Genomic DNA, 288,358 nt, shown 5'->3' on the forward strand with positions numbered 1-288,358 from the left:
CTGACAGACCCAGCAACATACCACGGCAACCTATACAAATACAAAAGAGTATTAATCAGTATGCATAATACTTTTTTTGTTTGAAGAAAAGAAATTCTTCCCTGAAATACATCACAAAGCATACATCATAAACGATAATTGTCCCCAAATTATCTCTAAACAAGTTAAAATTTTACCGTCTTATTTCATCAAGATATAGTGCCTTATGCAATTCTCAAACCTTTCATTGGTGATCAACACTAGATTCTGACCTGAAGTATGACGTAGATACCGCTGGCAAGACACAGATAGGTAAGACCAGCCGAAGGAGTATTCCGGTACGTCTAATGCCAGCATCATGCCACAACCAACTACGCTGCATATTCCTGTATTAGAACAGATCTATAAGATATGTAAAAGTTTATAGAAGAAAGCGTGATTAGGCCATGTAAGTTAAACGATGATTCTAACTGAATCACAGAGTGAACAAGATATAGATTTAGTTGGATGGAGAAAAGAAGAAGAGGGCCGTATGCTTAGGAACGTTACACGTCTACTTCTTTATCAACAATTATAATAAATGTGTTGCCAATAAACATTTCATTGTTTTTTTCTTCTTGAATCTATCTAAACCGATTGTGTTATTTGTTCTGCAAGTTTTCGACTCCAATGATAGGAATCGTGACATCTGTGAAAAACATTTTGCTGCGGAAGCCAAGAATCTTACTATTTAGATTGTGATACAAATGTTTCGCTTCCGCACCAGTCTTGTATGACGATGACGTCGATTCTACCAAGAGAGAGACATAGTTTGTTCAAACATCCTATTGCTTTTACGATTTCATCTTTGAAATAAAAGTATTTCATTTTAGCTAAGTTCTCTGTCGAGTAACTTCCACTCAATCGTGTCCTACAAATGATCGATGTAGGTAAAGACACATTTATAACACATCACTGACAGCAAAGTTCAATACCTCGATTACTTAATTAATATAATTAGACTAAAACTGACATTAACCTGGGAAATTCTGCACAGAAACAATGTTTACGAGAACATATTAGAGTTGGGCTCAATTCAATTTACGAAAATATAACTTACTGAACTTTTTTGAAACGGCTGCCCACATAAGGAAAACGTAAACAAATGCTGATGTGGTTAAAATCAAGAAAACATTATGGTATTGTTTCCACAAAACCGCCAAACGTCCACAGGCGCTAATTTTATACACCGATTCAACCAATTCGCTGAATGGACAACAGTGTGTGGATCAGTATGTTTTGTCTGGTAAGATAAAGAGCTGTGTCTTTAATGCTTGCTAATTATATACGAAAAGATATGACTAAAAATCGATATCCCGGACTAGGCTCACAAAAGAATAAAAACTAATATGATAGTTATGACATTAAGGTCATGCCATGGTGATTGTCTTGATCTTTATAAGGGAAGCGCACTGTTACGTATGTTTGTGCGTCATTATTTCAAATTCCCTCTAATGTTGACTTTCCCATTATCGGTGGTAGCTTACAAGTTCCCTCACCGTACGTTTTTTACATAATGCAACAGAACCTTATTTGAAATTGACAAAGATGAAAATGGCAGATATCGTCAAAAAGCATAAGGCGCGTATCTTTTGTAACAACTGGTATTTTTCTTGCTGTTGTTTTAACTGTACCAATTTTGTTGATCTTTTTATTGATTTTGAGTAAGAATTTATGATAATCCCGATAAAAGAAGTTAAGTTCTTGTATGCTAACACAATACATATAAAGCATGACATATTCATTAAGTGTTAACCCCCATATTTATTTATGTCCGATCGGGTATTCAAAATAGTTTGTCCTAGCTAAGGCGGGTATGTTAACACAGCGCCTCCAAATTACCCCAATTTATCGTTTCTTTCTAGATTAGAATGGCTTCATACTAACAGTACTAAAGAGTCCTAGATTTGGGTCCAAAGCAAATCAATTAAATGCTGAACAGATCAAATAAGATATCATTTATCAAGAAACCGCGTTCTAACCTGCACCTGGGTAAAGCAGGACAAAGAAGAATCCTACACAAGTCTCGCAGCATTCAGCTTCTTTGCAGCAGCACTCCAGACATCTAATGGACAATCCTATGAACATGTAGATCGCGAAAGACGTAGCCTGCAGACTAAGACCTACAGGGATTATGTCTGAAACAAAACCATTGCCAACGTTCACATTTAAAAACCAACAATATCGTCCCTTATTGATTTCAAATAAATGAGGTATTCTAAGTGTACATTGTTCAGATAAGAAATAATTTCTCAAAACAAAACTTGTGAGTAACAGTACAACGGAGTACCTGTGATATGATATCACATGTCAATGTCTATGAGGGTGAGATACAAATTTTCATCGATAAACACTCGATTTTATTTCGATGGGTATTTGCTTTTCCGATCAGGATATCCGCATTATCACTTTGACTTTTTTGAATTTCATTTTAATCCACCGATATATAATATCGGTATATTATATAAGGAAAGTATAAATATCTAAGAATTTGCGTCAACAAGAACCAGATGATGGCTTCATGGCGCTAAAGCGGGAAATCTTCCTCCTCAGTGCCGGCTAAGAGTACTTATGACGGATTTAAAACCAGAAGAGGTTGTATAATATTTTATGCAAAAGTCAAACTTTAATACTTTATGCAATTACCACAAGTTTACAGCGCTGCATATACATACATGCAATATACCTAGTTTACCTATACAATGGGTGCTGTGACAGTCAGTGTATAGGATGCCTGGACTGTAGTGTCTTTGTGACAGACAGTGTAAAGGTTGTCGGCGCTGTAGTATCTTTGTGACAGGCAGTGTATAGGCTGTAGACACTTTAGTATTTTTGTGACAGGTAATGTATAGGCTGTCGGCGTTGTAGTATCTTTGTGACAGGCAGTGTATAGGCTGTCGGCGTTGTAGTATCTTTGTGACAGGCAGTGTATAGACTGTCGGCGTTGTAGTATTTTTGTGACAGGCAGTGCATAGGCTATATACACTGTAGTATCTTTGTGACATGTGATGTATAGGCTGTCGGTGCTGTAGTATCTTTGTGACAGGCAGTATATAGGCTGTTTCGGCGCAGTAGTATCTTTGTGACAGGCAGTGTATAGACTGTTGGCGTTGTATTATCTTTGTGACAGGCAGTATATAGGCTCTTTAATGAGATATATTATAAACAGTTTCATTGCCGTCATATAGTTTGTCATTTAGAAAAATAGCTTTCTATGGAGACATTGATTTGTTTTTTTCTTAACAACTGTTTAACCTCTTGGACTGGAAATGGAAAAATTCTGCCAGGAACATATATGATAGAAGAAACCATGAAATGCCCAACCATTTCAATTTAGCACTTGCTTGTTCTTTTATAAAATTACAATATATGCATGAGGACAGTTGATTAATAGAGAAACATGTGCTAAGATTTACTTTTGATAAACATGTGTAATGAAACAAAGGTATAAATAGGTACATTTACCATCGCCTAAACAGCCATTCGTTGTATTCGTTGTATTTGATGTTGAAGTACCCAATACGGATTAAAGAGTCCGATAGCTTGGAGAATAAATGATGTCTGAAACGTTAAAATGCGGCAACAACACCCTGCATCTGTTGACTCTTCCATGGTGTAGATATCGAGCAAAGAAGTGTGTTACATTCCTAGAAAATAATAAAAAAAAATCAACACCATATCTTTTAAACTTGTCATTCATCTAAGTTTTGATTGGAAAAGTAGATCAATAAAACAGATACGCACAGTTCAGGTTTAATGTTTACCTTGACATATCAAGTACAAATGTCTAGTGATAAAGATAAACGAGTGTTTTTTTCTGTGACACTAATACAACATAATAATGTAATTCGTCCGAAATATTGGTATCACTATCATAATTGTTCTTCTCCATATTAATAAGGCAAAACACATAGCGTACAAATAATTGATGGCAAGGAATACTGACACCGAGAAATCATGGTAAACGATGATGCTAAAGTTTTCTGAAGTTATCTTATTGGGTGATTATATCAAAAGAACGCAATCGATACGTTGAAAACAAAAGGAGACCTACACGGAAAAATAATATAAATACATTGATGAAGTACTTGAATGCTTTGCTGTATCCAAGTGACCAAACAACAGCGGTTTGTAAAGTTGTGGTTGGCAAATGACTAGTTTGCGAATAGAAAAAAATGTCTGATTTTCTGTCTCAAGGACTCTCTAAATATGGTTGAAAGTAATAATCTTTTTTTGTGTAGGCATGTGTTGATTATAGATATCTATATAATAATAATAATGAAAAAAGGCAAATCATAATTGAAATAAACTCTGATAATTCAAATAATGAAGTATAGTAAGAGTCGTTCGATTGATTCTACACTTCATCTCTTATATCTGTTTACTCACGTTAAATGAAGTGGTGATGCAAAGCAAAACGAACCTTTATGTGTCTGTACATATCTACTGGTCTTTATCTTGAATTCATAGTGTCACATATTTCCCGTAGCTTAATGAATTTTTAACCACATGTATTATGTTAGTACAAATATTCATCCGATACAAATGGTAATTCCTTCGATCGAACGGCAGATATGATGAAGCATACCCTCATATTTATGAATATTTACATTTGTCTGGCATTGTCACTATATATTCTGTTTGAGAGCTCTGACATTGATGTACGTTTAAATGCCATCCATCACGCGCTACACTTATCAGCGTATTAATACAACACAAGCCGGAACTACAATATCCAGGATAATCAAGTTTAACGACTAATTATTTTGTCTACATTATTTGTTATAAAATATATGCTATTTGCGCATTACGTTGATAATAAAATGATTAACAAAATTGAGTTTTTCTTTAAATTTTCCATGTACTATTTTGTTTGCCAAAAGCACGCGACCATGTTCCGACTGTTCCAAAATTGCTGACTGTCGGTAAGGCGGGAATTATGAATCTTAAATATGAATTATAGCATTTAAAAAAATAAAAAGTAAAATGAATGTAAATATAAGCGTTGAACTGTTTTTGTATGGTATTTATGATCTATTTGAATGCCAGAGCTTTACAAGCAAACAAATCATAATAGCTAACGCACATTATGTTGTTTGCTTGCAAAACTCTGGCATTCAAATAGATCATAAATACCATACAAAAACAGTTCAATGCTTAACTAATTGTGATGGAATAGAATATCATATTTGTACAGAAAATCCGCAAAACTCTGCCGCTGTACATCCACACTGGAACATTTGTATATAATGTGATAACACAGACAACCGTTAAAAGACCACAGCATGGCGAGTGATGTATAGGGACCAACCAACCAATTGTTTTTTTTCATAGACTTTAGTGTTAACGTCTTGGAGTATATCATTAAAATTCTTGAATTCAATATGGCAATTATGGTTTATAACAAAAGTTTAAGGTCTCATATAACACGTAATCAAAAAAAAAGTTCAGCTCAATTTTTTTTCCAGGGTAGCCATTTTGAAAATGGGTGAATTTCGCAGTAAAAATTCTCAAAAATCTGAAATGTTTACCTGTTAATTATTATGACCTGAACTTTGGGGAAAATTCAATCAGACTTGCGTTTATGTCAACATTTCTTATGGACAGTTACCTATCAGGCCACATATCTATTTTGTTACGTCATAACATACTGGCCAATCAGTGGCTGCCAGACATTTTATCCCTGGCTCAACTTTCTATACACAAGGGGTGTTTCAAAAATCTATTTTTTTTCAATTGGTTGGTTGTTCCCTAGGACTATCGTTTTTGTTGAACTTACTCGTCTGCCGTGTAAACAAAAAGGTGTGGCATACATGTAAATGATCGAAATGACTTAATATTTAGTACCAAGAAAAGACAAATACACGGTATACTTTATTGTGGCTCGATGAGGTAATATTTAGGTTTAATTTATCATGGTAGCTTTTGTAACTTCGAGCATAACTACGTTACGAACCTGTCAGCTGTCGTGTCGAGTCAAGTGTTCCACAGGGTCAGTGCGAATCCCTCGTTCAACTCTCGACTGACCATCTAGTCGCCTGTATTTATATGACTTTTATGACATTCGCTATCTTGTTGTGTCCTCATTTTCTCGCTTATTCCGATTTCATTACACATTAGCTAATCGTTTACTCGGGGAACCGCGTCCGTCATTTTTTGTTTTTGTTCGTGAACTTGTCTGTGCATGCATGTATTGATAGTCGTTGGTGCGATTAATTTTCGCACTTCGGGTCGAAGATAGATTTTAAAACGCTTAAAATTTTTTTACGAACTTTGGGTTGTCTTCTGACTCTGAGTGCTATATTAAGTTAAAGGTTGTAACTTTTACCAATTGAGAAAAATACAAGTTTTGCTTATCACTCTTTCTTGCTGTAATGACATATTTTTTCTTTGTTTTTATTGTGATTGTTCAAATTTACGAGGAGTTTACAGATGTTTTAAGCAAAACCTGTAATTGTTATGAAACGAACTATCTTTTTTTAAATTGATTTTCTTTATGTTTTGAAACAAACTTTACAGTAGTAACCCATTGTATTACTTTCAGACTGTATAAATCTATTAGCTGTTCTACACGGTTGAGATAATCACCCGATCCATTAGTGTCGATATTCTGTAGTATGATTATGATATCTGTATATAAGTATTTCTTTACTTACTCGTATATACTTTTGTGTCTTGTGTTCAATTCCTTACGAAGGGCAGTAAGTTGAAGACTTACTGAAATATGCATCTTTAATCTCAAACTCATTTTTACAATACATTTGCTAGCATTCAGTTTTGTGAAAATGAGGATAATCAAAACAATATTCGGCTGATACATACTTTTTTAATGGTAAAAAGTACAAATGCATTTACTTATTTCGGAAACCATCATCAAGTCCAAAACCTTAAGCCAACAGGAGATTGAAAAATATTTCTAAGTAGGTACATTACGTATAGAGCCGTGTCTAGGCCAAAATATGATACATGAACTGCAGCATGATTCGTATAATGATAGAGGTTGTGTAAGGTTGACTGTATGACGCATTCCGATGGTAAAACAGTTGTATACATATCAATCTCGTTTCAGCAACAATGATGATCACAATTTCACAATAGACATATTCATGCTAAAACGTTTATGCTGTTATTCCAATTTTCAAACTCAGTTGTGACCAAGGATGAAACCCAAATTATAGGATTACAAATACAAAGATAAACAGTATAAGACCATGTGTTTCGGAAAGTTACGCGTCTTTTCCTTTTGAACATTTTGAACATATTAGAAAAGTGTCGACCATAAAGTATTCTGTGCTCATCATCCTGAATTTATCGAAATCCCGTGTTGTATGATTGGAATCGTGATATTTGTAACAAGTTCTTGGTTGGGAAAGTAAGGAATGTTACATTCTAGAAATGAAAAATAAACATTAAGAATTGAAATTGAAATCATCACACAGATCATACAGCAGAGCTGTAAGCTGTCCTAGTTGACTACACCGTTAGTATCACCGGATCACTATAGAAAGGTCTGGAGTGTCTCTGATTTATAATTGTCTTGAGTATATGTCTGTGTTTTGTTATCAAACGGCAACATGATCCTTGACCTGCAGGGTTCATTTACATTGGTAACGGTAAATGTTCATTTTCAAAATGAGATGACAGCTATGTCAATATACATGTACATGTATATCATGGTACTGGGCGCACGTAAAAGACATGATGTATATTGATTCGGTGAAGGTTTAGGTTCATCAATCGGCATATGATAAATTCATACATTTGGTAAAGTCGGTATTATTAGCAAGAATTAAACAAATGTATAATGTAGCATTTTACAGTATGTACTGATTATATTTTACAGAAAAGTGGTGTTTTTGACAGCGTCTTCCTGTCTGGTATACATTTACTACACTTATATATACATTGTATATATTTCTATCGGTACATCTACGACAGGAAAGTCAAATCTATATCTTCGGATCACCAACACATAGTGTATATGATACATTGTGCTAATTAATAGATATATAACGTAGAAACACAAAATGACGAAGGAAGACAACTTTTTGACTCGTGCCCTGCGGGTATTTCTGGCTAGGCGATTGGGTGCCGTAGGTCGTGAATTCGAGGCCCGGTCAGGGCACGAGTCAAAAAGTTGTCTTCCTTTGTCATTTTGTGTTTCTATGTATATATATATGTTTATATTAGAATGTTGAAATTCATAATTTAGAGAGAATCTTAAAATTGGAAACACTCCGATTAGTAAATAAGTGATTTCATCTGAAATATTTTAACCAAATTATTTGTAAAGTGTTTGAATATTTAAGATGAAATCGCTCGGTTATCATTTTTCTATATATACATTTAAGGAGATGACCAGGAAGGTCTGAAAGCGCTTGCGTTATTGATTGTAATTGTTTTTCATGTTGAATCATTTTTGTTTATATATCTAAACGAGACACAATGTTTTTATCATTTTGAACTATACTATAACAACAGTAAAGACAAGCCGAATGTCAAATTTTCGAGGTAATCCGCCTCTTTATTGCAAGTAAATCGTAAAATGTTACATACATATAAAGAACAGTAACATAAAAGACATGTTACAGAAACAATGGAATCTGACCAAAATATGTTTTTTGTAGCAACGTTAAAGACATCCGATGATTATAACATTCAAAAGCTTCTATGATACATGTGGTCAAATGCATCTTCTACTAAAACACGCAACAGTCTGAATATAAATAAACTATATATCTAGATATTGGTAGTATAACCATCAATATTGAACCCCGTAGAGTTAAGGCGATGGTTAATAAATGAAACCAGCCGTGAAAAAGTTTAATTTTGTAGTCATAACATGGCTTAAGTATCTGGTAAACGGAGTGTATAATTGAGATCTCGAAGTAGTTGAAGATTAGGAATATTCCTGTAACCTTTCCTTTGGTAATACTCTTTACAACATTTATCCACATTATGAACAAATTGAAACGAGGTCGTTTGCCGCCACCCTTCAGCTTGTATAGACGAAATTTTAGTTGTGCACATGTTTCGACACTCTTTTTCTTGTGTCGCAGTTGTAGTCATAGCTGTAATTAAGTCTTGTTGTCTTCTGCCGAATGTTAAGCCAGCAAACTTGTAAATCCTTTGGGCTTCCATAACTGGATGATATGCTACATCCTCGTAAAACAACGACATGATTCTTTCCGGATATTTCAGTTTTATCTTTTCTGCAACCATTGCATCTTCATTAAGACGATAACAAAATCTCGTGACGTCATCAATTTCTGTTTTCTTTTTTATTACCCCGAAATACAAATGAGATTTTGCCATTGCCCTTGGATCCCGCTGAAGATATATTATTTTTAGCTTAGGAATCGTTTCCATCATTTTAAACAGAACTGAAATCGAGGGCCGAATAACCTTCATTAGCATGACCTTCGACTCCACGCAGCTTTCTGATAAATTTTCCAGGCATGCTCTCGTATGATCATATGTTTTGTTGATGTCATCGTGTACACACAGGCTGTACAGTCTTGCCTTCTTACTGATTTTCAAAAATTGGTAATCTTGAAATATATACCTTGGTACGTTATTCAGCCCACATCTACTTAAGTTGGTGAGGATTGATTCAGTGTTATTTCGGTACCTAAAACACACGAAAAACATGAAAAGTGATGATAGTAGTTAAAAAGGTAAAACATGTGAATATATGAATATATATATATATGGGGCAAAGATATAATTCAAACAGTGTGGACAATGAGGCTCGTTACATTTTCGAGGCAATCCGTCCCTTTATCAAAACACAAAAAATACAAATACAATCACATAATATATATAATATATATTATTGTATTTTATTGTATTTCCAGTACTTCTTATATATATCATGTGATTGTATTTGTATAATTTAACAAGCCTCATTGTCCACACTGTTTGAATTACTTCTTTGCCCCATATAATCATTACAAGTAATTTGTATCCTCCATACATTTATGTGAGGATCCAGTGTTATCTGGATTATACTGTTTATATTACTTCTTTGACCCATATATATATATATATATATATGTCAAGTAGTAATAACGACAGTACAGACAAGTACAGTTGAGTGTAGACTAAAGGTTACACAAAGTGCACTCCGAGTGCACTCCGTTTGGACTCGGAGTGCACTCCATTTGGACTCCAGGTAAACTTGGAGTGCACTCGGAGTGCACTCCAAGTTTACCTGGAGTCCTATCAGGCTCCAATCCTACCTGGGACCACATGTATCACATGTACCTGTAACCAAGTACATATATACATAATGTTTATAGATAGATATATACTCTTATACATTTAGACTCCTTAACATGTAACAATTATATATGTGTTACTGTTTTATCTTTGTATATATCATCTTATTATTTTGTTGGTTCATTTTTCATTGGTTAAACCCTACATAAAATGAAAAGATCTGGCACTTCGTTGAAAAATGTATGATAGCATTCCTTTGATTTGAAGAGTTTTAACAAGCCACATCAATTAGTAGAAAATTGGCAATAAACAAAAATGTATATAAATTTGGCAAGTTGTTTGTGGTCTCTCAAAATGTAGAGTTTGATTGTGTACTGGACATAACTTGTACTCGAAGTACTAAGTACTGTTTTTAATATATTTCAAATACTTTTCTTCCAACAGTTTATATTTATCTTAACATACAATAAAAAAGAAAGTTTTTTTTTTTATCACCTGGATAGCATATTCCGGATCTAATGTCTAATTTTGATTTACAGTTTAACATCAGACTTACATTTCTATTTGGTAAACCAATTTTTTTTTTGCTATGCCTGCCTCATTAAATCCAGGTTATACATGGGAGTTCTTTTAACAGTTATATCAGATACATCCTCCCCCCCACCCCCCCCCCCCCTCCCCCCAACTTCCAGGTCAATATTTACCTGTATATCAAGCGTGATTACAGGGGTGTGGAGAAAAGACAGACTTACACTGACCCCAATAATGACCCCTTCCTCCAAGTTTACCTCGTAAGGTGTGAAGATCTGGACAGGTGTACACACGGTCATCTAACTAGATAAAGACCCCCTTAATTGTTATATGGAAACTGGTCATCACACCTTACCTTTACCTAGCCCCAGTTTCCTCTGGCCCTGACACACACCATGTCTGGTGTAATATGGTGTCAGGGCCAGAGGAAACTCCGGCTAACCTTTATCAAGGTCTTATAGAAATAGAGGTACATACTTGTGACGGTCGATATCTGACACTTTTGAAATTATATGATTGTCCATTCCTATTACAGTATTATTAAAACAGTTATAAGTCATTTATAGAAAAAAAAATATTTGAATTTTTTTTTATTTCAAACTGGTACTATTACTTTATGTCTTTGATATTATAATGGAAGCATGTATAGAGTATTAGAGGTCAATATGTAAATCAACATAGATTAATATAATTTTCATGTTTGAGTTAATAATAGAGTTTGTCTTCTTAAACCTGTTAACCAATTTGTTAATGGTTTTACAACTTATCTTGATATTTCCACCTTAATTACACTGGTATTTAGTTTATACATGTAATTTTGGTCTGATTAAGGCCTCTCAAATGGAGAGCTACAATCCTTTCCTTCAAGTCAGGAGATAGTCTTACTGTTCTGTTAATTGGCCTGAGGTTATAACACTGTGACCCTGCTTTGCACAGCTTCATCATTTGAAGCCATACAGTGACAGTATTGACACAGGTATTTCTGTGAACTCAGGACAGTACCTGTAGCTGGCTCCTAAAACTCACCTGGCACAGTATCAGGGGTGTCAGGCCAGAGTCAGTCATGCATGGCCAATAATAATAGCAATTAAACAGATACTGTCATTCATTATGGGTAGTACAGAACTACATACTTGTGTGTATGTTATGTCAGAACATTAATTTAACTAGGTAATGCTCGTGAATATGTACAGTTGTAAATGTATATTTTTCTAATGATACATTTAAATATATAACCTATTATATATCAACTAAAAGGATTGTTCATTTTATAATTACTATAAAAAAACACATAATTCATTAAATACTGTAAACTTTCAATATTTTGAATAATCAATAACGTAATATAGATATATTATCTGAACTTCCTTACAGTCATGATATATGTACAGTAATAAATATTCTAATTGAAATAATTTTCAATTCCTTAATAAAATGAAATACAATTTACTTACATCTGAAATAATAAGCAATTAACTTTCATAGAAACCTGATTATAGCATAAATTGTATAACTGTCTTTTATGGATCTTAATAAATATAAATTTAACATGTATGCATTATTACCAGGTATTAACAATAAAAGAAATATTCCTAGTAGACTAAACAAATGTTAATAGTAATATTAACAGAACAAAAGTAATTTGTAAAAATCTATTTATTTATATGTAAATTATATTAAAAGCATCAAAGTATTTAATATATATATATGATATAGTCTGATTATAGAACTGGGGTAGGCATGGTGTCTTATAGGACTCCAGGTAGACTCGGAGTCCACTTGGAGTGCACTCCAAGTTTACCTGGAGTCCAAACGGAGTGCACTCCAAGTCCAAATGGAGTGCACTCGGAGTGCACTTGGGTGTAACCTTTAGTCTACACTCAACTGTAAATTGTCAAATTTTCGAGGCAATCTGCCCCTTTATCAAGACACAGGTAAATTACATACGATCACATATATCGCGAGTGGGTAACCGGTTTGTAGTTGGTTGATCCAATGTCGTTCCCTATTCAGGCGTTGCTGGTCATTCCAACCCCTGCAGTGGTCAATGGGGACAACCTGCATGTCATGCCATATGTGGCTCGGCATGTTGAAATGGCAAGTCCTGGCGTTTCTGTTTGATGGAACAACGGTGGTTATTTATCCTCAGATTCAGTGGTGTTTTGGTCTCCCCTTCATACTGCATGCTACACTTGGCACACGTAATAAGGTATATTACATTGGCCGATGTGCAGGAGACTGACTGGAGGATGCGGTATTTCAACATGCCGAGCCACACATGGCATGACATGCAGGTTGTCCCCATTGACCACTGCAGGGGTTGGAATGACCAGCAACGCCTGAATAGGGAGCGACATTGGATCAACCAACTACAAACCGGCTACCCACTCGGTATGAGTGAGAGATAATCCTCCACATGTTACGTAGTTGAGGGACTCTCATAATAGAAACTCCTCACTATATGTCAAAACCGGAGATTTGGTCGCCTCTATCATTCATTTGGAGTTCAAATGATGGAATAAATATTTATAGTCTGATGTTCTCGCCACACACAACAGATATTTTGCACAGGTTCATAGCATATAGGAGCACATGGGTTATCAAAGGACCTTACAACGGACGGGGGAACCCCCATCTGGGGAATTCCCGCCTTTTTTCCACCTGTAGTCCTACGCCATCCTATTTTTAGTAGGGATGTATATGTTTGTTCTTCAAACCTTATACCACTAATCTCTATGCTCACTTAAAGGAAATAGCCACTCCATATGTTATTTAATCAGACCAACCCCTACACGCCCCACAAACACACTTTCCTTAGGGAATTGGTTCACATGAAACAGCAGCTGATTGGCTGAATAAGTTGTGTGAGTACATGGTGTCGGTTTGTGACGAGTCGTCCTGATACCTGCCACCCGATTTTCGTTACGCTAATATTTACATTTTCACTTCGCCCCGCCTCAATGAACATAGCTAAACTCAGATCACTTCGTTTCCCGTTGAAGATTTTGGGTCGCGTGCTTCTGTTCTGAGAGACGAATCACTTTCTTGCCGGCGTGTGAATACCTTCACTGAGTTTACAATGGCGATCGAGTTCTGTACCGCCTCAGACTTGAATGCACTTTCACTTTGTGAATTGTGTAACATTGTTATAAACGTATATAAACACAAGTGGAATAGCCGCTTTATGTGCTAATAAAAATGCCAGTATAATGCAGAGTTTAGAAAACAGGATCTGACAGAACACTGACACTCTCGATAGCACCGAGCTCATGACCTACGTAGCGCAGTAGGTCTAACGTTAGCTGTATCTCGAATGCCATGCTTAATACCATTTCAGTGGTCACAGAAAATAGACCTCAATTTAAACACTATTTAACAACACAAAACAGACTGGTAGCAGAAGTATGCTATATCGAGAACAGGGACACATTATTGTCGTAATTTGACTCAATCTAAACATATGGAGGACACAAGTTTCCGGCCGTCGAATACCGCCAATTTTCAAATCAATGTTTCTTTACTTACTATTATCAGAATTTACATCCCAAAACGCCAGTGCGACAATGAAATCCAATATGTCAAGAACACCATGTACATCACCAGCTAACCTGCGACTAAAATCCACATTGTTACACTTTTTCTCGAGCTCTGAATATCCCGGCTATTAGACTGCATCACATCATTTTTTTTAACCGAGTCCCTGTGTCTCGAGTGACCAAATCACACACATACTATACTGTCAACACTGCACTTTAAATTCGTATTTATATGGGTATTGCTAAGTTTTTATTATACAATATCATAAATATTTGTTATAAATGAATATTTTACCTTGAAAATATCGTATCTATGTGTATCAACATCGTAATAATCAAAATGTGTTGGCACTATATTTTGTGTTGCCTTGGCGAGGAGAATAGTTGACTGTCTGCTGTTCCACTACTGTGCACACATGTACGATAAGTATAGCAATGGTACAAAGTAACGCACTTACGTCACACTGTTGCGACCGAATTTTGCAATCTGGTGGCGAAGTTTTAAATTTGGTTAACGTAAATATAAGGATTGATTGTCAATTTTGTTGCTTCGCAGTTCACTTCATTTGCACGAGGTTCACTTCCCTTCATCAGTCCATGCAAGCAACAAAATTGACAATTAATCCTTAAATAGGATCTTTCGACCACCTTTCTGTTTGGTTTCTTATGCCTAAATAATACTTTTCTACACAATAACATTGATATGAATTTAATATTTGTTCAATTTCGTTAAAACGAACTAATTTCAATAATGGATTTGCCACCCGATATTGTCACTGCTACCCGCTGTTTGGGCCGAGATTTGCGGGACGAAATGTACATATCGCGTAAAAAAACAATAACATAAACATTCACGACATAGCACGCGCTGCCATCACATCGAATCAACTCGCGATGTTATTTTGTTAAACCTTTAAGTTATATTATCTATTTATTTATTTATTTATTCATTTACTTTTACCATCAGTACACCAACTAAGATGTTTCCTAATTAATCATAATAGGCCCTCGGCGAATTAAGTATCGGCCGAGGGGGATCGTTTTTACAAAATTACGTTATTTTTTGTTGTTTATACCTACTATATATGTGTAACTGTTCCATGTTCTATGTCTATATATGATCGTATGTAATTTACCTGTGTCTTGATAAAGGGGCAGATTGCCTCGAAAATTCGACAATTTACTTGTCTGTACTGTCGTTATTACTACTTGACATATATCTATTTCTAGTAATACGCATCTGTTTGTTAGGATCCAGTACCTATATTGGTTTATACCGTCGTTATTACTTACTTGACCCTATATATATATATATATAAGCATCTCGCACTATTGTCGCTCCATTATTATTGCAGTATCGTAGAAAAAAATTTACCTTCCAATTTGTGTGTAGAAATAGTGCTGGAAATTGTACCAAACTTACTCTAAACAGAATAACAAAAAAGTGTACGACGCAGTATTGCTGTTGTATAGTTACATAAGATAGAGGGTTATGGGTATTTTTATGATAATTCATCGCTGCAAGGGTTTCTACTGTGACGTCACTAATTATAAATGACGTCACAACAGCGCTATTATACATATGTCCTACGATATTGTCATGAAAGAGATGTTTTACAGGGCTTAACAGACAATTTATGTGATAGACAAATAATACCCAATAGTTTTCCAGTTTTGCACTTCGGCACGGTAGATTATAATACAACTCAATAGTAATGACTTCCAATGTTAACTCTCAGAAGTTATAAAGCCAGATTCCCATGAACCATCATAACTTTGTTAGTACGAACGGGAAGCACGATTCATCGCATTCAAGTTACTATTTCAAATGCATCAGTAACCAAAGGCATTTATCTAATTTATTTATTAATAAAAACAGTAATGATCTACAAATGGTCTTTTTGTCAACGCGGTTTTTATATTGATTTCCATTTTTAATAAATAGACAGCCGTAATAGAGAGGTGAGGTCTTTTACAGACATGTAGTATTTCTAAATAGATACTAGATAGATACACTATATGTAAGTAACATATGTCCATAGCCTTCATAGATAGGTTCTATTCAAAGACCAGTTGCCTTTATCGATCTGTGATCTTCATAACGCAAGGGCTTTTGTTAACATTTGTTATTAATTTAACCAAGCTTCGACTCGTGGGTAAAAGACACAATAAACAGCTATGGTATTCATAGTCGTTATAACTGATACATCCTTGTGGAGTCATAATATATTTTGCTCGCTGCTATCAAAAGCAAGCTGGAACGGACCCTGCTTTTTGTAAACATGTGGTATATTCTTACTTTTACACGCATTTTAATACATATACAAACAGTATAATTAAATATATTTCAATATAAATATATATCTACGTAAGTTAACAACAGCCCTGTATGTATTTTATGCAAAAATAGCTCTTGATATTTTGTGTTTGCATTGTTATTGCAACACAAAGACATTCCACGTGCTTAATTTACGTACCTACTAATGCTCTGAGGTGATGTATCATTAGATATTTTGAACCGATTTGTCAGGGGTCGTAATGGCTCAAACAGGTAGAAAACATCTTCATGTGCTTGTATTATATCTCCAACGAATGATGAGCCGCTGCGAAAGTACGCCATCACGATGACAGGTGTTGGACTCTGATCTTCAACTAACAAATAGTCATTAACATGTTATTACACATGACATAGAAAAAGTTATATTGAGAAGATATATTTTTATTATATAAAAGTGTCATATCAAAAAATAGCTCATAGGTGGGTTTTGTATGCCTGATATGCCATAAATGTTTTTGTAAGAACGGAATATGCTTATGTCTAATCAGGAATTTTTTTTGTCATAAACGCAGTTATCTTTGGATTATACATCACGACATATTTTTAAAAATAATTTTACTTGGTTCATACATTTAAAGGTAAGAAAAAATTGATCAGGTTTTAAAATGGCATTCTTCAGTTAAATATCTTCGAACTCAAAAAGTAAAATTTGATTTTAAATAGACATACATACATTTAAAGGTAAGAAAAAATTGATCAGGTTTTAAAATGGCATTCTTCAGTTAAATATCTTCGAACTCAAAAAGTACAATTTGATTTTAAATAGACATACATACATTTAAAGGTAAGAAAAAAATTGATCAGGTTTTAAAATGGTATTCTTCAGTGAAATATATTCGAACTCAAAAGTAAAATTTGATTTTAAATAGACATGTCTTTGATCATTTGGACATTCACAGTGCACAAGGAAAACAATGGAACCAAAACCCATATCAATGAGCAGTTTATATATCGTACCAGGAAAATTAATATTTCCTAATGAGATTTCGACAATACATATTTGGTCTTTATAAAGAAATACATTTTAATAAAAATAATAATGATTTTTTGTCAATATACTTACTTACGACATTTGGTTCCGGTTCTTGATATTGAATGTTGTCCTGTGTGGGCTGTCTTACTTTAATGGAATCTCTGAACGGGGATGGAACGTTGGTCCATATAGACTGTTCTGTTGTCACAGTATCCCGGGAAGATTCCTTCGTTTTACCATTTGAATCTTTAACATAAAAAACACCAATGACGATAGGGAAAAACGTAAATGGAATACGTAATCATCATATACATAAGTACGTAGGAAAAAATAAAAGACGATCAAGACGAGCTCTTAATACTCGGTCTCTGGTTCACTACTTATTGATAATATAAAAATTCTCAACGTTTAAGTATAAATCAGAGAAAATTGTGATCAATTTAAAAGACAAAAACTTTTTATTTCTTGAAATGTTTCCATTTTATTGTTTTTCATTGAATTCAACTTTTTTCCAATTGATTTTTTCCCACTGGTAAAAAGCAGAAAAAACTAAACCCCGTCAAAAATTAGAAATCAGAAATGTACTCTGGAGTGCGACAAGGGCTCCACCTTGAAAGATTTTCCTAAATATTTGTTTTTTTTTATGTTTTAGACCAGTGTTGTTCTGCATTGTGAACACCGCTATAAAAATTAACCCTTTCGAATCTCGACCTGGCAATCTAGGTAAATTTTGCCACACAAATCCTCACACGCCTAAGCTTGCGAGGTTCATACATACATAACCCCCATTTGCACCATAAACATATTTGTCATTCTATACTATGGGGAATATTGATATCATTTGTTCATCATATGAACTGTTTTCATATTTTTGGATTCAATCAATATGTGTACAAATACAAATTGTAATGTTGAAAATATTGTTACCAAATGTTACCTTTCAGACAAAACAACAAAATTTACAGGAAACACATCAATCCCATCGACAGCTGGAATTCATCTTAATACTTTTTGATACATAACCAATGCATTCATTTTCAAAGAAAAAAACTCATTTTCTACATCGACGCATTGCCGAAATAAATAATCAACTTTCTCTATTTTACAATAGATGGCCTATTTACTTGAAGATCTGCGGACGTCGCGGACGAAGCAGGATATGCTTACTTCTCCTTGTAGTATTCTCCTTGTACGTTTGCGTCTATAACGTGTCCTCGTTTTATCGATTTGAGCACAGGCGCTTGCATAGAAAATATCACTTTCGATTTTTTTTTGATATGACAGCGGTATGTGTAATGTGTACACATTACACATACCGCTGTGGATTTGAGTTGGAATTATTTTTCGTTATTATACCGGTATTTGTTGTTTTCATATTCATGGAAATCCCAGAACCAAGAACATATATTAGATTAACTTTGAACCTGTTTTTATGAAAAGGTGATATTCTAAGGCTTATCTGAAAATGAATATGTTATACAGTAGACTATGTCTAAACTGGACTCTGTCTAATTCTGGTCTTTGTCTTAACCTGTAAGTCCTGAAAAATTCCCTTTATATATATAGTGGTTGATCTCTGTGTTATCCGGACTCTGTCCATTATGTAATCCGGCCATACAAGTAAATCTACTCTGTGTAAACCGTCGTCGGCTTTGTTCTGGTCCAGTGTGCAGAGGTTGATTTGTGGGCGCACCGCACGTGTTTATACTGTGTTGACATAGGTCAATCATCAATTGAACCTGCATGGTCAGCCAGACACCTGAACTCCTTTTACGTATACTTATGAATTCTACCTTGTTAATCAAACATATTACAATGTACGTAATTGTGTTAGATACAATTGCAAACATCCAAAATATCCAAGGGAGACTTCCTCTCGAAGACCCCACAATTGCAGATTACCAGGACAAGGAAAGAGAGAAGGATGATGTCTTGCTCAGATTGTCAATAACTCCACCATTAACAATATAGAAGATTAATTTAAAATTGATAATATTATTTTTGAATGAGAAATTTGATTTTTTGACAATATTCACCCAGTTTAGCCTTATAAGAATACAGACAAGGATTCAGAAAATGAAACCGAGATGAACTAAACTACAGCGACATATTTGCGACATTACAAAACTCATCGATAAAATCGAAAAAAACCTAATTTAGATGAATAGATAATAAAGGATGCGGACTCGATTAATAGACGAAGGCGAGTTCTATTCAAAAGAGAAACCTTCTCGGCTAATTGTCGATGTTGTCCAAGTTATAAATAAAATGATGTGTAACGAATTTTTTATAGCCATGCTAAAATTGAAATCCTCCAAAGTCTTGTACCTATTTTACATTTTACATATAACATTTGTTACAACACAGATATAATGTGGTTTCGTGATTTATATGTACACATCTTCATTATAATATTATTGTACATGTAATGATATATAAAGGGAAGTGTTTTTAGTTATACCAAATATATTTCCCTCTTGTGGCTAATATTTTGATATTTTTCAAAAGTGCGCAGGACGAGTTAAAAAATATCAAAATATTAGCCGCACGAGTAAAATATATTAGGTATCAATTAAGATACTGTAAGATATTCTGCTCATTTCATTTTTATTACAACATATAAAGGGTCAGCTTTCATTTTCGCCATCGTCGTTTAAAAACAGTGTTGTAATTAGTCTAATCAGAAAAGGTTATATTTATCACTAGCGAAAATATCACTTTATATAGAATGATAAATTTGTCGATATTTCACTATTCAACATACATTAAAACATATTTTCTACAAATCGAAACTCTCTACAAACCGGCCAAATTATCATAGATATGAATACTTACTGGTGTCCAGCGTCACATGTACGAATCCTATTAATATGCACATCAGAAATACAATAAAACATGCTATTTGATTTACACGTTTTGGAACAAATGCACGCGCGACTAAGGCATTTCTCATGTTTGCTGTCACTGTATTTGAACACTTTGTCGTGTGTAAGGGGAAGTAAGGCATATTTAATGGGATTGGAACTAAATCGATTATTATGTACTGATTGCCCGAGAGCGTTGTATGGGACACGTGTCACTATATCGAACACTAGGTGTAGTGTTAAGGATAGACTTGCTAACATATAATTCACCCGTTTTCAAACAAAAAAAACCCCTTAAATTCAGGAAAACTTCAAATAGATTTCACGGCCTTAGATAATCACTTTATTTTACAATTGTAGGAAATTAGTCCTGTCTTTAAATTTTCAATTGCTTTTAAGGTAATGTCTGAAAATTCGGCTTTTAGCTTGAAACTGGGCCTTATATGTAAATCAAGATAAAGATGAACTAGAAAAGACCTTACTTGGTATTTCATTTAGTTTTACCTATGGAGGAATTAAAAGAAAAAAAATCACTGAACAATTGTCAATACATCTGGATGTGTATTATACTGTTACTAATGAAATTAGTTTGTCTTTGGTTTAAATTTCACAGTTTTGTAAAATGTTAAAAGCAAACAGATGCATTGGAATTGGAGACAATTCTTTTATTTATGCTTATTTTACAGCAAGATTTTTTTTTTGAAAAATCTTCAAAAACAGAAAATAAAACCCCTTGAAAAATTTGAAATTCAACCTGTCATTACTATATTTCTGCGAAAAGAAAGTGTCTTAAAGAATTGCACGGCAAGTAGGGAGTTAGATACAGATGAGTTAAAATTAACTGCCTCATACAGTTGTTTCGTTCTGTTATGACTTATCAATGGTGTCGTCGACATTATGCAGCTGTTCCGTCCCTCTAGGACTCGTCAGTGATGTTAGAGACACCATACAGCTGTTTCGTCCTTCTATGTCTCGTAAGTGATGCTTAGGACCATAATGTATAAGCAATATCAATGTACACTTTTTAAATTAATTAAATAAATTTCATTATTTTCAATGTATGTCGAAACAACGTGTGTTTATTCTGAAGTATCATCATTTAAATGACTTTAAGCGTTACATACAGGTTAAGGAACATCTCGTGGACAAAATCCCATAGCATTGTCTACCACATGCATTGTTAAAGATAAACGAATAAGAGAGGAGTTTTAACAGTATTTACTGACGATAATGATTTACTGCAGATAGATGATGTGATAAAAAGTAACTGTCTAACATTCCTGAACTGCATGTTGCCATACTTTCATTTACGATATCAATATTATATTTTGTTATATCAAATTTGTTATCATTTCGTAAGAGACTTTATGAAACTATTGAAACCAGGGCTCGCAAATTTTTTTACGACTGATTGGAGAAAACACGTATAAAATGTTTAGTCATTTCAGTTCTTTATTCATGCCGTACAGTATATGCATGCTTCACATAAAACTAAAAATAATTTAATTTTGCTTGTAACAGGCATTTTCATTGGCTCAAAAAATTATGTTATCTCATAACATGAAAATTGGTTGACTGTGACGTCAGCGGAGTAATCGTTGTTCACGGGATTTTGTATTTATCGATGTGTTTTTAAATATCTGGAGCAAAATAAACATGTTAAACTTAATGAAAATGTTTCTTATCGTTGTTAATTAAATTATAAGGGTTAACTGTATTATTTTGTTTACGTTATTGAGCAATAACACGAAAAACTGGGGTGTACTCTTTTCATAAACCACTTCGCGGTTTATTCAGAGTACACCCCAGTTTTTTGTGTTATTGCTCAATAACGTAAAAAAAATATTACAGTTAACCCTTAAATAAAGATTAAATTGAAAAGGTCATCTAATATGGAAAATTCATTATGGCTTATTCCGCATCAGTATTAGAACAAAATACAAATTGTATAACAATTTACATCCTTAGGTGAGTATTCCACAGAACTACGCCACACAGCAAACACGCATTGATTGTTGTCCCCCTTTCACTTTAAATCTAATTCATAATAATCCATTTTTAATTAGCATTGCAATATAGAAATAGCAAAGTCCACCTTCATTTGTTTAGGACCAAACACACACCATAAATAGATAATAAGTAAATGATGATGACGAATCGTTTGTTTTATTGGTATATTTTATTGTTAAATTTCTCTCGAGGAGGACTGGGTTGTCGCCCAATGGTTGATGAATCCACATTTTAAGCCATATACAAAACCTTTTTATGCAAAGAAAAAAAATCAAACTAGCTCTGTAAAATCTGGAAGGTCAAAAAGAAGTGTGAGGCATTTTTTTTATCTTTGTTTTTTTAACGAAATTCGCTTTGAACTCCTTATTAACCATTCTTACTGTTTTCAAACATTATTTACATGAATACTGTAGCGACACATACAACTGTTTATAAATGCTTGATTACACCGGAAGTGCTACATTACAACCGAAGTGATCATAATATTTCAAATGCATATATCATAGTTTTTTTTTTTTTTTTTTTTTACAAATGAATGGTTTATTGCAATTGGTTATTGCCAAATTATTTGTTAAGATTTTAACAACACACATCTGATGACCAGAGTCAGTAAACGTTTATGGCTGTCTCTTATCGCATGAAACGGACGACGTTCATCACTCTCATTTTCCGAACAAATACCATTCCATTGGACACGTGGACTTCCTGGTGCTCCGAAACAGCCACGCCCACATGTTCTGTGGTGGTACCAGTATACGTACTCAGGACCTGTCCACTAGAGGGCGTGGTGGCCACAGTAGTTTTTGGACGGTTAACACTACCGCCATCATCGTCATCACTCCCCGAACAGCAACAAGCGCAGCATGCGAAAGAAAACTGCAACGATATTTACAATGATGGTTACTTCTCTAAACAACACTTAACACACGTTTTATACCCATGTCGTTATTGATACAATTGCGTGGCAAATATTTTTACAACAACCCCTAATCAGTGCCCCTAAACAGATTTCATACAGTAAAAACTTAATTGTGTCGAACAAGCTGGAATCAATACATCGGTTATTTTGTTCTGTCTTGGTGTTTTTACTTCTTTATCTTTGTAAACACAGACGTTTTGAACACTATCCAAATATAGCGGTCGTGTCGAATATATTTTGTAGTTCGTCCCGTTAAAATCATACGAAGAATTCCTTATTTGTGTCTAACATTTCGTTTGACAATAAATAAAACATTGCATTAAAATCTAACGTACAGCTATATTCACTATTAGTAGGTACTTTCTGGTGTTTCGTAATGGCGGACTACCTTTCCAGGCTAATGCAATACAAATATTATATTTGAAAGTTAAATAATTAACTATAAGAACACGAACCCCTGAAACACATGTTTATGAAAATACATATAGCTTTCTATCAACAAATAACAGATACATATGTATCAACTAACTAAAATCTAGCTTTTGAAATGCAATTGATAAATTGGACTAACGTACTGCATGTAACATGTCCTATTTGTTTAACAATCATAATTCTCAATCATATAGCCGAATACGTACAAATGATGCCGCCGAGAAGAAAACACTCTTCGGACTACTTTTCGGGAGCCTTGACACAATTTTGCTAAGCTTTCAATGTAAAGACAAAACTAAAACTTCGAACAGACAAATAAATTAGAACAGGTCAATTGAAATAGAATTCGATTTGCATTCTTGCATTTTGGGCAAATGCGATCAGTTCCTACATTGGCATTTATTTCATTTTGCTATATAGAAAGTGTGTTGTTAAATCTTCTAAGGTTAAATCTCATGTCTTAAGTAAAGTAGATTATTTTCAGAAGGACCGGGACATTTATTTTTCTCGATTTGATAGTTTTCGGAAAATACGCGTGAATTCTGGATTGTGTTTATTTTCAAGTATTCCTTCTTTCCAAGAGGATATTTAACTTCCATATGAAGGCTGTTATTGGTCTAATTGTAACCCTGGTAAAGACTAGCCGCACTTCCGCTCGGCTAGAGAGATCTTCTCTTTAGCTCGATCGGTAGAGCGTTAAACCAGTAAGCCTGAGGTTCGATCCCTGGCAGAGGCAGTGATTAAATCTAATTAATCACGCGCTATGTTACATTATTCCTGACTTGAAAGAAAACTCATACCTACCAGGATCATGACGTATATACCACTTGCAAGGCACAAATTGTAGGAGCTGCCGTAGGTGTAGTCTGATATATCAATGTCTGACATCTTAGTACACCCAACTAACGACAGTATACCTTAAAGCAAACGTAATATGTGGCACTTATAGCAATAACGGTAATCACAGCGTATACAACGAAACACATTTCAAAACATTTATTGACGAAATTATTTTTGCATTGATAATAATGTCGAGTAACCGACGGGAAAAAGGATCTAAAATGAAATGTCTTTGGTTATAAGATAAAGGAATAACAAATGATTAAGAATTCTAACCGGCCACTGGAAACAAAACCAAGCTTAATCCAAACCATCCGGTCGCACCGCCTCCATCACACTCAGTACAGCAAACTAAGCAGACCATGGCCACAGACACCAAGAAGTGAATGACGAAGGACACGGCTTCCAGGACTAAGGCAGACTTACTCACGTCTAAATAAAAACGAGAAATCGAATAAACTGGTGGTAAATAGCCTGTTTGAGTAATATACAAACAGAAGTTTAGAATATGTCCTCAGGAGTTCAAATATTTTTATGATAAATTATATTCTAATGTTGCACAGTTTCTAAATGTTGAATGTTTCCCTATATATTGATTATAGTAAGATGAACTTGTATGTACATTATGTATATATATACATTGATACACAAAGTCTGTCACTTCATCCCTTTCCTGTAACAACATGTTTAGAGATAATAAAAACATCTCAAATCTCAGTCTGATAAATAGTACGATATCAAGTCAGACGTGTTCGGTACTTGTTGATTTGATAGTAGTTACACTGTTACCATACTAGTTCTCATTTTAAAAATGTGATTTGACACGCATTTGACATCTATGTTTTATGTATTATGCCAGTATTTATCGTATATTTCCGATGTTTTGTGTATTAGGCCGTTGTTTATAGTATTTTGCCAATGCTTTATGTATTATTCCGGTACCGTATCGTATTTTGCCGATGTTTTATGTGTTATGCCGTTGTTTATCATATTTTGCCAATGCTTTATGTATTATTCCGGTGCCGTATCGTATTTTGCCGATGTTTTATGAATTATGCCGGTGTTTATCGAATTTCGCCGATGTTTTATATACAATGTATTATGCCGGTTTTGGATAGTTTTTCTGTTAGAATAAGTATTCTCAGTTGTTAGCATACTACAAGTTCACGTCATATTACGATAACCACGATCATGATTATGACAGCTATTTCAATAGTAGATCCATAGGGCATTGCTCAAGAAATCCATGTTGATTGGTTACCAAACATAGCCTAGCACGTTTATATTCTGTTGCGTTTTAGATTAAATTAATTTCCATATTTGCAACTATTTTGTTTGTTTCTGTTGTTTTTTTCTTTACTTTTTTTTTTCAGCTTCACGTATTTGTCCAGGGCTGAATCCCTTCAGGAGATATGGAAATGATAATGTTACTTTGGCGCCATTTACCTTCCATATAAACCTTTGTGCTCGGATCATTCTGATATTAATGTACAAATATGTACTTTGTCACTGTGATTTTAATTAATATTTTCCAGGTTCAAAAATAAGATTTTATGTGAAATCGAGTATGTTTTAATGTAAACGCCTTATAACTCCAATAAATCTAATGATAAGCAAAACTTGTAACAGAAAAAAGCGGTTTCATACTTTACAGCCCTGTCTGAAAACTTCTCATATCTGAGAAATCGAACTTACAACTGCCTGGATCATAACAGCCTTCGGTCACATTAGAACTCATGTAGTAGAATAAACCTTGGGCATCACAATCCTTCCAGGAGACCCAGTATGGCGAGAAAAAGCCCACTGCTTGCAAAATCATGGAAAGAAATATAGTGAAAATAAAGGAACAGAACAACTTGCAGGTTGCCATGACTTTCCAGTCGATGATATGTCCTTGGTGTTCCCGAATTAATAACTTAACTCTGTAATATAGGTAAAGGACTCTGATAACAATATCTACATGTTCCGTGAAAATATATATTTAGCATGCAATCTCTTATTTATTATCTCAAACACTACTTATATACTATGTATGAAGCATGGTTATATATCTCTATATGACATCAACTTTTTTCATCATTTTTATTATTGTATAAGTAGTGTGTATTTATACCTGTAAGTCGTGACAGTAGCATGACCTGATCACGTGATGTCCTAATAGCAGAAACAGACATTGCCGTAACCCATTTATCATTATCCCTAGTACACATTCTGCATTTAAAGGACCTGCCGTATGAAAATCATTGTGATAGGATTATTGTAGAGTAGTCCTCAGATCAGCTTATCCGCGTTAAGTCACTCTGGATTAACGCTTCTGATGATGACGTCATTAAATTGACACACATATAAGAACATTCCTGTAGGTGTCAATCATCTCGTCCACTAAATGGCCATACTGGTGGAGGTGAAACCCTTTAATACTTATCAATATATTATAGGGAACAACCAACCAATTGAAAAAATATATTTTTGAAACAGCCCCTGTGTAAAGAAAGTTGAACCAAGGATAAAATATCTGGCAGCCACTGATTGGCCAGTATGTTATGAAATGAGAAATAGATATGTAGCCTGATAGGTAACTATCAATAAGAAATGTTGATAAAAATTTCGTAAGTCAGATTGATTTTCCCCAAAAGTTTAGGTAATAATAATTAACAGGTAAACATTTAAGATTTTTGAGAATTTTTACTGCGAAATTCACCCATTTTCAAAATGGCTACCCTGGAGAAAATTTGAGCTGAAGGACCCAAGTTTTTTTATTGGGTGTTATATCAGACTCTAAACTTTTGTTATAAACCATAATTGTCATATTGAATTCAAGAATTTGAATGAAATACTCCAAAACGTTAACACTAAAGTCTATAGGAAAAAAATGGTTGGTTGGTCCCTACAAGGTGCATAAAAATCGTCATATAATTTTTACGCTTTATCATTATCATTTGAGTTATCTAAATAGGAAATATAGATATATGTTACTTAGGATATTTGATATTTTCTATATACCTCTAGGTTTGATAAATGAATACACGTTATTATACAGGAGTATTTATCAATAAAGGAATACACGTTATTATACAGAAGTATTTATCAATAAAGGAATACACGTTATTATACAGGAGTATTTATCAATAAAGGAATACACGTTATTATACAGAATTATTTATCAATAAAGGAATACACGTTATTATACAGGAGTATTTATCAATAAAGGAATACACGTTATTATACAGGAGTATTTATCAATAAAGGAATACACGTTATTATACATGGGTATTTATCAAGGAAGGAATACACGTTATTATACAGGAGTATTTATCAATAAAGGAATACACGTTATTATACAGAAGAATTTATCAATAAAGGAATACACGTTATCATACAGGAGTATTTATCAATAAAGGAATACACGTTATTATACAGGAGTATTTATCAATAAAGGAATACACGTTATTATACATGGGTATTTATCAAGGAAGGAATACACGTTATTATACAGGAGTATTTATCAATAAAGGAATACACGTTATTATACAGAAGTATTTATCAATAAAGGAATACACGTTATTATACAGAATTATTTATCAATAAAGGAATACACGTTATTATACAGGAGTATTTATCAATAAAGGAATACACGTTATTATACAGAATTATTTATCAATAAAGGAATACACGTTATTATACAGAATTATTTATCAATAAAGGAATACACGTTATTATACAGAAGAATTTATCAATAAAGGAATACACGTTATTATACAGAAGTATTTATCAATAAAGGAATACACGTTATTATACAGAATTATTTATCAATAAAGGAATACACGTTATTATACAGAAGTATTTATCAATAAAGGAATACACGTTATTATACATGGGTATTTATCAAGGAAGGAATACACGTTATTATACAGAATTATTTATCAATAAAGGAATACACGTTATTATACAGAATTATTTATCAATAAAGGAATACACGTTATTATACAGAATTATTTATCAATAAAGGAATACACGTTGTTATACAGAAGTATTTATCAATAAAGGAATACACGTTATTATACAGAAGTATTTATCAATAAAGGAATACACGTTATTATACAGAAGTATTTATCAATAAAGGAATACACGTTATTATACAGGAGTATTTATCAATAAAGGAATACACGTTATTATACAGGAGTATTTATCAATAAAGGAATACACGTTATTATACAGGAGTATTTATCAATAAAGGAATACACGTTATTATACCTGGGTATTTATCACGTAATCGGTTTATCATCCAGTGCAATCTCACGTGTAATATACTGGAGATTTTTTCCCTTTTGTTTCGCCAGTAAGGAATCTATTGTGACATCAACATATGGACAATGACGTTACGTCATGGATTATGCATAGCACAACAAAAGGGCATTCTCCGTTTGATTTTGTCCTCCACATTTTTACTTTAAACCCTGAAAGTTTTCGTTTTTTTATATGAGATTTTATGAAACTCTTGTTTTTAAATTTTGCTAAGCAAGGCTCATACAAATAGAAATTTCTAAAACATTTGGTTTGATTTGGTTTATTTTGTTTAACGTCCTATTAACAGCTAAGGTCATTTAAGGACGGCTTCCCGTGCGTGCGACATGCATGCGTGTACGTTTAATGAAATCTTGCATAAAATTTACAAATATTGGGTACTACTAATTACTCCGGTGAGACTATCTACCGACAACACGATAAAAGAACCAAAACACACATACACACTCTCACCGATCAATCTAACGTAGCTAAACAAACAGTAACCGTTAATGTCATTAATAATTAAATAAGTATTTATATAATAATCCGAATTTTTATGTTAATGACCGTAGCGACTAAACCACAACTGTTCTGAATACATAATGACAAAATTAGATGATCTGACCACACTGGGACATTGTACGATGTTTACTTGCCGAAATATACGCATTTTAATTCCAATCCACACCGCCTCACAGCTTCGGGTCGCCATCTTTGCTCAAAGCAAAACACCTGTGCGTTTGAAAGAGTCAGTACTGCAAAGCTTCTAAATGATCTTGTGATACAAATTTTAAGATTATAATAGAAACGAAATATGGATTTTAAAATAATTTGATTTAAATTACTTTTGCTTTAGGTTAGCGAATAGTAGCAATTATTTATAATGAACTTTAACGTTGTACTCAATACTGATCACGATGCTTTTATTTAGACGTTTTCTATTTCTTTCGCTTCATTTCATTTAAAGAATTGTTTTAGATTTCCCAGTAATTTCGCGGGAAATGAATTTGATGACGTAGGAAGCCCACATGCTATATAATCAGGCATTTATAGTCGATAAGTGGAGGTTTGGAGTGGATAACACTTCGGTCCATTAGCTGTAGAACGTGACCCAGAAAACACGACGATAATAAAAACAGAAGACCATTGAACATTACCGGATTATTTTCGCAATTTTTGAGACACCATTGTGCTAAATTGCAATGGAAAGTAACACTGATTTAAGTCATAGATATTGTATCGCAATCTATATGTTGTTGGGCTAGACCTACTTTCGTTTTACAGTTTACGGATCTCGACCATAGTCGAATTACTTCACGGGATAGTTCTATCAAGTATATCTGTACTTCTCATGTACAGGGTGCATCTTTGTTTAAAATTGACTTGTCTGCAGGTGTGATCTGGCTTCTCTCAGCAGACCCTGACCCCAGGGTCACGTTACTATCGTATCCCTTTGTAAACACTTCATAATATGGATTACTACAACTTTCTACCTTCTGGAAGAGACGTGTATATGATAACCATATTTACGTGGATGGATACTTCAGCATTTTAAATATTTTAATATATAAATACTTATAACCGGTAAGCTTGTAATAATAATGATAAAAGGCTAACGTAATAATGCCATTTAAATATATATTTATTTATATACTGTGTGTATTTATATATTATTATGTATTAAGTAATACGTTATAAAATGTTGTGAATACCTCCAAGTAGTGGTAAGTGTGGATTCACAAGTGATCATAATTGGTGTGAAAATTAGAGCGGTGTCGAAAGTAAAGGAGATTGAAAGTTGTGATATATTTGGTGAATATACTCAACACGTATGTTTATTGTATACTTGTGTAGGTACATTTGTATGATGTATATGCATGTATTGTGTATGTATGTGTGGTATGGGTCAATCCAGTGCGATTACAAGTTGTGAGTCAGTCATGGTAAGTGTGGATTTCCACGCTAGACCATAACACGACTGGCTCACAGCTGGTGATCATGATTGAACTATCCAACTATCATGAAGTGTATGTATATATGTATATATGTATGTATGTATGTACATGTATGGTATGTATGTAATTATGTATGTGTGGTATGGGTCAATCTAGTGCGATTACAGGTTGCTGGTCAGTAATGGTAAGTGTGGATTTCCACGCTAGACAATAGCAATACTGACTCACAGCTGGTGATCATGATTGAAGTATCGAAATATCATACGGTGTATGTATGTATGTATGTATGTGTGTGTGTGTGTGTGTGTGTGTGTGTGTGTGTGTATGTATGTAGGTAGGTAACGATGGTGTGCATATATGTGTGTATGAATGTGTGTAATACATCGCATGAAAAAAAAGGAATGAAATGTGTAAATGAATGTAAGGTGATGAATGAGAGCCCTCTTGCATGAGGACATATTTGTCAGGATACTGAATCCAGGGCCTCAACCCTGGCAGCAGTCCAAATTGTTAAATGTTCTGGGGCATTAACATTTCTTGTACCTTAAAAAAAAAAAAAAAATCTTGCATGAAATGAAAACTCATTTAAGATTCTGTATGTATGGCTTGGATAATTGTAACCGCTTTATTCATCAATGATGTTATTTTAACTCTTTTTCAACTGTTACTAAATAGGTACATGGAAATGAATAATTTAAAATAATATATAAAAGTACATTTGATAGTGTTTATAGTTGTTTTTTATGTAATAAATTACTTAATTAGACGGGAAACATAGCACCTAAAAAAATCTACCTGATATTAACAATCATAAATGTCACAGTCAGTTAAACAATTGATTTCAACTTTTAACCTGTGTTTAACCACAGAGGCTGTATGCAAACAAGTCTGTTTTTGGATAACTTATGTCCATAGTGAAAAATCACTATACTCACAAGGGTAAGTACAGTTATCACATTACAGTATAAGCAATGCTTTTCTCGATTTATTACTTTCATAGGGTTTATAATACCGAGGTTATATAAGTTTGAATGAAATTTTTCCAGCTTAAAAATTACTATAAAGATAATGATTAAGATATATAGTTCCCATATTAAAAGGTAAGGAGTAAGTATTGCTTTCCACTGTTTATTATTTACCCGAGTTTATATCACACAGATTAAATACGTCTGGTAGAGATCACCTATTTCCCTTGTACAAAACCACTAAAGTAACAACGATGAACACAGTTATCACTGCAAAGAATAAGCATGCATAGAATTTGTCCAGAATGCGCACGACCTCCTTCCACGTCATTTCCGGTACTACTTCCACTGTCTCTTCTTCTTCAGTGAGTTGAATTCCTTTCCTACTGGTATTTTTAGTTGATGGTGTTTGGTCTGATTTGTGAGGACATACCTCAATAACTCTTCTTCTGGACTTGAAATGACAATCAAGGATTCGCATGAGTCTACGCAACCATTGAGGTACTGGCAAGTTGTCATCCTTGTGGTACATACGAAGTTGGAGGATGTTGACGGATGCTATGACGCCACTGACAACAAGGACGGAAAAGATAAAGTAGGATAGTCTTGACATGCTGTCTGAATTAGCAGGAAGTACAGCATTGATAATGGTGATAAAAACAGTAAACGTTAGGAAAACAGTCAAACTAAACCCAACACGTTCTCCAGAGTCACACGGCAACACAAACACAAGTGGATTCATCAGTAGCAGCAGATAGATTGGCATCAGTGTGTTGACAACATGAAAGGCAGGAAGTCGTGAAATTGTGATATTAAAAGTGGCTGTACTATATCCACTGACCGAATGTGTCCCGGTGGCAGTATTATCCAAAGACCATTCTCCATTAGGTTCATAAAATTCTAGAGATAACTCTGGACGCAGTGGCTCAAGTTTGATTCGTTGTTGTGAATAACCCCATGCTATTAGTTGGATATAACATGTCTGTATATCAAACGGAAAATATGACACATCCGGGTTACATTTGATGTCAATAAAACTGCCAGGTTGCCAAAAGACTTCGCCATAGTGATCAATCTTCACCGACAGATAAGAATTACTGATAGCACGAAATTTGTCTGAAGATTTGATATTGAAGAGTCTAGGAAGCCATATGTTATTTTGACCAATCTCTGTCTCACTAATATCACCGTACAAAGCTGGATCCCAACTTAAGGAGACGTCATTCCAATGAATAAGGAATACGGCAAGAATATTCAAAGTTCCAGAAACCTCATCAAAGTCCTGGATAGTAAGGAGATCCGTATCGATATATACAGTCAACGTTCCGTTCTGATCACCAATTGGCCTAATGTCCTTGTTATACCCATTTGTAATGTTACTGAATAGCGCTTTTGCGTCTGCAATGGAACCTGCATCAATCATTGAAACAACCACTATAATCAACATGCATGATGTAACGACACGAACCATGCTGTCTTTTGAAATCAGTGCACCAGCGATAAGGCGGTGGCTGGAATGACGACCTAGTTCTGTTTGTTATACCCCTGTTATACGAACGTCAGGCAATAACTAGACCGAAACATACACTAAGTCGTGAACGCGATCTCACCAAGTCAATAGATTACAAGCTTCTTAACTTGGACGTGGTGTTCAATTTTCAACCTCTGCATGACGCCAGTTCACCAAGAAAATATAACGAGATAAGATATATATTACGTCAAAAAAAAAAAAAAATATATATATATTTTCAGGAAAAGATGTTTTTTTCTTCACGCTGTTCAATTGTTACTATTTTCATATTGTCAGTGTTTCAATATGCAAATTAAGCCAAAATATCGTTTCAAGTTGAACGATTTCCATTTTAGAACCGTACAATTATATATGTTCACGTCTCAATCACCATTATGCTGTAATCCTAATTCTCTATCTCAATAAACATCTATTACCATAGAAACATACGGAAGCTTATGTAGTTACTGATTAACTGTCCTGTTATAACACAATAACAAATTGATTCAAGATGACAAATATAGGCTTCTGTTATTCCGTTACGTATTATTTTTCCCGAACGTTACAGGGAATCTCTCGCAGGTTTTGGTAGAAAAAAGTCAAATCTGCTTTACCGGGATTGGAAAGGAAAGACAGCTGATACTAGTAATCCCTAGTTTAGGCAACAACCAACCAATTAATTTTTTTAGACTTTTGAAACATTCCCTGTGTATAGAAAGTTGAACCAGGGATTAAATGTCTGGCAGCCAGTGATTGGCCAGTATGTTATGAAGTGAGAAAATAGATATGTAGCCTGATAGATAACTATCTACTATCAACTAGAAATTTCGTAAGTCCGATTGAATTCCCCCCCCCCCAAAAGTTCAGGTAATAATAATTAACAGGTAAACATTTCAGATTTTTGAGAATTTTTACTGCGAAATTTACCAATTTTCAAAATGGCTTCCCTGAAAAACATTTGAGCTGAAGGACACAACTTGTTTTTTTTATTACGTGTTAAATGAGACCCTAAACTTTTGTTATAAACCATATTTGCCATACTGAATTCAAGAATTTAAATGATTTACTCGAAAACGTTAACATTAATGTATATGGGAAATCAATTGGTTGGTTGGTCCATTGAACCATTTTTTTTTAATTTTAAAAATAGACAGCCGGGTATACTCATAATTAATCGTGCGTATGTGGCAAGGAAATTAAAAACCGATATGGCAAACAAATTTCATCCGTAGGTATTTCACATATATTCTGTTTATATTTTTTCAGCGTGTAGATAAATTGCATTTGAAAACACATAACACCTCGCCTATTTCACATCCAAGTAAGAAGCATATGTTATTGCTTTAACGATAATCTGGATTAACTTAAAGACTTAACATTCAGCCAGTTCATAACCAAACTTTATTGCAAATGTATATGTGCATGTATAGGGTATAGTAAATAATAACGACATTATAGTCCAGTAGACACTTGTCTAATAACGACAGTACAGATAAGACACTAGTAAGTTATAAACGATCAAATTACATACGAACATCAAGAAATTACATAAATCAAGCATGATTAGCTATGAACAATATCGTAGAGTTTTGTGTGATCCCTCCAGTCGATGACTATACTGTTGTTAACGGAAGTCCTGTTGTTACAATTACGACAGGATTTCAAATAATTAATCTTCAAATCAACAAAACATAATAGATGTGCTACATTGTGCTTATAATCATATACACTAACGACGGAGGAAGGTAATTTTATGCCTCACGATCTTCGACACCGAATCGTTTAACCAGAAATACATACAGCTTATACAATTGCATCTTACTACGCTAGAACAATGTGAATGTGGTGCAGTGGAATATGATGCAAGTATTTGTCATTTGTGTCATTCAAGAACTTTATATTTTCTCTCTGAACCCTGGTATGCTGATATGCGGATATCTTGCAATTGTCAGTTTGAGTTTAAGTCCATTTTTTCTTGATTTTTTTTTAAAATTTTTATCGCTATTTCTTGAAAAATACTTCAATGATATTGGTCATGCTTGACATGTATGTTCTCAAACAGTCCGCAGTTATGCCGGTTCCATTGTGAGAATGACCTAAAATACAATATTGTCGACAGTTGTCGTCTTGTTTTTGACAGTTGAAGGCTATTAACATTTATTGGAAAGTACTTCATTAAAATTTCTTAAAAATTCTGTCCCTGTTTGTGCATGGTCAAAAAGGCTGATAGGTGTCCATCTCAGAGTTTTTGGAAATTTAGTGTCAAGTCCTTCTCTGTCTCAATATTACAGTATTAAGAAGACAATGGGAAAAGTATACAGATCAGATTAACAGAGTACCAATATACATCATTCAATGGTAGGGGCAAGGATCTAGGATCAATTGTTTACAATACAACCTTACGCTGGTTAATGTTCAAATCCGTAGAACAGTCTTACTTGTAACTAAAATTCCAAACAATAGGCATATGGACATTAGTAATCATCTAACTATCTTCCCATATATGAAATCAAAGCCAATTTTTCACCATTGTAGTTCCTACTGTTTGACCAGACAACAAATATCATTACTTCTTTTTTATATATGTTTTATTTTCAAGTGAGGTTTTTTTTTATTTTCAATACAGTGACAATAATAGTTCAGTCAAACAAAGTAATAATCTATTTGAAACATTTTGTTGTCTTCAATAAAATCCAAGATATTCCCCTATTTTCGCTGACAATTAATGTTTAATATTATTTCTCAAGAGTACAAGGTAGAAGTCCATCGACAATTATTTTCTTTGAATATTAGTTCAAGATTAAGAGGAATAATCGGGAACGGCACTATCCCAATGGAGTAATCAAGTAGTTCTTAATACTTTGGATTACTCCATAATACTGTAATTGATTTATTATTGTACCAAGCACAGTTCATAATTCTGAACACGTTTGAATTATTTTAGAAAGAGCCGTAACAGATTATGCTCAAATGTCATTTTCCTCTAAGAATGAATTCTCTACTTCTCTAAGAATTTGGAAATAATTGAGATAAATTATGGATTTTTCCTGCCAGTATGTAACGGAGAGTGCCAGTTTGGGCCATTCTACGACCCCATATAGGGATTTTGCAGGAAAATACTTTAAGGTCAGCTGCACATGGTATGCTATTTAAAACAGTTTTTTTCTAGGTTCATTGAAATTTCAGGGGTCAAAGGTCACAGGATGTACAATGCTATTTTCAAAGTTCGAGCTCATACAATACAACATTGGTGTAAAAATGATACTTCATGAAGTTTCTGCTAGCTAGGGATTAGATAGGGTCAATGTGTGCATGCCATCAAACTATTATCATACACTCACAACTATAACCAACTTTAAAGTATTTTCCAATGAAAATAAACTAATAAACAAAAAGTGATTTCCCTATGCAAACTAAAGTAAAGGAAGAAATGTAAATCCCCGAGACATCGAAATTTTAAATTTTGGTTAAGAACCTGAAAGCCCTTCCATTCATGACGAGTATATCTGGCTAATGAGAGAAAACATTTCAAAATATCATTCAATTTGACCACTTTTAGTACCGCCTCTCAGGCTCCTGGGTGGCTGGGACCATATAATTTACAGTTTTGGTTTACCATTTTCCAAGGTAAGTTACTATCATTAAATGTAACTCTGGAGTTTTAAAGCACAGAAAATGTAAAAATGTTGACGAACGACGGAAGAAGACGAATTTGAAATGGTCACTTTATAGAAACGAGTTGAAGGCCTTTATTCTGACTTTTGCAGAATGTCCCGACACTGATGCACCATACTGTCTGCAACATGTAACCACAATCGAATGATTTCATTGTCCACAGGTCCTACGGCTGTCTGCTATGTATCCATATATTACGATACTATAACTGATGACATTGCCCGTACGTGTCACGTCTGTTGAGTTTGTTATGATTACATCTTTAACGGTCAATCAATACACAATGATAAATAAAATAACTAAAATAAAAGATAATAAGGAATGGTTTGTCGTATTGTCGTATGTTCCGTTGTGAATAGAATATATTTCGGTTCAATACCGGGTCAGCAACCAGCTATTCCTGTTGTCGTTTGTAGTTGCACATCACTGCGTCATGTCACGGTCTGGCGACGGTGTTTTACAGGTCGGGTATCGGCAAACTGAAGAGGAAATGGCAGATACGTAACTCATGTCGATTATAATGTTGCGTTCCAAGCATTTCATTTCAGAATACATTGTGCAGAATTTATCACAAAGGGATTTGGGCTGCAGGCGTCGTCTATACCAGCCCTCTCCCTGAACAGTACATAATATCATTACTTCAATATACAATGTATATCCGTATAGTCATCCATTGAGTGTATAAAATAAACAGATCATAATCAGGTCTCACAATTTCTATTACTGCAAAGATAAACACGAGAAAAGACATAAGTATCAATAAGGTGGACAACTGATTGATGATCGATAATCAACTAATCTATATACAGAACTACACTCTAAACCAATCGAGATTGCAGACTATCGGACCAAAAATCAGCAAGTTAAAGCGTCTAGTTTCTTTGGTGTATCTCTGAACTTTAGTTACAATTATGGATGAAAAGTAATTGTTAAACGATTCAGTTTTTTTCAATGGAATATATTTCAATCTCGCCGTTAATAATCAAAAGAGTATATTTTCCACTATTGTTTCTTTAGATTCATAAGTGATTAAAAAACCTGCAACCATTTTCCAAGCGGTAAAGATTCATCAATTAAAGATGGTTGCAATTTAAATAAATATTTTTCTTTGTCTTAACGAATAAGAGAAATCGCCTGGTTTTTGGTCCGCGAGGCAGCAGTGTTGTGCGTATTTCTTTCAAGCCATATCAATTTGAAGATTGTTCCACTCAAGAACAGGTCATGATCAGATGTGTTTCAGAAACACAGACTATGACGAAGTCGGAAAATTCAGCTTCTAAAATATGGAGTTTGTTCCTTAATAAACAATGTGACACAAGGATTTTTCCCCTTTTTTTCTCTCTAAAAGTATGTTTGGATTTGGACCAGGATTTTAATGAGAAGAGCCAGTGATAGTGGTCTCTCGGAAGCCGGGGATGACGACTCGTGTTATCATTAGGGGGAGCGCATATGGCTCCGGAGGCCGAAAGCAGAAGCACTACATACATGAAACTACATACACCTGTATATGTTTCATTTCACGAAGAATTAATTCAATGGGTTTTGAGCAACAGGTTTAATGCCTATAAAAGACCTTTTCTTAAGGTGGAATAGTGGACTATATACATATCATATCATTGATAGTATCCATCAAGAGAGTACACAAATATCACTGTAATACGAGCTAATATATGCCATATAGTAAATAATGTAGATTACCTCCCTTACATCATGTTTATTAAAGAGAGAAGTGAACGTTTTAGATTCACTGCTTAATCTAAACGCGTGGTAGGCCTATATGGAGGTAAACAGAGAAGGGTCGAGAGGACTCGAGCTGTACTCTGCATATCTTAATAATTATAATAACATTATTTATCATATATACCAACACGTAAAATTGTCATGCAAACATCTATTTTTTTCATCAGACTCGTACAATATATGTATGTATGCGTCCATATAAGACATAATATTGTGTTTTTCGGTCTTTTTTGTGAAGTTATTAAAATTTAAGTATATCATTATCATTAAACAATAAGTAGTAATTCAATTTTGTCATGGATATAAAAACAAAATTTAAATTTGCGATGTATCGAACTATTTTAATTTTAGCATGCCTCTCACACATTAGTTTCAAGACCTCAAAGCGGGCACCATGTACTTCGTTACGAGTATGATGATGAACCTTACCGTATTCCTTGGGTGGGAGAGGGAATTCGGGCCGACACGATGTAAATAATTCATGTCAGTGACTGTAATCGTTACCCCTATCCGCTATTACATCGACACTTTAACGGACATTATCAGGTAGAATTAAAGGGGATATTTCCATTTCTGAATAATCCAATAATGGAAGGACGCATGGAAAATTGATGTCCAGAAATAACAAAATGAAACAAGTCAGAAGAATTTGGTCATCGTGGGGTCTTAATAGCACATATTTGTTTGTTTTTGTTTAACGTCCTATTAACAGCCAGTGTCATTTAAGGACGTGCCAGGTTTTGGAGGTGGAGGAAAGCCGGAGTACTCGGAGAAAAACCACCGGCCTACGGTCAGTACTGGCAACTGCCCCACGTAGGTTTCGAACTCGCAACCCAGAGGTGGAGGGCTAGTGATAAAGTGTCGGTACACCTTAACCACTCAGTCACCGCGGCCCCTCCATATATGATATATATATAATGATTATAATGTCATTGATACACTTTCTCGGATGTTATCACTAAGATATTGATGGTAATGGATCTTATAAGACTCGCTTGTCCAGAGGAGGATCCCTTTCCGAAGTCACCGGAAACATGTATTAATCGATCGCGAGTATACGGATACAATTACTTCAGTCGCCTCTAATATTCTGTGGCGTGTCTATTGAGACACCAACAATACAAACGAAGTAAAAGGGCAGTTGTCAATATTCTAATGTGGACATCAAATCAATTTAAGAATCAACTATGCCTCATCAAGTGGAAGGCACAGAGTAAAATCTGAGACTAAATTCTGTTCCTCCTATATCAAAAAATTTTATGATCACATGCGTTTGGATGAACTTTTTATTCCGTGTTTCCTTAATGTCGCTTCCGTAACAGAGGACACAGAAGAACAACCTCAAATTCTGAAGAGGGTCCATCATTAGTGATTAAGATATACTTACTTTCTATTTCGTTCACAAATGAAAGGATATGTTCTAACACAAAAGTCATCATTCCATTTGAATCCTGTGGAACCGCAGATTGCCAAACAGTCCTCTGGTGCATTACTAGGTTCCATTGGAGCCCAGTTGGTATAGCCTATTGGTGTACCGGATGATGCCCATTTCCATTGGCCCTCCTGGGCTTCATCAGTCCCATCCGACCAGTAATTAATGAATGTGATGTCGTCAAGTGCTGTACACAACAGATAAATAAAATGAAAGACATTACATTAAATATTTAAAGTAAAAATCCATACAATCTTTATAATTATCAATACTGCCAGGGCATATGGGCCAATAAATGGTAAGTAAAAAAAAATGTTTTCACGGAAAACATTAAACAATCGAAATTTTCAAAGATATTTTGGCACACTCAGGTATATAATCTAAAATTACAAATGTGGCTATTGTTAATCATATCTTATGGTGCAGACCAACAGCAGAGAGTTTAAAATTTTGCTTTTATTAAAAGTTTCAAATAGAACTTTAAGGCATGTATGGCTGCTATAAAAGCTGTCTCTTTTAGGTTGTAGCTCAATACAATTCTAAAAGATTTGCCTAGCGGTAAATGGTTCATTGCATGCGAAGCAATTCGCCTGGTCTTTATGCTTCAGTAAGTAAGAATGCATTATATGTATGACCCATCCTAAGACAGACACTGACAACCTAGTCTCAATTTAAAAAGTGGTAAATATGCCTTTTTTGCGAATAAATATATATAATTATCGAATTTTCGAGGAAATCTGCCCCTTTATCAAGACACAAGTAAATTACAACTGATCACATATCAACATAGAACAGTTACACGAATACAGTGGGTAAAGTACGGTGATACTGGGGCAATCATGTTCTACGTTTACATGTTCCTCTTGTTATCTGTAAGTCTGGAAATAGACATTACTATATCAAAATCGCTGTTAGATTTAAAGCGTGATGTTTTTGTGAGTACACACTGTCGCCTTTGATATTTGAAAACAATGATTTTCAATGTAGTCTTATATTACCGAGCACTTGATATTACGGCATGCCCAGGAAAATAATATCAGTCATGGACTGCTATTTACGTTGAAGGTGTGCCGCTAATACACAATTGTTTTTGAAATATGACATATATGCAAAGTGACTAACGGTATAGTATTTAAGATTTGATGAAGTGGCTGCTTGAGATGGGGCCATTCACAAAAATCAAAAATCATAAAGCCCTTTCCGGATTATTCCATGATGGGTCTTACCACTCCAAGTTTTGTAGCCTAGCATCTGGTCGTGTTGCCGTGCAACGATGCAAACTTTATGACTTGGAAGAGGTGGAAAAGGTTAGTTTTTTTTATTGTTTAACGTCTTACAAAAAGCTTTGGAAGTTTAGGGATGTGTGAGATGTATACGTGAATTGTACGAGAGTGTGTTTTGGGAAACTGCAGTATCTACGTTGAAAAGTAAGTCAGAAAGAAATCCATCTTTTCAAAAGGAAGATTATTGGCCGATTAGATTTTGTGTTCTGAAATGGAAATGTTAACAAATGCATTAATAGCCTCCAAAGAGACTATTTTACATAAGATTGTTACCAAATCCTCTTGTAAACTTCTGAGATTTGGTATTGTACTACCTTATTTTCAATATATATTGTATAAACTAATCTTTTAAAAATGTATAACAAAATAAAAACTGATCAAATAATCATTTAGATAAATAAATACCGTGAACATAAAACAATGTATACCGATAGTTTTTGTCTCAGTTTTGATGGAAGCTATACGAAGACCGGACCGCAGAATACGCCTTGATGTCATCTCGCGTTTGTGGATTGGCCATATATTCATCACCCAGTTATATTTTACGAAAGAACCCCCGCTTTTTTATGCCTTATATTCTTTACTGTAAACCGTTTTATGATTGAAAGCTCCGATTTCATACAGACTGACCAGACCTTTTTTCAACATAACGTTTATGAAGTGTAAAAGAGCTACCATGGAATAGATTGTGGTATCTACCTGTTTGTTTGTTATCAGTGATTTTTAGATTTTTTTGTCATTAATTACTCGATGTACAGTACAATACAAATACAAAACAATACAATACAATAAGCCGCAAGTATAAAATACATGTGCCATGAAATCGTTTTTTAACAGGTTGCCAAATCACATTGAGAATAAAGTATAAAGATATCTAACTAAGCATACTTGTTAGTACTTACCATGAATTTGATTTAAGGTATTCCGTATAAAGATGTCTACTTCTTCTGTTTCGATCATTACTAGGTGAGAGGACAGGGCAGCACAGTGCGCCTTCAATATCAAATACATGTCATGTTGGAATATAATTTAACGACTGATGAACTGACACTGAGTGAGTTTAGGCATACTTCTTTGAATAAGAGTATTTGTATTTTTGAAGAATATATGATATTGATAATAATAAAGGATTTATGATTTATGGTACATTTATATTTTTCGATAATTCCATTTATCTTAACATATTTAGAGCACATATAATTTTTTCAAATGTTTCATATCAAAATAATAATAATAAATATGTATTATATGTATATATATTACAGATGCGTCCTGCCAGGTCTTTGGTATGTCGACGAACAAGTAGCAAAATTCCTCACTTTGTTTCCATCCAGTATCGCAGTCGGTGGCATACACTATCAGGAAAAGGAAATAGAAACAAATACATCACTTTATTGATTACGACAGTTACTTTACATGTGAAGGCAAATGCTTTCCATCGTCATCGGGAGAATAGGTTTAGTTACTGCCATCTCATTTGATAAAAGGACGTCAAACCGAAAAAAACAACCCTCCTCCCCAGAAAAAAAAAAACAAAAAAGCAACAACAACAACAGCAAACAAACGTAAATATATATGTACGAGAATGACGTAACTCGGATTTTATCTAGATATGTATGGCGGGTGGCACGAAGCAAAATAGTAGCTGTAGACTGTGAGTTCGAGGCCCGTCAAGGCACGAGTCATAAAATTGGTTTTCTTCGTAATTTATGTTCCTATGTTATCTATATATCAAGCTTTTCAACAGAGTATAATTACGACAGGAAATTCAACCTTCTGATAAACAACACATAGTGCATATGGTACATTGTGTTGATATTAAGGTATATAAAGGTTCATTTGGATGCTATGCAGTCCTGTAGATCGTCTCTCTTTAACAATGTGTAAAAAATGTGCGCCTCAGTCTTTGGCGGGAGAGAACGATCCCCTCTTTCTTGATTTCCCTGCAACAAGGACACCATAGAAAGGATACTCTTGAGAAATTGTAATTTATTCTCATGATATATATTCAATTCTTCTCCCCCTTTGGACCACGAAAACGACGAGAGGAATAAATAGATATTGGAAAATGATATTGTTACACGTGAACTTACGATACCAGACATAGGTGGATTCCTCATACTGTCTTTGTCTCAGATCGTCAAGTGGACTACAGGTCTGTGTGACTTTATTATACGCAAAAGCCAAACAGCTGTCCGACTGCTGGCTGTAGGCGGCACATTTCAGCAATGACTGAGTTGTTGTAGCATTGAAGCTGGACTTTGGTAAATGATCCCGAATAGTCTGAATCTCTGACCAGTACTTCTTACTGCATAATGTGGATTTGATTATAAGAAACAACACGCCTGTAAGTAAGAGAAACAACATAGTAACTTTATTATCAGAATGGTAGGGGCATGGTCTGGAGTTTGGTGGCAATGTTAAGGTAAGGGTCTATTGTCTTGGCCTTTCAGCCAGATTGAATGGTGTAGAAATCAAAACAAAACATCAACATATTACTACAATGTTACCGACTTTGATTGATCAAAAGTTTTTAAAAATACCTGTTAACAAAGATAGTTGGACATGAAAACGCGAAATTAGGTCACCATGAAAATGAATTGGTTGACAGTACTTTATTCAGGTAAATCTCTTATTCTTTCTATATTTTTACACCCAGTTGTACTAGCAAATGTGTTTGCTAAGTCCCCTATCATCCAACCAAACATTGAGGATAGCACTCTCAATAAGTCCCCTATCATCCAACCAAACATTGAGGATAGCACTCTCAATAAGTCCCCTATCATCCAATTAAACATTGAGGATATCACCCTCAATAAGCCGCCTGTCATCCAACCAAACATTGAGGATAGCACTCTCAATAAGTCCCCTATCATCCAATTAAACATTGAGGATATCACCCTCAATAAGCCGCCTGTCATCCAACTAAATATTTAGTATAGAAACCTTAATAAATCCTCATCATCCACCTAAATATTGAGTTTAGCACCCTTAATTAGTCCCTATCAATCATCCAATTAAACATTGAGGATAACACCATAGATAAGTCTTCTATCATCTTATTGAGTATTGAGGATAACACCTTAATAAGTCTCTATCCTCCAATAATACATTGAGGATAACACCTTAATAAGTCTCTATCCTCCAATCATACATTGAGGATGGCACCCTTAATAAGATGCATTAATGAAGAAAGCATTTTGAATAAGTCACTTAAAATGATGAAGTATCTCAATGGATGATTCTGTTTCATCTTTGCGAAGAAAAAAGGAATCATTTATAAATATTTTACCTTTTGAAAGCGTTTTCAGAGTGGATCTTTAATTAAAAAAATCCGGGGTAATATTGATCGGATGTTACTGTAATTCCTATTAAATATGCATGTTGTCTAAGTGATCATAAGCAAACGCACTTGAGGTATGACGAGAATCTAATTACTAAGTGACATTTTAACCTCAACCACTTACCAGCACTTGCTTGGTGGTTTTGAGATATAATTACATATATACATGCAACGTAAGGATCCCTCGTGGGCCCTTCAAATGTTTATAAAAAAACAAGTGCGTATTTACTGATTATTCAAATCCGTCGATTTAGTGATGTATATATAGGTTCATGTATTGTTGGATTGTAGGATTTATAGTTCAACATCTTTCCTGTCAGACGGTTTAATGTGCTCAATTGGTTAATTCTGAACCGGAAAGGACGAATTTGTACGCACCCTGAGGGTATCACAGATCATATCCATCCATCAATCAATCGTCTTTTTTTTTTATCTCGTTAATAGTATGGAAGTTAATGAATTCATAGATTGCAGGATCTGTATAAGGAGGGTACCAATTTTTGGCCTTTCTGTGGTCAATCAGTGATAACGCTAATATTTTGCAGAAAGATACTTTAAGATGTGCTTCATTTTGTATTATGTTCTTCCGATTTTGTGTGGGCTCATGAAAAATTGAGGGGTCAAAGTGGGACGCGGTTAAGTGAACATTTCTTTCAAACTAAATATTGTCGTATTGTTTTTTAATATCAAATACCAAAAACGTCCATTGACAAAACCCAAAATATATTGATAACAATGATCACGACGTCATGGAGATCAGGATCTATATTTGGCAAGTTACTGATCACGCAGGGTTCTTGTGGACCTTTTGGTGGGGCACCAAAGGGGAAATATAGTGGATTTTCAGACAATATGTTTGCTAGAACTTCAATTCATTTTGGCTTTAAGACTTGAGCTGTTGTTAAGTAAATGATGAAAAGTATTATTGAAATACAATCTGTTGATAACAAGCTCATCTATTTTTATTTTATTATTATTGTTGTAATATTGTATTTGTGTATTCCGGAAGTGAAATTGCGGCTATTAATGCAAAGGATTTGAGTTTTTCTGGGCATCCACGTTTATTATGGTAATAGCTAGTAACGCTGGTTGATTGTTAATCTATGTTTATAGTATACAGGTGTATGTCCACTAGTACATCTCCTAAGCATCGAATCATAGTATTTTTCGCCGTATTGGCATCGTAGTGGCACCGTAGGACCACCGCAGGACCACCGTACATGGATCCGTGACCAACCGGGAATACAGTATTGTTCCTGGGCCACAGAGACTCACAAAACTTTACGGTGAAGCACGGCAGTACCGTCGCACACATCCGTAGTATTGCCGTACTAGAAACTGCTATCGGGAAGTACTGCGGCTCTCTGTACTGATTCCTAGTGATTCGTAGTGGCTACTGTAGTGTTACCGGCATAAGTCGTGTTAAGGTAGTATTGAAACCGTTGATTACCGTGACATACCGTATCAATACCGTAGTAGCACCGTGAATTACCAGAATTGAAATCAAAATAGACCATTTAGACAGTAAGTGACCTTAACCTACTTTATCATATTTTACTGTTTTTGAAGTGAATTCTTAAAATCTGGTAATTATTTAACAGAAACTACAAAAACTATCATTTTTACTGCAATACATGTATTTAGTTTATAAGAACCTCGGCAAAATATGTTCATTTTACAACCTCTCACTTTGACACCCCCCAATTCTTTTATGTTTGAACATGATATCTTAATATCGTAGTAATCTTCCTGCAAAATATCAGCATTATCTCTGCTTGGCCGAAAGAAGGCCCCAATTGGCAGCCCACCTAATTAGATAAATTATAATACTGATTTACTGATTTCATATGTATGTCATAATATAATTTCAATTATTATTTTACAATGCTGTCATCGGCACTGGTCTGCACCCAGCCTGACTCTACATCTCCGTGCTTATGGGGCACAATAAGGGTTTTGATTTCGTTCAAAACTAGAAGGTTTTACGCATGAAAATAAGGACAATAATTTTAAATCTTAACCAATTACTACCGACGTCATGACATCGCAAATGCATTTTCAGATGACTCCTGATTTATCATTAATTTCCTCATCGTGTGCATTTTTGCCCGCTTCAAAGTTAACCCGCACGGGGCCTCATGCATATAGGTGCGAGACACCGGCTTACTAACTTTATTTGTTTTCACTTGGCTAACAGACCATACCGCTTCGATGATGCATGGTGATGTTTGCTTCATTTTGACACTTTTGATTAGTACGCAATTAAATCTTAATGCACCTTCGTCGTTGATGCAGCGTGTCAGGTTTCCAGTTTTATAGTTAAATTCATTCTCTTTACAAACATTCAGGTTCACGTTACCTGTGTGTCTAAGATCCTACTTATTGGAGACGTACAACACTTGACAGGTGCAATACGGATCGATAGCAATATATACCAATATAAGTAGCTACATTATAACCACAAGGTAACAAACCACACAAGACCTTCGCACCGTTCCAATTTGAAATATTATAAATTACCGTCACTCCAGAAGTAAATAAGACATATTGTGCAATAAACAATATTTTTGTTATTAATTGGTCGGAAACAGAAGGGAGATCTCCAGAGTGGCATAAAAAGCAAATGTGATATCGTTTCTTTGTACTTTTTCTATATCATTGAAATCTACGTTGGACAATATCCATTTAATTCTGGTCATGTGCAAAAGCATGGCTTTGGTGTCATTTCTTATGAAAAGGATATATGCTAAAATGCATGAGTTTGAGTAAAACAATGTAGACTTGTTGATAGTGACATCTTAGAGATTGTATAAATCAAGCTAGAATTTGCTTTGAGTCGTCATAGAATGAGTGATAAAGAATTATGACAATGCCATACCATAATACTCCATAAATTTTGACAGGTGTTAAGAAACTAACTTCTAAAGTGTGTATTATGTTGGCTTTTAGTAGGCAGCGTTACTTTTCCTTAACAGAGGTTTCAGTAACTTAGTATATAGCATTACGGTTTTAAATATCTGTAGTAATACAGCTGTAACCATTCACTTTACAGTACGATCACGTGTATATTGTTTTAGTAATATTTTACCTTAGGTCATTACGGTAATTAGTCTCAAATCAACACGGGCGTATCAATAAATATCATTGTATAAACATTTTATTTGAGTATAATGTGTACGACATATAATGTGATTCTAGTTAACCCTACCTGAAATAATTGAAAGATCCGCCATTGCCATATACAAGTTTTTGTCCCGAGTTTTTTCCCACTTTTGACATTTCCACATAAAGTATCCACATGATACAGAGAGAAACAAAGACAACTTACACACACTTACTAACACAAACTGTATATATTTATATATCTTAGCTATAGCTAGTGGATGAATAATACATAAAAAAAAAATGAAAGTAGCATAAGTAGTGAAGTGTATGTAAAGGGAGGTCTCCAGAGTGCCCTTAAAAGCAAATATGATAACGTTTCATTTTGCTTTTGCTATATTACTGGATTCTACATTGGACAATATCCATTAAATTCGACCTTGAGCGCAAGTAAGCCTATAGCGCCATTTCTTGTGAAAAGAATATGCAAAAATGCGTGTGTTAAAAAAAAAATGAAGACGCGTTGATTGTGACATATTAGAGATTGTATTAGCCAAGCCAAGCCTTGTTTGGAGTGTATTAGAATAAGTCATAAAAAATATGACATTTGGGTACAAATATCGACCAGACGAACAGGCAACACCATACTATGGAACACCATAGCTGTCACACATGAACTTAAAATAATATATTAATTGATGGTGTCCTTATATCATTAGATTTATCAATATGTTATTCGATTTTGTTGTTATATTATTATATATTGTCATAATATCATTTGATTTTATCATTGTATTACATTATATTATTATTATATGATTACGTTACACCAATATATTATACGCTGTTGTCGTTATATTATTTGATTTCATCATTATATTATAACATTTTGTCTTTTTTGCTCACGTCATTATATTATTTTGTTTAATCGTTATATTATTCTATATTATCCATTATACCATTCCGTCATCATATTATTCACACATATCACGATATGATTGCAACATACCATTATATTATTGTACAATTTCATTATATTATTGCACTACCTAATTATACGTTAGATACGATACTGACAAGCGTCTTCGCGAATCCGAAGTAAACGGAACTTTGCGCCAGGGTCACTTTTTGCATAATTACTACCGCCAAAAAGATGATTTCTGACGGAGAAGCTGCTGGTCATATTTCATTTGTAAGTTCAACCTCCAATGCAAAGGCTTATCGTGATACGTGTGAATGATATGATGACGGAATGGTATAATGGATAATATAGAAGAATATAACGATTAAACAAAATAATATAATGACGAGAGTAAATAATATAAAGATAAAAGGTAATAATACAATAATGAAATCAAATAATATAACGACAACAGCGTATAATATATAATGGTGTAACGTAATCATATAATGACATCATATAATACAATGATAGACTCAAATAATATAACGACAAAATCGAACAATATATTGATAAAGTCTAATGATATAATGAAAATAGCAATTAATATATTGTTTTAGGGTCATGTGTGACAGCTATGGCGTTCCATACCATACCATATCCGTAAAATTTGACGGGTGTTTAGAAACGAACATAAAAGCGTGTACTATGTTGGTTTTAGTAGGCAACGTCGTTTCAGCAACTAATCTAGAATTTCATACGGTACAGTACGGTATTAAATATCTGTAGTAATACAGCAGTAACAATTCACTTTACAGTACATGTATATTGTTTTAGTAATATTTCATGTCAGGTTTTTACTGTAATTAGTCCCAAATCGACACAGGCGTACCAATAAGTAAATCATTATATAACATTTTTATATAAAATGTAATGTGCGTGATATGAAATGTGATTCTAGTTTGTCTTACCTGAAATGATCGAAAGGTCCGCCATTTCCATCCGTGTGCTAATGATCCTACAATATACATTGTACTTGTTGGAGACGTAAAACACGTGACACGTGCAATGCGGATCGATATAGGCCTAATTCGATGTAGAGAATGCATCTATCAATTTAAGTAACTTCATTATAATTACATGGTGTTCATAACCACAAACATATTATTAATTATCATATGATATATTTTTGATCATAGTTGGTCGGTAACAAAAGGAAGGTCTCCAAAGTGGCATACAAAGCAAACATGATATCGATTCTTTACGTTTTTGCTATATTATTGGATTTTACGTTGGAGAATATCTATCAAATTCCTATCATGTACGTAAGCATGGCTTTTAGCGCCAGTTTTTTTTGTTTTGTTTTGTTTTGTTTTTTGTTTTGTTTTTTTATTTGGTTTCGGTTTGAGAAAAAAATCTATAATTCTATCCTTTCAAGGTAAAATGATCAAATTTAGACGTTATGATAGTACCATCTCTGAGCAGATAAAAGAGTACTTTAGAGTAAGTGATAAAAATTATGACATTTGGGTCATAAGTCGCACCTACCACCATGTGTGAAAATGTTCTGAACGCTAGAAACAAATCTTCCCATTAGTATATTCAACAAGCTAGATTACCAAGGGGGTGAAACAATATCCGCCCGTCCCGTGTCAAAATAAATGCATTTTGTGAATCAATTGGATAAACATATATTGAAAAGATTAATTTTCTAATCAAAATGCCATTGAGAAAGTAAAATTCATGCCATACCAAGGTCTTTAGAGTTGAAAAGAAGTTAAAGCATGCGAGGGAATGATTTTGCCAAAAATAGCTTGATAAAAATGCAACTCATCAGGAAAACACCATTTTTATGATGGTCATTAAGTCTACTAAAGTTTATAGAGATCTGTTATATGCTATGGAAATCAAATACTGAAATAAACAAACGGCTTTAACCCTTCTATAGACTAAGTAACTATAGACTAACCACAATGCCATGCAAGAAAAAAACAGAAATTGACATTATAAGAAGAAAGCTTACTAAGTTTCAAGAGAAACGTGTAGGCAATATGTATTTTTCGTTTTGCGAAAAGAGTCGAATCAAAATGTCAGTAAAACACAATTACATAATATTATAATGTTTATGACACCCCCAAAGTTTAAAATAGATCGGCAATCTAAACAAAAATAGACTTGTTATTCCCGCTCCGCTACATTTTGTACGATACACTGCAGTATCTGCGTGTATCGTAGGGTTCTAGATTGTGAAGATCTATTGCAAAACGTAGAAGGAGATATCCGAACAAACATTCTGCTGGGTGTCTTCAGCAGTACGCGTCCATATAAGGTACATATGTAGCTCTATAAAATCGGCCGGCCGGATGACGTCATACCATCATATCCCCGTCAAATATTCACGGGTGCATTAAAATGTCAAAGACATCTCTGAAAAGAGTAAAATCCACTGCCAGAAGAAGTCTATAATGAATTTTGTGCAAGGAAATAAAAATAGCAGCGAATGATTTCTATCTGAAGGGTGAACGCCAGTCCTCTGGCTCAACCAATCGAATCCCCCTATCTGAAGGGTGAACGCCAATCCTCTGGCTCAACCAATCGAATCCCCCCATTCTGAAGGGTGAACGCCAATCCTCTGGCTCAACCAATCGAATCTCCCTACCTTCAGGGTGAACGCCAATCATCTGGCTCGACCAATTGAATCTCCCTACCGGCAGGGTGAACGCCAATCCTCTGGCTCGACCAATTGAATCTCCCTACACGCAGGGTGAACGCCAGTCCTCTGGCTTGACCAATTGGGCTAAAAGAGTGTGGCTACTATTGATTAGGGACCATATTATTTTGTACCACCTCAACCGGCGAAGTTGGTCATTGTGACCGAGTCAAATAAACATAATGACAGGCTATTATGTGTTACTGTTTTATCATCAAAGTGCACTAATGTTTACTAAATGCTTTATACTGTCATTCTCTCTTTAGTTCATTTCTTTTCGAATTATATTGGGGTTTTTTCTCTCCATTAAATGAGCGGATTAAAAGTAAATTGAACATGCACATCCTATCAACATTGTAAGATCGCCTTAAAAAGGTACTTATGTTTGACTGAAATCTACCACATTTTAAGAAAATCACATCTTCCCCTTTGTCATGCTTGCGATCTTTTGCTGTTAACGTGGTAACATTTTATGATCGAGTGTGTTCTAACTTCATACAGACTCGTGAAAATCTTTCTTCACGTTAAGTTTTCATGAAATAATTATATTGTATTACTTACGTGCAATAGACCACTTCGTTTGATATCAGTAATTTTTAGATTGTTACTTTCTAAGATTTTAGTTTTGGTTTGATTTGTTTCTTTCTGTGAACGTTCTCCTAATCCGATGTTGTTTGGCCCTTAATGACTCAAATTACCGTAAACAATACAATACAATAACACATAAAATTCAGCTAAATAATAACAATACAATGAAATCAAAACACTATATCAGATTTTACGTTTTTGTTTTTAGATTCCTGTTTCAATTATTCAGATGCATGGCATATAAAATACTTTTATGTTAAAAATTAGTAATGACAAATGATTAATGGTAGAATTAGTTATGATAATTGATTTGGTTGTTAGAAACACACTTATAACTTACTATTCTTCTAACTTTCTATTCGTCCAGCCATGTAGAATCAGACCAATCCAACAACATGCTCCTATTTTGTCATTGTATCATTGTTTACAGTAATCAACCGGATTCCATGATTTACCTACAATAGGGATTGTGCGTGTTATGCATGGTAAATACATTGTTTTATTCTGTATTGTTTAACGTCCTATCAACAGCTGTGGTCATTTAAGGATCCTCTAAATAGCCAAGGAAGTGATAGTTTACAAACCTATAAATCACTACCCTAGTGCAATTAATCAGTTGCTAGGTGCAAGTGATTCATAATCTATTTTTAGAAACAACCATTTAACCAACATTTTTTACTGGTTCTTTTATCGGGAATCACGTGACAATAATATAGATATATTGATAAACAGTCGAAGATAAAAGAATGTTTAAAAAATACCAATACATGTATAACATTACGATATATCATATCATTACATATATATAATGCAGCAGGATAATACCTGCCGCGGACACACGATTTCGACAGAGGAGGTGTATTAAACTAAGATAACACTAATTGAAAATGTTGAAAACATTAAAAACATATTTTCTCTTTCAAAATCGAGTTGATTTTAATAAACTTTTTAACGCAATTTGGAGATATATTTCCAATCTCGTCAAGTTTGATAAACTTTAGATGCAAATGGAAGTTGCAAATCGCACCGAGTCTGAAAAACATTTGACGTAATTTGAAAATATATTTCTATTCGCGCCGAGCATTTCACTCAAATCTACGTTATCTTTTCTTTTAAATCACATTCATTTTCTTAAAGGGACGTAACACCGACTAGGCCTACAGCCAATGTAAGTTTGAAAATGTATATTTTATGATATAGAGCAAGAGAGATAACTCTTTATTTCTTATACGTTTTGTGATGCACACGCTTTATAAATGTATGGAAACATGTGTCCGTAATACAATGTATCAAATTTCACAGCACAGTATCAGGGACAAAAGATGATAAGGACAGTTCTAAATCGTTTTGATTGAATTAATTTTAGATCAAATGAAATTTTCCATTGTACATGGGAAACTTTTAAGATGTAATTCTAAAAAAATTGAACTTTATCACCATTGCCGAAACGAGAAAAAAGGGGGAGGGATGGTCAGAAGGAATTGGTTTAGTTCAGAATTATGGAAGTCAAGAAAATGAAAATGGGTGTGGACAAATTTATTTTATAATATCGGAGGTGCTGCATTTCGTCACTTCGCCACACACTCCATTCTCTACACTGACATATCGAAAGAAGGGATAATAACAGGCTGCTCTGACTAGTTTACCATCTCCAAATACATTCGACTTCCAGACGGTGCTTCAGTTTTCTTTGCAGAGGCGTCTACAACTGATATAGTCCTTGACCAAATTGACAAACACAACAACATCAGAAGAGCAGTGATATGCTCAGATTCACTGTCTGTTCTTCTAAGTATGAAAAATATGCTGATCCAAAACCTTATCCCCCGGATCCACCAAATTTCTGAGTTATCAGCTAAGCCTTCTCTGGATACCGGGACAGTTTGGTATCTAAGGAAATGAGAGAGTCGCCACAGCAGCCTTGAATGCTCTAACCAAGCATCCCGCAACAATGAGTGACACTGTCACATACAGACATCAAATCGTCAATTCAATCTGGCAAAGGACCATTAGCAGAAGCGATGGTCTCTAGAAAGAAACTTTTCATTCACGCCCTGCAAATCGAAAACTTCGCAGTGAGCAAGTGGTCCTCGCCCGACTTCGCCTTGGGCATACTTCTCTTACCCATTCACACTTTTAACACGGGAAGACCCTCCACCTGTGCGCTATACATGTGACTCCCCATATATATACCGTTGCACATTTTATGATCGATTGTTCGGATTTCAAATTTATTCGTCACAAATACTTCAATGTTACAGGTAGGAGAACTGTATTTTCGACTGTTTGAAAAAGATCTATCTTTTTAAGAAATATAACTCCGTGTTATTTTTCTCACTTCATTCAACCGATTCCAATTCACCATCTGTTTTCTTTATTATATTTTATCTGCATTACTTAAGCCACCATTATATATATATGTACATAGAGGCCGTGACCACGTGATTTTAACTTCAACAGTTTAAAAATTCAATACACTCCAACCGTTTAAAAAACCCGTATACCCCAACTCAATATTATTTGGCCTTTAATGACCACAGCTGTCGACAAGCCGTTAAAATCAATCAATCAATCAATCAATCAATCAATCAATCAATCAATCAATCAATCAATCAATCAATCAATCAATCAATCAATCGATTGATCGAACGACCAATCAATCAATCAGATCGAAGTTCGTGGTTATATGTATTATCCAAATGTTCTAATAAATATTGCATTATAACTATTAGTGTGGTATTATATTTACAACGTTTATAGAATAGATAAAGGAAGCCTATTAAACAGTTTCACCTCATACACATGTACTTAAGGGAGATAATCAAATTGAGCTTAATTATATGTTATTGCAATTCCTATTAAAAATGTATTATGTCTTAAAGTGATTATTAGCAGAGGCATTTCAGGTATGACGAGAATCTAACAACTACGTGACATTTTAACCTCAACAACTTACTACACTTACATGGAGTTTGGGATATTAAATACTAGATATAAAACATACATATAATTTAAGGTCCCTCGCGGGCCCTTCAAATGTTTATAGAAAGTATAGAAACAATGTGCGTATTTACTGATTATTCAAATCTGTCGATTTAGTGATGTACACAAAGTTCCATGTATTGTTGGTTTGTAGGATTTATAGTTCAACATCCTTCCTGTCAGACGGTTTAATGTACTCAATTGGTTAATTCTAAACCGGAAAGGACGAATTTGTACGCACCCTGAGGGTATCACTGATCACACCCATCCATCAATCTATCGCGTGCGCCTGTTCTGAGTCGGGGTATCCGGGAACCGTCCGGTTATAGCGGTAACACATATGTACAGCAGTTAGGAGGTATGTAGCGTGTGTATAAGGTTCATATTCCTTTACGGAAGTTTACTTATTGAAAATGAATCGACGACAAAAAGTGTTCAAACTGTTCATTATCACGGAACTACAAATTTTATTTTAAACAGTGATTTATTGGGATTATAATTGTTACCGAACAGTAAGTATATAGACATGTATATCAAGACGTATATTGTATGTCTGTTGATATTTACCAAACATTTATAACATATTTTCGAAAATGCCACAATATAAGGGATTAACGTACCTGTTTTGATGGGGAAAATCACTGTCAAATGTACTATATCGTTGTTTAATTTGTGTGCTCAAACACACGCTCCTGGTAATATTAACAGAGGAAAACAAACTGGCACTAATATCTACATAAACTAGTACTAACATCTACACAAACTAGTACTAACATCTACACAAAGTAGTACTAACATCCACACAAACTAGCACTAACATCTACACAAACTAGTACTAACATCTACACAAACTAGTACTAACATCTACACAAACTAGTACTAACATCTACACAAACTAGTACTAACATCTACACAAACTAGTACTAACATCTACACAAACTATCACTAACATCTACACAAACTAGTACTAACATCTACACAAACTATCACTAACATCTACACAAACTGGCACTAACATCTACACAAACTAGCACTAACATCTACACAAACTAGCACTAACATCTACACAAACTAGTACTAACATCCACACAAACTAGTACTAACATCTACACAAACTAGTACTAACATCTACACAAACTAGCACTAACATCTACACAAACTAGTACTAACATCTACACAAACTATCACTAACATCTACACAAACTAGCACTAACATCTACACAAACTAGTACTAACATCTACACAAACTAGCACTAATATCTACACAAACTAGCACTTACATCTACACAAACTAGCACTAACATCTACACAAACTAGTACTAACATCTACACAAACTAGCACTAACATCTACACAAACTAGTACTAACATCTACACAAACTAGTACTAACATCTACACAGACTAGCACTAACATCTACACAAACTAGTACTAACATCTACACAAACTAGTACTAACATCTACACAAACTATCACTAACATCTACACAAACTAGTACTAACATCTACACAAACTAGCACTAATATCTACACAAACTAGCACTAATATCTACACAAACTAGCACTAACATCTACACAAACTAGCACTAACATCTACACAAACTAGTACTAACATCTACACAAACTAGCACTAATATCTACACAAACTAGTACTAACATCCACACAAACTAGCACTAACATCTACACAAACTAGTACTAACATCTACACAAACTAGTACTAACATCTACACAGACTAGCACTAACATCTACACAAACTAGCACTAACATCTACACAAACTAGTACTAACATCTACACAAAGTAGTACTAACATCTTCACAAACTAGCACTAACATCTACACAAACTATCACTAACATCCACACAAACTAGTACTAACATCTACACAAACTATCACTAACATCTACACAAACTAGCACTAACATCTACACAAACTAGCACTAACATCTACACAAACTAGCACTAACATCTACACAAACTAGCACTAACATCCACACAAACTATCACTAACATCTACACAAACTAGCACTAACATCTATACAAAATAGTACTAACATCCACACAAACTAGTACTAACATCTACACAAACTAGTACTAACATCTACACAAACTAGCACTAACATCTATACACAAACTAGTACTAACATCCACACAAACTAGTACTAACATCTACACAAACTAGCACTAACATCTACACAAACTAGTACTAACGTCTACACAAACTAGCACTAACATCTACACAAACTAGCACTAACATCTACACAAACTAGCACTAACATCTACACAAACTAGCACCAGCATCTACACAAACTAGCACTAACATCTACACAAACTATCACTAACATCTACACAAACTAGTACTAACATCTACACAAACTATCACTAACATCCACACAAACTAGTACTAACATCTACACAAACTATCACTAACATCTACACAAACTAGCACTAACATCTACACAAACTAGTCCTAACATCTACACAAACTAGTACTAATATCTACACAAACTAGTACTAACATCCACACAAACTAGCACTAACATCTACACAAACTAGTACTAACATCTACACAAACTAGTACTAACATCTACACAGACTAGCACTAACATCTACACAAACTAGTACTAACATCTACACAAACTAGCACTAACATCTACACAAACTAGTACTAACATCTACACAAACTAGTACTAACATCTACACAAACTAGTACTAACGTCTACACAAACTAGCACTAACATCTACACAAACTAGCACTAACATCTACACAAACTAGCACTAACGTCTACACAAACTAGCACTTACATCTACACAAACTAGCACTAACGTCTACACAAACTAGTACTAACATCTACACAAACTAGTACTAACATCTACACAAACTATCACTAACATCTACACAAACTAGCACTAACATCTACACAAACTAGTACTAACATCTACACAAACTATCACTAACATCTACACAAATAACATTAACATCTACACAAACTATAGCACCAACATCTACACAAACTAGCACTAACATCTACACAAACTATCACTAACATCTACATAAACACAGATTAAATTTCTTACCTGCTTGCTTCATAATACAATACCAACATTACGTAAGGTAGGACGCCTAATATCTTACAACACAGTCTTGCATTTGTCTTCGTGCTATATGTTACCATAATTAAAATTGTGAAATTGGAATACTGTTCTCTCGTTTCACTGCTGATACCGAAACAAGTTTAATAAAGGTTTATATTGGTTTACCATTAATATGTATATTACACTTTAACACTAACCCTCCACCTCTGGGGGTTGCGAGTTCGAAACCTACGTGGGGCAGTTGTCAGATACTGACCGTAGGCCGGTGGTTTTTCTCCGGGTACTCCGGCTTTCCTCCACCTCCAAAACCTGGCACGTCCTTAAATGACTCTGGCTGTTAATAAGACGTTAAACAAAATAAACCCAACCAAATCCTGTCGTTTTATAACCATGTACTATTATAAACCAATCGGGGCCCCTATCTTTCACAAACATTACGAGCAATATTAGATAGAATCTAGTCCAGATTTGTTAATTATTGTGCAAATCTCAACTACGTAATAAAAGGTGTTCCATCCACCTTCCCTCCAAAACGTCACGAGCCCATTACCTTATCCAAGACTGTCTGAGACTCAGCTGATGGTGACACAACAGCGATTGTATGTGTGTACAGTATAAATAAAGTTTCAAGGAAAAAAAACTTCTAAAATTTCTTATTTGTAAACCTCTACTTTGTGGGCTTAGAATGCACTAGAACGCACCACAGAGCATATACATTTCATTTTTTTCGGGGAAGGACACCCGGGTGTTGAACGTTGTCGCTTTGTTCTGTGCGCGTTCATGATATTTCAACTGTCTTAGGATCGTGTAGGTTTGACGTTCTGTGACACCGGAGTGTATAAAGTGTATCTACAGTATATGTTCACACTCTGTGAAGGATAATCCGGCTCTTCAAAATACGTCATTATGTCATACTCACACTTGTACCAGCTGAGGTCATGAGTAGCAGACTGCTTCACAGGTAACCTGGCAACAGAAATATTTACCAGCTTGACTAGAAACAACTGTCTCTACAAAAATACAATAACATAGGCCTACACGCATGGCGCTATTTTATAACCCAAATTGTGTGTAACCAGAGGCTTTAAATATGATGTTTTCAATATGGAATTATATTGGGCCAACCATTTTTAAAACGGGATCACAGGGGCAAGACATGATATTGGGGCAACATTTAGTAGGCCAAAACTATAGTGTATAATTACACAGTAGGCCTACATCATCAAATATATTTTAGACTACAAACAGACCTAACATCTTAACAAGAGACGCAAAACTTAATGGGTATACTATACATACAATGTATTTGAGGCTTTTCTAACAGACAAATGTAATTAACGTCACCTTCCTCTGAGCTACAGTAGCACACGCAATTTGGGGGAAATAGATAGACCTAGTGGTAGCTAGTCTGGGACTGGGTGTTAACTTACATTTCAATAGATATCTCATTTTTTTTTCAATTAAATACTGATATTTCTGTTTTTGATTCATATCAATAGCGACATCTGTATTTAAATGTGATGTCTTTAATTTAAATAAAGATATCTTTATTTTTTTTTGTACCAATATCGATATTATACATAAATACCAATATCTTAATTCTATCTAATTTAATTGAAGTTAAGACATCTCTAATCTATATAGAAATATCTCTATTTTGTCAATATAAAGATATCTCCATTAATTTAGACCTGATATATGCACTTGTAGCATTCTGGGGTGAAGGGTTTTATTAAATTACTGAGTTTGTTTAAATGAATGACTTTGACCTACATTCAAGGTCACAGGAGTTCAATGTGCTACATCTTTTGACAATTAAACATCCTATAAATAACAACAGGCCCAATAGATCTGATATTGAGCTAAATGTAGCAAGCTTGGGTGAAGGGCTACCATGCAAGTTTGTTCAAATGAGTGACCTAGACCTACATTCAAGGTTGCAAGGCTCAAATATGTTAAAATATTTAAACAATGATTTCTCAATGACCAAGAGACACAGACTTGATTGGACAGTAGAATTCTGGAATGAAGGGCTACAAAATGTGTTTTAGATACATATAAACCTAGCCCACTCAGATTGAAGTGGTGGTGGTCGAGCTTAGTATTTGTGTAAATGACCTAGATAAATTTGCATTAGAAGCAGGTGAGCAATACAGGCCCATTAATTACATTGTTCACAATAAACTTTCCACATGTTCATCCAGGTGTGCAACACACTTCGTCGTCCCACTTCCTTGTCTCATAATACCTACAGGTATATTTCATGTGGTTGCCTGGAAAACTTATGACATTCACTTAAATATATATTATTTTTGATTACCGTATAATGACTCCGATGAAAATGTGGAAAGTTACGGAAGAGAAGATATAGGTGATGTACTTTTACCTATAAAAGTGAGGCTCTATAGCCTAAAGGCCCTGTCACACTATAGCGTTTTGGTGGACGTTTGGTTGCGTTTTGAAAAATTGGAGAAACGTCGGGGAACGTCGACGTTCTTCAAATTGAGTTTCTAGGTCAACGTTGTTATAACGTTCAGGAGAGCAGCAACAGCATACTGGTGTTTCTCTTGGTCTGTCATTCTTCTGAGGGCTTTTGACTCTGTGAAAGTTCCAACAGGGCTGGCGTGGCCTCTGCAAGCCCCTTATATATGGCAAGTGCCTGTCAAACGCTCCTGAACGCTACCAGTAAGTTACAGGCGCGTTACAAGGACGTTACATGGACGTTACACTGACGTTGGAAAAATTCAGAACGCTGACATACGTTAAAAGAGCGTTACATGAGCGTTAATAACGCTCAGTGAACGCTGAGAAACGTTGGCGACACGCTGGATAGACGTTCGACGGACGTTACACAGGCGTTATCCGAGCGCTAGCCACGCGCTGGACACTCGATCCTGATGGACCGTCGTCCGCCTAGCGTCCAGGGAACGTCCTGACGTTCGAGTTACGTTCGAGTAACGCCCGCCAACTTTCGTGTAGCGTTCCTCTAACGCGTAAGTAGCGTTTTGGTAGAACGTCGTGAATTTTTGTGCACACCCAAAAATATTTTTCACCCTCAGCGTTCGTCGGCGTCCCTCAACGTTCCTAAACGTTTGTCGACGCTCGTCGAACTTTCTTATAACTTGTTTCCAACGTTCTCGACGTTCCTCTGCGTTTCGCAACACGTTACTCGAACGCTGGTGAGAACGTCGTAGTGTGACAGGCCCTTAAATGCAATGTAAACTGGCCATCGCCATTACTAGTGACCAGATAGTCGGTGAGTCATGCATTACCTATTGATTTGTACACTTGTATTTTGTATAGTTTTATTAGTGTCCATCTCCCTTTGTGATATGCTAACCTTTTCATAGTTTTTCTCAAAATGTCAGGAGCACAGCAGCCTTATTACTAATGGTCAGATTCGTTTGTCACTCCCATTGAAATGTTATATTATTATGGTAGATCTCCTGGGAAAACACATAGAGAGGTGGCACAATGTATCTACTAAAATAATCCAATAGAATATATATATACATGTATAGACCTGTAAAAACCACTATCTTACTCTCTAGAACTATATAATATCAAAAGAAAACACTATTTTACTCCTAGGCCTAGTAGACCTACAAAAACACATTTTTTTCTTTAGACCTATGTCATAAACCACTATCTTACTCCCTAGACTACAGTAACCTAGATTTCACTCTAGAGACTTGTGATTTTATGAAAATATTGAATAACTTTCAGAGAAATAGAGTTCATATTGAAAAGTTAAGCAATGAATGGTTCAGATATATATGTATGTTTCTAGATTCAGGATAAATTATTTCAAACAACTGACTGGTTGTAAGCTGCAACTAGCGATTAGCCTGAATTATGAATTATAATAGAAAATCAACAGGAAAAATGTAATTTAATCGATAATTGATGCCAAACTGAAAAAAGTTAATTAACATAAATTTAATATATTGGTTCAAAACTGACAGAATTGTCTTATCTCAAAAAGCTAAAACAGATTTTATATGTTTTTTTGGTGGTGGTGGGTACCTAGTAATAAATTGTTATTAATATTCATTATTCAGCAAGGTAATTTAAGCTGCTTAGATTATGCATTTTATGGATTGCCAATGAAATATTCATTGACACATGATGGCCATGATCGAAACATTGTGAATATTGTGTAGGATTTTATAACATGATTAATTTTCAATGTAACCTAGGTAAATTTTGATAACTATTGCCAATGATATCAGCTAAAACTGAGTCCAGCTGCTGGCTGTTATTACACAGCCACAGTAATGACCACATTAATAACTGTTTATCAATCTTCTATTAGCTTTGAAATTGAGGCCTTTGGACAAGAGGGCACTTTCTGATACTGTGAGAGGATGGTTGGATAGGTTGATGACCATCCTCTCACAGTATCAGAAAGTAGCGACAATTCGGCATTCGTTTTTTCACACCACTCTCTATAATTCTTATGATCTAACACATATTTTTCTAAAGTTTTTCAGACTTTGTACACGATATTTAATCAATCACTGTAGAGACGATAATGCAACATTTTTTATATAAATGCAATGTCGTCCACTAGCAGTGTTTAGGGACGAATCGTCTTTGAACTCTTCGGAATACTTTCACGTGCGGGGGAATTCAAAATATCTCTGCCGTTGGTCGCATAGCGTTCTAGTGTTTGAACATGATGCAGTCACACTAGTATCCGCCTTCGGCCCACGTTTGCCGAAGGGTTCATTGTGGTTTCTCCTGTTACTAAAACATTATTCTTATTGTATTTTATTGTATTTCCAGTACTTCTTATATATATTATGTGATGTTTTGTGTTTTGATAAAGGGGCGGATTGCCTCGAAAATTTAACAAACCTTGCCCCATATAATCATTACAAGTAATTCGTATCCTCCATACATTTATGTGAGGATCCAGTGTTATCTGGATTATACTGTTCATATTACTTCTTTGACCCTTATATATATATATATACATTGATACATGTTTACAGATGATAAAAACATCTGAAATCTCAGTCTGATAAATAGTACGATATCAAGTCAGACGTGATCGGTACTTGTTGATTTGATAGTAGCTACGCTGTTACCATACTAGTTCTCCTTTTAAGAGTGTGATTTGACACGCATTTGACCCCTATGTTTTATGTTTTATGTTTTATGTCGGTGTTTACCGTATTTTGCCAATGTTTTATGTATTATGTCGGCGTATATCGTATTTTGCAGATGTTTTATGAAATATACCGATGTTTGATCGATTTTCTGTTAGAATAAGTATTCTCTGTTGTTATCATACAACAAATTCACGTCATATTGCGATAACTACGACCATGAATATGACAGCTATTTCAATAGTAGATCTATAGGGCATTGCTCAAGAAATTCATGTTGATTAGTTATCAAACACAGCCTAGTAGGTGTATATTCTGTTGCGTTTTAGGTTGAATTAATTTCCATATTTGCAACTTTTTTGTTTGTTTTTGTTTTTGTTTTCTTACTTTTTTTTCAGCTTCACGTACTTGTCCAGGGGTGAATCCCTAGAGAAGATATAGAAATGATAATGACTCGTGTTACGTTGGCGCCATATACCTTTTATACTAACCTTTGTGCTCGGATCATTCTGATATTAATGTACAAATATGTACTTTGACACAGTGATTTTAATTAATATTTTCCAGAATCAAAAATCAGATTTTGTGTGAAGTCGAGTGAGTTTTGATGTTAACGCCTTGAAACTCCAATAAATCTAATGATTAGCAACAATTGTAACAGAAAAAAAAAAACGGTTTCATAATTTACAGCCTGTCAGAAAACTTCTCGTATCATAGAAATCTGAGAAATCGAACTTACAACTGCCTGGATTATAACAGCCTTCGGTCACATTAGAACTCATGTAGTAAAATAAACCTTGTTCATCACAATCCTTCCAGGAGACCCAGTATGGCGAGAAAAAGCCTACTGCTTGCAAAATCATGGAAAGAAATATAGTGAAAATAAAGAAACAGAACAACTTGCAGGTCGCCATGACTTTTCCAGTCAATGATATGTACTTGGCGTTGCCGAATTAATAACTTAAGGACTCCGATAACAATATCTACATGTTCCGTGAAAATATATATTTAGCATGCAATCTCTTATTTATTATCTCTTACACTACTTATATACTATGTATGAAGCATGGTTTAGATATCTCTACATGACTCAACTTTTTTTTCAAAACTTTACTCCTTACTGCATTCTTTTCATCATCATCATCATCATCACCACCACCACCACCACCACCACCACCACCACCACCGCCGCCGCCGCCGCCGCCGCCGCCACCACCACCACCATCATCATCATCATTTTTATTATTGTATAAGTAGTGCCATGACCTGATCACGTGATGTCTTAATAGCAGAAACAGACATTGCCGTAACCCATTTATCCTTATCCCTATTACACATTCTGCATTTAAAGGACCTGCCGTATGAAAATCATTGTGATAGGATTAATAATGTAGAGTAGATCTCAGATCAGCTAATCCGTGTTTAGTCACTATGGATTAATACTTCTGATGATGACGTCATTAAATAAACACACATATAAGAACATTAATGTAGGTGTCAATCATCTCGTCCACTAAATGGCAATACTGGTGGAGGTGAAACCCTTTAATAATTATCAATACATTATAAGGTGCATACAAATCGTCTTATAATTTTTATCATTATCATTTGAGTCATCTAAATAGGAAATATAGATATACGTTACTTAGGATATCTAATATTTTGTATATACCTCTAGGTTTGATAAAGGAGTACACGTTATTATACAGGAGTATTTATAACGTAATCGGCTGGTCATCCAGTGAAATCGCCCGTGTAATATACTGGAGATTTTAGTAAGGAAACTATTGTGACATCAACATATGGACAATGATGTTACGTCATGGATTGTGCATGGCACAACAAAACAGCATTCTCCATTTGAATTTGTCCTCTACATTTTTACTTTAAACCCTGAAAGTTTTCGTGTTTTGATATGAGATTTTATGAAACTCTTGTTTTAAAATTTTGCTAAGCCAGGCTCATACAAATAGAAATTTCTAAAACACGTTTAAATAAAATCTAGCATGAAATGAAAACTCAATTAAGATTCTGTATGTATGGCGTGGATAGTTATAATCGCTTTAGTCATCAATGTTATTTTAACTCTTTTTCAACTGTTCCTAAATAGGTACATGGAAATGAATAATTTAAGATAATATATAAAAGTACATTTGATAGTGTTTATAGTTGTTTTTTATGTAATGAATTACTTAATTAGACGGGAAACATAACACCTAAGCCATCAATTAGTTATTGTGAGAAAAATCTACCTGATATTAACAATCATAAATGTCACAGTCAGTTAAACAATTGATTTCAACTTTTAACCTGTGTTTAAACCACAGAGGCTGTATGCAAACAAGTCTGTTTTTGATAACTTATGTCCATAGTGAAAAATCACTATACTCACAAGGGTAAGTACAGTTATCACATTACAGAAAAGTAATGTTCCTCGATTTATTACTTTCATAGGGTTAATATTACCGAAGTTGTATATGTTTGAATGAATTGTTTCCAGCTTAAAAATTACTATAAAGATAATGATTAAGATATATAGTTCCCATATTAAAAGGTAAGGAGTAAGTATTGCTTTCCACTGTTTATTATTTACCCGAGTTTATATCACACAGGTTAAATACGTCTGGTAGAGATCACCTATTTCCCTTGTACAAAACCACTAAAGTAACAACGATGAACACAGTTATCACTGCAAAGAATAAGCATGCATAGAATTTGTCCAGAATGCGCACGACCTCCTTCCACGTCATTTCCGGTACTACTTCCACTGTCTCTTCTTCTTCTTCTTCAGTGAGTTGAATTCCTTTCCTACTGGTATTTTTATTTGATAATGTTTGGTCTGATTTGTGAGGACATACCTCACTAACCATTCTTCTGGACTTAAAATGACAATCAAGGATTCGCATGAGTCTACGCAACCATTGAGGTACTGGCAAGTTGTCATCCTTGTGGTACATACGAAGTTCGAGGATGTTGACGGATGCTATGACGCCACTGACAACAAGGACGGAAAAGATAAAGTAGGATAGTCTTGACATGCTGTCTGAATTAGAAGGAAGTACAGCATTGACAATGGTGATAAAAACAGTTAACATTAGGAAAACAGTCAAACTAAACCCAACACGTTCTCCAGAGTCACACGGCAACACAAACACCAAAATCATCAGTAGCAGCAGATATATTGGCATCAGTGTGTTGACAACATGAAAGGCAGGAAGTCGTGAAATTGTGATATTAAAAGTGGCTGTACTATATCCACTGACCGAATGTGTCCCGGTGGCAGTATTGTCCAAAGACCATTCTCCATTAGGTTCATAAAATTCTAGAGATAACTCTGGACGCAGTGGCTCAAGTTTGATTCGTTGTTGTGAACAACCCCATGCTATTAGTTGGATATAACATGTCTGTATATCAAACGGAAAATATGACACATCCGGGTTACATTTGATGTCAATAAAACTGCCAGGTTGCCAAAAGACTTCGCCATAGTGATCAATCTTCACCGACAGATAAGAATTACTGATAGCACGAAATGTGTCTGAAGATTTGATATTGAAGAGTCTAGGAAGCCATATGTTATTTTGACCAATCTCTGTCTCACTAATATCACCGTACAAAGCTGGATCCCAACTTAAGGAGACGTCATTCCAATGAATAAGGAATACGGCAAGAATATTCAAAGTTCCAGAAACCTCATCAAAGTCCTGGATGGTAAGGAGATCCGTATCGATATATACAGTCAACTTTCCGTTCTGATCACCAATTGGCCTAATGTCCTCGTTATACCCATTTGTAATGTTACTGAATAGCGCTTTTGCGTCTGCAATGGAACCTGCGTCAATCATTGAAACAACCACTATAATCACCATGCATGATGTAACGAAATGAACCATGCTGTCTTTTGAAATCAGTGCACCAGCGATAAGACGGTGGCTGGAATGACGACCTCGTTCTGTTTGTTAAACCCATGCTATACAAACGTCCGGCTATAACTAGACCGAAACATATTTTAAGTCGTGAGCCCAATCTTCTTAACTTGAACGTGGAGTTAAATTTTTAACCTTTGCATGACGCCAGTTCCCCCAGGAAATATAACGAGATAAGATATATTTTACTTAAAAATATATATATATATATATTTTCAGGAAAAGATGTATTTTCTTCACCTCGAAATTGTTAACCACAAGAGAGATTACAATGAAGAATGCGTGGACAGTAGTTTTGCTGCATGTTGGAACACTGTTTAATTGTATGTATACACGTTAAACTATTTTCAGATTGTCAGTGTTTCAATACGCAAATTAAGCCAAAATATCGTTTCTAGTGGAAAGATTTCCTTTTTAGAACCATAATAAATTATATATGTTCACGTCTTAATCTCTATTATGCTGTAATCCTAATGTTTTATCCCAATAAACATCTATTACCATAGAAATATACGAAATCTTATGTAGTTACAGATTAATTGTCCTGTTACAACACAATAACAAAATAATTCGAGATGACAAATATAGCCTTCTGTTATTCGTTACGTGTTATTTTCCCCGAACTTTACAGGGAATCTCGGGTTTTGGTAGAAAAAAGTCAAATTCGCTTTACCGGGATCGGAAAGGAAAGACAAATGATAAAGGTAATCCCCAGTATAGGCAACAACCAACCAATTGAAAAATAGACTTTTGAAACATCCCCGTGTATCGCATGTTGAGCCCGGGATAAAATGTCTGGCAGCCATTGATTGATTTGATTTAAACATATTTTATTGTCATAAATTGTTGACAATTGGGATTTGGAAGTTTTCCAACTTAGTGACGCCCTCTCCCTAGTACATAATATAAATCAATACATAATGGACAGCAGTGAATGCAATATATATATATATATATATATATATATATCAAAAAAATCTATAAAGGAGAGAAGGAGAAAAAGGGAAAGATGGAAGAAAAAGAAGGGGGGGGGGGGGGGGGGGGTGGGTAATAGTCATTTCCTATGTACAAATACTATTTTACATACACATACATATTAGCAGTAGCGATAAGTTGTAAATAGTTATCTGACAGGCTGGAAAACATCGATCAATACACTTTCTTGAAACTTTGTCCGTTATGCACATTTCATGAAAAACTTTACTCTGTAGATCCACTCGAAACCATTCCTTTCCTTGAGTCGTTCAACCATACCAGCCAGCAGGTACATGTACACGTGATATATACTATTGACATATATACAGTATAACATATAATCAATTAATTATTTAATTATTTAATTAATTAATTAGGTAATAGCTAAGATACATGGTAGTTAAAGGATATGGGGTAAGGTGCTCAGGAAGTCAAAACCTGCCAGTACTGTCAATATAAAGTTGGACTGCCTTTGCAATACTGATTATACCGATAAACACTGATTGAGTGGCCAGTATGTTATGAAGTAACAAAGTAGATATGTATCCTGATAGAAAGCTATCCATAAGAATTTTTTTAGTCCAATTGAATTAATTAGCAGGTAACCATTTCAGATTTTTGAGAATTTATGCTGCGAAATTCACCCATTTTCAAAATGACTACCCTGAACAAATTTGAGCTGAAGGACCCAATTTTTTTTTTGAATACGTGTTAAATGACACCATAAACTTTGTTTTAAACCATAGTTGCCATATTGAATTTAAGAATTTAAATGATATATTGAAAACGTTAACACTATAGTCTATGAAAAACAATTGGTTGGTTGGTCCCTTGAACCAGTTTTTTATTTTATAAATAGACAGCTGGGTATACCCATAATTAATCGTGGGTATGTGATCAATGATTAATCTTCATTCATAGTTATTTCACATATATTTTGTTTATATTTTTCAGCGTGTAGATAAATTGCATTTGAAAACTCACAACCTTTGCCTATTTCACATCCAAGTAAGAAGCTTATCTTATTGCAATAACGACAATCTGGATTAATTTAAAGATTTAACATTCAGACAATTCACAACTAAACTTTATTGCAAATTTATATGTGCATGTATAGGGTCTAGTAAATAATAACAACGTTATAATCCAGTAAACACGTATGTATTAACGACGGTACAGGTACGACACTAGTAAGTTATAAACGATCAAATCACATACGAACATCAAGAGGTTACACAAATCAAGCATGAAAAGCTATGCACAATATCGTAGAGTTTTGTGTGTGTTAGTGATCTATCGATCGATGACTACACTGTTGTTCACTGAAGTCCTTTTGTTACAACTACGACAGGATTTCAAATGATTAATCTTCAAATCAACAAAATATAATAGATGTGATACAATGTGTTTATAATTATATACACTAACGGCGGAGGAAGGTAAGTTTATGCCTCACGATCTTCGACACCGAATCGTCTAACCAGAAATACATACAGCTTATACAATTGCATCTTACTACACCAGAACAATGTGAATGTGGTGCAGTGGTATATGATGCAGGTATTTGTCATATAATAACTTTATATTTTCTCTCTGAACTCTGGTTCTACATGTGTTATTTTGAGACTTATTGGAAATGCCGAAATAGCTGATATGCGAATATCTTGCAATTGTCAGTTGGAGTTTAACACCACTTTGGAAAATATTGCATATATAATTTCTCAAACTATGTGTAGGTTCCTTTCAGTCCTTTATTGTGCACGCATAACATTGAAACTGATCTAGAAAACAAAATGGCCGGAAGGCAGCATCTTGAATTAAAATTTGAATATTTGTTATCGCTATTTCTTGAAAAATGCTTGACATGTATGTTCTCTAAAAGTCCGTAGTTATGCCTGTTCCATTGTGAGAATGACCTAAAATACAATATTGACGACAGGTACCATCTTGTTTTCGACAGTTAAAGGCTATCAATATTTATTGGAAAGTACTTCATTAAAAATTCTTATATTCCCCCTGTGTCCCTGGTCGTGCATGGGTAAAATGGCCGATAGGTGTCCATCTCGGACTTTTTGGATTTTAGGTGTCAAGTCCTCTGTCTCAATAGTGACAATATTACCGAAAGTATACAGATCAGACTAACAGAGCACCAATATAATCCTTCAATGGTAGGCGCCAGGTCTATGGTCATTTTTTTACAATACAACCTTACGCTGGTTAATCTGCAAATCCGTAGAACAGCTTTACTTGTAACTGTAATTCCAAACAAGAGGCCTATGGACATAAGCAATCATCTAGCCATCTTCCCATATATGTGGAATGTAATTCCATCCAGCTGTGAGCGTTCAAACTGCCTCATTTTCACTGCAGGTAATCACGATTGTTGAAATCAAGGCCAATCCTTCATCTTTGTTTGACCAGACAAAAAATGTAATTAATTCTTTCTTATATATGTTTTATTTTCCAAAGTGAGTTTTTTTTTCATTTTCAATACAGTGACAATAATAGTTCAGTCAAATAAAGTAATAATCTATTTGAAACATTTTGTCTTTCATATCACCAAACGCACCATACAAATTATACACAACAGAAGATTAATATCACTAACGACTGCATAAATCTACTAATTTGATCGTTTTCTCCTGGAACAAATGCAAAATTATCTCCCCTTCATCTTCCTTTCTCTATTACAAAAATAGCAATTGATTGTTAAATAATTCTGATTGATACGCATAAGAATTAGTTGTCAGAAGTTGCAGCCAGAGGAGTTTAGAATTTTGAGTTATTCGAAAAGGAATACTGTATTCTTTTCATTTCTCTTCATTAAAATCCAAGATATTCCCCTATTATCGCTGACAATTTATGTTTAATATTATTTCTCAAGAGTACAAAGTAGACGTCCAATATTTTTCTTTAAATATTAGTTCAAGATTAAGAGGAATAATCGTGAACATCACTGTCCTAATTCAAGTAATTCTTAATACTTTGAATTACTCCATAATACTGTAATTGATTTGTTATTGTACCAAGCATTGTTCATAATTCTGAACACGTTTGAATTATTTTAGAAAGAGCCTTAACAGATTATGTTCAAATGTCATTTTCCTCTATGAATAATTTTGGAAATAATTGTGATAAATCATGCATATTTCCTGTTTGTATGTACTATATTAACGGAGAGTGCCAGTTTGGGCCATTCTGCGACCCGATATAGTGATAATTGATTTTGTAGGAAGATACTTTAAGGTCAGCTGCATATGGTATCCAATTTAAAACAGTTTTTTTGTAGGTTCATCGTAATTTCAGGGGGTCAAAGATCACATGATGTACAATTCTATTTTCAAAGTTCTAGCTGATACAATACATTTGGGTAAAAATGATACTTTTTGAAGTTTCTGCTAGCTAGGGATTAGATAAGGTCAATATGTGTATGCCATCAAACTATTATCATACACTCACAACTATAGCCAACTTTAAAGTATTTTCCAATGAAGATAAACAAATAAACAAAAACTGATTTCCCTATGCAAGCTAAAGTAAAGGAAGAAATGAAAAACCCGAGGCCTTGCAATGTATAATTTTGGTTAAGAACCTGAAAGCCCTTCCATTCATGACGAATATATCTGCCAAACGAGAGAAAACATTTCGAAATATCATTTAGTTTGACCACTTTTAGTACCGCGTCCCATGGTCCTGGGTGGCTGGGACCATGTAATTTACAGTTTTGGTTTACCATTTGCCAAGGTAAGTTAATGTTACATAAAATGTAACTCTTGAGTTTTAAAGCAGAAAATGTAAAAATGTGGACGAACGACGACCGAAGACGAGATGAAGGCCTTTATTCTGACTTTTGCAGAATTTCCCGACACTGATGCCCCGTACTATCTACAACATGTAACCATTGCCCACAGGTCCTACGGCTGTGTGCTATGTTTCCATATATTGCGATACTATAAATGATGACATTGCCCGTACGTGTCACGTCTGTCGGGCTTGTTATTATTACATCTTTAACGGTCAATCAATACACAATAATAAATAGAATAAATAAAATAAAAGATAACAAGGATTGGTTTGCCGTATGTTCCGTTGTGAATAGATTATATTTCGGTTCAATACTGGGTCAGCAACCAACTATTCCTGTTGTCATTTGTAGTTGCACATCACTGCGTCATGTCATGGTCTGGCGACGGTGTTTTACAGGTCGGGTACCGGCAATCTGAAGAGGAAATGGAAGCTACGTTACTCATGCCGCATACAATGTTGCGTTCCAAGCATTTCATTTAAGAATACTTCATTGTGCAGATTTTATTACAAAGGGGTTGGGCTGAAGGCGTCGTCTATACCAGCCCTCTCCCTGAACAGTACATAATATCATTATTTCAATATATATCCGTATAGCCATCCATTGAGTGCATAAAATAGAGAGATATTATCAGATCATAATGAGGTCTCGCAATTTCTATTATTGAAAAAATGTAACTTTCTGAACACGAGAAAAGACATAAGTATCAATAAGATGATTAACAGATTGATGATCGATAATTGACTAATCTATATACACTTTAAACCAATCAGGATTGCAGAATACTGGACCAAAAATTAGCAAGTTAAAGCGTCTAGTTTCTTTGATGAATCTCTGAACTCTCTCTAATTTCATCATATTAATAATATCATTATGATAGTTACAATTATGGATGGATAGTAATTGTTCAGTGATTCAGTTTTTTTCAATGGAATATATTTAAATATCGCCGTTAATAATCAAAATATTATATGTTCCACTATTGTTTCTTTAGACTCACAAGTGATTAAAACAAACTTTTAATAGATATTTTTCTTTGTTTCAGAAACACAGACTATGACGAAGTCGGAAAATTCAGCTTCTTAAATATGGAATTTGTTCCTTAAAGCTGACAGTGCAATTTAAAAAGCATCTAATTGAGATTTAAAAAAAATAATACATGTAAAGATTTCCAAAAATCGTTTCCGAGACATTCCCCAGTTATGGTAGTGTCGTATCTAAGGACGGGCAGACATTTTTCTTTTTTGTTATTCGTGGATACAACCAAGCCGCCGCTGCTATAAACAGAACGTGCTTCGTCACACTCGCATTCACTCTAACCTCAGGTGTTCACTCTGGCACACCTGTATCACCTACACTACATCTGTACACCACGTGACCTACAACTGTATTCGCGAACGACACCAAACAGACGAAGCACTTACCTGTAACCTGAGCAGAAAGATGGTCAGTGTCTCTCAGTTTATCTTTCAAATCTTGTTCAAAATAAAATCTCCAAATAAATGCTGAAAATGCATAACGAATTAATCGTAAATAATCTATCCATTTTCTCACGTGTTTTTCGTGGGTGCAGCCATTTCGTTAAGAAGTAAACAGTCTGAGGAGTTCCAATTTTTACTCGCGTCTAGCACTCGGAACTCCTCGGATATATTCATATTATCTACACTACACTAGGGCTGTTCTAGTGCAGTAGTGCAGTTTTATCACGCTTTACTTGCGTTATGACACGTGCACAAATAATACGAAGACAAGGAAAACATATCAATGGAAACTATGGATATATAATACTGTAACAGTTGTAAAGACTCAGGTAGGAGTTTACTCATATATACTCTGTTTATAATTTTATAAGGTGCATGCTTTTTTTAGGCCAAAATGTATTGTATTGTCAAAATTTTCTTTCCTTTCTTTTATTGTAAAATAAAATTTATATATATATAATTACCTCTTTTAATTCCATATCCAAGTTCTACAATTGCGTACAATGAAAACAAAAACCCGTTGGCGTGTGTATTGAGAACGTTAACTATATAATAATGGAGAGATGCGTCGCTTTGCGCATGTATCGATAGACTGATCCTTGCCTCAATGAACGCACGCACTTTTATAGCGGTTCGTATCCATGCATAACGAAAAAGAAAATGTCTGCCCGTCCTTAGATACGACACTACAATAACTGGGGATGTCTCGAAAACGATTTTTGGAAATCTGTACATGTGTTATTTTTTTTAAAATCTCAATTGGATGCTTTTTAACTTGCACTGTCAGCTTTAATGAACAATGAGACACAAGGATTTTTTTCCTCTTTTCTCTCTCTCTCTCTCTCTCTCTCTCTCTCTCTCTCTCTCTCTCTCTCTCTCTCTCTCTCTCTCTCTCTAAAAGTGTGTATAGATTTGGACCAAGATTTTAATGAGAAGCGCTAGTGATAGTAATGCAAAGAAATCAGTCACCGCTGCTCCAACATGAGGACAATATATTAATTTATCCATTATAAATACCCTAGTAGAGGAAGACATCAGGACAATGCATCAATCAATCCATTATCATTAATCAGAACAATAGGTAGGTGGCTATCTTTGTAGATGAATATATACTGAAACGAAAAAGAAACGCAACATGGAAAATTGTGATTAATTTTGTATTAAATATACATATCTGTATAAAAATCGCGGAAATAAACATGCACCCTGCCTAACACCCATACCAATCTTCAAAATCACCCAAGTGTGACTAGAGACCTATGCACTTCCGGCGCGGTAAAAACATCAAAAACCGTGCCTGTACAAACATATGCGTTCTTTTTTCATTCAAACCAGTATCAATTCATCACTAACATTGAGCCACATCATCGCCAATACTTTTGCAAACAATAATTCCTTTTACAATTATGCCACGGTTATCAAAGGTTGATAGAGGACGTGCTATAGCGATGCTTCTGGCAGGGAACACGCAACTTCACGTCGCTCGACAATTCAGAGTTCACAAATCGACTATTAGTCGATTAGTTTCACGTCTTAACGCAACAGGAAGAGTCGATGACCAGCCGAGATCAGGACGTCCACGCGTAACGTCGCGACGTCAAGACCGGGTTCTTAGGTTGGCACACCTGCGTAACAGGAGATTAACGGCCGCTGAAACGGCAAGGAATACGATTGGTAATCATAACCGTCGAATTCATCCCCAAACAGTGATCAACAGACTGCGTGAGGCTAGTTTGCGTGCAAGACGACAGTACGTTGGTTTACCACTAACACCGCAACGTCGAGCACGTCGTATGCAATGGGCAACGGCACATATGCCCAGACGTTTTCCTATGAGACGTTGGAGGTCTATGCTCTTCACCGATGAATCTCGATTCACGTTATTTCGAGCAGATGGCCGTCAAAGTGTGTACCGGCGTCGAGGCGAACGTTTTGCTGACGCCTGTGTTTTGGAACACGACCGATTTGGGGGTGGATCAGTTATGGTTTGGGCGGGAATCTCCCATGGTTTGAAGACGCCTTTGGTGATAGTCAATGGGAATTTAACGGCCGTACGCTATCGGGATGAGATCCTTAGGCCCCATGTTGTGCCGTTTGTTAGGCAGCATCATCTAACCTTTCAGCAAGATAACGCGAGACCACACGTTGCAAGAGTCTGTAGAGACTTTCTTGCGACACAGAACATTGTTCCTATAGATTGGCCTCCATATAGCCCCGACCTGTCCCCAATCGAGCATTTGTGGGATGAATTAGACAGAAGAATTCGAAATCGCCGTAACCCCCCAAATACCCTCCCTCAGTTAGCAAATGCACTCGTCCAAGAATGGAATAACATTCCAATACGGAAAGTCAATGCCCTGATGAACTCAATGCAACAAAGAATTAGAGATGTGATAACTGTTCGAGGAGGACACACACGATATTAGGGCACGGTTTCAAAACTGCTGCCATTTCAACTTGGATTCACGTAGGGTACTACCAATCATGACCTTCTAGCAAAGTGACCTGTTCTTAAAAATCTCTAAACATTTAAAGGATGTTACATCAATATTCAATATTAACTATTACATATGAAATTTAAACATAATGCTCACAAGTATTATTTTATTAAACCTACAATTTGAAGTTGCGTTTCTTTTTCGTTTCAGTATATAATACGTCACGGGACGTAAGAATACATTGCATACTATTATAATCGCAATACATGCTAAATGTCTTGGTAGTATCTCGGAAGCCGAGGATGTGTACTCGTTGTGTTATCATTAATTGGAGCGCATATGGCTCCGGAGACCGAAGGTAGAAGCGCTACATACATGAAACTACATGTACCAGTATAGGTTTCGTTTCAAGAAGATTTTAGTGCATTTATTCAATTGGTATTGGGCAACAGATTAAAGCCTATATAAGACCTCTTCTTAAGGTGGAATAGTGAACTGTATACATATTATCATATCATTAATAGTATTCCGCAAGAGAGTACACAAATATCACTGTAAAACGAGCTAATATATGCCATAAAGTAAATAATGTAGATTACTTCCCTAACATCATTCTTTCAAAGAGAGAAGTAAACGTTTTAGATTCACTGCTTAATCTAAACGCGTGGTAGGCCTATATGGAGGAAAATAGAGAAGGGTCGAGAGGACTCGAGCTGTACTATGCATATCTTAAAAAATAAGATAACATTATTTATTATATATACCAACACGAAAAATTGTCATGCAAACATCTATTTTTTCATCAGACTCGTACAATATATGTATGTATGCGTCCATATAAGACATAATATTGTGTTTTTCGGTCTTTTTTGTGAAGTTATACAACTTTAAGTATATCATTATCATTAAACAATAAGTAGTAATTCAATTTTGTCATGGATATAAAAACAAAATTTAAATTTGCGATGTATCGAACTATTTTAATTTTAGCATACCTCTCACACATTAGTTTTAAGACCTAAAAGCGGGCACCATGTACTTCGTTATGTGTATGATGATGAACCTTACCGTATGTCATTGGCTCTAATCGCCACCCCTATCCTCTATTACATCGACACTTTAACGGACATTATCAGGTAGAATTACAGGGGATAGTCCCATTTCTGAACAATTCAATATGGCTTCCACTAATGGAAGGAAGCATGGATAATGGATGTCCAGAAATTACAAAATGAAACAAGTTAGAAGTTCTTGGTCATCGTGGGGTCTTAATAGCACATACATATGATATATATATATATATGTATATATATAATGATTATTATGTCATTGATACACTTTCTTGGATGTTATCACTAAGATATAGATGGTAATTGATCCTATCAGACTCGCTTGTCCAGAAGAGGATCCCTTTCCGAAGTAAACGGAAACATGTATTAATCGAGTATACGGATACAATTACTTTCGGTCGCCTCTAACATTTTGTGGCGTGTCTAGTGAGACACCAACAATACAAACCAAGTAAAAGGGCAGTTGTCAATATTCTATTGTGGCCCTCAAATCAATTAAATAATCAACTATGCCTCATCAAGTGGAAGGCACAGAGGTTTATGATCACATGCGTTTGGACGAACTTATTATTCCTTGCTTCCTTAATGTCGCTTTCGTTACAAAGGACACGGAAGAACAACCTCAAATTCTGAAGAGGGTCCATCATTAGTGATTAAGATATACTTACTTTCTATTTCGTTCACAAATGAAAGGATGTGTTCTAACACAAATGTCATCATTCCATTTGAATCCTTTGACACCGCAGATTGCCAAACAGTCCTCTGGTGCATGACTAGGTTCCAATGGAGCCCAGTTGGTATAGCCTATTGGTGTACCGGATGATGCCCATTTCCATTGGCCCTCCTGGCCTGCATCAGTCCCATCCGACCAGTAATTAATGGATGTGATGTCGTCAAGTGCTGTCCACAAAAGATAAATAAAATGAAAGACATTACATTAAATATTTGAAGTAAAAATCTATAAAGTCTTTACAATTAAATCAAATTAAATAATATTCTTAACGGCCCATCAACACCGCCAGGGCATATGGGCCAATAAATGGTAAGTAAAAAAATTGTTTTCACGAAAAACATTAAACAAACGAAATTTTCAAAGACATGTTGGTACACTCAGGTATATAATCTATAATCACAAATGTGGCTATTGTTAACCATATCTTATGGTGCAGACCAACAGCAGAGAGTTTTAAATTTTGCTTTTATTTAAAGTTTCAAATAGAACTTTAAGGCATGTATGGCTGCTATGAAAGCTGTCTCTTTTAGGTTGTAGCTCAATACAATGCTAAAAGATTTGCCTAACTATAAATGGTTCATTGCATGCCAAGCATTGAGCCTGGTCTTTATGCTTCAGTAAGTAAGAATGAGTTTTATGCATGACTCATCCTAAGACAATGACAACCTAGTCTCGATTTAAAAAGTTGTAAATATGCCTTTTTTTGCAAATAAATAAATATAATTATCGAATTTTCGAGGCAATCTGTCTCTTTATCAAGACACAAGTCAATTACAAATGATCACATCTAAACATAGAACATGGAACAGTTACACGAATACAGTGGGTCAATTACGGTAATACTGGGACAATCATGTGCTACGTTTACATGTTCCTCTTGTTATCTGTACGTCTGGGAATAGACATTACTTTATCAAAATCGCTGTTAGGTTTAAAGCGTGATGTTTTAGTGAGTACACATTGTCGCCTTTAATATTTACAAACAAGAATTTTCAATGTAGTCTTATATTACCGAGCACTGAATATTACGGCATGCCCGGGAAAATAATATCAGCCATGGACTGCTATTTACGTTGAATGTGTGCCGCTAATACACATTTTTTTTTTTTTTTTAAATGTCATATATGCAAAGTGACCAACGGTATGGTATTTAAGATTTCATGAAGTGGCTACTTGGCCATTCACGAAAATTATAAATCATATATCATCAAGCCCTTTCCGGACTACTCCATGATGTGTCTCACCACTCCAAATTATGTATCCTAGTATCTGGTCGTGTTGCCATGCGTGTTAACATGGAAGAGGTGGAAAGGGTTATTTGTTTTATTGTTTAACGTCTTACCAAAAGCTTTGGAAGTTTAGGGATGTGTGAGGTGTATACGTGAATTGTACGAGAGTGTGTGTTTTGGGAAGCTGTGGTATCTACGTTGAAAGAAAAGTAAGTAAGAAAGAAAGAAAGAAATCCATCTTTTCAAAAGAAAGGCTTTTGGCCGATTAGATTTTGTGTTCTGAAATGGAAATGTTAACAAATGCATTAATAGCCGCCAAAGAGACTATTTTACGTAAGATTGTTACCAAATCCTCTTGTAAACTTCTGAGATTTGGTATTGTGCTACCTTATTCTTCATTAAATATTGTATAAACTTATCTTTTTAAAATGTACAAGCAAAATAAAAAATGATTAAATAATTATTAAGATAAATAAATACCGTGAACATGAAACAATGTATATCGTATTAAGAGTTGTTTTCTCCGTTTTGATGGAAGCTATACGAAAACATGACCGCACAAAACGCCTCGCGTTTGTGGATTGGCCATATATTCATCACCCAGTTATATGCTACGAAAGAGCTCCCGCTCTTTTGTTATGCCTTATATATTTTACTGTCAACTGTTTTATGATTGAAAGCTCCGATTTCATACAGACTGACCAGACCTTTTTTCAACATAACGTTTATGAAGTAATCGCTTATATTTGATTATTTACGTGTAAAAGAGCTACCGTGGCATATATTGTGTTATCTGCCTGTTTGTTTGTTATAAGATATTTTTAGATTTTTTTGTCATTACTTACTCAATTGTCGATGTATAGTACAATACAAATACAAATTAATACGATACAATAAGCCGCAAGTATAACATACATGTGCCATGAAATTGTTTTTTAATAGGTTGCCAAATCACATTGATAATAAAGTATAAAGAAATATAACTAACCACACTTGTTAGTACTTACCGTGAATTTGATTTAAGGTATTCCGTATAAAGATGTCTACTTTTTCTGTTGGGATCATTACTAGGTGAGCGGACAGGGATAGCGCAGTGTGCCTTCAATATCAAATACATGTCATGTTGGAATATAATTTAACGACTGATGAAATGACACTGAGTGAGTTTAGGCATACTTCTTTGAATAAGAGTATTTGTATTTTTGAAGAATATAGGACATTGATAGTTATAACGGATTGATGATTTAAGGTACATTTATATTTTTTGATAATTCAATTTATCTTAACATATTAGGAGCACATATAATTTTTTCAAATGTCTCATATCAAAATAATAATAATAAATATGTATATATATGTATATATATTACAGATGCGTCCTGCCAGGTCTTTGGTATGTCGACGACCAAGTAGCAAAATTCCTCACTTTGTTTCCATCCAGTGTCGCAGTCGGTGACATACACTATCAAGAAAAGGAAATAGAAACAAAAACATCACTTTATTGATTACAACAGTTACTGTACATGTGAAGGCAAATGCTTTCCATCGTCAACAGGAGAATAGGTTTAGTTACTGCTATCTCATTTGATAAAGGGATGCCTAACTGAAAAAGCACCCCCCCCCCCCCCCCGCCTACCACCGCCACATAAAAAAAAAAACAACACACAGCAAACAAGCGTAAATATATGTGTATTTTATGCAAATAATGCCTAGTGGTATTTATCTAGATATGTATGGCGGGTGGCGCGAAGCAAAATATGCTTACTCTTCGGGAGCACCTTTACTGGATTTTGTTTACAGATGGTGAAAAACGAATTGAAAGTTAGAATTATTCTTTGTTGCTAAGAAAGAATATAAACTGCGGGTATTTCTGACTAGGGGATTAGTAGCCGTAGATCGTGAGTTCGAGGCCCCGTCAAGGCACGAGTCATAAAAGGGTCTTTCTTCGTAATTAGTGTTCCTATGTTATCTATATATCAAGCTATTCAACAGAGTATAATTACGACAGGAAATTCAACCTTCTGATCAACAACACATAGTCCATATGGTACAGTGAGTTGATATTAAGGTATATAAAGGTTCATTGGATGTCATGAAGTCCTGTAGATCGTCTCTCTTTAGCAATGTGTAAAAAAATGTGCGACCCAGTCTTTTGAGGGAGAGAACGATCCCCTCTTTCCTGATTTCCCTGTAACAAAGACACCATAGAAAAGGATACTCTTGATAAAGTGTAATTCATTCTCATGATATATATTCAATCATTCTTCCCCTTTGGACTTCGGAAACGACGAGAAGAATAAAAGGATAGTGAAAAATGATATTGTGAACGTGAACTTACGATACCAAACATAGGTGGATTCCTCATACTGTCTTTGTCTCAGATCGTCAAGTGGACTACAGGTCTGTGTGACTTTATTATACGCAAAAGCCAAACAGCTGTCCATCTGCTGGCTGTATTCGGCACATTCCAGCGATGAACGAGTTGTTGTAACATTGAAGCTGGACTTTGGTAAATGATTCCGAATAGTCGGTATCTCTGACCAGACCTTCTTACTGCATAATGTGGATTTGATTATAAGAAACAACACGCCTGTAAGTAGATAAATAAACATAGTATTTCTATTATAGGAATGATAGGGGCATGATCTGGAGTTTGGCGGCAATTTAAAGGTAAGGGTCTATTTTCCTGGCCTTTCAGCCATATTGAATGATGTAGAAATCAAAACAAAATATCAACATATCACTACAATGTTACCGACTTTGATTGGTAAAAAGCTTTTGAAAATACCTGTTAACATAGATAATTGGACATGAAAACGCGAAATTAAGTCATCAAGAAAATAAATTGGTTTACAGTACTTTATTCAGGTAAATCTTTTTTTCGGGTTTTTTACACCCAGTTGTACTAGCAAATGTGTTCCCTATCATCCAACCAAACATTGAGGATACCCCGCTTAATTAGTTAAGCCTAAATATTCAGCATAGCAACCTTAATAAATCCCCATCATCCAACTAAATATTGAGGTTAGCACCTTTAATTAATCTCTTTCAATCATCTAATTAAACATGGAGCACTCAAGATAAGTCTCCCATCATCCAATTGAAAATTGAGGGTAGCCCCTTAATAAGTCCCTATCATCCTACTAAATATTGAGGATAGCACTCTTAATACTTCCCCTGTCATTCAACTAAATATTGAGTATAGCAACCTTAATAAGTCCTCATCATCCAACTAAATATTGAGGATAGCACCCTTAATACTTCCCCTGTCATTCAACTAAATATTGAGTATAGCAACCTTATAAATCCCCATCATCCAATTAAATATTGAGGATAGCAGCCTTAACAAGTCCCCATTATCAAACTAAACATTGAAGATAGCAACCTTAATAAGATGCATTTGACTCAGAGGTATCGTTTTTAATAGACTTAATGAAGAAGGCATTTTGAATAAGTCACTTAAAAATGATGAAATATCTCAATTGATGGTTCTGTTTCATCTTCGCGAAGAAAGAAGGAATCATTTATAAATATTTTATCTTTTAAAAGCGTTTTCAGAGTGGATCTTTAATTTAAAATATCCGGGGTAATATTGATCGGATGTTACTGTAATTCCTATTAAATATGCATGTTGTCTAAGTGATTATAAGCAAACGCACTTGAGGTATGACGAGAATCTAATTTCTAAGTGAAAATTTAACCTCAACCACTTATCAGCACTTGCTTGGTGGTTTGGAGATATAATAACATATATACATGCAACATAAGGATCCCTCGTGGGCCTTTCAAATGGTTATAAAAAACAAGTGCGTATTTACTGAATATTCAAATCCGTCGAGTTAGTGATGCGTACATAGGTCCATGTATTGTTGGATTGTAGGATTTATAGTTCTTAGATTGGTTAATTCTAAACCGGAAAGGAGGAATTTGCATTGATCATATCCATCAATCTATCGTCATTTTTTTTTTATCTCGTTAATAGTATTGAAGTTAATGAATTCATAGATTGCAGGATATGTAATAGGAGGGGTACCGATTTTTGGTCTTTCTGTGGCAATCGGTGATAACGCTAATATTTTGCAGAAAGACAGTTTAAGATATGCTTCATTTTGTATTATGTTCTTCCGATTTTGTGTGGGCTAATGAAAAATTGAGGGGTCAAAGTAGGACACTGTTAAGTGAACATTTCTTTCAAACTAAATATTGTCGTATTGTTTTTTAATATCAAATACCAAAAACGTCCATTGACAAAATCCAAAATATATTGATAACAATGATCACGACGTTATGGAGATCATGATCTGTATTTGGCAAGTTACTGATCACGCAGGGTTCTTGTGGACCTTTTGGTGGGGCACCAAAGGGGAAATATAGTGGATTTTCAGACAATTCAATTCATTTTGGCTTTAAGACTTGAGCTGCTGTTAAAGTAAACGATGAAAAAGTATTATTAAAATACAATATGTTGATAACAAGCTCATCTATTTTTTATTTTATTATTGTTGTAATATTGCATTTGCGTATTCCTGAAGTGAAACTGCGGCTATTAATGCAAAGGATTTGAGTTTTTCTGGACATCCACGTTTATTATGAGATGCAATAGCTAGTAAGGCTGGTTGATTGTTAATCTATGTTTATAGTATACAGGTGTATGCCCACTAGCACATCTCCTAAGCATCGAATCATAGTATTTTACCGCCGTATTGGCATCGTAGTGACACCGTAGGACCACCGCATGACCACCGTACATGGATCCGTGACCAACCGGGAATACAGTATTGTTCCGGGGACACGAAGACTTACAAAATGTTACGGTGAAGCACGGCAGCACCGCCGTATGCATCCGTAGTATTGCCGTTCTAGAAACTGCTATCGGGAAGTACCACGGTTTCCGTACTGATTGCTATTGATTCGTAGTGGCTACCGTAGTGTTACCAGCATAAGCCGTGGCAAGGTAGTATTGAAATCAAAATAGGCCATTTAGACAGTAAGTGACCTTCACCTACTTTATCATATTTTACTGTTTTTGAAGTGAATTATTAAAATCTGGTAATTATTCAACAGAATTTTTTACTGCAATACATGTATTTAGTTTGTAAGAACCTCAGCAAAAAATAATCCCCCCCCCCCTCCCAATTCGTTTATGTTTGAACATAATATCTTAATATCATAGTAATCTTCCTACAAAATATTACCATGATCTCTGCTTGGCAGCCCGCCTTTAACTAATTAGATAAATTATAATACTGATTTACTGATTACATATGTATGCCATAATATAATTTCAATTATTATTTTACAATGCTGTCATCGGCACTGATCTGCACCCAGCCTGACTCAGCATTTCCGTGCTTATGGGGCACAATAAGGGTTTTGATTTCGTTCAAAACTAGAAGTTTTTACGCATGAAAATAAGGACAATAATTTTAAATCTTAACCAATTACTACCGACGTCATGACATCGCAAATGCATTTTCAGATGACTCCTGATTCATCATTAACTTCCTCACCGTGTGCATTTTTTGCCCGCTTCAAAGTTAACCCGCACGGGGCCTCATGCATATTAGATGAGAGACACCGGCTTACTATCTTTATTTGTTTTCACATGGCTAACAGACCATACCGCTTCGATGATGCATGGTGATGTTTGCTTCATGTTGACACTTTTGATTAGTACGCAATTAAATCTTAATGCGCCTTCGTCGTTGATGCAGCGTATCAGTTTCCCAGTTTTATAGTTAAATTCATTCTCTTTACAAACATAGAAAAATCAACATTTCAATACATATATAATACAATAATGGTTTTCATAGTTGATATAATAGATACATTTACAAACTTACTATGGCGGACAAACCGCGGAAAATATAAATCATTAGTATTAGGATTGGAATTTGATTATATTTGTTCTCTTCTATGAATAATCTCCTAAATAGAACTTTCTTTCACTTGTAAATTATGTAATTCTAACAAAGAGTGAAACTCGTCTCCAACATTTCCATTATTACAATATATGCAATTTTTACAAAGTGTAATCCGCTCTCTATCACCAAGCTGTTCAACTTGATTTTAGAATTCTATATCCTATAACACACAGACTGAGAATAATTAAAAACATCGCTTTACCACATTTGAATAAGATAAGTTTTACTGTTAACTTAAACTATTTTTAATGTATAGTCGAATTTCCCATTGAACCACATTATAACATTTCTGATAATGTTAATGTCAGCCATGGACTGTTAAAACCATGTTTGCTATTTCTACTATATAAGACATTGTACAATATATATGCAAAAGGTAGGGTTTCCAGCAATATTGATTTCCATAGGGGTCGGCCTTACGAATTATGTTACCCTTAGAGACCACTCGCCGATACATTACTTAGTTTATTTGTCTATACATTTAACCCTAATTAATCGACGATACACTTGCCAAATTAATCAATTTGTAACTAAATTCATCATCATTCTTTATTCCTCAAAAATGAGAGTACATGTATATAGTAATAATATTTACAAAGAAATTATGTTGTTTTAGTAGTCTTAACTACAATGTCTCTTATTTCATGGACATTTATTTAGTTATCAATATTAAAGCATAAGTTTGCAGCTTTTCGGAAGTAAAATACACAGTCTAATATGAACTCTTGATGAATTGTTTCATTTTCAAAATATAGTTTTTCATGGTTGCCCTTAAAAAGGGTCTTGACGAAATCCTCTTCCGACAAATTTTCAAGAACAACATATGTTTGGACGCCAAAATAATCAATTAGTTTAGTCATAAATGTGTCTCTCAGAAGAAAAGTAGACGTACAATTATTGGTGAAGTGTCTTATTGTATCAACCATGGGCCGCTCACAAATTCTGCAGATTTGTCCCTGTTCATTTGGCACACACGTCAACATTTTACATATATACAGTCTTGTTGAATTATGACTATTCGGCGTATTTAGCATAACATATGGTTTGCTATATGAATTGTGTCTGTCTTTAAATCGCATGAAGTCACTATCAGCATTAATTCTACTAGTAAGTTGTTCATCTTCTCTAATTTCTATTGAACCTCTTACAATATATTTCCAGTTTAACTTAGATGGGAATTCCGCACTATGAATGTAAACTTTGATAAATTCGATGAGGTTACATTTTCCAGTACAGCTATCAGATCAGGAATAAATCCTATTTGCCTATCGTGAGTTCGATATATGTATTTGTATAGTCTCCGGATGAATATTTGTTTTGGTATACTAGTTGCTTTGCAGTTTATTAAACATTGTAGAAAGTTCAATTTTCTTTTGTCTATTACAGCAGTAATTCGATGAAGTCCGACTAGACTTTCACACATATCGGATCTTGTCGATGTTCGTAAGGTAAGGATCAATTTAACAGCATAATGTTGGAAGGTCTCTAATTTTTGTATATCGCGTTTTGTCATATTATTCCACATTTCACATCCATATAATACTGATGGTAAAATTACTTTCTTATAGATACCAATAAGAGTTAATGGATTAGTATGCACACAGTCGGTACCACGTCGTGTCATGGCGTGGAGCATGTTTCGTCCTTTAAAGCAAGCTTTCTCAATAGCAGCTGAACACTTTAAATCTGATGATATAAGTATACCTAAATGGGTTTCCGATTCCGATGTTTGTAGTGGGTAATTACTGATTTGCCATTGGAAAATGCAACAATTTCCTCCAAAAGTAAGGACAGAACATTTGTCCGAATTAAATTTGAATTTCCATTTTACCAAGTAGTTACTTGCTACGTCGAGAAGAGTTTGTAATGCCTTTGGGCTTGTGGCTATTAAGGCAATATCGTCCGCCAAGGATGGGCTGCAGCTTTTGATTGAGAGGACACGGGCTCCGACATCAGTAAATTCCATCTCGTCTAGAAGGTAATTCATGTGAATAAGATACAAAATGTGGAGATAACTCCTCCTTGTCGGACTGATCTTTATACGGGAAACCACCTTGATGTTACATGATTGGTGACAACAGCACTACTGATTCCTTTGTTCGAGTTGCAAAGTATATGGAATAGATTACCAGTTATTCCCATATCATAAAGTTTTTGGAACATCCCTTTGTGTTGTACTGTATCGAAAGCCTTACATGTGTCAAGGAACGCTACAAACACCTTACTATTTTGTTCCAAGTTCTCGAATATAGTTTCATGTAGGTTAAATGAAGCGGTAATACAACTAAGACCTCTCTGGAATCCTTGCTGTTGTTTATTAGGAAACGCAATAGATTGATTTTCCATCCATCGCGTTACGCGAGCGTATATAACTTTCTCCATCAGTTTATATAAGATCGGAAGCAACGATATCGGTCTATAATTATTTGGATCGTTTTTCTTCTTCTTTCCACCCTTATATACAGGAATTATTAGACCTCTTTTCCATGTTTTTGGAATATAACCTGTAGAGCGTATATTGTTGAAAAGAGTTGTTATTACTTCAATCAGCATTTTCCCACCATATCTAATGTGTTGGTTGGTTAATGAATCTATGCCGGGAGCCTTTTGCAGTTTGAGTTGTCGAATTGCCGTATTCAGTTCTTCGAATGTGAATGGAGTATCAAGTAACTCTACATTTTTATGCAGAAGTGTGGAGTTATAGTCGTCGTTCGTATTATCAGCATAGAGATGCTCATAGAAATCAGCAAAAGTTTCTGCGATTCCTGAAGGATCATGGATAACTGTATTTCCCGAAAGCAGTTGTGTGCATTGGTCTGGTGTTTGGTTTTTGCGTTTGCGAATAGTTCGCCAGAAGAGCCGAATATCCATATCAGCAGTTTCATCGAGTTCATTGTTCATATTTGTCATTTACGAATTAAAAGCGTCAGTGTGCATGTTTCTGAAGTTATTTTTAGCTTCTTTGTAGTCCTTGTATGATTTAAATTCCATTCCCCGTGGTTTATTTTCTCTAATCCACTTCAGACGTTTGTTCATGGCATTATTATGCACGTTCTCAAGGTCTGTTGTCCAGTATGGCTTCAAGTATTGTTTAAATGTTGACTTAGGGATAGCTTTATCGGATGCCAGGGACATACACAACACAAGTTGTTCATAAACTGCATCTAAACCAAACTGCGTACTTCAATCAAAATCCTGGATTTGCGGTTAATAATAATTGGTATGAAATCAGATTGTCTACATTTGCTTTATGCCATGCGATGCGGCTATCGGTATTTCGAATGTTTATTTCGTGATGCGCGATGCCAAAGTCAAAGCTTGTCACATTTGGTAGATGATCCGATGCTAGTTCTATTTCTGCGTTGTCCATGATATAACTATTTTTGATATTTGCGACGGTAGATTGATCGGTGATGATATAATCTAGCGTTGTTTTGCTCGGTCTAAACGTGTACTTTGTTCCAGAGCACATGGATAGTTTATTTACTACACACATACACGTTTCATTGATGACGTGATTTAGTACAAGCGCTTTCTGTTTTGCCACGTGGTATTTAGGATTTTCAAGGATGCGCGCGTTGAAGTCGCCAGCCACAATGACTTTTCCTCTCTGTTCATAAAAGTTTAAAGCATCGCAGAGGTATTGCATCGTTTCTTTGTATGCATTGAGGTCACTGTTACTTTGCATATACACTCCAAATATCTAAAGCGGTCTTACAAAGTTCTCTCCATATAATTCGATAGCTACTATACGATTGTTTATAATTTCGTCTAGTTTGCGAATGCTGAATTTCAAGGACATTTTAACAAGAAGAGCCACACCGGTATTTTCCGTTGTTTCTTTTGGTTGTTTGGCGTATATCGGATAGTACATTGAATTAATTGCTTCTAAGTATTGCAGCGAGTATTTTAATAGTTTGTGTTCAGTTATCGCAATGACATCACAGTCGTGTTTTGTATCAGTTCGGAGACACATTTGCAGGAGGAAAATATACCTCGTACGTTCCATGTCATAATCGAGAGCACCATAATCAAGGAAAGCATTGCTTGGATTGTTGATAAGATTTTTGGATGTAGAAACAAATAAACAATCTAATTATAGTCGTCGCGATGCGGATTATATCTCCATGAGTTTTCATAATCTCGATTGTAACGATCATAATAGTCTTTGTCTTCGTACCAGTCAGTATTTCCCGTTCTATGATGGTCAGCAAAGCTATTGTCATTTACTTTCCATCTAGATTTGTTACGTTCTTGGTTTTTTTTGTCGTCTATTCTTTCCTGCCATTCTTTATTACTTAACCATGGTCTACAAACGACGCTTTCGGGCCAGAAATCGGTCTGGTCAATGATAACCGCATGGTCGGCAGCTATGTTAAGCTTGGCAGTGTATGAACCATTCCGCTGCCTGAATAATCTAAGGTCCGTTACTTTGACTCCTTTGTTTTGAACGTAATTCAGAATTCCCGTTTGAGTAGTTTCTGGTCCTATACCGCTAAGGTAGTATCGCGCTGCTCGTTTACGTTTAACGCCAATGAACACATCTTTACTGGGTATGTTTTCGTCGTTGATCGATGATTTATCAGACATTGTGTTGTCTTTGTCTTTGCAAAATACATTACTGTTTCCTCCGTTCGTACCAGCCGGGGATGAATTAAAAGTACGGCTTGATGCGCGTCCATGTCGGGATTTTCCATTGCGCGTATGCGCTTCCATAATATCATAATTGCAACGTTGGTTATCGCGTGTTTCATTCGCGTGTACGATGTTGTGATATGTCGTATACCGCGCTTTCATTTGTGTTTGATCATTGACTTTAATATTGTCATTATCAGAGGAGATCAAATTGTTACCTGGAGGACAGGGTTTTGTTGAAGACGCGTTATTCAACCGAGTGTCGTTGGTGTTAGAACGCACGTATTGTGATCCGTCATCCGTGACACAGGTGTTTTCCTCGACAGGCCGGTCACCATGTTCTCCGAACACTTACCTGGCGAGTCGGTATTGCTAGGTATGTCAATCATAACATCAACTGCGCTGGGGTTTCCCGAGGGGCAATTATTCGTCAAAACAACTTCCGAAAATGATTTATGCGAATGTTCCGCCTTATCGCAAGAATTTGATACGACACTGTGCAGCTCTTGCACAACCTTTGCTAGATGAGTATTTCCGTCTCTTAATTCCTGCACAAGGTTTACCAGTTGTTTTTCTTTTTGAAGGCTTTCTTTAAGTGTAAGTTCGACAACTTTTAGTCGCTCGCATATTGAATGAAGAACACTGTTGTTTTCAATTTCATTTAATTCATTCGACATAGCAGCATGGCTTCCGCTTTGAGATAGAAATTTAGATTGTCTCGAAGAAGTTCGATCGCAAAGAGGTGTACACGTAATTAAATTACTTGACAAACTCCCTTCATGGGCCTCTGAGGCGCATTTACCTTTACTGAATACAATTTCAATTTCTGATGAATCGCCAAGTATAAATGCCTGAATAATAAAATAGTCTCTTGCATATTTTACGTGGTTTGGGCTATTCGTTGTTGTTTTTCGTACGACAAGTTTCCCTTTCCGATAACCAGAGATACCCCTAGCTCGGCCTAATAAAACACTTCTATACCACATGATGGTACCGAGCGAATCTTCACATATTTCACTTATTTTCTTTATATAAGACTCGCGAAGAAGATGCATAAGTTCAATGTTAAGCTTGTCTACATATTCTTGATTAACCACTTGGCCTTGGGGCACAATAAGGGTTTTGATTTCGTTCAAACCTAGAAGGTTTTACGCATGAAAATAAGGACAATAATTTTAAATCTTAACCAATTACTACCGACGTCATGACATCGCAAATGCATTTTCAGATGACTCCTGATTTATCATTACCTTCCTCATTGTGTGCATTTTTGCCCGCTTCAAAGTTAACCCGCACGGGGCCTCATGCATATTAGATGCGAGACACCGGCTTACTAACTTTATTTGTTTTCACATGGCTAACATACCATACCGCTTCGATGATGCATGGTGATGTTTGCTTCATGTTGACACTTTTGATTAGTACGCAATTAAATCTTAATGTACCTTCGTCCTTGATGCAGCGTATCAGTTTCCCAGTTTTACAGTTAAATTCATTCTCTTTACAAACATAGAAAAATTAACATTTTAAAACATATATACATACAATAATGGTTTTCACAGTTGATATAATAGATACATTTACAAACTTACTATGGCGGACAAACCGCGGAAAATATAAATCATTAGTATTAGGATTGGAATTTGATTATATTTGTTCTCTACTATGAATAATCTCCTAAATAGAACTTTCTTTCACTTGTAAATTATGTAATTCTAACAAAGAGTGAAACTCGTCTCCAACATTTCCATTATTACAATATATGCAATTTTTTACAAAGTGTAATCCGCTCTCTATCACCAAGCTGTTCAACTTAATTTTCGAATTCTATATCCTATAACACACAGACCTGAGAAGAATTAAAAACATCGCTTAACCACATTTGAATTAGATATGTTTTACTGTTAACTTAAACTATCTTTAATGTATAGTCGAATTTCCCATTGAACCACATTATAACATTTCTGATAATGTTAATGTCAGCCATGGACTGTTAAAACCATGTTTGCTATTTCTACTATATAAGACATTGTACAATATACATGCAAAAGGTAGGGTTTCCAGCAATATTTATTTCTATAGGGGTCGGCCTTACGAATATATGTTACACTGAGAGACCACTCGCCGATACATTACTTAGTTCATTTGTCTATACATTTAACCCTAATTAATCGACAATACACTTGCCAAATTAATTGATTTGTAACTACATTACTAAATTACTAAACCAAGAACACAGATTGCCACAAAACATAAAAATGATGATTCATAGGACATAGGATAAACTACAGTATATACAAAAACTTAAACAGTTAGTATACTGACGATCATATTTCTAAAAGATTTAATCAAAGTTGTAAACAAATGACATTTTGAATGTCTTCCATATTTAGTCCATTCAAAATTTAGCTAGCGTACAGTGAGCATCACCGCTAAGCCTAGCTCTGTTCAAAGAGCAAAACGTGATTTTTGGCTTTGATTTGTGTTGCCCAATGACTGAATGATAGTGAACATTACAGACTACATGTTACACTTCCAACCTTAATGTACACATGTGACTTTCTGATAATAGAACAACCCGGAGAACGCATACAAGTAATGCCAACATATGTAGGCCGATTCTGCCATTACACATAAACAGATTATGATATTTACAAAATCCCAGCAACTGGTTGCCAAAGTTATAATGTGTTCACATTACATCTACATTTTGGTAAATCGTACTCTTCAAACACACTCCAATTCACACAGTTTTCCAATATTTCAACACTGTCATTGATGTCATCATCAATATCTTCTACACCATTAGGACAGATCGTTCTTGCATTGAAATCGCTCAATAAACAGACATAGCAATGAATGGTTGACGTAAATATTCGTTTTCCAATTCACTAGACGGGACACAAGTACAATACATCGTATGCTCAAGAGGAATATATACAATTCATAATATGTCATAATTGTTAAACACTTTATCTATTTTGAACCAAATAACATTTACTTTCTGTGTTAATGGAACATATACACTGTTCACCTATATAGCTATTTAATGTTTGCTTGAATGCTATGGCGATTCTACCCTTCTGGAAACAAATAGTTACAGATCCAGGAAGATTAGTTATGTCACAATCATCTGGTTTAAATTCTGTTAGAGATAATGTGTCATTTTATGACTTACAACTAACTGAATAAATTAGTTCTGAGGATACTGCGATTTTGTAAGTAAACTGCATACATTAAGATTTGTACATTGTCAATACATACAGACCTATTTACATTAATAGTCTTACTACACGTGCATGTCAAAAAGACAAAACTTACGACAAAATTGCCACAGGTGTTGATTTCACTGTCGGTTGGATGGGCATGTGCCATGTTCGATCAAGTAAGGCCGGTTTGCAGAGGTAATTTTAGATTTATTTCAACCTTCTGGACACAATATCGGTTCAGTATTTGGAATTCTGAGGGATCGGTATCGGGGAGATTTATATTACTTTCATAACGAAGGATTCATTCCGTACATCGCCATTTCGATCGGTAGAATGAGGTGATTGGTTTTGAAAAAGGATCGTTATGGGAAAGGTGCACTTTCAATGTATGGTTTTGAAATTATCTTACGTCAAGTTATTACGCTAATCAGTCTCAAATCAACACTGGTGAATCAATATATTATTAATATATTAATTGTAATCAAATTATTATGTAGATGACATAACTTGTGATTTAGGTTCACGTTACCTGTGTGTCTAAGATCATACTTATTTGAGACGTACAACAATTGACAGGTGCAATACGGATCGATAGCATTCGATGTAGGCAATATATACCAATATAAATAGCTACATTATAACCACGAGGTAACAAACCACACCAGACCTTAGGCACCTATCCAATTTGAAATATTATAAATTACCGTCACTCCAGAAGTAATGTAAGACATGTTGTGCAATAAACAATATTTTTGTCCTTAATTTGTCGGAAACAGAAGCGTGATCTCCAGAGTGGCATAAAAAGCAAATGTGATATCGTTTCTTTGTACTTTTTCTATATCATTGAATTCTACGTTGGACAATATCCATTTAATTCTGGTCATGTGCAAAAGCATGGCTTTGGTCTCATTTATGCTAAAATGCATGAGTTTGAGTAAACAAATGTAGACTTGTTGAAAGTGACATCTTAGAGATTGTATAAGCCAAACTAGATTTTGCTTTGAGTCGTCATAGAATGGGTGATATAGAGGTTACACAACGAGTGGTTGTTGGATATGGAATTTATTTCACACGAGTGAGTTATTTTTTCAAGGTCACAAAAGACACGAGCTTTAGCGAGTACGATATGATTGAAACATACCATTGTATTATTGTACAATTTCATTATATTATTGCACTACCTCATTATACGTTAGATACGATACTGACAAGCTTCTTCGCGAATCCGAAGTAAATGGAACTTTTCGCCAGGGTCACTTTTTGCATAATTACTACCGCCAAATAGATGATTTCTGACGGAGAAGCTGCTGGTCATATTTTATTTGTAAGTTCAACCTCCAATGCTTTTAAAAGCTTATCGTGGTACGTGTGAATGATATGATGACGGAATGGTATAATGGATAATATAGAAGAATATAACGATTAAACAAAATAATATAATGACGAGAGTAAATGATATAAAGATAAAAGGTAATAATATAATGATGAAATCAAATGATATAACGACAACAGCGTATAATATAATTATAATATTTTATATGTTGTTGTTTTTCGATCATTAGTGATGTTGTAGGCGATAAAAGTCATAACTGTGAACTCATTGGTTGGCCAACCTTTTTATTATGGTTTAGATACAAGCATAGTTTCAACAGTAGTGTAATGACTATCCTGGGCTGCCGCCAAGGACATTGTCTTGGAGTGGCCCGTTGACCGCCTCCCTGACTACTGCCACGGACTCCTTACTATGGGTCCTTAAATACAAAAGATACGCATGTCCAGTAGTCCACTTGGCATGGTGATATAAACATTTACATAATAAAGTTAGATAATACATACTAACGCCAGGTATTTAATCTTATGCCCTGGTCAACAGACATGTGATCAATATAGATTAGGTAACCTAGCTTACTACATGTCTGGTAAATGTTTTGCTGTCTGACTATACACATGTATAATATTTTTGTCTGAAACATGTTTCGGTACATTATGGTGTAACGTAATCATATAACGATAACATCATAAATACAATGATAAAATCAAATAATTTAATCACAACATATAATAATATATCGGTAAAATCGAATAATATATTGATAAAGTCTAATAATATAATGAAAATAGCATAGCAATTTATATATTGTTTTATGGTCATGTGTGACAGCTATGGCGTTCCATACCATACCATATCCGTAAAATTTGACGGATGTTTAGGAACGAACATAAAAGCGTGTATTGTGTTGATTTTAGTAGGCAACGTCGTTTCAGCCTCTGATCTAAACTATCTGTAGTAATACAGCAGTTACAATTGACTTTACAGTACCTGTATATAATTTTGGTAATATGTCATGTCAGGTTTTTACTGTAATTAGTCGCAAATAAACACAGGCGTATCAATAAGTATATCATTATATTACGTTTTTATATAAAATGCAATGTGCGTGATATGAAATGTGATTCTAATTTTCCTTACCTGAAATCATGGAAACGTCCGCCATTTCCACCCGTGTGCTAATGAGCCTACAATATACTTGTTGGAGACATACAACACGGGTCACGTGCAATGCGAATCGATATAGGACCTTCATTATAAGTATATGGTGTTCATAGCCACAAACATATTAGTTATCATATAATATTTTTTTTATCATAGTTGGTCGGTAACAAAAGGAGGTCTCCAAAGTGGTATAAAAAGCAAATTTATTTTTTGACAAATCACTAGAACATAAATGTACGTTATATGCAACATGTTTATTAACATCAAACATCACATCATAATACAGTTACAAGTTATTATACAAAAAGAATAACCAATTATTTTGGCACAAGGGGCAAACTCGGTTCTAATCCCACTTATATGTATCTTAGCTAGCCTCATTTCTCATGTCATGTTAAAATTTGATACGACAAGTACAATATGGGCGAGTCATGACGTCATGGTTAAGAGGAATAAGGTTGCACTGCAGAGGGTAAATCAATGGTTCTCAACTCGGTGTAGGCAAATGTTTGTATGTCTAGACCATATATGATAGTCTGGCTACTCGAGTATATGGTGCTAGGCCCGCAAGAGCCGGAAGAGAATTCTTGAATCTATACCCCTCAACTCGGTGTAGGCTACACGTGTTGCTACAAGAGCCGGAAGAGGGGTATGCCCACGAATGAAATAGATGGGTTAGTCACGCCATCCTCAACTCGGTGTAGCGGTGCTATCAAGAGCCGGAAGAGGAGGAGGACTGAAGTTACATCCTCAACTGGGTGTAACGTGATCGCTACAAGAGCCGGAAGAGGATCAGATATATACAAGATTGGACTTGAAACAGCAATAGGTTAAATAACACTTAATTCGAATATTGAAATTTTGGGGAATTTAAGTATTAATTGTTTGTATATTCCCCCTGAACGAACAATCAATACTTAGGAAAGCCAATGCATAGAAAAACCGCTAAACAAATTCACAGTTGCACTAGAACCTAAACTCCGAGTTTGCCCATCCTAACTTAGTTAGTCATACATTGTGGTACATTTTTAATATATTTTCATGTATAATATGTTTGCCTGTCAGGTTACATTAACAAGACATTGCATGCACAAGTACCATTAAATTGATATAGTTCTTATCTTACTAACTATATCAGTGAATAATTGTATAATTAATAACTCAATATCTACTCCTTAGTAAGTACTTCGCAACCTATGAATAAGGATTGTGCAATTACTGTTCTAGGTTGTGTGGAGGGGATGGTGGTGGTTATCTGTTGTTAATCCGAGTATGGAGGCTGCCAAGAACAATAATGACGCTTCAGCTGTAGCGATTGACCAATCAGCGGCCTTCTCGCTCTGGCCCCTACTCTGGACTTCTTGACCAGGACCCTAAACTGACCAGGCCCCTATCAGCTGTACTGCATATCGTGTACTTAACCTGTATACATACTATGTACATATATGTTTATGGCTAACGTGTGTTGTGATCAATACTGTACTGACTAAGGTATAGTAGGGTAATCCTAGTGTAATGCTAATGGTGATTTGTCAACATAAACTTGGTTTATCTACATAAACCTTAATTTATTTTTTTGACAAATCACTAGAACATAAATGTACGTTATATACAACATGTTTATTAACATCAAACATCACATCATAATACAGTTACAAGTTATTATACAAAAAGAATAACCAATTATTTTGGCACAAGGGGCAAACTCAGTTCTAATCCCACTTATATGTATCTTAGCTAGCCTCATTTCTCATGTCATGTTAAAATTTGATACGACAAGTACAATATGGGCGAGTCATGACGTCATGGTTAAGAGGAATAAGGTTGCACTGCAGAGGGTAAATCAATGGTTCTCAACTCGGTGTAGGCAAATGTTTGTATGTCTAGACCATATATGATAGTCTGGCTACTCGAGTATATGGTGCTAGGCCCGCAAGAGCCGGAAGAGAATTCTTGAATCTATACCCCTCAACTCGGTGTAGGCTACACGTGTTGCTACAAGAGCCGGAAGAGGGGTATGCCCACGAATGAAATAGATGGGTTAGTCACGCCATCCTCAACTCGGTGTAGCGGTGCTATCAAGAGCCGGAAGAGGAGGAGGACTGAAGTTACATCCTCAACTGGGTGTAACGTGATCGCTACAAGAGCCGGAAGAGGATCAGATATATACAAGATTGGACTTGAAACAGCAATAGGTTAAATAACACTTAATTCGAATATTGAAATTTTGGGGAATTTAAGTATTAATTGTTTGTATATTCCCCCTGAACGAACAATCAATACTTAGGAAAGCCAATGCATAGAAAAACCGCTAAACAAATTCACAGTTGCACTAGAACCTAAACTCCGAGTTTGCCCATCCTAACTTAGTTAGTCATACATTGTGGTACATTTTTAATATATTTTCATGTATAATATGTTTGCCTGTCAGGTTACATTAACAAGACATTGCATGCACAAGTACCATTAAATTGATATAGTTCTTATCTTACTAACTATATCAGTGAATAATTGTATAATTAATAACTCAATATCTACTCCTTAGTAAGTACTTCGCAACCTATGAATAAGGATTGTGCAGTTACTGTTCTAGGTTGTGTGGAGGGGATGGTGGTGGTTATCTGTTGTTAATCCGAGTATGGAGGCTGCCAAGAACAATAATGACGCTTCAGCTGTAGCGATTGACCAATCAGCGGCCTTCTCGCTCTGGCCCCTACTCTGGACTTCTTGACCAGGACCCTAAACTGACCAGGCCCCTATCAGCTGTACTGCATATCGTGTACTTAACCTGTATACATACTATGTACATATATGTTTATGGCTAACGTGTGTTGTGATCAATACTGTACTGACTAAGGTATAGTAGGGTAATCCTAGTGTAATGCTAATGGTGATTTGTCAACATAAACTTGGTTTATCTACATAAACCTTAATTTATTTTTTTGACAAATCACTAGAACATAAATGTACGTTATATACAACATGTTTATTAACATCAAACATCACATCATAATACAGTTACAAGTTATTATACAAAAAGAATAACCAATTATTTTGGCACAAGGGGCAAACTCAGTTCTAATCCCACTTATATGTATCTTAGCTAGCCTCATTTCTCATGTCATGTTAAAATTTGATACGACAAGTACAATATGGGCGAGTCATGACGTCATGGTTAAGAGGAATAAGGTTGCACTGCAGAGGGTAAATCAATGGTTCTCAACTCGGTGTAGGCAAATGTTTGTATGTCTAGACCATATATGATAGTCTGGCTACTCGAGTATATGGTGCTAGGCCCGCAAGAGCCGGAAGAGAATTCTTGAATCTATACCCCTCAACTCGGTGTAGGCTACACGTGTTGCTACAAGAGCCGGAAGAGGGGTATGCCCACGAATGAAATAGATGGGTTAGTCACGCCATCCTCAACTCGGTGTAGCGGTGCTATCAAGAGCCGGAAGAGGAGGAGGACTGAAGTTACATCCTCAACTGGGTGTAACGTGATCGCTACAAGAGCCGGAAGAGGATCAGATATATACAAGATTGGACTTGAAACAGCAATAGGTTAAATAACACTTAATTCGAATATTGAAATTTTGGGGAATTTAAGTATTAATTGTTTGTATATTCCCCCTGAACGAACAATCAATACTTAGGAAAGCCAATGCATAGAAAAACCGCTAAACAAATTCACAGTTGCACTAGAACCTAAACTCCGAGTTTGCCCATCCTAACTTAGTTAGTCATACATTGTGGTACATTTTTAATATATTTTCATGTATAATATGTTTGCCTGTCAGGTTACATTAACAAGACATTGCATGCACAAGTACCATTAAATTGATATAGTTCTTATCTTACTAACTATATCAGTGAATAATTGTATAATTAATAACTCAATATCTACTGCTTAGTAAGTACTTCGCAACCTATGAATAAGGATTGTGCAGTTACTGTTCTAGGTTGTGTGGAGGGGATGGTGGTGGTTATCTGTTGTTAATCCGAGTATGGAGGCTGCCAAGAACAATAATGACGCTTCAGCTGTAGCGATTGACCAATCAGCGGCCTTCTCGCTCTGGCCCCTACTCTGGACTTCTTGACCAGGACCCTAAACTGACCAGGCCCCTATCAGCTGTACTGCATATCGTGTACTTAACCTGTATACATACTATGTACATATATGTTTATGGCTAACGTGTGTTGTGATCAATACTGTACTGACTAAGGTATAGTAAGGTAATCCTAGTGTAATGATAATGGTGATTTGTCAACATCAACTTGGTTTATCTACATAAACCTTAATTTATTTTTTGACAAATCACTAGAACATAAATGTACGTTATATGCAACATGCTTATTAACATCAAACATCACATCATAATACAGTTACAAGTTATTATACAAAAAGAATAACCAATTATTTTGGCACAAGGGGCAAACTCAGTTCTAATCCCACTTATATGTATCTTAGCTAGCCTCATTTCTCTTAACAAGTGTCATGTTAAAATTTGATACGACAAGTACAATATGGGCGAGTCATGACGTCATGGTTAAGAGGAATAAGGTTGCACTGCAGAGGGTAAATTCAATGGTTCTCAACTCGGTGTAGGCAAATGTTTGTATGTCTAGACCATATATGGTAGTCTGGCTACTCGAGTATATGGTGCTAGGCCCGCAAGAGCCGCAAGAGAATTCTTGAATCTATTCCCCTCAACTCGGTGTAGGCTACACGTGTTGCTACAAGAGCCGGAAGAGGGGTATGCCCACGAATGAAATAGATGGGTTAGTCACGCCATCCTCAACTCGATGTAGCGGTGCTATCAAGAGCCGGAAGAGGAGGAGGACTGAAGTTACGTCCTCGACTCGGTGTAACGTGATCGCTACAAGAGCCGGAAGAGGATCAGATATATACAAGATTGGACTTGAAACAGCAATAGGTTAAATAACACTTAATTCGAATATTGAAATTTTGGGGAATTTTAAGTATAATTGTTTGTATATTCCCCCTGAACGAACAATCAATACTTAGGAAAGCCAAAAAAACTTAGGTGAATTACTTGTAGGAAGAACCTGAGTTGCCCCAAAATAGAGTATGGTATATATATATAGTAAATATAATATGGTTTGAACAAAAGTGGACATATATAGTAGACGTGTTTGATTAATAGCGAGTTCGAGTTAGAATTTTTCATGTGTGCCATGAGCTGAAGTCTGATTGGTACCGGGACCAAAAATTATTTTCACGATTCTACGCGTACACACAAAGACCTCTGGGCTGCTCTAATAGTGTCCATGGATGTTCTGAAATACCCACAGTAGGCATCTGACGACCACCTACCAAGTGTCTTAATCATATGGTCCTCCATGTGAACTGAGGAGGCTGATGTCGCAGCGCCTATCCGGAACGAATGTCCATTGAAAGAACTGGAATCGATATTAACGCATTCCAGAACATGTTTTAGCATAGCTATGAACATAGGTCGGGTAAGAACTTGTCCTTCATTATTCACGAATAAGGTCTGAAGGCAAAGGCTTTTTAGTCATTCTATCATCCATATATTTACGACATATCTTATATGGACATACCGGGTGGTTGCTACTGAACAATCTTATGACAACTCCATGACGGAACGGGTCGGTTTTAGACCTCTTCAGTGTTAACAGGGCGCAGTCCTTAACTATCACTAAGTCTTTGATACACAAGTGGATAGACGGATCGAAACAACCCGACACAGTAAACTCTCCACAACGTAAAAATCCGAAGAAAGCTACAGTACATACTGTTTCTAACATAAGGTCATGAACACTAATACTCAAGTAGTTCCATATTTTCTCGAGAATGTGAAAGGTTATTGGGTGTCTTGGTTTAGTCGTCTTAACCTGTAGTCGCTTAACCCCGTTAAGAATGTTGTGAAGACGAGGCATCTCCTGTGAATATGGGTATGGGATGTTTTTCTCCAGGTACATGAATCTAACACCGCAGATGTAGAGTTTTATAGTGGCGTATGAAATGTTGCTACTGAAACAGTATGCCACAAATTGAATCAGGTAACTCTCGGAAACTGGTAAGTTTGGCAGGTAAACAGTAGCGATCAGACCGGAGAAAAGCAAGAACTGGATGTATTTATCAAACCCTGTGCTGTACGATTGCCTGGTGCTAGGAGCTGAGGATGCTGACCACAGTTCTTTAATTACAGGCTCGAATTCCATAGAACGGCAGCTGGTGGTGGAACCTGACATGGCCATCTCGCTGCGTTGGGTACCAGTTGTCGGAACCTGGTCATCTGTAATCGAGATAAAGAGTCAGCTATATCATTTAGGTGGCCAGGGACATGTTGTGATAATACATAGAAATTGTATGATGCCGCACATAGGGTGAGGCTACGCACTAGTGGCATAATGTAGGGAGATTTCGATCTGCCTTCATGAAGTATCCCTACTGTTGCTAGGTTATCACACATGAAAACTATGCGTTGTCCGACCAACAGATGCCCCCAGATCATAGCCGCGACAACTATTGGGTACAATTCTTTGAAAGCTATCGACAGTTAACTATTTTCTGCGTGGGGATTATACAAGTCTAGCGGCCATGGTTCCGCGAACCACTGTCCCTGGTAAAAGCCCCCATAACCGATTGTACCGGAAGCGTCAGTGTAGAGACGCAAATCATCTGAAGTAATAGTCTTAGAGTTGTAGAACACTGACACGCCATTCAAGTTAGTTAAGAAGTATAGCCACATTTTGATGTCCTCTCTACATTCGTTGTTCAATTTCACATGATGGTGTAATCCCTTGACTGTGGTTGACAATGTTATGAGATGGGAAACAAACGATCTTCCCTGCAGTACCACTCGACTGGCAAAGTTTAAGTGGCCTAGGAGTTGCAGTAGTTCTCTCTTGGTACATGAGTGTCTATGCTGAAAGGATTTCAAGAGCTCACTTATCCTAACTAGTTTGTCCATAGGTAGTCTGGCTTCCATTTTATCAGAATCCAGCACGATGCCTAGATATTCCATGATGGTGGACGGACCACATGTTTTATGTTTCGCCATAGGAATCCCTAGTCTGTTAAAGATGAGATGTAGTCCTGTCCCCACAGCCGCTTGGGTGCTAGAACGTGATGAAGTCGTCCAACAGGTGCAATATGTGCTTGATGTGGTATCTATTTTGGGCTATCCAACATACAGCTTGGGACAAAGTGTCAAATATTTTAGGGCTTGATCTGCAGCCGAATGCAAGCTTGTTGTAGAAATAGTAACTTTCTCTCCATTTAACACAAAACATATGCCACTGTGAAGGCAAGATGGGTATGATTTTGAAAGCGTCAGATATGTCCGTTTTACACATAGTAGTACCATTACCGAGTTCGAGTAATTTTTTGATGGCATCATACACACTAACATAGGTGAGAGAGCATGACTCTTTATTAATTAGTTCGTTCACACTTGGATGTTCTTCATCTTCATGCGGCGCGGACAGATCTACTATTAAGCGTGGTTTTCCAGAATATTTCCCAAAAGAAACCCCTATTGGGCTAACTCTATATTGTTGAAAAGGTAGTTGTACATATGGTCCTTGTAGAAAACCTTTATCTACCTCACTCTTGATTAGTTTATCAGTTATATCAGGTTGTGTTATCGCTGATTGGAGGTTCTTACATTCCTTGATCGGCAGGCAAGTCTTAGAGATAAGTGTATCAAACCCTTTCGATAATCCTTCACATAGGTAATGTACAAAATTGTCATCGGGGTGCAAATGTAATTCCTCCCGGAGTCTGCCGACATTCAATGGGGTATTCACGAATCCGTCCTCTCTCTGTATCCCTGATTGTCATTGATTGTTTTGGTGTGAACTTGATCCTGATTTACTTGGCCTTTGGTTTTGTCCTTGTCCATTTGAAGCGGTTTTACAAATGTCAGCTCCATGGTTGGTGGATTTACATGTATGGCATGCATGGTAAAAATTGCAACTCTCCCCTCGGAAACATTTCCCAGCGTTGAAGTTATTGCAGACTTCCCTGCCATTGACCTTGGTTTTCATTCGACCGTACTTATCGATGTCTTTACCCTGGTTATTGGGGTTCTGTCGTCCATTTCCATACTGGAGCTGTTTTTTGTGTCTCTGCTGAGGACAGAAGGCTGTGCTGTGTGATGTTAGGTTACAGAGGTTGCAGGGATTTACCTTTGATTCCCTACTATCATAGCCAGAAGCCCGTTGTCCTTAAGGGACTAATCAACTTTGGCTATCCTGTCCTTATAAGCTGCAGCGGCCTTGGCAGAAAACTGGCAATGATAATAATAAAATTTCCCCCGTACACATTGGCTATTTCGATGATATTGGCTTCGTATCTGTCGAGTTCGATTCTGCTGTGTGGGGCCTTCTTGCAAATTGTTCTCTTATATTTTCCAAATGCTGTCACAAACTCGCTTATGGTAAGGGATTTGGTCAGCCTGGGGTCTTCCACTTCGTTAATATTGATATTAATGGTGGAACCATCCCTGTCCTCAGTATCGCGAGTTTCGTATTTTGGCATGAGCAAATGGGCTAGGTTGATGTCGTCCCCTTCCCAGATCTTTTTCTTTAATTTCTCGGAAATTATATCTATGTGGGATATAGCCTCGGAAGGAACACCGAATTCAGAAATAGGAAGACGGTACCCACCTGTAGGAGAATGAAGTTCCCCGGGCGTAGTAAGGTTAACTTGTTATTCTGCAACTCTCGTACTAACCCCAGGACCACTGGTACTTCCTATTATCCCTCTAACGGTCTGTTGTAGTCCTTCCACAGTCTGCTGCATGGTCTGCATAGCCGTTAGAATAGTCTGTATGGTTTGATTTATGGACGCGGCCATGTTGGATGAAGTCACTGGAGGCTGACGCGTAGGGATATCGTGATCCGGCGCACCTCTGTCTGGGACGCTGGTTGCGGGATCCGCTACAGAATGTAGTCCGTCCGTTGGTTGGATACTACCGTGATTGTACGATGTCTCTGAAGGAGCCTGTTGATCCGTATCGCCTGAACTGTTATCTGTGCTAATGCTTGGAATATTATCCATGTTAGCGGGCGCAGAGGCATGGCCATTTGTTCGAGTCGAGCTTACGAGGCTCCTACTTCTACTCCGATCTCTCCTTATATTTTCGAGATATATACTTTTCATCACAGATTTCGCAATGTTAGTAGGCATGGACATTCCCATGTCGGAAAGTTTTTCTCTTAGCTGCGAATTGGTCCAATTGGCAGGATTTAAAGTATCCCATGGCTCCTTACGTGTAGATGACCTCCCCCTTGAGCGACGGGAAGCCATTACGAAAACACTGCAGCGAAGTTGTGTATATGTCACTGATGGCACGTAACAAATCACCTCTTTCCCGGGTATTATAGAATCACAAAATCAGTAGAAATGTTCAGGAAAAGTCCACGTAGATAATGGTGATAAATAGTAAATGTAATTGTTTAGAACGTAACACTTAGGTATTGTTGAAAGAGAGAAATTATCTGTTGTTCATCCGAGTACGGAGGCTGCCAAGAACAATAATGACGCTTCAGCTGTAGCGATTGACCAATCAGCGGCCTTCTCGCTCTGGCCCCTACTCTGGACTTCTTGACCAGGACCCTAAACTGACCAGGCCCCTATCAGCTGTACTGCATATCGTGTACTTAACCTGTATACATACTATGTACATATATGTTTATGGCTAACGTGTGTTGTGATCAATACTGTACTGACTAAGGTATGGTAGGGTAATCCTTGTGTAATGCTAATGGTGATTTGTCAACATAAACTTGGTTTATCTACAGAAACCTTAACATAATATCGATTTATTTAAGTTTTTGCTATATTTTCGCATTTTACGTTGGACAATATCTATCAAATTCCTATCATGTACGTAAGCATGGCTTCAACGCCAGGTTGGGTTTTTGTTGTTTTTTTTTTCTTTTTTATTTGGTTTCGGTTTTTTTTTTCTCTTTAAATATGTTTTGAGAAAAAAATCTATAACTCTAGCCTTTCAAGGTAAAATGATCAAATTTAGACGTGTTGATAAGTACCATCTCGGAGCAGATAAAAGAGTAATTTAGAGTAAGTGATAAAAATTATGACATTTGGGTCATAAGTCGCACCTACCACCATGTGTGAACATGTTCTGAACGCTAGATCAACAAGCAAGATTACCAAGGGGTGAAACAATATCCGCCCGTCACATGTCAAAATAAATGCATTTTGTGAATCAATTGGCTAAAAAAATATTGAAAAGCAAGATCAATTATCTAATCAAAATACCATTGAGAAAGTAAAAATCGTGCCATATCAATGTCTTTAAAATTGAAAAAAAAAAAAAAAATTAAAGCATGTAAGGGCATAATTTTGTTAGAAATAGTTTGATAAAAATGCTATCCAGGAAAACACCATTCAGATGATGGTCATTAAGCCTACAAATGTTTAAAGATATCTGTTATATGCTATGGAATCAGATCTCCAAACAAAAATCAAAAACTGAAATAAACAAACGGCTTTAACCCTTACATAGACAAATCAGCTATAGATTAACAAAAATGCCGTACAAGAAAAAGAAAAAACAAAAACAAAAACAGAAATTGACATTATAAGAAAAAAGCTTACTAAGTTTCAAGAGAACCGTATAGGCAATATGTATTTTTCCTTTTGCGAAAATAGTCGAATCAAAATGTCTGTAAAACACAATTACATCATGTTTATGACACCCACTAAGTTTAAAAGAGATCGGCAGTATCTGCGTGTAACGTAGAGGTCTAGATTGTGAAGATCCATTGTGGGTGACGTCATACCATCATATCCCCGTCAAATATTCACGGCTGTATTAAAATGTTAAAGACATTTCTCAAAAGAGTGCAATCCACTGCCAGAAGATATCTATAATGAATTTTGTGCAATGAAATAAAAATAGCAGCGAATGATTTGGGGTATTCTTTACCGGATGGTAAGGATTACACAAAAGAAAACTCAAATTGAAAAAAAAAAAGATCTTTGTGTTTTGTTGTCTTCTATCGGTGTTGGCTTGACAATGGGTACAGTATTTTCATCTCGCTATCTACAGGGTGAACATCGTTCCTCTTGCTCGACGAACTGAATCTCCCTACCTGTATGTTGAAAATGTCAGTTATCTGACTCGACAATTTGAAGGTCCTCTGGCTCGATTAATTGAATCTCCCAATCTGAAGGTTGAACGCCGGTCCTCTGGCTTGACTAATTGAATCTCCCTATCTGAAGGTTGAACGCCGGTCGTCTGGCTCGACTAATTGAATCTCCCAATCTGAAGGTTGAACGCCGGTCGTCTGGCTCGACTAATTGAATCTCCCAATCTGAAGGTTGAACGCCGGTCCTCTGGCTCGACTAATTGAATCTCCCAATCTGAAGGTTGAACGCCGGTCCTCTGGCTTGACTAATTGAATCTCCCTATCTGAAGGTTGAACGCCGGTCCTTTTATTAACTTTGAGTCTTCTGTCTCAATTCAATTCAATTTATTTCCAGATGTTACATAGCATATAGGATTCTAAGATACGTATATATCATATAACAATTCATGCATACAAAACGGCGGAGAACTAATTCTGACTATTACTGAACCACACAAAAAAAATATGAAATACAGGTGGCATGTCTTTAGTATGCTAATTACACTATGACTTTGTTGGCATCATATACATATCTTGCTAACTTACGAATTTTGCCAATATTATTAACACAGTGATTGGATAAGCTTATATATTGACGGTTTGTGCCAGTAAAATGGTTTGATGTATTTTTTCCTTAAATCATGAAAACTTTTGCATACTAGAATAAAATGATGCTCATCTTTAATATCTTGTCTACATTTAGTACAAAATCTTTGTTCTCTTGGTAAGTGGACATATCTACCTGTCTCGATAGCTAAGTTATGAGCAGACAGACGTAATTTCGATAAACATGATCTATATTTTACAGGTACATGTATATACTTTGTCTAATAAAACTACAAAGTATTATGATGAACTAGATATTTATAAAGTACACTTTTAGACGAGGTATCAAGTAAACCTCTTAGGTATTATTGATGCTGATAAAAAATTCTTTGTTTTATCAGTAGAACTACTTTTTTATAATCATACGTATAATGGTGTACCCATACATCACCAAAGCCAGGAGAAGAAAGGCAATGTTTAACATAGATAGCCCAGTTAAAACAATTACCAGTATCATTATTACATAAAAATGAGTTAGCTGTGTTCAAAATACAATTGTTCGTGTTCAGTAGTTTGAACCAATATTCAATCATTCTGCATTTTCTAATACATTCCAATGGATATCGACCAAGTTCAAAACACACCATGGCATTGTAGGTAGTTTTTTTTAACTTTAAGATTGATTTTTTTTTACAAAACAAATGTCCATCGCCTTCGAAGATCCCAAACTTCGCAAGCGTAATTCATTATACTACAAATATATATATCAAACAGATGTAATAATGTTGTACAATTAAAACTCATATCAGAACAACTGTTAAGGAGAGCAAACATAGCCTTCCGGCCTTGATCAGCTAATTGTTTCTGCATATCATTGAATTTATTACTATACTTGAGCTTAACTCCTAAATAACTGAAAAAAAAATCTACAATTTCTACTACATTACCATTATATGTCCAAGTTTCATGATCTTTTAATCGACCCCCATTTCAAAAGACTACGATATTTGTTTTTTTTCTGTATGAACAGCTAATTTCCACTTGTTTGAATAATCATATAGACTATCCAAAAGACTTTGAAAACCTTCCACCGATTCAGAAAACATGACAAGATCATATGCGTACATAAGGAGGAATAAGCTTATTCACCGAAATCATAGGCTTTAGCACCACTCTCTACGAAAGAAGTTTCAAAATCGGTTACGAAAAGTGAAAACAAAAGAGGCGATAGAATTTCCCCTTGCATTAATCCGAAACCCGAATTGAGCATCTGTTAAAATTTCATATTTCGTACGAACGTCTTCGATACGTTAATTAAGAACAGAAGTGAAAAGTTTACAAAGACAACTTATCAAACTAATTCTCCGAAAGTTATTTGGATCGTTACAAGCTCCTTTTTTATGAACAGGAATAATTATTGCAGATGCCCAATTAGTGGGAAAACAACCAGCTTCAAATATATTGTTATGTACCAAACGACATGTTCGTTCTCAAAAATTGAATTGAAGAGATTAGTTAAAGATAGATTAAAGGATCAATTTATACAGAAATGGTTTGATGATATTACTAATTCATCAAAAGGACAAACACATTCTATATTTAAAACTCAATTTGGACAAGAAAAGTATTTATTAAATTTTAATGAAAAAGATAGAATAATTATGTGCAAATTTAGAACTTCAAATATTAATTTACCTATAGAATCAGGAAGATGGCTTGGTATACCCCGTAATGAAAGAATCTGTAATTTGTGTCAATCTGATATTGGAAATGAATTTCATTATTTATTTAAATGTGAATATGAATATGTGAAATTGTTGAGAGAAAAAGATATACCAAAATACTACTACACCTATCCGAATTATGACAAAATGAAAGGAATGTTTCAAATATCTAATGTTAAAACTTATTTGAAAATTTGTAGATTTGTTGAAAAGTTAAGTAAATTAATTGCAAAGTAATATTTACTCCTTTACCAAACCATGCTCCTCAATTGTACTTGTACCATTACTTATATTGTTATGTACTTATATTATACATGTATACATTTTCATGAATCTCATATATGTAAATCTCAGTACGCCATGTTGTAATATTATATAACATGTATGACCTCTTGTTACACACGTCAGTGTGTCAGAGTGAACCAATAAAACCTTGAAACAACAAGTTAAACAACGACAACAACATAGGCAGAATCAATCCTCTGCAATAGAAATAAATACGTCTCGCTATTAGAGCAGATTTGTTTCCTGTTACATTCTCGCTGTATTTTTAAATCTCTTTCAACTCAGCAACCTTCAGTTTGTTTAAATCTTCCGTGTTGTTCAACTTAAAATTCAAAGCCGACATTGTTGACAAACACTGTAGGCGGTAGGCCTAGGCCTACCTATAGCTAGTGTTTCTCAGCAGGCTGAGCTTCGTTTTCAGAAACATTCAAGGGAAATGACTCTAAATTGTAGTCGGTTGCGGTGATTGTGAAAGGGGTCTATTAGATCTAATCAGTTGTTCAAGCGATTCGTAATCTATTTTTAGAAACACCCATTTAACTAACTTTTTTTACTGGTTCTTTTATCGGGACGCACGTGACAATAATATAGATAGATATCTATATATTGATAAACAGCGAAGATAAATGAATGTTTAAAAAATACCAATACATGTATAAGATTACGATATATAATGCAGCAGGATAATACCTGCCGTGGACACACGATTTCGACAGAGGAGGTGTATTAAACTAAGATAACACTAATTGAAAATGTTGAAAACGTTACATATTTTCTCTTTCAAAATCACGTTGATTTGAAGATATATTTCCAATCTCGTCAATTTTGATAAACTTTGGATGCAACTGGAAGTTGCAAATAGCACCGAGTCTGAACACAAATTTGACGCAATTTGAAGATATATTTCAATTCCCGCCGAGCATTTCACTCAAATCTACGTTATCTTTTCTTTTAAATCACATTCATTTTCTTAATGGGACGTAACACCGACTAGGCCTACAACCAATGTAAGTTTGGAAATGTGTATTATACTATATAGAGCAAGAGAGATAACTCTTTATTTCTTACACGTTTTGTGATGTATGTATCAAATTTCACAGCACATAATCATGAACGAAAGATGGCAGACGCAGTTCTATATCGTTTTGATTAAATTGATTTTAGATCAAATGAAATTTTCCATTGTGCATGGAGATGTAATTCTCAAAAATTGAACTTTATCAATATTGCAGAAACCAGAAAAAAGGGGAGGTATGATAAGAAGGAATTGATTTAGGTCAGAAGTATGGAAGTCAAGAAAATGAAAATGGGTGTGGACAAATTTATTTTATAATATCGGAGGTGCTGCTTTTCGTCACTTCGCCACACACTCAATTCTCTACACTGACAGATCGAAAGAAGGGATAATAACAGGCTGCTCTGACTAGTTTACCATCTCCAAATCCATTTGACTTTCAGACAGTGCTTCCGTTTTCTCTGTAGATGCGTCTACAACTGATATACATGTAGTCCTTGACCAAATTGACAAACACAATATCAGAAGAGCAGTGATATGCTCAGATTCACTGTCTATTCTTCTAAGTATGAAATATATACTGATCCAAAACCTTATCCCCCCGGATCCACCAAATTTCTGAGTTATCAGCTAAGCCTTCTCTGGATACCGGAACATTTTGGTATCTAAGGAAATGAGAGAGTCGCCACAGCAGCCTTGAATGCTCTAACCAAGCATCCTACAACAATGGATGACACTGTCACATACAGACATCAAATCGTCAATTCAATCTGGTAAAGCACCATTAGCAGCAGCGATGGTCTCTAGAAAGAAACTATTCATGCACGCCCTGCAAATCATAAACGTGGCAGAGAGCAAGTGGTCCTCACCCGACTTGCTTTTAACACGGGAAGACCCCCCCCCCCCCCCCCCCCCCCCCCCCCCCTTGTGTCTCCCCGTTTACCATTGCATATTTTATGATCGAATGTTCGGATTTCAAATTTATTTGTGACAAATACTTCCATGTTACAGATAGGAGAACTGTATTTTTGACTCTTTGAAAAAGAGCGATCTTTTTAAGAAATACAACTCCGTGTTATTTTTCTCACTTCATTCGACCTATTCCAATTCCCCATCTGTTTTCTTTTTTATATTTTATCTGCATTACTTTAACAACCATTGTATATATGTGTACATAGAGGCCGTGACCACGTGATTTTAACTTCAACAGTTTAAAAATTCAATACACTGCAACCGTTTAAAAAAAACATATACCCCAAGTCAATATTATTTGGCTCTTAATGACCACAGCTGTCGACAAGCGGTTCAAATCAATCAATCAATCAATCAATCAATCAATCAATCAATCAATCGATCGATCGATCGATCGATCGATCAATCAATCAATTAATCGATCGAGCGATCAATCAATCAATCAATTAATCAGATTTCAATATCGAAGTTCGTGGTTATATGTATTATCCAAATATTCTAATGAATATTGCATTATAACTATTAGTGTGATATTATATTAACAATGTTTACAGAATAGATAAAGGAAGTTTCACATCATAACACTTGTACATGGCACATGTACATGTACTTATTTAAGGGAGGTAATCAAATTGAGCTTAATTATGTTATTGCAGTTCCTATTAAAATGTATTATGTCTTAAAGTGATTACTGGCAGAGGCATTTCAGGTATGACGAGAATCTAACAACTACGTGACATTTTACCCTCAACAAATTATCTACATTTACATAGCGTTTGGGATATTAAATACTAGATATAAAACATACATATAATTTAAGGATCCCTCGCGGGCCCTTCAAATGTTTATAGAAAGTATAGAAACAAGTGCGTATTTACTGATTATTCAAATCTGTCGATTTAGTGATGTACACAAAGTTCCATGTATTGTTGGATTGTAGGATTTATAGTTCAACATCCTTCCTGTCAGACGGTTTAATGTGCTCAATTGGTTAATTCTAAACCGGAAAGGACGAATTTGTACGCACCCTGAGGGTATCACTGATCACACCCATCCATCAATCTATCGCGTGCGCCTGTTCCGAGTCGGGGTATCCGGGAACCGTCCGGTTATAACAGCAGTTAGGAGGTATGTAGCGTGTGTATAAGGTTCATATTCCTTTACGGAAGTTTACTTATTGAAAATGAATCGACGACAAAAAGTGTTCAAACTGTTCATTATCACGGAACTACAAATTGTATTTTAAACAGTGATTTATTGGGATTATAATTGTTACCGAACAGTAAGTATATAGCCATGTATATTATAGCGTATATTGTATGTATGTGTTGATATTTACCAAACATTTATAACATATTTCCCAAAATGCCACAATATAAGGGATTAACGTATCTGTTCTGATGGGGAAAATCATTGTCAAAGGTACTATATCATTATTTATTTTGTGTGCTTATCACATCTCCTCAAAACAATTTATAAACACACGCTCCTGGTGATATTTACTGAGGAAAACAAACTAGCACTAACATCTACACAAACTAGCACTAACATCTACACAAACTAGCACTAACATCAGCACAAACTAGCACTAATACATTGTATCTACACAAACTAGCACTAACATCCACACAAACTAGTACTAACATCTACACAAACTAGTACTAACATCTACACAAACTATCACTAACATCTACACAAACTAGTACTAACATCTACACAAACTAGTACTAACATCTACACGGTGAAACTAGCACTAACATCTACACAAACTATCACTAACATCTACACAAACTAGCACTAACATCTATACACAAACTAGTACTAACATCTACACAAACCAGCACTAACATCCACACAAACTATCACTAATATCTACACAAACTAGCACTAACATCTACACAAACTAGTACTCACATCCACACAAACTATCACTAACATCCACACAAACTAGCACTAACATCCACACAAACTAGCACTAACATCTACACAAACTAGTACTAACATCTACACAAACTAGTACTAACATCTACACAAACTAGTACTAACAACTACACAAACTAGTACTAACATCTACACAAACTAGTACTAACATCTACACAAACTAGTACTAACATCTACACAAACTAGCACTAACATCTACACAAACTAGTACTAACATCTACACAAACTAGTACTTGTAACATCTACACAAACTATCACTAACATCTACACAAACTAGTACTAACATCTACACAAACTAGTACTAACATCCACACAAACTAGTACTAACATCTACACAAACTGGTACTAACATCTACACAAACTAGTACTAACATCTACACAAACTAGTACTCACATCCACACAAACTATCACTAACATCCACACAAACTAGCACTAACATCCACACAAACTAGCACTAACATCTACACAAACTAGTACTAACATCTACACAAACTAGTACTAACATCTACACAAACTAGTACTAACAACTACACAAACTAGTACTAACATCCACACAAACTAGTACTAACATCTACACAAACTAGTGCTAACATCTACACAAACTAGCACTAACATCTACACGGTGAAACTAGCACTAACATCTACACAAACTATCACTAACATCTACACAAACTAGCACTAACATCTGCACAAACTAGCACTAACATCTACACAAACTAGCACTAACATCTACAAAACTAGTACTAACATCTACACAAACTAGCACTAACATCTACACAAATTAGTACTAACATCTACACAAACTAGCACTAACATCTACACAAACTATCACTAACATATACACAAACTATCACTAACATATACACAAACTAGCACTAACATCCACACAAACTAGCACTAACATCTACAAAACTAGCACTAACATATACACAAACTAGTACTAACATCTACACAAACTATCACTAACATCTACACAAACTACTAACATCTACACAAACTAGTACTAACATCTACACAAACTAGTACTGACATCTACACAAACTAGTACTAACATCTACACAAACTAACGTTGAACCTACACACACTTACGTTGAAACTACACACACTAACACTATAAAATTGAACTAAAAAGTTTTAAATCTTTAGTGTAAGGAGATAAAATAAAACTTCTGGGTCTGGAGCTGCAACAGGTGTCGGTATGTACACATGTAAAACACACACGTTCATATATATTAGACCAGGGGAATGTCTTACCTGCCTGCTTAAATTTATTATTGCCATACCAACATTACGTAAGGTAGGACGCCTAATATCTTACAACAATCACATAAGGAAGCATTGTGTGCTCATAAAATCGTGAATGGGTGACATCATTTGAATCATTCAATACATTCTTCAAGGTTACTGTAATAAGCTCGGCTGTTATCAAAGTCTCGAATTCGTCTTCGTACTACATGTATATGTAACCATCATTAAAATTATGAAATTGGAGTACTGTTCTCTCGTTTCACTAATGATACTGAACTGGCTTGCCATTTATATGTAAATTACACTTTATCACTAGAACGCCCCTCCTATGAGTTGCGAGTTCGAAATCTACTTGGGGCAGTTGCCAGGTAGTGACCGTAGGTCGGTGGTTTTTCTCCGGGTACTCAGGCTTTCCTCCACCTCCAAAACCTGACACGTCCTTAAATGACCCTGGCTGTAAGAGTGTTGTTAATAAGACGTTAAACAAAATGAACCAAACCGAACCTATCGTTTTATAACCAGGTATTATTATAAACCAATCGGGGCCCTCTATACATACATAGCATCTTTTCACAAACATTACGAGCAACATTAGACAGAATCTAGTCCAGATTTGTTAATTATTGTGCAAATCTCAACTACGTAATAAAAGGTGTTCCATCCCCCTCCCCTCCAAAACGTCACCAGCCCATTACCTTATCCAAGACTGTCCGAGACTCAGCTGATGGTGACACAACAGCGATTGTATGTGTACAGTATAAATAAAGTTTCAAGGAAAAAAAACTTCTAAAATTTCTTATTTGTAAACCTCTACTTTGTGGGCTTAGAATGCACTAGACCGCACCACAGAGCGTATACATTTCATTTTTTTCGGGGAAGGACCCCCGACCCCCCCCCCCCCCCCCCCCCCCCCCCCACACACACACATATTGGGAGGGGAGGGATCCCACTCCCACTCCCAAACCCACCCACCGACCACTTATGCCTATCCCCCTTTCTCAAAATACTGTATCCATCTTTGCATCTATAATAATGATGGACTAAAATTTTTAACAAACAAACATAATGTATACCTTTTACATTATTATTTGATAGTACATTGTTATAATGTAGACACATTGCCAAATGATAACAGAGACCTAGGCCTATGATAGAAAGTTATAGTAGAAAGGTATGTACGTCTCTGAAGACAATATGGAATATTGGAATATACATTGTTTTTTCAAATTATCAAATTGAGCTGCAATGGTTTTAAAATAAATTCCGGTTTTCGTTAAATTTCCTCCAATATGGAATTAACAAGATGAATATCTGTTTTGTCCCTTTTAGGGCGTGTTTGAATTGTAAATTTCCCATAACGCTGACCTGTTATGTGGTTAAATATCGTAGTGCTGCAGTGTCTGCAAGAAGTGCCCGCACCGTTCAGTTTGAACTTTGACCCCAAAGTAAGGTCACGATCAACATGGATGCTGAACGTTGTCGCTTTGTTCTGTGCGTGTTCATAATATTTCAACTGTCTTAGGATCGTGTAGGTTTGACGTTCTGTGACACCGGAGTGTATAAAGTGTATCTAGTTTATATGTTCACACTCTGTGAAGGATAATCCGGCTCTTCAAAATACGTCATTATGTCATACTCACACATGTACGAGCTGAGGTGAGTAGCAGACTGCTTCACAGGTAACCTGGCAACAGAAATATTTACCAGCTTGACTAGAAACAACTGTCTCTACAAAAAGATACAATAACATAGGCCTGCACGCATGGCGCTATTTTATAACTCAAATTGTGTGTAACCAGAGGCTTAAAATATGATGTTTTCAATATGGAATTATATTGGGCCTAGCCATTTTTAAAACAATGGTACCTAGCTATAGGACTACACCAGGGTCACAGGGGTAAGACATGATATTGGGGCAAAATTTAGTAGGCCAAAACTATAGTGTATAATTACACAGTACATCATCAAATATATTTTAGATTACAAACAAACCTAGCATCTTAACAAGAGACGCAAAACTTAATGGGTATACTATACATACAATGTATTTAAGGCTTTTCTAACAGACAAATGTAATTAAAGTCACCTTCCTCTGAGCTACAGTAGCACACTCAATTCAATGAGGCCTAACTGTTATTCCTTGTTTGGGGGGAATAGATAGACCTAGTGGTAGCCAGTCTGGGACTGGGTGTTAACTTACATTTCAATAGATATCTCATTTTTAGCTCACCTGGCCCGAAGGGCCGGTGAGCTTATGCCATGGTGCAGCGTCCGTCGTCCGGCGTCCGGCGTCCGTCGTCCGTCAACTTTTTCTTTAAATTGCTACTAGTCCTAAAGTATTGAATGGATTTTCACAAAATTTGGTCAGGAACATCCTTGGGGGAAGGGGAACAGAGTTTGTATATATTTTTACTCTGAACCCCCAGGGGCCTGAGGGGCGGGGCCAAATAGGGGAAATAGGGTTATTCCTTTAAATCGCTACTAGTCATAAAGTTATGAATGAATTTGAACCAAATTTGGTCAGGAACATCCTTGGGGGAAGGGGAACAGAGTTTGTATACATTTTTACTCTGAACCCCCAGGGGCCTGAGGGGCGGGGCCAAATAGGGGAAATAGGGTTAATCCTTTAAATCGCTACTAGTCATAAAGTTATGAATGAATTTGAACCAAATTGGTCAGGAATATCCTTGGCAGAAGGGGAACAGAGTTTGTATACATTTTTACTCTGAACCCCCAGGGGCCTGAGGGGCGGGGCCAAATAGGGGAAATAGGGTTATTCCTTTTAAATCGCTACTAGTCATAAAGTTATGAATGAATTTGAACCAAATTTGGTCAGAACATCCTTGCAGAAGGGGAACAGAGTTTGTATACATTTTTTACTCTGAACCCCCAGGGGCCTGAGGGGCAGGGCCAAATAGGGGAAATAGGGTTAATCCTTTAAATCGCTACTAGTCATAAAGTTATGAATGAATTTGAACCAGATTTGGTCAGGAACATCCTTGGCAGAAGGGGAACAGAGTTTGTATAAATTTTTACTCTGAACCCCCAGGGGCCTGAGGGGCAGGGCCAAATAGGGGAAATAGGGTTAATCATTTAAATCGCTACTAGTCATAAAGTTATGAATGAATTTGAACCAAATTTGGTCAGGAACATCCTTGGCAGAAAGGGAACAGAGTTTGTATAAATTTTTACTCTGAACCCGCAGGGGCCTGAGGGGCGGGGCCAAATAGGGGAAATAGAGTTATTCCTTTAAATCGTTACTAGTCATAAAGTTATGAATGAATTTGAACCAAATTTGGTCAGTAACATCCTTGGCAGAAAGGAAACAGAGTTTGTATACATTTTTACTTTGAACCCCCAGGGGCCTGAGGGGCAGGGCCAAATAGGGGAAATAGGGTTAATCCTTTAAATCGTTACTAGTCATAAAGTTATGAATGAATTTGAACCAAATTTGGTCAGTAACATCCTTGGCAGAAAGGAAACAGAGTTTGTATACATTTTTACTTTGAACCCCCAGGGGCCTGAGGGGCAGGGCCAAATAGGGGAAATAGGGTTAATCCTTTAAATCATTACTAGTCATAAAGTTATTAATGAATTTGAACCAGATTTGGTCAGGAACATCCTTGGAGGAAGAGGAACAGAGTTTGTTTAAATCTTTATTCTCAACCCCCAGGGGCCTGAGGGGTGGGGGGAAATAGGGTCACTCCTTTAAATCGCTACTACTCCTGAAGTATTGAATAGCTTTTCACCAAATTTGGTCAGGAATATCCTTGAGGGGAGGGGGAACAGAGTTTATATGAATTTTTACTCTGTACCCCTAGGGGCCTAAGGGGCAGGGCCAAGTAGGGGAAATAGAGATTAGTCTTTTAATTGCTACTAGTCATAAAGTTTTAAATGGACTTAAACCAAATATGGTCAGGAATATTCATTGGAGAAGGGGAACCGAGTTGGTATAATGTTTTACTCTGAATCTCCAGGGGACTGAGGAGTGGGGTCTGATAGGGAAAATAGGGGTTAATCCTTTAAATCGCTATTAATTATTAAGTTACGAATGGATTTTAACTAAATTTGGTCAGGAACATCCAGAGAGGAAGGGGGGGAAAGAGTTTGTATAAATATTGAGGGGCCTGAGGGGCTGGGCCAAATAGGGAAATAGGGGTTACTCCTTTAAATCGTTATTTTCATAAAGTTATGAATGGATTTGAACCAAATTTGGTCTGGAATATCCTTAGGGGAAGGGGGAAAGGGAGTTTATATAAATATTGACTCTGACCCCCAAGGGGCATGAAGGGAGGGGCCAAATAGGGGAAATAGAGATTTGAGTTTTAAATGGATTTGAACCCAATTTGGTCAGAAACATCCCTGGTGATGGGGGAACAGATTTTGATCTGATATTGAGCTAAATGTAGCAAGCTTGGGTGAAGGGCTACCATGCAAGTTTGTTCAAATGAGTGACCTAGACCTACATTCAAGGTTGTAAGGCTCAAATATGTTAAAATATTTAAACAATGATTTCTCAATGACCAAGAGACACAGACTTGACATTGGACAGTAGAATTCTGGAATGAAGGGCTACAAAATGTGTTTTAGATACATATAAACCTAGCCCACTCAGATTGAAGTGGTGGTGATCGAGCTTAGTATTTGTGTAAATGACCTAGATAAATTTGCATTAGAAGCAGGTGAGCAATACAGGCCCATTAATTACATTGTTCACAATAAACTTTCCACATGTTCATCCAGGTGTGCAACACACTTCGTCGTCCCACTTCCTTGTCTCATAATACCTACAGGTATATTTCATGTGGTTGCCTGGAAAACTTATGACATTCACTTAAATATATTATTTTTGATTACCGTATAATGACTCCGATGAAAATGTGGAAAATTACGGAAGAGAAGATATAGGTGATGTACTTTTACCTATAAAAGTGAGGCTCTATAGCCTAAATGCAATGTAAACTGGCCATCGCCATTACCAGTGACCAGATAGTCGGTGAGTCATGCATTACCTATTGATTTGTACACTTGTATTTTGTATAGTTTTATTAGTGTCTATCTCCCTTTGTGATATGCTAACCTTTTCATAGTTTTTCTCAAAATGTCAGGAGCACAGCAGCCTTGTTACTAATGGTCAGATTCGTTTGTCACTCCCATTGAAATGTTATATTATTATGGTAGATCTCCTGGGAAAACACACGGAGAGGTGGCACAATGTATCTACTAAAATAATACAATAATATACATGTATAGACCTGTAAAAACCACTATCTTACTCTCTAGAACTATATAATATCAAAAGAAAACACTATTTTACTCCTAGGCCTAGTAGACCTACAAAAACACATTATTTTCTTTAGACCTATGTCATAAAACACTATCTTACTCCCTAGACTACAGTAACCTAGATTTCACTCTAGAGACTTGTGATTTTATGAAAATATTGAATAACTTTCAGAGAAATAGAGTTCATGTTGAAAAGTTAAGCAATGAATGGTTCAGATATATATGTATGTTTCTAGATTCAGGATAAATTATTTCAAACAACTGACTGATTGTAAGCTGCAACTAGCGATTAGCCTGAATTATGAATTATAATAGAAAATCAACTGGAAAAATGTAATGAAATCGATAATTGATGCCAAACTGAAAAAAGTTAATTAACATAAATTTAATATATTGGTTCAAAACTGACAGAATTGTCTTATCTCAAAAAGCTAAAACAGATTTTATATATTTTTTTGGTGGTGGTGCATGGGTACCTAGTAATAAATTGTTATTAATATTCATTATTCAGCAAGGTAATTTAAGCTGCTTAGATTATGCATTTTATGGATTGCCAATGAAATATTCCTAGACACATGATGGCCATGATCGAAACATTGTGAATATTGTGTAGGATTTTATAACATGATTAATTTTCAATGTAACCTAGGTAAATTTTGAAAACTATTGCCAATGATATCAGCTAAAACTGAGTCCAGCTGCTGGCTGTTATTACACAGCCACAGTAATGACCACATTAATGACTGTTTATCAATCTTCTATTAGCTTTTAAATGGCCTTTAGTTGTGTATCATACATTGGCCTTGGTAAACAGTTAACGTTTTCTTTTTTACTTAATTCTGAAATTTTGGCAGAAGTAGATATATGCTAGCTAGGATGAAGGGCTACCATATTTGCTCAAATGAATGACCCTGAGTGCCTGACCTACTTTTAAGGTCACATTGGTAAATGTATTAAATTATTAGGGTTCAAGTGTACTAAAATCATTAAAAATTTATTGAAATTGAGCCAGTAGCATTCTGGGATGCAATTAAGGCTACCAAACTTGTTCAAATGAATACTAGTATAACCTTGACCCATTTTGAAGGTTACAGGGGTCAACTGTGTTAAATTATTAGGGTTCAATTGTGTTTAAATCTTTAAACAAATTCTTGAAATTGGGCCGATAGCATGCTGGGATATTACAAACGACTACCATTTTTTCCCCCAATAAATGACCTTGACCTACTTTAAATGTAAAATGGGTCAAACATGTTAAAATCTTTAAATGACTTCTTCTGAATAACCAATTCAAGAGGCCAATCAATATAATGTTGGGCCAGTAGCATGTTAGGTCATCATGAAGGGCTTCCAAGTTTGTTTCATCTGAAAATTATTTGCAAAAATTACTGCACTCTTTGTTATGCACATTGGATATCACATACTTCATTCTAATTTATAATTACTATAGAGTATCAAGAAATCATAAAAGTCATTTGAAAAGGATTAATAACCTTGATCCATATTCATAGGTAGTTCACATGTTTCAACAATTTTTCAGACTTAGTGCTGTATGTGTTAGATAATTTTATATTGGTACGGCTTAAACATCATTAAACTAAGTGTATTTATAATAATTAAGTTGTGTAATACATAATATTAAACTCTACATCTGGCCTGTATACGAGCCAATGGAAAACAAATCAGTTAACTCTGATTTAATAAGCGAAAAAAGTAGTTTCCCTATATTATAACTTGGTCAGCTAGTCCTATTAGTGATCATGAGGCCTGGAAGTAGGTTCAGCCACTGTAGCACATATAAGTATGTTATACTAATTACCAAAAGTCTGTGTTAGGCCTTTGATCTTGTTAGTAATGGTGTAATCTCCTGCTTCAGGCAGGAATACCACTCTAGGAGAGTTTCACAGCATGATAATGATTTGTGAGAGCTTTAGAAAATTGCTTTAAAGTTTACAACACTTTTGACATCAATAAATACTGCATTAGCTGTCAATACTTCTAAAAGCACTTTTAAAAAATGGTTCTATTGAGACTGCAAATAATTTTATATCATTTGCGAAAAAGATTTGAAAAACTGATGGACATGACTGTATAGTGTATATTGATAAACTCCATGGAAACTGCTTGCTCCACTGAATGTGTAAATTAATCTATCTGCATTTATTTTAATAATAATCAAAAAGACGTATTTTAATAAGACATAATCAGACCTGTAGATTGTTTATCAAATGAAATTGTGAATTCATATATGCTGTCAGTCAAGATAAAAGATGATGTAAAGAGTCATGCTGTGGCTTTTTGTGGAAATCTAAGGTAATGTTTCCTTGCATGTTGCGAATACAAGCTTATTATTCCCTGCATGACAATGACATCTGGAAGGGGACATAGCATTCTGTTCGTATGTATGGCTGCATAAACATTTAAGTTCATATATATATTCACCTTTTGTCAGTGATCTTGTGACTTCATTTTTAACTGAATTTGGATTTTATTCATGTGATAGCTATATAGTCAAGTATGAAAATACATGAATTATTTTGAACTATTTAAGGTTTCCAAGGTCAAGGACTGTAAAGGTCACTTACTATCTATAGAAAATCTTTGTCATCATTATACATTGTAATATGTCTTTCAATCAGTTTCATATATTGGTCAAGTCATGAGAATTATATATACCTCAAACAAGTTCGTGTTTCAGTCTGGACGAGAACAAGGACAACATTACTTCTGCTATTTATAGAAAATAACTGGTGTTCTAGCAATCAAATTAATATTTGAATGAATTCTGATCAAACTTCATATAATGATCAAATATGAGAATATCCAGAAAGAGTTCATGTTTTAGGGTGCCAAGGTCAAGGGCAAGGTTACTGGTACTATTTTAGGAAATCTATTTGTCAGCTTTCTAGCAATGTCATTATTTAATGTATTTTAATCAAACTTCATATGACGGTCAGGAATGAGAATATACCTTGAACAAGTAAATGGCTTGCAGGGCTTATAAAATTTGTTAATATATGCTTACAAGATATTTTGGCTGGTTTACCAGCGATGAGGGAGTTTGTATTGCTACAGTTTCTCCTGAAGTGTTTTCATTGTTTCAAGGTATCTGTTATGAAGCTCCAAGATTGAGAAATTGTCTGGGAGTTTCTATTAAGTTCTGTTTATACCTACCACCTGAAATATTGTCTATTAAGTCTATGCATAGTTACTTAAGCATACAAGGCAAACTTTGACTCATACAGAACTGAATTTGTGGTGAGTTATGTGTCATCTATTCTAAAAGAAGAAAGTACACATGATAATGTGAACCAACAGTATAAGCTGGTGAAATGTGAGACACATATTACATTGCCAGACCCGTACTATATGTGGGTTATCTGGCTTTAATGATTATTAATGGACAATGTGGTTGTAACAGTATAGCCAGCCACTGATGATCAATTATTGTATGACAACTTAGCCCAAGCACTGTTTCCTGTACTGACAATATATAGCACCAAATTGATACCCTTATGCAATCCAAAATATTTTTCTAGAAACATGACAGATCTGGGGATGTTGCAAGAAGCCTACTTTGAATTCCGAACCACTTTAAGGCTTTGATACCAGTTGCCTCTGAAACATTCTGCTGAAATGACTGACGTGTGTAGTGTCGCATTGTCGCATTGTCGCAGTGTTGGTATAACAACCATAAATGTGACATGTAAATTTGAACAAATGTTTAACTTTATGTCCTGCAGTATATATAATCTCATCCAGTATTTTGTATAATTGCTAACTTAATGCAATTTTGCCTCAGACATTCAGAGATCAATGCTTAATTATGCTTATATGAGTAAGTTCCACCAATATGGTTACATTAGGTGACAGATCATGTATATACATAAATGACACCTTCAATTCATTTGATTATACACACTTGTAACATGACCAGTAACCTCTGAAACCTATGGTGCTCCGTTAGGGCCAAATTTCCATTATCGCTTCTTCGACCTAAACGTGAAAGAGTGAAGGAGCAAAAACATGATGGCAAAGGAGCAAAAATACGCTGGTGAAGGAGCAAAGGAGCAAAGAAGCGAAGGAGCGAAAATAAGATTGGGAAGGAGCAAAAACACATGGCAAAGGAGCAAAAGGAGAAGAAGCAAAGGAGTGAAGTTCCATCGCTCCTTCACCATTGTGTTTTCCCTCCTTCACCATTGTATATTCGCCTCTTCGCTCCTTCGTTTCTTTGCTCCTTTGCTCTTTTGCCAATGGGTTTTCGCTCCTTCACATTTAGGTCAAAGGAGTGAAGGAGTGATATTGGAAATTACGGAACACCATAGAAACCTATTGCTATCATATATTTTGACTATTGTATACCTGTTGTATTGCCTCAGTTTGTAAATGAAAACCAGTTTGTCCAAAGACAAATCTGGTTCTCAACTTTGTATACACCTTGACGATTCCACATTTAATACCGTGATCTGAGTAACCTCTGAAAACTACATACATAATCAGCTTTTGTTAAAATAAGATGTGTAAAAACTGTACCAAGATTTAACATTTTCCGTGCCAATTTAAATTGGATTTCATTGTGTTACTGAAGGTGTTAAAGCTGAATATGAAAGCCTTTGGTGTATTACAATAGTATTACAATAGTCTACCAGACCATCTGGGAGTCAGGTGGTCAGAATTTAACTCCGATGTACTACATGTGTTTTACATTACTACAACAGTGAAACTGATTCACCTGTTGTCAGTATGATTTTGGTAAGGTTTTCTGCTGGATGTCTTTGACAGTGCACTTCAGTGAGATAGCACTATAAAATCAGCATCAGTTATACCACAGCCTCCCAAAATATGCACATAGTACTCATCAAATACATGTATCTTGCACACAGGAGAGGCTGCCCTTGAAACACTTTAAACCCTGCCTCACGGTACACAGTTTATGTAACCTGTTTAACAACATCTAAGTGTGTTACTCATTTATTGAGTGCATGTGGCTGCAGAGGTAGGCACACCCACAAAATACCAGGAACAATCCTGTTGAGAGTGGGAGGGAGAGCTGTTACAGTAATTGATTTGCAGGCATGTATACAGAGGTTCCATTATTATATGATGGAGGATATTGAATTGACACTAATTAAAATCAATTACATCATTATAGATCTAATTTAGAATTTGACTATTAATTTTTATGTCATAATTTATCACTTATTCCATATCAGTGTATAATTATACGTTCATGGTGTTCATGCAGTCCCAATGCCAGTCTGTGTTAATTTAATTTATCTTCATAATTTTATAACAACCTGTACTTGCATGAATTGGAAAACAATAGTAATCTTTTCATAAATAGCTATAGAAAGACAATTAAAAAATGTTACCATTTTGGAAATATTAATATCTTCTTTGCATATTTTCTGGTCAGAATATATAAGGTAAAAAGTAAAACACATCCCTCTGTCTTATCTCTGATTGGAATCAAACCCTGGTCTATAACAATGATGATTATCCCCAACTCATACTTCCTGGGCCAAAAGCATGCTCCATCAGCTGAGTGCTTGATAGAGACCATAACACCACATGCTCATTTTACACTACTAGTCCTCCATGTTTTCATGAGATTTCTGAAATTTCAACTAAGACTATAAATACCATCAGAGTGGGATTTTTTTGGGTACCAATATACTAAGAACAAAGAAATGTTACACATTCCTGCAAAGTACCAATACAGGTTTTGGTGGGATAATGCCCATTTCTACCTTCTGAGCCAAAGAAGCATGTTCTGTTAGCTGAGTGTCAGAGACCATACATTTAACACTGTACAAACCTGACACTTAAAGCAAACCAGCTCCTTTTAAACTCTTGAAAAATTTGAAGCAGAGACTTAAATACCTCACGATTATGATGGGTGTTTTATTCAGATTTACATGTACATATTAGATGCACTATATGTACTGTTCAGCAACCATGCAGTCCATATCACAATTGGTTAAGTGTTTAACAAACTCAACTTCAGCAAATGAGATTTTGCCAGATTAGGGCAAGTAAAAAGTATGTATTTATATTGTTACTGTAGATAATGGAGTTTTATGTATATTACAGCTGACCATGAGTACAGGGGCCTTGCAGTGCTTGAGTACGACTGTGTGTGCCAGCCTACCCGAGCCCATCCACCCGTGTGCCCTCCTGCCGCCAACTGACCCAGATCAACTCAAGTTCCCAGACATCTTTAATAGTATACAGAATTTCAAACTTACCAAACCTACCTGGTCAGACTACACAGGTAAGGCCATTGAATTGCTGTAAAAGCATTTCACATTCAACACTATATATATCCTTTGTAGTATTTCTAACATAAATTAGGTGACTTTGGAAGTACCTCTTGTTACTGGAGTAAATCAGGGACTGATTAGCTTACTCATGAAGGTCAATTTCTGTTTTTTTTTTTTTATTATTTTCAAGTCAGTCTAACAAAATGCTGCTTCCATGAACAATTATCAAATTATGTAATAAGTAGTTTTGTGATAAATAAAAACACATGGTAGATTTTCATTCATATTTAAGATTTCTGAAATAATCAAATTTTCAGCACACCTGTCCCAGAAAGGCTTATAACTGATGCCATTGTGAAGAATATGTCATTTTCACACATCAACTATTTCAATAAATGATTTCTTTTTAGGTCATCTGACCCGAAGGATGACCTCGACCAACTTTCAAGGTCACCAGGGTCAAATAGGCTAAAATTTTCAAACAACTTCTTCTCAATAATCAATAGTCCCAGGGACTCAATATTAGGCCTGTAGCATGCTGGGGTGAAGGACTTCCAAGTTTGTTTAAATGAATGACCTTGAACCACATTCAATATCACAGGGGTGAAATAGGCTTAAATCTTTAAACAATGATTTTGCGATAGCCAAGAGTCACCAAGACTTGATATTAGGCCAATAGTGTGCTGGGATGAAGGACTAGAACATTTATTGATATGAATAAACCTAGCTTTCGCTGATATTTGAATAAAGTGGTAATCAGCATAGTACACTTTATCTGTAGAAATTACCTCAATCAACTTCAAATTTGCTGTAGAGCCAGATGAGCGATACAGGCACATTGGGCCTGTTGTTCAATGTCCATACAATCCGAAGCTAGTTGAATCTAATGCATTTCAATTTTCACCTTTAAACCATCTTTGTAGTGCACAAATATAAAAAAAAACAGCATTAAATATATACGCTTATTAGGCCAGTACTTTGCTCTAAACACATTCACTAGTAATAATATGATAATCCAGAGATTTGTTCTCATATGAAATGGAAAACGCATGTGAAATGTGAAGAAATTGGAACCATCTATTTGCCTCTAGCCGTTAATTTAGCTGGAAAATAACCTTCTCTTATTTTGTTACTTGGATGGTATGAGGTCATGACCTTAATCATGCCTGATAGTACAGATTAACTCAGAAAGTAGTCAGTATGACCTTCACCTCCATATATATGTACTGTGGAGTTAATTCTACTGATGGTTTGGTCAGGTGGATCAGAGGCTAATCCGATCCAAACGAAGCATCAGATCTCCAGCTATGACATCTATTATGCTGAAGCTATATATACGTAAAGAAAGGTTGGGGGTAAAAAGTAATTGGCCTGTCAGATTTAAAGAATTCGGCATCATTTAATGTCTGGTTTATACCTCATGGGAGACTCCGGGGTAAAGCACCTATAGCGGCACCATGTCCTAAAATAAGTATTAAACTGACTCTTCCTGTATTAAAGGACTTTGTGACCTTAAAAGCAATATGTCAGTTTCCCTGATCCTGCAGTAAGATGTAACCTTTCACAGCTTCATCTGTTGGTCTGTGAAGGTTTATCTAATTTCTTACAAATTTTAAGTAGATTTAAGTAAACGGCTAACTATACAGATACAACATGGGTGTCCAGAAAGACCTGAGAGGTTGGGACATTACAGTGTTTACCCTTTATGTAGAGAGTAAATTTAAGCAATGTTTGGTTACATCTTGCTAAATCTTAGATTCAAGGAGCATTATTGCCAGTTAAATATATAACAGACATATTACACAGTGGAGCATAAGGGCAATATATCAAAGTAGATGGGTGCATTATTGTTAAACTTCATCTGAACTTCCAAACTTGATTCGAATTATGAAATTGTTTGAAGGTCCTGGTTTCAAGGGCATGCGCAGCTTACTCCAAATTTTAGTTAATTCAAACCAAGACCCTCAACTAGGGTGCCATTCATATATGTGTGTAAAACTTAAATATATTGTTTCCCTTAGAGAGGTAAAAATGTGTTTTACAATAAAATATTTCTTCATTTTGTTTATAGAAAGATGTTTGGGAGGAACTACTGCTTTTCCAACAACAGTCCATACAGGTTAGTGATCGTAAGTCTGAGAAGGTAGTATCCCAGCAAGTACGTATAGCAATCATAAGTCTGGGAGGTCCGTCCTAACAGGTAAGTTATCATAATTAGGTCTGGGAAGTCTGTCCTAACAGGTAAGTTATCATAATTAGGACTGGGAAGTGTGTCCTAACAGGTAAGTTATCATAATTAGGTCTGGGAAGTACAGTCCCAAGTAACTCGTCATAAGTCTGGGAAAAGGTTCTTGACATTGAGCCTGTTATGCTTTCCTATAAAAAAATTTAAGTGAAGGGAGGTTGACCAGTTCAAATGTAGGGAAATGCTGGTAAAGAGAATAACTGGAGAAAACTCAGAAGTTATGTACAGGTAATACATATTTGTGCGATGTGTGTAATGATAAAGAGACAGATAGCTGACGATATGTGTAAAAAATATGTTTTTCTTCATACCAAATTGCCAAAGTAAACAATGAGAGAAAATGGTAACAAAAATTTGAAGATCAAAATGAAACTTTTTGCATCTTTTCATGGTGCAAAGTGACCATTGCTAAACTGTTGCTAAATACCAGGTTAATACTGAAGTTGTTACTTCCTCATAGGGGCAAACACTAAACTAAAGGCCAAAAGTGAGACATTGTCAAGGAAGACATTAGGAAGAATTAAGTTGCTATAAAGAAGAGTAAAGATAAACCCCAAATATAGTCCCCGCTACATCTTTAATTATACATTCTTATGAGGAGGTACAATTCTTATGCTCTATACCTGCAGGGCAGCAGTTTGATTAATGTGCTTATCACAATTTAGGTAACTTGTAAATTTGATATCTAAGTATGTAAAAGTGTACTGAATTTGAACTAGAAAAAGATCATTGAAAAACATTACTCAGACAGCTCTATTATAGAGGCATTGGTTGTGTTGTAAGCGATTGAGTTATCCAATTACACTCTGTCAGTCTGGGTCTAAGGAGCCAGGGAGATGGTGATGAAACCTGCCAACACCAGATGCTCTTCTTCTGACAGCATGTGTTATCTCAAAAACATCTGGCACCAACTCTTTTAAGGTTACTCATCTTGTTAAGTAGGGTCATCTTATCATGAGTATGTACAGGAAAACGTTATTGTTTTACCATATTGACAGTGAACTTGATCACAACTTGATGTTTAACAGAAGTATACATATGCACATCAGTTAACAAAGGAGTTAAAACCTAAACCAATTATTTCCTGAGCAAGTGCTTTTTACAAGTGTGATCAAAGAGTTACATCTACAGATTATAAATAATCTGTACTATGTTATAGGTGGTATTCTAACACCTAAACATGAATCCACTCCGTTGGATGACCTCAGTGACAAAACATGGATAATTACCCCTAAGAAGTTAAATAGCACCAACTGCTGCAATTGCAATTGGCAACCTCTTTGATATTTAATATATATCCATATAACAAATGTCATGCTCATTGCACATTCTTCAATGGTTAAGTTTGGATTTTGAAATATGAGTAATGGTTATACACTGATCCATAATGTAATGTACATCATGTAACACACACTGATCCATAATGTACATCATGTAACACACACTGATCCATAATGTACATCATGTAACACACACTGATCCATAATGTAATGTACATCATGTAACACACACTGATCCATAATGTAATGTACATCATGTAACACACACTGATCCATAGTGTAATGTACATCATGTAACACACACAGATCTATAGTGTAATGTACATCATGTAACACACTCTGATCCATAGTGTAATGTACATCATGTAACACACTCTGATCCATAGTGTAATGTACATAATGTAACACACACTGATCCATAATGTACATCATGTAACACACACTGATCCATAGTGTAATGTACATCATGTAACACACACAGATCTATAGTGTAATGTACATCATGTAACACACTGATCCATAGTGTAATGTACATAATGTAACACACACTGATCCATAATGTACATCATGTAACACACACTGATCCATAGTGTAATGTACATCATGTAACACACTGATCCATAGTGTAATGTACATCATGTAACACACTGATCCATAGTGTAATGTACATCATGTAACACACTGATCCATAATGTAATGTACATCATGTAACACACACTGATCTATAGTGTAATGTACATCATGTAACACACACTGATCCATAGTGTAATGTACATCATGTAACACACACTGATCCATAGTGTGTAATGTACATCATGTAACACACACTGATCCATAGTGTAATGTACATCATGTAACACACACTGATCCATAGTGTAATGTACATCATGTAACACACACTGATCCATAATGTACATCATGTAACACACTGATCCATAGTGTAATGTACATCATGTAACACACTGATCCATAATGTAATGTACATCATGTAACACACACAGATCTATAGTGTAATGTACATCATGTAACACACTGATCAATAGTGTAATGTACATCATGTAACACACACTGATCCATAGTGTAATGTACATCATGTAACACACTGATCTATAATGTAATGTACATCATGTAACACACTGATCCATAGTGTAATGTACATCATGTAACACACTGATCCATAGTGTAATGTACATCATGTAACACACTGATCTATAGTGTAATGTACATCATGTAACACACACTGATCTATAGTGTAATGTACATCATGTAACACACACTGATCCATAGTGTAATGTACATCATGTAACACACACTGATCTATAGTGTAATGTACATCATGTAACACACACTGATCCATAGTGTAATGTACATCATGTAAAACACAGATCTATAGTGTAATGTACATCATGTAACACACTGATCCATAGTGTAATGTACATCATGTAACACACACTGATCCATAATGTACATCATGTAACACACACTGATCTATAGTGTAATGTACATCATGTAACACACACTGATCCATAGTGTAATGTACATCATGTAACACACACAGATCCATAGTGTAATGTACATCATGTAACACACTGATCCATAGTGTAATGTACATCATGTAACACACACTGATCCATAATGTAATGTACATCATGTAACACACACTGATCCATAGTGTAATGTACATCATGTAACACACACTGGTTCATAGTGTAATGTACATCATGTAACACACTGATCAATAGTGTAATGTACATCATGTAACACACACTGATCTATAGTGTAATGTACATCATGTAACACACACTGATCTATAATGTAATGTACATCATGTAACACATACTGATCCATAATGTACATCATGTAACACACACTGATCTATAGTGTAATGTACATCATGTAACACACTGATCCATAGTGTAATGTACATCATGTAACACATACTGATCCATAATGTAATGTACATCATGTAACACACACTGATCCATAGTGTAATGTACATCATGTAACACACTGATCCATAATGTAATGTACATCATGTAACACACTGATCCATAATGTAATGTACATCATGTAACACACACTGATCAATAGTGTAATGTACATCATGTAACACACTGATCAATAGTGTAATGTACATCATGTAACACACACTGATCCATAGTGTAATGTACATCATGTAACACACTGATCTATAATGTAATGTACATCATGTAACACACTGATCTATAGTGTAATGTACATCATGTAACACACTGATCCATAGTGTAATGTACATCATGTAACACATACTGATCCATAGTGTAATGTACATCATGTAACACACTGATCCATAGTGTAATGTACATCATGTAACACATACTGATCTATAATGTAATGTACATCATGTAACACACTGATCCATAGTGTAATGTACATCATGTAACACACTGGTCTATAGTGTAATGTACATCATGTAACACACACTGGTCTATAGTGTAATGTACATCATGTAACACACTGATCCATAGTGTAATGTACATCATGTAACACACTGATCCATAGTGTAATGTACATCATGTAACACACACTGATCTATAGTGTAATGTACATCATGTAACACACACTGATCTATAGTGTAATGTACATCATGTAACACACTGGTCTATAGTGTAATGTACATCATGTAACACTGGTCTAGGTTACTATTTTAATTCCCCCATGTGTAGTTTTGCTCTATGCATGTTTATGAGACCACTGACCCCAATTTTTTTCCCTGTGATAACAATAACGCACTAATAAGCAATTCCAAAACTCTCCAATATATATATATGATAAATATATATTGTAACCATGAGGGCTGGGAAACTTGAAGTGTATATAATTACTAAGCTAATCCTACAGAATCAACATCTGGAGCTCTTCTCTGTCTGATGTCACAAATGCCAGCCACATATATATACATGCAGATATTACTCTCACCGCCATACTTTCATAATACTTCAGGTTTATGTCTTACAAAATTATATTTTGACATGAGGAGCTGTTGATACTTTAAATTCAAACTATTTTTAGATGACCTATTGCAATCACCTTTTGTCCATTGTTGTCGTCCTTCATGTTTCATTGGTATGTAAACATGTAAACATGGGGGGTGGGGAGGGGTATTGTTGAGTAAGTAAGAGTTGAGTTTATCATATGTAGTCACTACCTATTTTATTGGCGTTTATGTAACCAATTAAAATGAAATGTGTTGTGTTATCAACAAGTTTCAAGATTTTTATATGGGTGTGCACAGTAATCTAGAGGATTTGGGTGTGTAAAAGTTTGTGCAATTGTACTTTAAGGAGATCCTGTAGAGCAAAATATATTGTTACATCTAGGTTGATATCCTTATTTCTGTTCTACAAGTTAGAAGAACTAAATGTGGATGCACAAAAGTTATAGCCACCTTCATCGCCCAGTTGTATGAGATCGGTGGCTATGACTTTTGAATAAGATTAATTGCTCCTGGTGACGTATTTGTTGCGATAAATCTTAATGTGTATGATGTTTAGGTTTTAGCTCTCTTATACTACTTTTTCTTTCAGACGGTTTTGTTGTTGAATGGTATATTTCAAATACTCTCTATAAATTTCCTTTCATTTGTAACTCGAGTGACAATACATGCAATGGCTGCCATGTGTATACTTTTGTATAGTCAGTAATGTGTACATTTTTGCAGCATTTTGGCAGATATTGAAAAGGAATCAATTTAGCTAAAGCAGTATGTAAACAATTTATAGACTTTATACAAAACAATTTCTTTTATCATATTACCTTGTATACCATACATTTTACACAACATTGCCTGTTTAACAGTTGAAATGGAAGTATTTAAAGGGAATGTCTGTATACTGACTGTCAGGGGATTGGTTATTACCCCTGATTTTTCTTTGATGGTGAGTTGAGACATCGGTGTGGTTTTCTATAGATAATATCACTTGATCAGCCAGAGTTACTGGTATATCAGTGTCCTCCCCTAGTGGTGACTTATACTGATAGAAATGTAGTCAATCCCCTTTTACTGCCTGTGTATCATAGGGGCTTGTCATGTTCCTATGACCCAGAAAAAAAAATAACCCTTAGGGTCCGACTCCTAGCAAGGAGTTAGACCCATAAGGGTTTATTTAAGTCTGATTTCTTGGTCGCTTCTTATTGTTGTGGTATAAATATGAAAAGACCCTAAACTTAAAAATTAGCATAAGTTATATACCTACAGATATATATTGACATATCTTTGTACAGTATTAATATTATTTAAATGTGTAATTAGTTTATAGTTATAATCCTGATACTGATTGGTGAAGAACCTAGCTGTCTTATGAAAAATGTACTCTACGACCCAAAGTCATTCCTGTGAAAGTGCCTTAGTGGTCGGCACCATGTGGTTAATTAGCAACAATTCGTGCAAAGTTACAGCAATCTGGAGTAAAGTATTGAGTCTTTATATACTTCTACCAGCTGTCTTCCTAACGCCAGGGATTAAATGGTGGTGAGATTGGGGGTCATATCTTTAAAATGTACCTCATCATCCTTTTGGCAAGAGTTCTATATATTAATGTAAATTAAGCCTAATGGCAGAATCAGATCTGCAGCTTGAATTACAGTACTGTATCTTTGAACCTGGTAAACTAAAGTGCTGGTTTATTATTCCAAACAACAAAAAATGGGTAATTAATGCTATGATTCTATAAGAATAAATAAATATGTTTTGATAACAATTTTAGAAATAATAAAGAAAGGAAAATTACACAATGTAAAGTTAAATAATAATAAAAAAATATTAATGAGATGTATGATTATGTATATCAGTAATTTCTATTTATAAGATTAAGTGATCCTTGTTCACATTTTTTGCAGGGTTCTCAGTACCCCTTTTCCCCATTGCCTCCTGTTTACAGATACATATGTACATGAGAGTATAACAGACAATACGACATACCTGACAGTGTTACTGGATTTTGTTTTCAAATTTGAAGGGCCCTTATTTGAGTATTATCATACCATATCTTCATCTGTCCTGGTAAACTGTTGTTTGTTTGGCAATCTGTTTCATCGAAACTTGGTATTCATTATAATCATGACATCAACTTGTGTTTCCCTTGAAAGTATTTTGATTCAACAAATTTTGCAAAAGATATTCCCATTTGTTTATTTAAGTATTTGATTTTTTGTCTGGAGATTTCTACACTTCTTGACCAATTAAAAAAAAAACCCAACTTGATAAGCTTTATGATCATGACATGTTGTATTTCCCCAAAATGAATTTTGATTTGACTATTTTTGCAAGTTATTGCCCTTTGTTTATTCCTGTACAGTTTTTTGAATTTTGTTTGCGAGATAAGTTGTCTTCCTAAAACTGTAAGAAAACTGAATATTGACTTTGTAGTGAAATTGGTGAGATTTGATTAGCATGTACTGTACATTGATTATGCCACTCTTAAGGTGTTACAAATCTTATCTTATTTTAATGAGCATATATGTTTCCACCTGTAGTAAGTACTCTTTTTTTGCAAAGCACAAGGCACTCTGTCTTTATGTCCCCAAACACACTTTAACTAACTGAAATTTCTATATTCTACTATTTGAGTAATTTCAAGATTTATGTCTACATATACATTGTATCCTCAGGTCTAGTCTAGATTCTGTTGTATTCTTTTCTTCTATCAAGTTTTATCGTTTGTGATTCAGGTTTTGAGGGTATATTTTCAGACTTATGTTATATGATAAGCTGTATAATGTAAACAACAATCAAACTAAAATATTTTTGATAAGAGGAAATGCCCTTTGTATTAAGGGGGTACATATGGCATTTTATATATCTAGAGTTACCTCCTTTTTGTAACCTACTATATACATTTTCACTAATCAGAACATGTTTGTGGTTTATATAGTGAAAGATGTCATTATTGTCAGATTGTAATCATTATTCAGCATAGTTAATGTGCATTACAACATACTGGTAAGATTTATGTGTAGTACATAACTTGGATAAACTGATAATATCTATTGTACAGAGAATACAGCATGTGCATTGTCATATCAATGACAGTGGTCAAACAGCACTGTGTATATAGTACATTCATATTATCTATACTTTCTCTGATGTCTTTCTTCCATGTTGTATAGCTGTCACCACGGAGACTGTAACCACAGCGGAAGGGGAGACAACCAGTGTGTTTCACACAGTAACACAAACCCTTACTGAGGCAGTGACCAATGTCACTATTGACCTCAAACCAGACACCATCACTGCAGGTCAAACAATTTCTCTAGATCTATTTGTCATAGTTCTATTGACTGCCATACTTTAACTTAGCTAGTTTATCAACACTGGATTCAGTATACAGGTTCTCACAATGTACAATTAACAAAGAAATAAGGGAATCTGATATTTAGTGCAGAAAATAGTGAAAAGTTATTCTGTTTTTGTTTTGTTGACTCTTATTTTAGGCACTATATAAATACCAGGTTCCTTTTAATTTGTAATCAAAAATCTTTTGTATTAATGCTTTGTAAATGTTGCTATGGAAACAAAAAGAAAAACATATCACAGAGTCTCAGTGATTGACATGGAATATAACTTTTAATGCAGTCCAGATCCATTAAATAATGATTATGAGTACATTGTGATAACTCCTGACTGAGCACAGTATTGACATTATTTTAATTGTTAACTGGTGGTAGGCTGGTGTAAATTGTTGCAAGCATGTGGTATAGATTTTGGAACAAGTTATTTGATTTGATGCATGTTGCATGATTCCTGTTGCTGTTTCAGATGAGAATATTAAGGATTTAAAAAAAAAAATTATACACACCTGGAAACTGCAAATTTTACCTAATATCTTATGTCAGTGTATCGTCTGGTTTAAATTTGTGTACAGTGGAAACAACAGGCATTTGTTTATAGGTCAGATTCCTGTTTCTGTTCTGTTTTGTGCCAATTTTCATTTTTCTTAAAGATATTGCATGGCACTTGGCAAAAACTTCAGATAGTTATATAGCCCAGGTTGTAACTGTAAGATCAGGATCAAGGAAGATGGGCATGATCTAGATTAGAACAGAAATTGTACTAGTGGACCCAGGCTCTGCCACTATAGGATACCACTTGTGGATCATCTCTGCCACTATGTACATACCTGCATGTTTTTACCCAGCTTCTGCCAGACAACATTCCACGGATGCTTTCTGTGTTGATTAAGTTATAATTGGAATGTCCGACCTAATTTCTGTATATAGCTCCAGGATCATCAACAAATTCTTATTTTAAGGCTTAAAGTCTGGAAGTTATAATTGTCTGACGTGCATGTCCTGTGACTGAACGTAATGTACTCTACGCATCTTTATTTCAAGAGAAATATCATTATTAATTGATATCTCAATCAATGAGCTCAACAAAGCCTGTCTCATTATTAAAGGAAAGTAAGAATTTTTGCTACATGTATATCTTTAATACACTCCTGTTTATTAAGTTGGGATTGCACATGACCATATTACATGCCTTTAACTGCATGCTAGTGATTTATCATGTTTAACTATTAAAGTTTGAATAATTATATATGCAAGTTAAGAACAATTGAATTCAGAAGTGGTTTTACTCAATAAACAGGAAACATTATATTGGTTGTATCAAATATTGGAGTCCAGGAAGGAATCAAAACAAGGTTAAAATCTTCAGTGTTTGGAGGCTAGCTATATATATACGTAGTGAGAATAGCATGATTTAGGCAATAAGCTCATGCCTGGTAATAAAGGGCTGCCATGGTGAAAAATATTGAAGGGCCAAGGGTAAAACATAAAAGGTTTGGGGGTTAAAATGTTAAATGGCCAGGGGTGAAATATTAAAAAATCTGGGGATAAAATGTAAAAAAGCCGGGGTTAAGATATAAAGGGTCGAGGGTTAAACGTTGAAGTGCGGGGGTAAAATATCAAAAGGTTTTGGGGTAAAACGTAAAAGGGCCAAAGGTGAAACGTTAAAGGGTTAAGGGTTAAAATGTAAAAGGGTTGAGGGTAAAACGTTAAAGGGCCAGGGGTAAAATCATTTCAAGAATGCGTTTTTTTATCTGAAACACTAAAGTATGTAACAAAGGTCATAAACATATGGGGAAAAAAATCATGGCTTGAAGTAATGTACCTGCATATTCCCTGTTCTACATCAAGTCTGGGTTACCAACATGATATATAGTAGAAACTTCTTGGTAATGTCACAAACCAATCCAATACCTGATTAATACAATTTAAAAAATGAACTCTGTGTTAAATTTAAACTTTTTTAGTATCAGATTTAATTCCATTAATTTTTTTAAATAAATTGCCTAACAGAGATAAATATTCATTTAGGAATGGTGCTGTCACCTGTGTGTACAGCATTCATACAAGTGAACAGGGCGGATTTTTGTTGTAAATTTTTCAATTAAATATTTGTAGATACTGTAACCCAAACAACCCCAATTGATGGTAAGTGTGGTAACTCTAGTACAATGATGCTTAATGCTTTGTTCTAAAATCAAAATGCCATATTTAATGTGTATGACCTGCTAGGCTTCAGATTTCATTTTACTTAATCAGGAAACATGTAACTATTTAGCCAATAATTAAATTCTTGAACACTCATTATACTGTATACATGTGTGTAATTACGCTAAATTCTGTCTTGATTTCTATATAAATGACACTTTTAAACTGCCTGCATGACCATAATCTAGCTAAGTCACCTACTCTTCCACTTATAATTAAAACTTTTAACAGCGATATGGTTTACCTTTGAAAACCTGAATTACACAAGAAATGTAAAAATTACAGTTGATAGAAAGACATTGGTTGATCTTAACTCTACTGTGCCAGTATCATATGTCATTCTGCTTTGTGTTTGACTGGTACACTGTACATGTATGTCACAATCAAGCTAAATAGTCATATTTCATAGCATTTACTTATTTAATATTTCAACACATGTTTCTTCTTCAATGATTATACTTTACTGGAGATCAAAAATTATACTTTTTATTCGTAGTTTTTGCACTCCTGAAAAATATCAGTATTCTTTTATTTTCTTGAAATAAAAAATTACCTTTGAGAGAAACATTAACGTGTTTGTTGTGGAAAACTTGTTTATTTGGATGTAGACACAGGGAAATAGCATGAATACATTGGAAAGTAGAAGGTTACAAGTGATTCATTTACATTTGAACTTATAGGTTTTTAGCTCACCTGGACCGAAGGTCCGGCGAGCTTATGTCATGGCGCAGCGTCCGTCGTCCGTCAACATTTGCTTCAAATCGCTACTAGTCAAAAAGTTCTTATTGGATTTTGACCAAATTTGGCCAGAAACATCCTTGGCATAACGGGAACAGATTTTGCATAAATGGTGACTCTGACCCATGAGGGGCCAAAGGGGCGGGGCCCAATAGGGGAAATAGAGGTAATTCCTTTAAATCGCTACTAGTCATAAAGTTATGAATGGATTTGAACCCAATTTCGCCAGAAACATCCTTGGCAGAAAGGGAACAGATTTTGCATAAATAGTGACTCTGACCCCTGAGGGGCCAAAGGGGCGGGGTCCAATATGGGAAATGGAGGTAATTCATTTAAATCGCTACTAGTTATTAAGTTATGAATGGATTTGAACCCAATTTGGTCTGAAACATCCTTGGGGGAAGGGGAACAGATTTTGCATAAATGGTGACTCTGACCCCCAAGGGGCCCAATATGGGAAATAGAGGTAATTCCTTTAAATCGCTACTAGTTATTAAGTTACAATTTTCTGTATGAATGGATTTGAACCCAATTTGGTCAGAAACATCCTTGGAGGAAGGGGAACAGATTTTGCATAAATGGTGACTCTGACCCCCAAGGGGCCCAATATGGGAAATAGAGGTAATTCCTTTAAATCGCTACTAGTTATTAAGTTACAATTTTCTGTATGAATGGATTTGAACCCAATTTGGTCAGAAACATCCTTGGAGGAAGGGGAACAGATTTTGCATAAATGGTGACTCTGACCCCCGAGGGGCCCAATATGGGAAATAGAGGTAATTTCTTTAAATCGCTACTAGTTATTAAGTTATGAATGGATTTGAACCCAATTTGATCAGAAACATCCTTGGAGGAAGGGGAACAGATTTTGCATAAATGGTGACTCTGACCCCAAAGGGGCCCAATAGGGGAAATAGAGGTAATTCCTTTAAATTGCTACTGGTAATAAAGTGATGAATGCATGTTCTAAAAACAATTCTTGAGGATCGACTTTCAGACCTTAGATAATCTGGACTTCATTAATCTTTATAGCAGTTCCAATTCCCACACTATAACCATATATAGCATTGTTTGAGATTTACAAATAAAACAAATTGAATATGAACATTATTTTGACATTTGGTCTAATTCAACCAGGTGAGCGATACAGGCCCCATGGGCCTCTTGTTTTTTTTCAGGATCAAGATTTATAGTCTCGATTTTTTGTTGTCTACACATACAATGATGTAAAAAGAAATGTCTTAAATATGTATACTAGAAAAGAATGTATTATTGTAGATGTGCATTTTGTTAGAAATGTCCTTACAGTGATTTAGTTGTGACCGTGACTTGCAGTTATAATGTCTATATTTGTTGCATGTCATCGCAGAGGATATTAAAAACTAATTTGCTGTATTTTATTTTTCTGAATTCATATTTCAATTCAGTTGAACAGCTACTGTCTCATCATGTTAAAAGCTTTTAGAAATGTCAACATTCATATACATGTAATGTATATCTGGTATGTTGTGTACACATCCTGCAGTAAACAATGTACCCTATAGTGTTGTAAACAATGCTTGTAAACAATGCTTGTAAACAATGGCCCATCTGATGCCAGGTTGGGTGAGGTCAGCCTCTTTAGTGTCTAAGGGAAGTGAGGTTTAGCAGCTAACACGGTTAATCACTAAACACTAAATCTAATTATATACTAACACAGGGCTTTATCTTCCTAGCAGTGTATCTGGATCATGTGTTAAACCACATAAATAAGAGTACAACGTAATTAAATTAAAGGATGTTAATTACTTTTTGTAATCAACATCAACGTCATTAACTGATGTATATAATTGTATTTCATGTATAATCAATTAACCTGCACTGACTTTGTATTTATTTTGACTTTAATCATTATATGCTGTTAATTCAAGATAATTAAGCCATCTTTTGTCCGAAAAAAATTGATCTTTGATAAAAAGTGAAATGATATATGGAGAAAGAAAGGAGGTAAAAAAGCCATGAGGATAAATATATGTCAGTGGTTAATTAATTAAAACATTGGAAAGAGGTTATATATTTACATAGACATTAACAATACAACATATTCATATTGCATGCTGATTGTGTAACAGTTTGATGCCAAATGTACCCATTTCAAATTATTATATCATGAAGTAAACTTTAAGAGTAATCCTCATTATCAAATGTTTTGTTTTTTTCTCTTTATATTTTTATTATAACTGATTTAATATAATGATTAAATTAAATTTAAAATGAACAGTAAATTCCTGTAAACTCCTGTACAGAGTGGTAATCTTGATTATAATTTTGTACTCTGTTATTTCATTAAGTGATAGTACAGTTTAATTAGCTAGCTGGCAGATTGATTTGCAAGAAATAATTCATTGTCAACATTAATTTCATTATCATGAAAGAGGTTAAATTGACATTGAGAAGCTGACTTTTTATCTGTGGGATTAAAACTTTGTTACAGGTGGGTCAAAATCCTTTAATTGGATCATCCCTGTGGCTATAATCGCTGTCCTTCTTATATTCATCGCTGTCATCTTCATCATCTGCAAAATATATCACAACTCAAAAAGGTGAGTATATATAAAGTACTCTGTTTACATAGTTTGAAGCACAACTTGGAAACCAGTATTAATTAGTTCACTCAGTTTTATCAGTTTATATTAATGCTTCATCACTTCAACATTAAAATCTGCTGGTGTACTATCTGTACTGCATGCTTCTCTAATATTGTTGTAAAATCTGCCAAGTCTCTCTGGGGACACGGTCTCACAGCCTAACAAGCTGATTGTTTGTCTCAATGAGGCAGACTATGTCAGCTCTGTCAGGTCTAGATTACAACCAAAGTCCCTAAAACTGGTTCTTAAGATGCTTCTTGCTTGATGCTTAAAGCCTCGGTCATATCTTACAGTCACATATTTCAGTTCACATAGTCAACTGTAGGTTGAAGTTATATATAAGGGTGAAGTAGAACTCGTATAGTGTTCTCATTCATATTTAACAGTAGCATTAGCTGTAGTGCTAATCTCGGTGATATATGTTAGTGGGATTAACTGCAGTCCAGTAGGGTCAATTATAGTCAACTGCGGTCCAGTAGTGTCAATTATGGTCAACTGCAGTCCAGTATGGTCAATTATAGTCAACTGCAGTCCAGTAGTGTCAATTATGGTCAACTGCATTCCAGTAGTGTCAATTATGGTCAACTGCGGTCCAGTAGTGTCAATTATATAGTCAACTGCAGTCCAGTAGTGTCAATTATGGTCAACTGCAGTCCAGTAGTGTCAATTATGGTCAACTGCAGTCCAGTAGTGTCAATTATGGTCAACTGCAGTCCAGTAGTGTCAATTATGGTCAACTGCAGTCCAGTAGTGTCAATTATGGTCAACTGCAGTCCAGTAGTGTCAATTATGGTCAACTACAGTCCAGTAGGGTCAATTATGGTCAACTGCAGTCCAGTAGGGTCAATTATGGTCAACTGCAGTCCAGTAGTGTCAATTATGGTCAACTGCAGTCCAGTAGTGTCAATTATGGTCAACTGCAGTCCAGTAGTGTCAATTATGGTCAACTGTGGTCCAGTAGTGTCAATTATGGCCAACTGCAGTCCAGTAGTGTCAATTATGGTCAACTGTGGTCCAGTAGAGTCAATTATGGTCAACTGTGGTCCAGTAGGGTCAAGTATACGGTCAACTGTGGTCCAGTAGGGTCAATTATATATAATTACGGTCAACTACTGATCTACCATTGTCACATCATGTTTATTTTTTAAGCTCAAACAATTGTTTCAACAGTGTTGAACTACAGTACAATATATTCAGAATAAATAGGTTCCAGATTATACAGATTTTAATTGCTATAATTGAGAGGGAAAATGCAGGGGCAGCCAACTATAATGCCTGAATAGAAAGGGATCCAGACTAGATGGTCCAGTTTTGACAAGTTTCATACTGTATGGAGCATATTTCAATATAATTGGATAGTTAATACATTGATCATGGGGGAAGCTTTAAGTTAAAATACATGTGAGTTAAGTGGCTTTTTAAGGAAGCATTCATTGTGTTTGGAGATTGTCGTGTTAGTTTGCAAGTAGATGTGATATTACGTTTCGTCCGATTGGTAAATATTACTTGACGGGCTCGATCAGGAAGTATGTTGAGATATGAGGTCAGAGCTTGGATTTTAAATTACTGTCCATGTACATATGTACATTGTATATATATAGGAATATTTAAGATCATTTGACTCGGGTCATGCTTTAGACTATGCCTCCACTGCCAGTGGCAATGACAGCCCCCAGATGTAGGTGCTTCTGTCTGATTGTACTTTCTTGGTAGAGATGAACTGATGGCCACATATAGACAGGATGCATGTTTTTGGGGTGATGCATTTGCTAATTAACCTCAAGTGGTCCACAGTACTGTGATGAACTGATGTGGTCTGTGTAAGCCTTTCCCAGGAATGACTTTAATACGAATCACCTGATTTAATCACTTGTTCCTGTATTTTACACAGGTACACAGTATGCGTATTTTAAGTTTAGATTCCAGTAAATTCTGTGTATTGAAGTAACTCATAACTGAAAATTGACTTGTGATTGCCTTTGATTTTAACAACATTTTCATGAAGTATAGCACTTAATTAGATCTATGGGAATTACATTTTGTATGTAAGAATGTGCAAAGAGGTAGGACCATGCAATAAGTCCAGTTCTGCAGGTAGTCCCAATAGGGTGGAGGTTAAGAAATATGACAGAAAAATGATCATTTTCATCGCTGTTCCATGCATTGATATTGAAGTTTTAAACTGAAAGATCTATGAAGGTAACTGCTGACCAATGTTGCCTGTATTTTTTATGGTCACTGAAGTGCAGTTATTGTATTGACACTAATTTGATTAGATTTTGGTGGTCATCAGTCAAGTAAAGCCTCTCAATGTTTTCATAACATATAAATTATGACAAAATTACAAAAATACGCTGAATGATAGAATGTATACCTAATGGTGATATAATGTAGGAATTAATTATAATGCCATAATTTTCTGTTATTACTATTAAAACCGGAAACTACCCCGGGGGTCATTTCACCATGATTCAAAATACCATGCTACACCGGGGTCATTTCACCATGATTCAAAATACCATGCTACACCGGTACCCACTGATTACTGGGAATCTCTAATGAGGTGCTCCACTCTCTATATGTAAATGAGTCATGGAAACTATGACACACACTCATGCACAAACTAGTTTGTTTTGAAAATGCATGGTGGACCAGAAGCCCAAATTTGATCAGACATACTGGTTGCTTCCACAACCTGATTAAATTTGATGGTCATTGGTCAGAGTTAAAGGTGAAGGTCACTTGACCATGCCACTTTAAAAAAAGCTGGTACATTGCTATATGTATGATATCTCATTTGGGCAGAATCATTTTATTGATGAATGACCTTCAGGTATATGATAATTTGAACCCGAGGCTCACTTTGCTTTTATTAATTCAGTTTTGTTTTCTTCGTTTATTCAAAAGGCATTCCTTTGGTACGATATATTCAAATACTAGTTTGAATGTTAGGGGTTTGTTGAATTATTTATATTGAATTTGATTCAACATTTGTTTTATTTAGTTCATTGGTGAGGTAAATACATGTATACATATATGTACCACACTGGTACTAATGTACCAGAATTTTTATATAACTTTGTTATCAATTGTTATATTGCCACAATCCTGTGTTATTTCTTGTATTAAAATACTATATTTGTGTTTTTATTTTTGCTTTTTAGTTTTGATATTAAGTTTACTGTATTTGAAAGAATTGTCATTCGAAAGAGGTAAATCTTATTTATCATTTAGCTAGTCATTTGATTATTCAAAATTTCTGAAAGCATGTCTATATATATATTAGACAGTACATAAATAGTCATGTTTTGCATTTTACTATATATATATGTACAGGTGTACCATTATGTATATACAGTATACTGAATTAGTATGCATCATTGTACCTCTGTAAACTTGAAATATACTCTTTCTTTTCTAAGAATGCTTGCACATCTTAAAACATAGATTCTTAAGAAACTTCCTGCTGATTTCGTTACCATTTTACAAGATTATTTTATTGACATGTAGTTCTTATTGGAATGTGATAAATTACTTTCAAATCCAAGGGTTATTAGGTTTTACCTTGTCATTGACATAAATGAATGCAGTATAGATTTCAGGGTGTGATGATACTCATCTTTGCTAGTCAAGGGCTTATTTTGTTTTTATGCTCCTGCCATGAAATGGGGAGGGGGACATATTGTATTGCCCATGTCTCTCCCGTCCCGTCCCGTCCCGTCCCGTCCCGTCCCATCCCATCCCGTCCTGATGCAATATAACTAGCGAATCTCAGGAGCTGCTGATGCGATCCTCACCAGACTGTGTTTCAGGTTTTGATGGAGTAGCAGTGGGGCATTTGTGTCTTATAGATATTTTCTAGTTTTTGTTTTCACCCTTGGTTGATTTAGCCTTGTTTTTAAAGTTTTAATTCCAATACTTTCACTTAGTAGAGGTGGCACGGAGTTAACAAAACTTATGTACTAGCCTTTAAAATTGTTTCAACAGGGGTTACCAGTGTAATTTTCCCTTGGTTATACATACTTACTGTCAAAACCCAAACAGTATTGTAAAGATTTGAAAGCTCGCAGAGCAAAAGCTAAATCTGCCAAGGGTGAATACCCGGTATGTGAAACAAACTAAACTCTTGGCTAGCAAAGTTCTGTGAAACTGTAAATAAAAGTGACACTTCAGCAAGGTGTGTTTCCACTGGTGGAATTTGCTAAAAAAAAAAAGTGAACTTATCTTCTATCAATGAAAATCAGCAGGAATACGTTTTTAGTCCATCATCTCATGATGATCTCATGGATAAATAGCGCTTCATCCATGATCTGTCATCACTTCCTCCGTCAGTCTGTTGTCTGTCATCCGTCCATAATCAATCCTTATTATCACTATTTCATCAGAAATATATGTAGCAGAATGATCTCTCCTGTGATAGATAAGGTTCCCCTTGATCTCTTTAGTTGTGCATGTGTAATTTTTAGACTGATTGGAAAACAAGATGGCGGACCAACAATAATAAAGCTTTTTGACAGTTGAAAATTGTTAATGCTATTTCTCGAAAAGTTCTCCATGGAAATGTTTTTCATGGATCTTTATCAAATTCTATTTGAAGGTTTTCCTTTGTCTCTAGTTACATTATTGAAGTTAAAGACTGATCAGAAAACAGAATGGCCAACAGCGAATATTTTGAATTTGACTATTGAAGGTCAATTGCTATCACCGTTCCTCATGAATCTTTCTCAGATCTCATACATGTTCCCCTTGGTCTTTAGATGTGCATCAATTGAACTTAAAGACTAGTAGGAGGATACAATGGCTATAACAGGGGACATTGCAAATTTTGACAATTGAAGTTCGTTATCACTATATCCAGAAAGATTTGAACAATTTTTTTTTTCAAAAAATGTAGACTCATCTTGATCACTAGTAACAAGCAAAATTCATTATGACTATTTCTTGAAGGATCTTTCTCAGATTTCACATGATTTGTGTTCCCCTTGTTTTTAATTGATAAAGAGGTAAAGGCAAAGTGGAGAAAAGTGCAATATTTGATCCAATAAAAGTGTCATTCGATGATGGGCACCATTAATTAGGTTCCTTTGTGATGAGTTTACCTGTAACCGTCTTTGAGGGATCATGTGTTAAGGAGTGAGACAGCGGATACTGGCCGTAAAGGTTATCAGTGGTATAACTGAACCTATTTCTGAAATAGTTTGCCACTTTATGCATTTAAAGCCTGACTAATTAATTAGACAAAACATGCTGCATAACATGTTATCATGCCACACCAAATTAATCCATAGTTCTTAAGACATCCCCCACCTTAAATTAATGAAATCCATAACATATGTTTATAAAAATGATTAATCTCATAACCATTCTTTACTATCTGAATGAAATAAACCTCTGTAATAAAAAAAAAATGAATATCAATCTGTGTCATTTTACAAATATGAAATGTTTTTGTTTCCCTGATGACCTGAAATTGATATAAGAGATCAACATACAGCTGTACATATAACTGCTGTTTATAAAGTTTGATAAACGAAACATAAAAATACCACACACATACCCAATTTCTTAATTCCCGTAAAAAAAAATAGATAGCAAATCAATAAAATTAAACTAAAAATCCCATCATTTTGCAATAATCAAGATATGAACAATTCTATATTTAGAAATAAGAATTTACATTATTTTATACTCATTAAGGTATCCTTCTAACAATACTTAAGAACTATCAGTATATATATACATATATAGAAATTAATTTGGTGTGGCCAAATAGCCTTTATATTCTGTCTAGATACTCACTGCATTCTAACAATACTGTATGCTTTGTACCTATACTGTAAAGACTATAGAGCTGAAAAGTATGTTCAGTTTGATATTACACTCTAGGTGTACCATGTATATTGTATTTCACTTTTAATAAATGAACGGTGAAACATATGATTAAAATAGTTTGAAGGACTTCTTTTCAATATAACAATATGATATTTAAACATTCCATGCTTAAAGATTAAGTCAGATATCAGTGTACTATTAGCTCAGTCTTTAGGGATCATGAAGTACATTTGTAATTAAAAAATATTGTTATTTCAGTTTAATCAGTATTTAATGATTTTATGTTTTTACATCAGAATTCATGTTTGAGTAATGGGTTTTTTAACTATCATAAGAATGTGTATAGATCTGATGTTAAATTAGGATATCCTGTTTACATACTACAAATTCCAATGCACATACAGGTTTTATCACATCTCACTTACAATATACACAATATTTGAAGTTTCTTCTTCCTCATTGATACGGTATGTTTCTCCTATAACAGTATCAGGTACACCTAGAGGGTCAGGTAACCTCAGCAGTTAACCAGTGTCTTAGAAATATCAACGTGATAATCAGGCTGAGTGATGTTGGTGTATGACACATAGATTCCTGTGGTATTCAACTAAAGGGAACTTCCCTATCTTATCTCACCAAGAAATAAGTTTATCTTACTGCTTTTTATGTGAGACTTCAAATTCCATTGAAAGAAAAAGCTTTTTAAAATGGCGTGATTCAAATAAAAGTAACAAAAAAAGAATCTTGAGTGATCTATAGTGTTAAAATCTGAATATGTGTAGAGAAGCTATCAGTAAACATGACAGAGTCTGAAACAAAAAAAAAATCCAAAAAGATAAGAAAAATGTTTTGTGTATACTGGCTGTAATATGAAGATTGGGGAAATCTATATATAGACTCTATAACGATAAATTACACATCATAGTGTGTCTTTAGCATGCAGGCCAGAGAGTTGTGGTTGGTAGGCATGTTGACAGCATGTCAGCATGTTGACAGCATGACTAATCTAAACCTTTTAATGAATCACATCTTCAAAATTTCATTTTTGTTGAATCATTATAAGTATAACCCATTAGCAATGATGAGAAAATAAATGTTTACAAATCTTTTTTATTTGTTTAAAGCTCGTGAGTAAAGCTTTAAAGATCGAATTTGAAAGGATAAAATCTAAACATATCCACTGTAAATGATTGATATCTTTATAAAAGGTGAAGTAGAATACATGGAAAGTTAATCAAACGATTCTCGGTAAAATTAAAAAATAGAATAAACCATAAATATTTGAAGTTTCCATGTTTAATATCTTTTTATGTATTGTCAAACAGTTCAACAAAGCAAGACAATAATGCTCCCCTTAGTTACCATGATTTGTACCGGGTAGAAGGAGGCGATGACACAGGCAAGGGAGATAATTCTGAGACATTCGAGCAAACACCTTTAGAAGTGATTGTTGATAGTCATGTGAAAACAAACGATCATCACATTGACCTACAGAACAGTAATTCTATACCAGGGGAAGGTAAGGGAAGCACAATGACATCGGATTCTGGAATCGGCAGTGTTGATCTACAAATTCCACAGACTTTGGCTGCAGCAAAGAGTAAAGAACATCTTGTAAAACAGGAAGAATTGTGTCCAGAATCTGATGATAATTCATTGGCCGTGGAAAATGTTAGCTTCACAAAAGACAATGAAAAGGCAGAGAACCAGGAACACCACCTCACAAAACATACTAATTGTGTTGATGTACAAAATGGCCTTCAGCAAAGTCCTGTGCTGGATCAAAGGGAACAAGATTTTTCCAACACCGCCAGTGAAGAGGCATGTGCTAGTGAAATGGAATATGATGGGGATGATAAGGATCAGGGTCAGTCCAGATCTAATAACAGTATTCCATTTATCACGGAAACATTGGACATCAAAAGAAATCGATCATCCAATCCCCAAAATGATACTGATGCACAACCTGAGGTAAATAATGTGGATTCCCCCGAGATTACAAATTGTGAGGGTACAGACATCAGAGAATCTAGAACTCCAGAAGCAGCATATGAAAATTCCAACAGACTTCAAAATGGCTCGGACTGTCCTGTAGAGGATTGTAATGTTAGGTGATACCACAGAGATGGACAAAAAGACTGATTGTAGCTCAGGGGACCGGTTAATTTTTAATGGAGCCCCATCACCTGGGGAGGAGAATGGTGTTGAAACTGATGAAGTCACTGATCACACAGGTGACCTAGGTATTTCAGACAATGATGACAAACCTGTGAATATGCGTGTGAGTAATGGACACTGTGACAGCAACAGAACCAGTAGTACTAATGACAGTCGCAAGTCAGATCTCCGATCCGACCTGGAAGATTTGATCAAAAGTTTTTAGAAATCTGTTACCATAGTGCAGATTCTATGAAAACCTGACACTTATTTTGTATTTCTGGAAAATAAGTTAACAAAACTGTTGGTGTCAAGGAAAATTATGCAATGTGTTCCAGTTTAAATACTTTTTAAAAATAATTCTTTTTTTGTTTGTTTTCTACAGCAGATCTGATACATTTCAAAATAACTGTCTTGATTGAAATTGATTTTCATTACATTACATATATCATTACAATATATCAGGTGAATGAATAAAACTTTTTTAAACCTTATTTACTTATCATACTGCTATTAACAAGTAAGAGTTTTTGATAGCCCCCATAGCCCGTTGTGAAGTTGTACTGATATAATGACAACTTATTAAATGTCTTACCCTTTTTTTCTTAAAATTGTGTTGACACACATTTATTATTAATCTATATCAGGAGACATAATGTTATTTCCTTCCTCTAATAATTCTTAAGATTTCTTTTGATCGCTCCTTAAAAACTTTTTATTGCAATAATTAAGCTATAATTTATGTCAATTTTAATCAATCGAAACCTGGGACCAAAGATTTACTATATTATTAATATCAGGTGATATTGTGCTTTCTTTGATCTAATAGTTTTGAAGATTTCTTTTAATTGCTCATTAAAAACTTTTTAATTTCAATAATTCAATAATGCTACAATTTGTCAATTTTTCATGTGTCAGCCCTTCCCAAAGAGTCAAATGAAAACTGGGACCACAGATTGACTATATAATTTATATCAGGAGATACTGTACTTTCTTTGATCTGATAGTTTTAAAGATTTCTTTTAATTGCTCCTTAAGAACTTTTAATTGCTATTAGCTACAATTTATGTCAATTTTTCATGTGTTAGCCCTTCGGCTTCCCACAGAGTCTGGGACCACAGATTTACTATTACCACTGCCTGGTACATGTACATACATTAAGTGTATTTAAGTATGATGTAAGGATGCAATTTGTAAATTTTAAACTTATTTTAAAGAAATGTATTTATTTCATGTACAGTGTGTATATATTGTTGATAACTTATATTATGCCTGTAATTGACAATTTCTCTAGATCTTTAACTAAGGGACATAACTCATAGGTGTTTCGTACATTAGACAAACCAAAATCAGTAGTGATATGTAGATTAATGATACATGTATCTATATGATTGAGAAAGCTTTCAAAGAAAGTTTTTATTCACAATCATTGTGTTTAATAGATTTTGTTCTCAAAGAGAGGAATGTAGATTGTTCTGTAGGAGAGTCCCTGTATTTGATATTTCTGAACTATCAGGGCGATATATATATGTATATACATGTATGAAATTTTCATTTTTCATGTGGCTGTGGTCACTCAGGCCTTTAAGTCATCTGCTGATTGTAGTCCAGGTATCACGATATTCATTAATGCAGGATAATACATTATACCAAAGATGTCCTATTTTTATACATTCGTTTATCTATTAATATGTCTCTTTACTATATATAAAAATTATATTAACACCAAACACATGCTTGTCTTGTTTTGTTTTTTATTCTCCACAAATTAGAGTATAAACAATGTATTTGAGATACTTTCGTGTCAGATCAAGGAACATTTTAGACAGTACATTGTAGAGGCAAAGGCAAACCTCCTGGTGACAGATATACTATAGTATTTTATAGGGGGGATGCATATTTAATGCATTAAATATTCACCTGGGTAAGAATTTCACCAGGGATGAAAATTTGATATGACACCGATATAAATACCTATATGATGGAGACAGAGTAGAGTACTGATTTTAAGCTTCAGAGAGAACAATTCTTTTGTTCTATCAAATGTTGAAAAGGAGATAAATGGGTTTGGGAGGAGATTGGTGGGCCTTACAGTGTGTGATTGCTTTTATCCTTTACTATAGGTCATCTAAGGTCTTTTAGATTTGTGTATAGGTACATGTACTGTACATTAAGATGGGTATGTCTTGTTACAGAAGTAGGTCAGTGCAACCTTTGACCCTCATACATGTATTGAGTCCAAAATGATTTTGGCAGGGACATACACATCTGCATGGTGTACTAACTTATACAGGTCCTTCAGGATTTGAAAAACTTCAGAAGACTTGTCATTTGCATGAGTATGTCATATGAATTAAGACAGTTATTATGACTTATATTTTGACTGCTGGCAATGCTCATTACAAAAAAAAAAAAAAAACCACCTTTTTTATTAGCTCACCTGGACCGAAGGTCCGGTGAGCTTATGTCATGGCGCAGCGTCCGTCGTCCGTCCGTCGTCCGTCCGTCCGTCCGTCGTCCGTCGTCCGTCAACATTTACTTCAAATCGCTACTAGTCAAGAAGTTCTTATTGGATTTTGACCAAATTTGGCCAGAAACATCCTTGGCAGAAGGGGAACAGATTTTGCATAAATGGTGACTCTGACCTCCGAGGGGCCAAAGGGGCGGGGCCCAATAGGGGAAATAGAGGTCATTCTTTTAAATCGTTACTAGTCATAAAGTTATGAATGGATTTGAACCCAACTTGGTCAGAGACATCCTTGGGGGAAGGGGAACAGATTTTGCATAAATGGTGGCTCTGACCCCTGAGGGGCCAAAGGGATGGGGCCCCAATAGGGGAAATAGAGGTAATTCCTTTAAATCGCTACTAGTCATAAAGTTATGAATGGATTTGAACCCAACTTGGTCAGAAACATCCTTTGGGGAAGGGAAACAGATTTTGCATAAATGGTGACTCTGACCCCCGAGGGGCCAAAGGGGCGGGGCCCAATAGGGGAAATAGATGTAATTCCTTTAAATCGCTACTTGTCATAAAGTTATGAATGGACTTGAACCCAATTTGGTCAGAGACATCCTTGGGGGAATGGAAACAGATTTTGCATAAATGGTGACTCTAACCCTAAAGGGGCCAAAGGGGCGGGGCCCAATAGGGGAAATAGAGTTAATTCATTTAAATCGCTACTAGTTATAAAGTTATGAATGGATTTTAATCCAATTTGGTCAGAAACCTCCTTGGGGGAAGGGGAACAGATTTTGCATAAATGGTGGCTCTGACCCCAAAGGGGCCAAAGGGGCGGGGCCCAATAGGGGAAATAGAGGTAATTCCTTTAAATCGCTACTAGTCATAAAGTTATGAATGGATTTGAACCTAATTTGGTCAGAAACATCTTTGGCAGAAGGGGAACAGATTTTGCATAAATGGTGACTCTGACCCCCGAAGGGCCAAAGGGGCGGGGCCCAAAAGGGGAAATAGAGGTAATTCCTTTAAATCTCTACTAGTCATTAAGTTATGAATGGATTTTAACCCAATTTGGTCAGAGACATCCTTGGGGGAAGGGGAACAGATTTTGCATAAATGGTGACTCTGACCCCAAAGGGGCCAAAAGGGCGGGGCCCAATAGGGGAAATAGAGGTAATTCCTTTAAATCGCTACTTGTCATAAAGTTATGAATGGATTTGAACCCAATTTGGTCAGAAACATCCTTGGGGGAAGGGGAACAGATTTTGCATAAATGGTGGCTCTGACCTCAAAGGGACCAAAGGGGCGGGGCCCAATAGGGGAAATAGAGGTAATTCCTTTAAATCGCTACTAGTCATAAAGTTATGAATGGATTTGAACCCAATTTGGTCAGAAACATCCTTGGGGGAAAGGGGAACACATTTTGCATAAATGGTGACTCTGACCCCCCGAGGGGCCAAAAGGGTGGGGACCAATAGGGGAAATAGAGTTAATTCCTTTAAATCGCTACTAGTCATAAAGTTATGAATGGATTTGAACCCAATTTGGTCAGAAACATCCTTGGGGGGAAAGGGGAACACATTTTGCATAAATGGTGACTCTGACCCCCCGAGGGGCCAAAAGGGTGGGGCCCAATAGGGGAAATAGATGTAATTCCTTTAAAGTGCTACTAGTTATAAAGTGATGAATGCATGCATGTTCTAAAAACTATTCTTGAGATCTTTCAGACCTTTAGAGAGTCTGGACTTCATTAATCTTTTAAGCAGTTCGGATTCCCACACTATAACCATATATAGCATTGTTAGAGATTTACAAATAAAACAAATTCAATATGAACATTATTTTGACATTTGGTCCAATTCAACCAGGTGAGCGATACAGGCCCCATGGGCCTCTTGTTGGTTTTGGGATAAAATATTTTCTGTGCTTTTCTTATTACACTGTGAATCAATAATACAAACTGCTGGAAGATACATATATATCAAGTTAAAAAACAATAATAAAAAAACCACTGAATAATTTTAAGATGTCATGAGAAGATCTATGACTCAAAAAATGATCTTACGTACATTGTTGCTGCAGTATTTCCTCTTGAATCATGTTTACTGGTGGCTGTCTAGATTTCAGAACTAAGGTTTTAGATGTGACAGCTGAGGGAAGGGAGGTAACCATTAGAAAGAACCAGGGAAATGAACAATTCTATACTGTATTCCATTTCATAGAAATATCTGATAGATAATTTTTCTTCATATTTGTCATATTACTACAGTCAAATTAAACCCTTTCTCTGTATACATTCCCCCTTATTTTCAGTGGATAAAAAACATTTGAGCAAAACACGATAAATGTAGGAAATTTTGTATGATATAATTTGATATTCTGATAAATGAAAAAAAAAACACTAAAATGAACATGAAAATGCAATCTTAATGAAATTTGTCTTGTTATAATTAAATTAATGAAAATGGAGATTCTTTGTGAAATTAAACAAAAAATGTGATTTCTAGCTAACTTTGAAAATGTGTTCCACACATACATATTCAGACTCCTATGAGTAAGAGTATCTTACAAATTATATAATAATAAAAAGCAATTTAACTCTGTCCGTCTCAATGTATGCATCAACAAAATAATGAAAAATGTGCATGCATAGAAATATTACAAAATGTATGGTCCTTCCTGTACCTGTATCTTCACGGTTCATGGTTTTGTATGGGTGACTATCCCTGTATGAATATGATGTAAGATTGTATGGCAGTTATGGCCTTCTTGCGACATTGTTCAGAGAAATAGAGTGGAAGGGAGATAATCCCTAAAGGACTTTATCTACAGCGTGGAGACTGGAAAGCTTTTGAAAGTAAATTGTAATAAATTGCAAATATACCCTTTACTTGTTATATTTTAATATTTTGATATGTAATTTCTTTAAAAGATGCCCAAAAAGAACGTATGACACTTAACACGCTATTGAAAAAAAGAGAAAGACAGTCCATGTGGAAGTGACTAAGTTTTTCCACATTATTTCTGGAATATCAGTCTGTTACAACCCTGTTATGAAGGTTATGCTCTGTCCCAAAGTCGTCTTGCTACATGGAACTATATTTCAGTTTGAAATTTGAAAGACTATGGCTTGGCTCTTAATACATTCAACTGGGCAAAAATATCTATTCTAAAAAGTAGTGGCTGTTTTAAGATTTCTCCAAAACCAATGCCAAGAATTTCTTTCAATTTTAGAATAGAAGTTACATGAGCTGATAATGATTTTTAATGCTAGCTATTTCAAACTATTATGTGATTAAAGTGTTCTCTCTTTTAAATTTATATACCATAAAAATTATATATATCATACAATTCATAAATCATATAATTTATATACGATACAATTTATATACCATATGATTTAAACATAAAATTTATGCATCATACAATCTATATATATACCATACTATTTATATACCATACATCATATAATTGATTTTTCATACAATTTATATACAAATGTACCATATAATTTATATACCATACAGTTTATATATGATACATAGATTCAATGTTGATATTATGGATCAAGATATGTATATGATTTCGTGGATTGAAATTAAGAAGAAAAAGATCGATGTTATTTTTATCTTGATCTTTGAAATTTATTTCCAACTTGTAAATTACAAAGTCTTAATTTTGAGCCACATAAATACGGTATACAATGTACTCATGATCAATGTGAATATTTTTACATGCCATACCAAGCTTACAAAAGATGAAGAATTGAGGTCATTTTATACATAAATAAGATGTGGATACCTTCCAGATACACTTGTGAAACTCCACATGTTCATATAGATAACAAGGAGTGTAATGTAAAGCGACAAGTACACAAGACATTCTGGTCTATCAGAGCTACTTCCCTTCGTTTCACTCAGTATAGTGAGAATGAAGACACAAGTGTTGAGTTTTTATGTGAAGTACAAAATATGTAGTACATAGCTTATATGAAGACATTACACTTGTAAAGTAAAAGATTATTAGACATTGTCTACAATGATTGGCTGAAATTGGAACTTTACCCATTTCATGGTGCGTATACTGTACAGTCAAGAAATGTTCTTGGATTTTGCTTTGTGGCATTGAATTAGCTTTGAACTCTTATCAGTATATAAAGCATTGAAGGGGCTTTGAATGTCATTCATTGAAATATTCAATATACAGTATATATGTAATCAGTCAGGAACGACGTGTCGCATACCGTATGGGATAGTACTTTCAATCGAAGTGAAGAAAGCAGCTAGACAAAGTCCTGACAGGATTTTGTGTCAAAAGCTAGTAGACCTCAATAAGTCAATGTATAATCATATGTTAAAAAAAGACCTTGAAATTAATATAAAGGATGACTAGATCTTTATGTACCATGTTTAACTTTGTAACTAATCTGTTTTGCAGTTCAGGAGATACCAACCATCCCGTAGATCTACAGCTACATGAGAATGTGAACTATCTCAACAACAAGGCAGAAGCTGGGGCCTATTGGAGAGGGCACAACCCTGAAAATGTGGAAGAGAACGGCAATAGTGTGGATAGAAAAAGGACATCTATGACGGTATCTACCGAGACCGGGACAGCTAACGGTTGTAATGGTGATCTGTTGTTCACTGACAGCAACAAGAAAACAAAACTACTTTCTGCAGAATATAATCAGTCGGAAGAAGAGAGAAGACTATCTCTTGTCAATTCAGAGACACCAGCAACAGCGAGGGAACTGGTGTCTGATTCACCTAATTTACAATCTCGACGCAAACCATTTCCATCCCCAAAACCGAAGAAATCTGTTAAAAAGAAACATAGTCGAAAGTCAAAAAGTAAAAAGGAAGACGAAACTGCTATTTATGCAAATCACCAATTTGAAAAGTTGGCTAAAAGTCATGATAATGTAGTGTTTGAGAGAGAGCATGACCACTCCAAACCCCTTCCCCCCGAACCTTTACCCTTTCCACCACTGTCCCGCCCCCTACCTCCACAGCCTAGTGAGGAGAGCAGGCCGACTCCAGCACGAAGAAGCAAATCAAAGGTGACTCCATCAGTCAACGATATCTGAAACCACCCTTTTTGTTTGAATGTGTCAAATGGGACCACGTGACAATTCCATTTATTTCATTGAAAATGCATTAGAAGTGTCATGTTTTATGTAACCGAGACGTAAGAAAGATTGTACTTGCTGCCTCTCCTTTCTATGTATTTCTGATCGGATAATATGAGTCTATTTCATAGAAATCATTCAGGTTTGGACGATTTAGCTTATAGCCACACAATTGTGGCTTGAATTGTGGACTTTTTTTGGTGTTTGTTCTCTCATATGATCTGTGCTCTTTTTCCACATCCTTGTGCTCTCCGTTTAGCAGATTGAATGACTTTTGATCTGCTTCTGCTTATGAGTTTTAATGTAAAGGAAGGACCTTCACAAATTGTTTCGTTTTGATTTGAGTATATTAAAATTAAATATTCTTGTCACTTCTTATTTTCTAAATTTATTTAGTCTTCGTTTAATGATATTAGAAAATATTACGTGTGATAATATTTTCAAATGGTTTTACATATTTTGTCGCTTCATCAAGTATCAGATCTGTAATAAAGAAATTGTTGTGGTTTTTTCATACAATGAAAATGTTTTGTTTTATCAAATGGTACATTTTCTATTTAGTAACAATTTTATTCAAAAACAAGATGCACATTATTAACTATTAAGAAACTTAATTTGCTTTAATTGAGATTATTATCTGTCATGTAAAGTTATATATTTTTTTTATTATTTTTTATGCTTGACATGTTAATATTGTGATCTTGTTCTGATATATTATTTTTTTATCAGAATAGCATTATGCTTCTGGGCACCACAGATTTCCTTTTTTTTTCTGTACGGTTATCAACTTTATCAGTTATGTTGTCCGTAAGATTTTCATATTCATGCTAATTTGAATTGAACTATAATCTTACTAAAATCTTATCTTGATCTGCGCTCTCGTTCCGTAAACTCTTGCTGCGACAATCATTCCTATGCATGACTTCCAGAGCACTGTTCTGTTATATATCCAACTACAACTACATACTTGAGCCACTATTCATATCTCGGTAAAATTTTAAGTTATTGTATTGTGTGTAATCAAATAGAAATGAAAATATACCTTTCTCCTTTGTGCAGTGTATAGTTTTTACAAATGTTCGAAATACAATGTTATATTTAAATTATGCCATTATATGCAAGTGTATATGCATTTTTCTAAACTGATATAACATTCACCATAGCTGTTAATAAGCAATACAAAACAAAACAAAACCATAACAAGAATGTAAATGCGAAATCTAAAAGGATCTAAAATGATCGCCATCTTCTGAAGTGCTTGTGTAAATTAAGCTCTTTATAGTAGTACCTTAAACTTACCATGCCTGAAACTTTAAGGCAGGTTTAAGTTAAGCTCGTTTACTTGAAGGAGTCGCGAAAAGGATTATTAATGTAATAAAAAAACGTAATTTGATGCAGCTAGTTGTAGAAAGTAAATATTTACTCGACCATATGGCGGAGTCGTTATTTAGAACTTGGAGATGATAGTTGAGGATCTAAAGAATTAAAATCATTGTCTAAATGGTTGATAATATGTAGACACCCAGGAGAGAAAGCTCAATATTTGCAACTCTAGATATCACGAAACATGTTCTATCAAAATACGTGCTAGATTCCGTAACTACATGTACAAGCCAAACATATGGCTTAAATTCCGTCAGTCAAGACACTTTAAGTGGCTTCAAAGCTAAATAATAGTGAAACTCTGGAATCACCAATGTATGTTTTTTTTCTCTTTCACTTTGCTAGTCTTTTCATCATCAATAGAATGAATCAAAAGTGTTACAAAACATGTAGACGTGATAACTAAGTATGTTTGTGTTGGTTCCATTTAATATATATTATGCGTACTTAGGCTTTTTACAACAATGAAATCATTTGTTTCACACGATACTCGGGCTTGATAAAAAAATGAAAACATTTGTTTCAGATTGGGATACACAAAATAAATCTTGTCATACACCTTTTTACAACGTGGTTTTAGACACCGTATAGATATAAGTACCGTCTGTCTTATGACATAATGATACATTATACCATCACATCACGGCTAAATATAAGTGATACATTACATGTACGTATTTTATACTACTGTCAGGTTGTTATGTCAGCTACTCAATAGGTTGTCATGTCATTTGTACAGTTACGTCATCAATATCACCACGGTGTCTACGGCAATCGTTTCTACGCATGCTCCGATATTGTATGCATTCCAGATATTCCCTTGATATGTAATATTTGTATTTTATTTTCACAGAGAAGATTTTCGTTTTAGTCGTGAGTAGGGACATTGTGAACCCCTTTCCATGAGTGATTTCCCTATTGTTTTCTAGGGTTTTAATTGTTATGTTTTTGTCTTGATTTTTTTTTATAAATAATTCAGATCAATATTTTTATGAAGAAAGGGAATGACACTTATTTTCCTAAAAATTATTACTGAATTAACGTTTAATATATACGAAAATTATGTTTACCTGTTTGTTGATGTGAATTAAAGGCAAGTATGATCTGTCTCTTCGTTGGGTGATATAACAGAGCCGTACCCTTAGAGTAGAATTCCGGAATGTTGCAATGCCTATTGTTGAGATTTTGATGTCATGCTTAATAAGGAATGATTCCGTGAATCCGTGAAAAAGCAACGTAATATATAATCTCTACATTACAAAGATATAATGAACCAATATCTTCCCCTGCCTTAATATATAATCTATATCTAATAATTTTCAACTTTAATTCGGTCAGCAATATAACCAACTGTCTTTGCATTAAGTGCTTAAAATGTAAATCACGATGATAAAAGAAACGTGTATTATAAATGTGAAAGAACAGTTTCTATCAATGTTGAAATAATAGCTTTTTATGTTATGTTACGTTTCGCCACTACTTTGATATCAAGCAAGTCTAGAATTGCTTCAATAGTATAGTGATTTTGATAGACTAAATTTTGAAAATTTGAATTTGAATTTTGCTAATACAGTTTTCAAATACAGTCGCAAAAAAGAAACGTGTGTCCTGCCATTTATTTTTTCTATGAACCTTATTTGTATTCGGGGCATGAGACGTTTCAGTTGTGAATTTAAGCGAAGATTAATAACATCCAGGTAGGCATAATATGCAAATTTTGACATGATTGCCTCGTTAATGATACCTCATTATATAACTGACGAACTTAAATGACTGAAGTAGTCATCTAGGGGCAAGGGTGTCTTGTCAATCGTTTCTATGTTTGTGGTAAATGCAATGTGTCATAAATATCACATACACCTCTATATAGAGTTACACCAGTAATATAACTAATTGATTCACATTCGTGTAGTTGTTCATGCCAGTAACATACTAATGTTTAGTTAATTATTTAAGGTGTCAGAGATCTACACGTTTTTGTCACATTTATCTTGTTTTATGCAGGGTTACCCAGAGGTGTTGGATCATACACAACTGTAACGTTTATAGATGAGGTCACTCTGAGGTCAACATAAGGGACAGCGCCTTCCGTGTTATGCCTGTAGATATAACTTGTTATCACCTGAGGATATGGATGTCGTGTGTGTGTTTTGTACAACCCTCTAGGGGATGATTGCATCACTACCTGAACAATATGTATCCTGGGACGACATGTATTTAGGCTCTACTTTCACACAAAAAATTCTCAGTATAAGGCCTTTGTCCATAGGAAAAAGGTTAAGAAGTTAAAAAAAGGAAAAAAAAACCACAACTTTTTTTTTAATTTTTTTTTGTGAAATTCTTCAATTAAACATCTTATGTGTATTTTTGTACAATTCTCTGTGATGCTTTCATGTGGCAATTTAAAGTTAAGATATTTAATTTCCAAGTTGATAGTAGCGTCCCTGAATCTGATGCCTGATCGAATCTTCATTGGAATAACTGAAATGAGAGCATTCACATTGAATGATGATTAATACAAAATGTGTTATGGATTTATAAATATTTTTATTTCTAAAGGCAAAATGAAGGAAAGCAAATACATTGTAAATGTTTAAGTTCAATTTAAGAATAATAACGAAGCGTTCGAAACTGGTGGAAAGAAAGGAATGCTCAGGGTCCAATTGTCCTGGACGAGCAATGTTTTCCCCCGATCTACCACATGTTAGTGTTCTTTCATTCATTTTTAAGTTCGCCTGACTTTAAAAGGGTAAAATACAATTGGTCTATCATTCAATTTTGTATTAGGATATTTATTAGGTGTACATATTACGCATTTAAATTTGTTGATATTGTTGCAGTTTTAATTGTTTTATGGCTATTTGCCTTATGTATATGGCGTATGGATACCTAATAGCTCTATACTGTATAGCTGTTATTATATTCGTGTTTGTTCCTCGTTATAAAAACATATTAAATATGTTTAGAAGAAAGTGTAATTTTGTTATTTTTATAATCGCCAGATAACTTGTTACTACATGAACCTCTAGAATATTTTTATCTCTCTTATTCGAACTCAGCAGTGTCCATTTTAGGGGGGAAATTTTTGATCTAGATTTCCTGTAATTATTTTCAATATAACAACAATGCTCTTTACAAGTCCTAGTAAAGAAGCATCGGAAGATTTAACATACATGACGATGGTCAACATTTTTCGTAATAGAGTTTTGAGAACTTAACTAGGTAAGACTCGGCATTTCATTGTAATGATATATTTACATAACTTGGCAGTGTGTATTTTGCAAAGGTATGCGTCTGTTCCTAAACCTAATAAACGCGTTGATCAAATACCTACTACAACAACATTGTGCAACATCCGATGTCAGTCATGAGTAGGGAGCACGTCTACCGATGTGTCATTGTTTATTGCTTATGAACAGGTTTTGGGCTTTCAGCGGCAAATGAACGTATCACAATTAAATATAATTGTATCGAATTGGTTTAATTTTTCTTGTAAACATGAATTCTTATTTGCATTCTTCAGATTTTCTGAATAACAAAACTATCTTTTTTTTTTTAGATTTTTCATGCATAAAGCAAACCGTTAATAGACATAGATATGTGCAATATCATACTTAGACTTTTTAGTTTCAAATATGATATCTGATGGATATGCAAAACGTCTATAATGTAACAACCATACTGGTATCATTTATTTTGTATGGCTGATACAGTTATTAAACATTGTCATTGCAGTATATAAGTGGACTACTAAAGGACTATACTGGCATATACACCGTCAGTATATTTTCCTTAACCGTGTATAGTTCCTGTATTCATAGAAGTATTCACATGATATATGGAATGAATAACAGCAAACGTGTTTTTGATTGATCAATTTAAATCATTCAATACCCCCCCCCCCCCCACCCCCCCCCCCCCCCCCCCCCCCCCCCCCCCCCCCCCCCCCCCCAAAAAAAAAGAAGAGAGAAAATAATGAAATGATGGAGTTGAGACACCTCCCAGCTACGTATACTTGTCAACATTGTTTAAGGCTACTTTTATCTTCATGGCTTCCCTTCGAAATTTCCGCAATTTTAGCCCGTAGCAACACTAACGAGTTCTAGGGGGACCACCCATGTATATGCCCATATATATGTTTTTTTCTATTGTATGCCTTTTGTACAATCTATGGTGGTGCCGCATACATACCACTTGATATCATTTCTAGGTAGAACTGTTGTCCCACCTTGTGACGTTAACATTTTTTTTTCTCGCTTGCAGCTGCCAATGGTCATTACAATAATTAATGTCCATCTCTGACGCCATTTACTTATATCATGTCTACGTGTGCGGTTCAATGCTCTTCTAGTGTCATCGTTAATTTTCTGATGGGTTTTAAAACTATTATGAAGAAATTTCCTTTATGAAATCTACGTCGTTACAGCTAAAACGACGACAGCTATCCCCTGTAGAAATGTCACTCTGAGACTAATTTAAGATGCCATTTCACTGAATGTCACAAAGTCGATAACGAAGCTAATTAAACACACGATTTTGACATTTTAGCAACATGCTTGCTAAAAGTTGGACAAATTTCTATCAAAAAGCGTTAATAAAAAGAGCTGGATACCAATGAATTCAATGGGACTTCAGTTTATTTGATGTGATGCTGTTTTCCCAGGAAACTGATACTGGTAATGTTCTGCGTCACGTCGGTCATCTCCTAGGTAACACAGCCAAGTACAGAAGGTCATGGTAGTTGTTCACAAGGATAGTTTTAAACAATATTTATAACCCTACCACTGCTCCTTCACAACAACTGTTCTTTGGCAATCGACAGCAATATCCATCGACTGAGATCAAAATAGGTGGAAGCTGTCTCTTTCTTGATACTAATTTTCAGTTCGGTATTTGATAACGAACTTTCTTTTGGTTGATAATACTCCTAATTGATATTAGTGTGTTATTAAGTCGGACAGTGTATTCTATACCGAGGGACACCTGGTGACCAGCAAGGTGTGGGTGTTAAGGTTAACTGCCTCCGACACATTCGTCTTCACAGGGGCCAGCGACATTTGGCTTTTGATGTGACAATACAGATGTGGTTGGCGAAATTCCTGGATTGCTGCAGGGTTTTGACTCAGCAATCATAAGTATGCATAGAATATATTCCCTTGTACACCTCAAATTAAAAGCTTAGTATAACAGGCGCTGGACAGTCAACGCCGATTACAGATCTACAATGAAGGTAACGGTATTACATACTATGGATTATATTTAATTACATATGCATTGTGTTCATGAACTAATTAAGGACTTCCTTATTTTCTGTAACTGTTTTAATAATACTTTTATGTGTACTGGTTTTAGATATAGAATACGTTCGACCTTTTCTACAACGTATGGCAAACCTTTTCTAAATACTTAAATGCTCACACATAATTATATTGTTCTCATCTTGAAGATGATGTTTGATGTAATATTTATATAAGATTTAACTACGATACAAAGCATATTTCTGTTCTTTGCTTTTTTGACCTTGTAAAGGTCAGTGTATTTTTTTCATAAATCATTTAAAAAGCTTTAATGTAATTGATTTACTCTATCCTTTATTTTGCAGCGATATCTGTGGATGTTACTGGCACTGCCGGTTATGTGGGCACAAACTCAGCTGCAAGCTCCTCCAAGTAAGTATGTGAATAACTATGGCATTGCTTAAAGATTCATTGAAAATATATATATTAATATGATTTATGCAGTCGATAGAAACATAAATACCTAGTTTCGTTTACGTTCTCGTAACACGATAACTTCAAGTAGAAATATAGGCAAACAAATAATAATAGGCCTCCTAGTATGATTTATATAATCTATTTAGTGATAGTCTTTATAGCTTTACCGTTTGTTGAATCCTTTCACTAAGTTTCATTTCTTATTGCATGAAATTGGAGAAACCAATATTCCGTAGCACAATTTGACTTAAACCCAATACTGGTACTTCTTAAAGTCCACCGGAACAATGGTCTGTCATGAACAACATAAATCTTAAGCCATTCAGCAGGTAGCTATGACAAGTTAAATCCGTGTACAATTGAATAAAAATTTAGAAAATAAACCCCCAAAAAACGCTTATTGTAAACATGTGTATTTCAGCGCGTTTATTTAACACTCTATAGAATTTGAAAATATTAATGTATTAATGAATTTGGTTTCTTCTCCATCAGCACCATAGACAAATTTATGAATAAATAAATTCCCGTTGACACAATAACAGATAACCAGACACGAACATTTTAACTTAATGGCGATAGAAAATATTGTGCTCACGAATAAGTATTAATTCCGTATCTTGAATCAAGACTGTAGCTTTAATATTTACATAGGCTCTCGAACGTCCGATCTATTGAATTTTTGTATACAACCATCGGCTACTTAACTTATCTGGATATAGTTTTGTCCTTATTTGATATTCTTGTCCTCCAGATTGTATACAACCAGCCAAGCCTGGATCTTGTTTGGCCGCCATCACCAATTACTTCTACAACACTACATCTGGTCAGTGTGAAACCTTTCTTTTCGGGGGATGTGGGGGCAATGACAATCGGTTCCAAAGTAAAGAGGACTGTGAGAGGAGATGCTCTTGTCACATGCCTCCTGGACCAGGTCCGTGTAGGGCTAGCATGGAAAGGTGGTACTACAACGAAAAGAAGGGATGTTGTGAGCGCTTCACATTTGGAGGTTGTAAACCAAACGGAAACAATTTCGAGTCAAAACGAGCATGTGAGAAGACGTGTAACTGGAGCTTTTCTGGGAAACAGAAACCACTTGGCATAGAATGGGGAAGCGGGTACGACAGGAGGCTCGGAGAAATCGTATACAAAAATTACGGTACGACATATGGCGGAAGTGGCACCATTTGGCTGCATAATGAGATAGAGTCCATGAAATCTGCTCCTACTGTAGGTAGTCAGATCATGGGTATTATCAAGAGAACGGGCAGGCGACAAGTACCGGGAGTACAGACTAAACAGCAATTCCAGATCATGATGGGAGGAGGTCAGGGTAGCGGTCAAGGTCAGGTGGGAAGTGGAGGTATGAATATTGGTGGAATTAGCGGGATGACGAGTTCCGGTGGAGGAGGAGGTATGTTAACTTCTGGCGGAAGAGGCGGGATGATGAGTTCCGGTGGAAGAGGCAGGATGATGAGTACGGGTGGAGGAGATGATATGATGGGCTCCGGCGGAGCTGGTGGTATGATGAGTGGTGGCATGATGAGTTCCGGCGGGGCGGGTGGAATGATGACTTCCAGCGGTGGTGGCGGAATGATGCCTTCCGGCGGAAGTGGTGGGATGATGAGTTCCGGCGGAAGTGGTGGGATGATGAGTTCCGGCGGAGGTGGTGGCATGATGAGATCCGGCGGTGGTGGCGGAATGATGCCTTCCGGCGGAAGTGGTGGGATGATGAGTTCCGGCGGAGGTGGTGGCATGATGAGATCCGGCGGAGGTGGTGGCATGATGAGTTCCGGTGGAAGTGGTGGTATGATGCCTTCCGGCGGAAGTGGTGGTATGATGGGTTCCGGCGGAGGTGGTGGTATGATGAGTTCCGGCGGAGGTGGCAGATGGCAAACTGGAGGCGGTCAAGGAGCAGGATTAGGCCCAGGAATTACGAACATTCAAGTCTAAAACAGTTGCAATGTCTCAATCCCATCATTGATATTAATAAGCGTGATCTATTATTCTCCGGATTAGGGTAAATCAAAGGTTGCTGTTTGCAAACAGACATGTACTAATGTACATTTTATTACGTAACTTTGACTCTCAATAACTAAGCTCTACTCAAAGGAATCTTAAAGGTTTTCTTAATACATCATTATTGTTGCTGTTGTTTTAATTAAAACTTTAAAAAAAAAAAAGTATGAGTTGTGAAAGGGTTTATATCTGTCCGATTACCTTTTTTTTTATATGAACACCCATCGCTCTTTCAATATGATTTCGATAGAACAGGCATTCAAGATGCATTTTTGTCTGAAACATGATTAAAGACTATCTCTGTATCTTAATGATTGGATTATCATACTTGCTTTTCCAGTGTAATGTCTAGTTTACCTTATACTTTCGTTTTGTTTTCACGGACTGACTTTCACTATATTACAGATGGTCTCGTTTATGTAGTCTGACTTTACTTTAAGAGGAAACATTTATCTTTGACCTGTGAGGCCATTGTTGACGTCGGTACAGCACACGATGTTCCATCTATTTCAGCAAGTGTTTAGAGCCTGTAGCAGTTTTACTGTCACCTGATGTGATATACTGCACAGCATCGACACACCAACCAACAAACTTGGCTATCCTCAGCCCTAGGTAGAACACCATCAATTAAAAACTATAAATGACATTTTTTGTTTACTTCATGCCAAAAGAAACGCACAGAAATATATAAATGCCTCGGGTCACATGATTGGCCTCTTAACGATCGACGTAAGAAAGCTCACATTCGCCCGTGTGTCTCTTCTATTTTGTGGTATAAACATTTAAAAAGTATACGTGGTCAGTTAATTATGTTTTTGTGCCTGTTTCTGCTTTGTAATTAAGTTATTTTAATCAAGACGACAAAAATTTCCTCAGTTGATTACAGATATCCATTCTTTGTACAGAATAATGGCGCCCATCTAATTCCGGTATATTGAGTAAACTTAACCGGACACAATATGTCAGTGGTTTTGTAATCGCTCCGTGGAAACATAGTTCGCACTGATTTCCTGACCCTTCAGAAAAATCAATTCACGGGTAAAATTTGTTTCATTATTATTGGGCCATATTTCAAATATCGACTAGAAATGAGGCAGCAATATGCTACTTCATACACGGGATAGTTGTAAACTTGTATGATCATGAATATTTTCTTATTATTGACACGTATTTGAACGCGTACATTAATTTACCGATATTTTTTGACTGTATACACCGCTATATGACCTTACATTTGATTGATCTGAAAGCCCAGAATTTGAGACAATACAATTAATCATAACTAATGGTGATTGTGAACATAACTCTGTGTGGTTTCATCTTTATTACTTAAAAGTAACAAAAAGACGGATTTAATTGTTGATATGCCCCTGCGAGCGATGCCACCTGTTCTTAGTCAATTAACATGTTGTTCATTTCTTTTTACGTTCACATTCGTAAGCAATTAATATCCTACAATGTCTTGTTATGATCGTTTTTAACAGCTCATACATGAGAACCGAACTAATTTTTCATTCTTTATGAAGTAACGAATACGTTAACACCAAGGAGATTTTTGTGTTCGTATTAAGAAAGGAGCTTATTTCAATGACGAATGAATCTTATGTTTGTAACAGTGCCTGTGATTAGCCAAAAAGCATCACGTGGCCGGGAAATAAAACATCATATTTCCCTGAGCCGCGTGAGTCGGGGAAATGAAACTTCATATCTCCCTAGAGCGCGTGCTTCCATAGCGACTCGCTATGATTCTCATAAAAGTTGTCGTTCTTGTCAGTTTCGTTTTGTAAACAAACATTTTACCAAATGAACATAAAAACCACAAGATTGGTTCAATAAAAAACTGTCAAACTTTGAAATTTAATGAACTTGTGATTAGATTAAAAAATCTGTTTTATTTGTTGATTGAATTTTTGTCCTTTTTTTTCTCGGTATAATAAACAATTTAGGGCCCTCTTCGAAGGGTGATTTGGAGGTTGTCCTACCATCTGTAGTCATATTCCCTCCAGGCTTCGCTCTCGGGGAAATATGACTACTTCATGTTGACAAACATTTTACCATATGAAAACAAAAACCTTAAGCTTGGTTCCATACGATATTTCCCCACAAAATCATCACCTGTTTTAATTGATATAACAATATAATGTGCAATCAAAACAGATAAAAAATGTATACACTTCATTTTACCACGAATATTACGCGAGAAATTCGATATTTGTATGTTGAAAATCGGTAGTTAACTATCGCATGTATGATGATAATGTGTTGGCGAACAAATAGTCGTCAATATCTCTAATTACGATTATGACTAAAAACAAAACAAAGTAAGGCATCTTTAAAATGCATTTGAGAACAGGACAGATATTTTTCATGTGAATATCCTACATTTGAGTCGATGTCTTTGATGAAGTGGGCGTAATTTGGCTTGACTTTAATTCTTTATAAGTATTTCGTAATGTACGGCAAATACCTGTTTTTAGTCCCGTGATTATGTAACAGGTACAGTTTATTCCCTAGTTTACAAAGACAAGCTCGAGACATTTCTGTCACATGTAATTACTTCTAATGCCAAATGCCTTATTAACTCCGCACTTAGACAATGTAACACTACGAATGAAACGTGTTAATCATGATGTTCTTAAACAAATGATGTCTCGTAATGTTAACAACGACTTGGGAAGTAATGATTGATGGATATGAATAAAACCGAGGGTGTTTTATAGCATCAACACAGATTAGTACAGACAAGTTACAGGCACATACAAATGAAATGTAAAGGACCACCTTATTGTACCAATAGACCAACGTGTTCAGTAATTCATATTATTTAACATAGGATAAAATTGCGCATTTCTGAATCTGAACTATGGCAACACAAAGAAGTACTGAAACTATTGTAAGAGTGCCAAAAGGTGCACCAAAAGCCAGTATACAGCTGTATCCTGATTATAGAGGTAACTAAGACGTTACAGGGGTACCAATAAGGATACCAAAAGCCAGTATACAGCTGTATGCTGATACATTATAGAGGTAACTAAGACATTACAGGGGTACCAATAAGGATACCAAAAGCCAGTATACAGCTGTATGCTGATACATTATAGAGGTAACTAAGACATTACAGGGGTACCAATAAGGCTACCAAAAGCCAGTATACAGCTGTATGCCGATACATTATAGAGGTAAACTGAAAGATTACTGGGGTACCATGCAATAGGGACACCAAAAGCCGAAGAAAATCTCAAATTGTTCAGGGGCCTACTTTAAGTTGCCTTCAGCTAACAACACGCAGTTGCAGTTGGATATACCAGGTCTTATTTTTGGACATAGAAAGGACAAGTCGCGTCTTACGACATACAGCGAGATACAACATGCCTATTCCTATTCTTATTTTCAACCAGTCATGATTACTCTTTGTCGGAGATGTAACATCTAAAAGGACAAAGGAAGAGTATAAAAATGTTTGAAATCGGCAAAGTACTTGAGGATTAAAACAAAAAAGTCAAAAATGATATATTAATATAATTCATTACTGATAATTCTATTTCAACAGTCACTTATATTGATTTTTTCTTTATGTATGTGAATATACAAATATCATATGGTAAAAAAACATTGAAATTACTTGCTTGCTTATATAAGCTTTCAGAAAATTGAACACCTCTGTCTTGATTTAGGTTTGATTTGGACATATGTTGTCTGCAAACGTATTTACAAATAAATGATCTTAAAAGCTTAATTTGTCTTCTCCAATGTTACATACAAATGACAGGCAGATAAGACTTACCGATAATAAATATGTTTAATTAGATATATAAATATAATTATATTATCTGACATACGTTTATTAAAAAAATGACCCATTACATTCTGTTAATAGTATGCTTATCTCACTACATGGACTGATAAATAATTCTTGGTGAGTGAACTACCTTACTTTGATATGATTTAAATTGTGTCTTATGACACCACCCAACTTTGACACTGATATGAATTTAACCTGCTAGCTAGTTAGAAGTAAATACATGTAGGGCACTTACGACTAGTTAGACGTATAGTAGATAAAAAAAAACAGCAGACAAACCCTTGGACTTTATAATGTGTAATGTTTAAAAGAATGACGTGTGATATTTGCTATGTCAGAAAACCATTTTTATGAATACATCAGTTTTAATGTCTTTTTTAAACTCGTGTCGCCAAGCTGCATTTAAAACCATTACAAATGTATACACTCTTTTACATATTCAAATTAAGGTTTTAATTGTTTTTTACACTGAATTTTTTTTCTTAGTGCAAAAAAAAAAAAAAAAAGAAAAGAAAAAAGGATAACAAACATCATCTTATGGGAAAATTTCTGAAGCCTTGATGTAACCGAATTCTTGAAACAGGAAATACAGCTCTATGCTAATATAATGCATGTGCATACGGCCCACTCTAAGTTTTTGGATATACATACAATAAATGCGATCATAGCTAGTGTCTGTTATGTGATATCTGACACCAGCCCTGAGAATTATGTTGTTATATGCTTTGTGTTTTTAAAGTTAGTCTTTCTTATTTCATCGTTTTATAGACATGTTTACTTTTACATGCATAAACACCGCACACTTTTCTTTGTTGTATATGGTATATTATATCCAAATTATAAATCAGCAGTAAGAAACCAGTATTATAGCATAAGCCTACGTTTAGACATCAATTAAAATATTATCTTCCTGAGATTTGTACATATTTCCCTTATTAACTTTGACATTTCTTGGTTCATAAAACGTTATTAGATGAACTACTGGAACAATTTTTTTTCTCTTTTATTACGATTTACTGCTGAAGGAGAAATTAACAATACAAGGTTTTGAGAGACAGGATGATGAAGGCCACGGGAAGTTTTATGATCGACATCATGACCTCAATATTCGGAAATATTCTTTATCCTTATTGGATGTGATGTAAGACGTGTTTGATGCTTGTTGACATGCCAAGTGGTTCCGTGGTTTCAACCCTAGTTCTCATTTGAGATTGTGACTTAACATGGACTTGATCTAGATTTGTATGGCGGTGTCGTCGTGACCTAGATTTGTATGGCGGTGTCGTCGTGACCTATATTTTTATGGCGGTGTCGTCGTGACCTATATTTTTATGGCGGTGTCGTCGATGAAGTAGAAGACGCCTACTATTCTGGAGCACCTGGTCCTATTCTCCTTGTCCTTTCACGAGTCTCCATGCAAATATATATGTTTGCCTAAGTGTTATCAGTATTTGGTTTGAATTATGGTTTCGTTATTATGTCGGCATCCTTTGTTGTTTTTGTAACCAAACTCTATCATATGTATATTGAATAACCAAATAATATGTACTTGCACAATCATGTCACACAACATAATTAAGATGCACTGTACATTTTATAAAGTACTCTGTTCAGACATGTAACGGTTAATTGTCAAATGCTAATGCAGTATATACATACACTGTATATGTATTGTTACTTCGTAACTAAATACGTAAAAACAGAGTTATTCCTTACCAATTGACTGGGTATAATTTTTCAAAGAATTTATTTTTGGTCACAATGCTTAATTCATCAACACAGCTATTCATACGACCGTAGACAGCAAGAAGGATAACCGCAAATCTGTAATATCAAATGATTGTGGGAAAGAAACACTAATGAATTACCCATTTTAGAAATAGGTAGAGTATATAGAGTAGCGAACATAAACAGCACTATACAGCTATTTCATCCTTCTAGGACTTCACAGTGACGTCAAAGGGTTGAAATCCAGAAGGCGATTTAGGAGATAAAAACAAACATAATCTTGAGTGACTTACAAGATATAAACAAAATATTTGACAATCAGGGAGTGAATGAAATACACCACAGCGCGCAAAGCAAGTTATGAAGAATATAAATAATTGGCATGACTGTTGTCCCGCGAAGAAACAGTAATTTCAAGGTCCGAGATAAATGGGTATGACGCATAACAAAAATATCTAGGGAATAGTTCAGCATGGCGAACTCGAGATGGAATTAATTAGTGGTTCAACATTTGAAATGTTTAACTTGGATACATCATTTTTTATACACTGTCATTAACTTAATAAAAGTGATGAAATAACAAGTCTACGAAAATATAATATAGTATCAATTAAAACGGAATTAAATCATATCATCGTCGGGTACAGAAACATATTGGTTTTTTACACATACTGTAGGTATTATTTTGTCATAATGAATATATTGGGTATAAAGAAAAACTTTTTTTTTCTAGCAGCAAGAAAAATTAAACTTCTTTCATATAGCACTTTCTTTTATTCTTCCCACCGCCCAAATAACAAAACAAGTACCAGGCTAGCGTATACTGATTATCCGAAACAGTCATAGAGAGTTTCTGCGATACCTAGGATGTCGACAGAGTGTCGATATACAATGTAGACAGCAATATGATCGCTGATATTTTTGTTTTACCCATAGCATTTTGTTGTAATATTGTCTTGGTTATCAAACTGAAAATAAACAAGCAAACAAATTAATAAACAAATAAAAAAAATAAACAAATAAATACAAAAAAATGACGTGAGATGAGTTTTCAGCTTATATGTTATCAATAAAGAATGATATGAAGATATGTGAGATATGATAACTTTTTGGCTAACCCTCTTTATAAATGTTAACGCGCATCTCACAGCAACTAACCAAATGACTACAAATATTTTAAATAGCAGGTCACAGTTGTCTTTGACATAGAAAGTAAATGGGGTCGTTGGAGTTCGACAACCGTATAGCAATATACTTGATCGGTCAACAGGGCACACTTATTTGGAAATTAATTCCCTGATTAGAGATATATGTATGATATACATTGTTAACAGCTGGTCAGATATGATGCTTAAGAGAAAATGTGTACCATATGCTGTGTGAGCTGTCTCACACCTTTCCACGTGACATAACGCTGCACAGGCGTACATTACATGCGTATATCATAGCCACAAGTATGCGGCGGACCACTGACGGTATTCTTGTACGCAATTATTTGCTGACGTATACATAATGTGTGTGTGACGTCTACATTATATGCGTAGCCATTATGATGAATATTGCTAATGGGAACCTTTGTTGTCAGTTATTAATATGAGGTGTATTACTGCCAATGGAGTAGGTAAATCATAAATGTCTGTTTACTTGACAGAAGGTACTATAGTGGCCGGTCAGGAACTCCTTCCCATACACATAAACTCAGTGGGTCATGCCTGTCCTTTTATCCTGTTTTATTACTCTAGTTGAGGTCAGTTTACATCATCGACCGTGTCAATTACATACCAGAGAGTCGTTACAACCCTCACACGAAAGGTCAATCAGCTCTGACTAAGGATGCGTATTATTATTACTTAATTGTCCTCATTTGTAGATTTGTCCCTATTACCAGATTGTCCTTATTACTAGATTGTCCTTATTACTAGATTGTCCCTATTACTTGATTGTCCTTATTACTAGATTGTCCTTATTACTAGATTGTCCCTATTACTTGATTGTCCTTATTACTAGATTGTCCTTATTACTAGATTGTCCTTATCTCTAGATTGTCCTTATTACTAGATTGTCCCTATTACTAGATTGTCCCTATTACTAGATTGTCCCTATTACTAGATTGTCCTTATTACTAGATTGTCCTTATCTCTAGATTGTCCTTATTACTAGATTGTCCTTATTACTACATTGTCCCTATTACTTCATTGTCCCTATTACTAGATTGTCCTTATTACTTGATTTGTCCTTATTACTAGATTGTCCTTATTACTTGATTTGTCCTTATTACTAGATTGTCCTTATTACTAGATTGTCCTTATTATTAGATTATCCGTATTACTAGATTTGTCCTTAATGCTGCTTGCAATTTAATCTTTCAAGAAACCGTGTCTTAAGATTATAATATCTATATCAGATAAAGCGGAATCTTGATAATTAACTAAAATTACAGAAAAGATTGTTGAACATGTCTACCAATGTCTCGCTTAATGTTATATGGTTTTACAAGATGTATACTACGGTTTCATACATGTTTCAACTATATCAATCAAAGTACCGAGTATCCCAGTTGGTGTAATATTGTCATTAGAAATATGAATGTTCTAATATACTGCTTTTATATTCAAATTATTCTAGAAATATATCAGTCATTGGCAATCCGCAAATAATATTTCCATATATTGCACAAAATTGACCAATGAGAATTGAGCAAAGTCGGACGGTATATAATAAGGTATATGCTATTGGAGAATATTTGGAGTATTTGGAGCCAATTGAAGGCAATATCTCCTCATAAACTAACATAATATATCTGATTTCTAAACTCCAGTAATCCCTGATTATCAATTCGCGTTGGGGGCATGTGTTTTATCAAACGTATTTTCTAGACGTTTTTAAGAAATGAGTAGGACAAAAATATTAGAAAACCTTCTTTCTAACGAGCTGAATAATCATGCACATGTATTCCATGTGAATAACACCATGTTTGTAATGTTTTCAGTGTTATTTTCCTGTAACCCATTCCGTGTACATAAAGAGGGTTTACACTTATGTGGTAAATAACACAAAAAGAATACATAGCAGATTAATGAATATGTTCCTTAATTCTCGAGTCTAATGGTTATTTGTAAAATGCTCATGACAGCCATAATTAACGTAATATATTTGTTGACATACAGAATCTAACCAACAACACAAAAACATATTCTTCAGAACAACTCATTATCAACTACTTCAATTTAGTACTCATTTAAAAAAAAAAAAAAAAAGTGTTTAAATTCTCCTTTTTCTTTTCTACTCACTTTTAATAAGACACATTTTGTTTTACCTATTAAAAGAATTGTTGTCCAATGTACGTTTACCTGGCTGGATGGTGGGTAGGACACCGCTGTCACAAGTTTATACGTACAACACTAATCTGGACAGTTCCGCGCCACTCACTACCTGTCATCCTCACATTTAATATGCATATCCGTCAAGTATGATATTACGCACAATCCGGATATTTCGAACCGCCGCGAGACGGCGTTTACCATTCTCTTTGTGGTCAGCAAAAGGTGAACTTGCTTCGTTCTGCCGTAGGTAGAGTGGCTGAAGTAACTTTACTTGAACGTCAGGGATTGTTCTCATGGATCTGTAGTACAATCCAATTATTTATAGTAAGTATCATTTGTGTTATTTAATTTTAAACATCTTAATGAAATAATCATTTCAGCAAAAACTCTCATTAATATAAAAAATTAGGAACCAAAGGAACCTTTTTTTAATTCACTCCACATTACATCAATGGTCCATTTGGTTGATTTCGAAATCAGAAATAGTATGTAAAATGAAAAAGAAAAGGATTTCGTTTCAAAACTAAGGTTAACTTACAATGTTTGAAGGTATTGTCTTTTAGTTTCAGCACTTAGTGTGAACACCATCTTGTTACAGGAAATGGTATTATGATATAATCATTTTTTTTCAGTGCGACGAAAGAACGTGTTATTTAAGAATAATTACGTTAGATATTTTGAACACTGCTTAAGATTTTTTTTCGCTTTATTTTTCATTAAAACTCAAAAGTTAATTCAGCAGTTCAGAAAGAGTTTTTCTTCGTTAACCATTGGTTTTACTATTGTTAATTTTGTCTCGTTCGTGATTACAAATAATCTTGCACTGGAATATGACATTTGTTTTACCTTTATATTTATACGGTAGCTATTTTATGTCAGTGAAATGACACACTTGTAGCTATATATGATGTTATATAACAGGAAAGGTTGTTAATTACTCTCAGCTGAAGTTCAGAATTGTCACATTATATTACAACCAACAAACAAATTCCTTAAATATGTCTTGACTTTAATACAAATATATTTGTAAATACCGAAAAAACATCCAGTTGCACAATGCACTTGACAGATTTGGATTTCCTTGTTTCGATCAAAATATAAAGCCTTTAAAACTTCTCATAGCATTAAAACCGTATCAATCAAAGGTCAAATAAGAATAATGATTTACAGCATACAGTATTAAAAAGTAGGTGAATATATTAACTTTCAGTTTTGACATAACTTGAATCGTTTAATGGTAAACTCATTTCCAATAAAGTAATATCAACACTGTGGACATTTTTGTCGTTCATGCCATGCTCCGTATCTCAGTACGTGGACAGCTATTATCATAGCACTGAGTTGATATATGAAGATCGTTATACATTTTTTTTTAATTTGTCACAACCATGATAAAATGTCGTAATTAAGAGCTTAAGCGGCTATGTAATTCTTCTAAATACCCCGTGTCTTACGCTTAATCATATGATATAAAAAAAATAAAATATGAAAAAGAATAATGAAAATAATATTTATCGCGAAGCTATTGCATTCACCAATGATGTAACGAGAGAGGGCTTGTATAGACTACGCCTGTCGCCCAATTCCCTTTGTGCTTAAATATTTTGAAATTTAAAAAAAAGTGCAATTTCCGGATTGTGTCAGTATTTAAGTATGCCCAATTATAACATCAAAATAATCATGGATCTTATATCAAAATTATTTTGATGATCTGATATTCTACAAATATTTTAAACTAGGAATGATATTGAATACAATGACACAGTGTTCATTTTTATATATTTTTATATATGGAATCCTATCTTGCATCTTTTTTATTCATGAGGTTTATTGTTAGATGATATTGTAGTACATGAGGAGAGGTCATTTTGACCTTTAGTCTTCTGGCATATTCCTGTACAACCAGGAACAAAAACTATACTTGTCACTACGTATCATTACCTTGCGATCCATTTGCATGTGTCAGTAATTGTCATAACTTGCCAATTTACGAGTATAGGATATACATGAATACATCAAATCATTTTATAAACCATACTGAACACAGACTATACTTAGGATCGGCGCGACATCTTTATTTGTATTTAATGATCGGCATATCCATTGCAGATGAGTCCTCAGGTTGTTGGCCTTTTGTTTGTGACCTTTGTAACCCTGCTAAAGACGACCAATGGGCAGGTTCCAATGCATACTAACTTCTTTGGACAAGGGGGAATGCTTGATCATGGTAAGAGATATAAAGATTTGTCGAGTATTTGTTTTCTTATTTGAGAAAGCAAAACATCTCAAATACTTCATTTGATGAATGAAAGACATATTTGTATATGTATTGCTGTAATCATGCTTATCACTTTTTCATTTGAAGTATTATCAAAAACAATTAGTAGTTCAATACATACACAGACAATGAATCCTACACATATACAGCGAATGGATCCTACACATACACAGACAATGAATCCTACATATACACAATGAATCCTACATATACACAGACAATGAATCCTACACATACACAGACAATGAATCCTACATATACACAGACAGTTAATCCTACATATACTGACAATGAATCCTACATATACACAATGAATCCTACATATACACAGACAATGAATCCTACATATACACAGACAATGAATCCTACATATACACAGACAATGAATCCTACACATACACAGACAATGGATCCTACATATACACAGACAATGAATCCTACACATACACAGACAATGGATCCTACACATACACAGACAATGAATCCTACACATACACAGACAATGAATCCTACACATACACAGACAATGAATCCTACATATACACAGACAATGAATCCTACATATACACAGACAATGAATCCTACATATACACAGACAATGGATCCTACACATACACAGACAATGAATCCTACATATACACAGACAATGAATCCTACATATACACAATGAATCCTACATATACACAGACAATGAATCCTACATATACACAATGAATCCTACACATACACAGACAATGAATCCTACATATACACAATGAATCCTACATATACACAGACAATGAATCCTACACATACACAGACAATGAATCCTACATATACACAGACAGTTAATCCTACATATACTGACAATGAATCCTACATATACACAATGAATCCTACATATACACAGACAATGGATCCTACACATACACAGACAATGAATCCTACATATACACAATGAATCCTACATATACACAGACAATGAATCCTACACATACACAGACAATGAATCCTACATATACACAGACAGTTAATCCTACATATACTGACAATGAATCCTACATATACACAATGAATCCTACATATACACAGACAATGAATCCTACATATACACAGACAATGAATCCTACACATACACAGACAATGGATCCTACATATACACAGACAATGAATCCTACACATACACAGACAATGGATCCTACACATACACAGACAATGAATCCTACACATACACAGACAATGAATCCTACACATACACAAACAATGAATCCTAAATATACACAGACAATGAATCCTACATATACACAGACAATGAATCCTACATATACACAGACAATGGATCCTACACATACACAGACAATGAATCCTACATATACACAGACAATGAATCCTACATATACACAATGAATCCTACATATACACAGACAATGAATCCTACATATACACAATGAATCCTACACATACACAGACAATGAATCCTACATATACACAATGAATCCTACATATACACAGACAATGAATCCTACATATACTGACAATGAATCCTACATATACACAGACAATGAATCTTACAGATACACAGACAATGAATCCTACACATACACAGACAATGAATCCTACATATACACAGACAATGAATCCTACATATACACAGACCATGAATCCTACACATACACAGACAATGAATCCTACATATACACAGACAATGAATCCTACACAAACACAGACAATGAATCCTACACAAACACAATGAATCCTACACATACACAATGAATCCTACACATACACAGACAATAAATCCTACATATACACAGACAATGAATCCTACACATACACAATGAATCCTACACATACACAGACAATAAATCCTACATATACACAGACAATGAATCCTACACATACACAGACAATGAATCCTACACATACACAGACAATGAATCCTACACATACACAGACGATGAATCCTACACATACACAATGAATCCTACACATACACAGACAATGAATCCTACACATACACAATGAATCCTACACATACACAGACAATGAATCCTACACATACACAGACAATGAATCCTACACATACACAATGAATCCATCCTACAGATACACATACAATTAATCCTAGACATAGTAGACTATGAATCAACTCTACAGAGAACGAGGAACGTGACTTTATGCTACAGTCATATTTCAAACCCGTCCAGACCAATGTTTTTTCAGTCTATATCACCTACCATTAAGCTCCCTTATACAGTTTTACTTCATAAAACATAATATATAAATCTTTTATGTGCCCCCACGTGGATAAAATCGTCCCTAAGAAACGTGAATTACAACAATGGCATAATAATGATAACATTGACGTGTAAATTACAAAACACTCTGAAGCAAGGGTGTAGTGTGGGAAGACGTGGACCATACGAGTAGATGTAAATTGTTTCGACCAGGGTAGTCGCCATCTACTGTAAGCATTCTTAATTTGACGCACTCACATTTTAGTGGGAAAAAAATCGTGCACCAACAAGGATTGCCATAGAAACCATTGTAGATAAACTACAATTAGCGCGACAATGATTAAACGGAATACTTCCAGTGCAAAAATCATTAAAATAAGATTACCGCTAAAATTTGTACGTTTACAATATTCAAATCCAGGCAATCCGATGTTCTTGTTATAAAAAGTGAGTGGAAACAATTTAACCATCAGACTTTTTAACTGGAACCAAGATCGTCAGTATTTATGCCATGGGTTGCTTCTAAGCCATTAAACAAACGCCCTATGAATCGATACAAAAAGTATTTGAATTAATCCCAAACATTATTAACTGTATTGTAACCTGATTCAGGACGTATACAATATTACATATTGTATTACAGAATTAAAACACGTGTGCATTACCCCTCGACTCGACACCCAGCCGCCCGAACAAAAACCCTTCAACCTATGTTAATTGTATAAATATACCAAAATAAGATCAAGAGTATGAAGACAAAAACTAAACGTTAGGAAAGAAAATCATAACCTAGGGAAACATGCATGACTGATTATGATAATGATAACTGCAGTCAAGAACCTAGCATTAACTTTTTGTACCAGTCTGCTACACATTGCATCTTATAATAAATGAATATAAGACCTAGGTAATGTATTCTTTGTCATATATTCCAACGTCTAATTCATTAACACTCAGCTTAACCTGCCTCAACACCATTTGGCTGTTTTTACATTTCTCGTCGTAAAACTCGCTGACACTGAATAATTAATTAAGCCTTTTAATGTTGTATCATTTTAATCATATATAATAACGAGAAAATGGTTTGTGTGCTTTTAAATTAACATATTTTGTGCATGCATTATAATTATGAGTGAAAGATGTGTGTTAATAAACGGCTTCCCGTATGAAAACGCATTTCTTGACAGAAAGACAGATAAAGTGCTGTTTTCATTTATATAAACAGTATGTATATCACCTTTAACATGAATTGCTGATAAAGAATTTGATATAAGCCAAATAAGGTGATATAAGTAATGCATGTGTAGAAGTCAGCATTTGTTTACGACACGAAAAATTTACACTGTTTCTCGATAACTCTTTTTTTCTTCGTTTCCAGAATGTTATGAGCGACCTTACCAGACTTCATGTGTAGGTCCAATCCCCCGCTATTTCTATAACGCCACCGATAAAAGGTGTGAACAAATAAACAATGTGTGTGGGTATGGCGGCTTCTTTAGCTTGCAAGAGTGTGACAATAAGTGCACATGCCGCATTCCACCAGAGGCAGGTACCAACACGTGTCCTGGAGCAGTAGAGTCACAGCGATATTTTTTCCAACAGAGTGGAGACCTATGTTTACCCTTTACATACTATGGATGTGAGGGAAATGGAAATAACTTTGCAACATCTTTAGAATGTACTATGCAATGTAATCCTCTACGTGAGATAGAACAGGGGGACGTGATGAGAAAATTGGGTTTCACCAATGAACGAGCATTTGAAATGCAGGCTGGATTATTCAATTACGGAGCTCCTCCTCCGCCCCCGCCCCCACGTCCCAAAGCCAATCCAGCTCCACTGCCACCTCATCCACCACCAAACCCATCTCACCAACACCATCCTCCAGGACCACCACCTCGACGTCCACCACCACCGCCAGCGGCTGGTCATTTTACCCCCACTTCGTCCTCGTGGAACAGCCATCCTACGCCAACATATCGACCACGTTGGCAGCCTCCACCTCCACCACCAAATCAACGACCGTCTTACATGCCACATATGCGGTCCCCGCGACCCCCTCCTCCTCCACCTCCTCCAAATCAACAAGCATTATTTGGAAACCATCCGATGAAAAGACAGATGATACACCCTCCCCCGCCAAACAACAGAAGAAATGGCGGCCAAAATCCTGTTACACATTCCACTGCCAAATCTACGTTCAGTATGAGCAATGTTAAAGATAAGCTTAAACAGTTTGCAAAAAATGTTATAAACAGACAAACACCACGGAAAAACGGAGGAGGTATGAATTGGAATCCTCCAAATCGAGGACAAATGCGCTCTAATGGTCAAGCGACCATCCCGCCTACCCCAACAATGTCGATAGCCCCGTCAACCATGATGCCCATGGGGAATAACTGGCGAGGAAGAGCAAACCCAAGACAAAGAAAACAAGGGACAGCGGAAAGTAATAAAATCGCCGTCAAACCGACTCCAAGTGATCAAGGCATCACATCTGGGTCATTAAATCAGCCAAAAATGAAAATGGCGAAATCTACTACGACTCAGGCCAGTGTTGGTTTTAATGGCGGCACAACTGATTACTATTACTATGACAACAATGGGTACACGACAGCTGGTTACTACAACAATGTTCAGTCAGGATGGAGAAATACGGGACGAGGAATGGGCAAGTAGTTCAATATATCAATTGCAAATGGCAGAAGAAATTCCCTCTAAGAGGGATGGCGTGCCGAGGTCTCATGGCGGATTTTACACATGTATTCAAAATCAGCCTAATATATTTATAGTCTATTATTGGAACAATATTCGGTGTAATCTTTCAAATTGTTAAGATATACTCATCATAAATCTACCTGTATACCAACAGTAAAGTTGTAAATATTTTGTTGTGAAAATGTGGATATCAAAGTAATTCGCGTATTCAGGGAGCATTATTTTGCATCTAATTAACACTGACGCTATTTATATATATATATGTTAATGAACGACGGCTGAGTATTTCGACCAAGGTTACTTTGCCTATGTTTGGTATCCTGTGATATCCATGCTCAAAAATTAAAATTTGTATGTTTTATTATAAAGACTTGCCAACCGGCCAATTACTAGCACACAGTTAGTGATGCTAAATGCTGCAACATGTCATGATTTTAACAAAGATAAAAATATAGGGGAAACGCGGACATAAACTTTCTTAGACATGTCTTGTGAATTTGCACGCAAAATGAAATTTATTTAATTGAGTGTATTGTTAAAATACCTGTATGAGTAATATACCTGGGTGATTGCGTGTCCGGTGTTGCTGTTTGTTGTATTGCTGAAGTGTCATTGTTGTATGTTGCTTGTGTGTGTTTGTCGAACTCTCAAAGAGAGTCGTATGGTAGAACGCATTTCATGTAAACAATCAACATAAATTTAAGTTTATTTTGCAGTTTTATTATTGCTTTCCATATTATTTAATAAGAATATTTATAAGTAAAAATGTAAATATGTAGTTGACATAGTAGGAGAAACGAAAAATGATATTGAGATTTTATATTTATATAAAAGACAAAAGAATATATTGTCTCTAGGTACAATAGGGTTCTGATCGCTGAGTGACAAAAAGAATTTAATGATTTTGTATAAAGTTATGTTTTTTTGGAGTCTTTAATTTTATTGACATAACAAGAGAATATCAACATCTGAAATAAAATTGTCTTGTTTTTAATGCTTTTGTATTATTCTTTATTTCAAAATGATCTTAAATAATTGCTTTATCTACGCCAGATGACATTCAGTACTTCAATAAAAGCACGTATCTGGCACATATTAAAACTGACTTGATTTTGCATGCAAGAATAGGCAATTCAGAATGCTCAAAACTGTTGCTAAGGCATTCCACGAAAATGTTTGGAAGAATATAAGACCTTATACTTTCTCCAAGGAGAAAGTTTAAGTCTTACTTTGATAAAGAGATAGACTCTGTCATCAACAGAACATAGGGTCAATGTAAAGATTTTGATAACTAGAATAAATCCTGTAATCTATGATGATCCACTGTGATAACCTGATGTAGGTCATAGGTTAAAGGGTCTCTTTTTAAATAGACATATACAACAACAATGTACCATTCAGGTCAATCTCTCAAGGTACACAGTAAAGCCAACCCCCCCCCCCCCCCCCCCCCCCCCCCCCCCGTTTTACTCACACGCATCTAAAGCACACGCTAGGATGAAATACAAATGGCGGTTGTGAATATTATCACACAAAAATGGCATATATTATAAAGGAGGTATTTCATTAAAAAAAATGCTGTTATTAGACACTATCAAGAACTCTAGACATGACAAGAAGACTGTGTTAGGACAAAATGTTCAACTGCTGAGTTTGGGATAAAAGATGCATGTTTCTAAAAAAGGGCCAAACTCACCAGTTTAATAATTTAATGATTTATTACCTATTTGTGTAATATCATTCACAGCTGCCATTTGCATTTCAAAGTCAAAAAACAAAATAACAACATTATTATTCCATATAGACGGCCCTTAAATGAGCATGGATTTCATAAATATTCTATAGCCGCTGCTTTTATGGTTAAAAACCGTTTTATCAGATATTCATTAGAACTTATGAAGAAATCAATACTTGTAGTTACGTTTTAAATCATATTGCTGAGACTAAAGAAGGGACGGTCAGCTACATGTATGAAATATGCTTTTCCAAGATGAAATAAAAATGAGCATACCCTAGTAAACAATAACATCCATATACGTATCTATATCTCAAACACCCTTCATCCCCTATATCTAAATATACTTTGTTTACATGTTCTAGTTGATTCGGCTTCCAGAGATAAAGATCAAAAAGGACCATGGGGAAGTTTTATGACATCACTTAGGCTTTGAGAAATATTATATTTTCTTTTTTGATATGAATTCTGACACGCTAAATTCTCATAAGTTATTTCCGTGGTCACCACACTTCCTCACATTTTGAGGTTGTGACTTAAAGTGAATTTTACCAATATTTGTATGTAGGTTGTCATCGATCAAGCAGAAGACGCTAAACCTCCAGGAACACCTGCCCATTTTATGTATGTTTTTTTGTTAAGTGTCTATATGTACACGTCAATTTTAATTTACTTTTAGTGATAATTACGGTTGCGTTTGCTCGTCGGTATTCTCTGAGTTGCTTCTTTAAATTTGGTGATTATTTTCTTGATGTAGATGCAAAGATTCATACACATTCGCATGTTAGGTAGTGATATACCGCACATGGTTTTCCTCGTCTGTGATAATTATATGTATAAGAGTAAACGCATGGAAAAATAAATCGTTTTTACTCACCAAAGCGCGTCTTAGGGACAGAATCGTACCATAAAATGCTTACTGCTTACTAATTACTTCAACATCAAAAGTATACTAAAAGTCTTTGATATATGACATACTATCTTAGTACAACTGTCAGCAAAACACATCATTTCCGTTGGTATTTTTGTGGAAACCACAGACAGGCTATTCCTCACAATCTGTCACCAAAGACGTCAGTGTGACGGATGGCACGACTAGACAAAGTGTCACAGAAAACGCCAGGAACTCGTGGACAACAAAGGCAAACATAGAATTCATAGAAAGTCGAGAAATTTGAGAAAGCGGAGACATACATGAAGGTATACACTTGAGGTAATTACGGGTGCATAAAGTGATTTACACGGTATGGGAAATATCTTATTTTCACCCACAGATAAAAACTACAATAAGAACAGCGGCCTTCAATCATCACCAATTTGACCGGAAGTTACCACCAAATAAAGAGGCGAAGAACAGATTTTTTTTCACTGTAAATAATAAAAAATAAAATGAGAATCAACCTCAAACTCTTTAAATAAGTAATAACATTATGTAGGTAAATATTGGTAATAATAATAATTCCTCTTTGTCCAAGATGTAGCACCTTAGATATTTGAAATGACGAAGAGTTTTGTACAGATGCATGAATTAAATACTTTTCGTGAGTACTTGGATTTTGATATAAAACAAAATTCTGACAAAACATAAGATATCACACTGAAATCATAAAAAAAATGTTTATTGTAAATATTTTTGCTCTGAAACAAGTTATGAGAAATACTTTTTCAATCTTGGTATTCAACTACGTCACCATGACTACGGATATAACAAATAAACCTCCAGTGTCAGCTGATTTGATTCACCATCACACACTTTCTCAACCATTCCTCCCATTGCTCTTACTTTGCATTCTTTATGATATTATTGTCTGAACGGTGGCAAATGTCATGGTTTCATGGAATTTATAATTAGTGGACGACCAGGATAAAGAATGAGTGGTGTAGAAATAACACCTATTTTAATGTCTGTTTCTGGTGTCTTTATTTTGGATTGTTGTTCCTTTATTCTTAAGATTTCAACCGTCACAATAAATTACGAAATTTATATTGATTCAGTTTGAATAAACTAAAGCTACTTTGTTTCCGACCACATGCTTTATTTGGTTTTATTACTGAAGACAGACCCTGAAGATTCACCGGAACACTGCACACATCAAGGATCCGTTAGCAAGACCAATAATTACCATATGTTCTCTTTTCTGATTGATCAATTCTATAAGATATATAGGTTGTGTTCTGTGTTTTGATGGGTGTTGCAGCATTGCTGCCTGAAAGTGAAAATGATTTGCAACCTGTTTGACCTTTCTTTAATTTTTACTGGTTACATATATGTATATGTTTTTTGAATTTCAATCATTAGAGCATACTAGTTAATACCTATGTGAATTTACGGTAGACGCGTCTGGCTGTTAGTGACCGAGGCCCGTTGTCAGTATGATGTGACCGTGCGGGGTGTCCTGATGTGTCGTCGGCAGTACGCTTCAGTGAGGTAACGCTATAAAGGCGACAACCGCTTCGCACCATCACAAGGAGCACACAGGGCAGGCTGTCCTTAAATGTCTAAACAATACAAACACAAACCATAGTGACCGAGGAGTTGTATCCATGGTAGTACGTAATGAGTTAACATATAATGGAGAAAACTATTTATGTACTACATAACAAAATTGACAATTGACATTCACAATTGTTCTAAATGACACATACAATAAATATGCTCTAGATGAACCCCCCCCCCCCCCCCCCCCCCCCCCCCCCCCCCCCCCCCCCCCGGAACTGAGTAATTTTTAAAGCATTAAGCGTTAAGACTGACAGACGATTTATTTGTACAAATCTGAACAAGAACTGCATCTATTGAATAATGGCCAGCGTAGTCTGCATTTGGAGTATCAAGAAAGGTAACTCTGACTAGCTTTGTTCATGTAAAATTGTTTTTTATTACATTGGTTGGAATATAATATGTGATCAACTATTACCTCAGAACTAAAACATAACAATTTGTCTGTGGACATCTATACTTTTGAGTATTATGATAACTGTTGTTCTCTGTTGTGCTTGCATGATATCGGTAGATTTAGATTTGTTTTACATTGTATTTTCACATGTGGAGATATGATAGTGTTTGTAACGTGAGTATGGCTTTCGTAAGTAATGCTCAGATTAGTTTATACTGTATTTTATTTGTCAATTTCCTTTAAACAATGTATATACAACATACAATTATACAAAAAGGAATCAGAAACAAGTGTCAAGACACTTATATAAATCTGACACCTATATATATAGGTTGACGTTACATAACAGCATAGACATGATACAACACAACATCGTATCAAATTGACAATAGGGTCTAATGTGAAAACATCACTTGGAATTTGGATTAAATGATTAAATACATTGTAGTTAATAAAAGGGCGAAAAACTTGAAAGTGGGATTTGCTGCTTCCATCTTCAATTAGAAAAATTGGCAAAATATATCAAAGCGGCATATGTCAAAAGAATTTCATTAACTTAGTTATTCTCTCCGAGTATATTGTTTCTGGCACGTAGTTATTATTTTTTGACATTGTCAATGTTAAAGTATGTTGTGTATGTGTAGGATACTGGTGATTAGGAATACTCAAAGTTAATAGAGAACTTGAACTTGAATCTGGTTGTAGATATATTAAATGTGGTATTAATCTAAAATAATAAAGTACAAAAAAATAAATAAATGTACATGCTATTTTAGCATGGAAATCTGTTTGATTTCACAAGGACATTTTGCACAGCAAGGAATATCCTCGTGTTATCGTCGACGGAAAGAGAAGCATCTCCAGACAGTAATAAACTTACAGTTATGTTATATGGTAAGGCGAGAATATACTTATTATGTAGATAGGAAAAATATTACATGTTAAGAGAAAATGAGAAGTATCCTCAATTAGACCACAGGTACACAGGTGAGGGGGATTAAGTTTCTGTAAAACAAATGATCATTCGGTGAACTACTGTTCATTCTCAATCTGGTATGATAGATTGTCAACAAGGTCTGTGTAATGAAATAAAACCCGATATCGAAAAACAGGAAAAAACATATAGAAATTGGACAATGATTAGAGTATTCTTATGGTGAAAAAATTGAAACCGGAATATTAACCGGTTACATTTTAATTTAAACACTATTGTATTCACATTCACTTACACACTACCTCATAGTACAATTACATTTATCACTAGGACTTCAAAACAAGCTGTCAACTTATATTAACTAATGCCCTTATTGGTTTTTGTTTTTATTTTTGTTTTGTTTTTTTGTTTTTTGTTTCTTTTTTAATTTTGTTTGTTTGTTTTTTGTTTTTTGCATAACATGTATGGTTCATTTACAAACTAGAATATCATTGAGTTCGAAATGTGATTTATCAATGACAGATCAGTTCCACACTTCCCACACATTTACGGTACACAATATGGCAAATGTTTAACATATATATATATATTACGTTACATGAATGTACAGGTACACGACCTTTAGTTTGATCTCCATCACCACCCCATTATATTCATGTTCATCAGCTTTTCTAAATATGTTATATTTATTTACAAGAAATTGAAAACGCAGTATATCAAACATATACCAGGTTTTATTGTTGTACCCCGATAGCTATGCCGTGATTTACAGTATTTGTCACATATTCTCCATACACGTACAAAGTTGACGTTAGCAGTGTAACAAGAAAGGCAACTCGTACCAACTCTAAAGCTATATGGACCGTGCTTTGCAATAGACACAGTTATAGAATATCACAAATCAAAAGGAGAAAGGTATCTAACCTAAAACTCTATTGACTTTTTTATTGACAGGACAATCAAGCAGTTGCTGTAATATCATATTTGCTTAAAGTCATAGGTCAGTGAACATACCTTATAAGAGATAACAAACAAACAATAATCATGTTCACAATGTTTTATTAAGCAATCATGAGTAAAATTTACATATACTCAAACCCAATATTCATTTGCCTATACAAGAGTCTATAAAGTGATATATCATACCTTCAGCTATGCTATATGTTTGGCGATTGTGGACATGGCTTCGTCACCAAGAGGTTACCACCCAAATAGATAGATAAATATGTGACAAGATCTGTCAATAAGCTATATACAGAAATGACTCTGTGGTCAGCCGTCATTTTGAATAGCTGTAATTTAAGGGGAAAAAATACTTAAAATTCTTATAAAATACTTATTATTCCTGGTGGCAACCTCTAACCCGCCACATGGCAAGGACCGCAGATAGAAATAGCAAAATACATACTACAGACCCTAAAATTCTATCCCGGTACTTGACACCGCCACCAGTAGATGAACGTACCGAGTAATGAACGCAATGACAGGTGGAATGACATTGACCTTTAGGGGTCACGGTATTGGTCTTTATGTCCTTCTTATGGCGTGTCGAGGTCAGTTGAGGTCACTAAGGTCAGTACGATCGTCATCAGGACGTCATATACAAATGATACATGTTCACATAGTCGTGACTTTGTTGTTAGCTTTATTTTCTATAGAATGTGTGCCTATTTATACACATAGTGGGAATTGTACTGTTGTAGTAGTTATATTACAAGGACTAGTAGTTACATGACGAGTGACTGTTTATTTTATGATATTTATGTTATTTAAGTTAAGTTTATTTCGTAAAACCCGAGCTTAAACGAGTATTTTGTAATTTTTGGAAGAAAGAAGTATCAAATGCAACAACCACGAGTTTACGTGACTTGATTCCACCAGTACCAAAAAAAAAAAAAACTTTTCCGATGAAACTAATTATTATGTACACATACAAAATCAGTTGTGTAGTGTAGTTAAATTCCGCTAATTCATATGTAAAACTGACAGTTTCAGAAATATGTGGAAATGTTTTGATTTATTGCAAATAATAAGTAATTAAGTAATTCACAAGTTTATCAATTTCAAAGCAACAAATTGATATAAATCGGATTTTTTTGTTTGTTTTATCCTTTATAGTATTAGCCAATCAAACTACATCGGACCATGTGATTAAAAATATTCTCTGTCAACATTCGCAATGTCAACCAACCAAAAAGCATTTTGAGTATGGGCGGTATAAACTGAATGCTATTCAACAGTGTTAATGATTATTTCATGCCTTGGGAATTAGATAACAATACATTATTATGGCTGTATTAACCAATTGTCACCTGTGATTCCTGTTGTACTAATTCACATGTAAACAATTATGTAATATCACGTATTCTTGATCAAACTAAAGTTAAAAATAGACTATATATAAGCATTGTATTTATGTTCACTCTTTAATTACTCCCCCTCCCCCTTTTTAAATAGTCATCTTTACTCACGTATATGTTTAAAATGGTAATATCTAGTATAAATATTATGTACCTTTAAAAATACCTTAAAAATCTTTTATTTTTTTTTACATTCAGTATGTTTGAAAGCATTGGTGAAAATTGTATTCATTTTTCATAACAACATTAGCTTCATCACAGTGTGTGGTAATGTCGGGGACCGCGTTACTACGGGTAGTACTCTACGCCGTCGGATTTCTTCTCGTATTCTTTAAAATAAACGCGATTCATATTTACTTACGAGGGATGATTTATAGGTTGTGAGCGTCATATTGAAGGATTTGAATTTTGCCGGACATATTGTTTTATTTTTCAACGTAATCCCCTTCAGTATCTATACACTTTTGCCAGCGGTGTTTAAGTACCTCAATGCCACTTTATAGAACTATTTTTCTTGGCTGTTCAGAAAGTCATCTACTGCATGTATGACGTCATCATCGGACTGAAAGTGGGTGCCAAAATAGCTGTTTTCAGTTTTGGAAATAGATGAAAATCTGATGGAACGAGATCAGGTGAATAAGGTGCAAGTGGATTCTCAACCAATTTAAAGCCAAAATCGTGAATGGAAGCCATAGCAGACTTGTGAACAGGAGCATTTTCCTGATGGAATAACACACCTTTAGTGAGCTTTCCGCGGCGTTTAAGTTTAATATTTCCCCGTAACTGCCTCGGAGTGAAGCATAGTATGTGCCATTGATTGTTTGCCCCTTTTGGAGATAATCTATCAGCAGAATACATGTACAATCTGCATCCTAGAAAACCGAGGCCATAACCTTTTCAGCTGATGGAAGAGTATTTGCCATCTTTGGCGGGGGAGGACAAGAGTGCTTCGATTGTTTCGATTGTTTTTTGGCTTCTGGGGTAAAATGATGGACCCGTGTTTCATCCATAATGACAAAAATCTCTGAAGAAAGTTGGCAGGATCTTCCTCAAAAGAAGTTAAAATTAGCACGCGACAATGTGCGCCTGGTGTGCTTCTGATCAACTGTCAGAAGTCTTGCTACACGTCTTTCTATGGACTCGTCTGTCAGTTATAACAATATCATGAACTTTATTGACCATTTCTGGGTTTGCAACATTGACAGGCCTTCCAGGACGGGGGTCATCCTCAAAGCTCTGTCGGCTTTACTGAAATTCCACAACCCACCTTTTCACTGTAGCATTTAAAGGGCCAACTTTCCAAAGAGTTGCTACCATATCATAATGGATATCCCTAGGTGTTAAACCTTTTTTGATGCAAGTATTGGATTACTGCTCTTTCACCGATTTTGTCCATTTTGCAAAAGCCGTTTGTCTTGTTTATTTTAGAGTGCTACCTCGTCGATATCAACTAATCAAATGTGACCAGTCTTTAGGTACACGGCCCTATATAGTCAGAGAATAGTAGGACTTAAAAAGAACATCCTTGAGTACCTCCTTCAATACGAGGCTCACAACATATCAATCATCCCTCGTAAATTCAATGTTGCTCTGGTCTTCTAAATGTTCAAAACATAAAAATCAATCCAAAAATTTCACAGAATAACTGTTGTAGATGAAACTATATTTTGTTTGTGTTGTTATTATAGCGGTTGCTAAGACTACCAAGAACTGTCTGACACTTTCCCGCGAAAACAGCTGTTCACTCTCCGACGTCACTGCCAGGTAATAACATAAAACATGCATTTTCGCCCTATTAATGGGTGCTTTAATAGATAAAATCAAAGATAATAATTATGTAAATATAACAACATTTATGAGGTCATAACAACTTTGGCTTTCTGGACAAATTTACCATGAATATTTTTGAAGAAGCCAATGTTGTTATAACCTCATGAATGTTGAAAAAAAAATTTTCATTCCTTATAAGAAAATATGCGTTCATACATACAAAAACAGCATTAATTGATTAATAACATTATTCTCCGTTATCAGATTTAATTCTACCAACCAATTAATTATTGAAGTGATTGATTCCTCTGTTAGTAAAATAACTAAACAGAGCATATAAATGTTTATGCATTTACGGTATTAGAGTAAAGAGGGATGAAACTGTACAATTAGTTAATTATGCTTTCTAAACAGTCGGTATAGAAAAGTATGTATCAATAGATATCAATTCGACTTTGTTTCCTAAAAGTATTTTGCTAGTTCTGTTTTATTTACATGCTTCCTCACAAAATGCATGATACATCTTTATTTATTTGCATACATGATACTGTCAAGAAGGAAGCGGTTGTGTTGCCCTTGGTATAATGGTTTATTTTCCAGAATAGGGTTTCCCTTAAACAACTTTCATGATGGGAGTTACAGAAACAGTAAACAAATAACGTTATACATTGCATCAAAGTAATTACCTTTTCAGCAGTGTCACGCACAGTAGGTCAGTTTTAGCCCGTTAAACAGTTACGGAAGATAAATTAACAACGAGATAAGGAAGTAACAAGCAAAATGTACAATGAGTGTTCGTACCTTTCTTCCTAAGGCTGATTTTTTTTTTCTTTTCATTTCAGATTAAACACTCATTTACATGCTGTAGTTCTGAACATTTATTTCATATCATGGAATAATGATGACCTCTTTACCCTATATAATACATATATATACAAGAGTGTAATGTAAAATATGAAAATGATTGGTGTTTCATTTGATTATAGTTTGAACTTTTAAACACAGTATGTTTCCATTTCCTACGAAAGAAAATTTGTGGAAGATATAGAAAAGGTTTGTTAGATTAAATCGAGCGATTAATACATATTTCACACATTGTTACTTGGAAATAAGTGTTCTGATAAGTATGCCAAATGTGTGGATAATTCAAAATAGTAAAATGTTGAAGACTCATTATCTCATAAAACAACGTAACATCTCTAACACAAATGCTCGAGATGTCATCATATCAGGTAGATGTTAATTAAATAATTACTTCTTTAAAGGAATGTGCCAACTTGCTGTTTTACTACTTATCTTCTCAACTAAAATATGCATAATACGTTTTGTCATGGTTATGGAATAGCAATATGTGTTTGCTAAGACGAGTGAACCATCCAGTAGGTCACGGGTCAGTAAAGTGTACAATATTTATGATTCACATGTTAGTTAGATAATTAAAGAAGGTTAAACTACAGTAAAGATACATGTATGATGTCAATGGCACAAAGGAAACTTCAAAGGAGATAAGGTTGCATAACTAAAGAGTTTATTTTGAGATCATCACTATTTATAAAGAAACGTTTTCCGTTTTTATGACGACCATGTTTTCATAAGGTACTTTATTGGTGAAAAATGGTTTTATACTTAAAATCCACGTACAAAATATTATTATCGTGGTTATTTAATTGAATATTGCCTATCTTACCTGATGCAAAACACTTTACTTCGTTTCAACAACAAAGCATTCATATTGCAAGGAAGGTAGTAATTACTTGCATGGAACGTCGTTTAATGACAATAAATTCAATACTGACGCCTTTTTATTATGTCACCATAATACCACGAAGAAAACTGATTCTGCAGTTTCTAAACTTCTAAACACTTTATATGACGTAAACAAAAAATTATGATAGATTTGTCGGTCTGCATTTTTAAATAAAAAATAATAATGTTTAACTTTTTTTCTTGTATAGTATACAATTAAGTTCTAACAACAAAAATCATTTCCTCGCCGAACCGGTGTTTATCGCTTAATATACATTTTTTATCTTCAACAGCTGCGCCTGTTAAACAATCTTATTCATATTTTACTAAGAATCTTTCTTTTAAATTTTATGTTTTGTTTTGTTGAGACATCTGACTCATCTGCAGCCGTCTTATTTGTTTAATGTTCTTTTTATTTTATTTTTATTGTGTTTGTTTGTTTAAATAGCGTGTTAATTTTGTCACATATCACCGCCAGGTGAATTCGTCAACATCCCGGACACTACAGGCACACTTATTTATTTATTTAACGGCTTCCTTTCAGCTGACGAGAGGCACACTTACACCCCCACCTGTATATATAAAGTCACACTTGGTTGAGTGCACTGTGTAGTTGGTATTATAAACATACATACAATTTTCAGACATACAACTGCAACCCCTGAGGAGGTAGAGACAATATCGGTAAGTTTCTTATAATTTACCAGGACTTCAGGAATGCTCCTTACGATAAGTTTAATATTTTCTTTTACCTAATTTCTCTCTTTTTTTTAAGGAGACATCTCAGTAAAAATGTGCTGTAAAGTCACGTTGCTGCCAATAATTACGGTGCCAGGTTTAAGCAGTGCTATATCCCTTTTATCACTACATATTGATAATTTCATAGATTATACATATGAAATGTTAAAAAAAATGACAACCGTAGATACTTTTTTTCGGGAGGTGAAATAAACTGTTAAAGTGTTAAGAAATCATGTATGGAGATACGCATATGCATTTAGCTTACGAAATATTTTCTTTTTTTTATAATCATTTTTTGTTATATCTTCTTAAAACATTGAATGGGTTTTGTTATGTTTTGTCTTGTTATTCGACATTCGGACCGGACTAATATGACGGGGTGATGATCTGATATATAGTGTAAGTTTGTGTACTTGTCTTATTTCAACCTCAGCACTTGATATTGTTACATTTGAGTGAACATTAATTAGACTTTGTTTTCTTATTTCACCAACTAGAAACAGCAACGGATATTTATATTATCTGTGTAAGACTTTAACACACTTACAAATATGCAGGTAACTCTAATACTAATCTAGGTCAGTGGTATGCATTTTTAAGTTCCGCGTTTTTATTTTAACAAAGGAAATAGTTCAAATGTACAATAATGACAAAAAACAGCAAAATTTAAATTGTCATCATCCATAAGTATTATGCACTGTTGGTCTATAAATAGTTTACTGAATGCATACTGTTAGCCAGAAATTGTCAAAAGCATTTGAAGAACACTTAATAAGTATCTAATAGAAATATGTTAAATATTGGAGGCATTAGTAACACATTAATGAACGCTACTGATCCGGGGTATTGCTGATTGATAAAAAATATATTTATTTGATGTAGTGCGAAAATTCTTTATTTGTATTATAATCATTATTTGCTACTTTCCAGAGCAGATGGTTTATGTTTGTGGATTATTGTACAGATATGTATCACTGTGTCCATTATTTTATGTTTGTTAATTACTGTACAGATCTGTGTCACCGTGTCCATCGTTTTATGTTTGTTAATTATTGTACATGTATGCATCAACCGTGTCCTTTATTTTACGGTCAATATCAATATGACATATGTATAAGCACATTTTTTTCACTAGCATTTTGTGTTAGAGCTTGGTTATTGCTGTTTCTTTTCTCTCCGAAGAAAACATACGTTTATGTATAATACAAAATATTCTACACACCAAGGTTAACTTTAGTGTACGAGCAGGTTTGTCACAACATGTATGTGCGTATCTTTAATTGTTGTGGCATTTTTCTTGCATCATGGCGTTTTCATCTCTGTGTCATATTTTAGTTTAGCAACATCAAAAGATGTTTTATGCATTTACCAGCCCCAAACATGTACTCCAAGACTGGGGGATATGACGTCATGTGAGGACGTTGGTGATTGATCATTACAGGGTCGGTTTGTGCTTCTCATGGTAATTGAGAACACGGACCATCCTAAGCTATTACGCGTGTGTCATTGAGCAAGACATTTTATTCCGGTTGCCTTTTATAACCCTCACCTGGTCTCAGAAATGTCGCTCAGTAACGTAGCCACCATCTTCTACAAGGATAATTTGCCTTAAAAATGAACCTGGTTGTTCATGAGGCGAAAAACCACCAACCATGCAAACAAAACAAAAATGAACCTTCATGCAAATATCTTCGTCAATTTTTACGCAAACCTAAACAAATTATGGTCAAGCTACCAACGGTGTTATTTTTATTTCAGATATTTACATTTCCTTTGACTACTATAAATAAACTAACAATATAAATGTCGTCCTGCCACTGAAACATTATTCTTATTAACTCGGCAATATACATACGCAAACAATAAGATCATTGAAGTACTTATTACCTACGTGTCCTATAAACGACATATAAGTATAATGATGTTAGTGTTGACTTGTTGATTATTGTCCCTGTCTCTTGGTGTGGACGTTAATCATACTGCCCAGTCTGTACCAGGCCGTGAAGTATGACCTCATTAATTATGAGAAATGCTACATTTTCTGAAATTTTACTTCAAAGGATATGTATGTTGTAGCCAATCTTCTATAATACAGTCAAACCAAAGAGCAGGTTCCTATTTCCATTGTAACGAATGTCTCACAAGGACTTAACACCGATTTAAGTTGTTAGATGTTAGAAATTTGGATATACTTAAAATCAGAGTTGGGTTTCCTAATTCAAGGAATAGAAAAGCAGTTCATTGATTTTAATTTTGGTCTTGTTAAGGTTCAGTCAACTAAGTATGCACAATATTTCTTCCTTCGACCTCTTCCTGAAATAGTCCACATCTATATATGTTTTCAATAATTCATTCAAGGACATTCTTTATATATAACGATAGCACTAATGTTTTTACATATATAACGTTTTTGAGGGCTGAGCAGATGTATTGCCCAGATGAACATTTCCGGTTTTAATAGCTTACTAACCAAACTATTATTTAAATAAAGAATAGATGCTACTTTAAATTCAGTTGAAAGTAGTCGTTTTCACAAGATGGAGACAACTTGACTTTTCATGTACCTGTATTGTCAAACAATGTCACACAACGTCAAACGACAACTAGTTACAATTATTTATTATACATTATATACATTTTAGGAATGTCGTTTGGTATTGTTTTATTATTCAACGTTTTTCACAAAAATGATTTATAAAAATAGAACTTGATCATGAACAATATCAAAGATAGAAACGGAAACTATTTTGTAATTGTATTGTGACATGAAACCTAAAAACTAATAAACAACGAAAAAAAGGGAAAAGAGAATTACATGTACATTGTACAATTGTTTTTGACATTTTATCAAAAAGAACATTACTTTTTATTTGCTGGAAGCTGATTAGATCGAAGAATTCATAAGAGGATTTAAATATATATTTCTCGTAGTTAAACGACATTTATTTTAGTAAAAGTAAAGTTTAGAAAATACATTTTATAGAAGGTTTGCCGTTCGTTTCATGGTGCATTCATAGAAGCATTGACCGACATGTGACGCCTCTCTGTCAATTGTAATCCTTACAATATGAACAATTTGCTACTATCACAGCAATATGTGTTTTACTTGTTGATACGAGACTCTAACAAAAATAATAATTCTGTATACAGGTAACAACTTCCCGGTAGATGTACAACATGGGATGGTTGTGGGTGTCGATGTCCATATGTATGGTTCTGCCACTTGCACTGTCGCAGAGAGTATTGGATCTACCGAACCGTAAGCACGTTTCCAAATATATGTCATAGATATACACCCTTGCACATACAAACTGTCGAGACAGAAGTTAGAATTTTACTTTTTTTTGTGCGACAGTGATGTTTTTCATTTAAGATTTTATTTCAAAAGCTTGTTGTTGTTAACTTGTGTGTAAACAGCATTGTTACATATATTTTAAATGACGCGCGTTCGTGTTGACGTGTCTGTAAAAAATGCAGTTTTCACACCAGTTAAAAAAAAAGGAAAAAATATTAAAAATTGGATAAACATTTTGAGAGTTTTGTTTTATTTACGATACTTTACGATACATTGCCCAATGATTGCCATACATTGAACGTTATACGCACTAACGGAACAGGAACAGTCCGACAATTGATGGAATAGCAAAACAGCTGTTTTCTGTTTCATTTCTGAGAGAAATTAAGTATTGACATTTTCAATTCACAGAAAAAAACCGTGTGTGTTCCAGGCCGTCTTCACTCTCGGTTTACAATGTATTCCTTCGCGCCAGTCCATTTGCCGAACATAACTATTAATGTATATTTCATATATGTTTTGAAATGTTTACAAAATGATTAGGAAGCATAATTCACACTTCTCCTCTAACAGCCCATAAAACTAATTTTACATGGTAATGTTATATATTTTACAGGATGTTTCCGGGAGCCGGACCCGGCCTTATGTAAGATAGGACGAGCACGGTACTACTTTAACGCGACAACGGAGGTTTGTGAGGTGACGAGGAACACGCGGTGCTCTGGAGGTAAAAGACCCACCCTCTTCTCTTCAATGGCCCGATGTATGAAAAGATGTGGCTGTATGGCAGACGTCCATCCTGGGCCATGTGAGGGCCATAATGTCCGGTACTACTATAACAAGACGTACCGGATGTGTACAACGTTTATTTTTGGTGGATGCGGTGGGAACTTTAACAACTTTCGCACGTTCTTTCAGTGTCAATGGACGTGCAACCCACGTTCCTTCTCTTTTGACTTTGATTTTTAAATCTGAGATAAAACGTGATCGATATTATAGCTTTTGTATCAAAACTTGAGTGTAATTAAGTTTTCGAGCAGGGGATCATTACCTCGTAACGTAGAAACACTAGCTAGTATTGCTGCAGCTAAGCCAATACCGCACAGGTTGTGTCTACTGCGTCCGTTTAAAGCTTGCCTGGTGATCCTGGTCTATATCTGGTCCTGTTTATCCTGGTAGAACATGTAATGCTATACTGCCATACGTTTCCATAGCCCTGTAAGGGTTTATGTACCCTTAATACTGAAGGAGAATTGATGAAATTGATGATGATGATGATGATGATGATGATGATGATGATGATGATGATAAAATAACAATGAAACAAAATCAAACATATTTACAAGAAGTGGTTTTGGATAATTTCCCGTATTTTGTCAAAATAGTAATGTCATCTATGCACATCTAGTAGATACAATGTAAGAAGCTCCCTGGAATACTAAATTATAACTCTTTACTTTCGATTTTCATTTTCGCGTCGATTCCTCTGTTATATTTTATTTTCGACACATTCTCTTTTTTTCTTTTAACATACAAATAATCAATATGTGTTCTATTACATTCGCATTATTTGTATCAAATAAGTGTCTAACATACGGGCACTTTGTATAGGGAATGTGTGGTTATAGAATATTGCATGTCTTCGATAAGGTTACCGCGTACAAGTATCATTCAAGTATTAAATTGTATTTTGTTCAGGGTCATAGTTCTAAAATCCTCAAAAGGACTTGACAAAGTGTTAGCATATTTTATTAGAGTATTTTTGGATTTAGGATTAAACGACAATCAGAATACAGTTTAATTCTTACACTGGTATTTTTTTTTATTATTCTTATTGATTTTGACAATAAATTGATATACCCGTACAACCTTGTCTGTTCTATCAAATCTGTGGTCTTTAACAGAAACGCTGTCATTATGTAGCATACGTTAATTTTAATACGTCATAATGGTAGTGACGTCATGATCGACCAACAAAGACTTTGTCACCAAGATGACTGGTTTACAGACGCAATGTGTAGATGTACATATTACAATATTTATTACAAGCCGATATGTTGTGTCATGGAATTCCTATCGATTACGATTTCCAATAGCAACGCTAAGTTTAACGAATATTGATTTGAAACCAAACTCTAGCGAGATTATTATTATTAGCCATAATTGATTTAATGGTTCCGGTGTTGTGTTTCGTTTAATTTGAAGACAAACATTATCAAACTATCTGGAGACAGTAATGACAACATGTAATCGAGAATATCCTGTTTTCTTGGTTTGATTAGGAAACAACTTCCAAGTCATTGTTTAAAGTGGAAGATTTACAATTCGTCTGCCTTTCGTTTATGATTTATGAAACTCGCCATGTTTATATTCTAGCAAGGATATAAATTAGTAAGTATTTCAAGACATCAATCACACCGTCACGATATTTTTTTTTTATATTAATGAACTCTTTGAGGTGATAAATGGAATATATTTCTAATCACATTTCCGTATGTGTTACTAGAGTCTGCCACTTGATGTCTAAATATATACGTTTGTTTTGTTGGAATGTTTAAAACTATAACATTAGTATGTGTACAAATAAACTTGGTACAGTGTAACTTATTAAGTTATTATTCATAATGAAAGATGCTATGTCACGGATGAAAAAGACATAACATTGGTCACACAGGGTTAAAAGTACACATAAAAAATGACTACTTTCGGTGTTAATTGCATTAAGAGTGTTTTAATGTACAGATGCCTGGCTCAGACTATGACGTGTGGTGACCCTACAACACCTGGTTCCTACCCACAGGTACTTAAATGACCCTGGCTATTAATAGGACGTTAAACAAAATAAACCAAACCAAACCAACCCACAGGAGAGTCACTATATAATGTAGGGGTAACACTGACATTTTATCACAGTACATTACAATCTTGCATTAGTAAGATATGTACATACAGCGTATTAGGGGGGATAATATGATAAGCCATATTTGGTTAATTAGTATTCCAATGTATAACATAAAATCAATTCAGATTTGTTTTTAGTTTCGAATTATATGATGAGCTCTGGATTTTTATTATTATGAAAATATCAATGCTTATAACTACACTCAAATGAATACCTTCACCTTTCCACGCTTTGTGCATCTGGAGTTTTTCAACTTCTTATATGAGTTAAGTTTCCTCAATTGGTAAATCTAAGACAATGATTAAGAAAGGGAAACAGATATATCTTAAGAATTGTACGGTGAGACAAGTAAGACGTCGGTTTGTGTCACTTTCCCTACGTCTAATACAACTATGTGATATTTTGTTCCGAGACAAAACTCAATATTTCCCAAACTGACTATACACATTGTAAGCATACTTTGCATAAGTATCGGTATCCAAAATAACAGTACATTTAGGATCTAACTACAAACAGAAACCATAGAGGATATATAATATTGCCCTCAGTGATATCAATTATATTTCACGGGGGTGGCTAATATGTTGATATTTTTCACGAGTACGTAGCACGAGTGAAAAATATCGAATATATACACTGTATATATTATCCACACGAGTGAAATATATTTGGTATTACTGAAGTTGCTGTTAAATACTCTGTTGAATACACTGTTAAATACTCTGTTTATTACATTTTATTCAAGCATTGAACTGTTACCAAATGGTAGTATACAGTCGATATGAATACAATTTGGGTGACAGATAAATAGAATGTCGCCCGTTAGGTAGGGCGACATGAAATAATTATCTGTCACCCAAATTGTATTCATATCGACTGTATACTACCATTTAATATAAATTTTATTTTATTCGTTCAATTCATACATATAGGTCTACAATACACAAACATACAATCATAATTTGAATAGGATTCGGAAACAAGTATAAAACGTATATCAATCCGTCTCCTTTTATGACACATTAAGTAAACGGCAGCAAGTGGGAGAATACATAGGTGAGCAATGTAATACATGAATAGAAGAAAAATGGGAAAATTTGGAAAAGAGGAGAGATGAAGAGTTTAGAAGAAAAAGATTACAGAGGTATGTTATGCCATGACATGAGATATACAACCTGCTGTAACAGCTGTGTACTGGACAAGAAAAAAAAAGATCATTCAAATATTTTAGAAAAAATTATAAACTCTTGAACACTTGAAAAAATTAAAAGATTTTCATCATACGTGCATGAGTTCGTTATCGCCGAAGTAGAATACAGTTGATAACGGATAGTTTAGAGCACTAAAACAACGTAAGCGAAACTGCGAGAAAAGTGGACAACGTAATAGGAAATATCCATTGGTCTCATCTTCTTGATTACACATGCATAGAGGACTATCTATAAGATTTTTTATGAAATAGATAAAATTTTAGTGGACTGCACTCCATCATTAAGCATGGCGAATCTGACCCAGTCTACTACCGCCAAGGAAATAAGGTGAAACTTTGTGTCGTGGTTTATTTAAATGACTTTTCAATTTAGCTATGAAAGGATCACCGTCACCAATATACTACCATTTGGTAACAGTTCAATGCTTATATTTACATTCATAAAGATTTTTTATTTACTGTACGTTATGAGGCGTTTAAATTTGCCGCTTACCCTATCACTTACGTCATCAAGTTCAAATACCGGAACAGCCGAAATATCCAGAAGGAATAATATAGTCCCTCAAAACGTTATTGATAGCAAACAGATAAAATGTTTTTTGCACAAATTTGGCTTTATTCTATATTTCATATCTGTTTGAAGGTATCGTCAAATTGTTCACAATTGCATAATTTCTTATTGTTTAAAATCGAAACCATTTTCTGCGCAATAATATAAGGTTAACATTTATAAGTGATGCGGCGTCGAACGGGCATTGCACAGGACAGACTCGATTCCTCGGAAACACTTATGTTTCTATCGACTGGATTTACGTTATTTTCAGAAAAAAATATCAGCTTAAATTCTAAATGAAAGTCGTCTTGACAGTAGGTGAAAACGATTCCAAGGATATTTCGTTCGAAACAGATTCCACTAACTTAGCAGACGATTTTCAACTTCACAGGGGCTCGATTTTGTAAGGTAGGCCTTTGACATCAGTGAATACATACACAACCGGAAACTATGTCGATACTCCCGGTTTTTTTTTTTTTTACAAGATTTTTTTTTATATAAATACTTGACTTTTAATGTTGTCGTGTCTTGCATTTCTGAAAATTCGGAAACGAGTCCCTGTGAGTGTGACATTGACAATTTGATAATTTCGTATAGATAAAGAATGGCGCTTATAGATCTAGTAATTTGACTAATTTCGTGTTGACTACATCTTTTTTAATTATAAAATTATACTTTTATAACTTGTGACGTTGCTTTATTTTTTGTTGTGGCTTCTGTAAATAAATGCTAGCATCCGAAAGCTCTCTAGGCCGAAAGTAATTAGCGGCCATCACAGGTACTTGGGGTAAGAAATTATATTTGTATAGATATACTTTATAGCCTCGTATTACTATATAAAATAGGCCATTGTTTAACCTGCAAGTACTACAACACCTGAAGCTGTATTCCTACACTGACCGAATCACTGTAAATTGTAGTATACAGTCTCATGAATACAATTTGGTTTACTGACGACATATAGGCAAATGCAACACAAAATGCATATATAGCAAAATATACTGAGGCAGCTCAATCTCTCCTAGAATTCATTGCGACCCCCTGTCAACAGCTCACGAATGTACGCCAAATCGTGACGTTATGTATTCTATCTTGCATTATGACGTCACATAACATGACGGAGAGCTACATGCAAATCTAAATTTTCTCATTGTCGTTTGTAAGCAGTGTTCTGATTGGTCAAATCAGAAAAAGTGATATTTTCACTTCGATATTTCTATAGGCCTAGTAAAATTGTAATAAGTAGATGATATCTAACAGTGTCTTCAGTAATACCAAATATATTTCACGAGTGTGACTAATATTTAGATTTTTTTCACGAGTGCGTAGCGCGAGTGAAAAATATCAAAATATTAGCTACACGAATGTTTTCTCGTATCTTGCATTATGACGTCATATAACATGACGAAGAGCTATATGCATTGTCCGTTTGTAAGCAGTGTTCTGATTGGTCAAATCAGAAAAGGTGATCGAAAACTATCACTTTTATAGAATGAATAAATTTCGATATTTTACCGGTAAAAAGGTAATAAATATTGATAATGTGTAGATTAAACTCATTATAATATAACTTTTCCTGTGAATTATGTAACTGGTAGGGTTTTGATTTTAACAAGGATACATAAGTATCACTTTGTCATGATTTTCAAAAAAAAAAAAAAAAATATTAGCGAACGTTTGATGGAGTATATGGATTGAGATACCAGTTCCATAGAGTTTTCTATATGACGTTATTTTAGGAAAATTCACGTATAAGATTATTTTGTTGTTGATTTCTTGTTTTCATTCAGATGAGGAAAGTTTACAAATGTAACATAAGTATGTTTATATATGACCATGGCATAGTCCTACAAATCAAACATTATGATAGATACAATGCCGTGGAGGTACAAGACACAACATCAGTCACATACTGTTAAAAGTACAAAAGGGGGAGGGGGATTACTTTTGTTGTTAATTACGATTGATGACTAATTCAGAGTAAGATTTGTGACCGTACAGCAGTCTGGTTTCCGAAGTTTCCTAACCAAGGGGCGTTATTTCACAATATAAGCGGACATAATGTTGCAATATGACTTAATGACGTTTTAATACAGTACATTTTATCAGTCTTCTAGTGTTTAGATATTTATCTATAGCGTAAAAATGCGCATCACTATCATTAACAATATATATATATATATACATATATATATCGGTTCACTTCTTATTCCAATGTTTTATATAAGATATGCTTTAGACATAAGATTTTCAAATGATAAATGGGTCGAACCTATTCTCATTACGGAAATGCTATGTCTAATAATCAAAGTGAAAATCCTCTCCCCTCCTCGCTTGGTATATCAACGGATTATGAATAATTAACTTTCTATCTTATATAGTCCATGTGAATAGGTATCTTCCTCCATTGTTAAATGGCGATCCCTAGATATGGTATAACACTGATCACATTCTAAACAAAGGGAAAGAGATTTATCTTGAAACATTGTATCTTGTGAGGAAACAAGTTAAACGTCGGTTAATGACAGGAATGATACATATATAACACAATGTCACCCTGACTTTTCCTATTTACCACTACATGCTATTTTTGCGCCTCAACCTCTCTTCCCTGATGACCCAAGGTCACTATTTTCACGTGCTGACCACACATGTGTCATCATTCCCTGACTTCACAGCTGTCTATTTCGTAATTCCACACATTTGTCAACCCGCGGTTTAGAACGGATATATCGTGCTGATGGGTTAAATGGATCATATGTTTAAAGACGTCGTCCTTACGTCAGGTCGACGTAAAGGTACACCATATATGATGTAATCAGTCCAGCTGGCCCAGGTTTTTCCATAGGAAATAATTATTGAACTTAAGGAAAACTCTATGGAAAATTTTAAGTTAATGGATTTCCTTAAGATAAGGTAGGATCAGGTCAACATTAAGAGGGGTATGTTATAAGAACAAAGAGGAGCGGCGTGATAAGGTAAGCATAACTCAAACGCAATGCGATACAGATCTAGGTCATTCTTGGTTAAATCACATTATCAAAATAAGAGTTCGGGTTGTGACAGCGGAAACCTTTTGAAACCTTGTGCTGTTAATTTCACCTTCAGAAGTCGACTTCTATTACAGAAACCGTGATAATGGGAACCAGCCGTTGTATATATAATCAATTAGATCATGTAAACACCGTAGGTAGGGGAAACAGGGGTGTTGCTATCTAGAAAATGGAAAATTCAGCGCTAGGACTTCAAAAGCATCACGCTTGACATGCTGCTGTCCCCAGTGTCCTTAGGCTCGATTATAACCGGAACAAGGACGTTAAGCCCCATCAATCAATCAATCAAATGCTGCTGTCCCTGCTGGTTACGTTGTAAGTAGCTTACATTTACAACCAACTGTGTTTGGTTTTGGGTGTAATATCTGTATGAACAACTAGAATGTCATGCAGTACCCAGCTGTGAGATACCATGTATAATCAGTTGTATTATTTTCTAAGACAAATTAGTGACACCAAGTGAACGGCAGCTCCATGGGATCTGTACATTTCCTATTCTATAAGAGTTGGTATGATATGATATTATGTGTTGGATTATTAACGGGAAGAGCAAATGTCATGTTATACGTAAACTAACTACAGTAAGAAATAATTGTTTCTAAATGTTGTTTATCGTGTCCGTGCCTTAAAACCAGGAAAGGTGAGTTTAAGACCAAAAGCTATTTATTATATTGTATCATTAGTGTCAAACCTCATTATATATGATTTGTATTGCATTGTTTCTATTACAATCCTTCGCAGTATTCCTTACTGTTGTATCTGTTCATTTAGGGACATTATCACCTGGCGAAAATGGAAATTTACTTGGCAGCACAGCTGTAATTTTATGGAATAATATGTATCATTAGGGGGTGGTTGTGTGATACTATAGGGGGGGGGGGGGGGGGGTAATTGTAGGCTTAGTGTGTAATATTAGGGGTTGGTGTGTGATACTAGGGGTTAGTGTGTAATACTAGGGGATGGTGTGTGATACTAGGGGTTGTGTGTAATACTAGGGGGTTGTGTAATACTAGGGGTTGGTGTGTAATACTAGGGGGTGGTGGTATACAGGGGGGTGTGTAATACTAGGGGTTGGTGTGTAATACTAGGGGTTGGTGTGTAATACTAGGGGTTGGTGTGTAATACTAGGGGTTGGTGTGTAATACTAGGGGTTGGTGTGTAATACTAGGGGTTGGTGTGTAATACTAGGGGTGGTGTGTAATACTAGGGGGTGGTGTGTAATACTAGGGGTTGGTGTGTAATACTAGGGGTTGGTGTGTAATACTAGGGGTTGGTGTGTAATACTAGGGGTTGGTGTGTAATACTAGGGGTTGGTGTGTAATACTAGGGGTTGGTGTGTAATACTAGGGGTTGGTGTGTAATACTAGGGGTTGGTGTGTAATACTAGGGGTTGGTGTGTAATACTAGGGGTTGGTGTGTAATACTAGGGGTTGGTGTGTAATACTAGGGGTTGGTGTGTAATACTAGGGGTTGGTGTGTAATACTAGGGGTGGTGTGTAATACTAGGGGTGGTGTGTAATACTAGGGGTTGGTGTGTAATACTAGGGGTTGGTGTGTAATACTAGGGGTTGGTGTGTAATACTAGGGGTTGGTGTGTAATACTAGGGGTTGGTGTGTAATACTAGGGGTTGGTGTGTAATACTAGGGGTTGGTGTGTAATACTAGGGGTTGGTGTGTAATACTAGGGGTTGGTGTGTAATACTAGGGGTTGGTGTGTAATACTAGGGGTTGGTGTGTAATACTAGGGGTTGGTGTGTAATACTAGGGGTTGGTGTGTAATACTAGGGGTTGGTGTGTAATACTAGGGGTTGGTGTGTAATACTAGGGGTTGGTGTGTAATACTAGGGGTTGGTGTGTAATACTAGGGGTTGGTGTGTAATACTAGGGGTTGGTGTGTAATACTAGGGGTTGGTGTGTAATACTAGGGGTTGGTGTGTAATACTAGGGGTTGGTGTGTAATACTAGGGGTTGGTGTGTAATACTAGGGGTTGGTGTGTAATACTAGGGGTTGGTGTGTAATACTAGGGGTTGGTGTGTAATACTAGGGGTTGGTGTGTAATACTAGGGGTTGGTGTGTAATACTAGGGGTTGGTGTGTAATACTAGGGGTTGGTGTGTAATACTAGGGGTTGGTGTGTAATACTAGGGGTTGGTGTGTAATACTAGGGGTTGGTGTGTAATACTAGGGGTTGGTGTGTAATACTAGGGGTTGGTGTGTAATACTAGGGGTTGGTGTGTAATACTAGGGGTTGGTGTGTAATACTAGGGGTTGGTGTGTAATACTAGGGGTTGGTGTGTAATACTAGGGGTTGGTGTGTAATACTAGGGGTTGGTGTGTAATACTAGGGGTTGGTGTGTAATACTAGGGGTTGGTGTGTAATACTAGGGGTTGGTGTGTAATACTAGGGGTTGGTGTGTAATACTAGGGGTTGGTGTGTAATACTAGGGGTTGGTGTGTAATACTAGGGGTTGGTGTGTAATACTAGGGGTTGGTGTGTAATACTAGGGGTTGGTGTGTAATACTAGGGGTTGGTGTGTAATACTAGGGGTTGGTGTGTAATACTAGGGGTTGGTGTGTAATACTAGGGGTTGGTGTGTAATACTAGGGGTTGGTGTGTAATACTAGGGGTTGGTGTGTAATACTAGGGGTTGGTGTGTAATACTAGGGGTTGGTGTGTAATACTAGGGGTTGGTGTGTAATACTAGGGATTGGTGTGTAATACTAGGGGTTGGTGTGTAATACTAGGGGTTGGTGTGTAATACTAGGGGTTGGTGTGTAATACTAAGGGGTTGGTGTGTAATACTAGGGGGTGGTGTGTAATACTAAGGGTCGGTGTGTAATACTAGGGTTGGTGTGTAATACTAGGGGTGGTGTGTAATACTAGGGTTGGTGTGTAATACTAGGGGTTGGTGTGTAATACTAGGGTTGGTGTGTAATACTAGGGGTTGGTGTGTAATACTAGGGGTTGGTGTGTAATACTAGGGGTTGGTGTGTAATACTAGGGGTTGGTGTGTAATACTAGGGGTTGGTGTGTAATACTAGGGGTTGGTGTGTAATACTAGGGGTTGGTGTGTAATACTAGGGGTTGGTGTGTAATACTAGGGGTTGGTGTGTAATACTAGGGGTTGTGTGTAATACTAGGGGTTGGTGTGTAATACTAGGGGTTGGTGTGTAATACTAGGGGTTGGTGTGTAATACTAGGGGTTGGTGTGTAGTACTAGGGGTTGGTGTGTAATACTAAGGGTGGTGTGTAATACAAGGGGTTGATGTGTAATACTAGGTGTTGGTGTGTAATACTAGAGGTTTATGTGTAATACAAGGGGTTGGTGTGTAATACTAGGGGTTGGTGTGTAATACTAGGGGTTGGTGTGTAATACTAGGGTTTGGTGTGTAATACTAGGGGTTGGTGTGTAATACTAGGGGTTGGTGTGTAATACTACGTGTTGGTGTGTAATACTAGGGGTTGGTGTGTAATACTAGGGGTTGGTGTGTAATACTTGGGTTGGTGTGTAATACTAGGGGTTGGTGTGTAATACTAGGGGTTGTGTAATACTAGGGGTTGGTGTGTAATACTAGGGTTGGTGTGTAGTACTAGGGTTGGTGTGTAATACTAGGGGTGGGTGTGTAATACTAAGGGTTGGTGTGTAATACTAGGGGCGGTGTGTAATACTTGGGTAAGTGTGTAATACTAGGGGTTGGTGTGTAATACTAGGGGTTGGTGTGTAGTACTAGGGGTTGGTGTGTAATACTAGGGGTGGTGTGTAATACTAGGGGTTGGTGTGTAATACTTGGGTTGGTGTGTAATACTAGGGGTTGGTGTGTAATACTAGGGGGCGGTGTGTAATACTAATGGGGAGGTGATATGTGGGGGTTTTGGGATTTCGGGATGAGTTTCCGAATGTCATTTCCTCACATAAAGAAATAGAATAAATGAAAGATTTAGGTAATTTAATGGCTGCAAGAAATAAACAAGCTACAGGATAGGGAATAACACATGTTCCTTACTACACAGGTATGTGTCATGTATAATACAAACTTTTACCAAGATGGTTTGTCAGTTTTTAACACTTGTGGTGTATAATTTACACTTCCCTGCATGATTTCTGAACTACTGATCCTTCTAGAATAAAACAAAATGACATAATAGCTTTCTTCTCGTGCTTCGTTCGGTATTCATTGGCTTTGTTTTTCAACAACCATTGCATATTACTCATGGGTCGTTGAGGTTCAAAGTTATACCACCATGTTTCGTCATCTGTAACTGACTCAGGCACTTTTCTTGAGTTTAATTTTCTTTAATTACAATTTTCGGGGGGTTTTACCGCAATTCAGATGTTTGGCCTGTCGGTCAAAAGCCGGCAAATGGAGGGGTCAATCGGGCAATCGGAACACCACGCCTTCGTCTGCCAACATTTCGTAGAAAATGAAGAGAGATTACGATTGGTCAATCAAGTAAAATATTTTTTATATTTGTAATAGGCCTACTTTATTATGTGATGCATGCTGCCTTCTGAAATACCAACAATCCGTGCTATCCATGATATTCTCAACTAATCCTTTTACATCAGCAAAGTACTTTTTGGTGCTGAAACAACTGGTCTGTCTGGTTGTGATTCATCCTTCAGATATTGATGCATCATTAAATTAAAACAGTTCTTAAACAAATGGTAGAAAACCCATGTGTACTGAATGTATATGAAAGGCACAACAAGTTTTAATAAAGGGGCGGTAACATCAAAATATGAAACTGATCACGTGTACACACGATACAGTAAGAATCCCAGGGGACCATCTGAATCAGTTCGTTATATTGATATTACCTGTATTACGAATTTTATTGGGTTTTTTTCCTAGAAACTTCGCTGTATGAAAATATTAAAATAAAAATACAAGCAAGTACAAATTAAAAGCGATGCGTGAGGCAAGTGTGTACAAAGTACTAAAAGCATCTGACGTATCATTTTGAGAATCCAGAAAACGGCATATCTCGTTTAAATAATCACTAGCCGTAGCACCACTGATTACGGAATGTTCTTCCTCTGACTCTATTTTCTCCTCGCTTTCACTGTCCGAAATGTTCATAGCGTCTTTTACAACAGCAGTCATCTGCGAAGCATTACAGACGAAATCGGTCGCGGTGACCTTTACCTCGGAAGTTTCGTTTTCACTAGCCTTCAGACATTTCAGAATAGATTTACAACTCGACATAAACATCGATAATTCAGAAGTCATCAAAAACACAACTCACCGATTCAATAGCCATATAAATGTATATACATCAATATACTCTTGCCAGGTTGTGTTTTGCACGTGCATGTACTTGCCTTTACGTGCTAAGGGGCAGTAATAATGTATTGTGTGTTTTCACGGGAGCCGTGCAGTGATCCTCTAACAGAGTAGTGTAAACACAGCTGACTGTATACAAAACACTACACCTTTTGTCTAATGAAATGATATATACACGTGATGATAATAACCTTGTTAATTAAATATTTCACATTTCAATGTATTGTACCAGACTTTTTGTAGTGTCGGCATTTCCGACACATCATTTTTTGACATTTCATTTTGTACACATACCGATGCTTGACGCCTTACGTTTTACAGCTCTTTATACTACTTCATACCAACAATTGTTAATAAAGATATCAAACAAACAGTCGTTTCACAGATACAAGCTGTGATTAATAATGCCGATAGTATTGATGAAGTTTTAAATCATGTTGTCGCTTGATAAAATCCAGTGCACAACCATTTGGTTTTTTTTTCTTTTCGTGTATAAGATTATATTAATGACATACTAAACTCAATTTCATCATATTTTTCGGCATAGCCGTCTAATTTGGTTTTGGCCCCGGATATGACGCGACAGGTGGTGGTCTGGTCAAGATGAAGTATGTGATTGGTCAATGTAGCGGTCAATGCAAAATGCTGAATATGCAAATGTTGTGACATATACGGAAACAAAAATGGCTTCCAATGTGAATCGACTGCGGTTGAAAACTATAACAGCTTCCGCAATGAAGAGAATAATAGGAAAATGGGTCAAACACAATCCTAGAATTAAACTTGGGAAGCAGTACAATAGATTGTAACAGTTCAAACATGAAAACAGCAGTAATACGGACGCCGCTCGTATTCTGCTTGATTGTTTGATAGTAGGTCATGATAATCTCGGTAATATTTACACAAATACAGTCTGTACCAGTACATCGCTACTGTCACTCACAGGGGCTTGGCACGATTTTCCAAATGATAGTCTATATATATAGGGGCTTGACACGATTTTCCAAATGATAGTCTATATATATATGTATATACATGTAGTATCAAGTGATACTATATACATATATATATATAGACTATCATTTGGAAAATCGTGCCAAGCCCCTGTGCTGTCACTATACTATATGAACAGTGTTTACACTTATTTACACATAAATATGTGTGCCGTAATATTTACAGAACGTGTTATTTAACATTTAAACCACTGTGTATAATATCGTTATCCAACTAACCCAGATGGAATATAGATATCGCCTTGTAAACTATCGTGTGTTTGTGTTGCCACGATTTCAAAACAGTCACGTAATGATCTAAAAATAATTTCCGCGCTAAATTTAGAGGGGGATTCCCAACTAAATCGAGTGGTCAAGCTGGACATAGGGATTGACTGTGAACATTGGAACAGCACAGAAACATAACTGGAAAGGAACAAAACGCGTACATTCAGTGAAAATTGCAACGTTTTTACCCTTTTAAATTGAATGCAAGCTGAATAAGTGGATGCATCTATTCAAATGACACATTTGTAGTCTTATTCTCACCAAAAATGATTCAAACTGATATAATTTTGTTATCCGTGCTGAAACTGCGCATTTATTAATTACATCGTAGTTCGTTAATTTATTTCACCAGTAGTTTTACATTATAACCACAAGCATTAAAACTATGCCGTTTATCTTTTATAAAGATATTTCTTGTTTTCTTTTAATTTGACGATTTTTTTAAACCGAGTCCAATCACAGAAATAATAATGTTGCATCAGGTCTGTAAAAATCAAGTCAGTGCGTATATTAAATTCTTTATGGGGAAGTTGTGATGAGTACCGAATCTAGAAAGGGTTATCTCCCTTACCATATTGCTTGTGCTCGCATATGTGTCAGATATATATTAAATCGTTTGTATATTTTATAAAGAAGCCAGAAAACATTGCTTTAGTGTCGGCGCCTAGATACAAAATTCTATTCCAAGATTAAATGCAGGTTCTACATGAATATATCGGAAAATCATTGATTTCTTAATGAAAAAGAATACGTGTAAAAGCATTGGTAATTTTTAAATGTACACCATCAAAGGTTTCAGGCCAAACATCATAGAAAAATAAAAATTAAATAATATTTTATTTCGGGATACAGGCACAGATGTTTACCGACAGACTTTTTTTTTCTAATTCAGTATTTTTTCTATTATGGGAAGATTTAGAGAGTTATTGATATTGTCATTATTCTCGATTACCCGTGAATTCTATTTTTATTCTGTAAAATGGAGGTAAAATCAATCACCTCACATTTAAGGTGATTATGTTTATTGTGGTGACGAAATCCTGTCTTTGAACCGAAATTTTCAGACTGAAAATTAAACGCGTGAAAATTGAATGGAATTACTTCAATAACGACGATAAAGATAGATGTCTAGTAGCCCTAAAAGTCGCCATGACATACGGAATTCGGGAGTTTGGAGACACCGCGCCTTCTAATCCACATCTAATCATGTTAAGTAAGGAATGATGCATCGGATAAGACATTTTTCAATAAAATTAAACAAAATCCAGACAAATAGGATTTTTTCCCTCCGTGACCTTACTGACTCGTCCAAGCTGTCTGTCTAATACAGCTCTGGCAGACATACCGTCTCAGTTATTCCGACTCCCTGGAGGTGTATTTGGCCACTTGGTCCTTGTTTATGGGTATGTAGGCTGTATTGACGATCATCGATTTCAGATTTAAAAAGCAACTTGTAATCTTGAATCTGTTTTAAAAAGCCATTACGGATACATTTTGTCTCGTTTCTTTTTTTTTGTGGATGGGCGAGGGTTGAAGATCGAAGGTGGATAGGAACAGGCTTGATCAGATTTTGCTTTTATCAAATGCTGATGGTGTCCTTACGCCGAATTGATTTAAATGTAGAAATATACGAATAATGTGTTTTTAGCCCAGGGCTTAGTCATCAAAGATTGTATCGTTTTTATCGATAGTCAATGGAAAACTCGATTACTATGATGGTCATTGTCTTTGGAATAACACTTTATAATATACAGATTACACCATCAACGAAGATTTAGTTTAGAACATCAAAACAATATTTTCTTTGTAATGATTAAATGATGTCTCATTCATTGATATCTGATGTCTCATTAATTGTAAACCGATGTCTCATTCATTGTTAACTGATGTCACATTCATTGTTAACTGATGTCTCAACTATTGTTAACTGATGTCTCATCCATTGTTAACTGATGTCTCATTAATCGTTAGCTGATGTCTCATTAATTGTTACTGATGTATCATTCATTGGTAACTGATGTCTCATTCATTGATATCTGATGTCTCATTCATTGGTAACTGATGTCTCATTCATTGATATCTGATGTCTCAATCATTGGTAACTGATGTCTCATTCATTGTTAACTGATGTATCCTTAATTGGTAACTGATGTATCATTAAATGTTAACTGATGTCTCATTCATTGATATCTGATGTCTCATTCATTGTAAACTGATGTATCATTTATTGTTAACTGATGTCTCATTAATTGTTAACTGATGTATCATTAATTGTTAACTGATGTCTCATTAATTGTAACTGATGTATCATTAATTGTTAACTGATGTATTATTGATTGTTAACCGATGTCTCATTCATTGTTAACTGATGTCTCATTCATTGATATCTGATGTATCATTAATTGTTAACTGATGTATCATTAATTGTTATCTGATGTCTCATTCATTGTTAACTGATGTCTCATTCATTGATATCTGATGTCTCATTAATTGTTAACTGATGTATCATTAATTGTTATCTGATGTCTCATTAAGTGTTAACTGATGTCCCATTCATTGATAACTGATGTTAACTGATGTCTTATTAATTGTTACTGATGTCTCATTCATTGTTAACTGATGTCTCATTCATTGTTAACTGATGTATCATTAATTGTTAACTAATGTCTCATTCATTTTTAACTGATGTCTCAATCATTGTTAACTGATACGATCGGTAGACTACCCTGTCAAAATTTAGCTTTATGTATTATATCCCACTAATCACATATTAACTGATTTATATAGCATTGATTATAATCAAACTAAGTACATCATTAAGTTACATTTAGTCAGTTAAAATATTCCATCTATTTACATGTATAGTAAAGGTATCCAGTTTTACGTAGTCAGTTATAATATCCCATCTTATTACATATACAGATAGTAAAAGTATCCCGTCTAGTAACATGTGGTCAGTTATAATATCCTACTGAATTACATATAGCCGGTCAAACTATCTATGGCATTAGTTTGTAATATTCACGGACATTATGGTTTAATGCATGTAGTTATCATATATTAATGTTCCTTATTAGCGAATCGTATAAGGAGTTGATATTATCCTACTATCAACTACATGTATCAACTTATCAACTCCTTACTTTTTTCGTCATTTTTAATTTTTCTTATGATTCAATCGCTATGATCATATTTTTCGAATGACATAATGCATCAATGATCCATTGTTTGAGTATTAGATATTTCCTTATTTACAAATGTCTGACTTCACACCATTTTGTCTTTTCTGCAATAAATGCTTAACTGTATATCTTGTGAAATGGTGTTATTTTCATTATATTATTAAATAGGGAAATCGCTGTAAAAATTAAATACACATTCTAATTCAATTACGTGTTATTGTATTTAAACATTCTGAGAATGATATAAACTGTCTTTAAAGGGTTTCTTTTTCAGAATACTTCAATTTAAACTGGATTTAATAACACCGTTCTTGGGTTCCAGCTAATAGCATGTATCTTGTGGTCTTTTTCAGACAGTTTCCCTATCTCTGTCATTCGACCCGGCTCTAATCACAAGGAACATTCATCATACCAGATAAGGAAAATCATTAAAATTTGCACCGATAGAGATTTAATGAATCATTACAATTTCAATTTTTGGATAGAAATTTGAGTAATAATTAAATAGACAGGATGTTCAGCAGTTGTGGCATCTATTGCATAATTCTGTCATAATTAGCCGAACTGCACCCATCGCCGTCAGATTTTTGTAGCGAGATATGTTTGTATGCAATATTATGTGTGTCTTGAACAAGACAGTGAAGAACCCCCCGGGGAAGCGTCGTTCTCTCATTTATGCATAAAAATTAGCATACATGCTAATTTCAAAGCCATAACTTTATTTTGATATTTGCTATTCGCACCAGATGTTTAGAAGAACACGGTCCGTGGTTATCACTAGGGGACAATGAAATGTGATTAATTTATTTTCAAAATACCATCGAGCTTCCCTCCAATTTCCGTTCAAAGAAAACCTAATTCTCGTAGTCAGGTTTGAAATCCGCTTTTAATACAGGATTAGGCTATGTACGGTCCCAGAGATTATTAATGACTCACAGAGGAGCGCATGTCTGTCTCCAAATAAAATAAATTTGAAAATGTACTTTTTACTTCTAGAATTGTCGACAATGCATATTAGGAAATGCCGATCAGACAATGCTATGGGGCTTTGGTGATAGGTCTTTAATTCTAAAATCATATATACGAGAGTTTCAATGGCCACTGGATAAAATCACGAACACATCTATCCTCGCGCTTACCGCAATGAATAAAACAATGAAAACAATTATTTTGATAACTGAATTCGTGTCTTTTAGAAATGGTCATTATTCAACCCTGTCATTTTCCTACATATGCAAAAATGATTAAATATTTCCGTACTTTTCATAAATCAACTTTTTCACATTTCTTTCTTATTGAATATGTACTATAATACATGATAAATATCTTCTTTTACTAAGTGTGGTCAGTTTAAAACAATCTTTATAAAAAGAAGAAAACTGACCCCCGAGATAATTGCAGTAAAGCTGTCTAAAAAGGTAAAGGTTTTGTTTTAAATCTTTTCCTGTTGTTCATTTTGGGCAATAAGAACAGCTTACCAATTCAATAAACAGGAATATTGAAATTTAATGATTTTGCTTTACCGCTGTTAACGGGCGATTAAACTGTAGTATTGAATTTTCCCATTGTTAGCCTGGCGCACCAGACTCTTTGCCTTGTACCCATTCTAGTTCACGTCTTCGAGCCTAGAACAAATACCATATGTGACAAAAAAGAAGACAATAAATATTCTTATCAAAATGCAATATTTTGAAATGATAAAAAACAAAAGACGGAGAATATAAACGTCACAGTGAATGCGCCGATATGTTTCGAAAAGCTGGGAATTGGATCAAACTGCCTGACTAGAGAGAGAAGTAAACACACGCGGGGCCAACAGAACGGTTTTAGATAACCAAATCCGATTCTGTAGGTAGTTTATGTTCCATATTTCATACGCTTCGGAAGTTATTACAGGAAATGTTGCATTGACTTTGGAGGCAGTTTATCACTCGTTAATAACATGATCGAAGTGATTTTAGATAAGAAAAGTAATCTGTAACCGGCATTGACACGTTAACGAGAGACGGGACAGGAACAGTGATACAACCAGCAGACGGAATACAATTTATGTATGGTATAAATATAATTGGTTTGACATCCGAGGACCTACTTTCGATCGTCCCAGGAAGACACAGCGGAACTGCATTATCGTGGTGAAACCATCACCGGAAATAAATACTAATAAATCTGGGTAAAACAGAACTCATTCCAAGGTGAGTCGTTATTTTTTCTGATGTTTTCCAGTCAAATGGTGACTCACTTATGGTGTCTCCGCGCTACAGAATTAATGAAGTGAAAATAAGCCAGGCCAGTTTCAGATAACACAGCCCGTTGGCTGAGAAAGGGCTGGCCTTGCTCCGTCGCCTCTGATTGCTAAGCGATTTTGTTCCTTCCGGCGGAGACGACGGTAAAGCCGACCCATACACGTCATTGCGTGTCCTCTACCACCAATAGGTGCTTGGGATGACAGACCAAGGACGAACCTCACGACATTAAGTGGTGTGGGATAGATGAAGTCATATTTAATAACTTAATAACTCCAATATGTTCATATTGAGTTCAGTGTGTGGAAATTTACCGGTTCCAGTTTTGACACCGAAATCTTTAGATTATGATATTGTTTTAAGTTACTTTGCCAAAAAAGGACTATTTTATCAGGTTGTGAAGTTGGTTTGCCTGCAAAAATCGTTTGATGCCAATATTCATAACGGTAGTTTTTTTTATCGATAGGGATGGGAGCGAAAGATAGCCAGTGCCCGAGTTCGGTGTTACTAAGTAGATCTGGTTCGGACTCGGATTTGTACAAAAGAAACACAAGAGTTTAGCACCTCTCAAAACAAAGCGGACTCGAAATGTATGTAGAAATACACAGACATCAAGATCAGTAGTTTGGCAATCGCTCGCTATTCGGGGCGAGTAACCAACGGCCTGTCAGTCCTAAATTACTCATTTAGGCTCTTTACAATTATTTACTTTCAGTAGTTATCTACGTAAGCAACTAGCATTATGTTACAGTGTAGGATAATAATTTCGCATAATTTAAAATAACAAATTCCATGCCGTATTTCATTCCTGAAAACTATCCTTTTTCGTCATTAACTTTTGTGTTGAGCGCCCTCCGAAGCGAGGAAAGTAAAAGAGTGACACGGTTCTGAATGAAATCCAATGTTGAAAATTTTGAAATTAATTCAATTACGGGTCTTTCGTAACTAATCATCAAGATTTTGACATGCCTTTCGACCTATTACGAGTTTTATTTATTTTTTTGATCGCCTCCCTAATCAACATCACAGACGAGAAAGACGAAACAGCTGTATGATGTCCCTACCATCACTGACGAGTCCTAGAAGGACGAAACAGCTGTATGAAGTCCCTACAATCACTGACGAGTCCTAGAAGGACGGAACAGCTGTATAATGTCCCTTATATCACTAACCTGTCCTAGAAGGACGAAACAGCTGTATGATGTCCCTTATATCACTAACCTGTCCTAGAAGGACGAAACAGCTCCTCGTCCTCGTCCTCGTCCAGATTTTGACATTTCTTCCGACCTAGTTTTTGGTCGTGTCCTTTGATAGACTCTTTAGGCCCTTAGTATCTCTGACGAGCCCTAGAACGACGAAACAGATGTATGATGTTGTTAAATTTATTTTGGTTCGACATGTGCTAGTATATTATCTGTCTGTTGCACCATACATACCTATCGTGTACAGACTAAGACATTTCAGTGTGATCGCTCTATAAATGGACCTTGGACGTCATTCATCACGATTTAAGTTGTTCCATGGACGAGTTTAGTATTGGGCAAATCGTCCTCGTTGTATTGGTACTAAATGTTGGGCAGGTTGTTGTCGTGTCTGTATGCATTGTCCATAATAATAATCTTCAGAAGGAACCAAGCGATTCTGAAAAGCTGAATATGAATCTCCAAGCAGACCATTTCTCAATAAACTTCTAAATAGATATAAAGATCGTGTTGTCATTTATTTCAAAAGTTCACAAGTAACATCATCTATAATTAACCAGTTTGGTTTTCGGTAAAAGCTTTGGAACCGGATTGACTAAATACATGTTAGTTTTGGTTGAATACAGAGTGTGCTTACTGTGGAGAGGAACGCCCGACCTCTGAGGACGAGCATTATCCAGAAACACATGCTATTCCCTAGTATGTAATTATACTTTAGAAAATTCTCTGAATTATCGACATTTTCAAGAAAACGCCACAGTGATTTGAAAAATATGACATATTTGATCCAACAGAGCTTGGAAGATAGGGTAAAATAAATCGGGCTCTACTATTTAGTTCTAACTATCAATTTTCCTGACAAAATTCTGGAGAAGATATTGATTGTATGTTGGTTCTCATCCTCTCCCCATGCCACGTGCTTCCCTTCTAAATCACAGATTTCTTCCTTTTGAGTTCCTGTAAAATTAGATAAAAAAACATGAACTCGTGCGTACGACATGCAAATTGAACAAAACAAGCAATGGTGTTAGGCTATGATTTTCAAGTAATCAACTTTCTGTGATGTTTTATATAAAAGTTCTAACGGTGAAAACCCGTGTTATGCCGAGTATTCGTACTATAATGGATTCTAAAATATCTCCATTATATTTATAAGAATTCGCCGTCATGTTATTTTGAAGGCAGCCCACGGCTTCAGAAATAATCTTCCCTGCGTTCCAATCCAACAGAAGCTCGCTTTAATAGAAGAAAATGAAAGGTATTTTACTTTTGATGGAACATAATTCGATTTCGGTTTTTGCAATACGTTTAGATTCAAACTGAAATGAGATAGCGATGCTTAGATGTAATAAGACATAGCGGAGTAATCGAATACGAAGCATTTAGGGTAGATGGAAACTCCCCACAATAAAGAGCATTTACTAGTAGCGCATTCGGCACCGAATGTGTTGTGTTATGTTTATTTTTATTTTTCTCTAATTACGGTTAAATTTTCTATCTGTAACATTTTAATGTACACCTACACATAATGTATAACTACAAAAGAAGATACGTAATCGTCAAACTGTTAGAGAAACGGTAACGAATCATTCTGACATCATACTGCAATTAACGTCAGACATTACAGCTGGACTGCGTTCTGTGATTCATTGGGTTTTCGAAGCAGTTCAGTCACTATATCAACATGTATCAGTTAAAATTTACTTACAAAACTAACATTAGTAGTAGGCCAAGCACTTCAGTGTAGATAGCAATGGTGTAACGATATTAACTTTCTAAAGAATGTACGGTAATTATGACATAGTGGTAATGTAAGGATAAATAAACACGGTGGACACGGATGACGACGGTGAGATATTTTAGATTCTTACTTTGACGTTTCTCGCCTTTGTCAAGTTTTTATGTATGAACAGTTTGCTGTACGTGTCTATTAAGTAAGATTTGACAAGTCAATCAAATAAATGAAGGTTTCTTCTACTGTCATACAAAAGTACACGGCGTACATGTGTGTGTCTGGTTTATTTTAGATTTCATGTTTGGCGTATTCTGTGTGAGGAGGATTTGTTCTATCCTCGTGTCGAGCAAGAAGGTAATATTCCACAAATAAAACCGTAGTACATTTACTAAATTCACTTTTTAATATTGAGTCGCATTTTATAGATGCTTTTATTTAGAAAACATAACAACCAACCCATTGACCTCACACGCTTACTTAGTTTTGTATCCATGATAACAAAGTGTGTTTTTGGTGATATTGGACGACTTACTTGATCTAATCCCATTGCTGTCCTGGTGAATAATGATGTCTGGAGGCTGTTGACACGCGGTAATGAACATTATATCATGTTTAAAAACTATTCAAAGAATGACTTAAGAATTTTCCTGTTAAAAAAATTAGCGCTAATTATTTGTCGACGATGGTTAATTCATTTTGAATTGAATTATCTCCCTTGTGTGATTACTCGAGTGTACAAAGTCCGAGGTATTACGGTCTCAATGTCTCCATAATTTGGTTAAGTTTTTCTGACCGCCGATCCTTTTTTACCAAGCGTTGACAAGTTGAACGATTTGCGAATTTAACAGAAGAAATGTGTGATACATTAGAGGCTCATCATTGTACGACCTAAACTGATTAGGGAGACGTTGTGAAGTAACATACAAGCGTGGGGTTAATCATGACGAAAATCCACTGCAGTTCAACTCTTACCTACAATGTAATAGGTTAGAACATGCGAATATCAAGCTGAATGTGCAATCAGTCTCGAATACGCTTAATTTGATCATAATCATTGAGACGTTCTTCTACAAATACAAATATGATTTCAAAGCTTTTCTGAGAATATTTAGTAATTGTTTTATGTAAATTAGAGAACATGATGATCAAGTACATCATTCAAACGACAATAGAAAATTATGACAACCCAAAACTAAGTCAGGATTAAATCAGATTATTTGCTGATATGAAGAACAGCTGCTGTGTTCGCAGTTTCCAGTACAATAACATAATTACTAGACTGAGGAGGGAACACTTTAACTCCGTACGGCTTTGCTGATCTTCTTCAATTCTAAGGAAGTCATAGTGTGTTTGAAAGACAGCTAGCGTGACACATTTTAAATCCCTCACAAATTGGGATTTAAACCAAATACTTTTTTTTAAATCAAAGGAAAAGATGGTGGGATGCTATCAATTATATTTCGCATACCTAGTATATGTCATGTCTCCTTGTTACAATTCAAGTCGTGTTACAAATAGCAATTTCAAAGATTTCCACACTGAATATGTAATACAAATGTATATTAATAGAGCAATACTGATATTTAAGTTAACCAAGGACACAAACATGTACGAGCTAAAAATGGCAAAAGCCTTAGCTCCCATTACAGAGCGTAATTTGATGGTCGAAACAAACTGGTCCGCTTGACCAACTGTATCCCCCAGACATTTGGCTGAGCATGTACATAATGTACATGGATTGTCATTTAATTGTGTTCTTAGCCAATACATATCATGGGTAGAGGAGAATGAGAGACTTTCATAGATATAATGACTGTTATGGTATTCATGGTCAGATTCTGTCATATAGGTCTGTCTAGGGAAAACATTCCGAACAGGACCAGTATATGCCGTTTTGTGTTTCCCTCTATGGAACGGCCACCATGACGGTAAATCCGAGCTAGGGTATAGCCTAAACACTCAGATAAGAGTCATATCCCTTGAGTGTCGTGTGAGGAACGTCTATCTACTGTCCTGAATCAACGGTTAATCCTACCATGTCAACCCATCTGAGAGCTAGATAATAGAGATTATACCGGAAGAGGAAGTAATTAGGGACACACTACTGGCGGGATAACCGATATATCTGGAATCGCCAGACCCCTCACTGCCGAAGGAATCCTTCGTTTCGAGAAATTTTCAAGTTGGTGGGATCTATTAATTCTTTTATTGACGATTCAATTCACCGTGGCTGAAATAAGCCTCCAAAAAGATATCTCGGTTATCGGAACGCTTGTTTTTATGGATAAAATACGTTAAATTATACATTAGCGATTGCCGGCCATAACCATATCAACTACTTTTCGTTTGAATACATTGGAAAGTCATTTTGATTCCGCTTTATAGGTTTCCTCTCACGTTTTAATGTTACGCGTACCCCAGCTGTACTCGGTCACTGCTGGGCGGCCAAACACACGTGATTGTCTGCTCACTCTATCGGCCGTTACAAATGGCACAAACACATTTAGTGAGATTTCCTAATGGCTTCAATGTCCTACGCAATTATGTCCATGATGTCTCTATGTTTATTAAGTACTGACGGGGAAATCGAGATGGCAAGTTTCCCGCAGTGCCGATATAACATCACGTACGCTGTTCTCACCTTCTATAGCGAGAATCGAATTTCCTTTCCGATTATTTTTTGATAACTTTATTAGAAGTAAGGGGGTTATATAAGACATGGCGATATACGTGACAGGCTCGCGTCACACATTTTACTTACTTTACACTTTTGATAAAAATGTGCCGCTTACTTTGAATTCCTGCCAAGTATGTTTGTAGGTCTATTTTGCGGATTAAACTAGCGACTAGAAAACGGAACGCATATTGCAGCTCGTTATATTGTTTCAGATAAATTCCGTATTGAACCACCCTAGTGGTTACTTAACAAAGCGTACATGCATACTAGTTCTCGTAGTGGATATGGGTAGATGATTATGACTTCATCGACATGTTAACGACGGTAGTACTTCTCTAATACTATTTACAAAAAAAAGTTTATGTTTAATCACCAGCTAAAATCACCGGCAATGCTCCCTTTGTATACTAATAAAACGAAATTGAATTCTCTAACTGACAAAAGATTATATTTTAAGCAATCAAATGTTTAAGTTGTTTTATCGAATAGTTGCAATAATTCATAATGTTTGTGTAATTTGTTGATGCATTTAAAAATTGGCAATTACTTTCATAAACGTATTGATTTGTCGAGGAATGGGTTTAACGGCTCGCATGAAGTACCACACAGCAGATCTCGGATTAAAAATCAAACACGCATTGCGCCAAAAAATAATTTGCCCTGAAGACATGACGATTTAAAACAAAAGCTGCCGTCTCAAATCACTCGCCGTTCAGATATAGCAGGCATGAAGCGCCGAGAGCACGTGTACTTCTACAGTTCCACGTGGAACTTTTCCGAGATCTTCTGACGTCACCTTCTGGCACGTGATTGCCATTGCTTGTCAATGTATTAACAAATTAAAACGGTTCGCGCATGTCCTTTTTCATTTTATTTTTCTGCAGAAATAATCTGATTTGTGGTGAGAGAGGAATGTTCATTCTCTGATATATTTGTTAATATGCAAAGTGTGTACGTCACCATCTGGAAATGTTCAAGGAACGAACTGGACACAAGCCAATGACGTAACATCAATAGAAAAATGCGAAAGAGGGATAGAGAAAAAGATCCATATTATCATATTGTTACTATGTAACATTACCAAACAAAACAGGAACATAAAATGTTTCAGATCTTTCCCATTGGTGTAGTGATATGAAGTTCAATGATCGTGACGTCGTTTGTGTGACGTCACTATAATACTATAATAAGAAAATTTTGGATTTAAATTTCGATATTATACTGAAAATTTTGTATTTATTTCCACGAACTACTCATGCTCGCACTCGTGTCGTCACAAAAATATGTCCAATTGGCAAAGCGAAATTTGACTTTGAAATGCGACAACACTGTTACAGGTTGGTTATAAAAGAAAAAAAAATCAAACGGAACTGTAAGTATTAAACTGCAGTTTTCTGTTACTATATATAGCAACTATGTTAAGATTGACTTGCTACCGTCTTCATTCGAGTGCATTAATCAGTGACGTAACGTTGTAGGCGCATGCGCGAGGAGCATGGGTACCTGTACGTATAATTCATTACAGCAATCTCGATAGTAGTGCTGTTCGAGGACCTCGTTATCCAGTCAGAGACTATTTGTTTTCATTTGGTTGATAGTTATTACAAAGATAACTGATACATTAATTAAAATTCGGACATGTCTAAACTCATTATACGAAATAGGGTAATACAGAAATCATTGTTAAACTGTTCGTTTTATTTGAAATTCGTCACAACATTTAAAGAAACAATCCAGATAACATTGTTTCAAATTTCACTGATCTTCGGGAAATGTCGTTAGGTTCCATGTCGTTATATTCATGTACAGTTTGTTTACTGCCATAATAACATTGACCTAACCACCGTGAACTAGAGAACTTGTGAAGGAAAGGATACATCATTTTATGAATGACAAGTGTAAGATCTAAAATACTAAAAGACAATACGCGAATCATGTTAAAAATGTCCAGAAGCTCATTTTTCAATAACAAAAAGTAATACATAAATAGTAATAATAATAATGATTCCTTGAAAAACTTAACTGTTAATAAAAAAAATATCATCACCATTAGCGGATGTCCAATACCACATTCGTAAAGTCAGAACATGTCCATTATAGATCTAAGTTCAACTAGTTTTATTTTACAGGTGTATCAGATTACAAAATGTTATCTTTTGTTTTTATTTCAAACAATCTTTAAACTGATATACTTGACTTTACAAATGAAGTGTAAATTGTATAAGATGTATCAGATAACAAAATGTTATCTTTTGTTTTTATTTCAAACAGTGATGTGCTTCACTTTACAAATCTAGTGTGAATTATATAATCCGAACAATTAGTCCCCTACACGTGGTGTGTCACAATAACACTGGCACTGAAATGAACCCATCGGGTAACAACAAGGCGATTTTTGTTTTATGTTCAGATAATTGTATTGTTGAAAAACACGAAATCATACAATGAGCTGCCTTCACGCAGGAGGGGATCCATTCGACACAGGAGATACAGGTTTATCCATGACTCTTCTCATTTCGACAAACTTACCGGCTGTTTTTTCCTGCAATGATTAAGTAATTATTGGAACATCATCGCATTTAGCTGTCAATTTCGACAGGATCTCTTCTCAAAAGGATCATTCATTGTCTCAGAACAGAGCTGGAATTCGTGGTCCCCGGGCGCTTGTTCTCGTTCACCTTGGGCGCTTGATAAACCCATGTAGGCTATTAATCCCCGCAGACGAACACGACGAGAGTCTGTCGCGATGAAGAAAAATGTCGAAATTCTGATGGCATCCGATCTAGACTGATTTTCACTGGTTATGTAAATTTTAACGAGAACTCAAACAGTCATCCATCACATATGTTCGGTAATTTCCGGTTTAATTGACAAATGAAATGCTTGGAAGCGAGCGTATTCTCTTCATTATCGAGACGGTTAACAAAAGGCGATTCTGGGCAGCAAGCGGCAATGATAAATGGCGGTAGAGGGGTGTTAATTCCAAGTCCTGTGTTCCATGGTCTCTGGCCTGAATAATGACGGAGGTAATTGCGACCGAAATTAAACCGTTGTCATGCCAAAAGTCTATCTAATGCCCATCCATTCCCCACAGCGCTTCTTAACTTTAACAAAGGCAGTTCATGATAATTATGGACAGCTTAAAACAATTGTCCTTTTTGAATTTAACATGCATTTACACTCTCAATGCAGACAGTGTCTTCAATTGAATAGTTTTCTCCAGAATCACGTCTAACTTTTCCTGTGTGTGCAAGACAGAGACAGCTTGATCATGTGGTATGATAGAATTGTCGTCGTAATTAACACAAATTGCTCGAGCTTAAACAACAACGAAAATTGCATTTTTTTACCAATAAACACTGAAATTTATTCAGATTATTAGATGTGCATACTGATAAGATAATTGTGGATTAAGTCATTGTTTATCGGTGGAGAAGACTGACCAGACACCGAATTCACTAATCCATGGATTTGTCACTATTGCAAAGACAGATTCGGTCTGCGGCTGACTGGATCTGTCGAATTTGGAAGAAAAATGAAAATTGTAGACACGTGTTATTGGAATCTGTCAACAAAATGATCACAAGCGCCGTTTGATTTAAACTTAGCAGACGACATCGAATCAATGAGGATGCATGCGACAGGAACATTATATCTGGCAGACGACTAATTTTGGAATGGCAAAAACAGTATGGAAATTTATGCAACGTGTCTGCAAGTTCGATTCTTAATTGTATGACAATAATTCAAGTTGAAATCAAACTAATAACTCAGCGAACAGCTTGAACGACCATGATTGTGAATGTATGACAGAAATTCACAGTTGTACAAATTCGACATTACATAGCTGTCAACTCCAATACCAGAACACCATTAACATAGCGGTCCAACAGCAGTGTATCATATTCGCTGCACCTGAATCGAGGCTTCAAGTACTGGTGACCGCGCTTTTTATCCCGCCAAACTACCACCAGTGCGTCTAGTGGGAACGATTTCCCCCTATCACTCTCAAATACCGTCATCGTTTTACCAATTATTTCGCTAATTCAGCGCGTGCCGTTTTAGACAAAACGACACTTTAAAGATATTTTTGATTTTACAAACAACTATCAGAAGCGAAGATCTAAAACTTGTTCTTTAAACTTAAAGTTTGTGAACATCTGAGTGTATTATCGTGTTGACACATTGTTCACTCATCAGACTACTCGGTAAGTCAAAGTGAAAAGTATGGGTATAACATACAGTATATGTCAATCTGCCAAAACTTCGTTTTACCAGAAATAAATAGACAGCAGTAGAAAATAAAGGATTCGAAAGCGTTACTCAGTAACATGATTGGCCTACCAGAGGTTTATATAAAATATTAGCTAATTGACTTCGGGACGGCCTATCGTTTTCTTCGTATGTAGTTTATAGTCCATTGGCTACCGATCGGTCATCGTGTTTTCATCATACCGCTTTAAGCCAAAATACTGCGGATTTCATTATATATATATATATATAACCATATGATATCGGAATCGTCTACCATTTCAATCATGTAGTTTGAAGCCAGATGACTTCCGAACGGTCTACATTTTATAGCCGATTAATTCCGAACGGTCTACATTTTTCAAAATGAAGTTTATAGCCGATTCATTCCGAACGGTCCACGTTTTTTAATATGAAGTTTATAGCCGATTGATTCCGAACGGTTTACATTTTTGATATAAAGTTTATAGCCGATTGACTTCCGAACGATCCATATTTGCATTCCGATTGCCATATATAGGTTATCTGTATCCATTCTTCATTAAGTCCGACACCACGTCCAGTCTGATCAGTGTATCGATAAACGTGTCTGAATATTAACAAAGTTAAGCGTTTAATCACACGGAGACCAGGTTTTATGTACTTACTATCGGCCTGTGCTATAGAGGTGAGTTTAACGAGGGTATGGGATGTTTTATTGGTCGCCATTAAACACGTGGGTCGTGATCAAGTCGCTATCCACAGAGCATCATGGACCATGCTTCACTTGGCATCAATCATTTTTGTCCTGCTATAATCTAAAAACACGTTTATGACTTTTCACGAGATTTATGTCAATGAACGGACGCGAAATTGGCCATTACAGTATCGGACTTTTGTAAGTACCCCCGCGTCCCGGGACCGCTCTTGACCCTGAATACGATTGGCGGCGCCCTCTAGGGACCAAAACTGTGAACGCTGCACGCGACAGCCTGCATGGAGGCGTGCCACTATATATGTATTTGATGATATTTAACATGGAATAAACCGCCAGCTAAAGTGCAATTGGTCTGTGTCAATGAAAATTGAGCGTTACTATAAGCTGGGGTTATATGTAGGTCATTTACATGACGCATGACAGTTTGTCCTACATATTTACATGACAGTTTGTCCTACATATTTACATGACAGTTTGTCCTACATATTTACATGACAGTTTGTCCTACACCTTCATATAACAGTTTGTCCTACATATTTACATGAGTTTGTCCTACATATTTACAAGACAGTTTGTCCTACATATTAGCATGACAGTTTGTCCTACACATTTACATGACAATTTGTCCTACACCTACAACTTCATATGACAGCTTGTCCTACATATTTACATGACAGTTTGTCCTACATATTTACATGACAATTTGTACTACATATTTACATGACAATTTGTCCTACACCTTCATATAACAGTTTGTCCTACATATTTACATGACAATTTGTCCTACACCTACAACTTCATATGACAGCTTGTACTACATATTTACATGACCGTTTGTCCTACACATTTACACGACAGTTTGTCCTACACCTTCATATGACAATTTGTCCTACACATTTACATAACAGTTTGTCCTACATATTTACATGACAGTTTGTCCTACATATTTACATGACAGTTTGTCCTACACCTTCATATAACAGTTTGTCCTACATATTTACATGACAATTTGTCCTACACCTACAACTTCATATGACAGCTTGTACTACATATTTACATGACAATTTGTCCTACACATTTACATGAAAGTTTGTCCTGCATATTTACATGACAGTTTGTCCTACACATTTACACGACAATTTGTCCTACACATTTACACGACAATTTGTACTACACATTTACATGACAGTTTTTCCTACACATTTACACGACAATTTGTCCTACACATTTACACGACAGTTTGTCCTACACATTTACATGACAATTTGTCCTACACATTTACACGACAATTTGTCCTACACATTTACATGACAGTTTGTCCTACACATTTACATGACAATTTGTCCTACACATTTACACGACAGTTTGTCCTACACATTTACATTACAGTTTGTCCTACACATTTACACGACAATTTATCCTACACATTTACATGACAATTTGACCTACATATTTACATGACAATTTGTCCTACATATTTACAATGACCGTTTGTCCTACACATTTACACGACAGTTTGTCCTACACCTTCATATGACAATTTGTCCTACACATTTACATAACAGTTTGTCCTACATATTTACATGACAGTTTGTACTACACCTTCATATGACAGTTTGTCCTACATATTTACATGACAGTTTGTACTACACCTTCATATGACAGTTTGTACTACACCTTCATATGACAGTTTGTCCTAGTCATTTACACGACAATTTGTCTTACACATTTACATGACAATTTGTCCTACACATTTACATGACAGTTTGTACTACACCTTCATATAACAGTTTGTCCTAGTCATTTACACGACAATTTGTCTTACACATTTACATGACAGTTTGTCCTACACATTTACATAACAGTTTGTCCTACATATTTACATGACAGTTTGTACTACACCTTCATATGACAGTTTGTCCTAGTCATTTTCACAATTTGTCTTACACATTTACATGACAATTTGTCCTACACATTTACACGACAATTTGTCCTACACATTTACATGACAATTTGTCCTACACATTTACATGACAGTTTGTACTACACCTTCATATGACAATTTGTCCTAGTCATTTACACGACAATTTGTCCTACACATTTACAATGACCGTTTGAACACAACTCAGTAGAAGAAACCCGTAGATCTAACAATCAATAAATTGAGGGCATATACAAACAAAACTAGATTTGCATGGAGACGTTTGAAAAGTACAAGGACAATTACAAATTAGGACTTACAATAGTGGAAGGAGGGATACGCTTTTGAGAGTTCATTGAGTATTTTCACGTGCCATCAAATCAACGACTTATCCGAAGGTGCGCGGTCGAAAACGAAAACGCGGGAACACTTCTGATGATGAAAGGAGCTTCAGGGGATTCTTCCTATCCATGATCAAGGGTATCTAAACAGCAGATCCAGTCAAAACAGTGATATTTTACAAGCCTATAAATTCCTACTATGGTGCAATATAACAAAAGTAACATGATGAACTCGAAGTATATATCATGGCAAACCGTGGGACTTGTTGACAGTTAATTTGTTAAGCTGTTTGTAAATTTCAACAAAACATGCGAAAATGCATGTTTCAGGGGAACATAATTAGTTCATTTGTATCGCATATATTGCACAAAGTAGCCATGTCGATTTGCTCACAAGTGTCTAAAGCACATAATAGGAGAATTGGTATGGCCGGATTGGACATACATTGTACTATGTATTAACACTGTTTTTTTTTTACCTTGAAATACAAATGGCGGTTGTGAATAATATCACTGAAATATGGCATATAAGGAGGTATTTCAAACATCAAATTCTCTTATTAGACACAATAAAGCACTCTTGACATGGCGAGAATGCTGTTTTAGAAGAAGAAACATGCTCAACCGTTGAGTTTGGGGTGAAATATGCATATTTCTGAAAAGATGCTTCAAAACTATGGCATAGGAGCAATTCTATTGATTGAAATGTCTCTCTTTATTCCATATTTGTGTGATATCCTTTGCAGTCGCCATTTGCATTTCATGGTCAAAACAAAATAAGTGCTTATACGTACATAGAATCAAATCTGGTCGAACAAATGCTCCTACCCTGTGCTATAGACACTTGTGAGCATAACAGCTTGACTATTTTTCAGTTTCGGCCATTTGTGTGGCTGTTAGAATCTACAGCAAATTAATAAAATACATGTCGAAACAAACATTTTGGTGCCTTGGTAAATAGACCCTCTTACTACTCTATTGATAAACACCTTAAACATAAATAATAGGCAATACCATACTCAAGAATACTTGATAATGTAATGTGTACAAATCTTGAGCACAGAGTTTTTGATGAATGCAACTTTAGCATAACAAACAAAATCGGTGACATCTGTATCCAGCCCAGCTGCCTTTAAACTTGCTTAGATTACGACTTAGCAGTTGAAAATAATAACATCGAAAGCAATACTTCACTAGAAGTCTTTCCAAGAATTCCTCATCAAAATAATTTGAGTCCGAGCACAAAATGTGTATTTGAGTATGGGTACGATTTCATGAATAAGGGCCAAGGTGTTTCGGAAGGAGTCGTGTCACGTTCTGGTGTCGGAAAATATGTGACGTGAAAGCTGAATTTAACAGGATAGTTTTGCTATGTGTTATAAAAAAATATAAGTATAGAGGAGTATTAACGAGGAATGGAGTTAAAAAAGGGAAAACACCATGAATTATTAATATAAATCAGAAAGAGCCAAAATGTGTTCCCAAAATTGCGAGTTGGCAGTGTTCTTTCACAGAAAGATTAGGTCGCTCCATTCAAGTATATGCACGATGTGACAGTGTTTATCATGCATTTGGGCTAAAAAAAAGTAGCTTCATATGATATGAGACGAGATGTGAACTAAGGCCCATCAGAAAGAATTGACAATATACCCATTAAGAATGTCTATATATATAACGAATTGACAATATACCCATAAAGAATATCTATATATAGAACGAATCGACAATATACCCATAAAGAATATCTATATATAGAACGAATTGACAATATACCCATAAAGAATATCTATGTACAATGTATAGAGCGAATAGACAATATACCCATAAAGAATATCTATATATAGAACGAATTGACAATATACCCGTAAAGAATATCTATATATAGAACGAATTGACAATATACCCATAAAGAATATCGATGTATAGAACGAATCGACAATATACCCATTAAGAATATCTATTTATAGAACGAATGGACAATATGCCCATAAAGAATATCGATGTATAGTACGAATGGACAATATACCCATAAAGAATATCTATATATAGAACGAATCGACAGTATACCCATAAAGAATATCTATGTATAGAGCGAATAGACAATATACCCATAAAGAATATCTATATATAGAACGAATTGACAATATACCCATAAAGAATATCGATGTATAGAACGATTCGACAATATACCCATAAAGAATATCTATATATAGAACGAATTGACAATATACCCCTAAAGAATATCTATATATAGAACGAATTGACACACCCATCAAGAATATCTATATATAGAACGAATCGACAATATACCCATAAAGAATATCTATATATAGAACGAATTGACAATATACCCATAAAGAATATCGATGTATAGAACGAATCGACAATATACCCATAAAGAATATCTATATATAGAACGAATTGACAATATACCCATAAAGAATATCTATATATAGAACGAATCGACAATAGAACGAATATACAATATACCCATACAGAATATCTATATATAGAACGAATTGAAAATATACCCATAAAGAATATCTATGTATAGAACGAATCGACAATAGAACGAATTGACAATATACCCATAAAGAATATCTATATATGTATTTAACGAATTGACGATATACCCATAAAGAATATCTATATATGTATTGAACGAATTGACGATATACCCATAAAGAATATCTATATATAGAACGAATTGACGATATACCCATAAAGAATATCTATATTTATAACGAATCGACAATATACCCATAAAAAATATCTATATATAGAACGAATTGACAATATACCCATAAAGAATATCGATGGATAGAACGAATCGACAATATACCCATAAAGGATATCTATATATAGAACGAATTGAAAATATACCCATAAAGAATATCGATGGATAGAACGAATCGACAATATACCCATAAAGGATATCTATATATAGAACGAATTGACAATATACCCATAAAGGATATCTATATATAGAACGAATTGACAATATACCCATAAAGAATATCTATATATAGAACGAATTGACAATATACCCATAAAGAATATCGATGTATAGAACGAATCGACAATATACCCATAAAGGATATCTATATATAGAACGAATTGACAATATACCCATAAAGAATATCTATATATAGAACGAATCGACAATATACCCATAAAGGATATCTATATATAGAACGAATCGACAATATACCCATAAAGAATATCTTTGTATAGTACGAATGGACAATATACCCATAAAGAATATCGATGTATAGAACGAATCGACAATTAACCCATAAAGAATATATATATATAGAACGAATTGACGATATACCCATAAAGAATATCTATATTTATAACCGTATGTAAGAAATAGCAGTTTATGTATGTACCATGCAGTACGACTTGATTGTAAATCGTACATGTGTGTATATATATACGATTGGTGGAGATGTATTTTAGACCGGAAGATACTTGCACCGAACCTGTTAATCGCTCGATTTTCACAAATTGCCTTACTTGTTTAGAATACTTCCTTCGTCGACTTTTTGACATTTTCCCAAGAGGTCCGGATATTTTCGTCCAGCTACTGTTTTTATTACAACCTTGTGGGTGGTGATGAGAAATCAATATTAAACACATTTGTGTACGCCATTTTGTTTCACAAACAATGTATACTGTAATATGGTCTGAACATCTTAAACAGCTGGTACCTTATCTACGGAGAAATCTAGTCCATGTGCTCACCTTCTCTCATTCGTAAGAGACTCACATTTAGGTTCTCTTTTGGTTAAGAGAACCTAATCAACCTAAATAGTAGATAAATGTACATTTTTGAATTCCTCATTGTGGCTTGTTGGTAAGCTTCGCTGGTGTATCTATTTTTTTTTTAATTTTTCATATCAAGGTCTTCAGTTACGTTTCCATCATTCCGATAATTGGCATTGTTTTCGAATATATACTGGGAGACGATGTTTTCAAATGGTTCAGTAACGAACTTGTACGACATTGATTGAGGTGTTGAAGTGGAACCCCTTCCCTTCCCCAATTTACATTCTGTAAATCTATTGTGTTATTAGTCAGATTCCGATTTTCAAGACATCCTCTTTTGCCGATTTCTACAGTTTTGGCCTCTAGCATCGTTGAATATTCCTAGAAAGAACAGGCAAACACCTTATCTTGTACAAAATTTATATATCAAATACCACTCACAGGTGCGTCCCTCTTCGCTAGCCAATGGCTCAAAGTATGATCTTCATATGGCTAGTGGGGATAATATACATCTCTAGTACAACCCTCCCAAAACATAAAATATTGTACACGTAATTCTAAGATTGTGTTTTCGCCTTGTTTAATGTACATTATTTATCAAATGTTCGAGATTGCTCTCCCTGGATTTAGACTTTGGCTACTCCATTATCTAAACGCATTACATGGAGACAAAAGGAGAGTGTTTATATATATACCACTGGATTCTGTTAATGATACGACATCAGAAGGAAGTTCTCTACCTCTAAACCTTCACCAGGTACATTAGGCCGACAACTCTATCTATAGTTTATTCCACATACTCCGAGTCAAAAGACGTAAACGACAGATGTCTAAGGGTATTCCTTAGTAAAATTACATCCCAAACTATTTGAAAAATTGCCTTTTACACGATTCCGTATAACCTTGGAGCTAACGAGATTGAGGTACCCTTTTAACAAACTACAGATTGATGTTTTGTGCTGTCTTTGAGGGAGGTGTTATTGCTGGTGTGTGTGTTTCCATATGTCTTTATATTTAATTTTCCAAGAACATGCTTCTAAAAGCATCATCTATTTTATCGCCTTGTTTTATTATCCAAATGGTGACATAAATCTCAACCTTTGAAACAAAACCCTGTCATTTAGGTCGATTTGATGTTGAAACGGAGAGCTAGAACGAGTTTGTTGGCGTGTTTCCATAGAAAAGCTACTCAAATCAGCAAGGCTAGAAGTCTTGTTTCGGTATCAGGTTTCTGTCAAATACACTTTGCATTGGGATTTGAATTTAATATATTGCAACTGAAGACGAAAACAGAAATATAACTCGTATACAAGTGTGTAATATTCTTAAAAAAACTGTTATACTGTATTGTAAAATGCATTTTAGACGAAAACAGAAATATAAATCGTGAATAATATTTTTTTTTAAAAAGTCATATTGCAAAGAAAGAAATTAAAGTCAGCAGGGTGTTATCACTAAGTTCGGATAATACCAATCATTTCTAACCTTGCTTGATCATTCCGTAAGTTTTGTTTTGGCATAACTTAAGTTTCGTGATATCGAACTCGAATGCGTACAACTATTAATGACAAAGACAAAATATACCAAATTTATTAATATAAGGGTCAACATTTGACAGCGAACCAGACCTCATCACCTTTAAAATATTACATTATCAACATACACAGTATAATTAAGAAGACAAAACATAACAGCGCAACTGACATGTATTAGTACCACATCGTCAGCACAAAACAAATTCAATATCACCAAACAATGAAAAAAAAAAAAAAAATAATAATCAAATAGCGTCAATGATACCATACAGGTTTACCATATTAAAAAAACACACCAAATGAAACCCGACAATTTATACCACAGCGTCAATACAGCGTGCTAGTAAAATATCCAATGTGGAAAAACAAAACAAGCCGGAGTTTCAAATCAAGATTTACCTGTACGCTAGAAACTTAATCAAAAACGTTTTAAAGTTGTGAAATTCTCCTAAAGTTTCATTGAGATCTCGTGATTGTAATCGCTGGCAGATCACTTAACGTAACAGTGTGTGATGCTACTGTATCGAGACACATCCAAGTAGATGTGTATCTCATGAGGTACTATCGGTGTTCCCCTTTGTGGTGACAATATCATTTGTCACTTTGTAAAAAAGCATCTGTGTGACCGTGAATATATTGCCTTTCACACAACCAACAAATCACTGACAATGCCTTTATCGACTTTAAAATCTATCCTTGCTGATTGATAATGAATAAAGATGCAGGCTCTTATTTGTGTAATGATACGCTGAAAGCGTGATATTTAAATGTCTGGGAACTAACAAGTTTTCTTAAAACAATCTGAGATACCATTACTTTTAATTTGTATTTAAACTCCCAAGCGGCAGACGTTAGAATGATCAAAATGCAACTGTATGACCATGTAGATATTTTCCCTATCTATGGATACGATTTGCCCCCTAGCAGCAAGGCCGTGCCGCCTGGACGCGGCTGTACGATTGTAACAGAGCTGTTTCTAAGTATGTGTTGCCGTGTTCTGTCACATTTTAATTTTGACGACATACGGAGTTATTCCCCCTGTGGATTGTCCCCATTAGTGGTACAGTGGCTGCAGGAGTAGTTCGTAATAGATGTCATTTATATCAATATCTCCGCCAACATTTTACACATCCGGCGAGAGACATATTTATCATAATATCAAAACTGCAACATCCATACTGGATCGTTCGTTTTCAAATGGTCACCAATACCCGGATTTAAAGGTTTTTTTCGGAGATAGATTCATGTAGTTACAGATGTAGAACAGTTTTCTTTATGAAACACATCAGGACCGTAACAATACAGATATACTTGTGTATATCGCACCTTTGAATGCACCGCGCTCAACCTAGTAAGCGTCCACTTTGTAAAGAATTTCGAGCATTAATAAGGATGGGTGGATATGATATAGATTATGGTATCTACGTTGTAATTGGAAAGAAAAAAAAAAGATACTGAACCACAGAGAAACTTTTGTCATCTTACCCTTGTCGATTGGTGACGTCATCGTTATATTCCTTGTTTCTTTACAGACTTCTATTTTACTGTACATTACGATCACACTCTATACGGTATCGGGAAACTTCGGCATTTCCCGTAAAGGGATAGTGCCGAAGGTTCCCGATTGACGCTATACCATAGGGTTACATGTCACGTTACATGTCACGTAAACGTCCATTTCACAAGCTCCGAGATAAGGCCTCATCTTTATTTGATTCGAACATAGATATTTGAGATTTAAGGGTAAATAACGCTTTTACACGCATAATAAAAAAAATAACAGATTACTTTTGAAAATCGTATGTCATTTGTAAATTAAAAGGTAATTTTTTGAAATTTCAATTTAACTATTTTTAGTTTCGAAATTCTGTCTAATATTTTTATGTAATACAGTCTAACCTGGTTACCTCGATATCAGTGGGGTCATACAAAACTTCGGGAAAGTTGAGTACTCGAGGTAACTTACACTGTACATGTACATGTATAATATGCTTTAAACTGTCGAGTTACGCAAAGTCTTCCACTAATAAATGTTCGTGATAACGAATTTTGACCAAATATATAGTATATATTCATGTAATATTGATCAAACCTTTACAAGGTATCGAAATAAAACGTTGGTGGCCATTGATTCTGACCTGAAGTTTAAAAACTGCATTATATTGGACCTTTTATGTATATTCATTAGTACGTACTGTAAGTCGTAGGACTGTATCTTACGGTTCCCAGTCCAATATTACTGAAGAGGAATCAATAATTTAATCAAGCAAACCTTCACCACACATAAACTGGTAGCGTATATCTAGGTGTCGCCCTCTGTAGGATGTTTTATAACGATACTGTCGCTATTGATTCCATGTATAAGTAATTTAACTCCCGGCGAAATCAATCATTTACGACAATATCTTGATTGTAAACCATCACTTCTGATTAAAAATGGATGCAAAGTATTATTTTCGCTAACAGTTTCTCTTTGTGGATTTATCTTAATTAGCATAACGCGCCACATTACGATAAGATTTTAATTACAATGTAGCTACATGTTCACAACTGTTGTTATATAGAATAAAATGCGTTTTTTTTCTTTATATTCAAACATATAGCCCACTAGAAATACTAGTTATATTTCTGTTTTTTCTATCGGTTGGATTGAAAAAAATAAACATTTCTGTACATTTTGTTCCTGAAGCTACGAATTCTCAATATCGACTTAATTAGTAATTAATAATAATTAATATGATATGCTTTCGTGTTTTTGTATAATACTGATTAATATTGGATTAGGAAGAATGAGATATCTTGCTGACAGCAATAAAAAAAGTCCTTTAAAGTCTCTGCTCATCCGTCCGTCCAATTAAAATCAACGATGCCATCATACGATACGTATCTCACACGCGCACGTGCACCTGTTAACCTTGATGAGTAACTTGTAATGTCAGGTAAATACCGTGACTTACTGAGGAAAGCGAATTAACTTTAAGTTGGATTTGTTATTTTTTATTCTGGTTTTTGTTTTCATCTGATGAGTCAGGAAATGATATTCCATAATTTGTGTTTAAGCCCTTCTTATACATAAGCGTATTGTTACTAGTCCGGACAGAAAGCTCACCTTCATTTCCGCACACGTGACCACATCAATTAGGATTGGGATACCGTGCACGTGACTGCCTTCGTGATCCTGATTTTAAACACAGACTTTTGTCTGGAAATGTTGCGTGAAAATCGACAATTACATTTGAAATAGTAACAGACTGGAGTTAATATGTGAAAGAAGTCGACGATAAACAGAAGGTAGGCTGTTCACGGGGAGTACTAGGACATCCGACTGTTTGAAGTCATCGTAAAACTATCAATACCAGCAACAAAACACGTGTAGAGTACAACTCTCAAACTATTTTCAAACTATGTTATTATCTCTCTAGATTATATCACCAAAACAAATATGCAAAATGCTCTTCTTATCATGTCGCAAATGTATCATGTATGTTGATTTCAGATGAAACGTTTGTAGTCTGTGCACGAATTCAATCTCTCAAACGCTTGTAACACGTTGATCACACGACGACACACGAAGGTTGTTGTATATTGTATGCTTAATGGATTCATTGGAAGAAACTTTAGTCGTAATACGAGTTCTGTTCCGTCCTTTCAGCAACTTGAAGCAACAAGCTCTCAAGAAACCGCCGAAGCGTTAACACTTAATTCAACTTCGCAATGGAAAATATAAAGTGAGAATTGGTTGTCAAAAGCTCTTAATCTACCAACAAAAGGACTTAGTTTATCAAATGATTCCTTTCTTGCGGCTTCGGCACTATCGACCGGTTTCTATAGAGATGTGTATATGTTTCTGAGAATCCATTCCGAGAAATCTGTTTAGGATTGTGGGAAACTGATGAAGCTACAGAAGGGTAGAGATGTATTTAATCATTGAGGGTTGTGTTCCCCTGTTAGGGATGACCGGTATTTGATACTCTATAACTCGGGTCCTTTGTGAAGCCTCCTATAGCCACTCTAGGTTCTTCATCCATAACGATCAATATTTTCACATCTCCGATACATAAAGTATGATACCAGGTACATATATATATTATATGCCTGGAAACACAATTTAGACACAACGATAATTTAATATGCATGTTGTTAATCTACATCACACTAAATAACAAATTACCAACACCACTCATTAAAGAAAATCACATTTGAATGCAGAATGCTGACATTTTATTCTACGGACTCGGGTAACTATTTCATTAAGTTTTGTGCATATGATGTCGTTATGGGGATTTTGTGACAGAAAAATAATACTAAGGTGCTATTCATCACCATTTTAAATAACATCCAATGAATGCACTTAACTGTTAATGGAAATAGGAATTTTAAATCTCGATCTCCGATACAAATACGACTGCCTGTTCCGGTTACAAAAGACTACATATGACCCTTGTTAACTCCTCCGCCACTTCCGTTTGACAGCGACTCCTAGTGTCGTGTTCATTTCTTTCCGGTTCTGTTCTTATCGCCGGTAAACCGTAAGATCACATGAAACAGGCATTAGCCATGTCTTACTTCATTACTGGATGTTTATAGAGTGCATATTAGGTCGCCAATGATCTCGTCAATCATCACCGACAAATTACTCCGTCTGACGGGAGTAGTATTTACACAGACATATTTCTTATTTCCTCGCCGGACCATACCAGTGTCTTCCCTACACCCACCACCGCCCTGGCACAATGCCCTTCGGAAACACTCGAATATGGTCGTCTCCGATGACCCCATTCTTGTATAATTTTGCCCTTCGGATGATTGCTGTGCGGTAGTCTAGCTGTATTGCGCCCTATACCACCCTGTGTAAAGGTCTCTAATGTCCTCATCTGTCTCTGAGGGGAAGTTAACTGATACGAGTGTATCACGAAACATAACTGAGCTATATGGTAGAAAATCGGCCAGTAGTTTTATTTTGTTTTATAACACTTAAGTTTTACTGATAAAAGCCAACCTGTAAATTGTGTTAATACAAATTGATTGAATCTTAAGGAAAACATAAAATAAATTGGCATATAAGACAAGGAGACAACTCTGATCAATATGAATAAATATTGGGTATCTTTATAAGCAAAAGGTCGAGGCGCCATCAGGTGGTGGCGAGGGCACCCAAAGATTTATCGTGGCCTATATGGTGTGTCAAAGTATAGACGATTCCAAAATATCTGTGGTAGCTTCACAAATTATTGTTATTGTCTTGTATCTGTAAAGATAATTCTCTGGAAGTTGGGAGGAGTATATTTGAGTATCATTGTATCCGTATTTTACACAGAAACAACCCTTCTTACAGCATGTTTACGTTCTATAACTTACGTAAACGTATGATGAGTAATATTAAAAAGGACAAAAATCACAAGCGACAATACTTTAAACATATTAATTAATCACAAAAACACACACAACATTAGCGCTTTAGGGTTGTAGTATTTGTTAGCTTGTACCATAATAATTGTATTGACCAAAGGCGGCCAAACGAAACATAGAAATATCTTCGTCAGATTCGTCTATTAACGATACGGACAGCGAACGATAGCTGCCCCAATGTCGTGCAATAAAAGTACTGTGTAGTGTTGTACTAGGAGATTGAGAGCTGCGTGAAGAAACCAGGAAGTGTATAGCGAGATAAATCAAGAACTGTATGACGAGACAAGAACTGTATGATGAGACCAAGAGGTACAAAGTCGGACAACTAATTGTACGATATGATTAAGAAATGAATGGTGAGACAAAGACACTGGTCCACAAAAAAGCTTTCATATCTGAAACCGAGCTTTACCATTGATTTTATCATTACATACTGTAAATTTTCATATTTTAGCGGTAATCTTATTTTAGAGTTGTACGCGCTTGAAGCATTCCGCTTAATTAAGATCGCGCTAGTTACAGTTTACCTACATTGTTTTCTATGACAATCATTGTTGGGGCGCTTATTTATCATTCTGCTAATCTGTTTTAATTTGGTTTTCAGCTAAAATCTGAGTGTCAAAATAAGTACGGTTACAGCATATCACTTCTTGATATACATTATACGTATTAGTAAGCATCTGAAGCTTTTTATAATAAGCATTAATGGAATGGTGAAACAGGCCAACATTGAACGTAAGACAACATCATTACGATATGTATCGGTATATACATGTATATGCCTGCTACGATGCAGCGTCCAGGCAATTTGGTTTTCTTCGGTGTTATCAGAGGTAAGCGCTCAAAACTTAAGGGGATACAGCCAATCGTGAACAGAGCATTAATTTGTTTATTCGTGGTCTTGGTCTTTTGAAGAGTTAGAAATCATCACACATGTCACTACAGTGAATATTTAGTTACAACATAGAACATTATATCAAATATTAAAATATTGAACTGTTACCCGATGCTATATGGATATAATTTGGTTGACAGATAGACGGAATGTCGTCCGTTAAACTGATTATGGATCTGTCACCCAGATTACATCAAACATAGTAGTATCTAGTCACAGTTCAATTGTTACATTTTGTCTTACTTTTATTTACCGGAAAGAAAAAGGTCTTATCAAACCACTGACGTCAGTATATTCAATTCCCATAGAAGCCATTTTTTTCTGGCGAAATGATATAGTTCCTTGTGTTACGCGTATCATAAATAACTCGCACATAGACGGGTTTGAACATATTTTTTTTAATATATATATAAAACTGCTGTTTTGTCGCAAAAGTTTTATTATTGCATTTTTATTTGACAATTTTGAATGTTATCGAGCATTTATATGATTTAGGAGTGATGCGGGGTTCTAACGGACTGTATCAAAAGACTCGAGTGTCTCCACGGAAATAGTTTTGTTTTTTCGATATCGAATACTTTTTTTTTCGGAGGAATATTCATTCGGAAATTCTAAATAAAAGTCGTCCTGTAAGACTCCAAAGATATTTTACCTTTAATGTCGCTTATAATAGAAATTTTGTTGCAACTTCGTTTCTAACAGTGTATTTACTTCTTGATTCCCTATATAGCTAAAGGCTACCAAATAAGGAAACCTCAGTTTATTGATATGTAAGGCGATCGGTGGCCATGTCTTTTACCCAGGATACATAGCTGTATGCCTACACTGACCGAATCAGCGCTAGTTGTAGTACACAATCTCATTTACTGTAATTTGGTTTACTGAAGACATATAGCAAATGCAGCACATAATGTAAATATTAAATGATAAATTAATAATAGTTATATAATAAATCACATAAAATGAACGTTAAGATATCAGAGTATATTTTATATAATGTTTTACTGTTGAAACGGAATATTTCCTTCGAGGTAAGCAGGGTCTTCGGGGTAAAATAAGATTTCCAAGCTGAATGATACAACGGTGTACTGTGTAACGGTCGCTGTTTATTGGTGCATTAAGAATCAATTGTTAAGGCATTCAAATAATCTTTACGGTTTCTATAGAGACATGGATGAAAATATGTTTTGACATCAACAGTTGTTACTGTGATATATCAATGTGTCATTACTACTTTATAAATAAGAAAGATCTAAAACCATACCGTTCCATCTTTGTCTTGTACACACAATCAAAAGTCGATATGTTATGCTGACAGTTTCACGTTCACAATGCGACCATCAACTCCGATCAAATAAAAATGACAGTCGACAGGGGAGACAACCGTACTGAATTCTGTCAGTCATAAGTCACATGGTACCGTAGGGAAATGTGTAACACAGAACATTCGGCATGTTAATTCCACATTCCTGGTCTGTTTGATGATTAAATAATTATTTGGGCCAAATTAAAATATCCCATACCCCATCAGACAGAGATTTTCGTATCAAATATCCCGAATAGTCGAAGGCAGTCCGAGAGATGATGTGTTTTATAGATTGAGCAATAACGGCTGATTCAACAATTGATTAATGAATATCTGTCTGTGTAGGTGTTTATAGAGGCTTGGGAGTCTGTATTAAAGACATTTTCTCTGAAATTTCTTGTCATGGGCGAAGGCATTCTTGTTACATGTACGAGTACAGAAGTCTTAGTTTTTGACAAAGCACACTCACGTTTTTTTGTTTGTTTGTTTGTTTTTTTTTTAACTTTTATGAAAAGGTCATAAATGTTTCTAGATTTGTGAGATTAGACATGATTACGACGAAAATTCTTAATTTTATTAATTTTATTATGAAATGTTATTTTAATATCAATCTATGACACAGCATATTAATGTGCAAGTTGCTAGAGCTCTACTTCAAAGTTAAAAGTGAGCAACTGACCTACACAAGATCATTGGTGAATCTTTTTCAAACAGCGGTACCCGTGGTTGAGAACCATCAGCCAGTTTCAAACTCCTGCCGCAATCCGCTGAGAATTTACTTCTAAATCTCAACTTTGTCTTAACAACACTGTTTGCCGGCCCAAGCCTTTAATTAGAATCTTGCTACAGAGTGAGATTGTTCTATGTCTAGGTAAGAACTCTTCATATGTTTTACTTCTATAAATAAAGGTTATTGATATTTAGTATGAAACGTGTGTTCAACAGTAACAATTCATACCGTAATATGATAATTGCATTATTGTGCTGGTACCTATAATGTTTACCCTTTTTAAGTTGAACTGTAAACACAGTTTGAATAAGTATTCATGTTCGTTTGTGTAACATAGATATACTTGTCTTTGGTAATGTGTGCTAAATTGTATCGTTATACAAACATGTACATATTGTAACTTAATAGGCATGCTAATAAAATACAGAGTGGTTTACATAATGAGTTTGTACTTTGTGTAAGGTCAAACATCCCAGGGAGACCAACACAATATCATAAAAAACAAATTACCGGGGACACTGACGCCGCATTAAGTGGTGAGATTCCGGAGTGGAATATGTTCAGTGAATGTCCAGTTATAGGGACAGACTCCGGAGCTCAGGAATTACCTCCACGCCCCAACGCACCGATCCAAAGTTCCAGCCTACTCTAACTCGACACTGGCATCGCTTCCTGACCGACTCGCCTTGAACACCTCATGCACTACAAACGCATCAACAGAAGAGCCAACACGAACCCACCCCATCATCGAAACCAGGCATCAGGAGACCGAGAAACCGTCAGAGATCAGCAAAACAGTTGGAACCAAGTTTTGCATATCCTGCCGGCTACAAAAAAATGAAGATTGAAACAATGCAGTACCAAAAAAAACCCAATCTTATTGTCGAATCTTCCCGAAGAAACAAAATGTAGTTGAGTCGATCTCACAGAGAAGTTGATCTCCTGTCGTATTTTGGGAATGTAAGTTCCCGATCCATGCAATCTGTCACGTGAACACCCGTATCACGGTTGAATGGGAAGGCATAACGAGGATGATGATGTGAAGATTAGGGGATGACTACCAGAGGAAGGTGGACTGTTATAGAGTATAGTATAAAGAGTAGGGGATGACTGGTATAGAGTATAAAGAGTAGGGGATGACTGGTATAGAGTATAGTATAAGAGTAGGGGATGACTGGTATAGAGTATAAAGAGTAGGGGATGACTGGTATAGAGTATAGTATAAGAGTAGGGGATGACTGGTATAGAGTATATAAAGAGTAGAGGGACTACTGGTATAGAGTATAGTAATAGAGTAGGGGGACTGGTATAGGTATGTAGAAAGCGTAGAGGATGACTGGTTATGAGTATAGTATACAGAGTTAGAGGATGAATTGTATAGAGGTATAGTATAAAGAGTAGGGGATGACTGGTTATGAGTATAGTATAAAGAGGTAGGGAATGACTGGTATAGAGTTATCGTATAAAGACGTAGGGGGAGACTGGTATATCGTATAAAGAGTAGGGGATGTACTAGTATAGAGTTAGAGTGTTAAAGAGTAGGGATGCCTGGTATAGAGTTATAGTATAAAGAGTAGGGAATGACTGTATTAGAGTATAGTAATACAGAGTAGGGGATGATGGTATAGAGTATAGTAGTAAGGAGTAGGTGACTGACTTGCGTATATAGTATAGTATAAAGAGTAGGGGATGGACTGGATATAGTAAGTATTAAAGAGTAGGGGATGACTGGTATAGAGTATAGTATAAAGAGTAGGGGATGACTGGTATAGAGTATAGTATAAGAGTAGGGGATGACTGGTATAGAGTATAAGAGTAGGGGATGACTGGTATAGAGTATAGTATAAAGAGTAGGGGATGACTGGTATAGAGTATAAAGAGTAGGGGATGACTGGTATAGAGTATAGTATAAAGAGTAGGGGATGACTGGTATAGAGTATAAAGAGTAGAGGATGACTGGTATAGAGTATAGTATAAAGAGTAGGGGATGACTGGTATAGAGTATAGTATAAAGAGTAGGGGATGACTGGTATAGAGTATAGTATAAAGAGTAGGGGATGACTGGTATAGAGTATAGTATAAAGAGTAGGGGATGACTGGTATATAGTACAGTATAAAGAGTAGGGGATGACTGGTATAGAGTATAGTATAAAGAGTAGGGGATGACTGGTATAGAGTATAGTATAAAGAGTAGGGGATGACTGGTATAGAGTATAGTATAAGAGTAGGGATGACTGGTATAGAGTATAAAGAGTAGGGGATGACTGGTATAGAGTATAGTATAAAGAGTAGGGGATGACTGGTATAGAGTATAGTATAAAGAGTAGGGGATGACTGGTATAGAGTATAGTATAAAGAGTAGGGGATGACTGGTATAGAGTATAAAGAGTAGGGGATGACTGGTATAGAGTATAGTATAAAGAGTAGGGGATGACTGGTATAGAGTATAGTATAAAGAGTAGGGGATGACTGGTATAGAGTATAGTATAAAGAGTAGGGGATGACTGGTATAGAGTATATAGAGTAGGGGATGACTGGTATAGAGTATAGTATAAAGAGTAGGGGATGACTGGTATAGAGTATAGTATAAAGAGTAGGGGATGACTGGTATAGAGTATAAAGAGTAGGGCATGACTGGTATAGAGTATAAAGAGTAGAGGATGACTGGTATAGAGTATAGTATAAAGAGTAGGGGATGACTGGTATAGAGTATAAAGAGTAGGGGATGACTGGTATAGAGTATAGTATAAAGAGTAGGGGATGACTGGTATGATTAAAGAGTAGAGGATGACTGGTATAGATTATAGTATAAAGAATAGGGATGACTGGATAGATTATAAAGAGTAGGGATACTGTATAGAGTATAGTATCAATAGTAGGGGATACTGGTATCGATCAAGATAAAGAGTATGGGATGACTGTATAGAGTATATTATATATAGTAGAGGATGACTGGTATATGTATAGATAGGAGGAGGACTTTATAGAGTATAGTAAAAGAGTAGGGGATGACTGGTAAGAGTTAGTATAAAAAGAGTAGGGGATGACTGGTAATAGAGGTATAGTATAAAGAGTAGGTATGACTGGTATAGATTATAAAGAGTAGGGGATGACTGGTATAGAGTATAGTATAAAGGTAGGGATGACTGTGTGTATAGTATAGTAATAAAGCGTAGTGCACGACTGGTAGCAGTAGTATCTTATAAAGAGTAGAGGATGACTGGTATAGAGTATAGTATAAAGAGTAGGGGATGACTGGTATAGAGTATAGTATAAAGAGTAGGGATGACTGGTATAGAGTATAAAGAGTAGGGGATGACTGGTGTAGAGTATAGTATAAAGAGTAGGGATGACTGGTATAGAGTATAAAGAGTAGGGGATGTCTGGTATAGAGTATAGTATATAGAGTAGGGGATGACTGGTATAGAGTATAAAGAGTAGGGGATGACTGGTATAGAGTATAGTATAAAGAGTAGGGGATGACTGGTATAGAGTATAGTATAAAGAGTAGGGGATGACTGGTATAGAATATAGTATAAAGAGTAGGGGATGACTGGTAGAGAGTAGAGTATAAAGAGTAGGGGATGACTGGTATAGAGTATAAAGAGTAGAGGATGACTGGTATAGAGTATAGTATATAGAGTAGAGGATGACTGGTATAGTATAAAGAGTAGGAGATGACTGTTATAGAGTATAGTATAAAGAGTAGGGGATGACTGGTATAGAGTATAGTATAAAGAGTAGGGGATGACTGGTATAGAGTATAGTATAAAGAGTAGGGGATGACTGGTATAGAGTATAGTATAAAGAGTAGGGGATGACTGGTATAGAGTATAAAGAGTAGGGGATGACTGGTATAGAGTATAAAGAGTAGGGGATGACTGATATATAGTACAGTATAAGAGTAGGGGATGACTGGTATAGAGTATAGTATAAAGAGTAGGGGATGACTGGTATAGAGTATAAAGAGTAGGGGATGACTGGTATAGAGTATAAAGAGTAGGAGATGACTGGTATAGAGTATAGTATAAAGAGTAGGGGATGACTGGTATAGAGTATAAAGAGTAGGGGATGACTGGTATAGAGTATAAAGAGTAGGGGATGACTGATATATAGTACAGTATAAAGAGTAGGGGATGACTGGTATAGAGTATAGTATAAAGAGTAGGGGATGACTGGTATAGAGTATAAAGAGTAGGGGATGACTGGTATAGAGTATAAAGAGTAGGGGATGACTGGTATACAGTATAAAGAGTAGGGGATGACTGGTATAGAGTATAGTATAAAGAGTAGGGGATGACTGGTATAGAGTATAGTATAAAGAGTAGGGAATGACTGGTATAGAGTATAGTATAAAGAGTAGGGGATGACTGGTATAGAGTATAAAGAGTAGGGGATGACTGGTATAGAGTATAGTATAAAGAGTAGGGGATGACTGGTGTAGAGTATAAAGAGTAGGGGATGACTGGTATAGAGTATAAAGAGTAGGGGATGACTGGTATAGAGTATAGTATAAAGAGTAGGGGATGACTGGTATAGAGTATAGTATAAAGAGTAGGGGATGACTGGTATAGAGTATAGTATAAAGAGTAGGGGATGACTGGTATAGAGTATAGTATAAAGAGTAGGGAATGACTGGTATAGAGTATAGTATAAAGAGTAGGGGATGACTGGTATAGAGTATAAAGAGTAGGGGATGACTGGTATAGAGTATAAAGAGTAGGGGATGACTGGTATAGAGTATAGTATAAAGAGTAGGAGATGACTGGTATAGAGTATAAAGAGTAGGGGATGACTGGTGTAGAGTATAGTATAAAGAGTAGGGGATGACTGGTATAGAGTATAAAGAGTAGGGGATGACTGGTATAGAGTATAAAGAGTAGGGGATGACTGGTATAGAGTATAAAGAGTAGAGGATGACTGGTATAGAGTATAGTATAAAGAGTAGGGGATGACTGGTATAGAGTATAGTATAAAGAGTAGGGCATGACTGGTATAGAGTATAGTATAAAGAGTAGAGGATGACTGGTATAGAGTATAAAGAGTAGGGGATGACTGGTATAGAGTATAAAGAGTAGAGGATGACTGGTATAGAGTATAGTATGAAGAGTAGGGGATGACTGGTATATAGTATAAAGAGTAGGGGATGACTGGTATAGAGTATCAACAGTAGTGGATGACTGGTATAGAGTATAGTATAAAGAGTAGGGGATGACTGGTATAGAGTATAGTATAAAGAGTAGGAGATGACTGGTATAGAGTATAGTATAAAGAGTAGGGGATGACTGCTATAGAGTATAGTATAAAGAGTAGGGGATGACGGGTATAGAGTATAAAGAGTAGGGGATGACTGGTATAGAGTATAAAGAGTAGAGGATGACTGGTATAGAGTATAGTATAAAGAGTAGGGGATGACTGATATAGAGTATAAAGAGTAGGGGATGACTGGTGTAGAGTATAGTATAAAGAGTAGGAGATGACTGGTATAGAGTATAGTATAAAGAGTAGGGGATGACTGGTATAGAGTATAGTATAAAGAGTAGGGCATGACTGGTATAGAGTATAAAGAGTAGGGGATGACTGGTATAGAGTATAGTATAAAGAGTAGGGGATGACTGGTATAGAGTATAGTATAAAGAGTAGGGGATGACTGGTATAGAGTATAAAGAGTAGGGGATGACTGGTATAGAGTATAGTATATAGAGTAGGGGATGACTGGTATAGAGTATAAAGAGTAGGGGGATAACTGGTATAGAGTTTAGTATAAAGAGTAGAGGATGACTGGTATAGAGTATAGTATAAAGAGTAGGGGATGACTGGTATAGAGTATAAAGAGTAGAGGATGACTGGTATAGAGTATAGTATAAAGAGTAGAGGATGACTGGTATAGAGTATAGTAGAAAGAGTAGGGGATGACTGGTGTAGAGTATAGTATAAAGAGTAGGAGATGACTGGTATAGAGTATAGTATAAAGAGTAGAGGATGACTGGTATAGAGTATAGTATAAAGAGTAGAGGATGACTGGTATAGAGTATAGTATAAAGAGTAGAAGATGACTGGTATAGAGTAATGTAAAAAGAGTAGGGGATGACTGGTATAGAGTATAGTATAAAGAGTAGGGGATGACTGGTGTAGAGTATAGTATAAAGAGTAGGAGATGACTGGTATAGAGTATAGTATAAAGAGTAGGGGATGACTGGTATAGAGTATAGTATAAAGAGTAGGGGTTGACTGGTATATAGTATAAAGAGTAGGGGATGACTGGTATAGAGTATAAAGAGTAGGGGATGACTGGTATAGAGTATAAAGAGTAGGGGATGACTGGTATAGAGTATAAAGAGTAGGGGATGACTGGTATAGAGTATAGTATAAAGAGTAGGGGATGACTGGTATACAGTATAGTATAAAGAGTAGGGGATGACTGGTATAGAGTATAGTATATAGAGTAGAGGATGACTGGTATAGTATAAAGAGTAGGAGATGACTGTTATAGAGTATAGTATAAAGAGTAGGGGATGACTGGTATAGAGTATAGTATAAAGAGTAGGGGATGACTGGTATAGAGTATAGTATAAAGAGTAGGGGATGACTGGTATAGAGTATAGTATAAAGAGTAGGGATGACTGGTATAGAGTATAGTATAAAGAGTAGGGATGACTGGTAGAGAGTAGAGTATAAAGAGTAGGGGATGACTGGTATAGAGTATAAAGAGTAGAGGATGACTGGTATAGAGTATAGTATATAGAGTAGAGGATGACTGGTATAGTATAAAGAGTAGGAGATGACTGTTATAGAGTATAGTATAAAGAGTAGGGGATGACTGGTATAGAGTATAGTATAAAGAGTAGGGGATGACTGGTATAGAGTATAGTATAAAGAGTAGGGGATGACTGGTATAGAGTATAAAGAGTAGGGGATGACTGGTATAGAGTATAGTATAAAGAGTAGGGGATGACTGGTATAGAGTATAAAGAGTAGGGGATGACTGGTGTAGAGTATAGTATAAAGAGTAGGGGATGACTGGTATAGAGTATAGTATAAGAGTAGGGGATGACTGGTATAGAGTATAAAGAGTAGGGGATGACTGGTATAGAGTATAAAGAGTAGGGGATGACTGGTATAGAGTATAGTATAAAGAGTAGGGGATGACTGGTATAGAGTATAGTATAAAGAGTAGGGGATGACTGGTATAGAGTATAGTATAAAGAGTAGGGAATGACTGGTATAGAGTATAGTATAAAGAGTAGGGGATGACTGGTATAGAGTATAAAGAGTAGGGGATGACTGGTATAGAGTATAAAGAGTAGGGGATGACTGGTATAGAGTATAGTATAAAGAGTAGGGGATGACTGGTATAGAGTATAAAGAGTAGGGGATGACTGGTGTAGAGTATAGTATAAAGAGTAGGGGATGACTGGTATAGAGTATAAAGAGTAGGGGATGACTGGTATAGAGTATAAAGAGTAGGGGATGACTGGTATAGAGTATAAAGAGTAGAGGATGACTGGTATAGAGTATAGTATAAAGAGTAGGGGATGACTGGTATAGAGTATAAAGAGTAGGGGATGACTGGTATATAGTATAAAGAGTAGAGGATGACTGGTATAGAGTATAGTATAAAGAGTAGGGGATGACTGGTATAGAGTATAAAGAGTAGGGGATGACTGGTATAGAGTATAAAGAGTAGAGGATGACTGGTATAGAGTATAGTATGAAGAGTAGGGGATGACTGGTATATAGTATAAAGAGTAGGGGATGACTGGTATAGAGTATCAACAGTAGTGGATGACTGGTATAGAGTATAGTATAAAGAGTAGGGGATGACTGGTATAGAGTATAGTATAAAGAGTAGGAGATGACTGGTATAGAGTATAGTATAAAGAGTAGGGGATGACTGGTATAGAGTATAGTATAAAGAGTAGGGGATGACTGGTATATAGTACAGTATAAAGAGTAGGGGATGACTGGTATAGAGTATAGTATAAAGAGTAGGGGATGACTGGTATAGAGTATAAAGAGTAGGGGATGACTGGTATAGAGTATAAAGAGTAGAGGATGACTGGTATAGAGTATAGTATAAAGAGTAGGGGATGACTGATATAGAGTATAAAGAGTAGGGGATGACTGGTGTAGAGTATAGTATAAAGAGTAGGAGATGACTGGTATAGAGTATAGTATAAAGAGTAGGGGATGACTGGTATAGAGTATAGTATAAAGAGTAGGGCATGACTGGTATAGAGTATAAAGAGTAGGGGATGACTGGTATAGAGTATAGTATAAAGAGTAGGGGATGACTGGTATAGAGTATAAAGAGTAGGGGATGACTGGTGTAGAGTATAGTATAAAAGAGTAGGGGATGACTGGTATAGAGTATAAAGAGTAGGGGATGACTGGTATAGAGTATAGTATAAAGAGTAGGGTATGACTGGTATAGAGTATAAAGAGTAGAGGATGACTGGTATAGAGTATAGTATAAAGAGTAGGGCATGACTGGTATAGAGTATAAAGAGTAGAGGATGACTGGTATAGAGTATAGTATAAAGAGTAGGGGATGACTGGTATAGAGTATAGTATATAGAGTAGGGGATGACTGGTATAGAGTATAAAGAGTAGAGGATGACTGGTATAGAGTATAGTATGAAGAGTAGGGGATGACTGGTATATAGTATAAAGAGTAGGGGATGACTGGTATAGAGTATCAACAGTAGTGGATGACTGGTATAGAGTATAGTATAAAGAGTAGGGGATGACTGGTATAGAGTATAGTATAAAGAGTAGGAGATGACTGGTATAGAGTATAGTATAAAGAGTAGGGGATGACTGGTATAGAGTATAGTATAAAGAGTAGGGGATGACTGGTATATAGTACAGTATAAAGAGTAGGGGATGACTGGTATAGAGTATAGTATAAAGAGTAGGGGATGACTGGTATAGAGTATAAAGAGTAGGGGATGACTGGTATAGAGTATAAAGAGTAGAGGATGACTGGTATAGAGTATAGTATAAAGAGTAGGGGATGACTGATATAGAGTATAAAGAGTAGGGGATGACTGGTGTAGAGTATAGTATAAAGAGTAGGAGATGACTGGTATAGAGTATAGTATAAAGAGTAGGGGATGACTGGTATAGATTATAGTATAAAGAGTAGGGCATGACTGGTATAGAGTATAAAGAGTAGGGGATGACTGGTATAGAGTATAGTATAAAGAGTAGGGGATGACTGGTATAGAGTATAGTATAAAGAGTAGGGGATGACTGGTATAGAGTATAAAGAGTAGGGGATGACTGGTATAGAGTATAGTATAAAGAGTAGGGGATGACTGGTATAGAGTATAAAGAGTAGGGGATGACTGGTGTAGAGTATAGTATAAAGAGTAGGGGATGACTGGTATAGAGTATAAAGAGTAGGGGATGACTGGTATAGAGTATAGTATAAAGAGTAGGGGATGACTGGTATAGAGTATAAAGAGTAGATGATGACTGGTATAGAGTATAGTATAAAGAGTAGGGCATGACTGGTATAGAGTATAAAGAGTAGAGGATGACTGGTATAGAGTATAGTATAAAGAGTAGGGGATGACTGGTATAGAGTATAGTATATAGAGTAGGGGATGACTGGTATAGAGTATAAAGAGTAGGGGGATAACTGGTATAGAGTTTAGTATAAAGAGTAGAGGATGACTGGTATAGAGTATAGTATAAAGAGTAGGGGATGACTGGTATAGAGTATAAAGAGTAGAGGATGACTGGTATAGAGTATAGTATAAAGAGTAGAGGATGACTGGTATAGAGTATAGTATAAAGAGTAGGGGATGACTGGTGTAGAGTATAGTATAAAGAGTAGGAGATGACTGGTATAGAGTATAGTATAAAGAGTAGAGGATGACTGGTATAGAGTATAGTATAAAGAGTAGAGGATGACTGGTATAGAGTAATGTAAAAAGAGTAGGGGATGACTGGTATAGAGTATAGTATAAAGAGTAGGGGATGACTGTTATAGAGTATAGTATAAAGAGTAGGGGATGACTGGTGTAGAGTATAGTATAAAGAGTAGGAGATGACTGGTATAGAGTATAGTATAAAGAGTAGAAGATGACTGGTATAGAGTAATGTAAAAAGAGTAGGGGATGACTGGTATAGAGTATAGTATAAAGAGTAGGGGATGACTGTTATAGAGTATAGTATAAAGAGTAGGGGATGACTGGTGTAGAGTATAGTATAAAGAGTAGGAGATGACTGGTATAGAGTATAGTATAAAGAGTAGGGGATGACTGGTATAGAGTATAGTATAAAGAGTAGGGGATGACTGGTATAGAGTATAGTATAAAGAGTAGGGGATGACTGGTATAGAGTATAAAGAGTAGGGGATGACTGTTATAGAGTATAGTATAAAGAGTAGGGGATGACTGGTATAGAGTATAGTATAAAGAGTAGGGGATGACTGGTATAGAGTATAGTATAAAGAGTAGGGGATGACTGGTATAGAGTATAGTATAAAGAGTAGGGGATGACTGGTATAGAGTGTATAGAGAGTAGGGGATGACTGGTATAGAGTATAAAGTGTAGGGGATGACTGGTATAGAGTATAGTATAAAGAGTAGGGGATGACTGATATAGAGTATAGTATATAGAGTAGGGGATGACTGGTATAGAGTATAAAGAGTAGGGAGATAACTGATATAGAGTATAGTATAAAGAGTAGGGGATGACTGGTATAGAGTATAAAGAGTAGGGGATGACTGTTATAGAGTATAGTATAAAGAGTAGGGGATGACTGGTATAGAGTGTATAGAGAGTAGGGGATGACTGGTATAGAGTATAAAGTGTAGGGGATGACTGGTATAGAGTATAGTATAAAGAGTAGGGGATGACTGATATAGAGTATAGTATAAAGAGTAGGGGATGACTGGTATAGAGTATAGTATAAAGAGTAGGGGATGACTGGTATAGAGTATAGTATAAAGAGTAGGGGATGACTGGTATAGAGTATAAAGAGTAGGGGATGACTGTTATAGAGTATAGTATAAAGAGTAGGGGATGACTGGTATAGAGTATAGTATAAAGAGTAGGGGATGACTGGTATAGAGTATAGTATAAAGAGTAGGGGATGACTGGTATAGAGTATAGTATAAAGAGTAGGGGATGACTGGTATAGAGTGTATAGAGAGTAGGGGATGACTGGTATAGAGTATAAAGTGTAGGGGATGACTGGTATAGAGTATAGTATAAAGAGTAGGGGATGACTGATATAGAGTATAGTATATAGAGTAGGGGATGACTGGTATAGAGTATAAAGAGTAGGGAGATAACTGATATAGAGTATAGTATAAAGAGTAGGGGATGACTGGTATAGAGTATAATAAGTAGGGGATGACTGATATAGAGTATAGTATATAGAGTAGGGGATGACTGGTATAGAGTATAGTATAATAAGTAGGGGATGACTGGTATAGAGTATAGTATAATGAGTAGGGGATGACTGATATAGAGTATAGTATAAAGAGTAGAGGATGACTGGTATATAGTATAGTATAAAGAGTAGGGGATGACTGGTATAGAGTATAGTATAAAGAGTAGGGGATGACTGGTATAGAGTATAGTATATAGAGTAGGGGATGACTGGTATAGAGTATAGTATAAAGAGTAGGAGATGACTGGTATAGAGTATAGTATAAAGAGTAGGGGATGACTGGTATAGAGTATAGTATAAAGAGTAGGGGAAGACTGGTATAGAGTATAAAGAGTAGAGGATAACTGGTATAGAGTATAGTATAAATATAGGGGATGACTGGTCTAGGTATAAAGAGTAGGGGATGAACTGGTATAAAGATTATATAGGAGGAGTGGATGACTGTATAGAGTATAGTAATAAAGAGTCGTGATGTAACTGGTATAGATATAGTATAAAGAGTAAGGGGATGACTGTATAAGAGTATAAAGATAGGGATTACTGTATCAAGAGTATACAGAGTAGGGATGACTGGTATAAGATTATAGTAGAAAGAGTAGGGGATGACTGTATAGAGTATAGTAATAAAGAGTAGTGGATGACTGTTATAGAGTATAAAGATTATGGGATGACTGTGTATATAGTATATTAGAGTCTGGCTGCCATGGTTCTCGTCTCTATCCCCCTTCGCGGCTTCTTGGTCTCGCTACTCGTCTCCCGCGTCGTCGGGCTGCCTGGTCTCCTCTCGTCTCCCTCGTCGGCTGCCTGGTCCCGCGTCTCCCGCGTCGGTCTGCCTGGTCCTCGCCGTCTCCCGCGTCGGTGCCTGCCCTGGTTCTCGCTTCCTCCGCGTCGGGGCTCCTGTTCTCGCGTCTCGTCTCCCGCGTCGGGGCTGCCTGGTCCTCGCTTCTCCCGCGTCGGGGCTGCCGTTTCGCGTCCCTCGTCTCCCGCGTCTACGGCTGCCTGGTCCTCCGGTCTCGTCTCACCGCGTCGGGGCTGCCGGTCCGCGTCTCGTATCTCGCAGTAGTGGCCTGCCCTGGGTCCTACGCGTCTCGTCTCCAGCGTCGGGGCTGCCGGGTCCTCTCGTCTCCCGCGCGTGGCTGCCTGGTCTCGCTTCTCGTCTCCCGCGTCGGGGTGCCTTGGTGTCGCTCTTCTTCTACACGCGTTCGGGCTGCCTGGTCTCTCGTCCCGTCTCCAGCGTCCGGCTGCCTGGTCTCGCGTCTCCCGCGTCGGGCTGCCTGGTCTCGCGCTCGTCTCCGCGTCGGGCCTGCCTGGTCGAGTCTCGCTCCCGCTCGCTGTATCGGTATGTATCGAGTAGAGATGCGTGGTTAGGTATCGTCTCTAGAGTAGGGGATGACTGGTCTAGAGTATAGTCTTAAGAGTAGAGGATGACTGGTATAGAGTTATATAGTATAAAGAGTTAGGGGATGACTGGTAATAGAGTATAAGAGTACGGGATGACTGGTATAGAGTATAGTATAAAGAGTAGGGAATGACTGGTATAGAGTATAGTATAAAGAGTAGGGGATGACTGGTATAGAGTATAGTATAAAGAGTAGGGCATGACTGGTATAGAGTATAGTATAAAGAGTAGGGGATGACTGGTATATAGTACAGTATAAAGAGTAGAGGATGACTGGTATAGAGTATAGTATAAAGAGTAGGGGATGACTGGTATAGAGTATAAAGAGTACGGGATGACTGGTATAGAGTATAAAGAGTAGAGGATGACTGGTATAGAGTATAGTATAAAGAGTAGGGGATGACTGGTATAGATTAGGGGATGACTGGTATAGAGTATAGTATAAAGAGTAGAGGATGACTGGTATAGAGTATAGTATAAAGAGTAGGGGATGACTGGTGTAGAGTATATTATAAAGAGTATGGGATGACTGGTGTAGAGTATAGTATAAAGAGTAGGGGATGACTGGTATAGAGTATAGTATAAAGAGTAGGGGATGACTACCAGAGGGAGGTTGACTGGTATAGAGTATATTTGATGAACGTTCAATGTGAATCCAAATCTGCCTGTTCTGATCACAGGAACTATTTGCCGATAAAGGTCAACCGCAAGAGTTGACTGTAAAGATATGAATGGACACACATGTATAGCTCCTCGATGCCTGAATGTTTTCGTACGTTATATATATATATAAACATGTATTTGGTGACATCATAAGTATCGCCCTAATGCAATTAAGAATATGCGAGAAGCCTTGAAAAGTGATGACGTTCTCACCTAATTCGGCAGATTTTATTTGGTTCGAACACAGTGATATCATCGCTGATGAGATAATGAAGCCGTAACGCTGCTATAGTTGTTATAGAATCTCAGAAAAATAATCAGGATCTAAAATATTAAGAAGATTGGAACACTAACTGTTCTAAAACCAACGAAGGCCAAAGATGGACAGACCCATCTTAGCCTTGACGTCTCGCCTTGTCAGCCCCATCTTAAGTAACTCCACGCAATAACCGTTTAATTATCGCGCTAAAGAGTTATCTTGCTGCAATTATTTGAATTTGTTCGCGGAAGAGCCCGTAGCCCTGTAGTTGTAAAAGCCGAGGACACACCATAAAATGTTGCGGAATTGCCGCCATCATCTCCCATAGGTTCGTGTTTTTTTCCTTCTAGTAGAATGGAATTGAAGGAACCGAGTCGCTTTTGTGTTAAACCCGGCTAGACAAGACACTTTGTATTGACATTGTATTAAGAAAAAGCGATTGGCGAACGGCTACTTTCAAATTGAACAGGCCATTATATGCAGTGATGCCTTAGAACTTTATATTGCTGCAATTTCCTCCAATAATGATCATGGGTTTTAAACGCCTGTCATTAAAACTCATGGGCTCTTTGTGGCACTGGCATCTATGGCGATTCAATCGGAGATTTGCATTTTATAGATACACCCCGTCATGTAAACTTGGACTTGTCTTACCTGTGATCTGGATCAGTTTATTTCTCTAGAAATGGGTGAGGGGTTTTGGTTGCATAGTGACAGGGAGAGGTGATGTACATCAATTAGAATTGATGATAAACCAGGCAGGTTAATCAGAGAACAGATTTCCTAAAAACCTCCACGAAATGAGGTGGATTCTTTAAAATTGGAATCTTTAACCGGATATCTTCGCGTCTCATTCCGTCCTCGTAAACATGACTGGACGTGGTTAGCTGTGTAGTAATAAATATTAGGCCAAATACTTCTAATTCATCCAAATAATTGGCTAATAAAAACGATGCATGTGCACTCTTAACATACTTCATAATTAATTTGCTTTTGAAAAAAAAGTATAACTCTTTTTTAATTGGACTATCGGTAGCTCGGGGGACGCGCAGTTGACCATTTACACACGGGGTGTTTACCGCATACAAAGACGATGATACGTGTATAGAGTAACAGTCTAAATCAACAAAACGCTTTACACATACGCCTGCTTGTGAGGCACGGAATCGACGATTTTATTGGTGTCATTGAATTTCTAATTAAACGGGTCACGTAAATCACTGATCAGGATTAAATGATAAAGTTTGAATGTCATTACTTTAAAGAGACAAAGATCGTCCTCATGGTAGGCCGATGACTCGGTACAGGGGTCGTATTAGCAGCATACCAGCGGGCCATTATAGATGTACTTTTAACAAAACACCTGTTGAAATGACCATGGTAGTTAGACACACATATAATAAAATCAAAATGATTGAATATCTATAGAAATGAGCATGGCATTTTAATACGGTACTACAATTATGTTATGCAATATAATTAATGATAAAATGTATTTAGATTTTTGTTATTTTTAAAGGAGAGGCTTCAGATTTTGATTAATTTTGGGTTGAATTACCAAATGCATATACATGTATATATAACTTACATTATACAGTACCAACTCAACAGACAGTGTGAATGGCAAGTGACTTTTACATTCAACAATAGCACATTTTGTAAATTGATCAGTGGTCAATGGTTTGGCCAGTGGTATGACAAGTAGATTAGTAATAGAAAAGTTACTAGTGACCAGTAGGGTGATCATTAAGCTGACCAGTGAAGTGACCAGAAGAATGACCGAAAAGTGACCAGTAACTAGTGACCAGAGGAGTGGCAGAGACAAAATTTAGTACGATGACAGGTGAGTGATTGGTAGAGTGATCGGTAGAGTGATCGGTAGGGTGATCGGTAGGTGATTGGTAGAGTGATTGGTAGGGTGATTGGTAGGGTGATCGGTAGGTGATTGGTAGAGTGATTGGTAGGGTGATTGGTAGAGTGATTGGTAGAGTGATTGGTAGGGTGATTGGTAGGGTGATCGGTAGGGTGATCGGTAGGTGATTGGTAGAGTGATTGGTAGGGTGATTGGTAGAGTGATTGGTAGAGTGATCGGTAGGGTGATTGGTAGGGTGATTGGTAGGGTGATTGGTAGAGTGATCGGTAGAGTGATCGGTAGTGTGATTGGTAGTGTGATCGGTAGTGTGATTGGTAGGGTGATTGGTAGGGTGCTTGGTAGGGTGATTGGTAGAGTGATCGGTAGGGTGATTGGTAGAGTGATTGGTAGAGTGATTGGTAGAGTGATCGGTAGGGTGATTGGTAGAGTGATTGGTAGAGTGATCGGTAGTGTGATTGGTAGTGTGATTGGTAGGGTGATTGATAAAGTGATTAGTAGAGTGATTGGTAAGGTGATCGGTAGAGTGATCGGTAGGGTGATTGGTAGAGTGATCGGTAGAGTGATCGGTAGAGTGATCGGTAGTGTGATTGGTAGAGTGATCGGTAGGGTGATTAGTGATTGGTAGAGTGATCGGTAGGGTGATTGGTAGAGTGATCGGTAGAGTGATCGGTAGAGTGATTGGTAGAGTGATTGGTAGGGTGATTGATAAAGTGATTAGTAGAGTGATTGGTAAGGTGATCGGTAGAGTGATCGGTAGGGTGATTGGTAGAGTGATCGGTAGAGTGATTGGTAGAGTGATTGGTAGAGTGATTGATAGGGTGATTGGTAGTGTGATTGGTAGAGTGATCGGTAGAGTGATCGGTAGATTGATCGGTAGAGTGATCGGTAGGGTGATTGGTAGAGTGATTGGTAGAGTGATCGGTAGGGTGATTGGTAGAGTGATCGGTAGAGTGATTGGTAGAGTGATTGGTAGAGTGATCGGTAGGGTGATTGGTAGAGTGATTGGTAGAGTGATCGGTAGAGTGATTGGTAAGGTGATCGTAAGAGTGATTGGTAGAGTGATCGGTAGAGTGATCGGTAGAGTGATTGGTAGAGTGATCGGTAGAGTGATCGGTAGAGTGATCGGTAGAGTGATCGGTAGAGTGATTGGTAGAGTGATTGGTAGAGTGATCGGTAGGGTGATCGGTAGGGTGCTTGGTAGAGTGATCGGTAGAGTGATCGGTAGAGTGATCGGTAGAGTGATTGGTAGAGTGATCGGTAGAGTGATCGGTAGAGTGATTGGTAGAGCGATCGGTAGAGTGATCGGTAGAGTGATTGGTAGAATGATCGGTAGAGTGATCGGTAGAGTGATCGGTAGAGTGATCGGTAGAGTGATTGGTAGAGTGATTGGTAGAGTGATCGGTAAGGTGATTGGTAGAGTGATTGGTAGAGTGATCGGTAGGGTGCTTGGTAGGGTGATTGGTAGGGTGCTTGGTAGGGTGATTGGTAGAGTGATCGGTAGAGTGATCGGTAGGGTGATCGGTAGAGTGATTGGTAGGGTGATTGGTAGAGTGATTGGTAGAGTGATCGGTAAGGTGATCGGTAGAGTGATCGGTAAGGTGATCGGTAGAGTGATCGGTAGTGTGATTGGTAGAGTGATTGGTAGAGTGATTGGTAGAGTGATCGGTAAGGTGATTGGTAGAGTGATTGGTAGAGTGATCGGTAGAGTGATTGGTAGAATGATCGGTAGAGTGATCGGTAGGGTGATCGGTAGAGTGATCGGTAGAGTGATTGGTAGGGTGATTGGTAGGGTGATTGGTAGGGTGCTTGGTAGGGTGATTGGTAGGGTGCTTGGTAGGGTGATTGGTAGAGTGATCGGTAGAGTGATCGGCATATGACCGGAAGAGAAAGGCAAGAAGAGTGACAAGTAGATCGGCCGACTGAATAAGTATTGTGGACAATAGTGACAAGAAAAGTGGACGAGTCGAATGACAAGTGGCTGTTAATGAAATTGGAATACAATACCTGAATGAACGACTGGGTTTAACCATAGCATTGAGTCAATGTGGGTACATATGTCATTTCCCTGTCAGAACTGTTGTTGATAAAATACCTGTTATAACCATTAATGACTTCAAAATAAACCACTGTACAAATGTAGAATGTTAGTCACAATATATGTTGTAGTGTTTTATAGGTAGTGTGTATATTCTTATTTCACAATCAAATACAGTAATGAGACTCTTGGCTGTACTTAAGACTTCGCTAGGGGCGTGTACTTTAGTTGGTGTAGTACTCCTCATCCCGATTGTCTCCCTTCCTCAGAGACCATTCCCGCTAGGGTTCGCCCTGAACTGTGACCTTTAGTGTCAGTCGTCTGTAAGGAAGACTTTTAAATGGCATTAGAACATTAATTGTGTGTCTTTAAATGTTAATGTCCTTCCGGTAGTGTTCGATACAAACCGGATTCCGGGAAAGGATTTAACTCGAGCTGATATGCCTGTGAAATCTTTTCGGGCTACCTTTAGCATTTCTGAAATTACTTTTGTTCTGCATTAGGAGTTTGATTAACTGTGTATGTTCAATACCAAATTAATACGACCTTGCTTTTCGTTTTATCTTAACATGTACGTGATTAAGATATCCGCTTGGATATAGAAGTGTTTTAATGGGACATTTACAAATCATTATCGCAGCAGATCGAAAGAAAGATGTGCATGCATCTCTAATCAAACATCCATACTCTTTTGATACAATGCAAGACTTAAATAGATCCAGATTACAGTTACTTGCCCCTTTATTTACAAGCGTCTTGATGAAGTGTCTTGTTTTATTGTTCACCTGCCCACATACTCGGCATTTCCATTTCTTCTTATTACTCCTTTAGAAGTAAAAGCACAAATCATCGGTATCCATTTTCTCTACCACTTATGTAAGAAAACACAAAGATGTGATGTTCGGCGATAGTTACATCGATCTATCGAAATCTCGGAGCTTATAGTCCTTTAATGGTATGGAAATGGAACCTTCTATGTAGATGTAGCAAAGCATTGGCTCTAGATAGATGATGTAGGAGTGTGTTACCATGGTACAGTACTGAGGGTATTGGAACCAATACGCTGTCCTTGATCAGCCCAGGGACATTTCTCTGTAATTACTAAATGAAAGGAAACAATGGTTCACTTAACTTAGGCTTAGTATTTACAGGTACTTGACTAACGGAGTCGATTATTTTTGCCTGGAAGGTCGCCAGTTTTTCGCAGAACCTCAACCCCCTACCAGAATATTGCGGCCCAATTGCATAGCTAAGCTGAGTAGAACACTCTTGATAAATTGTAGTGTTCCAGGACGTGATAATTATCTACAGCCAGTTCGTATCAAACTTATGACCTATTGGCTTATATGTGTCTCTCCACCAAATATCATACAGTCATAATAAGTGTAATTAGCTAATTGCTACTCTGACGCTTAAGTGTTTGTGATACTGTACACTCGTCAATGATGACCTGACACAGTATTTAGCCTAGTTTGATGATAGGTCAATAGATATAATTGTAACCAGTATACAACACTGTATCTATGTATCACATTTGCCTTGCTAATTTGATGACAGTAGCATATAAACATGCTTTCTAATAATTCAAAATATTTATTTCAGGTCTAGATTATATATTTTTTTAGAAAAATATTATATTGCAATTAATTTACTTTGAATTTTCTTCAGTAAAAACTGATACTTAACGTTCTTTTGAAATCTAATATCGAAAATGCCTGATTTCATTGAATGATAGGCCTATTGCACCTTCCAATCCAGATTTTGACATTTCTTTTGACCTTTCTGATTTTCCTCTGTGGCCTCTTATGAATCAACACTTCAGGCCAGTAACATACTGACAAGGCCTAAAAGGGATGTTTCGGGGTCTCTACTGAATACACTAGTGTAGCTATTTATTTGTATACAAAGGTTACTTGTGTATTTTAATTAAAATTTCATTGAAAAAAAAAACAAAAAAAAACACCACATGCAATTAATACAGGATTTTGTAACATGTAATTACTGTCCAATTTCTGCGAAGTGAACTTTGCATGTGTATTTTGTCACATGACACAAATTAGTCAATTGAAAACCACTACCTTACACACGTGATTGTATTTACATTTAACAATAAGATGGTGTTCATCTTTCTATTTCTTCCTCCTTATGAAAGTACATATATAACTGTCCGCTAATGTCTAAATTTGGAATTTGAGTAATGCGGTCAGAATGGAACCCCATCACCGTTCGGTTATTGTTGAAATGGAACAATTGGTAGATATCGAGCTGCTAACGACCCGCATTGTGAATTCAACAATGCTAGATTTTTATTTTTTTTTCCATTTCAGCTAGATGATAATCGCATCTGCTTTCTGTATCGTTCTCCTTATCAAAGTACATCTATAACTGTGTGCTTATTGCAAGACATTATGTAGGCATGTCTCATTTGAAAATTGAGTAATGGAAAACCTGTCACCGTTCGGTTAGTTATGGAAATCGAATGAACACTTGATAGATATCGAGCTGCAAAGGAACTTCATTGTGGATTCGTGAATGCTAGAGCTTTCTCACTCTCAGCTAGAGGACAATCGCGCCTTTATCAAAGAAAGCACTGAAATAAAGACAGGCGTTCCAACAATCGTAATGGCTAAAATTTGACCGACGAGTGACTCTATAAGGTTACCCCCACAGTACCTTGAATAACACACTTACCAAATACATGTATACCATTTTTTCATAGATTCTCGTCCAAACAATTCAACAATAGAACTCGAAACGGATCTACTTCCATACTAGCATTGTGTTGAACAGCTGTCTTTAAATATAATATAATACAGTGTTGAAATAAGTGCAATAATTATTAGGAATGAAACTAAATACCGATATATCTTCAAATCAACCCCATGCTGTTTACCTTTGTACTTCAGAATAATTTATCCTGTCACGTGCGAGCCGTCATATGTGTCGTAGGCAGCTTATATATATATATATATACATATTCTAAGTGCTGTGTGATTAGGTACTTTGGTACTGAAGTTGTGAGAACAATGTTCGGAATTGTAGATGCGAGCACTGCTGTTGGTCATATGGGTGCCGCACTTTTAAGAGAGTGAAACATTATAGCGTTTATATATGTAGGTGGAAACTCTGTCAGATGTGTTTATCTTATTATGGATAAGAAAGCAAACATCAAAGAATTTTATTTAATTTATTCTCAATTGTTTCATAATCTATTTAAAACACAACGTAATTATAGTCGCAACGAATGGTTTAATAATCAGTTAAATCTTAATCACTTAATTTGACATATCATAACCCGTTAAAATCTAGATATAAAACAAATACATTCTGTACTGAATGGTAGGGCAGTATTATACACAACGCACGAGGCGGGGAAACACAACACCAGGGGGTGATGGCAGTAATTGAAATATGATTAAATCACTGCAATAATCTTTGAAGTTGAGGTCGACGCTTTACACAATAATCAAAAACAGACAAATCTTATAACATGCTGGCAGAGACAATATTCTCATGGAGTGGATATCCGTCAATCAGAACGCAGCTCTGTTCCTCAAACAGGGGTTAAGATTCAATTTCATTTTTGAAATTTTCAAATCAGGAAAAAATGAAATAACCCGCATAGAAACTATTTTGGGAGACTGTCTTAAAGTGAACGGGCGAAATCACATCCTAAAACCAATTTCATACCGAATTGGAAACCCTGCTAGCTGTGAGAATCCGTGAAACACGTGCCGGCTTGTATTTGCAGGATTCACTGAAAAATTATCCAAGCCCGTATATGAAGTCTAGCCAATGGTATACCTCTTTCTTTGAGAACATATAGACATTTCCATAATAGCTGTCATTAAGTTTGAAAATAACGGGTAATTATGCTGATAAAGCATGTAATTATATATGTATGGAGGAAATTAGATATTTATCTGTTGCATATTATATTACACACGTTTGTAATGGCAAAATGTGTCATTTTGCATTGTGTGACAATTCAGTCTGTCGCCGCGCTTCCAGTGTGCGTAAGGTTGTTGGCTTGTTGATAAAGGGAGGTGTCATGTTGATGCCATATTTGGTTGGAGGAAGGAGAAATTTATTTAGAAAGAAGAGAAAAGAAAAGATTCCTCATTTAGTCGCCTCTTACAAAATCATGCAATGGGAAACAGGTACCATTCTTACATGCACGAACTATACCTGTAGCGAACGTTGACCTTTGTATGATTCCACCGTGTCACAACTTCCTTTTTTGGTATCACAACGCAGTAGGATATAGTGCAGGACATGATATACATTATATATTTCATATTTGATATTTATCTGAAAAACTGAAACACGGAAACATATTTATTTTGTGAAGCTGTCCATAAGTAGATGCAATACTACTGTTGTTTTCAGAGGCGAAAAGAAGGGAATTGTTCATGGTTTAATCATGGTTTAACAGGAATGGTCATTTTCACTGCAATGAATGTTTGTCGATATATATATATATTGGATAATTTTAGATAAATTTTAGATACTTCGGGTTAGAGAATATACGTCCGTATAGTATATCACTGTAGTTTTAAGGGACGGTGTTGGCTCAGGATACTCCTTGCATCCAGTCGTTCTAACGAATCACCAGAGACAGCAGCAACTATATTCAAACTGCTCGTGGTAACATATAGTAAAATACATGTATAATTACATATGCAAGGTTGAACGTACTATAGAGAAATAGCCCAGTTAAACACTGTAGCAGACACGGCTCTACAACACGACGGTGCCTTTGTAGATCACACCTGGGCTAGGAGGGGTTACAGTGTATTGCAGCCCGCCTACTCGAGGATTGCGGAAGACAAGTTCGTGTTATTGTATAATAAAATAAATTAAGCTCGTGTAGAAAAATGGAAGTAGCTAATATAATCTTCCCTCAGCGTTGATTCACGTCGCAAACTTTCTGATTTATCCATGTGAGCACTTCATATTGTGTCGAGGATTCTGATTAATACTCAAGAAGTTCAAAGAAAGTTTTGATCATGAGATAAACTGTTCATCATGAAACTCAATTACTTCTTTAATAAGATAGATTTTGCAGTTTCATGTCTGCCGATGGGACCATTTTGAAAATTTAACTGCAATGTCATGCATCAGAAACAGCAATATCAAGATGTCAATTAACAAGATATGAGCGGCGTGGCTGTTAAAGTTCTACAGTAACAAAGGATGGCCTCTAACACCATTGTTACAGATACTTTTGTAAGTTTGAATAAATATCCACCTCGACCCACTATAGATGAAACAGCGATACTATACGGAAGACAAATATATAGCCTAAGCAAAATATCACGCAAACTACAAATATATCAACGGATATTCAACCCCAATCCTCATTTTACTTATAATCTAAAGGTGCAAGTAGTCCGCTGGTTGTATATGAAATAGAAATATATACGGCTGACCAAAGTTATCCGTCAGTATCGAAATGTAGATGATTTATAATTCGCGTTAATACATTACATCTATGACACAAAACATTACCAGTTATCATTGTCCGTGCATTTAAATGTTGGTAGGAGATGTATACCCGCACAACACTGTTCGGACAACAATGGATGCTAATGTGTCTTCTAAATTCTAAAAACAATATTTTTCTGTCACCATAATATTCCACACCTTTGGTTACATGACTAAACACGACTTCGTCTCGTTGTTGAGATAGGAGTGATACCATCAGGTAGACGATTACTATCGGGCTGATGGACGCTTCCATAAGGGACCAGTATTGGTCACCAGATAGATATGGACATACCTTATCAAATCGCAAGTGTACCTGTCAAATAACGAGTGTATATTAAAACAAGGTTTAAAACTCAGTAAATGGCGTGTGGTGCGATATGACCTTTATGTGTCTAGAAGCTACACATCATGATTACCCTGGAGAAGAGAAACAAACGTGGAACCACAGGCCATCTGACAACTCGGAGACATGCTGTGTCCGGCACGTGCTTCTCGTGTTGTATGATGGACGCGCGACATTCTGTAATAACGCCTCGACCTGTGAGACTTCGTTAGAATTCTCGTGTACGTCGCTCACGACAGCGCATAGCTGACGCGTTACGGCTATGCCTGATACAAAACTACACTCTCGCGTGATTTCACGTGATTTGGAGTATTACGCATTTTTGTCAAAACATATGCAATAAATACATCACGCAAACATCTCTCTTACTTCAAAGAAGCTTTATGTAAATTAGAAATATGCTTCAAAGTGACTTATTGCCGTTATTCCCTCAGTATGTGGGCCGAAACTACGGGAAATTATGTGGCCTTTTGCATGTCGAGACAAATTGAAATGTCTATCCCGTGACCTTGGAAGAGCAAAGAAAAAGGTTTTAAAATTTACTGTGAAAAACTGCAAAATGGTAGTTCTACTGTCACGAATGGATTGTGAATTTCTGCAAAAAAAAAAAGAAAAAAATCACCGCCAGTTTCATTCGTTTAAGAATTTCGTTTCGCTTCGTACAGTTGTACCCATTACCAATTCGTTTGACTACGACATTTTGATGAAGATTTCCGCACACATGGAAAAACGTTTTAAGAGGTAGCAAATGATCGGCCAAGGTCACAATATCGCCACTGGTGTTTTTTATATAACTTAATCAGTATTTCCGCTGAGAAAATTGTCTTTATTAGGTTAGCTCTGGAATTAAAGTGGAAATTCCAAATAAATTAAATCTATCCAGATGGCTCATGTTGAAACACCTTAAATACACCGACGTTGTTTTAGTTACACATAAAATATCGAACTTATGAAGGCTCTTCGCAATTGTGTAAGACTCGCTTCGACCTCATCCTCTAAAGAAGTAGTGTTGTAAAACGTTATAGAGAGCAAATGAAAATCCAAGTGTAGATTAAAACATTCTACAATTTGATTCATATTTTGTTGACAAGTTCATAATTCTTTACCCCATCCAAAGACTATTGTTCAATGATTATTGTATAATCGACGTATTCCAAGTCGGATTAACAAATTCAAGCATACACACACACATATACATATACATGTACAAATTTTAATGAATAATGATTTTTTGATTTTTGATTATTAAGTAAGCATCATCATATTGTATCTCATCAAGTTAAGGTGCTCTATCAAACAAAAAGAAGACCAAAAAATGTAAAGACTGCTTATATCAAGGTTTTTTATGACAAAAAAATACGGCCAGATAATACAACTCCAATGCCTTCAACAACTCCCCTTGTCCTTCGTCGTGGAGGAAGATGTTTATCAAATCATGATAATTGTATCTTATCACATGAACAAAACTAGACGTATTATAAGTTTTAAACTTATGTCTGATCCCATTTGTATATTTGAAAATAGGATATGTTGAAATCAAATAAAAAAACTAAATGACATTTAAGAAAAGAGAGAGAACGCAGTGTAAGTGACAAATCAAAGATTTATACATGTACGGAACGAACGTTTACCCGTTTTTGGAATTTGGGAGTACAATCATTGATTCAATATCGCCAGTATATAGCAAAGTAAGATGACATAGTGTTAGTAATCACTGCCTCACGTGTTGTCATGACGTACATGTTTATGAGTCACTGCATCTCATGTCAGTGACCCGTGTCAATAACAATAATTATGGTCTATAAAGGTTTTAATTAATAAACATTATCAATCACACTTATCACACATTTGAGAAATATTATTTCCATTATCGACAATAAAGTCCTGTTTTAATTCCATCAAACTGTCGTAAAAGTCTTGAAGTCGTGCATTCTAATCTCTCATAAATTAATCAAGGCCATTTTAATTGTGATTGTCAAACAATGGACAATCTAAGCAATGATCTATAAAGATCGAACTTTAGAGATTAATCCTACATAATCCATCAGTTAGGACCTCTGACGCCCTAAACAACAGGATACTGAGAGGTAGCTATTGTTAAATATATCTCATGACTCCAGAAATCACAAATCATAGCGTGCTTAATAAATGGGTCCGTCATAACTGTTAGAACAATATTTTCTCGATATTATTCGTTAATTACCATAAAAAAACACTATGAAGATCACATAAATAAGATATCGGATAAAGTATGAGGGCTGAGCTGTCCTGTCTAGCTCCTCTATTCCCAGTACACAGGTTTATACCTCGTCGGAATCCAACACATCTGTCGCTGGACGCCATCGGAATTCTGCAGACTTTGATAGGGTCTGGAGTAATCAGCAGATCAAACAATAAAACCTAACATTATTACCTCAGGGGCCTCTAACACTCTTAGTCATTATTGAAAAAATTCTCTTCATTAGTACCCTGTGTTACCGGGCTACGCGGCCGTAAAGAGACTGCGAAAACATGTCTTTCAACAGAGACGCCATGTGGCGTTCCAAACCAGTAGATAGATAAGATTAGTGCCAGTTTGTGAAAGCGCTAACGAGACCTAATTGTAAGTATTATAAGATTTTAGGGCTTGAGTTATACCATCAGATACAACAACCTGTGTATGCATACTAATGTTATTTTTATTGAATAATATCAATCAATTCTGCCCCCATATGCGAGTATTTGCCTTTCAAGTTTTGGTTTAAATTGCGATAACACAATCTACAGGATGTTATCAGTAACTGTTTTCTTAACCTTCTTATAAACAATAAGCTGTCAATTCCACACAACATGCAAGCACACATACACTTAATTCGTAATGTGAGTGTGATACAACGGATTTGGTTTGTTTTTGTTTAATGTCCTATTAACAGCCAGGGTCATTTAAGGACGTGCCAGGTTTTGGAGGTGGAGGAAAGCCGGGGTACCCAGAGAAAAACCACCGCCCTACGGTCAGTACCTGGCAACTGCCCCACGTAGGTTTCGAACTCGCAACCCAGAGGTGGAGGGCTAGTGATAAAGTGTCGGGACACCTTAACCACTCGGCCACCGCGGCCCCCACAACGGAAACTCAATTGAAAATAACAACACGAAATGGTTTATAAATACTTTTTTACGCTATGATACATGGAGCGTAACGTCATTATTACTTTTTGATATCTTTTACCGACCGGTGTTAAGGAGAATGACTCTACACACTAAGCAAGGCGTGGTGAAATATTTATTATGCGTAAAAGCAATATGCAGTTGCAAAGGGTTGGGCAAATCGGATTGCAAACTTTTAGTTTCCCAATGAACACTTCAATGATGCAGTCGAAATAGCTCAGTTGGGAGAGCGTAAGACTAAAGATGTTTCTCTGATTCGATACCATTTTTGTGTTTTTGTAGACACTATGTTGAACAAGATGATAGTGTTATCTATTTTAACTACCCAATGGTGTAGAGACAAATATCTTTAGTGAAATACATGGTATTTGGTAAATGTTCACTTTCGGGGATGAAACATTAAAGATATGCACCAAATTATCGACAGAAACACGCACATGTGTTCTGCGTTAGTTGCACGATATGCAGGAACTCGGGCATTTTGCGTCATTCTTTAAATGTCCATTTCGCGTGTGTTGCGTGACATGATGATTTCACACTCACCCAAAGGCGGTAGCTTCACAGGCCTCCGTAAGGTATTCTTATAAGAGCTTCTCACTCACGTTATGCCGATTATTATTAACATCACGCGGATGAATATCAATGAAAAAGCTATTCGATAAATATCATTTTACAGCAGTATATAAAGACTAAATGTAATACCTGTGGCATGCCAGGCGGTCGTAGCAATTGAAGTCGGCGAGTAAAATGTGAGGGAATGCAATAACAGCAACAATATAAAAAAGACGAAGATGCTATCTTTTCACTTCAGCTATTCTTATTGGCGGATTGGGCCAAGGACAAGGTGATCCGCCTGTCATCTTTTAATTGGACGGACCGTAAAATAGTTCCTCTGGCTTGCTTTAACTTATATCGGTTGATGCAATGATAGATCATACGGTGTTCAACTCTTCATCGTTTCAGGGAAGAAACCAGGCCTTTACTCTAGCCAGGTGTTTCACTCAAAAGACTCTGTCTCCTAAAGATCGGGATCTTAGATTGGTGATTACGAAACAGACTTTCTTTCTCAAACAACTTTAATTACAGATGGTAAAACATCAGAGATAGTACAATGGTAAATGGAAAACGACATGCCCGGAATAAATTGATGTTTCGTAATCACATAATAGGCCGATACAACTAGTTCATTGATAAAACGAATACTCTCGACGCATCAGTATGTTTTGTTTCATCATGTTTGACACTTATCAGTGTAAACACAATGCATATGAGAACTTTTGGTTAAGGGGGACCTGCGGACATTTTGTGGCAGATAATTTAGATATTTATCACACTAGACTGAACAGCCACAAATCCTGATCAGTGATGGCCGCCACACCAATGTAAAACGTCCAGGATAATGGCATGTTGGCTTAGAATATGTCAAGACCCACAAGCGAAGAGTACTGGCATTTTTACGTCAAAAGATTGTAGACGTATGAAACAATGAGTCTTTCCTTGACACACGGCCATTTCACTGTCCGTCATATAGGGAAGTTGGTCTGCTTTCTCTAGTGTCGTCTCGGCTAGGGGATTACCTTCGGAATCCTCCACATGCTCACACGCCGTATTGTGAACTTTTATTGTATCGGACAGGAAACCTGACAAGTACATGTCACTTCGAGGCTCTCCGCGCGATAGTGTAGCCTCCTTCCCAGTCTACATCCGCACACACGCTTATCCCACCTTTATACGGCTTGACAATTTCAAATCGTGTTAGGAATCTACTCGTTAACCATACCCAAATTCAAAAAGGGGCAGCAATTGTGTAAACAATTGTGATATGCCTGACAGAAATTCAATAGAAGTCCATTGCGGCGATGTCAGGTCCATCATATAGAGGGAAGCTGCTGATCCGGGGCTGTGTGCCTGGGATGTGATGTGAGTGACGTTGTCATGTATCCCTGTTATCCTGGGATCAGTGTAATGGAATAGTTCCGAGACCAACAATTCTACAAGTGCACACCAAAATCCACCTTCACTCGATGGCATGGCGTACACTGAAACAACTATACTTGTATTATTTTTGTATACGATTCGTTTCCAGTTATACTCAATTCTTTCAATAACTAAACGTTTTGACCACGTGATAAATCTTTATCTGTTACCATAATCAAGAAACCTATCCTCAATTTTTACTTTTATAAAACTGTAAGATGCAGTATTTGTTCCGACAGCAATATAAGAGCTCTTTCTGCTTGTGGTTTGTATCTGATAAAACGCTTTGACATACCGGTATGCTTTTTTTAAGTGTTGTAAAATTTCGAATGAGCTGATCAACGAACAACTTACCCTCCTTGAGCACACTGGCCCCCATCTGTAGAGTTACCGTACTTCGTTATGTTTGAAATCTTATAATTTTTAAGTTTTAAATGTGTCCTTAAGTTTGAATATAAATAACGTAAATACAAACAATAATTAACTCCCTCTGCCATTCACCTTACCCCCTCCAAAAAAATGTTAAAGGAAATTCTGAGACATTTGAAATACATATATAATCAACACATTGCAGTCCATAACTACGTGTATGTACTATTCAACGAAATAGAATGTATTTGTTTATATACAAATATTTACATTTTCACTTCGCTCCGCCTCAATGAACATTGTAAACTCAGATCACTTCATTTCCCGTTGAAGATTTTGGGTCGCGTGCTTCTGTTCTGAGAGACGAATCACTTTCTTGCCGGCATGTGAATACATTCACTGAGTTTACAATGGCGATCGAGTTCTGTACCGCCTCAGACTTGAATGCACTTTCATTTTATGAACTGTGTAACATTGTTATAAACGTATATAAACACAAGTGGAATAGCCGCTTTATGTGCTAATAAAAATGCCAGTATAATGCAGAGAATTTAGAAAACAGGATAGATCTGACAGAATACTGACACTCCCGATAGCACCGAACTCATGACCTACGTAGCGCAGTAGTAACGTTAGCTGTATCTCGAATGCCATGCTTGATACCATTTTAGTGGTCACAGAAAATAAACCTCAATGTTAACACTATTTAACAACACAAAACAGACTGTAGCAGCAGTATGCTATATCGAGCACAGGGACACATTATTGTCGTAATTTTACTCAATCTTAACATATGGAAGACACAAGTTTCCAGCTGTCGAATACCGCGATTTTCAAATCAATGTTTCTTTTCTTACTATTATCAGAATTTACATCCCAAAACGCCAGTACGACAATGAAATCCAATATTTCAAGAGCACAAAGTACATCATCAGCTAACCTGCGACTAAAATCCACATTGTTACACTTTTTCTGGAGCTCTGAATATCCCGGCTATTAGACTGCATCACATACGGTCACAGGGGTTCGGCGTTAAATTTTGAGTAACATATGACATCTATAAATAATCGAATGACTAAAAATCCAACATTCATTCAAATTATAAAACCTTAAAAAATCCATTTTTTTTCAAGGCTTTAGAGAGTATATAATTTTTTTAATGTTGTGATATTTCACTGAACAGCTGTCGTCACGTTAACCTTGTGCTCATTTTTTTAACCGAGTCCCTGTGTCTCGAGTGACCAAATCACACACATACTAAACTGTCAACACTGCACTTTAAATTCGTATTTATATGGGTATTGCTAAGTTTTTATTATACAATATCATAAATATTTGTAATAAATGAATATTTTACCTTGAAAATATCGTATTTATGTGTATCAACATCGTAATAATCAAAACGTGTATTGGACTATATTTTGTGTTTCCTTGGCGACGAGAATAGCTGACTGTCTGCTGTTCCACTACTGTGCACACATGTACGATAAGTATAACAATGTTACAAAATGACATACTTACGTCACACCGTTGTGACCGAATTTTGCAATGTGGTGGCGAAGTTTTTAATTTGGTTAACGTAAATATAAGGATTGATTGTCAATTTTGTTGCTTGCATGGACTGATGAAGGGAAGTGAACCTTGTGCAAATGGTACATGAACTGCTTTGCAGTTCACTTCATTTGCACGAGGTTCACTTCCCTTCATCAGTCCATGCAAGCAACAAAATTGACAATCAATCCTTAAATGTAGATATAATCGCAGAATATCAACATGCAAACGAAACCGTAAGCATTAATTCATTTTCTCATAAGATATCGTAGCTGATATATGCCATTTCGTCATTTCGCTATTTCGCTCCGCTTAACATCGTATTTTCGCAGCGACAGAACGAAATAACGACAGCGGCTTTTAAATTTCGTTATTTCGCGTTACTTTTTTTCGTTATTCGTTTTGGCAGGGTAAGCGTCCTTTGCTTCATCGACGACACACAGCATACAAATCTCGGTCAAATCTGGGAAAAATAAATAATGCATAAAAATGATAAGATGACAATAAATTTGGCTAAATAACGAGATTTGTTTTGCATTAAAATTAAATATTTAATACTTTAATCTCTAGTAATGATTCAATAAACGTGTCCCTATATAAACTACGTAATATGTACTTTGATAAGGTAGTAAATGTGTACGCAAATTACCTCTTTTGGCGGTAATCTTATTTTAGGACCTCTAGCGTGATTCCTATCAGATACACGAAATGCCTCAGAATTGTTATTAATGACATATGCAAATTTTAAATCCGCAAGTAATTATGAATGCAGAAGCAAACAGACAACTACGTCCTTTTAGACACGCCCCTTGTCCAGAATCTCGTCCCGGCTCATAATTACGTATGTAAATTAAACAAGTCTATTGTACAAGCGTCGCCGTCTCATTAACTCAGAAAATGGTTTCTTCAAACCACACCTGCGCTTCAAAAACTTAAAGTTCACAGAGGCAATAAAGAAACCACAATTACCGCAGTTTCCATTTCATTCCATTTGGATCCTGATCTATTTCACATCTGTACCTTTGATATTTGGATCTCGAGCCGGTATCCTGTACAAACATAGGCCTACAATTTCCATCACTTAAAAAAAAGCAGAGCGGTGCGACATTCTAACCTCACACAGCCTAATAGTGTTAAGAAACAATGTATCTTTAAAAGTTCATGTTTGGTTTTGAACTTCAAATCGAGGAAAATTCGACATAAACTTGTATTATGTACCCTTTTTTTGTGTACGATACACAAGACGAAGGAACACTTTCAACGAAATGTAACACAATACTTTATTTCTGGGAGTTGCTAGGGAACGTGGTTACCTGAGTATCGAAGGGAGCTCCGTTGTGATGCTGTTACAGTTCTGTACATGTACTCGTACGTCACATGGTGTTACATGCTCTTATTGAAAAATGTGTTAGCGAACTCCACGAAGACATAAACGAATGTTAACATCCAAACAAGATCGCTTCACTGGATCTGACACCATTCACTCTCATATCTGTCCTCAGAACTGAAATACAGGAAAAAATCCGAAAACAGAAAATGAATTTGATTCTTGAAATAAACCATTTGTTTTTTAATAATGGTTTTCGCTGAAACGCACGTTCTACGTTAATTAGTACAAAATGTTGCCGTGGAGCTGGAATTGATTGGAAACATTGCGACAGATTCTGAGTTTTATGATCCTTGAACGCTAATGAACGATTCAACAGATGCTGTCGAGATGGATTTGCTAGCTGGGACGGAAGGTCGTTTCCCGGCGGGGAGATCGCCGAGGACTTCCTGCACGCCGAGGAGTTCCGCGAGGATGCGTGCGGACGGACATGCGCAGAGCATGGCCCATTGCACTTTGTTTCCGTGACATTGTCGCTCAGACCCAGCATGCACCTTTTGACCTCGGAATTTATTTTTATTCATTTCCGCAAGCTCGTTCATTTAAAAAAATATAAATTAGACTTTTTAAGTAGGTTGTTTACCAAATATCTTGAAAAAAGAAAAGGAGAACCTAGGGCGTTTTTCATTAGCTGTTTTATTCCAATCAATTTAACTCGATCTTCAGTTGTCTACAGTATGTCCGCCCACAATAATTTGATTAACGATAACGCTATGCTGATGCTGCTATTGTGTTGGACATTTATAGATGTAATGTATTTCTCCTCTGTGATATCTATAGATATGGTGTGTAACAGCGATAATCTTCATTCGACATTTCATGTTCAACTTCAAGATTTTTTTATCACGCCTCTTCAAATGAAAGATTTAATCGTCTGTCTTCTCAAGAAAACCCCATTAAGATAACTTAGAATTATGATAGCCTAGCTAGGCAAGCTCCCGCCAAAAACGAACCGTCCTTATATCTTAAGTGTCAATGCAATAATTCGTTAAACATCTTTATGATAACGATGGATAACAATATTGACACCAGAGTCTGACTAGAAGTTGTACTACCGTGACTCCAGAGTCAGACCAGAAGTTGTACTTCCGTGACACCAGAGTCTGACCAGAAGTTGTACTACCGTGACTCCAGAGTCAGACCAGAAGTTGTACTTCCGTGACAATATAGTCTGACCTGAAGTTGTACTACCGTGACACCAGAGTCTGACTAGAAGTTGTACTACCGTGACACCAAAGTCAGACCAGAAGTTGTACTACCGTGACACCAGAGTCTGACTAGAAGTTGTACTACCGTGACACCAGAGTCTGACTAGAAGTTGTACTACCGTGACACCAGAGTCTGACTAGAAGTTGTACTACCGTGACACCAGAGTCAGACTAGAAGTTGTACTACCGTGACACCAGAGTCTGACTAGAAGTTGTACTACCGTGACACCAGAGTCTGACTAGAAGTTGTACTACCGTGACTCCAGAGTCAGACCAGAAGTTGTACTTCCGTGACACCAGAGTCTGACCAGAAGTTGTACTACCGTGACACCAGAGTCTGACCAGAAGTTGTACTACCGTGACAATATAGTCTGACCTGAAGTTGTACTACCGTGACACCAGAGTCAGACTAGGAGTTGTACATTGTACTACCGTGACACCAGAGTCTGACTAGAAGTTGTACTACCGTGACACCAGAGTCTGACCAGAAGTTGTACTACCATGACACCAGAGTCAGACTAGAAGTTGTACTACCGTGACACCAGAGTCAGACTAGAAGTTGTGCTACCGTGACACCAGAGTCAGACTAGAAGTTGTACTACCGTGACACCAGAGTCAGACTAGAAGTTGTACTACCGTGACACCAGAGTCAGACCAGAAGTTGTACTACCGTGACAACATTGTCTGACCTGAAGTTGTACTACCGTGACACCAGAGTCTGACTAGAAGTTGTACTACCGTGACACCAAAGTCAGACCAGAAGTTGTACTACCGTGACACCAGAGTCTGACTAGAAGTTGTACTACCGTGACACCAGAGTCTGACTAGAAGTTGTACTACCGTGACACCAGAGTCTGACTAGAAGTTGTACTACCGCGACACCAGAGTCAGACTAGAAGTTGTACTACCGTGACACCAGAGTCTGACTAGAAGTTGTACTACCGTGACACCAGAGTCTGACTAGAAGTTGTACTACCGTGACTCCAGAGTCAGACCAGAAGTTGTACTTCCGTGACACCAGAGTCTGACCAGAAGTTGTACTACCGTGACACCAGAGTCTGACCAGAAGTTGTACTACCGTGACAATATAGTCTGACCTGAAGTTGTACTACCGTGACACCAGAGTCAGACTAGGAGTTGTACATTGTACTACCGTGACACCAGAGTCTGACTAGAAGTTGTACTACCGTGACACCAGAGTCTGACCAGAAGTTGTACTACCATGACACCAGAGTCAGACTAGAAGTTGTACTACCGTGACACCAGAGTCAGACTAGAAGTTGTGCTACCGTGACACCAGAGTCAGACTAGAAGTTGTACTACCGTGACACCAGAGTCAGACTAGAAGTTGTACTACCGTGACACCAGAGTCAGACCAGAAGTTGTACTACCGTGACAACATTGTCTGACCTGAAGTTGTACTACCGTGACAATATAGTCTGACCTGAAGTTGTACTACCGTGACACCAGAGTCTGACCAGAAGTTGTACTACCGTGACACCAGAGTCTGACCAGAAGTTGTACTACCGTGACACCAGAGTCAGACTAGAAGTTGTACTACCGTGACACCAAAGTCTGACTAGAAGTTGTACTACCGTGACACCAAAGTCAAACCAGAAGTTGTACTACCGTGACACCAGAGTCAGACTAGAAGTTGTACTACCGTGACACCAGAGTCTGACTAGAAGTTGTACTACCGCGACACCAGAGTCAGACTAGAAGTTGTACTACCGTGACATAAGAGTCTGACCAGAAGTTGTACTACCGTGACTCCAGAGTCAGACCAGAAGTTGTACTACCGTGACTCCAGAGTCAGACAAGAAGTTGTACTTACATGACACCAGAGTCAGACTAGAAGTTGTACTACCTTGACACCAGAGTCAGACTAGAAGTTGTACTATCGTGACACCAGAGTCAGACTAGAAGTTGTACTACCGTGACAACATAGTCTGACCTGAAGTTGTACTACCGTGACAATATAGTCTGACCTGAAGTTGTACTACCGTGACAATATAGTCTGACCTGAAGTTGTACTACCGTGACACCAGAGTCTGACCAGAAATTGTACTACCGTGACACCAGAGTCTGACCAGAAGTTGTACTACCGTGACACCAGAGTCAGACTAGAAGTTGTACTACCGTGACACCAGAGTCTGACCAGAAGTTGTACTACCGTGACACAAGAGTCTGACCAGAAGTTGTACTACCGTGACACCAGAGTCAGACTAGAAGTTGTACTACCGTGACACCAGAGTCTGACCACAAGTTGTACTACCGTGACACCAGAGTCTGACTAGAAGTTGTACTACCGTGACACCAGTGCCAGACTAGAAGTTGTACTACCGTGACACCAGAGTCTGACAAGAAGTTGTACTACCGTGACACCAGAGTCTGACCAGAAGTTATACTACCGTGACACCAGAGTCAGACTATAAGTTGTACTACCGTGACACCAGAATCTGACCAGAAGTTGTACTACCGTCACACCAGTCTGACCAGAAGTTGTACTACCGTGATACCAGAGTCTGACCAGAAGTTGTACTACCGTGACACCAGAGTCAGACTAGAAGTTCTACTATCGTGACACCAGAGTCAGACCAGAAGTTGTACTACCGTGACACCAGATTCAGACCAGAAGTTGTACTACCGTGACTCCAGAGTCAGACCAGAAGTTGTACTACCATGACACCAGATTCTGACTAGAAGTTGTACTACCGTGACACCAGAGTCTGACCAGAAGTTGTACTACCGTGACAACAAAGTCAGACCAGAAGTTGTACTACCGTGACACCAGAGTCTGGCCAGAAGTTGTACTACCTTGACAACAGAGTCAGACTAGAAGTTGTACTACCTTGACACCAGAGTCTGACTAGAAGTTGTACTACCGTGACACCAGAGTCTGACCAGAAGTTGTACTTCCGTGAGAACAAAGTCAGAACAGAAGTTGTACTACCGAGACACCAGAGTCAGACCAGAAGTTGTACTACCGTGACACCAGAGTCTGACCAGAAGTTGTTCTACCGTGACTCCAGAGTCTGACTAGAAGTACTACCGTGACAACAAAGTCAGACCAGAAGTTGTACTACTGTGACACCAGAGTCAGACCAGAAGTTGTACTACCGTGACACCAGAGTCAGACCAGAAGTTGTACTACCGTGACACCAGAGTCAGACTAGAAGTTGTACTACCGTGACACCAGAGTCAGACCAGAAGTTGTACTACCGTGACACCAGAGTCAGACTAGAAGTTGAACTATCGTGACACCAGAGTCTGACCAGAAGTTGTACTACCGTGACACCAGAGTCAGACTAGAAGTAGTACTACCGTGACACCAGAGTCTGACCACAAGTTGTACTACCGTGACACCAGAGTCTGACAAGAAGTTGTACTACCGTGACACCAGAGTCAGACCAGAAGTTATACTACCGTGACACCAGAGTCAGACTATAAGTTGTACTACCGTGACACCAGAATCTGACCAGAAGTTGTACTACCGTCACACCAGAGTCTGACCAGAAGTTGTACTACCGTGATACCAGAGTCTGACCAGAAGTTGTACTACCGTGGCACCAGAGTCAGACTAGAAGTTCTACTATCGTGACACCAGAGTCAGACCAGAAGTTGTACTACCGTGACACCAGATTCAGACCAGAAGTTGTACTACCGTGACTCCAGAGTCAGACCAGAAGTTGTACTACCATGACACCAGATTCTGACTAGAAGTTGTACTACCGTGACACCAGAGTCTGACCAGAAGTTGTACTACCGTGACAACAAAGTCAGACCAGAAGTTGTACTACCGTGACACCAGAGTCTGGCCAGAAGTTGTACTACCTTGACAACAGAGTCAGACTAGAAGTTGTACTACCTTGACACCAGAGTCTGACTAGAAGTTGTACTACCGTGACACCAGAGTCTGACCAGAAGTTGTACTACCGTGAGAACAAAGTCAGACCAGAAGTTGTACTACCGAGACACCAGAGTCAGACCAGAAGTTGTACTACCGTGACACCAGAGTCTGACCAGAAGTTGTTCTACCGTGACTCCAGAGTCTGACTAGAAGTTGTACTACCGTGACAACAAAGTCAGACCAGAAGTTGTACTACTGTGACACCAGAGTCAGACCAGAAGTTGTACTACCGTGACACCAGAGTCAGACCAGAAGTTGTACTACCGTGACACCAGAGTCTGACCAGAAGTTGTACTACCGTGACACCAGAGTCTGACCAGAAGTTGTACTACCGTCACACCAGAGTCTGACCAGAAGTTGTACTACCGTCACACCAGAGTCTGACCAGAAGTTGTACTACCGTGATACCAGAGTCTGACCAGAAGTTGTACTACCGTGACAACAGAGGCTGACCAGAAGTGGTTCATGTTAATATCGTGACAATAGAGTCTGGCTCAAAATGGTACTGCCACGACACAAGTAATTCACAAGTTGTGTAATCACTGTGAAGTTATATTGATGCCGTAATAGGTTGAGGATTATTTTCCCTGTGTCTCAGATCGCTGCCTCTGTATATCGTGCTTTCTCCCACCAATGTTAAATAACAGGACAGATATGTCAGACAAAGAACGCTGTAAAAGCAAACTCTCAATATTAACACCCGGACATTGGTTTAAAGTACAGGAATCCTTCCATATAATGAATCCATTAGAGTGGGTCTTCTTTACGTAATATCTTGTCGGGAACTGTAGAGGCTGTTGGTCATTTCAGTGACATATGTCCTTTCCTTTCATTAGTTTTGTTTCTTATTTTTGTTACATTTTTTTTTTGTTTTTCATTTGTTTGTTTTTGTTTGTTTGATTTTATTTAAATCTTTTTTATTTTAGCATAGATTGCATTTTATGAAGGTTATTGTTATCGATACTTCTTTTCACTCGCTAATACAATCAACATACCATCCAAAATGTATGTTGCATAGTACGTGCTCAAATTTTCAAGTATCAGCAAATTCGATTTATAGACATACTTTGACAAATAATACCTAAACTACATACGCAGTTTTCTAACAGAAGTATCGGATTAAACCTAATGATCATGAAGCTTTATGATTTCGCTTGTAATTAAAGTGTCGAAATAGGAGTGTTCTTCTTCAATATAGATGTATGACAAAAATGCTGTTGTTCCTATTCACGACTTCGTCAGAACTGATAACACGACATCGTCAGGAATGATAACACGACTCCGTCAGGAATGATAACACGACTCCGTCAGGAATGATAGCACGACTGTGTCAGGAATGATAACACGACTGTGTCAGGAATGATAACACGACTCTGTCAGGAATGATAACACGACTGCGTCAGGAATGATAACACGACTCCGTCAGGAATGATAACACGACTCGTCAGGAATGATAACACGACTCCGTCAGGAATGATAACACGACTCGTCAGGAATGATAACACGACTCCGTCAGGAATGATAACACGACTCGTCAGGAATGATAACACGACTCCGTCAGGAATGATAACACGACTCGTCAGGAATGATAACACGACTGTGTCAGGAATGATAACACGATTTCGTCAGGAATGATAACACGATTTCGTCAGGAATGACGACACAACTGTGTAAGGACTGATAACACGACTGTGACAGGAATGATAACACGACTGTGTCAGGAATGATAACACGACTGTGTCAGGAATGATAACACGACTGTGTCAGGAATGATAACACGACTGTGTCAGGAATGATAACACGACTGTGTCAGGAATGATAACACGACTGTGTCAGGAATGATAACACGACTGTGTCAGGAATGATAACACGACTGTGTCAGAAATGATAACACGACTCCGTCAGGAATGATAACACGACTGTGTCAGGAATGATAACACGACTGTGACAGGAATGATAACACGACTGTGTCAGAAATGATAACACGACTCCGTCAGGAATGATAACACGACTGTGTCAGGAATGATAACACGACTGTGTCAGAAATGATAACACGACTCCGTCAGGAATGATAACACGACTCCGTCAGGAATGATAACACGACCCCGTCAGGAATGATAACACGCCTCGGTGAGGAATGATAACACGACCCCGTCAGGAATGATAGCACGACCCCGTCAGGAATGATAACACGACTGTGTCAGAAATGATAACACGACTCCGTCAGGAATGATAACACGACTCGGTGAGGAATGATAACACGACCCCGTCAGGAATGATAACACGACCCCGTCAGGAATGATAACACGACCCCGTCAGGAATGATAACACGACCCCGTCAGGAATGATAACACGACTCCGTCAGGAATGATAACACGACTCCGTCAGGAATGATAACACGACCCCGTCAGGAATGATAACACGCCTCGGTCAGGAATGATAACACGACCTCCGTCATGAATGATAACACGACCCCGTCAGGAATGATAACACGACCTGTCAGGAATGATAACACGACGCCCGTCAGGAATGATAACACGACTTGTGTCAGAAATGATACACAACTCCTGTCAGGAAATGATAACACGACTCCGGTCAGGAATGATAACACGTCTCTGTCAGGAATGATAACACGACTCCGTCAGGAATGATAACACGACTCTGTCAGGAATGATAACACGATTGTGTCAGGAATGATAACACAACTCCGTCAGGAATGATAACACGACTGTGTAAGGAATGATAACACGACTGTGTAAGGAATGATAACACGACTGTGTAAGGAATGATAACACGACTCCGTCAGGAATGATAACACGACTGTGTCAGGAATGATAACATGACTCCGTCAGGAATGATAACACGAACCCGTCAGGAATGATAACACGACTCTGTCAGGAATGATAACACGACTATGTCAGGAATGATAACACGACTATGTCAGGAATGATGGAACGACTGTGTCAGCAATGATAACACGACTGTGTCAGGAATGATAACACGATTGTGTCAGGAATGATAACACGACTCTGTCAGGAATGATAACACGACTCCGTCAGGAATGATAACACGACTATGTCAGGAATGATAACATGACTCCGTCAGAAATGATGGAACGACTGTGTCAGCAATGATAACACGACTCCGCCAGGAATGATAACACACCTATGTCAGGACTGGTAACACAACTGTGTCAGAAATGATAACACGACTGTGTCAGGAATGATAACACGACTGTGTCAGGAATGATAACACGACTCCGTCAGGAATGATAACACGACTGTGTCAGAAATGATAACACGACTGTGTCAGGAATGATAACACGACTGTGTCAGAAATGATAACACGACTGTGTCAGGAATGATAACACGACTGTGACAGGAATGATAACACGACTGTGTCAGGAATGATAACACGACTATGTCAGGAATGATAACACGACTGTGTCAGGAATGATAACACGACTGCCTCAGGAATGATAACACGACTCGGTCAGGAATGATAACACGACTGTGTCAGGAATGATAACACGACTGTGTCAGAAATGATAACACGACTCCGTCAGGAATGATAACACGACTCCGTCAGGAATGATAACACGACTCCGTCAGGATTGATAACACGACCCCGTCAGGAATGATAACACGCCTCGGTGAGGAATGATAACACGCCTCTGTGAGGAATGATAACACGAGTCTGTGAGGAATGATAACACGACTCTGTGAGGAATGATAACACGGCTGTGTTAGGATGATAACACGAATGTGTTAGGAATGATAACACAACTGTGTAAGGACTGATAACACGACTCCGTCAGGAATGATATCACGACTGTGTCAGGAATTATAACACGACTGTGTCAGGAAGATAACACGACTGCTTCAGGAATGATATACGGCTCTGTCAGGAATGATAACACGACTGTGTCAGGAATGATAACACGACTCCGTCAGGAATGATAACACGACTATATCAGGACAGATAACACGACTCTGTCAGGAATGATAACATAACACGACTCCGTCAGGAATGATAACACAACTATGTCAGGACTGGTTACACGACTTCATCAGGACTGATAACAGGACTGTGCCAGTTCTCATATCACGACTTCGTTAGCAGTTACAACACAATTATGTCTTGACTGATAGATAACATGACTGTGTCAGGAATGATAACACGACTGTGTCAGGAATGATAACCCACTCCGTCAGGAATGATAACACGACTCCGTCAGGAATGATAACACGACCCCGTCAGGAATGATAACACGCCTCTGTGAGGAATGATAACACGCCTCTTTGAGGAATGATAACACGAGTCTGTGAGGAATGATAACACGACTCTGTGAGGAATGATAACACGGCTGTGTTAGGATGATAACACGAATGTGTTAGGAATGATAACACAACGGTGTAAGGACTGATAACACGACTCCGTCAGGAATGATATCACGACTGTGTCAGGAATTATAACACGACTGTGTCAGGAAGATAACACGACTGCTTCAGGAATGATAACACGGCTCTGTCAGGAATGATAACACGACTATGTCAGGAATGATAACACGACTCCGTCAGGAATGATAACACAACTATGTCAGGACTGGTTACACGACTTCATCAGGACTGATAACAGGACTGTGCCAGTTCTCATATCACGACTTCGTTAGCAGTTACAACACAATTGTGTCTTGACTGATAGATAACATGACTGTGTGAGGAATGATAACACGACTGTGTCAGGAATGATAACACGACTGTGTCAGGAATGATAACACGACTATGTGAGGAATGATAACACGACTCAGTCAGGAATGATAACACGACTCCGTCAGGAATGATAACACGACTGTGTCAGGAAGATAACACGACTGTGTCAGGAAGATAACACGATTCCGTCAGGAATGATAACACGACTGTGTCAGAAATGATAACACGACTCCGTCAGGAATGATAACACGACTGTGTCAGGACGATAACACGACTGTGTCAGGAAGATAACACGACTCCGTCAGGAATGATAACACGACTATGTCAGGAATGATAACACGACTATGTGAGGAATGATAACACGACTCTGTGAAGAATGATAACACGGCTGTGTTAGGATGATAACACGAATGTGTTAGGAATGATAATACAACTGTGTAAGGACTGATAACACGACTCCGTCAGGAATGATATCACGACTGTGTCAGGAATTATAACACGACTGTGTCAGGAAGATAACACGACTGCTTCAGGAATGATAACAAGGCTCTGTCAGGAATGATAACACGACTATGTGAGGAATGATAACACGACTATGTGAGGAATGATAACACGACTCTGTGAGGAATGATAACACGACTCTGTGAGGAATGATAACACGGCTATGTCAGGACAGATAACACGACTGTGTCAGGAATGATAACACGACTATGTGAGGAATGATAACACGACTATGTGAGGAATGATAACACGACTCTGTGAGGAATGATAACACGACTCTGTGAGGAATGATAACACGGCTATGTCAGGACAGATAACACGACTGTGTCAGGAATGATAACACGACTATGTGAGGAATGATAACACGAATGTGTGAGGAATGATAACACGACTCTGTCAGGAATGATAACACGGCTATGTCAGGAATGATAACACGACTCGTCAGGAATGATAACACGACTATGTGAGGAATGATAACACGACTCTGTCAGGAATGATAACACGACTATGTGAGGAATGATAACACGACTCTGTCAGGAATGATAACACGACTATGTGAGGAATGATAACACGACTCTGTGAGGAATGATAACACGACTCTGTCAGGAATGATATCACGAATGTGTTAGGAATGATGTCACGACTCCGTCGGGAATGATCTCTTACAGGCGATGAAAGTGCTAAAAACGAATTATTGGTTATATGGTTGTATATATACTGAAATTGAATGATATACAAATTAATGACTTAAAATTTATTTCTCTTTATATTCTCTTGCGAAAATAAAATTTCGATTTTCAAGAATTAATGTGTCTAATGTTATCAAAGCTTTTATCATGTAAATAATTCATTAACACAACCATTTCTGTCGTATAAATGTATCAGCTTTTTACAGTCTGTATTCAGTATTTTTACAGTGTGTATTCAGTATTTTTACAAGACTACGGTAATGACAAACACCCAAGATCGTTTATCTCTCGTAAAATGTATGTGATACTTAACAGGAAATCCATACAATCCTCCACTCCGTGTATTTCACACATTCAACTGTACAAGGGTCACACACATGCGCTTATGTGTGCAGTACTTCCTACCTCTCCAATATTCTATTCCGTTCAACATGGACTAACATTTTTATTATGCACATTCTTTTGCCCTTCCCCATCCATATTTTTATGTTTCATTTGAAATATAAAATTATAAAATCTAGGCCATTATCGTTTATTCGAATCACTGACGAGTCCAAGAAGTACAAAACAGCAGTGTAATTCATTTCGGCTGTACTGTATGAACACTCCATGCAGATACATATATAGATGTCTCTGCTCCATGCAAATATCTGGTGTTTTTTGGTAATTCCGTTATCATCAGGACGGATATAACTTTTCCTCATCCTTCTGGAACGCCTGGTCTTTTCCTCCTTTCACTTTTTCAAATAACACCATACAAATCTATTGCATTTGTTCGTATTTTGTCCTCAATTTATTGATTTTGATTTAGAATTACGGTTTCGTTATTATTTCGGAAGTCTCCGTTACGGTTATGAATGCGACCCTATCCGAATTTAACCAGGAATTGCTTTGCCTTTGTCGTCAAAAAAGCAGAAATCGCTTACTTTTCCGAAACACATGGTCTTATTTCCATTGTTCATTTTCTGAAGATTACTTGTAAATCAATATTATACTCACAGTCTATCAATGCTTCATCGATTCAGAATTACGGTTTTGATTACGTTTCAATTTTGTTGATGTAGCTTATATTTCGAAGTCGATCGCACATGCTCATCAGATGGAGAAAAAAAAAAAATTCCATGTTTTAGTAAGATATAGCTCGTTGACTATTATGTAATCCGAGCTGCATTGGTTACCCTCTTTACGTAACTTATACAGCTCTCTCCACACACACCATTGTTGTAGGTTTTTATTGTTATTTTTTTTATATTGTTAACTAGACATGTTACGTCGTCATGAATTAATCTGCCCGAACGCCTCTAACGTTAGACCCGACATAATTGGGTGTGAAAATTACCGCGAAGAGAGCTGCCTAAAAGTACAAAAGAAGCGTGATTGTAGGACTTCGATATCATTTATTTGCCATCATTTAAAAGGATTTATTCACAAATTCTCCCAAAAGTGCACATTTCTATAGATCTTTGATAACAGGAAAAACGTTCGAATGCCATCGAATTATGGTAACACAGCAATAGATCATATGGTAGAGTCGCGCCTGAACCAAGCCTGTGTACAATCAGATTAACGATATATATTAGAGGCAATGCTGTTATCTAAATAAAATCCGGAACGGGCCTGTTCTCAGATCTAACATGATCAGTCATATACAAAATATGATAACGCACTTTATTTTGGAACTTGACTAAATATGGAAATTTCATTCTTTAGCTTAATTTGCTTATATGAAGGGAGTAGCTTTTTCAAGTTAGTGTACAAACATAACGTTTCACTACACAACGGCGTACAACATAACCTTTAAACCTGTACAAATTTACCAGGATCGAAATACCAAAACAAAAGGAACCTGTGGATTCCGGACTTATAAACATGCCGGTAAGAATTGCGAATGT

At 35.9% G+C, this 288,358-nt stretch overlaps 10 protein-coding genes across 22 annotated transcripts; 4 read left to right on the forward strand and 6 right to left on the reverse strand.

Moving 5' to 3' along the window:
* Nucleotides 1-8,516: 8,516 nt before the first annotated feature.
* LOC117322669 (carbohydrate sulfotransferase 1-like) lies at nt 8,517-18,287 on the reverse strand. The gene is made up of 4 exons (XM_033877605.1): nt 18,203-18,287; nt 17,708-17,863; nt 16,784-16,958; nt 8,517-9,649 (listed from the first exon to the last, which is right to left on the reverse strand). Exons 1-4 carry the CDS (start codon nt 18,285-18,287, stop codon nt 8,866-8,868), a joined length of 1,200 nt encoding a protein of 399 aa, XP_033733496.1. The 3' UTR covers nt 8,517-8,865.
* A 4,538-nt stretch (nt 18,288-22,825) lies between these two features.
* Nucleotides 22,826-26,420, reverse strand: LOC117322670. The gene is made up of 4 exons (XM_033877607.1): nt 26,378-26,420; nt 24,959-25,114; nt 24,647-24,759; nt 22,826-23,367 (listed from the first exon to the last, which is right to left on the reverse strand). Exons 1-4 carry the CDS (start codon nt 26,418-26,420, stop codon nt 23,122-23,124), a joined length of 558 nt encoding a protein of 185 aa, XP_033733498.1. The 3' UTR covers nt 22,826-23,121.
* Nucleotides 26,421-31,656: 5,236 nt separating this feature from the next.
* LOC117322671 (acetylcholine receptor subunit alpha-1-B-like) lies at nt 31,657-33,360 on the reverse strand. Its single transcript, XM_033877608.1, has one exon. It carries the CDS (start codon nt 33,358-33,360, stop codon nt 32,104-32,106), a length of 1,257 nt encoding a protein of 418 aa, XP_033733499.1. The 3' UTR covers nt 31,657-32,103.
* Nucleotides 33,361-55,488: 22,128 nt separating this feature from the next.
* Nucleotides 55,489-161,066, forward strand: LOC117323675. 13 transcript variants are annotated; one of them, XM_033879040.1, is made up of 8 exons: nt 55,489-55,513; nt 125,539-125,719; nt 127,780-127,827; nt 135,381-135,509; nt 137,679-137,708; nt 140,980-141,088; nt 144,298-144,345; nt 148,291-150,854. In XM_033879040.1, the coding sequence occupies exons 2-8, from the start codon at nt 125,545-125,547 to the stop codon at nt 149,078-149,080; spliced, it is 1,329 nt and encodes a 442-aa protein (XP_033734931.1). In that variant the 5' UTR covers nt 55,489-55,513; nt 125,539-125,544; the 3' UTR covers nt 149,081-150,854. The 13 variants fall into 13 exon arrangements, with proteins under 13 accessions (XP_033734931.1, XP_033734930.1, XP_033734937.1 ...); XM_033879039.1 differs by lacking the exon at nt 55,489-55,513 and adding an exon at nt 111,865-112,097; XM_033879046.1 differs by lacking the exons at nt 55,489-55,513; nt 144,298-144,345; nt 148,291-150,854 and adding exons at nt 112,086-112,251; nt 156,018-156,642; nt 160,099-161,066.
* Nucleotides 64,786-67,318, reverse strand: LOC117323677 (acetylcholine receptor subunit alpha-1-B-like). The gene has a single exon (XM_033879050.1). The coding sequence runs from the start codon at nt 67,251-67,253 to the stop codon at nt 65,994-65,996; it is 1,260 nt and encodes a 419-aa protein (XP_033734941.1). The 5' UTR covers nt 67,254-67,318; the 3' UTR covers nt 64,786-65,993.
* LOC117323678 (perlucin-like) lies at nt 72,084-80,135 on the reverse strand. Its single transcript, XM_033879051.1, has 3 exons — nt 80,025-80,135; nt 77,724-77,955; nt 72,084-72,480 (listed from the first exon to the last, which is right to left on the reverse strand). Exons 1-3 carry the CDS (start codon nt 80,080-80,082, stop codon nt 72,459-72,461), a joined length of 312 nt encoding a protein of 103 aa, XP_033734942.1. The 5' UTR covers nt 80,083-80,135; the 3' UTR covers nt 72,084-72,458.
* On the reverse strand, nt 80,184-95,349 carry LOC117322672. Its single transcript, XM_033877609.1, has 4 exons — nt 95,256-95,349; nt 81,356-81,607; nt 80,388-80,479; nt 80,184-80,195 (listed from the first exon to the last, which is right to left on the reverse strand). Exons 1-4 carry the CDS (start codon nt 95,278-95,280, stop codon nt 80,184-80,186), a joined length of 381 nt encoding a protein of 126 aa, XP_033733500.1. The 5' UTR covers nt 95,281-95,349.
* Nucleotides 161,067-163,156: 2,090 nt separating the features above from the next.
* LOC117323679 (WAG22 antigen-like) lies at nt 163,157-166,135 on the forward strand. Its single transcript, XM_033879052.1, has 3 exons — nt 163,157-163,324; nt 163,697-163,763; nt 164,560-166,135. The coding sequence occupies exons 1-3, from the start codon at nt 163,319-163,321 to the stop codon at nt 165,756-165,758; spliced, it is 1,272 nt and encodes a 423-aa protein (XP_033734943.1). The 5' UTR covers nt 163,157-163,318; the 3' UTR covers nt 165,759-166,135.
* An 8,699-nt stretch (nt 166,136-174,834) lies between these two features.
* LOC117323680 (pollen-specific leucine-rich repeat extensin-like protein 2) lies at nt 174,835-182,883 on the forward strand. The gene is made up of 3 exons (XM_033879053.1): nt 174,835-175,001; nt 176,787-176,904; nt 180,550-182,883. The coding sequence occupies exons 2-3, from the start codon at nt 176,787-176,789 to the stop codon at nt 181,848-181,850; spliced, it is 1,419 nt and encodes a 472-aa protein (XP_033734944.1). The 5' UTR covers nt 174,835-175,001; the 3' UTR covers nt 181,851-182,883.
* Nucleotides 182,884-197,219: 14,336 nt separating this feature from the next.
* LOC117323681 (BPTI/Kunitz domain-containing protein-like) lies at nt 197,220-199,964 on the forward strand. Its single transcript, XM_033879054.1, has 2 exons — nt 197,220-197,328; nt 197,981-199,964. The coding sequence occupies exons 1-2, from the start codon at nt 197,238-197,240 to the stop codon at nt 198,331-198,333; spliced, it is 444 nt and encodes a 147-aa protein (XP_033734945.1). The 5' UTR covers nt 197,220-197,237; the 3' UTR covers nt 198,334-199,964.
* The last annotated feature ends 88,394 nt before the right edge of the window (nt 199,965-288,358 follow it).

This window comes from Pecten maximus, chromosome 3 (assembly GCF_902652985.1).
Source record: "Pecten maximus chromosome 3, xPecMax1.1, whole genome shotgun sequence".
NCBI classification, from domain to species: Eukaryota; Metazoa; Mollusca; class Bivalvia; order Pectinida; family Pectinidae; genus Pecten; species Pecten maximus.

Excerpts from the sequence above, each read along its gene's own strand:
- LOC117322669 (XM_033877605.1), bottom strand. The coding sequence starts at position 18,287 with ATGCAGAACAACACTGGTCTAAAACATAAAAAAAAACAAATATTTAGG. Across the intron at positions 17,864-18,202 it reads AGCCCTTGTCGCACTCCAGA|ATTCAAATGGTAAAACGAAG; the intron begins GTACATTTCTGA and ends TTTATGTTAAAG. Across the intron at positions 16,959-17,707 it reads ACCGGAACCAAATGTCGTAA|TTGAAGATCAGAGTCCAACA; the intron begins GTAAGTATATTG and ends ACTATTTGTTAG.
- LOC117322670 (XM_033877607.1), bottom strand. The coding sequence starts at position 26,420 with ATGAGTTCTAATGTGACCGAAGGCTGTTATGATCCAGGCAGTT. Across the intron at positions 25,115-26,377 it reads CTGTTATGATCCAGGCAGTT|ACGTGAGTAAGTCTGCCTTA; the intron begins GTAAGTTCGATT and ends GTTTTTATTTAG. Across the intron at positions 24,760-24,958 it reads GGTTTTGTTTCCAGTGGCCG|GTATACTGTCGTTAGTTGGG; the intron begins GTTAGAATTCTT and ends GTTTGCTTTAAG.
- LOC117322671 (XM_033877608.1), bottom strand. The coding sequence starts at position 33,360 with ATGGTTCGTGTCGTTACATCATGCATGTTGATTATAGTGGTTGTTTCA.
- LOC117323677 (XM_033879050.1), bottom strand. The coding sequence starts at position 67,253 with ATGGTTCATTTCGTTACATCATGCATGGTGATTATAGTGGTTGTTTCA.
- LOC117323678 (XM_033879051.1), bottom strand. The coding sequence starts at position 80,082 with ATGATCCCAACAGAAAAAGTAGACATCTTTATACGGAATACCTTAAAT. Across the intron at positions 77,956-80,024 it reads TACCTTAAATCAAATTCACG|CACTTGACGACATCACATCC; the intron begins GTAAGTACTAAC and ends TTTTGTGGACAG. Across the intron at positions 72,481-77,723 it reads ATTTGTGAACGAAATAGAAA|ATTGCCGGTACCCGACCTGT; the intron begins GTAAGTATATCT and ends TTTCCTCTTCAG.
- LOC117322672 (XM_033877609.1), bottom strand. The coding sequence starts at position 95,280 with ATGGCGGACGTTTCCATGATTTCAG. Across the intron at positions 81,608-95,255 it reads GGACGTTTCCATGATTTCAG|GCGTGTTGTTTCTTATAATC; the intron begins GTAAGGAAAATT and ends ATCTACTTACAG. Across the intron at positions 80,480-81,355 it reads ATCCACCTATGTTTGGTATC|TGTATGTCACCGACTGCGAC; the intron begins GTAAGTTCACGT and ends TTTTCTTGATAG.
- LOC117323675 (XM_033879040.1), top strand. The coding sequence starts at position 125,545 with ATGAGTACAGGGGCCTTGCAGTGCTTGAGTACGACTGTGTGTGCCAGC. Across the intron at positions 125,720-127,779 it reads TACCTGGTCAGACTACACAG|AAAGATGTTTGGGAGGAACT; the intron begins GTAAGGCCATTG and ends TTTTGTTTATAG. Across the intron at positions 141,089-144,297 it reads ATATATCACAACTCAAAAAG|TTTTGATATTAAGTTTACTG; the intron begins GTGAGTATATAT and ends TTTGCTTTTTAG.
- LOC117323679 (XM_033879052.1), top strand. Across the intron at positions 163,764-164,559 it reads TCAGCTGCAAGCTCCTCCAA|ATTGTATACAACCAGCCAAG; the intron begins GTAAGTATGTGA and ends CTTGTCCTCCAG.
- LOC117323680 (XM_033879053.1), top strand. The coding sequence starts at position 176,787 with ATGAGTCCTCAGGTTGTTGGCCTTTTGTTTGTGACCTTTGTAACCCTG. Across the intron at positions 176,905-180,549 it reads AGGGGGAATGCTTGATCATG|AATGTTATGAGCGACCTTAC; the intron begins GTAAGAGATATA and ends CTTCGTTTCCAG.
- LOC117323681 (XM_033879054.1), top strand. The coding sequence starts at position 197,238 with ATGTACAACATGGGATGGTTGTGGGTGTCGATGTCCATATGTATGGTT. Across the intron at positions 197,329-197,980 it reads AGTATTGGATCTACCGAACC|GATGTTTCCGGGAGCCGGAC; the intron begins GTAAGCACGTTT and ends TATATTTTACAG.